This window comes from Falco punctatus, assembly GCF_963210335.1.
Source record: "Falco punctatus genome assembly, chromosome: 19".
Taxonomy (NCBI): Eukaryota; Metazoa; Chordata; class Aves; order Falconiformes; family Falconidae; genus Falco; species Falco punctatus.
The window spans coordinates 1,409,916-1,689,599 of record NC_137599.1 but is presented as its reverse complement, the minus strand read 5'-3'; the positions used below and the strand labels follow the sequence as shown (position 1 = coordinate 1,689,599).

Genomic DNA, 279,684 nt, shown 5'->3' with positions numbered 1-279,684 from the left:
CTGGGGAAAACTCTCCTGGTTTTCGTCATCCCAGGGATGGCTCCACCACTGCTGCCGAAACACGGCTGCCTGTGGGCTGAGCGTGGCCCCATGGCTTGGCCAGGCACCGGGATGGGCACTCTGGGCTGGGGACCCCCGGCCAGGGACCCTGGGATGGGCAGGAGCAGGGCAGGCAGCAGGGCTTGGATGTACGTGGATGGCGGTGAACACACGCTCTGGTGCTCAAGTGCTCTGCAGGGCACTTGCAGGATGTGGGGGGACCCCAGCCCCAGGGTCTTGCCACTGCTCCTCCCCTGTGTCTGCCCACAAGGTGCCGGGGGCCATCCCTGTGGCCACGGGGAAGGGGGATGCTCCTGCTGGGGGACGCCCGAGCGGTGTTTGGGCTGGGATGGTGGCCCTGGGCTCCCCGGCTGCCTCCCAGGCGCCGTATTGCGGCCGCCAGCAGCTCTCCAGGGCAGGGAGCAGTTCGCAGACTTTGCATGGACAGCTTCAGGTACCGGCCAGACTGATCCCCAGCCTGAGCCCAATCCCCATCCCAGCTGTGCTATCACGGGGAGCGGGACACACTGGCCTCCATTTCCCCCAGCCCTGATCTCCCCTTCCACCAGGAAGGATGTGCCTTTCCCAGTGAATCGTGCACATGTGGCACATCCCGTGTCCCTTCGCTCTGGGGTCTCCTCCCAGTTTCCCCAGTGCTTCAGGGACTGGTGGTGCAGGAGGGAGATGGGTCTCTGGCCAGGGGACCCACGTGCTGGCTGCCATGGCTCCTTTCCCACCTGTTCCCAGGGCCCAGCCTGGGGTCATGGAGGGGCTGCAGGGCAGCAGGACACTGTGTGACTCCTCTGGGGACAAGGACGAAGACCTAGGAAAGCCCTGACCCACTCGTGCCACCAGCACCGGGCCGCAAGACCTCCCCTGGGATCCTCCAGATCCATCCCAAAGCACCGCTCCTGGGCTGGGGGGAAGAAGCTGCTGGGACGTGGCCGGGGGCAGCGGGGGGCTGAGAGCCTGCAGCTGGATGGGGCAGTGGCACAGGGCTGGGGGCACCGGGAGGGTCGGGGGGGATCAGGGGTCTAGGGGGGCCGCGAGCTCCTGGAGCCACCTCAAGCGGAGCTGGAGCTCCATCTGGGACCACACATGGGGAGGAATCCCGCTGATACTGGAGGATTCCAGGGGGTGCATCTCCTTGACACGAGCATCTGAAACCCCAAGCTGTGCCTTGAAATTACAGCTAATTACAGAGCCCATTTGCATAAATTACAAGGCAAGAGGCAAATACCTCCGATCCCCCGATCCTTCCCCAGTGCTCAGGCAGCAGGAGCTGCTCCAGCCGCTCAGGGGGGCACAGAGGGGTGGTTGGGGGGTCCTGGGTCCCATGCGGAGGCAGGGTGGGAGCAGGAGGGGTTGGTGCCCCCTGAAACTGCAGCTGGGACCCCGGTGGGCAGGTGTGCAGGAGGCAGCAGCCACCCCTGGTGCCCCCAGCCCCTGCCCCACCGCTGTGGCACAGCCTGGCCCTGCTGGGGGGGGACATGTGGCCCTCTCTGCACCCCGGTGGGTGATGGGGGGAGAGAAGGGCTGGCACGGGGCACGGGCAGCGCGGGGCTGGAGGGCACAGCCCTACAGTGTGTGGGGGTTGGGGGCACCCCTGTCCCCAGGGGGAAATGGGGAGGGGGGAGTGGAGGGATGGATGGACAGAGGGATGGACGGACAGAGGGACAGAGGGGATGGACGGACAGAGGGGATGGATGGACAGAGGGGACGGATGGACAGAGGGACAGAGGGGATGGACAGACAGAGGGGATGGACGGACAGAGGGGATGGACGGACAGAGGGGACGGATGGACAGAGGGACAGAGGGGATGGATGGACAGAGGGACAGAGGGGATGGATGGACAGAGGGGATGGACGGACAGAGGGGACGGACGGACAGAGGGGATGGATGGACAGAGGGACAGAGGGGATGGATGGACAGAGGGGATGGACGGACAGAGGGGACGGACGGACAGAGGGGATGGATGGACAGAGGGACAGAGGGGATGGACGGACAGAGGGGATGGATGGACAGAGGGATAGAGGGGATGGATGGACAGAGGGGATGGACGGACAGAGCGGATGGATGGACAGAGGGACAGAGGGGATGGACAGACAGAGGGACAGAGGGGATGGACAGACAGAGGGGATGGATGGACAAAGGGGTGGAATGACAGATGGACAGAGGAGTAGAGGGATGGATGGACACAGCAGTGGAGGGATGGATGGACAGAGGGGTAGATGGACAGAGAGGTGGATGGACAGAGGGGTGGAAGGACAGATGGACAGAGGGATAGAGCGATGGATGGACAAAGGGATGGAAGAATGGAGGAGAGGTGCCTCCTGGCCCCCCCTAGGAGCAGGGGGATGGAGGGACACAGGAGGGATGTCCCCTGAGGCCCCAGCAGGATGTTGGGGGACAGAGGGACGGCCAAGGTCCCTCCCAGCCCCGGGGCCACACTTCAAAGGCCTCCTGGCTCCGGGGAACGGACGGCAATTTCCTCCGCTGCCATAAAACAAATTGGTGTCTGTGGGGGGAGCGGGGCTGGGAGCGTGTGCATGTGCATGCGTGTGCATGCCCGTGTATGTGTGTGTGCAGGGAGTGTCACATCCACGCGTGTGCCCACGTGTGCGGGGGGGTGTGAGCCCCCAGTGCTGTGCCAGGTCCCTGCGTGTGTGCACGTCCGTGTGCGTGTGCGCCGCTGCCTGCGTGCACACCCCCCCCCCACATGCTCCACGGAGGCTGGGTGCCCAGGAGCGGGGTGCCCGGGGGAGTGCCTGGGGGGGGTCTGCAGCGGGTGCCACGGGGCTGCGCCGTCTGGGTGGCTCCAGCCTGGGGGGAGTCTCAGGAGCGGCCGTGGGGCCTCAGACGGGGAGAGAAGCTCCCCGATCCTCCCCCGAGGCTTCGGGGGTGCTGCCCCCGGCCCCGCACCCAGACAGCCCCCGGGGGGTGACGCTGAGCTGATGCTGAAACCCCTGCGGGGTGCAGCCGGGGGTGCTGGCAGGGACCCCGCGCCTGCTGGGGCTGGCATGGTGGGGACGATGCCAGGTGGGTCAGGGAGCAGGGTGGCCTTGGGTGCTCACAGCCCCACAGGGGGTCACCGTCCCCGTGGGAGCGTCACAGCCCCGTGCGCCCTTGGCTGAGCAAACCTGGAGACCGGCACCCAGTATGGGGTCCCTCAGCCCAGACTTGGACCCAGTGGGACCTCCATCACCCCCAGCACGGGGTCCCAAATCCCCACACCTGGGGGGAACAGCCCCCATCGCTCTCACAGCCCTTCGGCCACTAAAGCAAACAGGGGGGAGATGCTCCCGTCCCCGTCCCCAAGCCGTGCCATCGTAGGAACGAGGGTGCAGCACCCGTGCCAGCCGCCATGCCCCCGGGGATGCAGCGGCATGAGGGCTGGCACGGGGCTGCTTGCCCGGTCCCCGGGGACAGGCTGAAGGCAGGGCACCCGCCTGCCTGGCAGAGATATCTACCGGGATTATCGCGACGGGCTTCCCCTGCCCGCGGTGCGTGCCAGGTCGTGGCGTGCCCCGAGGGAACATTTCTCACCGGGAGCACGAATTACTGTCGGGACTCGACCTCTGCGACTTGGCGATGGAGTTGACGGCTCGGTGTAGTTTTTAAATATGACTTTTAATTAGCCCCGTGTAATCTCCCTGCCTATCTGCGCCCAACCGGCCCGGCTGTCAGTCACCGGGTGGGGAAACCTGCCTGGCACGGTGGTGGGAGCGCCCAGCATCACACGCCGGGGATGGGGCACGTGGGTGCACCGGGGATGGGACATGTGGATACACTGGGGACAGGGACACATGGCTGCAGCAGGGATGGGACACTGGGCTGCAGCTGGAATGGGATACTGGGCTGCACTGGGGACGGGGACACACAGTGGCACCGAGAACAGGGACACACGGCTGCACTGGGGACGGGGACATGCAGTGGCACTGGGAACAGGGACACAGGGCTGCAGCGGGGATGGGGACACACACTGGTACTGGGAACAGGGACACACAGTGGCACCAGGGTTGGGGACACATGGCTACACTGAGGACAGGGCCACGTGGCTGCTATGGGGACAGGACCACACTGCCACACCAAGGACAGGGGCCGCCCACTGGGCCACCGCTGCCTTCCCCTGGCGCAGGGCTGTGCCGGGACCCCCAGTGGGGTCGGGGCTGACAGGGGTGACCTGGCCACCCCCCAGCCTGTGGGGCTCTGCGCCAGCCCGTCCCCATCCCCGGTGCCCCGTGGGCCTTGGGAGCTGGTGTGGGAGCAGCTTTGCTCCCGGCAGGACCAAGGCAGTGGGAGGCAGCGCCCGGCGGACGCCAGGCCCGCAGGCAGCGGTGACAGCATCGTCCCCTCTTGCTCGCTACGCCCCAGGAAGAACCTCCGCAAAACCACTTTCTAATTCTCTGAAGAACCCATTAGGAATGGTTAACGACCTCGGCTGGGCACGGGGACAGGCTGGCGGCTGAGGAGGTGCCGTAATTGCTGTAATTGAGCGTGGGCTTGGGCGCGCTTCCCGTGCCAGGGCGCATCCAGCTGGCACAGGTGATGGGGTGGGTGGCAGGGGACTTGGGGATGGGACCGTGGCGATGGGGACTGCGGGGGATGGCGTGATCTCGCCTTGCGTCTTGCCTCCCGGTCCTCTGGGTCCTCCAGGTCCCCCTGGTGCTGGCTGGCTCTGCAGGGGTCCCTGCCTCAGTGTGTGGACCTGCGTGCCCATGTCCCCGTGTTCCTGTCTCCCTGTGTCCCCATGTCCCCATCTCAGTATTGCTGTGCCAACTTGTGTGTCCCTGTCCCCTGCCTCTCTGTGCAGACCCTTGTCCCTGCATCCCCATGTCCCCATCACAGCCTTGCTGTGTCAGCCTGTGTCCCTGTCCCCTGCCTCACTGCCCAGACCCTTGTCCCTGTGTCCCCATGTCATCGCAGCCTTGCTGTGCCAACCAGTGTGTCCCTGTCCCTTGCCTCTCCGTGCAGACCTGAGCCTCCATCCCAACCTCGCTGCATGCCCTGTGTTCCTTTGTCCCCATGTCCCCATTGCAGCCTTGCTGTGCCAACCTGAGTCCCCATCCCCCGTCACACTGCACAGACCCTTGTCCCTGTGTCCCCATGTCCCTATCCCAGACTTGCTGTGCCAACCAGTGTGTCCCTATCCCCTGTCGCACTGCACAGACCCTTGTCTCCATCCCAGCCTCGCTGCATGGAGGTGGCATGGCCGAGGCCACGGGGGTGGCCCTTTCCCAGGGACGATGACAGCGATCGTGCCCGCACTCGCGTCCGCACCAGGCTCACAGCCGAGAGCCGGCGTCACTGCCCGCCTGGGGAAACTGAGGCAGGGAGCAGCAGGCTGGGACTTGTCCCGGCAGTCGGGGCGGGAGCGCCGGGAGCGGAGCCGGGGCTGCGCAGGCGCCCAGCCAGGCAGTAGCCCTTGGGCACCGCTGCCTCCCGCCAACCTACTGCCCGCGGCCACTCGCCCCGGCATGGCTGGGGGGGACCGTGAGGACCCCTGTACCGCAGTCCCCTCCCCAGAGATTGATGCTGGACAGGGTGTCCCCTGCAGTGCTGGGCTGTGGGGTCCCATCCTGGGGTGCGGGGTCAGGGAAGGGGTATGGGGCAGGCAGCACCACACCATGGCCGCGTCCCGCACGTGTGTGTCCCCGTGCCCCCAGCACGTGGAAGGCGATGCCAGCGCGGCGTCGGAAGCGTCAGCGGCTGCGGTGCCTCCTGCAGCATTTATGAGCTTGGCCAGAGCCGGGTCCCGGGGGTGGCCCCCATGCAGGGGACCCTGCTGGGCACCCAGCCCCAGCCCTCCCCTTCCACCTGCCGCACCAGGGCCGGACCCCCACCCACCTTCACCCCGCAGCGCGATGAGAACCCAAGGGTGCACCCATCCAAGCACAGCACCAGCACCCCAAGCCCTGCCGCCGGGACCCCCACATAAGGCTCGGGTGGCGGGGGGCCGGGCCGGGGGTCGAAGGCGCCGGTGCCAGGCGGTGAGTAAGCAGGAGCATGGGGAGGGGAGGTAATTAAAAGGGAGGCACTCGCCACAGCAAGTTCCCACAAATGGAGGCCCCGGGGCCATAGACAGTGCACAACAAAGCACCGAGCAATTATTTGGCTCCAGTGGGAGGTGCTGGTCCCGTGGGGGCTGGAGCCAGCTGGGCACCCCGGGGCCCTGGCAAGGCCTGGCACCCACCGGCGACCGGGAGCCACTGAGACCCCCACCCCTGCAGCTAGTTATGGGGTGGCTGGTGGCCCCTTGGCTGTGGGGCTCTGGTGGGGTGGGTGGTCCTGGAGCTGGGAGGTGGGGGGTTGGTGTGGGGATGGGTGACAGCTGCTGGGCACCCTGATGCCTGCAAGGGGGCTGGACACCCCAACACTCTCCAAGCACCATGAACCCCCCCTCCCCCCAAGGACCCCAACCCTGTAAGGGGACTGGGATCACCCTGACGACCCCCAGCACACCAACCCCTGTGAGGGGACTGGGGAGCCTCCTGAGCCCCCCAGAGATCCCAACCCCTGTGAGGGGACAGGGGCAGCCCCCTGAGCCCCCCGATCCCTGCAGGCAGATGGGGCACCCCAACCTGTCTGAGCACGCCAGCTCCTGCATGGGGCTGGGGCACCCCAAACCCCTCGGCACCCCCAGTGCGGGGTGGGGGTACAGGGTCCTTCGGCAGCAGCGGGGCTGGGCCCCCTCGCCCCCCACCCAGGCCTCCCCATTGACCCCGGGCCTAGCGGGTGGGGGGCAGCCCTGAGGGACCGGTGGTGGGCGCCAGGCCAGCCGGCGGGCCGGGGAGCGGGCCCCTCCCCTGTGCCTCAGTTTCCCCATCTGTGGCGGGGGGTGAAGCCCGGCCTGGGCTCCACCACGGGGCCACGCAAGGCCCTGGCCCCCCCCGGGACTGGGGGCCGCTGGGGGGGCAGCACCGGCGACACCCCCGGCCCCGCGGGCGCTGCCCCCCCGATACACAGCGAGGAGGGCGAGTTCCATCCCGGAGGGTCCCAGCAGCGGCCGGAGGGGTCTGTGGGGGGAGAGTCCGCGGCCTGCGGGAGGGGCCGAGACCCCCCGGGGATCCCCGGGACTCCCCGCCCCCGCGGGGACCCCGCTGCCGTCACCAGGCTTTAGCGTTTCAGACCCGCCCGCCAGGCGCGCGGCCAATCACAAGCAGAGCTCGGCTGCCTCCCATCTCCCATTGCTTTCTTTGCCTGTCAATCATTATGAGCGCGACCAACCGAGAGACGGATTTTGAGTTACACCCGCCCACGAGGAAGTCTACCTCCCCGCCTCGAAGGCTTGTCAATCAATCAGCGGACCGCGGCAGGATGAGCTTGTTCCCATTAGCTAGCCGAGCTGTCAATCAGAGATCTGCCCTCCCGTTGGGTCTCCGCTTCCGTCCGTCACCTCGGGGGTCCGCGCCCATTGGCGGAGCTGTCACTCCATCATGGGTCCTATTGCTCGGCGGAGCTGCCCGTCAAGGGGCAAGCCGCGGCGGATTGGCTGTCGATAAAGCATCTCGCCGTTTGTTGGCTAGAGCGCCGGAAAATCGAGTAGGGATTGGTCAAGAAGCCGCCGAGGGGCGGGTCACTCAGGGCGGTGCCCGGGCGGCCCCGGGGGAGGAAGATGGCGCCGTGAGGGGGTCGGAGCCGCCGCTGCAGCCGCCGCTCCGGCCGGTCTGTGCGGGCCCGCGGCGGGGGCGGGCGCGATGGAGTGGGGGGCGGCAGCGCCAGCGGGGCCGGGCCCGGAAGGGGCGTGCGGCCTCCCTGGCCCGCCCTCCCCGAGCGCCGGGCGGGCGGGCGGCGCTTCCGGGGCCGAGGCCCGGTCGGGGGCGGGCTCGCTACCTCGGCCCGCCTCCCCGGGGACCGCCGCCGCCGCCGGGAGGGGCCGGGCGGGGCGGCCCCGCGGCCGGGGGGGGGCCGGGCCGTGTGCGGGGGGTGCCCCGGTACGTGGTGGCGGGGAGCCGGGGGGGCCCGGCCGGTGGTAGGGGTCCCCCGAGGCCGCCCGGCGTTCCGGTGGGGGAGCCCGGCTCGGGGGGCGGAGGTGTGTCCTGCCGGGGGGGCCGGGCTGCTGCGGGGGTCCCTGGTGGTGGGGGGGAAGTGGCCGTGCTGGGGTCGCGGGGAGCGGCCGCAGGGGGTGGCCGGGCCTGGGAGCCCCCCCGCGTTGCCCAGGGGCTGGGGGGCTGCGGCTGGGGGCGAAGCTGCCCCGGTGTGTGTGGGGTGCGTGGGGCTGGGGGCAGCGTGCTGGCAGGCGGGGCTGGGGGGTGCTGGTGTGTGTCTGGGGGGCTCTGCGGCCGCATCCTCTTCTGGCGCCTGGGACGTGGAGGGGGGCTCCGGGCCCGTTCCCCTCGGGCATTGGAGGTCCGGGGGGGGGGGCTGCAGGGCAGAGCTGGGGGCAGCTACCCGGGGCTGGGGGTGCAGCAGGGGGTACGGGCTGAGGAAGTGTCTGCGGGCCCTGGCGATGTGCTGTCCAACAGGAGCTGGGCCGCCCCGGGAGCCACAGGTGCTCCTGATGCTTCTGGAAGTTTCCACCGGGGTCTGGCATCACTCTGGGGGAGCTGCCGCTCGAGGGTGCCCTGTGATCCGCTCGCTCCCGAGGCTCGAAACCTCCCGACCTCATATGTGCGGAGTGAGGAGCTGCTCCCTCCTCTCCCAGGCCGGCCCAGCCACGGAGTGCCTGTGCATCCTTGGCAGCACGGCCGGCCTGGCTCGCTTTACTTCAGCTGCTTCTCCTCTTACTCCTCCTTAAACGCAGCCAAAACACCAGGGAATTTCCCCCCAGCATCAGGGAAGGAGAAAACAAACTCAGATGTTGGCAAGTGGCTGTAACGCCTGCGCTGGCAGAGGCGTGTCGGAGTCAGACCAAGAGTTAAAACAGCAACAACAGAAATCCTGGCCAGGTTATTCTAATGCATTGCTTGATTTCCTGCTGTTAATATGTAAATACACAGGTGTCTGAGCTCCTTTACACCCGACTTTGAATACTTGCTTACAGGCCTGACAAACAAATGGGGCTGCTACCACTGGCGTGGTTTTCTCCCCCATGACTGTGCTTAGCTTCATAATCCTGAGTGGTTTTTTGCAGTTGCTGAGGTCGTTCGTGGATTTTAGGGAACTCTGATTCACCTTCATGCTTAAGGTGCTAATTAAAGCCGTGGTAACTCAGATCAGGTGTGTCAATTGGCTTAAACTGAGTGCTGTAAGTTAGGATTGTGTTCACCCTGCTGTACCCCCGAAAAATCCGTCAGGCAGATGGGAAGGGTATTTTGGGGAGCAGGGACTTCCCTGCAACTGGAATACCTGGACTGGTGGTGTGCACTTTGTAAGTTGGTGTGGTATTTCGTCTCTCAGCGGGGCTGTGAGAAGATAACGAGGATATCGCAGTGATAGGGCTTGAAATCATTGTCTAAAATTTACAAAACTTTTCCAGACTCCTCCGAAAGGGAGTTTTGTAGCTGTTCAAAAGTGCTTGCGCTGCTCGAGCTGCAGGATGGGGTGTTGGTTGTGGCTTTGAGGACTGGCAGGTACCTTCTTGTCAGCGTTTTCCTCTGTCCCGGGCTCCTCAGCTGAGCTGGAAGCCGTAGATGTTGCGGAGGACTGCCTGGCAGCTCCCCGAGGAGAAGCGCTTGTCCTGGTTAGGAAGGAAAAAAAAAAAAATCTCTCCCCTTTATGTCTCTTGTAGAATATTGAAGATAATGGCACGGTTTCCAAAATAGATAAATTCTTGTGAGAAGCGAAGGAGCAACCTCTGAGCAAACCTACCAATCGTGCCAGTGTGAGCGGTCCAGCTGGCTGCTAGCAGGCGTTTCCTCCGGCTGGACACAGGGTCTCACGGGCTGGCGCGGTTGGTAAGTTTTCTCTTCCTACGGCTCCATCACTTGAGTCCTGTGGACTTTTTTTTTCCCTGCGCTGTGAACTCACGGCGGACTCGGAGAGCTCCTTGAAGCGCTGTCAGGCAGACCTCGGAGTATCTGGATAGTTGGCTGGGACATGAGGCGCTTGGTCTGTGTGTCCTGGGGCAGGAATGAGTCCTGGTTGTTCTCGTTTGAGGAACATAATAAAAAAAAAAAAAGAGTTCTCCAGCCAGAAATCACTGAGTTTTAGGTTGCTTTGTCCTTTTACGGGGGTGAAGGCAGGCAAGGGGTGAGGAGGTTGTTGTTTCCACTCTGTGGGGAGACAGTTTCCATACAAAAGCTGAGGAAGAGGAGGATGGCCAAGAAAAAAAAACTTAATTTTATGAATCAGTGCTCCTTAATTGCCATAAGGGAGACTCCTCTTCCGCTTGAGGCTTGGCTGGGGGTTTACAGAAGGGCAAACTGGACCTGAACTGCTCAGCACATTCTTCCTGGGGCGGGAATAAGCGTGTAACACAGAGTGGGTGATGATTTCCTGCTGCTCATCTGTGAGAGGGTCCGTATCCCGCAGGGCCTTTCCAGAAACCTTCCCCACAGGCAGTGACAGTCCCACTCTCAGATCTGTCCTGGGCAAACGTGCAGGGAGTGAAGCCCTGTGCTTTGGTACCTGCTGGATTTCACCACGTTGCGAGTAGCTTTATGCCACATTACACCCTCAGGATGTGAAACTGTCACTGCTGGACTCGGACGTAAATTGTACAAGTGAGAAACTCGCGGAGGGATTACACTGCAACTGCAGCGACACAGGGCTTCTCCCCCAGTCATTATCCTTATTTATTTGTTCGGGCTAATGGGATCTCTCCTGGTATGTGTCTCTCTCTCTGGCCAGCTCAGCATTGCTCTTATTTGTAGTCAGGGCTGTTAATCCTCAGCAGTGCCCTAATTCTGCTGAAAGGGAGGGTGCAGCCATTGAACTCGGGCAGCCGTACAAGCTCCCAGCTTTCTGGGAAGAAAGCGTCCTTTTATCGCAGGCCAGCTTGCTGGGTGCGAGCGTCTGATGCTTTCATCTCCGTGAGGTTGCCACAGTGAGCGGCAGCGAGTGGCTTCAAGGGAATGGATGCCCTTCGCTATGGAACGGGGCGAGTCATTTCCATGCGATGCCATCCCAGGCGCCTGGGACTCTGACCTGACTCTTCCTGGGGATTTATGCCCTCGGACACAGCAGGGCTGTGAAAGAGCCTTCGTGGAGCCTGTGCTGGCGAGGGGCGAGCTGCCTGCCTTTGGGAAGCGGGCTCCTTGGTGACTTGGCCCAGGGCCCGATCGCTCGGTTTCTTAGGGGCTTTCTGTTTGGCAAAAGGCTTCGTGTTCCCAGGGAGGGGATGTCTGGCTCGGTTTGTGCCGTGCAGGCCGGCCGAGGGGCACGGGGGGAGCTGAGGGCCCTCACCTCTATAGTTCTAGGCGAACGCTGACGGCATCTCAATTACTTAGAAGACTTTTCTCCCAGCCTTAAGCTGTATTAAGACGTGACGTCCGGCCCTTGTGTTGGGCAGCAACGTGTGCACCTCCTGTGCCGTCCCTGCTAGCCGACAGCCTCAAAATGAAAGAACCTCCTTATTTTCCCACTGTAGACGTGCCTTTTGCCCGGGGCTCCTGCACCCACGTGCTGGCAGCACCTGCTGCTTCGAGCAAGGTCGAGTTTGCCCTTCCTGAGGCTGGGTGCTGGCCATGCCACCTTCAGCCGGCCGGTGCTGGTGCCTCCTGCCCCCACTGCGCGTGTTGCTGCTGAGCTGTGGAGCGTGAAGTTTGCTCCCTTTGAAGCAAACCCCATGCCTACTTTTTTCCACACGTGTAGTCCATCTTCCTACCCTGGATCTCCCGCAGCTCCCCCGGCAGGAGTGCCGGGTTGGCAAATGGTGACTCTGCTTGGGCCTGGAGCCAGAGACCGACACTGCCGCAGTCCCGGGACGTGGTTCTTGCCTGCTCCCTGCAAGCAGCAAAAAGCCACTCGCTGTGCTCACACAACAATTAATTTTTGGCTGGTACGATGTGTTATAAGCCATCCGGGACTTCATATCGTGCTACTTGTCCTCTGCCAGCACTTCCCATCGCTCCTGCCATCCAAGCATGTCTGTAAATACCATGGCGCTGGCTTCCTATCGGCTCTCCCACCCTGGGGCTGTGTTTCAGAGACTCCCTGAGTAAACCTGAAGCATCCCTATTCCTCAGACAGCCGTAATTCCCCACTTGAAGTCAGGACGTTGACAGCAGCAGTAATAGAGAGTGTTTGAGCTCAGACAGGTTTTCCCTGGCACCTTATCTAGGCAAATGTTACCAAGCTAGCGAGCCATACAGCAACTGCTGGATGGGGATGACTGGGGAATTTGCCGAAGGAAATGTCAAGGATGAAATGTCTTTCCAGTCCAGAACAAAAGATTTAGCAAATTGTAAGGATTTAGGAGTCCCTTTCCCTGGTTTTGCTGTCTTAAACCTTCAAAAAGAAACTGCTGTAGCTGCCCCAGTGGCAAGAAAAGCTCCAGCCTCGGTGTTACTGCTTCTGTGGCGATGTGTGTCAGAGATTCCAAACTCCAGAGGAAAGTGTTGAGAGGAAGGCAGCAAAGCCTCAGGGCAGTGAGTGGTCCCCATCCTTGCAGCTGCCCCTCGGGGTAGCCCTGCCCCATCCCACTCTCCCTCCGCACCATCCGAGGAGCCGCGGCCACTTGCCTTGCACCCTCCCTGCCTGCCTGCGTCTGCTGAGGCCCTTGAGCAACTGGCTCCTCCACCGTAACTTTGCCCCTCTCCTCTCCCCGGTGTGCAGACCCCACTGAAGCTGTAGGCTCTGTGGGCACCTCCTCATCTTCGTGTGCTGCCCACTGCTGATCTCTCCTCCCCTCTTGCCGACAGCTTTTCTCGACCTCCCCAGGTCCCGCTGCCAGCCAGCACCAGCAGCTTTATTTTATTCCCTGAAGTGACCCTTTAATTACATAATGACTTACAAACACAGCCCCAACAACATACCAAAAATAATTGAAACAATGTTCTTTCCAGCCTTCAAAAACACGACTCCATACCAAAACTCTGTCCTTTTTAATTCCCAAACTTAAAAAAAACAGGCAGCAGGGAGATGGCATGGGCTGGAAACTGGGAAGCTGTAGGCTCACTGGGCATGTCTGCCTCTGCTTTGAAGTGGGGGCTCCTCAGGGCAGCAGTGGTCTCTGTCAGCCCCAGGGTGGGCGACGACTTCGGGTCACAGCTGTGCTGGGATGCAGCAAATAAGTGAGGGCTGCAGCCGGTTGCTCACCGTAATTGGCATTTCCCTTTGGTGGCAAGCAAAGGTCAAAGGAAAGTGCAGGGAGAAAGTGGAGAGGCGGTGAGATTTCTCTAGCCCCTTTGCAACCCCCCCTGCTGAAGGTGTGTGTGTGAGGTGTGACATTTTGGGCGATGCAGGGAGACACCAGGAGAGTCCCCCCGAGCACTGGGGCCCTGGGCTGGGCGCACCGAGGAGCTGCGGTCTCGGCTCTTGCTGCTGATCTTATTCCTTTTCTCTCTGCTTCCTCCTCGCAGATCAAGAGACAGCATGGCTGCGACTGCTGCCGTCAGCCCCAGTGAATACCTGCAGCCAGCTGCCTCCACTGCCCAGGTGAGTACAGGGGCATCGCCGGGGTGGAGGGACATGTCCCGGGCTGCAGGACAGCAAACGTTGCATCGTTCGGCCCCTCCTGCCTCCGCTGTAGCCAGCGTTGCTGCGTCAGGAGGAGGGCTGGTTGCTGGACAGGCTGGGGAGCTGTGCTCTGGACCTGTTCCCAGCCCCAACGCCAACTCTTCTGGAGTGTTCTTTCTCCTCCCTGCGGTGTGTTTTTCTGAAGGACCTCTTGGATTGCGTTAGCAGCTGACATCACAAGGTGGTCTTGGAATTAAAACTGTGTGTGACACTCCAGGGTGTGTGTAATGGGTGTAAATACCAGCAGACTTACAGGGTATTTGCAGCTTTATAGAGGTTGTAAGAACACAGGCACACAATTAAAAGGCAGTCACCATCCTGATGGCTAAAAGTAGTGTGACGAGGGTTGGCTAAAGGCACACGTGGTGTGGGTAATTAAGCAATTCCTTTAATAAGAGGTGTCTCATTGGCACGGACTGGATTGCCTTTGATAGCATGTGCCCTTTCCTTCACTGACTTGATCTCCAGATGTGTAGCACAAGCCCCTGTCTCTAACGAACCTGTCTTCCTCCTGGCTCCCCAGGACTCCCAGCCGTCTCCTCTAGCCCTCCTTGCAGCAACATGTAGCAAAATCGGTCCCCCTGCAGTGGAAGCCGCCGTGACTCCTCCTGCCCCTCCTCAGCCAACGCCTCGCAAACTCGTCCCCATCAAACCTGCTCCGCTTCCTCTTGGCTCCGGTAAGAACAGCTTTGGGATCCTGTCGTCAAAAGGGAACCTCTTCCAGATCCAGGGCTCTCAGGTCGGCACCTCCTACGCTGGGGGGCAGCTGGTTTTTGCCATTCAGAACCCAACTGTCATCAACAAGGGCACCCGCTCGTCCGCCAACATCCAGTACCAGGCAGTGCCCCAGATCCAGGCCGCGAGGGGACAGACCATCCAGGTCCAGCCCAACCTCACCAACCAGATCCAGATTATTCCAGGCACGAATCAAGCCATCCTCACCCCTTCCTCTTCCTCTCACAAGCCCGTGCCCATCAAACCAGCTCCGGTGCAGAAGGGTGGAGCGTCACCGGTGCAGGGCACAAGCAACGTGGTCAAGTTAGCTGGTGGCGGCAACGTGACTCTTACCCTGCCCGTGAACAACCTGGTGAACGCCGCTGAGCCAGGCACGCAGGCTCAGATCCTTGCAGAGAGCTCCTTGAAGCCCTGCAAAAAGACTCGAAAGAAAGCCATGTCGCCCGCCCAGCCCGCTGCCATGGCTGTGGCCGAGCAGGTGGAGACGGTGTTAATAGAGACCACGGCAGAGAACATCATCCAGGCGGGCAACAATCTGCTCATCGTGCAGAGCCCAGGCTCCAGCCAGCCGGCCGTGGTGCAGCAGGTACAGGTGGTGCAGCCCAAGCAGGAGCCGCAGGTGGTGCAGATCCCGCAGCAGGCCCTGCGCGTGGTCCAGGCTGCCTCCGCCACGCTCCCCACTGTCCCTCAAAAATCCTCCCAGAACTTCCAGATCCAGACGACGGAACCCACTCCTACCCAGGTACCATCTCCTGCGTTCTGCGAGGTCTCTCTGCCCTGTTTCTCCTCTCAGCCCTCACCCAGGCTTTAGAAAGCTTGAAGGGGTTTGTGAGCCGCCAGACATTCCCAACTTGTTCAGCCATCGCTCGTGTGGATTCTCTGATGTCTAAGAAGGGTTGGGAGCACAGCTGTTCCTTCGGTGGGGGTTTATTAAGTCTCCCTTGTTGGCCACCTGCTTTTGTAGGACCTGTGGAAATGCAGTGTCCTCAAAACCTCTGCTGTGCCACCAGCTGGGCGTGGGATGAGCCAGCCTGCTCAGGAGCTCCTGGGGGGTAGAGGGAGGTGGGGGAGTGGGGCTCACAGCCTGGAGGACTGTATCTTTAGTGTTGCCTTTGGAAACCAGGCTGCAAGGCCAGAGCAGCCCTTTGGCCCCGGGGAAGGCCAGGACCTTCCTTCAGGAGGTTGCCAAGAAGATGCTTGGGCAACTTCTCCTGCTCTTTGGCTCATCACAGGCTCAGATTCCTGGGTTGCGTGGGGAGGGTGACCATTGCGCTGGGGAGGGGTCTGCACGGTGGCAGTACCCGGTCTCATTCCTCTTCTCTCCTCCCATCAGGTCTACTTCAAAACGCCATCGGGCGAGCTGCAGACAGTGGTGCTCCAGGAAGCCCCAGCCATGACGGTGGCTCCATCTGGGACCTCTTGCACCTGCCCCGTGTCCCGCAGCTCCGGCACGGGGGGCAGCAGCAGCAAGAAGCCGGCCACGCGCAAGGAACGCACCCTGCCGAAGATCGCTCCCGCCGGAGGCATCATCAGCTTGAACGCGGCTCAGCTGGCGGCCGCGGCGCAGGCCATGCAGACCATCAACATCAACGGCGTGCAGGTCCAGGGCGTGCCTGTCACCATCACCAACACTGGAGGTGGGCTGCGCCCCGCTCTGCCTGGGGCGGGTGGGAGGTGGGCTGCGCCCCGCTCTGCGTCGGGGGAGGAGGGACAGCAAGACACAGGCAGCTGCCTGACCCGGAGGACAGAAAGCCCCCCCCCCCCCCCTTGCTAGCAGCACACTTCGCTTTGCCTGGGGTGTTGCAGCTTTGCAAAGAGATCCCTTGCACCCTGAGGCTGAATGTCGCTGACTGTTCAGCGCCACCCGCTTCTCTGGCTCCTCTTGCTCCAGGAATTGTGTAGAGTTTTGTAGAGTGTCTCTTTGGGGGTTCCCCTGCGTGTTCCTGAGCCCGTCCCGCTCAGCTGTGTCAGGGAGGGTGGTTAGTGGAGGTGGCTGCCTACGGGGGCAGGCTTTGTGGTTGTGCTGAGCTGGAGGATGTGTCTGAGCGCAGGGACTGAGGCCGCCCGAGAGCCCAGAGCAGCTCTGCCATCTCCGCAGCTCTGGGCAGGCAGCAGGCTGAGCTGTGCCCAGGCCCCTGGGGCGAGAGGGGTGTCTTTTTTTTTTCCAGAGAGCTGGGACCCAGGCAGGCGGAGGGACGTGATGCACCGGGGTTTTCCCTCCTGCAGCCCCTACCACAGAGCACACTGCCAGGTCCCAGTCCCAGGGCTGGGACATCTCCTTGCATCTGCTGGGTGCTGTGGGTGCTGGTTTGGGCTTCCAGGAGTCAAACCCCGAGACGTGCCTTCACACACACGCTCGTATGCTCCTCCGAGCTCTGTAGCAAGGGATTACTGTTCCCTCAGAGCGAACTCAGCCCCTCATCTCCCCACTTGTCACATGGGACAAGTGTCTTCCTTAAGCCAAAAATAGCCAGACATGGCCCTGGCTAGTGGCTGGAGCGGTCCGTGAGCCGCAGACAGCCCGGTGCATGCCTGCCCCCGCGCCGCCGGCTCATCTCCCCGCTGCCAGGAGAGACACGTCCTGGCAGCCGCTCTGTCCTCCCGTCCTGCCAGCAAACCTTCCCCAGCCCGGTCCCGGCGGTGTGGGCTGCCACCAGGGAGCCGCGGGGAGGAAGCTGTGTCTGAGGGAAGTTTATCTGCTTTCTGATCCAGAAAGACCTGCTGCCATGCGGTGGTTTCTCTCTCAGCAAGAACCGGCAGGAGTCCAGGCTCAGTTTTGCAGTCAGAAGCTGTTCTTTCTTGCTTGACTAAATGATGTCAGCATAAAACACGGGCCAGCGTGGTTTCGTGCTCCGCAGCAGGCCACTGTCCTCACTGGGGTTGCTTTTAAGGGGGTTTTTAATTGCTGCTTTGCGTGTAAATGTGGAGCCAGCCGCGAGCGAGCGTCAGGGAGATGCCACAGGCAGATGTTGCTGCTGTCTGCGCTGCTGCCCGCGACGTGCCACAAGGCTGGCGGGGGCCCGGTAGGACCTGCTGGCTGCTGCCCCATGAATGAAATGAATTCAGTCGGGTCTCAGCCTGGTTTCAGCTAGGACATGGCCACCTCCCAAGGGCTGCCCCGACCCTGAGCTTCGTGCTTTCCCTCCCAGTGTGTCTGTTGGCACCTTTGCTCTGCCTGCGCCCCCAAACCCATCCTTCCTCTCTTCAGTCACCCCTTCTTTGCTCTGCTGTCAGATCCCACTCCTCCTCCTCCTCCTCCTTCCCTGCTGCCCTGAGAGCAGCCATCCTGCTTGCTGACGCTGACCCCATCTTCTTCTTTCCAGCCCCCGTCACGGCTGCTGGGTGCTGTGCAAGGCCCAGGCTGCCGCCTCCGTGAGCGCCCGAGCGTGGAGCGGCCCTTAGGGTCTGGGGTAAGTCCCATTTTTTTGGTCAATATATTGCACGTTTTTTCAAAGTTTCTTTTTTGTTTCCTCTTTGGTCATTTCCCCACCCCGAAGGGTCAAACCAAAAACTTTGAAAAACCGCACAGTATATTCAGAAAAAAGGGACTTACCGGCCCCGCTTGGGGACCAGCACGTGGCAGGGCAGGGGGGCCGTGGCGGTGCTGCATGCGGGGCTGGGGCCTTCGAGACCCAGGGTGTCCCGTCCCACACGCCGGGGGCGGGGGGTGCAGGGTGCGGCTTTCACTGCCTCTGGAGGGTTCCGGCAGGATCCGCGCGTGGAGCATGGACGGCCACGTTGGGCACCGGTGCGCGGGCGCAGCGCGGCCCCCCGGGAGCGGAGGGGCAGAGCCTGACTCCCCCTTTTCCCCTCCAGGCCAGCAGCAGCTGACTGTGCAGAACGTGTCCGGCAACAACCTGACCATCAGCGGCCTGAGCCCGACCCAGATCCAGCTCCAGATGGAGCAAGCGCTGTCCGGAGAGATTCAGCCGGGGGAGAAGAGGCGGCGGATGGCGTGTACCTGCCCCAACTGCAAGGACGGGGAGAAGAGGTGAGCACGGAGGGGGAGAGGGGCAGCCCCACGGAACCGGCACCCATCTCCAAGGCTAACGGTGGCTTTCCTTGCCAGGCTGGGGGACCCGGGGAAGAAGAAGCACATCTGCCACATCCCTGAGTGCGGGAGGACCTTCCGCAAGACCTCGCTGCTGCGTGCTCACGTGCGCTTGCACACGGGCGAGCGCCCCTTCGTCTGCAACTGGGTCTTCTGCGGGAAGCGCTTCACACGCAGCGACGAGCTGCAGCGGCACGCTCGCACGCACACAGGTCTGCAGCCCCACGGGGCACGGCTGGGCGCCGTGGCGTGGCCCCCTCCCTCCCAGGGCGGCCCCCAAATCATGGCCCAGCCCTTGTGGGGTCCTGAGCCTTGCAAGGGCCGAGGGCATGTGCTGAGCTGAGGACTGGGATGATCTTGGGCCACGGCACGTTGTCCTTGTGATTTGCCTGAGTTAGCGGGAGGGACTGGAGAACCTGGGGCGGGGGTCTCTGCTGCTTTGGGGCTCTCCGGGTGATGGTGGTGACAGAGGGGAAGGGGCTGGTGTGGAGCGGCTGCAAAGGGGACCTGTCATGGGGCTGTCACTGCCACCCCGGGAGGTCCCCGCTGCCCTGACATGGCTGGTTTAGGGGAACACGGGGACAAAAGCAGGTGGGTGACGGTGGTACTGGGGCCGCGGCCCACTGGCTGCCACCCCCTGACTGCCACCTCTCTTCCCCACAGGTGACAAGCGGTTTGAGTGCGCACAGTGCCAGAAACGCTTCATGCGGAGCGACCACCTGACGAAGCACTATAAAACCCACCTGGTCACCAAGAACTTGTAGGGCCAGGAGCTGCCCCACGGCTCCCTGGCTGTGCAGACAGACCCTGCGAGGGCACCAGCCTGCGACGCCGCAGCACTCCAGCATCCGCGGCCGCCTGCGGACGGGAGCCCTCGGGGACATCCTCCTGCCCTTCCTCCTGTGCCGCCTGGGCCCCCACGCAGAAGCCGCCCTTGCCGAAGGGGGCGAGGGGCCGATCCTCCCTGCACACCCCTGGGGCCGCGGGGTGGCCCCGCAGAGGCCCAGAGCCCGGTGAGACGTGTCACGGCCGCGCGGGAGCCGGGCATGGAGGTGACTGTACGCTCCGGTGCGCAAGGGCTGGGAGAGGCTCCACAGCACATTCCTACTTTATATTTAAAGTCTATAAATAGCTATAAATATCTATATAACCCCCTTTGGAAGGTCCCTTTTTTCTATGGAGATCGTTGCCTTATGCTCCTCGCTCCCGATTACGAACACTGTGTATTGTGAGTGCTTTTTTAAATCTTTATTTAATATCTCTCTTAAGATGCTGCCCATCTTCTCGACCCTTTTTTCTCTCCTAACATTTCTTTTCCAATACTGAAGAGATTTTATTTTTTTTTTTCTCCCCCCTTTCTGATGATTTTTCTCTTCCCCCCTTTTCTGTTTCCAAGTGACGTGGCATTTCCTTTTGAATTCTGGGACTGCAGCCCCCTTTCCTGCCCCGTGTGCTGCTCGCCATCCCCACTGTGTATAGTGTACATTGTATCATAGATTATATTGCTTTTGTGTTTACTACATGTTTAAAAAAAAAAAAACACATGGCTTGTTATTTTTGAGCTTTTAAATTAAACAAATCCACTTTATTTTTTAGTTGTAACTGCCCAAGGTTGTTTTCTGGATTACGTGACAGATCTGTTATACTTTAACAACTGTAACTGGCTGGCCGGCCTGGAGTCAGCCGGGAGCTTTCCTTGCTAAATAAATTTAGCTGCCAGAGGCAAATCCAGTGCAGCGTGTGCCGCCGAGGGTCCTTTCTCTCTGGAGCCGGCCCGGTGCGAGCCGTGGTGCTGGGCTGGGCACCGCCACGAAGGGGGCTGTGCCGGCTGCAGCGGGACGTGCAGCAGGAGCCCGGCGGTGAAGAGCTGAAGGCGGAACGCTCGGCGTGGCCGCGGGGAAGGCGAGCTGCCGGCCTTCTCGGGCAGAAAGCAAGCGGGGTTTATTTAGAGGAATCCCAGACATCGCTGGAAACGGACTTATTTACAGGAAAATGGTCCCAAGCCGTGGCTGGATGCGTGGAGCCGCTGCTGTGTGCAGGAGCAGCTCTGCTGCTGGGGGTGGCTGTGGCCGCTGGTTCTGCCCCTGGCGCTGGGGGACACTGGCACCACGATGCCAATGGTGGCACCGGCATGGCACCAGCATCTCCCTGCTCCAAGCGGCCCTTGCCCCTGCCAGCGCCCACTCCCCGCTGCTGGGGGGAGCGGGACACGTGGCTGTGGACCCTCGGGCCGTGGCGCTGAGCCAGCCGGTCTCTGTAGGGCGACTCCAGCTGCAGCCCCTCTGTGAGCACGGGGGCACGATCCCACCACACCGGAGGGCTCAGGGCTTGTCCCCCGGCACGGTCGGTGGGCCATGGCCGTCCCGTGGGGCTCAGCTCACTCCACGACCACCTTCCTGACAGCCCACCAGGACCTGCCGCACTTGCTGTTGATGACGGCGTTGAAGTTGCAGCCGTGGCCACACAGCTTGGTGCTGTGCTCTGCGGGGTGGAGGGGGACCGGACCTCACTCCTGGGTGGCACCGTGGCCTGTCCTCACCTACCGCAGCACCGGCAGGGGACAAGGGACCCTGTCCCACCCCCCTGTCCCCTACCTTTGATGGTGTTGACCATGGCCATGGGCAGGCGGAGGGGACGCTCCATGGTGGCGTTGTGGGCGATGTGCTGCCCCGTGGCTGAGGACCGGGCCAGCATCTCCCACCAGAAGTAATCGAGCAGCTGCCGGGTCATGAGCTTGGGCTTGTCGGTGGAGACCTGCGAGACGTTGTCCAGCTGCAGGTGGGTGACGTAGACCCCCGCGTTGGGGACCAGTTCCAGTTTGGGCCTCCCATTCTCCTGCAGCGAAGGGGAGAGCTCTCTTCTGGCTCCTGGACGGAGCCTGGGGACCCCCTGCCCTGTGCCCAGGCTCCCCCGGGGTACCCTGACACCCTCTGTCCCTTGGAGACCCCTGGGTCACCTCTCCTGTGCCTTGGGGTAACCCTGTTGTCCCCTATGCTCCAAGCACAGCAATGTGCCCAGTGGCACCCCAGGAGCCTTGGTGGGACCCCAGGAGCTCCAGCCAGCCCCACACACCTCGATGGGTGATGCCCAGAGCGGGGTGCCATCAGCGTGTCCCCCCCGCTCTCCTCCCAGAGGCAGGCAGTATCGGTGAGCACAGCGGGGCTGCCAGCCCCCTCCTTGGTGCCCAGGCAGGGGGGGAAGCCACTGGGCAGCCCTGCCCACAGCCTCCAGGCTGGGGGGCTCCGGGGGACATCAGCCAGGGCACAGCCCTGCTCCCCGGGGCTGGGAGCGGAGAAGGGCTGAAGCCCCCCAGCCTGTGGGGACAGAGGGGTGCTGGCTGTACAGGGCTGTCCCGCTCGCCCCAGCGCTGCCGGGGGCCGGGGCAAGGCTGGTCCTCAGCCTCTGTAGGGTGAGGAGCTGTGTGGGTTGGGGACACAGGGGCAGAGCTGTCCCCAGACCCCCATGCTGTGGGGACAGAGACCCACCTGCACAGTGGCATTGCTCTCCAGCAGCCCCACCAGCCCCTTGAGGAACTGGATGTTGCTGTCACTGATGCCTGTGGGGACACCGGGGTGGGGGGTGGGGGGTGGGGGGGTGGTGGATGACACCCATGGGATACACCTTGTCCCTGGGCAGCTCCCCTCCATCCCCCACAGCCCTGCCAGCCTGTCCCTGTCCCCTTCTACCTCTGTCTGTCCCAGTGCCACCCCACAAACCGGGTCCCCTCCCCATCACCCTGTGCGCCCACCGCCCTTACCAATGCAGCCGGTGCCAGAGGCCAGCAGGGTCCCGGTGGTGGTGGCACTGGTAGCCAAGGGTCCCCCGCGGCCACCTCCGGAGGACAGCAGGTCATTCTCCTCCAGGCTGCGGACTTGGCTCCAGAGCTGCCGGTTTTCCAGCTCCAGCTGCCGGATCCAGCGGTCACGGTGCAGGATGACCTCGTCCCAGGCTGCCAGCGCCTGCTGCAGCTCCTGCACCTCCAGCTCCCGCAGCAGCTGGGGGTACAGCCCCGCCACCCTGCCCGCCCGCGGCCCCCAGCCCCCCCGGACCCCCCCGGCTCCCAGGGGCTCTCGGGGTCCCCGGGGCTGGCCTGAGTGCCCAGGCTCAGCCGGGGTCTCTTCGTGGCTGTGATGTCCTCGGCAGCAGGAGGGCTCTGGGGATGGCGAGGGCACGGGGTCAGTGCTGGCCCTCTGGGGGTCACAGCCCCCTTGGCCAGTTTGGGGACACGGGCGTAGCACTGGTGCTGGCACAGGGATGTGTCCCTGCTCCGTACCTGATGTGGCTTGGGCTGGGGGGCAGGGGGGTCCTGCCCCCCCAGGTGCTTGTCCTGGGGCTCGGCCCCGCCATCAGCGCCAGTGTCGGGGTGCAGCAGCCCCCGGGTGCCTCGCCGGGGTGGTGGGACCCCTGTCCTGCTCAGAGGGGACCTGGCAGGGGGACACGGGGTGGCGCCCCAGCACCCCCTGCTCTCTGCCCCACCCCGAGCCCCCTCCCCACGTTCCTGCCGTGTCCCCTTGCTGTCCCCACTGCCCCGCTCCCCAGGGCCCTACATGTCCCCAGTGTCCCCTCCAGGCCCCCGGCAGCTCCCCTGCCCACCGCTCACCTGCCCAGCCCTGTCCCTAAGTCTCTGCCCTACAGGCCCCCCGCCGCCGTGTCCCCCAGACCCATGTCTTGCCCCCCCTTCCCTGTCCCCAGTGTCCCCATATCCCTGTCCTGCCCCGTCTCGCAGCCCTTGTCCTTTGTCACCACCCCCACTGTTTCCCCCAGGCTCAACTACCCCGCCTCCACCCTCTCTGTGACCCCTGTCCCCAGGTCGCTGCCCGCTGCCCCCCGCCCCGACGGACGCTGTGCCTTTAAGGTCCCTCCATGTGGCTGTTTACAGACCTGACCCCACTTCCGGGTCCGCGCGTCCCGCCCCCGCCGCCCCTCCAATTGGCTGGCGTCTCTCCTCTCCCCTCCCCGCGGTGGGCGCGCTTAGCCGCTTCCTATTGGCTGTCTGGTGGGGGCGGGCCCGGCGTGGACCACGCCCCGCGGGGGCGGGGCTGCGCCACGCTGCGCAGTTGGGTCCCGCCGGGTGCCCGTCGGCCGCGGCCGGGATGGACCTGGGCCCGCTGCGGAGCCCCTACCGGGGGGATGCGGAGGTGGGGACGGGGGCGCCGGGGGGGGACCGGCCAGCTGGCTGGCTGGCTGGCTCCTGGGGGCGAGTGGGGGCACGGGGCCCGCGGCCTGGCTGCGTTCTGGGGCACCCGGCTGTCCCAAGGCCCAGGGTGACACCCCGCCCCCCCCCGGGCTGTCCCCAAGGCCCGGCGTGACCCCCCAGACTGTCCCCAAGGCCTGGGGTGACCCCCTAGGCCGTCCCTAAGGCCCAGGGTGACCCTTCCCTCAGGCTGTCCCCAGGGTCCGGGGTGACCCCCCCAGGCTGTCCCCGAGGCCTGAGTGACCCTCCCCACCCCATACTGCTAGTGACCCTGGAACCAGGGTGACCACCCCTCCTGCCAGTCGTGCCTTGGGAATTGGGGTGAGGTCACCCAGGCTGTCCCCAAGGCCTGAGGGATCCCCCCCGCACGCTGCTAGTGACCTGGAACCAAGGTGGCTCCCCTCAAGCTGTCCCCAAGACCTGGGGTGACACCCCCCTCCCCCTTGCATTGCTGCACCCCTGGGGCTGGGGCCACCCCGTCCCCTGCACTGCCTGTGCCCTTGAGCCTGGTGTGACGCCCCCCCAGCCCAGTGCTGGCTGTGTCCCCAAAGGCCAAGTTGCCCCCCGCCCCCATTTCAGTGTCCCCCCCCATGTCCCCAGGCCTTCGAAGAGCAGCACCTGGCCTCCCGCGACCCCATCCAGCAGTTCCAAGCGTGGTTCGAGGAGGCCGTGGGCTGCCCGGCCGTCGGAGAGGCGAACGCCATGTGCTTGGCCACCTGCACCAGGTGAGGCTGGGGGGGGGGGGCACCATGGGAACAGTGGGGGTCCCCTGGCTGCTGCAGGGGGGAACATGTCGTCACCTGCCCTCTCCCCCCCGGCAGGGACGGGAGGCCCTCGGCCCGCATGGTGCTGCTGAAGGGCTTTGGGCAGGATGGCTTCCGCTTCTTCACCAACCACGAGAGCCGTAAGGGGAAGGAGCTGGTGAGGGCTGCGGCCACGCTGGGGCTGGCGGGGGCTCTGGGAGGGCGTCCCCGGCAGGGGGGTGGCTTCCCAGCCCCTTGGCACCAGGGCTGGGGCTTTTGGAGAAGCAAAGCAGCTGGGGTTTGGGTCGAGGCTGTGCCGGGAGCGATGCTGGTCAGCTGACAGCCTCGTCTCTCCCCCCTCTGCATCCCAGGACACCAACCCCTTCGCTGCGCTCGTCTTCTACTGGGAGCCCCTCAACCGGCAGGTGAGTCGTGGTCCCCTGGGGTTGGGGAGGGGGGCTGGGGGGGGGCAGAGATGGCCCCTTGGTACGGTGCCAGGCAGCGGGGGCTCCCCGCTTCAGGGTGCAGTGCTGGGAGTGACATATTTGGCTGGGGGTCACACTCAGATGGGTCCCAGCCCCCCAGGGATGAGGTGTGATGGGGAGTGCCCATATTTTGGGGGGAAACTCAGGGGATGGGGTGGTCACTTGGCTGGGAGCCCACTTGGCCCCTTCAGCACCGGAGCCCAGCTGACAGTGCCTGGCACAGGTACGGATCGAGGGCTTGGTGAAGCGGCTGCCGGAGGAGGAATCCGAGCGGTACTTCCACTCCCGCCCCAAGAGCAGCCAGATCGGGGCTGTGGTCAGCCAGCAGAGCACCGTCATTCCGGACAGGGAGGTGAGCGGCCATCCCCTCCCCAGCAGCAGCACCCAGAGGGGCCGGGAGAGCCGGGGCTGCCCTGGCTGCCCTCGTGTTCACCGCCTTCCCCATCCCCACAGTATTTAAGGAAGAAGAATGCGGAGCTGGAGGAACGGTACAGGGAGATGCTGGTGCCGAAGCCGGCGTACTGGTGAGTCGTGGGGGCTATGGGCAGGGTGCTGCCTGCCAGGGGGCCCCCCTAAAGCCCCCTGTTTCTCTGCCAGGGGGGGCTACATCCTGTATCCAGAGGTCATGGAGTTCTGGCAGGGCCAAACCAACCGCCTGCACGACCGCATCGTCTTCCGACGCCTGCGGGATGGCTCGGCCCCCCTGGGAGACATGACGCACCAGGGAGAGGGCGATTGGGTCTTCGAGCGCTTCTCCCCATGAGGCCACCGGTGCCTCTGGCCGCGTTCAGCCGATCGGGAGCATCACCTGTGCCAAAGCGGCCCGCCTGTCCCCTGCCGTGCCCTGGGGAATGGGGCTGGCCTCACTCTGCCCTACCCCGGGAAGCGTGTGCTGAGCCCTGGGGTGCTGGTGGGGGGCTCCAGTCCAGCCCCGGTGATGCTCGTCTCCTTGTGCCTCTCCCTGGGGTGGGCGAGAGCCGCAGGTGGGTCCCCAGGACCCGCTGCTTCCCCCCCACCAGCCTGCAGGGAGCAACTGCTCCTAGTGCCACTGGTGGTTAATTAATCGTGTTAATGATTGTGGAGGGACCAAGAAAGACCCCGGTGTACCCCCTGCCTGTGTCCTGCCGCTGCCACCGCTCATGCCTCATGTTTTAGCTAGAACCGTGCAGCGTACTCAGCCTCTGCAATAACTTATTTAATTACAGCTCTATTGTCACCAGTGTTCGTGGCCGGCCGCATTGCCACCAGCGCACCCCATCTCCCCAGGACCATGGGACCCCCACCCTCAGCCTGTGTGTTCAGGGGGAGCTGGGCTGGCGCTGCTTCCAGTCCCCCCGCCCCAGCTGCCTGTCTGAGCTTCAAAAAAATAAATCCCGATCGGCACAGAGCCATGCAGTGGGTTTGGGTTAATATTTACCCACGCGGGGCTGGGCCACGCGCTCGCACGGAGCTCGTTGCAGCCGGGGATCCCGGCGCACGGACCGGGGCAGAGGGTGCTGGCAGCCCTCCCTGCCCTGGGCCTCGTCCCAGTGAGACCCCTGGCCATCATAACCTTCACCCCCCAGCTCCGTGTTTGCTCTCCCAGTCGCTGCCTTGCAGGGCGGGATCGTACCCTGGGTCTTTGCTGTGGCTGGGGGTCCCCCGGTGGGCTCCTGACCATGCCATGCTGGTGGGGGACAGTGGGGGAGCCAGATGAGGTGGCTGTGGGGCTGTCACACACCTTGTGTCACTGGCGCAGACTCACTCGGTGGCCTTGGTCCCTCCCAGCTGTCTCATCCCTCAGGGACGGTGCCACGGTGGGGCAGGAGGGGATGGCTGAGGTGGCTTCTAGTGTCACCTCGAGGTGGCAGCTTGATGTCCCAGGGAGGGGCTGGGGGCTTGGCTGAGGCTGGCAGCACAGCCAGGTCTCCCACCACCCATCTCGGTGTGTGGCTGGAGCCCCGGTACCACCGTGACGGGCGTAAATGAGCCGCTTGGCCCCGGCGGCGGCGCGCTCTTGGCTCTCCTCCTGCCGGTGCCCCGCTCCGCTCCCGGGCCGGATCCCGGGACAAAGAGCAGCCTGTGAGCCGGCGGGCGCGGGCAGAGCAAACAGAGGGGGGGGGCGGGGGCCCTGGCGCAGGGGTTGTGCCGGGGGTGGGGGGGTTGGACTCTGGCGCTTGGCACCCTCCGGCCGCTGTGATAGCGGGGAAGCTGCGCGGGGAGGGCACCCGGGCTGGCCCCCACCGTGACGGCCACCCCCTGTGTCCCCCCCCCACCCCGCAGGGTCGGGGATCGCCGGAGCTGGCACGGCTCCCCAGCGCGGTCCCTGTGACTCTGCCGGGCTGGGGCTGGGGGGTCCGCCGAGCTCCCCCTGCCCGCGCCCCTGAGCTGCCTTTGCGTCCAGACCTGGTTTATTAACAACAGTTAATTACCAGCGGTTGCCAGAGCTGGCAGAGGGCTCAGCTTCCAGCCACCCCCACGAACGCCGGGGCTGCCAGCTGGCCCTGGCACCGCGTTCCGTGGCCGGCTCCCACCGTTCCGGGAGCGATTCCTGGATGCGAGTGGGAATACGGCTCCTCCCGGGAAGCCCGGAGGGTTCCACAGCCCCCATGGAGGCAGCTGGGGGGGGGGGGGGGTGTCGTTCCCCTGGAGCAGGGAGGTGTCATGTCCCCTGGTGTGGGGGTGGCTGCTGGCATGGACGTGGTGGTGGTGGCTCTGCCCGCGGCCACGCGGCCCCTTGGGAGACGAGCTGGGGGTCCCCAGGACTTGCCCAGGCAGGAAGGGATGAGGAAGGGGATCAGGATGGGGATCAGGAAGGGGGAAGGGGATCGGGGCTGTCGCGCTTGGGGCAGAGCTGGGTGAATGATTGGCTCTGGTGGTCCACAGCAAGCGACCAAGTGATGAGCATCCTCATCCCAGTATGAACCAGTCAGCCACGGGGGGCCCCCCATGCCCACAGGGGGCTGGGAGGGATGGGCAGTGCCTGGCTGTGCTCCCCAGTTCCCCCAGTTCCCCCCGGGGTGCCGCCAGCACGGGGGCTGCAATTCAGCAGGCTCCTTGCTTCTCCCTTGGAGAAACTCCGGTCCAAGTCCTGTCCCCCTCCAAAGCCCCGCGGTCCGATGTCCCCGGGAGGGACGGAGCCTGGGCAGCCAGGGGTGGCAGCCGGAGGGTGACAAGGTGACAGCCAGACGGGTCATTTCTCCTCCCGCTCTCCAGCAGCACAGAGGTTGGGGTGCTCAGCCAGCGTCGCCCGCACTTTCTTCTTCTCCTTGAAGCGCCCTGAGTTGGAGACCTTGACATGTTTGCCCTTGCTGCTCTTGTCCACGAGCTTCTCCAGGCGGGCGGCGAAGCCAGGGGCCCCCTCCTCAGCCGGCCCTTCCCGTGTCCCACCGGTGGCGGTGGTGGCGGTGGCGGCAGTGTGGCTGTCGGGGCTCTCGTACAGCACCGTGGGCACCGACTGGCGCTTCCGCAGGAAGGTCAGCTTCCACCAGCCGTGGCTGTCGGCCATCGCCACCAGCCCCTGCAAGGGACGTGGGGGTCGTAATCCCCGTGGATTTAGCCCTGCTGTCCTGGGTCTGACGGGGATGGACAAGGGACACGGGCTGCTGCTCTGGCAGCGTTGGCGGGGAGCCCGGTGCCGTGTTTGCCGAAGGCGGCTCTGGCACTCTCCCACCATCTCTGCCGGGATGCTTGTGGTGGGGGGAGGGGGGCCTGTGTGGGGCTGGGGCGGGGGGGCCCAGGGCAGGAGGACCCCCCAGGTAGCAGGAGGGGATGTTGGGGTACCTGGGCACTGCGGAGCCCCGGGGAAGGGCTGCCGGCACCACCGGGAGCTGCTGTATCAGCCATGTGTAGCGGGGCAGGGAGGCAGCCCAGTAAGCAAACAGGAACAGGAACTGGGAGCAGGTGGGAGCTGGGGAGGTGCCGGGGTCCCTGCCGGGGGGTCACCACCTGCTGCACCCCGGTTCTCCTCTCGCCCAGCCCTGCCTGGGGAGGGGGCATTGCTGGGGCCTTGGCCACGCTGGGAAGGCTCCGGCGATCCCGGAGGGCTCCGGTGCGGAGCGTGGCTGCGGGGCAGGACCGGGAAGGCAGCTCCGGAGCGGAGGAGCCAAATGCTTCCCTGGAAGCGGGTGGGTGGGGAGGGGTCCCAGTGCCCTATCCTGGGGGCCAGCGTGGCTCTGAGCCCCCCAGCACTGGGCCATGATGGACCCCTGCCCAGCTGCTCCCGGGTGGTGCCACCGGCATCGCTTCCAGGTGCTGGGGCAGGGGGACAAGGACACCGGGGGGGGTCCCAGCGCCCCATCCCAGGGGCCAGCACAGCTCCGAGCCCCCCCAGCACTGGGCCGTGACGGACCCCTGCCCAGCTGCCCCTGGGTGGTGCCTTCAGCATTGCTTTGAGGGGGACAGGGACACCAAGCCTGGGGCCACCACCCCAGGGACAACGCTGGTGGCCCCCCAGGATGGTTAGCTGTGTCCCCCCACATCACCGTGACCCCCGCCCCCTCCTCAGGCCAGAGCCGGGTGGGACCCATCACCAAATGGGGCTGGCGGGGGGGGGTGTCCGCATCCCACTCCCCACCCTGGGCACCCCGGGTACCTGCACCTCCCACGCCTCCGCTGTGGCCGCCCGGCCCGGGGGTCCCGGGGGTTGGGGTCTGCGGGCAGGTGCCGTTTACCTGCCGCTGCCCCGGTGGCTCCCGGTCAAGGTGAACCCGGCACCGGCCGCCTCCCGCCGGGGGCCGGGCCGGGTCCGTGAATATTCATGACGGGGAACCGGGGCTGAGCCCGGCGGGGCAGCTCGGGACACCGGTGGGCGCTGCCTCTGCCCCGGCCCCGCGGGGGAGGGGGGGGTCCGGGGCTGGGTCCGGGGGGACAGGGGCGGGGGAGGCAGGGTCGCAGCTGCCCCCCCTGCCCATGGGGACCCGCCTGTCCCCGCACTGTCCCCGCTCCCCCCCCCGGCGGTGCCCCCGGGGTCGCAGCCGGGCAGCCGCCCCCTCCCGGCGAGGACACGACTCGGGGGACACGCGGGACACGCGCCCCCCGGTGACGCACTGGGTGGCGCCCAGGGGTGTCCCACCCCCCCCGCCACGATGGCCCCTGGGGTGACGGAACCAGCGGCTCTCCCGCGGCGGGTCCCCGAGGGATCTGGGATCTGCTCTGGGCTCCCCATGGGATCCCCGAGATCCTCTCTGCAGTGGGTGGGGATCCCGGGGGGGGGCCCTGGCTCCGTGCTTGGGCACCCAGCGGCCCCGACAGATCTCGGATCCTCTCTGGGGCAGCTGGGGGTCACAGGGGGATCCTGGTTCTGTGCTGGGGCACCCAACTGTCCCTGAGGGATCTGGGATCTGCTCTGGGGGCAGCTGGGGATCCCTGAAGGAGCCGGGATCCCCTCTGCAGAGGGTGGGGATACCAGGGGGGTCCTGGCTTTGTGCTGGGGTACCCAGCGGTTCCTGAGGGATCTGGGATCTGCTCTGGGGGCAGCTGGGGATCCCTGAGAGATCTGGGATCTGCTTGGGGGCCTCCCAGGGATCCCTGAGGGACATGGGATCCCCCCCCGGGGCGGCTAGGGAGCCCCGTGGGATCCCGGTCCCGTGTTGGTTGGGGCATCCACGATGCCCGTGGACTTGGGACCTGCCCTGGGGCTCCCGAGGGATCCGCCCCGGGGATCCGCTGCCCTGCGCGTGCGTCTCCTGGTCCCGCCCTCGGTCCGTTCCGATTGGCCGGCGGCGTCTCCGCCCCCCGCCTCCTCTCAGCCAACCGGGACGGTGGCACGTGGCGCAGTCGCCCTGCCTCTTCTATCTGATTGGTCGCGGGGGCGGGACCCTTTGGCCTATTCGCGTTTTGATTGGTTAAGATGCGGAGGCCGTGCCCGGGGATTGGCTGGGGCGGGGGCAGCGCGGGCAGAGGCGGGGGAACGCGGAAGCGGCGCCGTGGCGGCGGGCGGCATGCAGGTGGGGGGCCGGGCCGGGGCCACGGCCCAGGCCGCGGGGACAGGCCGGTCCCGAGCGCTGGAGCAGGGGGGGGCCCCGGCTGGGCTCCGCCAGGCCCCGACGCGCCCCGACCCCCCTCGCCCCCGCAGGTCCCTCCCCAGGACTACCAGAACGTGCCCATCGACATCCAGACCGGCAAGCTCCTGGGTACGGCACCCCTGGCCCGGCCCCCCCGTGCCCGAGCTCCCCAGGGGGTTTCGGGGGGACTCTCCGGCGGGCGGGAGCGTGGTGGCACCGGTCACTCGTGTCCTTCCTCCCCGGGAGGGGCTGTCACCCTGCCGCGGGACAGCTGGTGGCCCCAGCGCCCCACCTCCGTGTCCTGTTGGGTTGTCCCAGCCGGGGCAGCAGCAGGGTGACCCCCCCGAACCCCTTTTCCGTCCAGCCCTTCCCACACCTGGGGACGGAGCTGGGACTTTACCCCAGCATTTGGACCCCCTGCTTGGTGGGGAGGGGTCTGCCAGGGCCTCGGCCTCCATCTGGCATCACAGGGCAGCCAGGGGGTGACCCCCTGTTGTGAGCCCCCCAGGCTCCCTCTCCCAGCTGACCCCCTGTCCCCATCTCCCCCACCTGGCAGACTGGCTGGTGGACAGGAGACACTGTAACCTGAAATGGCAGAGCCGGGTGCTGGCCGTCCGCGAGAAGATCAACGCAGCCATGCAGGACATGCCGGAGAACGAGGAGATAAAGCAGCTGCTGGCGGGGGGCTGTGAGTGGAGCTGGGGGTCAGGGTGCCTGGCAGAGCTGGGACACGGGCAGCTGGGGTGGGTGTCCCACCGGGAGCCTCTTCCCGAGGGTTTGCTTACAGCAGCCTCCCCCCAGCCAAGGGGGAGACGGGGGGTCTGTGGTGTGGCCCGCGCTGAGACCTGCGCTCCCTGGGCTGTGCTGGGAGGGGGTGGCACCCGGCAGGCATCCCGGTGACTGCATCCCTCCCTGCAACGCAGCCCTGCACTACTTCCACTGCCTGAGGATCGTGGAGATCCTCAAGGGTACTGAGGCTTCCACCAAGAACCTCTTTGGACGCTACTCATCCCAGCGCATGAAGGTGAGCGTGGGGCTGGGGGTGTGTGGCTGACAGCGGCTGGCGTGTTCGCAGCCCCCCCTCCCCTCAGCTTCCTTCTCCCTAGGACTGGCAGGAGATCGTGTCCCTCTACGAGAAGGAGAACACCTACCTGGGTAAGGCAGCTCTGGCTGTGGGCAGGCTCCGGAGAGCCCCTGGGGGGTGGCAGTGGGTGGCCTTCCATCTCCAAACTTGGATGAGGATGGGGTGAGCTGGGAAAGGGGCAGGACGGGATGGGCTGCCAAGTCCCGCTGGGCTGAGGGCCCTGAGCTGGCTCTGCTGCCCAGCTGGGAAAGCCGCCGAGGTGACGGGGGGGGCACCCTGAGGGCCTCTCAACACCCCTCCTTACCCCCCCTGCAGCCGAGCTCGCCAGCCTCCTGGTGCGCAGCATCAGCTACGAGATCCCCTCGCTGAGGAAGCAGATCAGCCGGTGCCAGCAGGCCCAGCAGGACTTCGCCCGCCGTGAGGAGGAGTGTCAGCTGGGGGCGGCTGAGCTGCGGGAGCGGTTCTTCGCCGCCTGCAAGCAGTACGGTATCACCGTGAGTCCCTGCGGCCGGCCCCGTGGCGGAGGGGGTCCTGCTGTGCCACCTCCCTCCCCAAAGCAGCCTCCAGCCACCAACATCTGGCCTCAGCAGGGCTCAGGTGTGGTCCCAGAGGACGTCCTCGATGTGCCACCTTACCTACGGGACGAGCTCGGGGCTGTAGGGTGACCCCACGGCCTCCCGTCCCCATCCTGCCCACATCTAGCTCTGCAAGCAGAGGGTGAAGCCGCCCGGGGGTGCTTTGGCTGCCTGTCTCCCCTCCCTGACACATCCCTGCTTTGTCCCCAGGGTGACAACGTGCGCCAGGAGCTGCTGGCCTTGGTGAAGGACCTGCCATCGCTGCTGTCCGAGATCGGGGCGGGAGCCAGCACGCTCTCCGAGGCCATCGAGCTGTACCAGGCCTGCGTGGAGTTTGTGTGTGAGAGGTGGGTTTGGGGGCATGGGGACAGACCCTCCCATCTCCTGCCCCCACGTGTGGGGACAGTGGGTTGGTGTGGTGGCTGCGCCCAGGCTGGGCTCTCCCACGGGGACCCTGGTGGGGTTGGGGGTGCTGGGGTGTCCCCATCCTGTCCCTGGCACCGATGTCTCCGTGGTGGCTGCCAGCTCCACAGAGGTGGTGGTGCCCCTGCTGCGGCACGTGGGGAGGAGAGGCAACACGACCGTCTACGAGTGGAGGACGGGGCTCCAGCCCCTGCGGGTGGAGCGGCCGGAGGTGGAAGAGGTGCCGGAGCAGCCAAAGGAGGACACGGTATGTCCGAGGCAGCGGGTGCTGAGCTGTGGTGCTGGGGGTGTCCTTTAGGGCTCGTCTGCTTGCCCCCAGGGATTTCAGGGGGGTCTGTTGTCCTGCTCCTCACAGATCGACTGGGGAGACTTCACGCTGGAGCCCATCAGGGCGGATGAGGGTGCTGCTGCCAATGGGGGAGCCCAGGGTGAAGAGATCGACTGGGGGATCACACTGGAGCCCAGTCCCCAGGTAGGTGACCCCTGGCTGTGCTGTCCTGGCCGGGCTGGGGACCTGGGGGGTTCTCGGGCACCTCTGTCTCACAGGGTGCCCTTTCCCCTGCAGCAGGATGATGGCATTGACTGGGGAGGTGGTGAAAGCCAGGAGGTGCAGATCACGGTGATGGAGGCTGGCACTGAGGGTGAGCGTGGCTGCAGAGGGACATGGGGGTCCCGATGGGTGGCAGGGAGCACCCACCCTGCCTGCAGTGACCCTGGGCACCCTGGCTGTGCACAAAGGGGACAGAGCAGAAGGCAGCGCAGTGCTGGGCAGGCGCCTGTTGGGTGCTGGGTGGGCTGGAGCAGGACCCTTCACCCCACTAAACAGTGCTATGGGGTGATGCTGAGCATCCTGTACGGGACAAATCGGGGTGGGGGGCGTGACCCAAGTGTCTAAGCCATGGAGGTCCCTGCCCCTCTCATCCCCCAGTGCCTGAGGGGGTTGCCTGCGGCTCTGACGCGCTGACACTCCTGGAAAACACCGAGACCCGGAGCCAGTTCATCGATGAGCTGATGGAGGTGGGCACGAGGAGCTGGTGGAGGGGTGGGCACGACGAGCTGGTGTAGGGGGGTACCACACGGCTGGAGCCGGGGCAGGGGCAGCCCCACCGCAGCAGGGCTGGCAGCACCAGCGTGTCCCCTGCCCTGTCCCCGCAGCTGGAGCTGTTCCTGTCCCAGCGCCTGGTGGAGATGGAGGAGGAGGCTGACATCGTCTCCATGAGCCAGTTCCAGCTGGCCCCCGCCGTGCTGCAGGGCCAGAGCAGCGCCCATGTGGGCTCCCTGCTGGCCACCACGCGGGCCCTGCTGGGCCAGCTCTGCACCCGCAGCATGCAGCACCTCTTCATCATCCTCGCCTCCCCCAGGTCCTCAGGGGGGCAGAAAAACCTGGGGGTCAGGGCTGGCGGGGGGGGGGTGTGTGTGAGACCGTGGGGCTCTGCGGGCACGCGGAGCAGGAGGTGGAGGTGTCCTGGGGTGGGGGTGGCAGTGGGGGCGACGGGGGTCCTGGCGCTCCCCGTGCAGGTACGTGGACCGTGTGAGCGAGCTGCTGCGGCGGAGGCTGAGGCAGGCGGAGCTGCTGCTGGCCAAGGCGGCGGCCGTGAGGCAGCAGCAGCGGGAGGCCCTGGCGGAGCAGGGCGCCCTGGAGCCCCAGCTCGACCGTCTGCTGGAGAAGACCAAGGAGCTGCAGAAGCTGGTGAGGGAGGGAGCTGGACCCCACCGGGATGCTGCAGGGCCCCCCCTCCCCCTTCCTCCCCCTTCCTCCCCGCACCCCCCCTGACCCCCCGGGTTCTGTCTTGCAGATCGAAGCAGACATCTCCAAGCGCTACAGCGGGCGGCCGGTGAACCTGATGGGGGTCTCTCTGTGAGCCCCCCCAAGCCCAGCACCCACCAAGAGGGGCAGGGTGGGGTCCTGCTGCCCAGACCCCCCCAGTTCACAGCCCTGAGGTGCTGGTAATGTGGCCGCGGGGTCTCTGTGGGGTGGATGTTGCTGAATAAAGCCAAAACCCTTCTCCCACCCATCAGTCTGGACTTTTTTTTTTTTTGGGGGGGGAGCCCCTAAATCCCCAGCTCGGGGTCGATCCCCACGGTGTGGGCCCTGGGGTGGCCCCAGGGACACGGGAGCACCTTGTCCTTGGGGTGGCCCTTGTGGGGGGCTCTCCCTGCCCCTGGGTAGAGCCGCCCCCCGGGGCTGACAGCCCTTGCTGGGGGTGGGGGGTCGCGGGGGGGTGGGCAATTCGATTTTAATTTCATAGCAGAGCAGTTGATTCATGGCTGGTTGTCGCCGCCGGTGACGCCTGTAATGACTTTCCATCACGATGAAAAGTGGAGTGACACCGCTCATTATTCCTGCCGCTCGTTATCGCCGCGCGGGGGGGCCCCCCGCCCCCGCCGGACAGTGAGCGATGGCCCCCATTAATCACCCCCCGCCCCCAGGCCCCGCCGCCCCCATCCCTTCCCATCAGCCAGCGGCAGGGCAGAGCCATACTGGGCTGTACTGGGATATACTGGGTTGGGCATGATGGGCCTCCCTGCATCTCTTGGGAGGGGCCTGCCACACCCTTTGTACGTCATGCATTGGCCACACCCCCTGTTAAGCCATTGGTCCCTGTGCCTCTTGTCCCACCCCCTGCCACCTTGCAGTTGCTCGTTGGGCTGGCGCTGCTGTGGGTCTGCCCCACCCCCATCCCCCGAGGGCTGGGTGCGCTGCGGGGCAGGAGGGTCCCCCAGTGGGTCCCATTGGGGCTGGGGAGGGGGTTGGGGGCAGCCCTGAGGCTCTGTCCCCAACGGGGGTGGGCGTGCGGCACAGGCATCTAGGCGTGGGGCTGGGGGTGCTCCTGCCCCATTGCGCTGGGGGGATCCCATTCCCCATGGGACCATGAGGGATCCTGGACCAGCCAGCGCCTGAGCGAGGCGTGGGGCTGTGCGGGATCCTGTCCCCATCCCCGTTGTCCCCATCCCCGTTGTCCCCATCCCCGTTGTCCCCATCCCCATCGTCCCCATCCCCGTCCCCCCTGGCCATGGGGCCCGGGGCTGTTGGGGGGCAGACCCCCAAGCTGCGTGGTGGGGATGTCCCAGCCCAGCTCCAGCTCTCGCCCCGCCAGCCCCCTGGCACAGCATGCGGCCACTGCTGTGCCACCACCGTGGTGGTGACGAGGGTGAAGGTCGCTGAGAGCCAGCCTGGCTTCGGGGAGCCCCTCATTACCCCGCTAACAGTGATTAACGGGCAAATTAAACGGTGTCTGTAACTCCTTAATGCCTGGGAACGGAGCCAGCAGCCGTGGATGGGCCCCCCCGAGGCTGGCGGGTGCTGGGGGGGCCAGGGTGGTCCCCATCCTGCTAGGGCAGAGGGAGCTCAGCACCTCTGAGTCTGGGGAGGGGGGGACCAGTGCAGCCGTGGGGTCACCATCGCCATCGTCTCCATAGCGAGCGGTGGCGAAAGCATCTGGCACACGGGGGTCTCGGCCATAAAGCCCCCTTTATCTGCCCGCCCCACTGGAACTAACGCCCCCCCGCCGTGGGTCCCCAGCCCCTGACCCCTCCAGCCCCCTGGCCCTGCGGGTCACGGTGGCCTGGCCGGGGGCACTGCCCCCACCGGGGGTCATGGCTGGCGGGGGGGCAATGGCACCGTGGGGGCTTTAATGAGGAATTAAATGAGTCGGCAGCAGGGGGGAGGCCAGCGGTGCCCCCACCCCCACCCCTCTGCCCGGGTGCACCCACGGCCCCCCGTGTGAGGGGCTTCGTTAGGGCAGCGGTGCAGGGCCTTAATTAATATGGCTGTCTTGGGGCCCTGTCCCCCCCCATCCCATCGTGCATGAAATATTGGCCAGCGCCGCCGATCGCTGTTCCCATTATCCCTGACATTACTGGGAGATAATGACGGAAAGATAAAACACCCCCTCCCAGCTGGCGGGGGGCAGCGCTGGGGCGGGGGGACCAGCAGCAGCAGGCACTCAGGGGGGGTTCCAGCCCCCCCATCCCTGCCTGCATCCCGCTGCCCTCAGGGTCTGCGTGCTGTGGGGATGGGGGGCCTGGGGGACATGCGGATGGCAGGGACCAGGGTAGGAGCCCCCCCAGAATACTGGGGTCCCCTGTGGGTCCCTGCCTGGCACCCCCCCGAAGACCGGGTGACTGTCACCGGCTGGTGGGCTGCAGGAGGGGGGACCCCGGCCGGGGGGGGCGCGGGGCTGGGTGTGCTTCCGCAACCAGCAGACAAAGGGACGAGGCGGGGATGGGGACAGGGACCCCCAGCCCCATGGCTGTGTCACCCCCCTCCTTGGCTCTGGTGGGGACAGGGACCGGCTCTGCCTCCCCCGTGGTGGCTGGGGGGGGCCCGGGCTGCTGCTCCATCTCACCTGCCAGGGAGGAATTTAATTACCAATTAAGGGGCCTTCCATCTGTTTGAGGCCTGCCTGAGCACTCGCGCTCCCCTTTAATTACATCGCTGACAGCCATTTCACTCAATTAGCTGCGAAGCCAGCAGAGAGCTGTGCAGGGGCACCAGCTGGGGGGCCAGCCTGCGCCCCCCTCCCCGGCCCCAGCCATCCCAGTGGCTGTCCCCGTGCCATCCGGACCCCGTGCCCCTGCCTGTCCCGTGCATCCATCCTTCTGGCTCTCCGTCTATCCCTGCATCCTTTCCTGCATCCATCCCTCCATCTCTGCAACCCTCCGTCCCTCCCTGCATCCTTTCCTGCATCCCTCCCTGCATCCCTCTGTCCCTCCATCTATCCTTGCGTGCTTTCATGCATCCCTCCATCCCTGCATCCATCCCTCTGTCCCTCCCTCCACCCCTGCATCCTTTCCTGCATTCCTTTGTGCCTCCATCTCTCCCTGCATCCCTCTCCCCCCACCCCACCCCATGCAGGATGCTCTGCCCCCCCTCCTCACCCCCTCCATCCCCTCCCAGCCAGTTTTTAGGGAGAAGACACCCACCCCAGGGTCTCGGGGTGGGGGAAGGCAGAGGGGCTGAGGCTGGCATCTACCCCCGCCCCCCTCCGAGCCCCCCTGCCTGTGCTCTCCTACAGGCAGACACTGCAGCTGCTTAACGGGCTCTAAATTTCCTCGTTAAAACAATCCCTAACGGGGCGACAGATGCCCCAGCGCAGCGGGGACGGATGGATCACCGGGGGCTGGGGGCGACAGCTTCGTGCGGGGGGGGGGGGGGGAGCGCTGGCCTGTAGCCCACCGGAGCTGCTGGGGGGCTTCTGGGTGTATGGGGGCTCCTCCAGAGCCTTGGCAGGGGCTGGAAATGGAGAGAAGGGAAGAGCTGAGGTGCCGGAGAGGGGAAAATCCTCGTGGTTTCTTTTTGGGAAGCAATCTGGGCTGGGGGGGGGGCGTCCAAGTACAGCCACCCCACTGTCCAGCAGCACCTGCGATGAGCTGGGGGGGCTCAGCCAGGGGGTTTGGGGGATTCATCGTGCAGCCGAGCCCCCCAGCATGGCTTAGGGTGGGGGAGCTGCCCCCCATGCCAGGGTCTGCAGCCCCCGGCCAGTCTCTGGGGGCTGCTTGGGCCCCCCAGCCCCAGAGAAGGGGGGTCCCCAGCCCCGCAGCCCCCTCGGTGAGGATGCTGTGGCGAGGCGGGTGCCCCTGGCCGGGTCATCCATCACCGCGACAGCCGGGGGAAAGGCGAGGAGGGGCCCCCTCCCTCAGCACCCCAACCCCTGCTGCCCCCCCGCCCCGGGGGCTGTTTTCCCTCCTCTTTCCTTTTCTCTTCCCTTCCTCCCCCCCCGGCCGGGAGACAAAACCCGGCTGCCAAGATGGAGGCCAGGCCATCAATCAAGGCGGCCGCTGGAACCACCTCTCCCCCCGTTAATGAATCCCCTTCCCGGCCGCCACCGCCGCAGCACCCCAGCATGGTCACCCCGGCATGGTCACCCCCCCCCCACGGTCACCCTGGCACGGTCACCCCCCACCACGGTCCCCCTGGCATGGTCACTCCCCAGAACGGTCACCCCATCACGGTCACCCCCCATCACGGTCACCCCGGCATGGTCACCCCCCACCACGGTCCCCCTGGCATGGTCACCCCCCGCCATGGTCACCCCAGCACAGCCCCCCCCCCCAGAACGGTCACCCTGGCATGGTCACCCCCCAGCACGGCCACCCCCCCAGCCTCTGCACCCCCAGACATCACCATCATCTCCCCCCATGGACTTGGGGTCCCCACTGGGGCAGGGATGGGACAATGGGGACAGAGTGACCCAAGTACAGGGTGACAGGGGCTGGGGGTGATGAGAGTTTGGGGGTGACAAAGGTTTGGGGGTGATATAGGATTGGGGGTCTCGGTTTAGGGCTGGCAGGGGTTTGGGGTGACAAGGCTTTGGGGGTCCCTGGGTTTGGGGGTTGCTGGGCTGGGGGGGTCACTGATGGTTGGGGGTCCCTGGGTTTGAGAGTTGCTGGGTTGGGGGGTGGCAGGGGTTTTGGGGTCCCTGAGTTTGAGGGTCACTGGGGTGGGGGTGGCAGTGGTTTGGGGGTCCCTGTGTTTGGGGGTCACTGGGTCAGGGGGTGCTGTGGGTCCAGGCTGGCAGGGACTGGGGGTGCAGCGTGGGGCCGGGGGGCTCTCAGCGGGGGTGGGGTGCGCAAGGCACTGTGGGCCAGGCTAGTGGGGTTGCGGGGCCGCAGCCCCCAGCCCCCCCCCGAGAAACCCCCGGTCTGCTCAGCCCCCCGCACGGAGTGGCGGCCGGACCCCCCCGCCCCGCAGCCCCCGGGGGTGCAGCCCCTTTGTCCCCCGGCCTGCGGCCCCACGGCGCCTTTGTCCCCGTGTCACCTGGGGGGCACCAGCTGTCAGGGACCGGGGCTGGGGGCCTTCGCGTCCCCCTCCCCCCCCCCCCTCCCCCCTCCTCCTCCCCCCCTCCCCTTTGTTCTCTGCTCCTGCGCTGGGGGCTGCCGGGACGGGGAGGGAGGTGGCACTGGGGGTCTCCCCCCCTCCAAGGGGCAGCTGGGGGCACACAGCCTCCCATGATGGGCAGCCCCCCATGATGGGGCACCCCCCGCAGCACCCCGCAGGGTGGGCTTCATCCTCCACCCCACAGTCCCTGCCCGGGGTCCCCGGGCTGGGGGTGCCTCTGGTTTTGAGAGGGGGTGTCCCCTGGGGCTGGGGGGTTCCCAGGGTGGGGGAAGCCTCCCCCTGCTCGGCCCCCGTGCTCCCCCGACACCCCCTTCCCCATCAAAGGCAGTTTTTTGGGGAGGGTCCCACTGGCCTTCGCTGCCTATTGTGGGGGGCAGATCTGGGGGTGGGGGCTGAGAGCTCCTTGGGGGGGGGCTTGGGTGTCCCTTGGGGGGGCTTGGGATGTAAGAGGCGCTCGCAGCCCAGGGGAGTGGAGGGGCTTTGGGGACCGGGGGGGGAGTGGCACAGAAAGGTGCTGGGGGGGTCCCAGCTGCGGGGACATCTGTCTGGGCCCCCCCGGGGGTCGCAGGCAGCTCTGCCAGCTGCTCTCCCTGCCCGGCCCTCCGGGGGGGACCATGCCGAGGGGAGCCCATCCATCAACGTCTGCCCGGGGGGGCCGCCCCCCCCCCTCAGCCCCGGGCCTGGGGGAGTCCCTGCAGCTGGGCTGGGTATGGAGGGGTCGTGGGGTAGGGGGGGGTTGTGATGCCACTCGAGTTTTGGGGACACACACACCTTTGGGGTCCACCGGGTTGCAAGGTGTGGAGTAACCTCGGGGTGAGGGGGTCTGGGGCAGGTGGGAGCAGGGTTTTTTTTTGGGGGAGGGGTATCAGCTGAGAGGGGTGTGGGGAAAAGGGTGCACTGGGGGGGCGATCAGGCCAGGTTGGGCTGCCCTGCGGGGGACTCAGGTTTGGGGGAGGAACAACGGGGGTCTGTGTGTGTCACAAGGTTGAGGGGGTGTCGCACCGCAGGGGCGTCCCAGGGATGAGGGTCCCTGGGGCGGGCGCTAGAACTGTGGGGGGTCCCAAAAGAGAAGATCCCCAGGATTTGGGGGACCCAAGGCGGGGGCGCCTATGACGGGGAGTGCCCGGGGGTGCCCGGACTGGGGAGGTCCCGGGGAGGAGGGGGCGTCCGGGGCGGTTCTCAGGGGGGTCTCACACGCTCCCCCCCCCGTGGCCGCCGGCAGGTGGCGCTGCAGGATCGCGAATGCGCAGTCCGGGCGTGGGCGGGGCGCGGGGCGAAGCAAAGGCGACTGGGGGCGGGGATTACGCCATATAAGGGACGCGACCGGTGCGGGGTGGGGCTATGCAAAAGAGGCCGCGGTCTCGCCAGGGAGCGGCGTGCAAGAGCCGCGCTGCGGCCGCGGCGTTAGGGAGCGTCGCGCAAGAGGCGGTGCAAGTCCCACGGTGGGTGGACGGACGGACGGTCCCCTAGGCTGGGTGTCCCAGTATGGGAGGGTCTGTAGGGTGGGAGGTTCCCAGGAAGGGGGCGATCCCAAGGTGGAAGGGTCCCCCAGCTGGCGCAGTGCGACCGTGGCAGAGCAGACCATGCCTACCTGTGGGTGCAAGCACCACAGCTGCCCCACGCATGGGTGGGCTGCGTTTGGGTGCCCAGCTGCACGCGCCCATCTCCCACCCTGGGCATGGCCAGGGAGAGGGTGGGGGGTCCTCTCGTCTCTATGAAGACCCACACTGCAACTGCAGGATGCCACAGCCTCTGCCAGCCCCAGGCCACCCTGTGCCAGACCCTGATCTGCACTGGCTTGAAATTATGAACCCATAGAGACTGGGATTTCACAGAAAAACCCATAAATGTTGTTTTTGCCTCCAAAGGAAATGCACTGAATAGTGAAAGACCCCCTGGGGCCTGGCCTCAATGGGTGACATACCCATGGGGACCCACCACCCAACATGGCTGATAGAAAGAGGACACCCAACCGGGAAGGAAAATTTTATTTGTGGCCGGTTCCAGGTGGGAGTGGGAACCGTGAATCAATTCTCCTTCGTTAGTGCTTAATTTCCCCCTCGATATTATTAATGCCGGGGGCAGGTAGGAGACCTGGCAAGGGGCTTCTGGAGGCAGCCTGGGGATCCTGGGGCTGGAGCAGGGTGATGCCGGGAGGGTCCGTGCGTCCTGCTGCCCGGCATCCCTCGGCACTGGGGTCCTGCCTTTCCAACCAGCCCCTCCAAGGGGAGACCCTGGAGTCATCACGTTGGCAGGGATGGCTTGGTGTGCTCCTCGGTGGGCTGCAGGACCTGGTATGAGACCCCAGGGCTGAGCCTGGGGCCAGCTTGACCTTGGGGTGCCCTTCCCAGCCGGATGCTGGGGTACCCTTTTCTGGAGAGGGGGGGGGCACACCTTGTGCTGAACTATTAGGGGTCTGTGGAAGCCCGTGCTGGGGTGACAACATGAGTGGGACCCAGGGTGTACCCCGTCTTTCTGCTGGGTAAAGCTGGGCAAGCCACCTCCTCGTTAGTGAGGCTAACGAGGGGCTTACTGGGACATGCTCTGCTGGGACGGAGGGCTGCCATCAACCTGGGGGGGCGAAGGGGACCCACTGGGGGCCCCAATGTGGGGAGCATCCTCCTGGCACCCATCCTGCTCAGTGCCCTCACCCACAAGGCTGCTGCCGTTGGGAGCTTTCTGGCAGCGGCTAGACCCCCAACCCCAATTCCTGCCTGGCCCAGGGAAGGGTTTGCATCTTGTCACTGCTGCCTACTGGCAGTGGCCGGTGTCCCCTGCGTCCCTCCGCTCCAAGCTGCCCGCCAGGTAGTCAAAGGCTGCAGGGCCTGGGGGCATGAGAGGGTGAAGAGGGTGGGAGATGCAGAGGAAGGTGGAGGAAGGCCATTGCACGGGATGGCAATGCTCACCTGCAGGCTCAGCCGCTGGATCACTTGCTGAGGGTTGCTCTCCAGGATCACCCCACAGAGCCACGCTGTTATCCCACCAGGATCCCCCTGGCATGGCTCTGTCCCAATCCCAGCTGCGCCCCACTGGGCATCACTGCCCCGTGCCTCAGTTTCCCTCCCTGTGCAGAGCCCTGGGCTGCCCTGATGAAGGATGGGGGTGCCCAGCTCCCCCCGACACCCGGAGACAGGCCCAGCCCCCTCCCAGCCCCCCAGGGGACCAGTGGAGATGGGTGGGGGGTCCAGCAGCGGGTGCAAGCACAGCCCAGGTGCAGGATGTGGCCTCTGCCGGAGGGTCCGTACCCCCTCCATGTGCCATCACAGGTGACCCCAGCCATGGGGTGCAGCCCCCCAGTGCCCCTGCTCCCAGCCCTGACCTCTCCCTGCAGCGTTTGCTGGTGACTCACTGGTTGCACCAAAACCACCCTCGTTTGCTTTAACCTCCTGGGGGGCTGCACCCATGGGGGGGGCCTGGGCCACGGCCTCATAGTGAGGGGCAGCAGGACATGCCATACCCACAGCAACTCCCCACTGTGTCTGGCTGCTGGCCCCAGACTGTCCCTAACTGTCCCCACCGGCCACCAAAGTGGCAATTTCCCTGTGGGAGCCTTGGGGAAGGGGCTCCGTGCCCCCCGCCTCGCCAGCACGAGGCACTGAAAGGCTTTTGCCTGCCCAAGCTGGAGGGCTGGGAGCTGGGCAGGGTGCAGGGACGGGGCCGCCTGCCAACCCTCCAAATAGTCCTTGGAGAGGGGGGGACACACTAAAAATAACCCCAGGAGGGGCAGCCCGGCTCGGGTTGCTGGCGGGAGGCTGACCGCAGCCCTGGGGACAGACGACAGGAGGGTTTCAGGGTGTTCCCCTACACCCGTTTTCCCCATGGGGTGCAGGGGGGGGACAGGGAGACGGTGCCTGACTGAAGCTCACCAGTGGGGCAGCCCTACTGCAAACCCTCGGTGGCCGTTGGGGTGGGCTCCCCCCCCCCCCCCCCCCCCCCCCCGATTTCCCACCTGGTGTGCCACGTGCTGAGCGGTGGCTCATGGTATGGAGGGGGAACCGCTCTGGCAATGGGGCCGTGCCGGTCTGCCCGCCGGGGCTGCTGCCGTTGCCTCAGCAAATTGCCGGTTGTGGCATGATGTGGGCCGGGGCCGCACCCCAGCTTTCGTGGGTGTTTCGTGGCTTGTTTTCCAGGAGGAGATCAGCGAGATAGAGCAGCTGGGGCAGAGCAAGCCCATGACCCAAAACCCCTTGGATCCCGGTGCTTCCAGGCTCTCACCACCTTCCCCTGGCTGCTCCAGTTGCTTTCCCTGCAGTGCCTGTCCCCCTGGGTGCTCCAGGGCATCCCTGCTCGTAGCCTTGGGGCTATACAGGTTTGGGGGGGTGCACAGCGCGTCCCCCATCTCTCAGCCGTTCTGGCAATCTTGGTCTTTGCTGTTAAGAAGGGGTCTCTGCTCGCACCACTGCCCTGGGAAGATACCCCCAGCTGGGAAACCTCACCCCGCTGCAAGGCGTTGGAGCTCACGCTCATTTTCCACGTTTTTTTTGGATGAACTATTGTCTCTGGCATCCTGTTTGTCCCAGTGAGTTTCTGGGGCAGGGAAGAGGGTGTCTGGTTTTGGCAGCTGTGGCTGCTATGGGCAGCTGTAGCGTTGCAGGAATAGCAGGCAGGGGTGGTGCTGCCCGGCTGCCCTTCCCTCCTACCTGCCTGCCTCTGCTGCCAGGTCTGGCAGCAGCTGCCCATTGCTCTGTGGGCACCGGCATTGATTTGGGCAGGAAGCCCGCGCCGATCAATGCGGGAAGGTATAAATAACCTGCGCAGAGCTCACTGGTTTTAACACTGACCCCGCTCTGTGCTTATTTATTTAAGCAGTTTATGGAGTTCCCGTCGGTGATCTGGTGGTTGGTCACCCTGGGGAGGAGAGGACGGGATGGGGGCCTGATGCTGGCCCTGCTCTCGTGGCCATTCACAGCACCTTTCCGCCTCCACTCCTGCAGCTTTGCTGGGAGATCTTGGCACGTTTTGTCAGGTAGCTTCAGAGCCACCAGCTGCATGGCACAGGTCCTCAGGCACTGGTGAGGTGTCTGGGATGAGTTGCAGCCTTTCCATCACCTCTGCTGGGGTAGTTACTGTCTCAAAAGGCATCAGACGTTGAGACCTCTGTTGCTTGGTCAAGCTCAGACTGGCTGGTGGGTACCCCCATGATTAGCTGTGGCGCTTATGGGATGACCCACAAAGAGCGTGGCTGCTTCAGGCTGACAAGCGACAGCCAGCCACAGGGCCTGTCCACAGCACGCCAGCTGCAGGCGACTGCGAGCAGCTCAAGGGTGGCAGCTCTGTATCATGGGGAGCCCCATCCTGCTCTGAGCACCAGCACCCCAGGGGCACGGAGCCCCCGCTCTGGGCTCTCCCCCTCCCCACAGCTCTTGGCCGGCTGAGGTCGGGGGTGGTGGTTACCTCTCTCTGACACAGCCATTTGCACCTCCAGCAGCTCCCACTGCCATGGGCGAGGAGCAGCCGACCAGGAAAGCTTGCTGTTTTCAACCCGAAAACAGACCTGGGCGTAATGAGCAGGGCTATGCCAACTGGGCCGCTGCCAGAGCGTGAAATTAAAGACTTTTAATTAGCGAAGGGCTGGAGCAATGAAGAAAGTAAAGCATGGGGTTAGCAGGCGATGCCCTGGCTGCGCTCCCAGCCCCGCCACTGACTCACTGCAGGGCCTGAGGCGAAGCTCTGGGTTCGGCGTTGACTCGGGCCTGTCTGCAAGGGGCTCTGGCGGCTTCATGGGGCCGGGAGCCTGCGCGGGGCAGGGTCTGGCTCAGCGCGATCATCCCGTGGGCCAGAGGCCACGCAGGGCAGGCCCCGGGCAAGCAGGGCGAGGAGCCATGGCGCCGCTGCAGGCCCTGCTGCGCTGTGGCACCGGGGGGAGGCCCGAGGCCCTCGCTGCCCCTGGGTGGTGACACTCTGGGGACACGCGGGGCAGTGGCGGGGCCTGTGGGGCAATGGAGGCTCTGCCATGGCGGCCCAGGCCTCGCCCTGCGCTGGGGGCCCGGGGCGCCCGCTGCCATGGCAACAGCTGCGGGGCGAAGGGGCAGTACTTCTGCTTGGCGGGGATTGGTGCGCGCCGCTGCCAGTTAAGCGCCCCGGACGGGCGGCTGGTCTCTGCGCGTTGTCTCATTGGTAGCTGCCGCTGTCGCTCGAAAGAGCCTCGGCGTTCCATTGGGTGGGCGCCTTGTCACTCAGTCGCTGAGAGGGGCGGGTTGCGTTCCCCGGCTTCTCCTCTCCCATTGGCGTAGCGCGCGGCCGCTGGGCCAAGCACGGGGGCCAGCCGCGCTGTCTTCGCGCCGATTGGCCGCTCGGCCTGCCTATCCAGACGGCAACATAGGCGGGAGTAACGCCTTGCCACCGCCTTCCATTGGGCCGCAGCTTTATCCCGCCTCCCCTTTCCCGGCGCTGATTGGCGGCGACGCCGCGCGAGGCGGGAGGGGGAGGTGGTTGGCCAGGGCGGGGAGCGGGAGCGGGGCCGGCGGCGGCGGCGGGGCCGGCAGCGAGCGGCGGCGGCCGAGCGGGTAGCGGCGGGCGGGGGGGCCGGGACCGGGACCGCAACCGCGACCGGGGGTCTGGGGGGTGGGCAGGGGCCAGGCGGCGGGGCGGGGGGGGCCGGGCCGAGGGCCGCGGGGCGGGCGGCGCTGAGGGGCCGGCGCTGAGGGGCCGGCGAGGCCGCGCGGGGGGGCGGGTCACGAGGCGCGGGGGGGGTCTTAAAGCGCCCGGGGTGGGGGCGGGAGGGGAGCACATGACTGCGAGGGGACCCCCACGGAGGGGGGCGCGGGCAGCGCCGGGGCCTGGAGGCTCCTCCCGGGAGCCGCCCCGTTGGGCTGGGGCCGGTGCCCCGGGAAGGCCGGGGCGGGGGTGATCCGGGGAGCGCCCGACTGGGGGCTGTTCTGCTGCCGGTGGGGAAGCCCCTGCGGGATTTTGTAGAGCCGCTGGAGCCGGGCTGAGGAGGAGAGGGAGTCGGAGCTGGATTCCTTCAGAGAGAGGGGAAGTTGACGCACCAGCCTAAGAATAGCTCAGGGAGGGGAAGTACGGACAATATTGTCCCCAAAGGTAACCCCCACCGGGGGGGTGCTGTGCCCCCCATGTGTCAGGAACTTTGGAGCGACACCCGCTCGGCTCCCCGCGCCCGGACAAACCGCCGTGTCCCGGGGTAGCAGGTCCCGGGGTACAGGGCCATGTGCAATCCTTAGGGTGGTGCCTCGGCGGCGGCGTGTTATCGCGTTTGCTCTCTTGCTTATATTTCAGCTGCTGATGAAATTAGAGCCAGAAGCGGAGGAGTCTTTGGACCTTCCCATGATTGGGACCTTTGACTCGTAAAAGCCGCCTTCAAGAAGCTTCACAGACCAGGAGAGGGGAAGAAGGAGCAGCCGGCTGTCGGAGGGAGCAGACCCCGTCCCAGAGCGTGGGGAATTGGGGGGGGGGGGCTGCGAGAGGAAGCTGCTGTATGTGGAGTTTGTGGACAGTAAGTCCCATGGATTTTTATGTAGCTGCATGGTCTGTGTTATAAAACTGTTCTGAAGAAAAGGAAAGGGCAGGAGAGGGTGGAGGCTGTCTTCTGGGGAGAGAGTTTGTTGCTTCTCAAGATGTAAATCTTTAGTTACACTCTGCTGGTCGACCACTGAGCTCCAGAATTTTGAAAGGAGAACAAAGTAATCCTGAGGCCTGACTCTTGCAGGTTCTTTAAACTTTCATCCTGCTGTTTGGTGATAACCTGAACGTCGAAGTTGTTGCTTTATTTTGTTTGTTTGAAAGTGGGGCAGAGGAAAGACAAACCCAACCAACCTGTTGTGTGGAGAATTCACCTGACGCTGGTGTGTGGTGGTTTGTGGTTGTGTGTTTTTGTTGTTTTTTTTTTTTTTTTTAAATTCCCAAACCCTCCACCTGTTTTCTTTTCTCCTCTGCCAGAAATGCTTTCTCTGAAGAAATACTTCACCGAAGGCCTCATCCAGTTCACCATTCTGCTCAGCTTGATCGGCGTTCGTGTGGACGTGGACACCTACCTGAACTCGCAGCTCCCCCCTCTCCGGGAGATCATTCTTGGCCAGAGCTCCGCTTACACACAGACCCAGTTTCATAACCTGCGTAACACCTTGGATGGATATGGCATCCACCCAAAAAGTGTAGACCTGGACTATTACTTCACTGCTCGTAGGCTGCTCAACCAGGTGAGGGCCCTGGACAGGTTTCAGGTGCCCACCACCGAAGTCAATGCCTGGTTGGTGCACAGAGACCCTGAAGGCTCCGTGTCCAGTAGCCAGCCCAGCACTGGCATCGCCCTAGAGAATGGCAGCGGTCTGCAGGATGGCAGCAGTCCTGACAATGGGGTGAGAGAGAGCGGAGCTGAGCAGGGTTTTGGGGAAGAACTGGAAGATTTGGGAGCGGTGGCTGCCCCGGTGAATGGAGACCTGACCAAAGAGGTAGGCAGGATTTTTCTTTTGCCTGTGGTGGGGGGGAAAGGGAGCCCTTGGGGAGGCCTCCCGCCCTCTGGTACCCATCCGAGTGAGCGGTACACTGTGTGTTGTGTGTGTTTAGCACTTGGGAAAAGTGGATCCCTACTTGGGAATGGTGTAACATTGAGTTATGGTTCAGTTAGAGGGCTCTGGGGTTATGTGCGGGGTTTTTTTTCCCTTTTTGTTTGTTTTATTCTTGGTCTGAAAGTAATAGCGAAAGGAGGGGGAAAGAGTTGAGGGGCAGCATTTCAACTCGTGCTTACAGCTTTGTGTTGTGAAACCGATAAAACGAGGCTGGGAAATAAACAGGGGCATTGGGTAACAGCCTCATCCCAGGTGTCGAGCGGGTGGTTGGGTTACTTGGCCCTGGAGTCCATCCAGTGGCAATGTTTATTGCTGGGTTTTCATCACAGGCGGGTGGGGAGAGGTGAACTGGAAAGTGGTTTATTTTTTTTCTGTTTGAGCACAACCTTTTGGAGGCTGTGATGCAATGCCAGTCCCCGGGAGCTGCTGCTCTTTTTCCTTTTTGGCACCGCTGTCTTTGTCACGGCACGTTCAGCATCTCCCTGGCCGAGGTGCTGGGGGTTGTTGGTGCTGATTTGTGGTGTCGGGTCCTTCCAGCCTTGTTCTCGTGTCTCGTAAATTGTGTCTCGGGCAAGCTGCTGGGGCGTCTGGGTACGAGGAGAGCTGGGTTCAGCTTCTGACACCCCTGTCCCCTGTGGCGAGGGGTGGGCAGCTTTGCAGGCAGCTGTCGCGGATGCCTGGGGCTTTTGTCATGTGGCTTCGGCGCAGCAGCAGGCAGGGAATCGAGTGAGGAAAGGCGGTTGAGGAAAGGCGGTGTGAATGCGTGCACGCTGGAGAGACAAAGGTGACGATTGTTTTGGGTCTAGTACTGATGGATGAGCAGCAGGATGCTGCCGTAGGAAGCGTGGATGGTGCTGTGGCTGTGCCTGCGGGCAGCTTTTCCCTGTCCGTGGGGATCTCCTGGCTCCAGAGGCATTGGGGCTACGGGACTGAGGGTGAAAACCTTGTTTTGAGTTTGGAGCCGGCGACCTTGGAGGTGTCAACGAGCAGAACACAAGGTGGAATGTTCACACATGTAGTTTCCTCCCTGATAACTGAGAGAGGTAATTCCCCGTCTTGGGAACGGGGAAGAATTTGATGAAATGCCTCGTACAAGGTCACGCGCAGCCCAGGGAAGACTTTGCTGTCCTTCCCCAAGCCTGATGCCCTTGGCTGAGGGTGTTGAGTCTGGGGAGCCTTTGGAGTGCAGTGTGGAGAAAGTGGGATCCCATTTTAGGGAGGAGCGCTGCGGGTTCGGGTGGCAAGAGGCCGGTAACACTGCTGTTACCCGGGGGCCTGTTTTATTTCTGTCTTTAAAATACAGTCCTGCGTTAGATGCCACTGCTGTGAGCCGCCCCTGTGCAGCTGCAAACGCGTCCGGCCGGGATGGATCTCCCGGCCAGCCTGGGCGATGCCGGCTGGGAAGCATGCCGCTCCACGCTGCGGCTTCACTCCGGTCACTCCTTCAGGGAAGGGTGGGGAGATCTGGGTCTGCACCTTCCCTCATCCCGGGCGTTGAGGCATCCATGCTCTTCCTCAGGTCTCCATTTTCCATCTTTATTTTTTTATTTTTTTGGAAGGGAGGGGAGGGTGCCGGTGCACCTGCAAGGTGCACCGCGCTGCCGGGGGCATGGCACCCGGGCACCCAACGCCAGGAAATCCCGTCTGCCTCGCTGCCTCGCACACCCACTTCACGTCACATCACATCGTCACATCACCTCTTCCCCCGGGGCCAGCAGGACTGCGCTTGCTGCTGGCCTGACGCTTCAAAGCACCGAGTTCTGTTTCAAAGCATTACCCCAGTGGGGTGGTTTTTGGTTTTTCTTTTTTTTGTTTTTTTTTTGGGGGGGGGGACACGCGGGTGTTGGTGTCTTTGTCTGGAACCTTGGCTCCCTGGTAAGTGCTGAGCAGCCGCCCAGCCTTCCCAACTGGAATATGGGGTGAGCTCTGCAGCTCCCGGCAGCTGCTACCTCTGGAAGGCACCTGCAGGGCTCCATCCCCACCCCCCTTCCCCTTCATTAGGTGGACGATGATGATATGCAGATGGCTTTTGGGCTGGCGTTTGAAATTTTTCCATGATTTTTTTTTTTTTTTCCCCTGGCACTTAAAATATTGCGACTCCCTGCAGGAGACCTTGTTTGGGCTGTTCATAATAATTGTAGGAGCTGGAGCTTGGGTGCGGCGCGGGGCTCTCGGGCTTTGCAGTGCCGGGGGGAGGCTTGGGGATCAGCCAAAAGGGGAAATTAAATTTTTTTTTTTTTTTTAATTGTCATTATTTTAAAAAATATTTTAGAAAAGATATTTGGGGTTTTTTTTGTATGGTGGGGGTGCCAACTCCTGGTTAGCCTGGAGCCAAAGCGGGTTTAACGTCCCTCTGCAGCATTGGGGGTGGGGAGGGCGGGAGGCACCGCTGCCCTGGGCCGTTTCCACAACAGGGGGATAAAAATACGCGGCCGTGGGACATGTGATGAGCTGCTGGTGCTCAGCGCCGGCCCCGCCTGGCCAAGCCCCCCCGCCCCAGCCCCCCCGCAGCCGGGCGGGGATCTCCTTGCACTTGGCCTCGCCTCTCCAGCGGCCGCCGTTACCGCTGGGCCACGGGGGGGCCGGGCCCCGTTGTGCGGGGGTGAGGAGCTGGGGAGGGGGTCTTTGCCTCCCCGGGTTGAGCCGGGGGGTGGTGGTGGTGTCGCAGCTGCGGGCTGGGGTCTCCCGGGGCAGGGAGCCAAGGTGACCGGGGTGCCGCCGCCCGGTCAGCCCCCCCGCCTCCCCCTCACGGCGCGCGCAGGCGGCCGCCCCCCCGCCCCGGTGCGGACCCCGCGCGGTGCAGGGCGAGGCCGGGCCCGTGGTGGGGGGTGGGGTGGGGTGGGTGGGGAGGTGGCTCCCCTGCGCCAGGGCGGGGGAGCCCCGTGGCCGCTCATTGGTTCAACCCGCGGCCCCCGGTAGCAGCGATTGGTCAGGGCGGCGGCCCCCCAGTGGTGTGGATTGGTGTCGTCCGCCGCGCGGGGGCGGGAGCGAAGCAGCCGATTGGCGGCGGGCGGAGGCGGGCGTGGCCTGGCGGCGCCGCAGCCGGGAGGGGCGGGGCTTGGCGGCCGCCGCAGCCACGGTAACGGCGGGGGAGGGGCGGGCGGGGCGCGCCGCAGCCCGGCCCGGGCAGGGCGGCGGGAGCCGAGCCCAGGCGAGCCCGGCCCAGCCGCCCGGGGGGGGGGAACCGCAGCCGCCGCACGGGGGGGCGGGGGCGGCTCCTGGCCGCCGCAGCGGGGCCGCGGGCACCTGTGGCCGGTGGGGCGGAGCGGAGCGCGGCTCCCCCAGCCGCCCCGGCCGGCGATGCGTGCGCGGCGCCGCGCCCCGGCCAGCCCCCCCCCACGCCGCCACCGCCGCTCCTGCTGCTGCCGCCGCCGCCTCCCCCCCCAGCTGCCCCGGGGACCATGATCGGCGTGCGCCGCGGCCCGGGAGGCAGCTGGGGACATGAGAAAGGTACCGGGGCCGCTCCGGTGGCGGGAACGCTGCGGGCTGAGGGGGTACCGAGGGCGGGGGAGGGCTGCGGGAGCCCGGTAACGGCGGGGCCGGCGGCTCAAGTTGCATCAGGTGGGTGGAAATGCGGGGATTTTCCTGCCGGCGCACCCCACCCCTTATGCAAATGGCCGGGATGGCACCACGGGCTGATGCAAGGCGGCCGCGGCGCAGCCACCGCCGCGACGGGGGCCCGGGCGGCCCCAGCCGCCTCTCCCGGCGGCGGCCGGGCGGCCATGGGCGGCGGGGGGCGCAGGACCGGCCTCGCCCGCCATGCAGAGCCCGCAGGACCGCCGCCGGGGGCCCCGGGGGGCAGGATGGCCCCCGGGGGAGCGGACCGCGCAGAGGGGTGCCCAGCGGGTGGGCTGCGGGGGCCTTGGGGGGGGCCGGTGGGTGGGGACCCAGCCCGGGGCTGAAGGAAATCTGGTCTGTCTTTCAGGACATCGATTTGATTGACATCCTGTGGAGACAGGATATTGATCTCGGCGCTGGGCGAGAGATTTTTGACTACAGCCACCGTCAGAAAGAGAGCGAAGTGGACAAAGAGCTGAGCGATGGGAGGGAGCGCGGGGACAGCTGGAGGAGCGGAGGGAATGAGGTCTTGGATAGAAACCTACTAGTTGATGGAGAGACCGGGGAGAGTTTCCCTGCGCAGGTAACACCCCTGGGCCGACCGGGCTGGGGTCTGTGCCTGCAGTGATGCAGCGTGCCAGGGGGTCTGCGCTCCTGCCCAGGCGGAGGGGAGGCGAGGGGCCCTTGGGCTGGCCCGGTGGGGTGAGCGGCATCACGTGTGACTTTCAGCGGGCATCGGCTGAGCCGCAGGATAAGGCTTTGCCCAGGTGGACGAGAGAATTTGAGGCTGGGAAAAGCGCAGGCTGCCTGCCGGGCCGGGGAGCCGCAGCGAGGCGGGCAGGGTGATGGCCGTGTCACCGTCGGCAGGGCGCTAGGACGAGGGCGGCTGGTTCTTGCTGTGCCTTTAGGTTGTCTGGCAGAGGTGGTGGCGCGGGTAGGCGCAGAGTCCCCTCCAGCCTGTAGCCGAGTCCTTGCGCTGGCAGTAGGTGAGGCTCGCCAGGAGCAGAGGCAGCACGTTTTCTTTCCTCACTGCGCTTGGGGGCCGCTCTGATGCTCTCCGGAGCAGGAGGATGGAGTCTGCGAAGCACTGGGTGGGGCCTCTGGCTCTTTTTGGATGCGCTGTAATGAAGCCCTGCTGTAAGGAGCTTGTTTCTCATCACCACCTCCCTAATCCTGGGGCTACGATTGCTTGTGTTTTACATCAGGTGCCTGGTGCGGAGGATCAGACAGCCCTGTCCCTGGAGGAGTGCCTTAGGCTGCTGGAGGCCACCTTCCCTTTCGGGGAGAATTCGGAGGTGAGCAGAGAGGGCGAAGGTTTCTGCCTCTGGGCGGATCCAGAGGCGGCGGCTCTCCTTAGCTCGCTCGCTGGGGTTTCGGTCCCTCTTGTACCCCTAACCCAGACTGCAGAACCAGCAGTAAATTGGGTTAGCCTGCTTAAGGAGGCTCCAGGCATCGTGCCTGTGAAACTAGGAGGGGGGTGGGGTGGTCACAATTAATTAAAGACTTCTGGCTTTGCTTCTGATTAGTTCATAGTGAACTGTGGAGGAATAACTGCAACCAGTTCGCTTTGAACAAAGGAGAGGCGATTGCCCAGGCGGAGGTGGAAGGGCATTCGGGATTGCTGCCTCCCTGGCCGCGGCTGATCAGCCGGGGACTGACTCTGCCTCACGTGGTTAGTTTCCAGCTGCGGATGTCTCCACCCTGAGCGAAGCCGTGCCCGGTGAGAGCAGGTCTGCGGGCATCCAGACCAGCCTGCTGTCTCCTCTCCTCACCGAGACCGAGTCGCCCTTCGATCTGGAGCAGCAGTGGCAGGACCTCATGTCTATCATGGAAATGCAGGTCAGCTCGAGGGGGGGTTGCGGCAAGGCGTTGGCCCCTCCAGGCGCGCGGTGCCACTCTGTTGAATTGAGGTTCCATGACTGTCCCAGGCACCCAGTTCCTGGGCGACCGTGGGTTGGGGTTGGTGGCAGCTGCTTTGGTTTTGTCCCAGCCTGCGCGGTGGCACCGTGCCGCCTCTGTGGCAGTCGCTGCTGCTGTCTTAACCCTCCCGCAGCCGGCGGGTGATGCCGGGCTGCCAGAGATAGCTTCTTCCGTGGGATCTGGAAGCATTGCTCCGTCTCCTTTTGGCACACACCAGGAGTGAAGGCAAGGGCTCGAGCGCGGCTCGTTTACCGGGCTGTTTCGCGTCTCTTCCAGGCTATGGAAGTGAACAACACAACCGCTGAAACCCTCTATAACGGCACAAGCGGAGACCTGCTGACTTCTAACTACAGCCTCGCTCCGAACACTCCCATCAATCAGAATGTCAGCCTGCATCAGGCCTCTCTGGGTAGCTGCTCACAGGACTTCTCCCTCTTCAGCTCCGAAATCGAAAGCCCCTCCATGGCCGGCAGCTCAGCCCTGCTCCAGCTGGCGCCGGACAACTCCACCGGCCTCAACACCACCTTCGGCTCCACCAACCTGAGCGGCATCTTCTTCCCTCCGCAGCTGAACAGCACCGTCAACGAGACGGCTGGCCCCGAGCTGCCGGACCCGCTGGGAGGTCTGCTGGACGAAGCCATGCTCGATGAGATCAGCCTGATGGACTTGGCGATTGAAGAAGGTTTCAACCCAGTGCAGGCCTCGCAGCTGGAAGAGGAGTTTGATTCAGACTCGGGTCTTTCTCTGGATTCTGGCCACAGTCCGGCTTCTCTGAGCAGCTCAGAAGCCTCGTCCTCCTCCTCCTCCTCTTCTTCCTCCTCGTCGTCCTCCTCCTCCTCGTTTTCTGAGGAAGGAGCTGTTGGCTACAGCTCCGACTCCGAAAACGTGGACTTCGAAGAAGCGGAAGGGGCGGTTGGATACCAGCCAGAGTACAGCAAGTTCTGCCGCATGAGCTACCAGGACCCGTCGCAGCTCCATTACTTGCCTTACCTGGAGCACGTTGGCCACAACCACACCTACAACATGGCACCGGGGGCCCTGGATCCCGAGGAGCCCAAACTGCCCAGCGCGGGGAAGAAGAGCAGCAAGGAGAAGCCTTCCGAGTTCCTGGATAAGCAGATGAGCAGGGACGAGCATCGAGCCAGAGCCATGAAGATCCCCTTCACCAACGACAAGATCATCAACCTGCCTGTGGAGGAGTTCAACGAGCTCCTGTCCAAGTACCAGCTCAGCGAGGCGCAGCTGAGCCTGATCCGCGACATCAGGAGGCGAGGCAAGAACAAGATGGCTGCCCAGAACTGCCGCAAGAGGAAGCTGGACACCATCCTCAACTTGGAACGGGACGTCGAGGACTTGCAACGGGACAAGTCCAAACTGCTCAGGGAGAAGGTGGAATTCCTCAAATCCATCCGCCAGATGAAGCAAAAGGTGCAGAACCTCTACCAGGAAGTGTTCGGCCGCCTGCGGGACGAGAACGGGCAGCCCTACTCCCCCAGCCAGTACGCCCTGCAGTACGCCAGCGACGGCAGCGTCATTTTGATACCTCGCGCCGTGGCTGACCAGCAGGCCCGGCGGCAGGAGCGCAAACAGAAGGACCGGAGGAAGTGACGGGACGGCGACGCGGGAGGAGTGGGACACTCGCTCAAGTGAGAACTGGAGAAGGGCTGAGCCTGGAAGTACTTAGAGGAACTTTCATGCCTTCTTATCCGATATATCTTCTCAAAAAAACGTGACTGCTGCCGGTCAGTGTGCGGGAGAGACTGCAGGACCTGCAGGCTGTGTTGAGGGCTCCCTGCGGGGAGGGACGGACCCGGCACTGGCGAGCCCGGCGCCTTCCACAACCTGGAATCCTTTGAGCGCAGGAAACGAGCTGGCATCACTGGTGGTGAGATTGGCAGAGGTGGAAAAACTACTGTTAGGAACTGGCTTTAAATAAGAAAAGAGATTTAAGCAAACGAACTTAAAACAAGTTATAGGAGAGACATTTTTCTGAACTTCCAAAGTTCTGTGATTTCAGGTAGTTGGTTTTTTTTTCTTTTTTGGTTTTTTTTTTTCTTTTTTTTTTTTTCCCCCCCACATCGGTGTGTGTGATTCAATCTGACTTAATTCCAGATTAACCAACATCCCTTCCTAGATCAGACCAGTGCACACATGGAAACACAAGTGGTGTGACTTCCATTAACCCTTTCCAGTCTGAGGAAGCTCAGAAGGGGCTCATGGGAGAACCGTTACTGTCCGTGTGGAGCTGTGACGCCTCGGTGGAGGGGCACGTGGAGCTTTAGGATTTTGGGGAGGGGGTGGGTGGGTGGAACTGGAGAGGGTTAACAGAACCAGTGCGATACACGGCCCCCGCCACACTCAAGAGCATGTCACTGCCGCCGAGCCAGCGCCGTGCTGGGCCGCTGAGCCGGCACACGCAGCAGCCTGCATGCAAACGCTGTCTTCTCCCACTGACTGGCTGGGGAACTGCTTGGGGGAGGAAGGCGGGGAGGGTCGCTGGGCCCCCCCCCGGTCAGCGCACAGCACAAGGGGAGCAGAGGGTTCCCACCCCAGGCCATGGGCTTGTCACTTATAGAAATTAGACAGCTGTTAGGATTCCTGTTTCTTAACCGCGCTTTGATTTTTAGGGCTTCAGCCCTGTTTTTCCCTATAGGGTCTAGAGTGCTTGTGTTGAGTAAAAGGGAGAAGCCCAAATGTTCAAAGCTGCTAAATGTTCTCTTTGCCATAAAGATTCAGTGTAACCGTGTGATCACATTATAGGATTCTCTTCTGTCCCTAGGTGTTGGTCTGACTTCCTTTGTTTTCAGGAGGGGGGTGGGGGTAGTGCCTTGATCACTGTCGGTCTCCGCCACGGAGACGATCCTAGAAGCTGTATTTACAATATAGCACAGCTGGGAGTGTACTGACTTTACCAGCAACTGAAAAAGCTTAAAAATGGCTTTTCCTAGCCAGTCCTGTGCATGTGATACGGGGTGAGGGTGGTGCGGCGGGAGGGAAGACTCGGGGTGGTAACTCGAGGGAAGGAAACCTGGTGATGCAAGAGGGAGGCCTGGAGCGGCGCTGCCCGGAGGGAAGGTGTTTGGCTGCGGGCGCGTTTTCCAGGTGATGGGGAAAGTGGTTGGATCTTGGAGCATGTGGCGGGGTGTTCGGTGCGTTCGCTGTGGCCCCAGATGGTGTGAGATGGACTCACCGAGACCCTGGCAGGCTCGCCCATCCCGGACTCCTGAGATTCAACGGCTTTACTTACGCATGAGACGAAGCACAAGTGGTGGAGATGTGGGTGTGGGGAGGTTGGAAGGGAGCCCTGCGTGTATGTTTTAAATTATTTTCCTCTTAGAAACTTTATTTTAATGATCTGTGACCTGTCAGGGAAAGAAGAGAGATTGTGTGAGCACAGGACAAAAATAAAACGGCTTATTCACTGTACGAGCGTTTGTTCCATGGATTTTTTTTTTTTATTATTATTTTAATTTTTAAAAGACGAAGCAGGGCGGGGAAATGAAATGGCCTCCTCTTGTGGGTCCTTCTCGCCCACAGTAGCTCCTGGCTTTGTGCTGCAGCGGTGAGCTTGGAGCAGCTCTGGTTTGCCTCCAGCAGTGGTCTGGGGACGGAGTCGCCGTCATCCCAGCTCGCAGGTACCGGCCCTGGAGGGGAGGAAAATGAAAAGGCTCCTCAGTTGTGGGAAACAGGCAGCTCTGGCTCGGCTGCTTTTTTCCTTACTTCACAACAGCATCTTACAAAAAAAAAAAAAAAAAAAAAAAAAAAAGCCGAGGAAAAGTGTGTTTCTGGTTAAATCCGCAGCTGTGTGGAACAAGTCACGGGTCCCTGGGCCAAAGCCACCAAAGCTGCTGCAGTTCAAAGGCCGGGGGCTGGCTGGGCGCAGCATGTGGCTGCCGCTCAGAGCTGCCTTGGCACAGCCCGATCCTGCTCCTGGAGCTGGTGCTGAGTGTCCTGCTTCCCTGTGGGGCGAGCAAACGGCGTCGGCACAGCTCGCACCCTCCCCTCCCTCGCGCAGCTCCAGCCGGCGCCGCTGCCATGACACGCGCCCCACCTTCCCCGCAGGTTTCGGCCGTGGCGCTGGCGACGGAGCCAAAGTTTATTCAATCGCTGTGTATTTATATCAGGCTCTGCAGGCCGGCTCCTGCCCCATCCCCCTCCCTGCGGGACCGGGCCCAGGCGGGAGCGAGGAGACCCAGCCCTTCATCCCTCTGCCGGGATGGATCAGCACTGGGGCACCTCGGGCCTGCGGCAGAGCCACCGCGGGGCACAGCTCGTGCCATGGCCATCCCCACCTCGCCGCCCGCTTCGGTGCCGGTGGGCAGCTCTGGCCGGGAACCGGTGGGCAGCTGCCAGGCTGGTGCTGGTTCCAGCCGCTGCTCTGCAGCCCCGTTCGCCGGGCAGGGCTCGGCTGCATCCAGCTGCGCTCAAGGGCAGGCCCTGACTTTGCTGGGGCTGCGGGGAGGGGGACGCGCTGCTGCCGAGAGCCCCCGCCTCGGGCCGGGCAGGAACACAGGCCGTGCAGAAAACACCACGCGTGGCTGGGATGAACCAGCCAGGGATGGAAAACCGCTCCTGGGAACGGGACGGAACAAGTGACCGGGCTGGTGCTGAATTGCTGCGCTTAAAAGCAGCATTGTGGGTGCCTGCCCCGTGGCTCAGCACCCTACCACCACTGCGCACCTCGCTTACGGACGCCGCTCTCGAAGGCTTTAACACCCCCTGCCCTAGGGCACTGCTGCTGAAGCCGGGCACCTGGGCCACGTGCTTCTCTGGGGCCACCAAAGCCTCGTGTCCACCAGCCCTGGCCACCTCCCTCGGCAAGACGCAAGCAGACGAGCCAGCAGAAAGCGTGCTGGCCCTGCTCCCCTCCCGGGGGTCGGCCACCGAGGTCCCCACAGGCTGAACGTCCTTTTCCTGGGGATGAAACCTCTCCTTACGCGACTGGCAGGGCTCGTCTGCTCCTGCTGCCGGAGCTGAGCCCAGGCCAGCTCCACGCATGGCAACAGCTCAGCCAAGGGGAACGCGAAGCATTAAAATACACACGCTGAGGTGCTTCCCTCGCTCTTCCTGGGCTCCGGGGTATTTATTTCAGATATTCCTTCGGGGGCTGTTTTAGAATCGAATGCTGGCTTGCAAAAAGCACCGCAAGGATTTCCCCTGTCCCGGCGATGCCGGGGGAAGGTTAGAGCCCCCCCGCTGGGGTCACTGCCCCCTCCCTGACTGGAGAAGGGAAGCGGGATGCGGAGCGCGCAGCCATGGGACGGGAGGACACACCGCTCCGCTCGGGCTCCAGTTTCCCTTTGCTGCTTCCCCAGCGCCGCAGAACGGGACCTTTTACTCCGTGTCTCCGCTCCTACGCTCATCCGTGTCCTTGCTCGTGCACAAACCCACCAGCGAAGCCCCATCTCTGCCGGGAGGCTCCAGGTGAGCAAAGCGCAGCCCCCAGCCCCCAGCCCCCAGCCCCGGTCCGTGCCGGTCACAGCCCCGGCGGGCCAGGCAGCAGCTGAGGGGGGCAGGCGGGATGGGAGCTCCTCGCCTCCGCTGCTGTCACTGGCATGTCACGCCGTGCTGTCAGAGGCGCAGGCTGCCTGCCAGCCCATCATCAGGTGAAGTGCAGCCCTTTCATTTTCCGAGGCAGGAAGCACTCGGCCACCAGCGAGGCCTCGCGCCTCTGATCTCGGCCGGAGCCAGGGCTCAGCGGCAATTCCAGCCGGTGTCCAGCTGCCGCCCGAGCCCTCAGCGCAGCCTCCCGCCGCTGTGCTCCCTGCCTGGGACGGTCCCTGGTTTCTGGGGGGACAGAGGAGCTGCCTCTGCCCTTCCCTGCCCCGCTTCCAGCGGTCCAGGTCCAGCCTGGAGCACTCAACCCAGGGAAGCCCCCCACACCGTCGCCCACAGACCTCCGAGCGCATCATGAGGGTTGTGAGACTATTTCCCTGTGCCTCAGTTTCTCCAGGGGACGCATCCTGTGACACAGTGTCGCAGCCGGAGGCTGGTGCCTGCCTGCAGCTCAGCCAGGAGCCCCATGGACCTGGCGCAGCCACAGTCCCACCCCCGGGATGCAGCAACGTGCATCTTCCAGCTCCCTGCTGCGATCGATCGCCCCAGAGCCTCCCCAGGGACCCGCAGCCTTCTTACGTTCAATTAAGTGGACGTTACCCCTTCCATCTCTAGTGATTAATAAAGGTTTAATTGCTGCTTCTGCTGGCTGCTGGGGCAGGGCAGACATTTCCCCGGCCCGCCGGGTACAGGCTGGGCTGTTGTGAATAACCTGCATTTCAACCGGCTGCACAGTTCTTCAGCTCTGAGCGCCAGTGAGGGGCTGGTGGAGCCCCTGCTCAGCCCCGAGCACCACCCAGATCCTCCCCGAGCACCACCCAGATCCTCCCTGCCTCTCCCTGCTCCATCCTGCACCCTCCCAACACCAGAAACCAGAGCCTGGAACCACAAGCCTCCTCCCAGGAACGCTTCAGCCCACTGTGCTGCCTGTACCACTGCGTGGAGCGTCAGCAGGGCTGAGCAGAGGACGAGTCTACTCTTGTCCATGCACAGGAGCTTACGGCCTTCAGCAAGCCCATACTAAGAATAACGGGAGGCCATCTCCATCCTCGGCAGAACCATTGCTGGAGCTCTAGAAACCCATCCACCACCACAAAGTGAAAAAGTCTGCTCGACATTCAGGTGAGAATTGAAGTAAAGGTCACTTACCCCACCGCTGGTGCTCGGTCCTGGCTGGGAACACATGCAGCGCACGCTCCCGGCTCAAGCAGCATCTTGCTACACCCAACGAGGTCCCAAATCACAGCTAGTCCTCTTGTCTCCACGGGCGAGACTCAACTCAGGCCTCTAGACACTAACCTCTATGACACTTCTCTTCTCCAGATGGAAGCCAACATAAATCAGAACCTGCCGTCAGCTGCTCCAAAGCTCCTGCCGCTGTCGACACCCAGAGCGGAGCCACCGGCCAACCTGGGCTGCACCAGAGCTACCCGTGCTCAGAGAGGGCCGCGAGCGCAGGCTAACTTCCCTCCGGGACCTGCTCTACACCTCGTCACTCATCCCATGCACAAAGAGCTGGAGGAAGGAGCAAGGTAGAGAAGAAAAAAATCAGGATTATAAATCTAAAATTTTATTGAGACAAAAAACTGACAGAGCTTGGTATGAAGTTAAAATCCAAACACGTACTTTACATTTAAACAACGTTTTCACAGAAACCTAAACACATGCTTTTAAAAAAAGGTTTGTACAATGCAAGTCTAGATACATACCACCCTACAAGGAGGTGCCAGGAGTCTGGTGGGGCTCATGACTCCAGACATTAAATAGTTCAGTATTTGTAATAAATCTGATTAAAAAAACAACAACCACCAAACAACCAAAACCTCAGAAGATTCAGGGTGACACATCCGGCTCCAGCACCAACGTCTGGGCTCCTACAAATAATCACTTGTTATGGGAGAATCTGGAATTGATTTTATGTTTTCTTGTGCTGCTGTTGATTTCCTCCCCCTCCCACAACTAAAGGGTTCCCAATGCCGCTGGCTGGACAGTCAAATTAAGGTGAGAAAAGGAACGAGTAGTCAGAAGTCTCTCTCCCCCCCTGCCCCCAATTTTGAGAAATAGCACCTTGTAACGGAAAGAAGGGTAGAAAGGCTTTTAAAGGGTTAAAATCCATGCCCGCCCCACACCCCACCCTCCCACATACAATGCATGTGTCAGTAACTGGCAGTTCTGCTTCAGGACAATACGAATCACAAGTTTGCATTTTCACAAGTCTCCCCTCACCCCCCCTTGCCCCCCCCCCCCCCCCCTCCCCCCCGCCCGGTAAAAACTGCTCGCAGGGTTTTGAGGATCTTGGCTCCAGAGATTTGGACATTCACAGTTTCAGTCTCATGTCAGTGTCCCTGTCTCCCTAGTTCTGTCATCAATACTGGGCTCTTTCCCCACCCGCCTTTTTTTTTTTTTTTTCTTCTTCTTCTTATTTTTTTTTTTTTTTTTTTTTTTTTTAAAACTTTTTTTTCCCTTTTCTGAATTCAGGTTCTAAAAAAGATCTGGAAATGATCTGGAACATTGTCACCAGACCTCATCTCCCTCCCTCCCCAATTAAACAAGAGACCAATTTCCCCACATCCCTCCCCCCAGATCCCCAAACCAATACACCAGTAAATAGCAAAAGAAAAAGAAAAAAAAAAAAACCCAACAAAAAAACAACAACAAAAAACCTACACACATGCTACGCCATAAAAATGCAGAGTTAACACTATTGGGAAGAAGGCTGTGGGTTGCTGAGATGGTCTTTGAAGAATAAGCAGTATCCATCTGCACTCCCTTTCCCCAGCCCACCCATCACCAGTGATAGTCCTTCATGGAAGGGGCTTTGCTTCCTCTCCCACAAGCTGCAAAATCGACAGCCTTGAAACAAATATCCCCATTCCCTCCTCCCACCCCTCGCCGGTATCTCCCTGCCCTTCCCTCCACCCCCCCCCCCCACCCCCTCCCCAAACTGAGCCGGGCTGGTTTGAATCTGTACACAGCATGAAGCTGCATAAAGCAGTTGAGCAGCTGCAGGGCACAGAAACCATACTGGTCTCTTCAAAGGGCATCTTCTCCAGCCATCTCTACGCTCCCAACCGAGCAGAGCTGCGTTCTCTCCCTCTTGCTCAAACCCACAGTTCAGATCTTTATACAAAGGCTGGCCCGAGCGGGTGCCAGGGGTTAGTTCTTGTCCTCTTTCTTGTCATCGTCCTCTGAGGGGTAGGAATGCCATGTCAACCTCTCCTCATAGAACGAGATGACCACCTGCGGGCACTTGATGTTGGCTTCCTTGGCGGGGACCAGGTCGGCCTCGTCAGAGTTCTTCCTAGAGGCCAGAGCAGAGGTGCAAGTTAGGGTGCTGCGGAGGGGAGGCAGAAGAAGCGGAGACCGGAGAAAAAAACAAGGTGGCAGGTCAACGGAGTCCCTGAGGCGCTCGGGGGATCCAAGCGACCCCTTCCCGAGTGGCTCTGGAGCAGGGAGAAGCAGCACGGGAGCTCGGGAAGGGTTCGGGCGTGAGTTCAGCTCTGTGTTGTCGGGGACGGGGAGAGAAGCCGAACCACAGCTGCGGCCCTGTCCCCAGCCACTCCGCACTTCTGAGACGGTGCAAAAGCAAGTGGCTCCCACACCTGCGCCTGCCTGGTTTGGCTCCCACCTGTGCCAGCGACAAGCCCTGTGTCACTACAGCCGACGGGGACGCGGTCATCATCACGGCTCTCCTCTGGGCACAGCCTTCCAGAACTGCAGCCCGTGCCATGACACCGTGCCCCTCTCTCTCCCCAAGCTCGCGCCTGCTGTGGGGGGACATCTTAAGAGCCACACAATCCCGAGGGCCCTACCTGCTCGTTTCACATCCACGTTAGCCTCAGCGCAGAGGGTCACCTCAGGCAGCAGCGCCATCGCCACAGATTTCATGCCAGGTAGCAGGGACTCCCCAGGTGCAGGTCCTTCCCTCTCTGGCACAGAATAAGTGAAGAAGTGACAGACACAAAGACACACTCACCACTTCATCAGGAACATGAGCTCCCCGCTGGAATCTGTGGCACCAATGATTCGCTCTGGCTCAAATCCTCGGGCAAAGCCTCGTGGTTTCTCCGACTGAAAAGAGACAAGTTTCCACTTGCAGCATCACCAGGGTAACAGCCACAGCTGTTTCTGGTCACCAGGACACGCTGGTGGCTGTTCAGAAAGGCTCTGCATACCAGATGCTCAGACTATAACAACTGAGGCCAGCGGGGAACTGAGAAGACTACTCAGGTGTGAACCCACCACACAGGTGACCTCCTGCCAGGCCCCGGGCAGCGTGGCCCAGCATGCTGCTGCTGCTGCTGTTGCAAACAGAGGATTTGATTTCCAAGGCCCTGCTGGTCAAACTCTTGTGCCAGCCAAGATTCAGCAGCTCCGGGGATGAAAAGAGCCTGCAGAGGCTTTTACTGTTCCTTTTCCCCAGCAGCTATGCACACCCTGAGCAGGAGGCTCTCTGCTTCACCCTGTTCCCCTCTCCAAGGGGCAACAGGCAGCTCCTGCCACCTGTTTCACCCCTTCTGCGGCTCTTCGGGAGAAGTTTGGGCTCTGCACCCTTCTGGTTCAACAACTGGCCTTTCAGTTTAGTGCTAGGACTGGCTCTGGATTCAGAGGCCCAGCTCAGCCAACAGCTCATGCCTCCTTCCGAAAGCTACGGCTTTCCAAAAGCACTGCAGCTGCGTCTTGTTGAAGTTCAATAGTTTCCCCTCCGTGCAGGAGAACAGTTTGACTGAGGTTTTGCAGCGCAGCTGCTCTAGCTACTCAACACTGTGCCCAACGCAGGGGTAAGGAGGTGAGCACAGAACCCCCACTCTGCCTCACCTCCTCCTTCTTCTTCTTTGGTTTGCTCTCTTCCCCTTTATCCTCCGTGTCAGACTCTGCCTTGCGCTTGCTTCCCTCAGATTTCTCACTCTCATGTGCAGTTTTCTGGGACTGAAGGAACTCTGCAATGAGGTCTGGGCAGTCGAGGTTCTCCTCTGGCTCCCATGTGTTATCTTCACTGCAATCAAAGACAACAGCTTAGTTTTACAACGGGGCAGCTGGCTGCAGCTTTCCCTGCCAAGGAAAGAACTGGACACCAGGTCATGTGGAGATGCTGAGCGAAGCAGCAGCCTGGATGTGGGTGTCCTTGCCCCACAAGGCGGGACCCTGCCCCGATCCGGGCAGGGATGCCAGAGGGCAGGGCAGTTACTTCCTTTCTCAGGGAGAAACACAATTCATTTTATCCAGCTGCCTAGTGGGAAAGATCCCACTAGGTTTAAGGCAGGGAAGCCCCACCAGGGCGCTACACAGCCTGTCCGTGAGACAGAAATGGGACTTTCTCACCCAGGCTGTGCTCTCCTCACCCTGACTACAGCTCAAGGCATTTAGCACTGCTGGTTTTATCATTATGGCTGCCCTTGGCCTGTTGGCTCCGTTTTACAGATAGGAGAGGAGCAGGGAGGCTGAGCCACCTGCCTGGAGGCTTCGGGAGCCAAAGGAAGAAGAGATGCTCGCGCCGGAGCGGCCCAGCACCCACCCTGTAGCAGCAGGCAGGGAGGGAGGCACTTACTCCGAGAAGCCTTTCCACTTCAGCAGGTATTCCACTTTGCCCTTTACCACTCGCCGATCCAGGACCTTCTCCACCACATACTCCTCCTCCTCTTCCTCTAAGACCTCTTCCACTTTCTTCTTGTTCTGTTTTTTTCCCATTGTGCTGGCCAGTTTTTCAGCTTACGGGCGACGCTGCTAAAAGAGGAGCGAGAACCACACGTTTGTGTCAAGGTCAGGTTTGCCTTTGCCAGGAAGCAAACATGCTGGATATACAGAGGCAAAGCAGCGCAGGAATGACGCTTTGGAGAAAACAGGCGCATACGAAGTAGGTAACACCAAAAGATGGGCCAGGATGGTCTTCCCTGCCGAAAAGACAAACAGGAATCTCCAGCAGGAGCTGCTGCATTTACACGATGCCTTTTTGACACACAGCTTTGGCCTTTTTGTTTCCCCAGCACCTTCCTTTACCAATTCCATCAAGACCCTGCCCGATTCCACCCATACTTTGTTCCTGTTTTCAGCACGTCATGTTGTGACCCCGCTGCTCTTCTGTTGTTCACTGGCCTCCAGAAGCGAAGCAGCATCCTCCATCAGCGGCTCCACACCTTCTCCTTCCTCTGCTGAGTCCCATGTGTCCCCCCCGGCCTGTTATCTCCCCTTTCCTCACCTTGCTCACCTGCCCTTCAACTCAGTTCAACCCTGCCCTGAGCTGCAGAAAGCATTCGCAGAGCTGTGCAGCAGCGTGAGGGAGACAGCGCACTGTTGATATTAACTAAAAGTTAATAAATAGTTAATCCAAGTTAAATACAAGTCACAGTCCCTGATACCAAGCTCCCCACGTTCATTTCTCTGCCGGTTCGCGGATGTGCACTCTGGGATATTTACCTAACTGACCAACCCAGACGATGCTTTTTTTTCTCCTTATTTTCCAGAGATGTTTAAAGAGTCAAAAATTCCTACACACATACCCAGTGCTCACTGGGAAGCAGCGCAGAGCTAGGAGAACTCTCTGGCCCGGCACAGCCCAAGGCTACCTGCCACAGATGCCACAGCACTCAGGTAATGCGTGACCGGGTGGCCCTCGGCACAGCTCTGTTTTCCACTCGCATGGAGGTGACTGCAGAGGAGGAGCAGCCCTGCCAACATGCCGGGCGCTTCCCCCAGGCTGAAACGAAACACCTCAGAGAGCCAAAAACCACAGAGAGGCCCCAATTCCCTGCCGAAACCCAGCTCGGACCAGTAAGAGCACCGCAGCTGGGCAGATCCTGGGTCACAGCCTCTCCCTGCTGCTGCCGGCACGGTTGTCCATCTCGCCCCTGCCCTGCGTCTCTGCAGTGGGGCAGGTGGCTCTGCTAAAAACGCCCCCTGTCCTTCCAAATGCCCTCCAGCCACTTCTTGGCTGGTACCAGTTACACCAACAGGTCCCAGCCCCGCAGCCCAGATCCCGAGCCATCACACGGCCCCGCGAGCAGAAGAGCCAAAGCATCTGCTTGTGCAAGAAGGAGGCGCAGGAAGGGTTTTTTCTTCAGGTTCAAGAAAAATACAGAGCCCTCCAGCACCCTGACTTCATCGCCAGCCTCTGCTCCGAAGAAGTCCGTGCAGCCAGCCGAGCATGCCGAACGAGTTGCACTGATTTAGATCAACCGAAGGGTCAGGAGGTTCCGAGTCTCCTCATCCGTTATCTCCGATAAGCAGCTGTGCCGCCACAGAGCGCCATGGCAAAGCTGGCAGGGGGACCCACACCGCCTGACACCAACTCTGCACCTCGGCCTCCCAGCACCCCACCCTGCTGAACCGCTGCCCAGGGAGCTGTCACAGCCTCAGAGCTGAGGAACATGACTTCTTTTTCATTCCAGTAAAAAATACTTTCTTCCCTTTTTTTTTTTTTTTTAAATTCCAGTAAAATACGTATTTTCTGCCAAGCAAAATGATTGGTGAGCAGGTCAAACATCACCTGCTCAGAAACCTTCATTTTGCCACTCAGCTTATCACGAATATTCCAAAACAAATTTCAGCTGGCAAAAATCCATGCAAATCGGGACGGGTTTACATGGCAAACCAAAAATCCTGCTGATTTACGCCGGCTGAAGGAGATGTCAAGAGCTCAGCGACAGCCTCAGTTCTTGGGGTACAGCTGGATGAGCTCCCTTGTGCAGCTGCCGTAAGCATAGCCTTCAAAGGAGAAGGCTTAAAACCAGGTTCTGCAGAGCTCAAAAGGCCACCAGTTCAGACCAGCGGGAGCCACAGCAGAGGACAGGAGGGAGCTGGCATGCTCCAGACCACCCCACCTCTGCTGTTGTCTCAGACAGGACTCGAGGGCAGCCGACGAGCTTGGAAGAGCGCAGAGGGAGAAAGCAGCGCGTCTCGGCTTGGCAGGTGCTGGACCAACGTGTTTATACTTTGGACCCCGCTGCTGCTTTCAGCCTGACCTTGGCGTACAAGCTCTGCCAGCACCCGGGCTCTGGCAACGTGACGCGACCAGCCCCTGGCCACACTTGGGCTGTAGAAACATCTTCCCTTTATCCCCCAAGCCCTGCACGCACCAGCTGCGAGGGGACCACAGCCTCTCCAACCCCCAGCAATGTCAGGGTGGAAGGAGCAGCGAACACCTCACCCCTGCCACGGCACCCAGAGCTGGGGCTGCTCGGAGCCAGGCCGGAGAGGCTGCCAGCACCTCGGGGTGCTCGGTGGTCACGGAGCAAGCTGGGAAGGCCCAGGGCCCCACATCACAAGCACTTTCCTTCTGCTCGTGTTTAGCACTAGATCTCTCCATCTTTCTTTTGACTGGTGGTCTCAGAAGGGAAGTTGGCACCTGAAGAGGCTGCAGAGCAGGCAGGGAGAGGGGAAGAGCTTGTTCTGCTACCGCACGTGCTGCGCTGTGCTTCAGCGTCCACCAAAGGTGCAAACTCAATCCCCTCGAAGCGTCAAATGAAGTGAGAAGTTCCCTGCCCTGTACAGACCAGCAGCTGGGGTGGTGGCAGGGATATTCCACAGACAGGCACTGCTTCCCTCGTCAGCCCTTTATTCAATGCCAGAGGACACCCAGCCCCCCCCGCCCCCCCCCCCCAGGGATAAAGTTTCATTGCCCTGTTCAATGGGGAGGTGGAACCAACCACCTGGAAACAGCCCACTAAAACGGAGCCACGCAAGATGCATCAGAGAGGCTTTTCCCTCCTGAACTCCTGGGCTGAAATACACTGACAGCATCTTTAATCAGCTGCCAGACGGAGGCCAACCCGAAGCAGCAAGGCTCCTGGTCGCCCGCAGGCTCCCGAGGCGGCGGCCAGGCTGCCTGGCACCACCTCAGCTGGTGTGCAACACAACAGTGCGAAGCCTCCGACCCACCGCCAGCATCTAATCCCCGAGCAGGAGCCAGCGCTGCAGCAGGAAGCCCAGAGATCGTGTTTCTTGGAATTCTTCAGACAGTTCCTTCCTCCCCTCCATCCTCCTCCTCTGGCACCATGTGGCTGCTGGAGAAGGGGGCCAGAGCCCGGCGCTGGCAGAGGAGATGCCCAAGAAGGTGCTGTCGCAGCTCTGGCTACTACCAGCAAATAAACCCCGAGACAGCCTGGAGGGGCAAGATCTCGGGCTTCCCCTCTCTCAGCAGGGATTTCTGTTCAGCTGCAGCCAGAAGGACTTCACTCAAAAGCACTGTGGTTATTGCTTGGAGATGGACTTATTTTTAAGGCACCTAAGGATGCTCAGCTGGATCACGCAGCTGCTTGAGCAGCTTCCTAAGGAGGCAATTGGATCAAGAAGTCTAACGGTAAAGTCTGGCCAAGATGAGCTCGGAGAGGAGTTGCTAGAACTAGAGGTGGTGTGTAGGATGGGCAGGTGTGGAAAGGGGAACGGAGAGAGGCAATAGAGCAATGCAACGCTGCAGATCCATGGCTTTATTGTGGTAAGCGCTGGGCCAAGACGACGCAAATCCAAGGCCAGGAGCACTTTGAGAAAAAGCTTGCCAAGGGAAGGATAAATATTATGCCCACTTATTATGCCACTGCAGTGCAAAGGGTTGCAGTGACCGTACCTTAAGCGTACGACAGGCAGTGACCCCTCCAAGGTCCCCAGACACTCGGGGCTTGTTCCTTGCAGCAGATATTTCCCCCTTTCTGCTAGAAGCGTTGACACTGCAGAGTCCCAGTGTCACCCCCTGGCACGGACCGGACCTGCTCTGCCTCCGTGGGTTCGCAAGATGCAGGCGTGGGGCTGGCACCCAGCTGCCTGCTGAGGAGCCGGCCCCTCGGCACCCACCACAGCTGGTTTCGCCTCCAGAGCCTGCATGCCGGGAAGGTGCTCTGGGCAGGTAAGGCCAAGCTGTAGTTCGCAGCATCTGCTGCTCGGCACGGTACAGTTTCTAGCGTTCAAGCCAGCAGCACAGAGACAAGCTGCTGCACAGGCCTCTCGCTGCACTGCAGTCAGAAACGCAGCCGAGTGCGAGAAAGGGACTCCAGCCCCCCCGGGGGTACAAAGTCAGTGCGTGGCTTTATCTGCGGAACATCTGACTGCTCCCCACACCCTCTTCCTTCGCGTCAGGAATGCCTCTGTGCAACAGAGCGCTCAACAAAGATTTCAGCCTTCTGTGACATCCAAACCCTCCAATTTTAGGTATTAAAAACAAACCACAGCCACCCAAAGCACTGGCTGGTTTCTAGTCTCTGGAGGAAAGGGGAGAGGTTGAACCATCCCCCTCTGTTTGGAAAGGCAGCGCAGGGAAGCCTTACCCCGCGCTCTGCTCCCGCAGCCTCCAGAGCTTTCAGATAAACCCATTTCACACACAGAGTTCCTACATGCAGAGGTGCAGAACGAAGCCATTTCATTTTGGGAAGGACAGAACTCCTGTTACATTTACACGAGCAGTCTCATGTCTACCGAATTTAGGGCTAGATGACTCCTGCCTGAGAGAGGTCTAACCAGAAGCATGTTTCCTAAATTTCTGCTTCAATTTTCTGTACTTAATGCATGAAAAAAAGTCGGCATATACCAAAAAACACAATTTCAAGACAAATTCAGGATGGGCCTATGCCCAATCTTTCAATTTTCATTTGCTGCTTCTTACCCAACACTAAAGGCAAAGCTGAAACCCTTTGTGAGGAGGAAAGCAGAACAGAGCAGAACAGCTTCTTGGGTCTGCAGCTAAGAGGAAAGGACCCAGGGCACACCTAAGCCACTAGAAAAAGAATTCAAACTCCGGTAAAAGGCTGTGAAGGAGGAGGCCCAGCACGAAAGGAAAGTGTGTAGGAAAGACTGCGTTACTGGGGCAAGAGGAGCAGGCAGAGGAGCAAGAGCCAGCGCTAGCAGCACATCGTCGCAGCAGATCAGAGCGAAGCACGTGCTGGTATCGAGAGATCTCCTGGAGAACAGCATCCAGGCGGGGAAACCAGAGAAATACCAACAACACCCAGCCCCGCTGGCTGGGACGCTTTCTTTGGAAGATCGTGAAGCTCTACCTCGTACCCTTCCGTGATGCCTGGCGCTAATCTTTCCAGTAGAAAGTTTAACAAAGAAAAGGAAGAAAAACGTGGAGACCCAGAGGTTTAATTTAAGTACAAACTAGTTCCATCAGCTGCATCTTAAAGGATTAACAGTTCAGCTCAGCTTTATTGAGTTTTAAACTTAAAACATTTCCTCCTTCTGCCTTTCTCAAACTTGGCTAGGATCACTCATCTCTTTAAAGACTTATGAGCATGCCAAGTTTATTCCACACGCGCCAGGGAAAGGCAGCAGGCATCTTTCTTTTGAAGTGGGAACAAGCATGTTAAGTCTTCCACTCTCCAGAACCTGAAAACAGCAGAAAACAGTTCTGGAAAGTTTGAGTGAAAGCTCAAGCCTGTGAGCAGGGACCAAACTAAAGAAAAGCCACAACCTTCAAGCTCAGCCACATCATTTCCAGTTAAATTCACAGTCCATGAGAGAATGAATCTCTGGATTTAAGAGACACACACATGCAACAGTAGGAATGTTACCTCCTTGCTGGAAAAAAAAAGAGAACCTGAGGTAAGAAATCCCGTCACGCAGACAGGAATTTCGTTATGTGGCAGCAGACACAACTTCTGAACTCCTCCAGATCAGAAAAACACTGATGGCATTAGAGCAGGGATTTACGTTGTTCTTCTCCTTTTTTGTATAAAGACGATAAAACATCGCCCCAGGTGCTGCAGGGTTCCCAGCTTCCCAGTGCCCCTGCACCACCTCCCTCTCCACACGCAACCCCAGGCCCCTACAGCACCGTCCCCTGCCAGCCCTCATCCCTAGGGACATGGGGACCACCCGTGGGGGCACTTCCCCAGCAGCCCCGTGCCCAGGAGCTGCCTGCCAGCGCTCACAGGCCCTTCACCTGCTTATTTCTGCGTTTCAGTGGCGCTGAGCAGTGGGGATAGAGCAACTACAGCTGTTCTCATCATTTTCACTACTAAGATCACGAGCACCGATAGGAAACCGCGCCTGGGTCACAAACCCAACGGGGGCTGTTGACTACAAACATGCCCATTGCAAACACCTTCTCTCTCAAATGCACGAGGGATTTCTGAGTTTTATTTATATTTTTTTTAAGTTAATCAAATCTTTTACAGATAAAGCCTGTAATTACTCAGCCAGAAAGCCCTTTTATAGTTTGATCTCTGTTTTGTAGGGACAACGTAAATGCTCGCTGCTTCCAAACTGATCAACCCCAAAGCCAAGAGCACTGCCCCATCCCTGGGATCCTCACACTCAGCCCTCCATCCCTGATACTCCCCACTCAAACTCAGGCCACTTTTTGGTCCCTGCCACCTCCTCCATGTCACAAGGGAGCGAGTCAGCTTCACAGCACAGCCCCGAGCCAAACCCCGCTGCCGTCCACTTGCTGCCGTCCACTCGGCAGCCCCGCATCTGCAAAGGTTCACCACCTCCTTGTCCGGAGATACAAACCCCATATTGCCTCCATCGTCTTCCCTTTCCAGAATTCCTACTCTTCCCCCAAATGCTCCTTAATTGCCCTTCCCAGTGTGGCTTGACTCACCCCAACTCTCAAACCTCCTCCGCCGGCAAAGGGGCTGGAGAAAGCCAGTCCTGCCAGGGAGCTGCCCCGACACCCACCCCACGCTGCGGGTGAGCAGGGACTCGACCCAAACCCAGCTCCTGCTGCATCTCCCCCCTCATCTTCCCCAACGCATTCCTGCTTCCAGCCCACCAGCCCCAACCTCCCTTTTGCACCTCCCGCCAGCCCCACGCCGAGGTCCCCACAGGAGAGCTCTCCCCCAGCCCCAAGGCCCCACATCCCCCCCAGCTCGCTCCCCAGCAGCTCTCCTCCCCCTGCTCCCTGCCTGCTCCCTGCCTTCCCGCAGCCTGTTGAGCGCCTTCCCGCTCATTCTCCCCGCCAAAAACTGACACTCGTCCCCTCCCCGCTCTCAGAGTGGCCAGAGCCTGAATCCCCCTTTCCTCAGCCCCTCTTTCCCCCGAATCTCCCCCTCCCCCCGGCAGCATCGCCCTCCCCTTCTCCCCATCCCAGAGGCTTCATCAGTGCTTTTTTAAAGCACCGCATGCGAGTGCCCCTTCCCCCCCCAGAGCAGGGGCTCTGCCCCAGCCTCTCTGCTCCAGCCTCTCCGCTCCCAAAGGGCATTTCCACCCCCCAGGCCAGCCCCCCTCATTCTCCCAGCCCCCTGCAGCAGCCCCTTATTCTCTCCTCATGCCCCAGCCCCCCAACACCCACCTTTCCCCTCTGCCCAAAGGCACCCCCACACCTCTCCCCCCACCCCCAGCTCATCCCCTGCCCCAAGGCCCAGCTTCGCCCCCCGGCCAGCCCCTCCTCACCCGGCTCCCCGCCCCCCGCGGCCCCTGTGAGGCACGGCCCTACCAGCACATCCCCCTCTCCCAGCCCCCCCAACCCACCCCCCAATGCTTCTCCCAGTGCCCCAAACCCCCCCTTTCCACTAATCCCCCAGAAACTCAAACACTCCCTTTCCACTACCCCCCCCGCATCCCCAGCCTCCTCCTTCTCCCAAAACAGCCCTCCCAGCACCCCCACCCCACACTAACGCTTCTCTCAACGCCCCAACCCCTCCTTTCCACTGACCCCCCAGCCCCCCAACCCCCTCCTCATTACCCCTCCCCAGCACCCCAAATACCCTTCCACTAACCGCCCCCCCATGCCCCCCAGCATCTCCCCCCATCCCCGAACGGCCATCTCACCACCCCGAACACCACCTCCCGCAGCACGCACGCCCCCCCACCCCACCCCACCCCGGCCCCCCCCAGTAACGCCCAGTCCCTCCCAGCATCGCCCCCGCCCACGGCCCTCGCTCACCTTGCACAGCCCCGCCAACGGTTGCCGAGGGGAAGGGGCCTGCGGGGGCGGGCGGGCGGGGCGGGTCGGGTGGCGCCGCGGGCCTGGCCGCTCTCCGTCCGCCTCCCTCGAACAAAAGAGCCCGGCCAGCCCCAGTACCCGCCGCCCGCGCCGCGCCTGCGCCGCGACCTGCGCCCGCCGCCCGCCGCGGGGCACGCCGGGAGCCGTAGTGCGCCCCCGCGAGGCACGCCGGGAGCCGTAGTGCGCCGCCGCGGGGCACGCCGGGAGTTGTAGTTCCTCCCCCCCGTGCCGGCTCCGCCGCAGGGCAGCTCCCCGCCCGCCTCGGCGGGGTCTTCCCGGTTAGGCCCAGGACATCCGCCCTGATGGGCGTCGCTCCGCGGCGTGGCGCGGCCGCCGGTGGCTGGAGGGCCCCGGCCTGTCCCTTTGCCTGAGGCGGACTACGACTCCCAGCAGGCACCGCGCCGGAAGAGGAAGCACCGCCCTCGCTATAAGGCCGCCGCGCCGCTGCGCTGCTTAAAGGGGCCTCGGCCTGCGTGAGGAGGTGAGGGGGCCCTGGGGGGGCAGGCAGGCTGGTCAGCTCGGCGCTTCGTGGGGTCCCCTGGGCCCCGCGGCAGGCAGCGGCCAGCCCACCGTGGCGGGGGTCTTGGCCTGGGGCTGGGTGGGGCGGTGGGGCTGGGCCTGGGCCTGGGCCTGGGCCTGGCCCCGGCCCCCTGCTGCGGCCTCTCCTTCCTGAAGCAGCCGCCCGGCAGCGGTGCCAAGCGCCGGGAGCGGGGTGCTGGACGCTGCGGAGCGGCGCGGCTGGGCTGGCCGGGGCGGGTTGGGGTCGGTGTGGCCGGGGGTCCGGCCCTGGTGCTGATGTGCTGTGGCGCTGGGGTGCCTGGGACGTCCCCTCCCGTGGGCAGCGGTGGACCGAGGGGGTCCTAATGCGGGGCGCCTGGCTGCATGGGGGGCCTGCGCCTTCCCGGGTGGGAAATCAGCCCCAGCAGATCCTCCCTGGTATCGGCTGCAGTCAGCTCTGTCCAGGGGTGACAAGCAGAAATAAACGGGACTTGTTCCCTTTTTTCCTGGCGTGGAGCATCTCTGTGAGGCTTTCCTCGAAACTCAGGGGCTCTCGTGTGGCTGGAAGTCACCTGGAGTCAGGCTGTGTCAGCGCTGAGGGACACAAAACCCTGGCCGCCCTGGGGCTGGGTACGGACTGGAGCTGTGGGAGAGAGCCCCGAGCTGGGCTAAACTGCCGCTGGGATGTGCTGGTTAGGAAAGCGTGTTCGGTGTGGGACCTGCTGTTGCAGAGGGGTAGAGACAGCTGCTGAGGGTGTGCCCAAATCAGCAAGGAAGGTAAAAGATAGAAAGTAAGAGATTAAAAACTAACGCTTGCTCTGTCAGTAGTGTGAGTGCTGGGCTGGGAGAGGTCCACCTGGAGCAGGCACTCGTTAAACGCCTGGATTGCCCGATATCCGGCTGGGTGAAGGTCGTGAGGCTCCAGGAGCGTGGATGTGGGGTGTTCCTGTGTGGCTTCTACCTCTTGCGTCCTCCTGGCTAGAAGAGATGGAAAGTGTGAGCCCTTGAAACACTCACATGCAAATTGGAGGAAGATTAAACCAAACCCAAACCGTGTATCCCAGGGCCCCTTAAACTAAGGCGTTAAGCAAAAGCCCTGAAAGAGGATTTGGTGTAACTGTTTAAAGCTAACTCAGAGCAGCCTTCTCCAGTGGGTTTAAGTTGATTTATCAAGTTAAGACCAATTAACTCTAAATAAAGCATAAATGAGATTATGCATTTCTCTGTACAACCCTGGATGGAAGTATAGGTAAAAAGATGTGAGTGCTCGGACTCGCCGGTCCGCCTCCTTGCTGACTGGAGAGCCATCTCCCTGCCCTGGGTCTCTGTTCTTTGCAGCACCCTTTCAGTAGCTGGGAAATTAAAATCCTCTTCCTGGCAGGCCTCTGCTGTTCCATTAGGCAATTTCTGAGTCTCTCTCTTCTCTCTCCTGCATTTTTAATCTAGGCAGGGCTGTTATGCAGAGCAAGTTGCTCTAAAAGCAATGGGATGGCGGCAGCATCCCCTGGGGAGGCTGGGGAACATAATGGTCAAGTTCTGCTGTTGAGCTGGTTCTAGCTGGGAGCCCCCAGCATGGGGGAGGATCAGAGCTTCCCCCATTACCGTGCTGAGAAAAGTGACTCATGTCACATTTGGCTCCTTGGCTCCCTTCCTTCCCCAGTGGAAGAATCATGTGTGCTGGAACATGGGTTTTGTTTTTTTTTTTTGGTAGGTTCCCCTCGCCCTCCCCCTTACAGCTCAAATTGGAGACAGCAGCAGCCTGACCCAACTCCAGCGAGAGTTCAATTACTTGGAGACATCCTGGAGTGAGCCTGGGTCTCTTGCTGTCTATCCCAAAACTCTTCTCTGCTGTTCTTAACACTTTCTGTGCTCTCTGAGTGGAATCGGATGGCTGAAGTCTTGCAGAAGGTACCTGCAAACCGGTGGGGCCAGATTTTTATTTTTTTTTTTTAAAGTGTGGCTTAACCCCTCCCCTTGTCCCAGCTAAAATTAGCTCCGTCCTCAGAAGAGCTTTGTTTCACATCTGAGCATATAAATAAGGGCTGGGTTTCCAGCGCTGCCTGACACTTGGCAGCTCTTGTGGCCTAAAAGGCAAGACTCCAGGAATGGGGAACAGGTGAAGGGCTGCTTCGCCTCTGCGGTCAGGCAGCCATGTCCCTCGGGAGCCTGGGCCGTGACAGGCAAAGTCCTGTGCTGCTGGTTCATCCCAGGGGCTCTTGCAAACAATCCTGCAGAGAAGGTAAAAACCAGGGCATGGGATGTGCTTGGTCTTCCAGCTCCCCCTGATGAGTATTCCTGGTCTGTGTGCACACAGTGATTCTGGGGGGGTGGGTGGGGGTGGGACGGGCTCTGGCTCTGAAGGGGTTTTGCTGGCTGGCCTACGCATTTATTTACTGGGGGGGTGGGGGGGATATCTCACTCCCCTCCCCGCCTTCCTCCAAGCCCTGGCACTGTGTTCGCGGTGGTGTTGCAGAACAGGAATTACTGCAGGATCGCGTAATGGTGGAGCAAATTAGCTGACACGGTCCAGCAGGATCTGGGAGTGCCGGAGGGATGTTGCAGGGGAAGCGGCTGGTGTGATGGGAGCGTGCGAGCAGCTTGCGGCGCAGCTGAGCCGGGAGAGCTGGGCAGCACAGAGGGTACCAGGCACCTCTGCGGCTCCCCAAAAGGCTTCACCAATGCTCGTGGGGGCCCCGGTTCCCGCTGGGGAAAGGGGAAGGGGTTGGGGGGTGGTTAGGGAGGGGTGTGAAGGGGAGCGGGTGCAATGCCTAGCCAGCTGCGGAAATCTGGTACTGACTTTGCTGCTCGTTCAGGTGGCTTGTGAAAGAGGAGGAGGGAAACGGCATCTCTGTGTCTGGTGCTGACGGGAGGCTTGCTGGGGAGGGGAAGGGGGCTGATCCAAGCAGGAGAGAAGCAGGTTTCCTCTGGCGAGGGGAGTGGGGCTCCTGGTGTGGGCTGGCTGCTTCCCCTGCTCACACCGCCCAGCTGAGCTTGTCTTGGGCAGGCAGCGAGGAGGGAACTCTGAAAATCAGGGTTTTCTCCTCCCCAGCCAAACCGGCTCCGCTGGCACTTCAGTGCAAACTTACCCTTGTGGGGAGTGGGCTGGGCTCTTCCACGCTGTCTCCCTCCTGCACTGCCAGTCCTGGCTCTGCAGGAGCGAACTGGGGACCTGGGGTCTTGGTGCAATGAGGGGGCTGTTCCTGGCTAACGGGAGTTCCAGTGGGGGACAAGCTCTCCTGACACTGTGTCTGGCTCTCCCAGAGACCCTGTTATCGGCCCAGGAGCAGGGACATGCTGTAGGAGAGGAGGGCAGGCAGCTCAGGAGGAGCGGACCGCTACCCCATCCCGTTCTTGGGTGGTTACAGCTCATCTGAGCTGGGAGCCCTGCTCGCCTCTCGTTGGTGATCTGGGGATTTTTGAGTGCTGTTCCAAAAGGCTGTGGGATCCCAGTCCCCCTCGGTGGGCAGACCTGAAGATGAGCCGTGGAGGAAAGAGGTGCTGCAGGCTCTGGCTCTGGTCACGGCACACGCTCCAGCACACCCCAGCAGGCCATGTTGCCTCCGGAGCACGTGGGAGATCAGTGCTGGACGCTCTCTCCCTTTGGGCTGCTGGATTTGGATGTGTCTTTATTTTGTGGTGACTAAGGGGAGAGGATCAGGGAGGGCAGCTGAGCGGGGGCTGGAAGGATGCTGGCTGGCTGGGACAGAGGTGTGAGGTGCCTGAGGGGGATGTAGAGTACATGGGAGACCCTCACGTATGGATTTTGTCTTACTAAATCCTTCTTTAATCTGTACAGATGTTTCCCGCTGGGCTCTGGCTCTAGGATGTTGGAGAACCGAGAGGAGGTAAGACCCTGTCTGACGTGGGTTTTGTCTGTTCCTCGCTGGGGTTTGGCAGTGCTGGAGCGGGTGGTCTTGGCTGAGGGGTGAGAGGTGCTAAACGCTGGGCTGGGTCTGTGGGGCAGAGCTGAGGGGCAGCTGGTGACAGGGATGGGGGAAGGCTGTAGGTGTCTGTGCTGCTCTGGAGCAGGATGGCCGGGCAAGCCAGGGTGGTCGTGGGTACCTGGGACCCCCCTGGGGGTGGTGCTGGCACGGGGCGGTGAGCACTGCCTCCCCGTGCTCAGGCAGCATTTGTGCCGTAGGAGCTGACCACGGTGCGCGTTCAGGACCCCCGGGTGCAGAACGAAGGCTCCTGGAACTCCTATGTGGATTATAAAATCTTCCTCCATGTGAGTTGCAGCTGAGGGTTGAGCTGCAAGAGCTCGGTCGTGCCGTACGTGAGGCTCATGAGCAGCTGTCGGGCCATGTGTGGCTGTGCTGAGCAGGGATGGAAGAAGCCACGAAGGGGGAACCCTCAGCAGCCCACCCCTCCTCCTGCGCTGTCTCTGTGGGTCTGAGACCCAGCTTCTCCCCTGGAGCCTGCTTAGGTTTTCTAGGCACTTTCAGCTCCCCCAGTGCTCCCTAAAGCCCAGTGCTTTGAGGGGATCCCTTAGTCACTGAGCTCAGGGGTCTGCGCAGGTGAGATCCTGCCCTCCTCTGCCTCGCTGCCCCTCAATTATGTGGATTATTTCCGTGGTGGTTTTTTTTTTTTTTTCAGACCAACAGCAAGGCCTTTACTGCCAAGACCTCATGCGTGCGGCGCCGGTACCGTGAATTTGTGTGGCTGAGGCGGCAGCTCCAGAAGAATGCTGGCTTGGTGTAAGCATGCCTTGTTCTGCCTCCTTTCCCCCTCCTGTGTTCCCGGTGCTTTGGGAGACCCATGTGAACTCAGAACAGATGTGGACAGAAACCCCAGACCTGAACACGGGATACCTGAGCTCCTGGGATCCAGCCCTGCACAAAGCAGGGTCCTGGCTGCTGCTGCCGTGCTGCCTCTGTTGCTCTGTCTCGTTGCTCTGGCACTGGGGTGATCTGACCCAGCACCACTCTCTCTGCTCTGTGCCTGCAGGCCTGTCCCAGAGCTGCCTGGGAAATCCACCTTCTTCGTGGGCAGCACGGATGAGTTCATCGAGAAGCGGAGACAGGGGCTGCAGCAGTTCCTAGAGAAGTGAGTAGAGCATTTGTGAGGGCTGGAGGGAGGGAGAGGACGTGCTGCTCCTGTCTTGCTTGGAAGATGCTGGCTGTGAGGTGGCAGTAGAGCTGCTGATGGTCACCGTGGTGGTGTGGGGCAGGCCCAGCATGCTCCGTGCTCCTGCCTCGCTCACCCTCCTCTCTCTGTGCCCAGGGTTGTGCAGAACGTGGTCCTCCTCTCCGACAGCCGGCTGCACCTCTTCCTGCAGAGCCAGCTCTCGGTACCCGAGATCGAGGCGTGCGTGCAAGGCCAGGGCGCGCAGACGGTGACAGAAGCCATCCTGCACTATGCCATGTCCAACTGCGGCTGGGTGCAGGAGGAAGAGAGCCGCCCTGCGCTGCTGCCGGGAGGGGACCTGCGGGGCAGGTAACGCGGCAGGGAAGGACCAGCAGGAGGGTGCTGCTGGGGGGGCACCCCCGGCTCCCCTGCTGCGCCTGGAGCTGCTCGGTGGAGCAGGGCTGGTGCTGGCAGCAGCTGCGGGTCTGGCTGCAGCCTGATTTGAAATGGTTGGTGCCTGTGCAAGGGACTTCCACCAGCAGCGAACAGCCTCTGCTGTGAAATAGGAGCTGCTGGGCTTTAGAGAACCCGGAATGTTTTTGAATTTCCCTGTCCTGTCCTTGCTGCTGTCACATGAGGGAATGAAGCTGAGCATGTGTTCCCCAGCCCTGCACCCCGCATGGGTGGGAGGATTCCTGGGAGTCCGGTGATTAAGCTGGGACAGTCTTGGGCTGTCACCAGCAGTCCCTGTACTGCCCTCCAGGGCAGTGACCTGTCTTGGCTGAGGCTTAGCAGAAAAGAGCTTGAATCTCTCAGAAGAACTTAAGCTGAGGTTTACAAAGGTCTTCGTCTGCTTTCCTCCCTTCATCCCTAGGGAGTGAGGAGCCTTTAGAGGCTTTCAAACCTCAGGCTCTGTTTATCTTGCCTTCACCCTCACAGCGTGAGTGGGTTCTCTGCAATTCCTCGTGCCCATCGGAGCTTCAGAGTGCTTGCTGCATGCTGCAGAATTAATCGGGCATCTCCCTGTGGGGTGGCTGCCCCCCCCCCCGCAGCCAGCTGAGGGTTTTCAGCACCTGGGGGGAGCAGCTGAGCTGGTGGGAGAGGAGGGCATCATCAGTCTGCCACTGCTGCAGCTCCCTGCAAAAGCTGAACAAGCACAGATGACACCTCTGTGTGCTTAGGGCCCTGTGGCAGGCGCGGGGTCCCTGGCTGTGCTGGCTGGTGGCCTGGTGTGCCTGGCAGAGCTGCTCTGTGTCCCCTCGCCCCACAGATGAAGGAATTTACCTGCTAAAGCAGGAGGCTGCGTCTGGCCGCCTGCACCACCCAGTGCCCCTGTTTCTTCATCTTGGTTTTCAAATAGCAGGAAGAAAGAGGTGTCTGGACCCCAGCGAGAGACTGTGTTTTAGATAGAGCCCTTCTGGTTTGAGGAGGGGGTTCTGAGTGAGTGCAGCAGCCCAGGCTGATGGGTAGGTAGTGGCCAGTGGTCCCTCCCGACTGCCAGCGCTGGCTGCCTCTGGCCGGTGGGAGTCTCCCCCCTTTGCTGCTCCGAGCTTGTGCGCGTGGGTGAGCGGCTGCCTCCGGCTGAGCTGGCTGGAAGCTGCGGGCTGTGCTGGGGCTCTGTGGGGCGGCAGCAGCCGCTGCTGTGCAGAAGGTTGTGCCGAGGCGGCAGCAGCTGACTTGGGGACAGGCGAGCACCTCAGGCCCCGCACCTTCCCCGGGTCCCTTCTCAGCCCTGACCTGTTCTCTCTTTCCAGCTGCACCGGCCTGGGAAGCCCGCAGGGTCCGAGCTGCCTAGAGACCTGCCCGTACTGGAGCGACTTCGGCATGGATGACACCCACTCGGACAGTCCGGATGAGCCAGCTGAGCCCTTGGGCGACGGCGTGAGATGCAGTAAACGGCTCTAGCGAGCTCGCCTGCCTTCCCTGCGACCTGCAGCCCTCGCAGGAAGAGGGACTGCTGCTGAGCCAGAGCCGTGTCCGGGTTGGCAGGACTGGGGCGTCCTGGGAGCATGGCCTTGTCCCGGGATCTGTGGTGTCCGGGGCTCACGTGCTCTCTTTCTGCTGACTCTCGGCCGTCCTTGACGTCCCAGGCGGTGTGTTCGTATCACTCTCCTCTTTGGAGGAGAGATCTAGTGGTTAGTGAAACCTCTGTGTGTTGTTCCCATGACCCTTGCGCTCGGACTGGAGCGGTAGCAGGGCTCAGTTAGGTGGCAGTGCCAGCGAGGCTCCGTGTTCTTGGCGTGGGGTGTGCTGGCTGACGTGCAGCACGATGGAGGAAGGTTTTCCTCGGTGGAGCCATGGGCTGGGAGCAGGGGCTGGCCACTGCCCAGCGAGTCTCTTCAGTTTAGTCCCCTGTGTTCCCCCTCGGCGCCGGGGGGAGTCTGCGTTTCCCCTGTAATAGCTGCGCTGGGCAGCTCCTGGGGAGGGTGATCTCGGCTGTGCGGGGCTGGAGCCCACACGTGGGGTGCAGATACCGTGGGGTGCAGATACTGTATCCACACCTGCGGCCTCCTGGCGCAGCTCGCCCTGCAGGTTGCCCGCAGCTGGGATGAGCAGAGATGAGCTTCCCTGTGGGAGCGTGGGGCTGGGGAATGCGTGGGTGGAGAGCGAGATAAAGCAGTTTGCCTCCCCAGCCCTCTGGAGGGGATGCTCCTTCCTCACGCGTGGATTGCCACGCACAGCAGGGAACGGGGAGCCTCGCAGCCCGGATCTAGTTTGCTGGAAAGAAGGAGCAGGTAGCTGCCCCAGAGCCGGCATCCGGCAGTGCTTGGGCTCAGGATACTCTTGGTGCCTCTCCCTGTGGTCTCCTGCACCTTTTCCTCCCACCCTCAGCACTGGTGAAGGTGGCACCGACGTGCTGTGACTTGAAATAAAAATGAAGTAGAAGAGACTTGCCGGCAGTACCTGTCCTGGCTGCGTGGGCGGTGGGAGCCCGGGCCCAGCTCACTGCAGATTGGCTTTGGGGAAAAGAGGGGGCTATCGCCCCCCTCCCCACGGGGCTGGAGCTGCTGAGACCCGTGGGGCTGACCCTGCCCTGGGCAGCAGAGAGGTTGCTGAGGCCACCCCAGAGTGGTGGCAGGGCCGAGGGGTCCCACCTTAGCCCCACAGGAAGTTTGGGATGTGCTGGGGTCTCGGCCCCCCACAGGGGCTGGGATGTGCTGGGGAGGAGGAGGAAGGGTGGAAACCCGCCGAGGCACATCTGAAATGTCAGGAGAAGTTCATTGCAAGGCTGGCAGCTGCTGGCGTGCCGGAGTGCTGCTGCCATTGGCTGCCCCCCCTCATGCATATTCATGCGTATTCATGAGTGTGTGGCTCCAAATGGTGCAGCTGTGAGGCCAGCTGTGCCCACAGCCCCGCTCCCTCGCCCACGCGTGGCCTTCGCCTGTGCGCAGCCTCACGCAGGGAACTCTCCCTGGGCTGGGGCCCTATCCTGCCCCTGGCTCCCTCTGGTCCCCAGCGCGGTTTGCTCCGTGAGCTGGGCCTGGCGCTGCTGTGCCCTTCGCTTGACGCCTTCCCGGGAGCCCGCTGGCCCCGGGGCTTCGCTCTGAGGGTGGATTTGGAACGGGCAGCCCATGGGGCTGCTGGAGCAAGGGCCCCCCCAGTGCCCATCCTTCCCCCGCAGGGCTGCAGCCCCGCTGCTGGCTGTGCGTCAGAGCCGGGCAGAAATTATTTTTAGTGGTGTTGATCAGCTTTGCAAAGCTGTTGGCAAAACAGTGACTCAGAGGCAGACCTGGCCGTGGCGGCAGCGGGAAGCAGCCGTGCCCCCGGGAGCCGAGCAGCGGTGCCCTGGGGTGGGGGTCCCACCTGAGTGGCACCAGGCAGGGCTGGTGGGCTGGGGGCAATAGCCCCGGGGACATACACCATCCTCTCTGCCACGCGCGGGGCTGGCTCAGCCCCTCGCTGACCTGATGTCTGCAGGCAGCTGCCTTGGGGGGGTTACGGCAGGCGGTGAGTCAGCTCTGGGCATGGAGCTGCCACCCCGTCACCTGCGTGGGGTCGGGGACATGGTGGGCGCACAGAGCTGCTCAGGGTTACCCGCCCCCCCCTCCCCCGAGCAGGCGAGGGTGGCTTGGCCCCCTCCCCGTGCCCTCGCAGCCTGGCACATCTCCCTCCTCCCTGCCGCCTGCCAGAAAAACAGCCTCGCTGCTTGGAAGCAGGCCAGGCTCTCCAGACAGCACATCCTCCGCACCCCCAGCGAGGCTGTCTCTCAAGTCTGTGCAAACAAACTGTGGGGCTGCCCCCCCCCCCAATGCAGCCCACAGTGCCGAGGGGTCCTGCTGTGACCTGGGGCTGCAGCAGCCTGCGCTGGGTCAGAGCATCCTGCTCCCAGCCCCTCCTCGAGCAGAGCACGAAGGTCTCTGCTCCAGGCTCCTGGGTGAGTCAGTGCACCTGGGGCAGGATCAGGCCTCCTGATGCCTGAGCATGGGGAGCGGGGTGCAAAGGGGCATTTCCTCCACGCCGGGCTGGGGCAGACGCAGCCGGTCAGGCCCAAGCCCTGGTCCTTTTTGCACCAGAGCATCCTGGGCAAGAGCATTGGTTCCTCCATGCCAGGATCCCAAAGGGAATGATGCTGAAGGGATGGATACTGGCCCTGCAGCTGCCCCCCAAAAGGAACTGCTCCTTGCAAGATGCTCATCGACGGGGAAACGGAGACGGGAGCGCTGAGCATCACGCCGAGGGGCAGAGTGGAGGGAGTGTTTCCCCACAGCTCCCCGCTGCTCAGGGTCACCCATGCTGTGGAGATCCAGGGCTGGAAGAGCAGCTCGGCAGCACCGGAGGGATTTGAGCCGAGCTGGCGCCCTGCCAAGCTGAGCTCTGGGCATCCCAAACCCATCCTCCACAACAAAGACAAGCCCAGCAGGGAGGTGCCTTTGCCGGTGCGAGCGAGGCCACGTGTGGAACCCTGGCACCAGGAAGGGTTCGGCCCCTGCAGCCTCCCCCCCCCCCCCCCCCAATACCTCTGGTGTGTCCCCCCCAGTTGTACCTGGCTTCCAAACATCTGCACAGCTGTGCTTCAGAGCGGTCATTCGGCCCGTGCCCAGGCTCACCCCACTGGCGATGCTCCTGCTTCTGCACCGACGTGCTCCAGCTGCTCCTGGCCAAGGGCTGGCAGGTGCCGGGGGGCTGCTCCGGCGCAGCCCAGGGGGTTTGGGCACCCTCCCCGGGAAGGCTGCAGTCAGCAGGTACTTACCACCATCTAGTGGCCCTTCAGCCAAGTGCGGGAGGAAGAAGAGGAGGAGGAGGATGCGCTGGTTAATCCTCAGTTGTGACATAAAATGGGTTTGGACCAGAGGGCTCTGAGGGTGCTCAGAGCTGGGGCTGCAGGTGAGGAGCCACTGCCTGCACCCAGCTCTGGCTCCAGACCCTCGATGAAGTCTGGAGCAGCCAAACACAGACATGAAAGTGGCTTTATTGTGGGCTGCCAGCCCCCCGCGCCCCCCCGGCATCACAGCAGGTACCACAGGGCAGAGCAGGGCTGCAGGGCGCCGTGTGCGGCTGGGTGACGGGACGTGGGTCTCTGTGCAGTGGGTGCCCATCGCAGGGGGAGGCTGGTGGTGGTGACGGGGTCATTGGTATCTCAGTGTGGCCAAGGAGAGAGAGGCACCTGGATTTGGGGAGGGGGAGAGACACGGGTGATGGTGGGGAAGGGGACACCAAGATGCAGGCTGGGACTGATACAGCCTCGTGTGTTGATGGCTCATGGGCACAGAGGGGGATAGCAAGGGTGGGAGATCTCCAGCGGAGTGTGGGGGTCTTGCTGCCCCAGGCAGGTGTCAGGACTCTGCCTCTAGCTCAGCTGCAGACCCCCTCCATTTTCCCAGCCCTGACCCGTGCCTCAGTTTCCCCATCTGCCAAATGCCTCCATAACGGGGTTGGTTTGGGATGAAAACACGGCACATGCAGCGCTGGGTGCCAGCGTTGGCGCTGGGGCCGGTGGCACACAGCTCTCCCTGTCCGATGGAGGTGGCTGCCACGGTTTTACTGTGTTTCTCCCATGGGGCTTGAAGGACTTGAAGTCCAGGGAGGGACAGAGGGCAGGGTGGCATTGTCCCTCAGCTGCAGCTGTAGCTCCTGGTCTCGCCTGCTCCCGTGTAAAACAGAGACCAGGAGATGGAGCTAAAGCCAGTCCTCAAGGCTCAGCACCCTGGAGATGCTGGGGCACCCCAGGAACCGAGCTGTCTCCCCAGCACCCACCTCCACACCCCATCCCCAGCAGCTGCACCCCAGAGTGCCACCTCTCACCTGGGGTGCTGTGTCCTCATCACTCCTCCAGGTCATAGGCAGCCACCAGGTAATCCCTGGGGACGATCCCAACCGCGTCGTTGAGCTCCCCGACCCACCAGCCGTACGTGTTGTACTCCTGGGGGGACACAGCCGGAGGGATGCGGGTTTAGTGCTGGGGCCGGGGACGTGGCTCAGGTCCCTTCCTTTGGCACCTGGATCTACAGAAAGCAGCCCCCAGACCCCCACCAGAAAATACCCCAGCCCCACTCTCCCCAGGGTAAATCCTTCCCACCCTCCATCCTGCTCCGCTCTCCCTCTTCGCCCCGGGTCCTGCGGGCCATGGCTCGGGGCGCGCTTGGAAACGCAGCGTTCAGTTCACACCCTGACATTTTGGGGTGTTCTGTTTTCAGATGTCGGTCCTCAGGATGTCCCAGAGCCCAGCCTGGAGCTCTGTGAAGCCCCTCCAGGTGGATCGTGCCTGGGTAACACGTCCCCTTCCCAGATTTACATGTGATTTTCCTCTGGCAGCAGATACAGGAGGCAAATAATAACCGAGAAAACTTCCCCCCTGGTGTGTGCCAGAGGAGGAGTTAGCACGCACAGGCTTAGGAAGTTTGCCATCAAAAGAGGAGAATATTTTTTTTTTAAAAGGAGGTGTTAAAAGTGATGTGCACAGCAGCACAGCCGTCCCGTGTCCCACGCGAGTTCTGACCCCCCCCCCGCTGACCTGGCTGGGGCGTTTAACAGGTCCCCGAGCTCATCCCTGCTTCCCGACGGGGACAGGGATTTGCTCGGGAGCGGGGCTGAGTCACCAGGGACAGACGCTGCTCCCCACACCTCCAGCTCTGCAGATGGTGCTGCCCTCGCTGGAGCTGGGAGGGGGTCCCAGGAACCCTGACACCCCCCGGGCTGGGATCCTGATGCTCCCCAGGGACCCCAGCAACCAGCGCTGAGTCAAGCCCCTGTGATGCTGCTGGAAAAGGAGCGAAGAGGGATGGGGGCTACGTCCCCCTGCCCCACCGTCCTCATCAGCCAGGGGGGAAAAATCCTGCTGCAAAACCAGAGGGGCCGAGAGGGACCCCAGGCGTGATGGGGAGCCCCCAGCCTCTGCTCGCCCACCCCCAGCTCTGCCATAGCCTGAATGCTATGAGGTATTTTAAAATAATTTCTGCTTTGATGAATTGCTGGGTAGTCCGCAATTGCTCATAATCCAAGGGAGGAAAATGCAAATGAGAGCCAGCCGAGAACTCGCGGCACCGAGCGTTTATTTCACTGCGCAGTGCCAAAAAGAATTAAAACAACATTAAACTCCCAGCAATAATGTTTAAGTCCTCGTTTCCAAGTGCCAAATTGCACCACTCTGGATCATACAGATGTTCGTTAATTATGCTAATTTTTATTAAACTATTAAAACGAGGAGTGCACTGGCACAGCAAGGCAGAGCCCAGTGCAGGGTGAACTCTGCTCTCGTCTGGAGGTGCTAATTTACATCTTGCTAACGTGCTGCTGCCTGGTACCGGGTTTTGGAGGGGGGGTGAGGAGAAGGAGGGAGTCTGAGGATGGTTTTGCAGGAATCTACCTAATTACACACTAATGGGGCCTCTGCGCTTGGTACCTGCCTGGACTGGGTTGGGGGGGGGGGGAAGCAATTTAGCTGAGACTTTACAGAAGGGACTGAAAACCCACTAATCGGGAGGATAATTGCTCCAGCGAGGTTGGTGGGCCCCAGGCGTGCTGGTACAGCGGCATCAGGAGAGGGGAGTGGGATGCTCTGCCCCCTCCGCCTGCTAAACCTCCATCGGGTGCTGTGTGGCAAGGGCTCGGCAGGGTGCTGGAGGCAGCACTCATGGGTGCTGATGCCATGCCAGGAGCCCCTGGGGACCGTAGCGTGCAGCACCAGGCACAAGGCAGGAGGCAGAGCAAAGCCATCACTCTGCTTCAGCGCCAGAAATGCAGCAGGGCCAAGCAAACCAGAAATCCAGTGCCCTTTCCAGGCTGGCATGTAATAAGGAGATGTGTTTGGGGGTCACCCCAACACCCCCGCAGCCATCCTCCCGGCCCAGCCATCCTCTGCACGGCTGCGGTGGCCTTGCTCTGCTCCCAAAATGCAGTGATTTTCTCCCAGAAGGAAGAAACCCCCTCACAGCACTTCTCCACGTTTCATTCCTGAGATCCCTGGTGCCAAGCGAACCCAAAGCAGACGCTCATTCAGATAATCGTCCGCAATCAGGGCTTTTATGGCGGGTTGGTGCACGGGGCCATAAAAAGCTTTATGCTGCTAATCTCTATCGAAAAGGGAGAAGGAAAAGGGGGGAAAAGAAACAACAAGAGGACAACCACAACCTGGTTTCTCTCCCTGCCTTGCACCGTGGCTCCTCCAGCATCACCCAGGAGAGACGATGCTTGTCCAAGGAAAGTGGGAGCCCCTGAATGACCCAGCCACAGATCCCCCCATCAAAGGGGACATCCCACAGCTCAAGCCCACAGTCACAAAGGTGGTGATGGGAATGTGGCCAAAGTGTCCCCTGCACGACCTCAGATGGCTGGTGAGACCCTAAACGCGCAGCTGCACCTCTCCAGCAGTGCTTCCCCTGCTCCACCAAACTCAAATTGTCCCGTCTAACATCCCTCCTGCCCCTCTCCAAGAAGCACAGGCTCCCTTCCTCTGCTGAGGGGATGATATTTACTCCCCGCCGGTGCTCCTGAGCCCTCCTTGCTACCGTGCTTCTTCACCAGCCCTCGTAAACAACCCCGTCGGGCTTGGGGAAGGCCATTAATCAGCCCCCTTCACACAGAAGATCAATGACGCTTTGATGGATGCCAAAGGAAAAGCCAATCAGTCAGGGACTTATCGGTTTATGATTGCTTGGCCCCATTATTAGTGCTTGTGTGTCATACATTATTGTTAGGAAAATGGAGGAATCTAATTCATAGATGAGGTATGGCGGGCGTGCGAGGGGTCGGCTGACACCAGGGAGTTTTATACCAGGTCAGCTATACATCTATTTACCTTGGAACCAGCTTGGAGCTGCAGCAGGCTCTGAAATCCAGGGGCTACCTGTCCTCGGGGGATCTGGAGCCGGCGGCCGCTGAGGGATGCAGCTGGGGATGCCATTTCCCTGGCGCATCACCCAGCCTGGTACACAGAGGAGTTCATTTGGGTGATGCTCACCCTTTGCTTCATATCGTGGCCTGCCATTATGTGCCCCCTCACCACGCTGCTCTTTTGTGGGGTAAATTGCTATAAAAATAAATGATTCCCACTTCCTTCCAACGATTCAATTCCCAGCTGCTGTGAGGAGCTGAGGACACACAGCTGGGGCTTGTCCCACCTGCAGTGCCTGCTCCGGCACTGCCCAGGGTGGCTGCAGCATCCCACCCCACCGGGGTCCGCGTGTCCCACCCACCCAGGTGCTCCACGTCCCAGCCCAGGGGGAAGAAGCTAACAGACAGAAGGGGCTCAGAGCAAGCAGTAGCAGCAGGGACGGAGGGAGAGGAAGGTGATGGTTCCCAGCTGGGGAAGGCCAGGCAGAAATGACCCCCTGGGCAGCTTTGGCAAGCACAACAGCACAGCTCCTCCCTGAGAGGGAGCTTTCTGTGGGGATACCGGCCTGATCGACAGCGATCAGGATTTAGCCCATTAGCCATTTCCCACTAAAAACAAGCAAGCAACCAGCCAGGCGAGCAAGGCAGTGCCACGGACCAAGGTGGCCGAGGACAAACCCACCCTGACTGCGCCACGGCAGCGGCATGACCTGGTTTGGGGATGCCGACGCAACTGGGGCGAGAGGGCTGTGCATCCCTTTGGGCACCCTGGGGCTGCTGGCTCCCCACCAGGGTGCCATAGCCAGGGGGGTGGCACGGGGGGGCACACATGGCCGGGCCCCCGTGCAGCACGGGAGCGGGCAGAAGGTGCAGCTGGAGCCCTGCCAGCCGCCGGGGCCGAGCTGGGAGACAATAGCGGCGGCAGCATCCGATCCGCGGCACTGATGGGATTGGGAGCCCATGTGAAACTGCCGTATTAATATTTATTCCATAAAGCGCGCGGCTCCCAGCTTTGCGCGGCTCTGCCGCGCTCTGACCGCAGCACCAACCCTCAGGCACCGCAAACACAATTTGAAAACAATGTGACGGAAATGTTTAATCTGCTCAGCCCATCTGTGCTGCGTATTTCTCCAGATCTCCCTGAGAGAGGCGCCTTCGAATCTCCACATTGCCTTTAATATTCTCCTAAATCACCTCCCCACTGCACTTCAAGGGCCATTGCTACAATATCACAGGTTCATCGAGAGTGCACGGGAGAAGGGGGGTGCAGGGAGGGGAGGGTGAGGGACGGGGGTGTTGGCTGGGATATTTTTTATTTTAAAATATTTCCCAGGGATGGTGTTCCTGTGCCCCTCGGACAGGCGAGAGAGAGGAGAAAAAAAAAAGGGGGGGTGGGGGTTGGAAATCAGAGTGAAGTTATTGTGCTGTTGCTGGGAGGCGATTAGCGAGGCTGTTTAGAAGCAAACAGGCTGGAATGGAGCAAAAGTCATTTCCAAAGAATCGCTTTTATTAATCTCCTTCCTCGGCTGCTTGCTTTCACGTGTGGCTGCTGCTATTCCTCTCTCTGGAGGGCCCCATCCTGCTCTGAGCTTCAATGCAAAACAGGCGTGGATGCTCGGGTGAGGGGAGGGTGCCCCAAAGCAGTGGCAGCCCAGGGTGGGGGTGGCTGGGCCTGGCACTCCTGGGTTCCCCCACCCCAGCACAGCCGTAACCTAGAGCCAAGATGCTCCAGCTCAGGTGCATCCCTGCTCCCTGCCTCAGTTTCCCCATCACACCAAGGCTGATACCCCCCATGCAGCTTTTTAATACTTAAAGGGAGCTTCACAGAAAGGTGGGGACAGACTTTTTAGTAGGGCCTGTAGCCATAGGACAAGGGGAGATGGTTTTAAACTAGAAGAGGGAAGGTTCAGACTAGGTGTAAGGAAGAAATTCTTTACGCTGAGGGTGGTGAGACCCTGGCACAGTTGCCCGGGGAGGTGGTTGATGCCCCATCCCTGGGCACATTCAAGGTCAGGTTCAACGGTGCTCTGAGCAACCTGGTCTGGCTGGAGATGTCCCTGCTCGTGGCAGGGGGGCTGGACCAGATGGCCCTTAAATGCCTCTTCCCACTCAAACTGTTCTATGATGATACCTCCACTGGGAAGGCCCCTGCTCCCTCCCCAGGGTGCTGAGTGCTGCCATCCCCAGATCACCCCACAGCTGTTTGTGGGGTCCAGTGGATGTGCGGGATGCATGGTGTCCAGGGGGAATGTGCAGGGTTGGGGGGTGCATAGGGTCTGGGATGCTTGTGTGGGGTTCAAGGGGGATGGATGGTGTACAGGGAATGCATAGAATCTGGGGGTGCAGAGGGGATGCACGGGTTCTGGGGGTGTGCAAGGTGCAGGACGGGTGCGTGGGGTGCAGGAGATTCATGGGGTGCACTGGATGCCTAGGGTGCAGGGGGATGCGTGGGATGCTGGGGATGCCCGGGGTGCCAGGGGTGCGCGGGTCCAGGGGTGTGCTGGCCTGGGGGTGCGCAGGGGGGACGCTCGGGGTGCCGGGGGTGCGGAGGAGGGATGCTCGGGGTGCTGGGGGTGCGCAGGGGGGATGCTCGGGGTGCCGGGGGTGCGGAGGAGGGATGCTTGGGGTGCCGGGGGTGCGCAGGGGGGATGCTCGGGGTGCCGGGGGTGCGCGGGCCCAGGGGTGCGCGGTGGCGGCGGGCGGGCCGGTGGAGCATCCCCCGGCGTTGCCATGGCAGCCGCTCCCGGCTTCGCTTCCTGCATCCCCGGGGGCCGGCGCAGCCGGATCCACCTGCTCCTTCCCCGACCCTCCGCGGGGTCATAGTCAGGTCGGCAGAATAAATGAACGTGAGCACTAATGATGTGTTCGCTGGCTGTTTATGCTCTCTGTGTGTCAGGGGCACTCACATTTAGAGAGCTCATTATGGCTGCAATTAGACTGCACCATTGCTAGATATTTAACTCCTTTTTCTTTTAAATTAGCATTTTAATAACGTGCTTTGAGCAGGGGAAACAAAATGACCATTTTTCACGGACAAACTTCCTAGCTGTAGGTGCAACTTTAATGGCAAAGTTGCAAGGGAGGTAAAATAAGATCAGGCCGGTTCCCTTCCCACCTCTCCCTGCCCTCTCCCCCTCCTCCCCGCCACCGGGAAAGGGAGGGGGTGGGGGGAAAAAACCAGGAGAGATTTGTATTTGCTTTATCGCACACTCCATTTCCTAAATTTGTTCTGCAGCCAATTATTTTCGCCTTTAAAGTCCTGAACGCTCACGCCTGATGAAAATTAGCAGCCATCTGAGTTAAACTCTGCCTGTGACCTGTGAAGAGGGCTCGGAATAATTGCGTACATGTGTGTGTGCACGAGCGTGTGCGAGGAGCCATCCATCCCTGCCTCCCCGAGCTGCGAGAGGGGAGTGGGGGGTGCGGGGGGGAGCACCGAGTGCCAATTACGTGATGGGTATTATCAAAATATCTTTATACAGTAACCCCCAGGGCTGCGTCCCTCCAAAGGTCACTGCAATTATTTCCCCTTCATTCATAACTCTTTGGCTGGGCTTATAGGACCGGGGGAGGTGGGGGGGGGGACATGAGGGGGGCAGCTGAGGGGCTGGTGGTGGCCACTGTGCCAGGAGGAGGGATGGGGACCGGTAGAGGGGACACTGGCAAAGCCAATGGCCCTGTGACTTTACTGGGAAGTTGCAATTCTCTGCACCCACTCCCCAAGCACAAAGCCCACCCTCAGCCAGCCCCAAAATCATGGCTTCGCTCCTCCATTAGGATTTATGCTCCTAATTAATTGATGACCCTAACCCACCCATCTTTCCCTCTGGGATTGCTGTGGGGCCACGGGGAGGGGGTGAAGGACCCCAGGGGTGGGTGCACCTTCTGCTGCCGGGCTGGGAGAGGCACCTGTGCCAGGACGGGGGGGTCACTGGGAGCGGTGCCCCCCTCTCCCCGGACACCAGTCCCAGCCCCGGCCGGCTCCAGCCCCTTTCTGTAACGACCAGCAGCCCCCAGACAGCCCAGGTCAGGGCCAGGAGCCAGAGCAGGGACCCCCAGACCCCTCCCTGCAGCCGAAATCGCGCTGAGGGTCCCGAATCGGTGGGGAACCACAGCAGGGAAGGGCGGGAGAGGAGGGAGAGAGACGCAGCCTTCGCGAGAACGATGCTTTAAACATTTCCTCTTTCGCATCCGCTCAGCTGTACCTTAGACGCCGCCGTTTCATAAATACAATCCGGGTAGCGCAGACTATAATTCGGTGATAGCTACCCCAGGACATATCTAGATACACTTCTGTTATTTTAATTAAATACTGCATTATGGTTTGTGACAACTTCATCGCTATAGCGTAAATGAATTTGGAATTAAAGTCTTACTTAGGCATTCCACTACTTCCCCCTCCTTCCCCTCCACCCCTCCGTGTTACAAAGCAAAAGGCTATAAAATCAAGATGTTTGTTCATTTACAGATGGAGCAGCTTGGAAAAGGGGGAAAAAAAAATAAAAGGAGAAAAGGCAAGAGTGCAGAAGCGAGTGCAAAACACCGGTGGCTTGCTAGCATCTTTGGGTGGAGGAGAGCACAAACGGGGATGCTGAGCCTTCATGGTGTGCGTTACCGTTCTCCTCCGAACCCGGCTCCTCTGAGCACCCTTTCCCCTGGCAGAGGGGTTTCTGTGCTGTCCCTGACTGTCATTTTTAACTCTTGATTTGTGACTGCTGCAGAGAGGATGAAGCACTGGAAGTTTTAGACCTTTTGGGATTTGGTCCATGGGAAGGGCACAGCAGCAGCCGGAGAGACTGAGTTATGGCAAAGGGAAACTTTTTATTTTATGCCCAGGCCTGGGAGTTTCAATTCCATCCATCTATTAACTCGTCTCTAATGAAACTAGACCGTACGTGACATTTTGCAATATAACTGCTTTAAATGTTACCACATCAATTGGTTTAAATGTTACCCGCGCCTCATGAACCGGGAGATGGTTTTATAATTATCTCCGTCTCTCTCTAATGAACAAAGATTTCTACTGTCTGCTGGTATTTTACATTAGCAAAGGAAACAAGGATGCCTGCTCGAAGCATGGGTGCTCAACAGGCTCAGACAAATAAACCCCACAGCTCGTGAGGGTGGCGGAGGTGTTGCCTGTCACCTCTTGGTGAATCGGTGCCAGATTTAAACCCTTCCTGACCGGTGTTGCCGACGTGCGCTTGGGGTTTCATCCTCAGGTCTCCTCTCGTTCCCTCTATAGCTGACGAACCACCCCCCCAGTAAAAACAACTCGCATCCATCTACCCGCATGCGCACATATATATATGTATATAATATGTAGATCCATAAAACGACGGCAGCCTGGGAAAGTTATGGCCGGGGAGGGATGGGTTTAACGACGACGCTTCGCTTTAATATTTCCCCTCGTAGCAACCCCAAGTGAAATTTCCACTTCCATTTACGAAATAAGCTGGGAAATCGTCGGGCATTTGTTATGCTGGAAACAAAAACCTTTTTTTTTTTTTTTTTTTTTTTTCCTTTTTTTTTTTTTTTGGCCACCCATTTGAAACAGGGCATTGCAGCAAATGTCACCCCCACCTCCCTGGCATATTAGCGAGGGGCTCGTTACTAAATCTCTGTCTAATAAAGGCAGAGTTGACTCTGGAGGAGATGCTGGTTATAACGCTGGCTTTGGAAAATGGAAGGATTGTCACACTTAAAGACACAAATTTCCTCTGTAATATATTCGAATGGAAACCTCTGAATCCAATACTACATGGGCATATCTAATAAATTCACAATATTTCAGCCTCAACAGCCTACGACGGTTAGTTTTAAAGATTTATGTGGTAAAAAATTACTCGGTGATGAATATAGTTTATTCTGTGCAGTATTGGAGGGTATAAGGAATTAAACTACTGTCTTTAACAGTGAATTTATTATTACCTCTGTCAAAGCCAAAGTCTTTAACAGCATTTATTATAAATTTCAGTGCAAAATAAATGGTCAGAGTACGCCTTAAACCTTAAACCCCCCCAGCAGAACCATGTGCCACCCCAGGAGAGGTTCACGGACCCGGGGATAACAGCTCAGCAGCCCCCCATGACCTCCAGGACTGGCGCTGGGGTACCACGGCTGCAGGGAAGGGGACACCACATGTCCCTGCCACGGCCACCACTGCCCCGTGGGGACCAGGGTCCCCCTGAGGAGGGCAGGCTGGCACGCTTGGAGCTGGCATGGTGGTCGGTGTGGGGTGACAGCAGCGGGGTTGGGGCAAAATTTGGGATGGAGCATTGGGGAGCCCCCACAGATGGGGCAAAATCCGGGATGCGGCTTCGGGGATGCGCAGGCTCTGGGCATCATCAGCGCTGCCTCCCTGGCGCTCGGCCACCCTTTTGTCCTCGTCTGCAATGGGTGTCCCCTCATTTATAAAAATTACCTGGGAGGAATGAGGCTGCCAGGGGCTTGTTCTGGACGATTGGTTCCCGCCGGGGGGGCGAGGGGGCTGGCGGGGGAAGGATGGCCCTCGCTTGAATTTGACCGGTGGGTGACCGTTGCCTTCCAGCTGACCCCGCCGTCCCATCCCCATCCCTCCCAACTCAGGAGCCTCCCAGAGGGGTTGTTAATGGGAACCGAACGCTGCTGAGCCTCGGGGGCCCATCCCTGCAGCCCACCCCACCGGAGGCTGAGCCCACCGCCCCGGGATGCAGCTGCGCTGAGCCCCGACCTGGCTCATCACACGTTGGCTCCATCACCCTGAGGTTCAGCGCATCGTCGGGGGGCCCGTGGCCACCCCCCGGCCTCTGCCCACCAGCGAGATGGTCCCAAACCCAGGCAAAATGCCACTAGATGTCACCACACACCTTTCGCTCGGGGTCCGGGGTATGGGAATATGCCCCCCCCCCCTTCCCCCCCTGCTTTCATTGAAAGCAATTGAGAGAATTAACTTATCCGGTTTTATGGCCTGCTTGTCACATCCAACTAAGCCCACTTAAAATAGGAAGTCTCGCTGCATTCAAATAATTATCATAACATACAAATCACTCAGCCAGGGGACAAGGGACTGGTGCCGGGGAAAGGGACGCGACGCTGGCGTTTTGCTGGGATTGCTGCTCTCCCCTCCCCAAATTCATTCCCACGTGTATTAGCCCAGCTGGGCTGCACTGAGCGGCATGGTAGCGTTTTGGGGTCCCTGTAAAGCAGAGGGATGAGATGAGGTACGGGCTTCGCTGCTTGGCCAGCTCTGGCTGTGACCCACCCTGTCCCCGTTATCGCGGCAGCACTGGGGCCCGACGAAGCACTGGTGGCACTGGGGTGCAACAAGGAGCCTCCTGCCCGGGTCTGCAGGGGTGCTGAGCAAAGCCCTTGACAGTGGCATTCCCTCGACTCCCAGTCAAAGGCTCCCAGTGCTGGCACAGGTGCCCAGGTCGGGGGTCGGGGCCATGGGGACACAGCATTGAAGGGACCGCTCCGAGGAGGGCTGTGGTGGGTGACGATGCTGCAGGCAGGACCGTGCATCCCATCTGCTGCAGCATCCCCCACCCTCCCCGCACTCGCAGCCCTGGGGCTGCCGGCTCCCCCCAGCTACTGATGTCCACTAACCCCCAAATCACTTTTTCCCGCTGTTGATGCTCGAAATGTTTGACAGGACCCAAGCAGCAGCCGGCGTGTGTTTCAAACACACCAGATGGATTTTTATATTAGCTACTATTTCATGTTCAGACAGAGCGACCGCACCGCTAAAACGGCAGCCTCGATGCTGCCGAGTTTGCTTCTGTGAGATTAATTCTGCGAAATTAATTGGGACAAGATTGAAAAGGAAATTAAAATGCAGCTGAGTGAACAGGCTTTTCAAACACCTTTCCCCCCCCTCCTCGCTGCCCCCCTCCTTTCCCCCCCTCCGGCCCCACGCCGCCTCCGTTCTGCGGCGGCCGCGAGCATCCGTTGCACAAAGTAATTTACGGGGGAAAAGCTCTCAGGACCGATCGGTTACGTGTGAGGAAGCCAGCACAAGAGTCACAATCTGGAGCCACTGAAGAGAGCGAAAACCCTGCCGTGACTCCAAGCTGTGTCCCCGAGCTGGCACGGGGGGGGGGGGGGACGACACCTGACCCGCTTGGCCGTCGGTGGGATGGACCAAGGTGCTGACAGTGCACGAGCACCCTGGGCTGCGGGTGTCACCCCCCAGGGACAGCCGTGGGCTGCTCCTCGTGTCACCCCCCTGGATAAATGAGGTGATGAGCCAGCGCTGTGGGTTCAGTGCCCGGAGCACATCAGCACCGTCCCGGGGGAAGCAAGTCACTAAATGCTGCCATAAAGTGCTTTGAGATCCACAGATGGGGAATTCTCAACCTTCCAGAAAGGGGCGGCGAAGCCCAGACTCGAAGCTGCTCTCTGCTGCTGCCAGGGATGCAGCTGCCTCTGCGGGGATGCACAGGAGCTGGCCTCAAAAGCACCAGCTAAAAATGCCCGTGCCACACCAGCTGCTAGCTGGCGGGGAGGTGGGTGGGCAGCCCACGCCGGGCTCCGGGGTGCCCAGTGCCAGCAGCACCTGGCTCCGAGCCTGTGGGAGCGAAGGGCACCCGTGCTGGGGTCCAGCCTCAGGGGCTTGGATGGATGGACAGACCTCCAGGGAGAAGCCTGATGCTGCCGACGTTGCTGTCCTGTCCATCACTGTGGCATCCGATCGCCTGTGTCCACCCTGGGGACATCCTGTGGCTGCCAAATGATCTCTGGACCTTTTTCTCAGCTCTAAATGTGGTTTTAAGAAGCCTGAGACTTGGAGGTGCTCTTCAAAGGATTGTACCTGCCGCAGTTGAGCCATCACTGCACCCACTGCCCTTAACCACTATGGTTGGGCTCGACCTTCCCTGGGTGGGTGCCCACCGAGGGCAAACGCAAAACCAGCAAAAACCAGTGTGCTGGCTATGCCCGGCGGCCTGGGGGATGCTGCTCAGAGCATGGGCAACGCTGTGCCCTGAGATGTGGCTGCTGAACCTCCCCAGAAAGGGGGATTGAGCCAGAGATCTGGTTGTTGGCAGCCAAGGAACTGGCCGTCCCAGCACCTCGGCCAGGAGGATGCTGTGCACAGGGGGGATGGTGCTGTCCCCCCTCCTCACTGCCAGAGCTGCACCGAGCACCAAGTCAGGTTGCATCATACATTGCAAAACACCACTAGCAAAATGCAACCCCCTCCAAGCCACCGTCCCCACACTGTATCAGGGTGCAAAAGCGCGTTGCAGAGCATCGCCCCCACCACGCAACCCCCCCAGGTTCATCGCTGTCTCTTGGGGTACCAAGCACATTGCAAAATGCCACCAGCAACGCGCGGCCCCCCAGGCTCATCGCTGGTCCCCTGCCAGATCAGGGTGCAAAGTGCATCACAAAAAATCACCCATGAAATGCAACCGCCCCAGTTCATTGCTGCCAGTCGAGGTCACCGTGGTCCAGCAGGGACCGGCTGGGAGCCAGGACAGAGCCCTGGGGGGACAGGCAGGGTAGGAGGGGGTCACACTGGTGGCTCTGCTCCTGCCCCTGCAGACCTGCTAAGGCAAACACTTAATTTATTCACCTGCGTGTGCTTGCCGAAGGGAGCCCTGGTCACACCCGGCTGAGCAACTCAATTACCCCTGTAATACCTGAGCAACAGCACGTACAGACTCCATTACCATGAAAAAAAAAAAAATAAAATCTGGCTTTGGGGCATTAGAAATGTCACGTGTGAAGACAGGGGGTACTCACAGGAGTGGCATTGATGGGGCAGTCACGGAGGGGGGAGCGGGATGCCGGGTCCGGTTGCTATTTAACTCTGCTCTGGAACTTGATTTTTAGCAATTTCATCAGCTCTTGACCTTGCAATTGAGCCCCAGCCCCGTGCTGATGAACGTGGGGCTGCCGGCGATGCTCTACCTTGCTTAGGATGTAGATGAGGTCCCCGCGGCGGAAGGAGAGCTCGTCGGGATGCTCGCTGATGCAGTCCCACATGCCTTGGTAGTAATTAGCGTAATCTCGCTGGGGACCTCCTGGGGAAAAGAGAGAGAGGTCAGGGTGACAGGGAATTATATGGGGAAACATTGGGGTGGTGGGGAGTGGGGTTGGGGGGGGAGAGGGGCTGGTATTTGTTGGGGAAAGGAAGGAGATGTTGGTGTTATTAATTTTACGCTTCAATTAACAAGCAGAGGCCGAAGAGGTACTGCAGGAAAAAGAGGCTGGTCAATAAATACACGCAGTATCTATCAGTAAACACACATAAACCTGCTGATAAATGTTTCCATTTTGGAAGACCCTGAATTAACGCTATTTACCACAAACCACAAAGGGACCCGAGGTTGCCTTCCCTCTTTCCCAAGCCCTTCATCTCCTCCTCAGGCTCAAATCAAGCTGTCCCTGGGGTGGTCATCCATAACCTGGTCAAGACGGGACACGTGGCACCAGTGCCAGCTCTGCTGAGCAGTGTCCCCACCACAGTGACAGCCATGCCAGGGGCCATGGAAGAGCACTACGGTTAATTAACATGGGTATTTGCACGGGGCTTCTGGGAGGATGCTGCTGGGGGAAGGTGATAGTCGAGTTTATTTATTAATTAAAGCAGCCAAGCAGGGGATTGCAGGGCCCGCTCAGCAAGCAAACCGCACCGACTGCTTGACTGGGAGCGCCCAGAGCAGGAATGGCGATGGGAGGAGGGCAGGGAGCAACCACCTGCCTTCACCCCCTATTGCCAAGAGGTCAGAGAAGGTCCCAAACCTTCCATGCCACGATACAGCCCGATAGCTCAGATCTCCATCTTCCCACCGAGCTGTGAGTTTGGGAAGGCAGAGCCTCCACTCGATGCCTGTGAGCACGGCCTGCTGCAGAAAGGGGAGAGAACGTCAGCCAGCAGACTCTTTTTTCCCTATTTTTTTGAGAAGCAAATGATCCGTTTGCTGAAAGCCGTGGGTTTGGGCTGATGAGGCTGTTGGCAAGCGGTGCCAAGGCTGGGGACCGCCCTGGGCTAAATGTGTGTGTGGGTTTTCTGGAAAACTTCACAGCAGCGTTTCCAGAATGAAACGTTTCCATCTTTGCCAGCTCAGAACGGCATTTCCCACCCCAAAAACTGGCTTAGAGACCCGAGCCACCATGCAAGGTGGGTCGCTGCCATGGGGGCAGAAAGCATCCCACCCTGTGATGGAACCAGATGAGCCTGATGCCAAGCTCTTGCAGAGCCCCACGACCAAAGGAGATGCTGCTGTGCCCAGTTTGCAGGCTGGGGAAGCGACCTCTCCCAGCACATCCAACAGATCCTTCACAGCATCAAAAAAACACTCCCCGAACCCGCAGAGTCCCAGTTTTCCAGCACACAAGGCAACCATTCAAACATGCTTCTGGACCAAAAACTTCAGGCAGGAGACTGCTCTGATGGCATGGCACCAAAGTGGGGGTGAATCCAGATGTCACGACATGGACATCTCCATGATGTGACCCCCATGGATAATTAAAGCCAGTAAAACCACGTTCTGCAGGGGTGTGGGGACTGAGCACTGGGGCTGTACCAGCGGTCTGTGCTGCTCTGCCATGCGGCTGAGCCAAGCCCAGAAAGCATAAATAGAAAATATTGAGCACATGTTGGAGGAAATGTTTCTAATATGGTATAAGGGACCGAGTGATAAGGGTGCATCTGGAGTGCTGTGCCCAGATTTGATCACCTAAATATGAAAAAGGACATTACAGAGATGGATAATGGCACAGCAGGGAGCAACTGGAATGACTCAGGGACTTGGGGAACTTAAATAGAAAGGCTGGGAAAAAAAAAAAAGTAGGTCTGCATCCTTTGGAAAGTATTAAAGGGGGAGCACACAGTGGTGAGGAGAAGATTGTGGAGGGAATAGCAGGAGTAGGAGCTACTGAGTTATTTAAGCTTGTGCTAAGTGCAGGAACCAGAGGTTATGAACTGGAGGCAGAGGAAATATCAGGGCGTGCGGGCACCGAGCAGGAGGATGAGGCAAGCAGCAGCTTTGGTAGAGGCCAGCAAACAGTGTAATTAACAGAAAAGGTCGTTATGGGAGGAGGGTGTGAGGACAACATCGCAGTGCAGGGAATAACCTGGTACGGGGGGAAGGTGCTTGGCACCAACCTGCTGGTGTGCAAGGGTGGGGAAAGGCTGCACCGGTGGCATAAAAAATACCGGTAATTCTGTGGAGCATCATCATTAACTTGCTGCTAAAGAGATTTAAATGTAGCGATGCCCCGCACCAGCCTCTGCTCCTCTTCAGAGTTCTGCTCCGTGTCACTGAGGTATCGGGAGAGGAAGAGGGTTTGGATTGAAACAGAAAATACATCTCCCTACAAGTCGTTTCCAGAGCCAAAAGCGCCCATTCCTGCCTGGAGCTCCCCCGGGACAGGGAGCCGTGGGGCTGCTCGCCCACACCGAAGATGCTGCCAGGAAGCTGGAGTCAGCCTTGTTCCAGTTGTCCCTCATTTAGCAGGAACACCTGGGAGATGCCTCCCTATCCCACATCTGCACTTTCCTGCTTATCAAAGGAACAAGAAGACCTTAGAGGCATCTTGCCATCGCATCAAAGAGTGGAGAAAGGAGAAGCTGCTGTGAGACAGAGGCTTTGCAGAAGCCCTACGCAGGAGCCTGGACATGATACTCCGCAAACATAAAGGGAGGAATATTTCCAGCCCTCAGGAAGGTTCGTGCTCCCAGAAGTTTGTGTGTTTTCTCCAACTATGTCAGCTGGTCGGATGGAAGGTCTCACCCCTGCCTCCAACCCTGCCTTCAAAAGGTCAGAATTAATTGCATCGGATGAGGAAGATGCCTCACGATGAAAGCGCGGCCGGGCTCTGCGCTTAATCCCCAGCCGCAGCTTCAAAAGCAACGGAGAAGTTTGTGCCAGCTGCTAAGAATATCTTCTGAAAATTAAGACTGTTTGCAGCAAAGGGATCCTGGCTCCCGTTTTAGCACTTCAGGACAAGGCCAGGCGGGGGAGGGTTTCTCTCTGCAGCCTCCACAGGGGACAGTGGGTGTCCACGATCCTCCCAGGCTGGGTGGGACGTGGGTCAGGCCCAGACAACCCATCCCAGGGCTCCTGCACGAATCCCTCTCACTTTTACAGCGAAGAGGTTATGTTTAAATAGCCCCGGTGCCCCGTCTAGACATTTAAATCTGTGTTCAGGCAGAGCCGTGATTTCAGTGTGACTGATTTACACTGATGTAAGTGGGACGAGAGCCTGCTCCCGTGTTTATGGGCCTTGGGGTCATTAAGAAAACCAGCCAAATGTGACAACCGCATCATTTTCTTCTGCAGCCTGAGCAGCCCCCAGAAGAGGCTGTGGGAGAGGCACGAGCCACCCCAGCCCCTTTGCTCCGGGCGTGTTGCTTCACAAGCTTGTTGATGCTGAAACCTAATGACAACCGTCCCCAGCTCAGGGCTTTTCACTGCTGTGCTCACGCTAGGTGAAACCTCCCGCCGCGCTAGGCGTTGGGGACTGCGATGCGAAGCAGGCTGCGAGGCTTTTTTGTTTTCCAAGTAGAGGAATTTTGCTCTGTTTGTATTCGGCTGGTAAGCTCGCACTGCAGCGGCAGCCCCGAAGCTCAGCTGGTGCAGAAGGCAAGGGATTAAGCAGCCTTGAGAGGAGCAAATGGGTGTCTTGGCAGGAGCAGCCTGAAGCTCTCAGCTGGATCTGCTGGGCTGCTCCAGCATCGTGGCATCCTTGTGGTTCTTAGAAATTAGAAACAATAGCATTCCATTAGCCAAATGCTCATCTGGCACTTTGGCCGTGTGACATAATTAAGAAATAGCCCCTTCCCTCCCTCCCTGCAGCCCAGCCCTCTGCTCAAGGGCTCCCATCATCTCTTTCTCACCGTTGGGCCAGTTGGCCAGAAGCACAAATTACCAAGGCAAAAGGCACCAGGGCTGGGGTTCCCGGCGCTGCCATAACCTTTCCCCTTGAAATGCAGCCCAGCTTTTCCGAGGCAAGAGTCTAATATATTATTTAGTGTAAAAACAGACACAGGACTTAAAGCAATCATGACAATGCTAATAACTAAACCAGTTATAACGATTAACAACAATTACAACTGCCAGGCAGATGCTAATGAGTATGAGCAGGGTGTTTAAATGGCTGGCAGGGCTGTGACAGGCGAGTGCCAAAATCCTTGGGGTGGCCTTGGGGTGCAGGTTTGTTACCACCCCCGGCACCAGCCTGCCATGAAGCCGTGCTCTGCTCCCCACTGACCCTCACCCCGAGCTGCAAAACCCACGGGGGAGCTGCTTTCCCAAGCCTGCGCCTTTGGATGTGTAAATGCTGGGGCAGTTGTGAAAGGCAAAGACCAACATGCCTGTGCACACATGTCCCATCACCTTCTGCTTCATACCCCGCGCCGAGGCGTCCCCACGGACAGATGTACAGCCCAGCTTTAGGACCACAGTTATAAAGATCGGGATGTTGTTTTTTCCGAGCTTTGGGTGCTGATACCAGCTGCAGCTGCCACATGCTCCAGTGGCCAAATAAGTCATCGGGGGGGGGGGGGGGGGCTGCTGGGAAACAAGCTCTGCAAAACCACGCGGGGTGGAGAAAGGCTGGCTTGCTCCGGTCTCTGCAAGCAGCGGGGACTTGACCCTGCCTGTGCTACCAAGATTTCAGTAGCAACAGGTCTGAGCACTCTCCTGGGCTGGGGACAACTACCCAAGAAACATCCAAGGGGGTTTGATGTTGGCTGAAGGGAACTGTTGGATCAGGTGTTCCAGAAACACCGGCAATGGAGGCTCCCGGGGTGCTGGGAAGGGTAAACCAGCCGGGCAGTGCCTGGGGTTCTCGCGCGTTCAAGGGAGCACGAGCGTGTGTGAAGCCGGTATAGCCACCCCCCACCCACAGCATCCAACACCGAACCTCCAGCCTCCAGCACCCGGCAAGTGGGATGCCCGCAGTCAGACCGTCCCCTCCAGACTCTGGAGCGGGAGGATGGTGCGGGAAGCTCTCCCGAGCCGGGCTTTGCCAGGAGGATGTGTTTTCCTGTCCGGCGAGGAGCGACAGGGCGGCAGGAAGCCCCCAGCCAGTCCAGCCCCGGCTGCTCGGACACAAGTGCTGCTTTCCTGTGCCGGCACGGAAGCGGCGATGGAAAGTGAAGCAGGTGGGATTGGGGAGGAAACAGATCTTCCGCTCCCATCCCATGGTGTGGGTCCTTAAGGAAAAAGCAGGGGTGGGGGCCCTGGTGACCATGGCAGGCTCTCAGGCTACTGGTTCCTGGGGTGGTGATGCACGTCCTTCCAGCGCCAAGATCCCTCCCTGCGGCAGCTTCCTCTGGACCATGACTCGCTTCCTGCCCTCTCTCCAGGGTCTTTCTGCCTCTCCCCAGCCCTTTGGGATGCAGCGGGAGGGCTGGCTCCCTCTCTGTGGTCCGGGATGGGATAAAGGACAGGGATGGGGGTGCCTCCATGGGAGATCCTTCAGTGCACAGATCTCACCAGGCAGGAGGGGGGATGGATGCTGGGGGTCCTCCATCAAAAGCTCACTAAAGCCACCCCTCATGGACTGTCTGGCCAAAAAGGAGGCGCGTCCCCCATGCCCATAGCATAGAGAAGACTGGTTTAGCCACCCCCCATCCACAGCATCCAACACCGAACCTCCAGCCTCCATCCTCCAATTCCCCAAGCCCAAATTATCTGAACTTCGCCAGCTGCAGAGTCTCCTCTGTCACCCATCAGTCTGCTCTGGGGCCTCCCCGTCCTCCGCACACCCTCCACCATCAGGATGCTTGAAGGTGGCTGGACTTGGACCCCCCAGCCATGACCTGCAGGTCTTGTGGGCTCGCCAGAGCAGCGTGGGCTCTTACCGCTTCTCTGTCTGCTCCTGGCATCCTCACTGTCCTCTGGGAATGGGGGCTCCGGCTCCTCATCTGGGGAGGGAACAGAGCAGAGAAGTCAAGGGAAGGGCTGTGAGCATTACTGCTACACCAAACCCCCAGGCAGGCAGAGGGCTGCGAGAGCATCTGACTGTCAGAATAATAAATTCCCGGCTTAATTGTGAAGAGTGGAAGGGAGGAAGTCACAGATAATATTTTAAAACGTGTCGCAGAAAAATATGAATTGTTGTTAGCACTGGTAAAAACAAATCACTTATTATAGCCTCATAAATTTAGGCAGCACTTTGCTGAGTGCCCTATAGGAAGAGAAGCTTCCCGCGCCGGACTCGCCACGCAGAGAAAATGAGACGCGGAGGAGAAATGCCAGGATGGCAAGCGAGGATGGCTGGGGGCAGGAGAAGGAGTGACGGAGGAGAAAGAGGACCTTGGGCAGCAGAGGAGAGGGCAGGCAGGCTGGCTGCGGAGGGTGGGGAGAGAGGATGCAAGAAAATAATGAGAAATGATACTGTGGAAAAGGTTACGGACAGAGGGGCTGGAAGTCGTGGGGAAGCCCTGCGGGATGGCTGGAGACTGACAGGAGCAAGGATCTACACGTAAATAAGTTTAAATAAGATTGTTTAACACTGGGTGCTGGTGCAAGTCGGGTGCACAGCACCCACGTTGGCTGCCATCACAGCCCAGGCTTCCTTCTGCAACCATAAATACCATAATAAAATAATACTAAAAAAAAGAAAAAAAAAAAGCAAATCTGAAGCCGTTCAGAAAGCCGACACAGGCAGGTGGCTCATCCGCACCTCGCACCGGGCAGCTGGGCAGCGTGGGGCGGGGGATGGCCCTGCTGCATCCCAGGGGATGCGGCTTTGCTGTCACTTTTGGCAGACCCAGCAGAAACCAAGCCTGGGTCTCCTGATCCCACCCGAGCATGAGGCAAGGGGAGCAGCCCCAGCCCCAGCGGCTCTCCCACCCCAGCTGATCGATGCAAACCAGGTCAGACCCCCGCTGCCAATTACAAATTGCATCCCAAGTTGGGGGGTCACAGCAATGGCTCCCCCATTAGATGGGAAGCAGCACCAAAAATCTTTCCTAAATAAATCAGACTTTATTGTAAAACTCTGCCACTGACGAGACAGAATCTCATTAGCATTGATTTTAAAATAAATTATTGAAAGTGGCTTTTGCCTGCTCTTTGCATTTGTAAAAGAGAACGTAAATGTATCTGTAACAGCGCTCAGCCCCCATCATACCCACACACGCTCCAAACCCTCACATCTGGATTCCTTTATACTTTAACCAATGGCACTGACTCCTCCAGCCCCATTTTAGCATGAGATGGAGGAACCAGCTCCTGCGCACCATAAGAACACCAGTGCGGGCCAGTATCATTCCCCTACTGCTGTGGGTGACACCTGCACCCAGGGTCTCCCCAGGCCACCCCCTCCTCCCACCCATGCTGTGCACATCCCTCCGGCTTGCATCTGTGTCTGCATCCTGCAGGCACCGCTTCCATCCCAGAGCCAGGTTGTCCTCAGGAAACCTCTTCCCAGAGCCCTTCTCACTCCCCCCAGCACGCACACGCGCTCCTTGGGAAGCGTCAGCCCATGCTGGTGCAGGAAAACACGTGCCACGGAGGAAATGCTGCCACTGGATTGCCACTGGATGAGCAAAGCTGTGTGAATCCTGCACACGGGGGAAGGGGCTGGCGCTGCCAATGGTGCTGGGCAGCTGTGGGAGCCTCCGTGATCCTGGGGAGATGGATCTGTCCTGCTTCCTCCCCGCTTTCTCGGGACCCTCCCCCCGCCCAGGTTGCAGGGCTGGTCCCCCTTGCTGGCACAGCTAATGGGGAGTCACAATTACAGCCCCTAACGAGCTCAAGCAGCTCTGTGGGTCCCCTCGCCCCACATAGAGCTGCTGCTCCCCCACGTCTCAGGCTCCAGGCAAGGCTGCCAGGCAGGGGCTGGGGAGGCTTCGCAGAGCAGCCCCCTCTCCCTCTCCCACCTTGGGCCATGCTCTAACCAGAAATCAAAGCCAGGGACCTCACCCCTGTTGGTGTCGCCCACCTGAGACATCAGCTGGGCAGCTGACTGCTCCACGGCTTGGACAAGGTGCTCTGCTCTGTTTCGCTCCTCTGTGCCTCAGTTTCCCTTTCTTTTCAAATCCTCTGCCCTGCTGACCGCTCACTCTGGGCCTTTTGCAAAAGGTGCTGGGAGGAAAACCCCGGGCGCTGGCCGGTCCCCACTCTGCCCGGGATGCTCGGCTGGCCACCCCGCGCGAGGTCTGCCAGGGCTGCGAGAGACGGAGCCTTGGCAGAAGGAAGGGAGGAAACTCGCGTGGGATTCTTGTCAGGAAAACGTGGCCAGCTGGCTGGCGTGACTTCCCCTTGGCTGACAGTAGCCAGCTCTGCTCGCCCGCCTGCAGCCCCCCTTCCCTGCAAGGCTGGAGTGGGACCAGCAGCCCGTCCCTGCCTGCAGTGCGGGTGTCCTGGGGTGTCCTGGGGTGTCCTGACGAAGGCACGAACCCTGGGGTGCTGCCGGCCCTGCCTGCACCGTGGCTCGTGCTGCAGCACACTGTCCCCGGGCACAGACACATTGACAAAAATTGTATATTTTGAGCTGTGAAATTAATGAATGCGGCTGTCAGGGATGAGCCAAGCTCCCCGCCACACCACAGACCTGCAGCCTGTTGCAACCAGGTGTTTTTCTGAGTTGCCTGGAAGCGATGCTCCATCTTCCCGGGTGTTTGGTCTCAACCAATATCTGGATTTTATAGTGATGAATCTGAGGGAAATACTGAAAAACTGCATCTCCTGGGGGCTGTGCTGCTTCTCCCTATGCCACCTCCCTGTGCACAGCATCACAACCCCAGCCACACCAGCCTCAGGAAAATGCCTTTACATCCCCGTGGGCAGCTCGGGTACCCACAGCCAGGGTCCAGAGCCCCACAATAGCCCCCAGCTCCAGGCACGCCTGGGGAGCTGGCGGGCCATGCACCCCACCGCTGCGACGGAGCAGCCTGGGCATTGGGCAGATTCTCAGAGGAGCTGTGTTTTAATGTAGCAATTTGATTCAATTTTCCACTCTATAAAATTACCCATCACTGCTCGTTGCTTCCTAACAGACACCTTCACTCTTAATTTAACAATCCTATCGAATTCTGCCAGGGAAATTGGAAAAATTTATCACCTGTGAAATTTTATTTTTCCTTGGTTGTATCTGTTTTTGTAAAACTTCATTAACGACGATGACTTGCTGAGGAAATTATCTCTTCATCTCCCCACCCACCCCTTCTTTTTTTCCCTCTCCCTCTTTCTCTCTATTTTCACTCGGGACACAAGGGAGGCAGCCAGGCCCAGAGGACACCCCAGTTTGGACGGGGACCTTCCCTGTGCTTGCTGGGGGGGGTCACAGGGGTGCAAAGGGACAGGGGGGATGAGCCTGAGCAGAGCAGACCTCTCCTACCTGCCCCTGAGCCCTGCAGCTGGTTTCTCACTGCTTGCACACCCCAATGCTCTGCCGCTACAGCAACGTGCCACCACCAGCTCTTCCAGCTGGCAGGGAACTGGGGTCTGCGGGGGTCGAGGAACTGCCAGACGGGAGAGCTGTGGCTTTGCTCGAGCCTCCCTGCGTGTGGGTGCGATTCCAGCCATGTGGGCAGGACGCTGGCTGGGGGGCAGGGGCGATACCCGCGCCCCAGCTCGGCACAGCCGTGATGCTTGGCTGAACCCCGGGACGGCAGCCCCCGCACGGCAGCAGCCCCCCCCAGGTGCCCGTGCACCGGGACTGAGGGGTACTGCAAACGCACTGCTAGAGCGAGGGGCTTCATCCCTGCTGCTGCGGGGCGTGGGCTGGCGAGCAGCCCGAGACACGACCCTCTGGGCCGCATTAGGAACCCCTCAGCAAGCTTTGAAGAAACTGGGATGGGCAGGACGGGGAGCCCAGTAAAAGTTCCTAATTAAAGGAAGGGTTTGGCTGGGATCTTCCCTCTTCCACCACGATGCTCCACAGCCCCAGCATCAGGGCATCGATCGGTGCATGGGGGCAACATCCGTGAGGACCGAGGGTGAACCAGGCTGGCAGGGTCAGCTCCAGCTCTTTCGAGGCACTCAGCGTGCCGGAGCGGCGGCAGCGGTGGGCTCTGTCCTTAACTCGACACTCTGCCAGCTCCTAGCGGGGTCACCGTGAGCCACGTGTGGAACAAGCCTCACATCTCCTGTCTGCTCTGCAGCCAGTGCTGGCAGCCCCAGGGCAGCGAGCGCTGGGCACAGCTGCCGAAGCAGCCGGGGATGCTGAAACCCTGACAGACCATCAGCACCTCACACCCACCAGCCTGGGCACCACCGCGCCGGGGCTCCTGCTGAGCTCAGGGCTGGCTGTAGGTACGCCTCGAGGAAGAAAAAGCTGCTGCCCAAAGAGCTGAGGATGTAAACAGAGGAAGGGAAGGTCAGGAAGGAAAGATGAGAGATGGAGAGAGGCTGAGGCTTCGCCCCGGGTTGCGCAGGCAGCCCCGCAGCCCCGCTCCGCTCCCGGCAGCTGTCTGGATGCCACTTGCAAACCGCTGAGCAGAGATTTCCTTTGGCAGCAATAACAAGACAAAGATCTCGGGCACCATAAAACTTTCTGGTGCATTTAATTATTATTTTTTCTTTTTTTAATCACTACAAATATAAAGTTCTGAAATAAATAAGAAGAAACAAGGACCTATTTTTCATCTCCGAAGGCAGACACCGAGGAACCCTGCTCTTAGGGATGGGGTGCAGAGAGCTGGGTGATCCCAACCTCAGTGCAGAGGCAGCCCACGGGTTTCAAAAAGGCTCAGGTGACCTGTTCACCAAGCCCTGGGGCATGTCACACCGTGATTTCTGCTGTAATGGTAAGAAACGTTGCAGACTGTGTCACCCTCACAGGCTATTTGGTTCTGTGCCAGGAAGATTGCTCCTGGCTCCTTTCACCGGTAGCCGCTGCCCTCCCACCTCCAGACCTCGTGCACTGTTAGTGAGCAAGCGCTAGTCTTTAATGCAGTTATTTTATCATCTCTTGGAAGGCCAGTAATTGTGTTACGGCCCTGACTGCATGCCCAGAAGGAACATTTTCATCATCTAAATTCTGATTTTCCAGGTAACACAGCCCAGAGATTCCACTCTTACCAAACTTAATATTACTCGAGTTGAATGGAGGACAACTTCTAAAAGCTGCCTCACCTGAATTGACAAACCTCCTGCCTCACCAGAACAGAAAGGGTCTGGTCCTGCAGTCCATCAACCAGTCTGAACAGAGAAATGGGGCCAAGCCTTGGAGTTATGGGTCCACCAAACTCAGAAGAGCCCGAGATTTTCATTCTCATCAACGTGTTTTGTGGCCAAGGTCTCCTCCCACGTTCGCAGTGCTAAGGCTAGGGGATGGCTCATGGTTGCTTACCTGGCAAAACCTCGTAGATGTCATCCTCTTCCATCTCAACATTCGTCTCATCCTGATTCAGGGTAGTATTGTGGGATGCTGTGTTCACAGAGTCAGAACTGTCCACGTCATTGTAGGTCTCCTCTTCATCCTCCTCATCATACGGGATAGTGAGGGAGCTCAGGTCTGGCAGGAGAGAGCAAAACCACGGTCAAAAAGAGCAAATGAAGTACCAGCTGGATGCCGGTACTTTCAGTGAGCTGGAATCCAGTAGCAAAGCCTGTGCCGTGGCACTTTGTGCTCACGATGGACCTTGCAAGGAACGAGCTGTCCCTGTGAGCACCTGGTGCACAGAAAATGGGATGGAAGCTGAGAATAGGCTAAACCAAAGGAAAAGACCAAGAAAGGATGGAAAATGCCAGAGAACAAAGGCAAATTCAACAAGAGACTCAAGGAACTGAGCATGGGCAGCTGCCTATGGTTTTCAGCAGGTTTCCACAGGCAGGGCTGGAGTCTTGTCTCAGTATTTCTGGTCTCAAACTGGAGCAACTCCGGTGGATCCAGACCCCATCCTTCATCATCCAAGGACAGAACCGCTGATCTGCAGCCCCAGCAGTGAGGAGCGATTCCCATCCTCTTCTTGTCCTACTTGATGACACTTGCAGCCTTTGAGAGGACACACAACTCCATCCTCTAAAAGCAGCCAAAAGCTCTCGAGTTGGAAACCAGGTGCCTGGGGGCTCCAACCCACCACCTCTTTCTAACCACCAGCTTGAAAAAGCAAAGCCCCAGAACCTCTCTTTTGCTAAGAGGGGATGCTGGGACCCCAGCAAGGTCCTGGCCACAAGCACAAGCCCACAGGTTGCTGGAGGGAGCATCCCAAGCCAGGTGGGAAGATGCTGTCAGGAGCTGCCCAAGCAAACAGGGCACGCTGGCTCAGGGCAAGCTGCTGAACTCACCCTTCAGGAGGAACTGGATCTGATCCACCCAGTCTTCAGCCTCGGCTGGGCTTGGGGCTGTGAACTGGAGAGAGGTTCACCAGTTATTGGGCTGGTTCTCATACGTAGGAAGAGGGAAAAATTTGCAGCTAGAACAGGATGGAGATCCTGGATCTGCCATTCTCTACCCTGTGACTTCGGGAAAGCCATTTCACTTCTTTATGTCTATTCCAAACAGGGAAACAGAAGCGGAAAAAAGCTAGACTATCCCAGAGGAAGGCTGTCAAGCCTAATTCATTAAAAGAATTCAGATGAAAACCACAATCCCCACCGAATATACCATACCGACTCTGAACCAAGACTCTACATCCAAAGTCCCCCTGAAGCTCAGGAAGACTCTCGTGCACACTTTATGGATCAGGCCAGGTTCTCCATTACAGCAGCTTTTAGGCTCTCCCCTGCGTGCTCAGCAAATCGAAGGTTGAAGTTTAACCTGGCTCTGAATGGCTTATTTGAAAATGGGTTTTCCAAACCCAGTCCTCTGCTGCTTCTGCCCCATGTTCTCACTTAACCCTTGTGCCCCACAAGTGCAAAGAGAGCCCATGGTCACTCGCGTGCCAAGGGAAGGTCTGTGCTGAGGTGACCTGCCAAGAAGGAGAAGCATCAGCACCTTCTGCAGCGCTCCTTGGTTTGTTTTACCAGGGGGTTTGGAGATTCCCAGCCTCCCTGACCCTGCAGCTCCAGCCTGCACCTCTGTCCCCAGAGCTGGGACCTCGTGGCCAGCCAGCACAGAGGGTCCCTTTCTTCCCCCAGTTCTTACCTCGTACACGCGTTTGCCAGGGCAGATTATCTCAAAACAGCATTTTTTTCGAGAGTCTTTGCGGAGATGGGGAGCCAGCTGGGCACTGTAGTGCTCCATGGAGAAGGTGCCTTTAGGTTGCTTGCCTGGAAGAAGAGAAATATGCTCAATCTGGAGTTTGCATCTTTTTATCAAACTCGCAGTGATGCAGGGTGGTGCAGATGTCTTTGCCCACACAGGGAAACCGAGGTACACAGTGCGTTGGTGAGAAATGGCCACACACACCCCGCCCCCCCCCCCCAGTCTGAGCATGTCCATCCCCTGGAAATCCAAAGGGAATATTACAAAATCTTCATAAAGACACAGTAAAGAGGATGCCCTTTTCAGCCTCGAGAGATTACGAACAGCCAGCAAAAGGTTGCCAGGGTCAGAAGGTTGCATGAGATGAGCTGGTTGTAATGAAGCAGAGACAAGGGTGTACTTGGGGAAATACGAGGCCGATGATTATTCTGCTGCTGAGGCATTAAGGGGCTGGCGTAGGGGAAGAAATATTTAGTGGGCCTTTGAGAACTGGCCTGCAGATCGTGCCGATGCACGGGTGAGGCTGGTGTCAGGCAGGGTGGGGAGAGGGAACTTCACTGCAGTCACCTGAGGCATCGTTATTTACCCCGACTCGTTATTCCCTTATGAATGTCCTTGAGGAAATGTGGGAGTATGATTCAGGCAGTGGCTCCAAACCTTTTTTTTTTGTTGTTTGTTTTTGGATATGCACATCACTAAAACAAAAACTTCCAGGGGTGAGGTCAAGCCCAATGTGAGGATTTCAGCCCATTGAGAACAGGTTTGCTTTACTCTGTTGTCTTCTGGAGACCATTTGGGAGATGACAACCGCTTGTCCCCCCCCAGAAACAACCAAATATCAACCCCTCGCGCTTCCCCATCTACCTCTGCTAGCAGCTCCTACCCCTGCACGTGCCCTGCCAGGATGAGAGGAGATGGGAAGCTCATTTGGAAACAAAAACCACTCGAGATTCTCAGGCAAAGGACGTGGCAGAAGGACAAAGACCAGCTTCATCCCCACGACCCACTGGAGTTTAACCCTGTCCTAGCTGCAGCCTGGTCACTGTAAACCAAGGGTGTACGTAGGTGTTCTGTAAGCCATCTTCACGCCGCGTGTCTGGATGGGTAGAACAGAGGAAGGCCGTATATCTAATCATGCCAAACTCTGCTGGAGATATTAGCTGTCTGTTTATATGTACCTGATGGAGCATGACTGCAAAATATTTATATACACTGACACATGAATTATATACAGTCACTTAGGGGGTTGAAGCCCAGCTGATGGCTAATGGAAAACTTGGTACATCATTTTATTTACACCCAGCTCTGTTCCTGTGTCTCTCTTCTCTTGTTCCATACCTATAAAGGTGTTTGGGGGGGGGAAACCCCAACAAGCAAACTGAGATCTACCTTTCAAGAAGCTGCTTGTTAAGGCTTGATGGGGAATTACAGCCTTCCCATGGTATATGCGTTTCTCCTGCCTGTCCTTCAGCAAGGGCTCTCCTCTTCTCTTCTCCAGCCCTGTCTGTGCCCTCAGCCACCACCCACAGTCTGGGGACCGGAGGCAGATATCTCACCACTTACTTTTCTCATTGGCATAGTAGTAAAAGGCTCTTCTGCTGAGGACGCACCACCGCTTCTGCCACTCCGACCCAAAAAAGCTGTGCTCTAGAAAGAAAAGGACAGCAGAAGGTATTGCACTATATGCTTCAGGTGTATATTTAGGGGAAAGAAGATTTTTTTCCAAACAAACCCCTGAAGATTTCTGGCACAAAATTCAGGTAAGCACATTTAGGTACAAAACCTCAACGATGCAAAGGAAAGCCAGCCTGCCCAGCCAGGCTGGAGCCCCTGCAAACCGTCCCCAGCTTCCCAGGCAGGATGGGCTGGGCTGCTGTAACCCTGAGTCCTGCTAACTGGGAGGGAACACAGCTTTGGGTTAAACCTCCCTAATTGAGATTTAAGCAAATGTCTTTTACTCTGTAATTGGAGCAAGCTAAAACATGCACAGGGCCAGTTATACAGCTTAGCTGATGGCCATGAGGAAAAAGGGCTGTTCTTGCCTCATACCACCTGTCATACAGTAAATAAATCAAGATAAAATCTGAGTGATGAGGAAATAATTTGTAGCTTTCACAAGAGTCAGTAAAATCAAGATAAACCCCAGGCTGACTCACAGTCCTTATCTCAACTTGCTAATGTGTGTGATGCTACGAACTACCTTGTCTTCACCGGGATTTTATCCTCATTAGGTATTGCTCATTAGAAGGGCACATCTTGCCTTAGAGGACTGGGCTGCGGCTTAATTCAATTTCTGGGTTTTAATCTTTGTGCAGTTTGATGATCTGCAAAAGAGAACAAATAAAAGCTGTGCCCTCCCTGCATGTAGGATGCCTAAGAAAAGCCTGAAAGATTCTGCAGGCGCCTACAGACAAATCTGCAGAGAAGATGTATTTTCCTGGTTGTTTTTTCAAATGAAAACTTGCATTCTTGGTAGTTCTGAGGTGAGATGCCCAAACCTTATCTTATGATGTACTTGTCAGCCCTTACCTCGGGACCTCTTCTCCAGGTAGCCTTGCTTCAGAATGGTCCCACTATCTTGAACAGGCTTCAGTGTTGTCTCCTCCAGTCCTACAGAGAGCAGAGCAAAGCCAAGCCTTGAGATTCCCTGTTCCCACACAACCCCTCAGCATGTTTTTAGCCCCTTTCCCTGCAGAAGCAGCCTGGGAAGGCAGAGCAGTGACTGGAGGTGAAAATCACTGTCTATCATGATCTCACCAGCTATTCCCAAGCCTGGCTGCAGACTCCCAGAAGTCCTCAAGGAAACCAGGACCATGCTTCACACGGCTACACAGAGCCATCCTCCCTGGGCTGAGGCTGGTGCTGCTCTGGGGGCGGATGCTCAGCCCTTTGCCCCTCAGCCAAGGCTCGCTGGGTCCCTGGGAGCCTTTGGCAGCAGGCAGGATCTGGTCAGGTTTATGGACTTGGAAAACATGATCCCCCTGTCCCATGTCTGGTCTGAGACCACGGCACCTCGCCCCGGGCTGGGGGACGGACACTGGGCCGTGGGGGGACTCTGGCACTTGCTGCATGAGGTGATGGCTACGTCTCATCCCCAAAACCATCAGGGCAAGGATATTCCCAGGGCATGGCTTACTGCTGAGAAGGTCTCCCCCTCCTCTCCTACTCAGCTCCTGTCATCATAACTTGTGCTAAAACACAATAAAAAATGACTAAATGCCACTAATCACCTCCCCAGTGCCCGGCCTTGGCAGCCTTTTCGGTATGAATAACTTCCCAGAATCCCAGGTCCCAAGAGCTTCTCTTGTTTTCTTAGCGTGTCTCACTCACATCCAGCTCTCAGCCCAATCCACCCCCCCGGCACCCCCCTTGTTCACGGGCTATTTTCATCTTTGTGTTTTATAGTTTTCCAGCTCCGGGCTCGCTATCAGTCCTCTGCAAATGGGTCTGGGGGCAAGCGGCAGGCACAGACACACAGAGGTTGGGTGGCTGGGAAGGCTCCCCTACGTCTGTCTCCTCTGTTGGCTGGAAACTGGATCCTTCAAAGACCAGATCCTTGGCTTGCACAAAGCTGTCCGAGGTGATCCAGGGTAGAGGAAGCCCGGGGTGCTGTGGGGTTGCCCCCCTGCAATGCCTGGAGGACATGGCCCCTTCCCACACGGGGAAATCGCGTTTCTCTGCGGTACGAGTCAGGTTGAGCTCGTTTCTGACTCTGCTCCTGAGAAATGCAACAGGGCAGCTCCAGCGGGATGGAAGGGAGCAGGGTTTCACCTTCCCTGTGTGCAACTCAGTGCTCGAGTGGTCGAGGAGCCGAGAGGAAATCGAGACCTTCCTACAAATCGCACTGGATATCAGGGTGATTATCTTTCTTACAATGAAAATAAATGAAGATGCTGAAAAGGACCAGAATTCCCCTTCAGGGCTGAGGCTGACCGGTACCAGGAGATTTTTCCTCATGGGGGAAGGCGCTGAATAATGTCTGGAGGAGCTCCTGCACCCTCCTCAGATGCAGGTGGCCCTGGGCACCCTCAGAGGTGGGACCCTGCGCTGCCACCTCCCAGGGCACCAGCCTGGCATCCCTCCTCTGTGCACAGGTGAAGGCACCTGCCTGGCACAAACGTGCTCAGGCTTTTCTCTACTGACACCGAGCATCTGCTTTGTAAAAAGACACATTGTCTCCTCAAATCCAAGCCCCAACCCCTCTTGCTAATGCAAATCTAAATGTCATTTTATGGGACATTTATAATTATGAAAATGGGACAGTGCTGCCGGATGCACAGAGAGACCCTGCAAGTATGAATATTACATTAATGTGCCCAACACCAGCTCACTGATCCCGCTGGCAGGAGCATAAAAAATGCTTGAGTGAAACTTTTATTTAGACGTTAAGAATCCAGGCCCCAGCGGGGTGACAGAGGCAGCCCCGGCGAGATCCCATCAGCGCGAGCGCTCGAATTGAATTACCCAGGGGGGAAGGCAGGAGCTGCGAGTGCTGCTTCGCTTATTTAATTTCATTTACTTTCAGTACATTATCAGCATGGGGCTTCCCTCTGCCCCTGTTCCCCCAAGAAAACCGGCTGCAGAAATCGCCAGCGTGCAAGATGCTGCTGTCGCTTGAGCCAAGGCAGGGATGTGGTCCAGCCAGCCTGGTCCTCCTTGGGATGTGCTTTCTGCTTGTCCCTCGGTTGTCAGGAGAGATTTAGGGAAGTGCAAGGACCTGTCAGACACTACAAAGAGCAACTGGAGCAGGGAAGCAGGACAGATGCCATGGGAGCCAGCAACAACCTCTTCCAGCCCCACATCTTCTCGCTTCGCCCATCATTTCTCAGCGCTCGCCTGTAAGCAGGCAGGACCCCTGGGACAGCTGCTGCCTTTTCAGTTGTGCTTTGCCCTCTTTGAGATCAATCTTCCACCTAAGTAGAGCCCATGGTTCAGGTTATTTGTGACCCTGAGTCCCAGGACCTGCTGGGCTGGCAGCCTTCTGGGGCTGGGGCACCTCTGCGGCATCACCTCTGAAACACCGTCAGGAGCCCAAATCTCTCCCGCTCTGCAAGAGACACCGTGCCTCAGTTTCCCAGCAGGAAAATCAGAATGAAAGGAGACTCCCTTCTTCTTAAATACTCAGTGACTGCTCAGACAAACTAATGCAATTAAGGAGGGGTTGCAAGGGCTTGATTCGATTGCACGGGGCTCTGGAAATTTTAAGTTTTACAGAATGTGACACGAAGATGACAGCTGTAACCTGCGTGTTGCACACAGCCCCTCTAATGCAGCCCTGCTGGCGCAGAGCTGAGAAGATTAAATCTGTGCAGGTGGGTGAGTGGGGGGGATGCGGCGCTCGGGGCTCTGCCTGCAGATGGGGCTGGGGCTACGTGGGGTGTCCCTGCCCTTCCCCACAACCCAGCCTGCTCCTAACAACAACCCAGATGGCTTTTGCCAGCAGCAAATAGCTAAATCTACCTACAAAGACAGTCCCTGGGTTTTTTTATTTCTTTAAACCATCCTAACGGACAGCCAGAAGACCCAGAGAGGCCAGGTGGGAGCCCAGCCCCAGAAAGCTCCTGGGTTTCCAAGGGCAGAGGGTTTATTTACCCAGGCAGCCTCTGCCAGATGCTTCTGCCCCAGGACCACACAGCTGGCAGGTAAACCACGGCTCACCACATCTTCTAGGACTCCAAGTGATGGAAAAGCCAGCCTGCCGCCTGATTGTCTGTTCCAACACTAACAGCCATTCACCATTTATAAAATAGAGAAAGAAAAAGCCTTAAATTCATCTGAGACACGCACATCTGTGCTCTCCCAGACACATAGTCTCTCTCTGGTCGTTCCTGGCATGGCATGGCAGGGCTGTGGCTGTGTTTGGATGGTCTCAGTGGTCCCCTCCACCCTGGAATCTCTCCCAGCCCACCCTTTGCCCAGCAGGTGGCTGGTACTGGCAACGCTGCCCTGTGCTCTGTGGCTGAGCCTGACGAGCCTCTCACCCTCCCCAGACACCTCCCAGTGCCACCAGCACCTCAAAGCCCTCGTGGCCTCTCCTCCATCCTCTCAAGCCTGGCTCCTGAGGGAGCTGCTCACTCCCAGTTGAATTTCCCAATTCATGATCCACGCCGCTCCATCTGGAGCCTCCCGCAGAAGGGCCGCACGTTGGCGGCACCGGGAATAGCTCCGCGCTGTGATCCTGGAGACCACTTTTCTGCAGGGGATACAAAGCTGCAGCATTTCAGGAGCGGGAGAAAATGAGCCAGAGACCCATACCCAGGGATGCAGGAGCAGGCACCAGCTCTTTCCTTTCCCCTCTTTCTTGCACCCCAACTTTTACTGTGATGTGCATCCCTCAGGTGCTGCCGAAGGATGCTCTCAGCCTCAAAGGCTTCGCTCCTGCGTCAGCCTGAGCCCAGGTGACCATTGGAGCCACTGGTTTTGCTGACCAAAGCACATCCTTTGGGCAAAGACCCTAGGAGTTCGGCTGCCAAGCACCACGACTGTTCCACCCGGTCGCCACCATGTCCTCAAGGGCCTCTGGATTTCAGCTCTCGCCCCTTTGCTTTCTGAGTCATGCACACCAGCTGCACAAAATGTCACAGTATCTGCAGCCAAACATGCCCGGGGGCCGCGTCGGTGCCCACGCTGTCACATCAACCGACTGTTCAAAGGGATGGAGCACGGAGGCACGACGGTTACAGCTAATTCCCCATCCTCCAGCTTATTCACCAAGCTCAAACGTGCCAAGAGCAGATTCTGCTCCCGGGGACTTCACAGGGAACACCCAAATATATTTCAAACCAGAGCACAATGTGATTTCCCAAAGCCCTCCGTGGTGGCTGTGCTCTTTTTCCATTGAAGCTAATGAGGGAAAAAACAATCAGAAAGAGACAAACAACCCCTCCTGCTGCCTTCAAAGCGAGATGGGCTCGGGAAGGCTTTTGGAAATCCCACCCACCACCAAGGGCTGCCGTGGCAAACGGGTCCGGGCCGTGGCTGCTGGGGCTGGTGGCACTAAAGCCGCTGCCGAGCGGCGTTTTTGGGTTTATTCCAACACAAGTTTCATACACGCAGGAACAAGGAGCGGCTTGGGAGCCAGGCTGCTCTCAGGCTCTGATGGGAGGATAACGCTTCCCGTGTTTCAACTGTTACCTTTCTCCAGCATCAAGGGGATCTTGAAAACATCTCTGCTTTCTCACACCGGCCAGATCTACCCCACGGGCCAGTTCCCCGTGGGAGGACAGGAGTGAGCTCAGCCCTTGGCTCCAGGCTCCGGCTGACGGAGGTTGGACACATCGGGCACAGCTGGGCAGGGTCTTTGCGGTGCCATGCAGATGTTGCAGCCCAGCAAAGCAGCCAACAACGGGCATGGTCTGATGTCCTGACCAAATGGAGCAGGAGGAGAAAGGCCATCACGGGAAGCGAGCCACTGTCCCTCAGCGTGGTGCCCCTGGTCTCTGCCTCCTCATTCCCCTGCTCCAGGTCACAGAGCATCTCCTCGGTGGCTCCCAGGCCCTCGGTGCCCCCCGAGCACGCTTGCCTCCATGCCTTGGGAATGTCACTAAACCTTTCAGCGCCCTGGAAATGGCTGGGGATTATTTATAACGACGGGAACAAAATGAGCAACGGTTTCAAAGAAAATGGGGAACTAAACAATTGTCAACATGGATCAGATGAAATACATCTTGTGCCAGACTAATTCCAGTGCATTTTTTGGAGGAGGAAAATAAGAAAGTAGATGAAGAAAAGGCAAGGCACAGCAGAGAAGATTTATTTGGGCTTCAGCTCGACTTTTCAGAAGAGGCTAGTAAGCAAAATTCAGAGTGTAGGCATCCACCCCAGGATCACTACCTAGACTGAAAGCTAGTCAGCAGGCAGGAGGCAGTGAAAAATCAATGGCAACAAATCATGGAGAGGAAATTATCAAGTGAAATATCCGTGTTCAGCTTCGGGATCGGTTGTCCTCAGGCTCAGGAGCACTTGGATGCTACACGGCACCCCGATCCAAAGAGCCCATCCAAAACCTGCAGCTAAACCCAGAGCTTCCCTCGGGACAGACGGGGAACTGCTAAATGCTCCCTTGTAGCAGCCAGTACAGACCAGTGCTGAGAGCGGGAGCCAAGATTAACTGGTCCCAGGCAATGGCGAAGGCTTTGACAAGTGCTGACTTGTCAGGAGTGAACACAAAATCCATGGAAGTCGCTGAAGAAAACCACAATTCTCACCTGGGGTTGAACGGCACCTAATTAACTGTGTTGCCCCTAATGTCCTCGTTGGACTGCAATTAATGACCGAACACAAACAAATAGGGGCTGTACAAATGGACTTTTGTTAGGTGCCGAGTTGGTGCTGGATTCAGAGATGTTTTGTCAGAGGAGCCCATGACTGTGGTTTTGATGATAAGCAAACAAGACAAGAGACAGGTGATGGCATAGAGCTGACTGTAGACTGGGCTTGGATTTAGCCCGAGAGGGTGGAAAAAAGCCTCCAACTTTTATTGCTGTTTTTTTTTTATTTATTCTGTCTGGAAAATTTAACAGCAAGTTTGAAGTTCAACCAACTTTGCCAAAGGAAAAAAAAAGAAAAAGGAAAGAAAACTCAAAGAGGAGGCAGAGCCTTTGGCCCAAAAGTTTCCTTCCAAATCACTAAGTCTATAATTGCAAAATAAAAACCACTAAATCTCAATATCTATTTGCACAGCTCATTAGCCAAGGGTTCACACTCAGCAAAGAGGGAGGGGAAAAAAACCCCTTCATCACCAAGTGGATTTGGGGAGTTGCTATGGAAACGGGCCCCTGGCAGCAGCATCTCGCAAATCCCTGCTCAGATGGGTCTGTCAGTCCATCCGTCCACCCATCCACCCGTTTCCCGAGGATGCAATTTTTTAAAGTCCTTGAAAAAAAAAAAAAAAAAGGCATAACGTATGAAATATATAAATATATAATCTGTGTAACTCATTCCCCTGTTATTTCTCTCCCCCAAACATAACATTATGTCAGACATTCGACCTGCTGTGCTACCGGGACAACATGATTTACAATGTGAAAAGGGAAAACCTAAATCATCACGTAATGAAAACATTAAAGTTAATGCATCACAAGTGAGGAATTTATTACCATTAACTCCAATAAACAGTTATAAACCACCCGTCCTTTCCTGTCCACGCGCAGGGACACAGGCGCGGGGACTTCATTAAGCTCAACTTTCTTTTCTTCTTCACTAGACCGCTCATGTGTGCTCCCACCGGCCACCATTTATTGTTAACTGGACTGGCTCATTTTCCGGGGACTGGCGGAGGTTTGAAGGCCTCATCCATTTCCTTCCACGGGTGGCTCGGCGCAGACAGATGGGACAGGAAAGTTCACGAGACATGCAGCTCGATGAGTTTATTTAAACGCCGCTGAAATATATGCTTTGACAAAAGCCAACCCTCGCCCTGGCCCTGTATGTCGTTACTCAAGGAGGCTGATGGATAAGTAGTAACATATGGGCACGCGGGGTGGTTACACCGGACACTGGCTTACCTCAGGGTGCACTTGGCCAAATATTTGCTTCTCACTGATGTTACACCACCACCTTGGAAACCCAAGCCTGACATGTGAAGCCTTATCGAAATGGCCCCCGGCGCGGGGGAGGGCAGCCAGGCTGGCTGGTTCCTGCATGGGAGCATCTTTCCTCATCCCCCTTCGCCCCATAGCAGGTCTCAGGAGAGGTCTCGGGTGGGCTTGTGGGGCTGGGAGCCGTGGGGATGGGATAACAGGCACCACCATCCAGTTATTAACTACTGCCTCAATCCTGAGATCTTTGCATGAAAATACCACTGGCTCCAGCAGGGGCTGCAGACCTGATCCGTTAATTGCACTGATGGGTTCGTTATTGCAGGGCTGCTGATGAGGACCTTGACAAGAAGGTGCTTTTCCCACAGCACCCAAAGGAGACCCGCTGCCCCGTGCCCCAGTACCTGCACCCAGGGCCAGGAGCCAGGACCCCACCGCATCTGCACGAGCAAAGAGATGGTCCCTATGACCCGTGCCACATGTGTCCCCTCACTGCACCTTCAGGGGGGCTTTAGAGACCCTTCTCCTCTCCTCGGCGGTGAGCTAAAAGCAAAGGGGTGGGAGAGTGGGGATGGGATGTGGCGCTGGGGGGACCCTGGCGGTGGCAGGGGACGCAGCCCTGCTGCTGTGTGCGCAGGCTGGAACCTTCTCCTCCCTGCTGCTCCCCAGGTGAAGGCACCGTGGTTATCGATGCAGGGTGCAGCTGAGCAGCGCTTGCTCCTTCTGCCAGAAGGAAGGTGGCTCAGCCATCCTCCGCCTTCATTACACACTCACTTGTGAAGCTAACAGGACCGAACACCGAGATCCAAGGGATTTGCAACATACATTTCTCCTAATTCCCAGCAGAAGCAAATTTCCTACCAAGGAGTTTCCCTGTAGAAACATTTCACCATCTTGAATTTTCTCGGGAGTTTTGGACCGTTGTCACGCCCACGCTGCACTGTGGTAGGATGTCAGTCCAGACACGAGCACAGCAGTTTGGGTCCGACCTCAGAAATCCCTCTTGGCCTTTCTCCCCAAACAGATACCTGAAAGGGCTCAGCTGCCCTGCAGAGCTGTCACAAAGTTGTGGTGTCCCCAGAAGACACCAAGTACGGCACATCTGGGCCGTCCCACATCCTCCATGACCAGGGTCCTTCCACATCTTTCAGCCACGACCTTCCCTGCTGGGAACAAATGATGAGGACGAAGGGAACACCAGGAACAGCCGGAGATGGGAACCCCAGGCAGAAGGGACCCAAGCAGCAAACACAAACTCTTGGTGCCCACAGCAGCATCTCAGGTTGCTGGGACATCTGCTGGGGCTCCGAGGGGGATGTTGGCTTTGAGGGGCCAAACCGCATCATGTTTCGGCATTCCGCGGTACCTCCCCGCCATGCTCTGCCATCCGGTATTGTGACACCGTGCCCGAAAGCTGCTCGACCCCAGCCCCTCGCCGCAGCCACAAATCAGCGCAGGAAAACTCCCAACGGGCAGATGTGATTTTAATTTACAGGGTCTCGGCGAGGCTGCGAAAAGACCAGGCACCTGTTGGCTAAAGCCCATCTCACGGCTTAGGCCTTTTATTCCTATAAAAATTCTGTACCACATAATCATCAGCCTTGACACAAACGATTCCTATAGATCACCGTGGAAAATCGAGAGGATTTAAAGAGAGAGGAGGGTTAGGAAAAAGTAAAACAAACGATGTGCAATTTTTCAAGTGGAAACAATGGCAATATGAAGATATATAGGTGTCAGCCATTCTGTAGGAGGCAGGAGGCTGTGCTCTTTTACCTCTTACAGTGTCGCTCTCATGACCTCTACCATTTGAAATGCTTTGATTCCACCTTGCCCAAGGGATCTCTGAGCGCCAGGGAAGAGATGAGGAATGCCCGCGCCTGACCTCACCTCCACATTGTCTAACGACTGACTGCATAAATCAGTTTTTCCCCTCCACAGACCCAAGTGTCAAGAACCCATGTGAGAAGGCTGGAAATATTAAATGATTTCCCTGAGGGTTTTCGTTGTTACTTGGTTTCTCTCCTGTAACTGTGGAGCTGTGTTTCACATGAAGAACAACTTTCCCCTGAGACCTCAATTTGTGTATAAAATGAACAGGGCCGACGGGGGTGGGGAGAGGGATGCTGGCAGCCAGCATCCACCTGGGAGGGGAGCAGGAGGGGCACGACGCAATCCACAGCCCAAACGTGCTGTGCTCATCCCTCCTGGTCTCACGCAAACCAAAACCAGTGCGAGTCCAGTACAAAGGTATAGAGAAGGGGTCAGTGAGGCCGCTCGTGCAAGGGGTAAGGCAGACAGAAGCCATCCTGTCGCGGGGGACAGGGCGAGGGAGCAAATCCCAGAGAAAGAATAAAACCAGCCAAGGGGTCTCAGCGTACCTGGGCCTCTTCCCACCCTTGGGAAGGCGCCTGGCTCACGGGATAAAGAGACATCACAGATCTCAGGGCGGGCACTGGAAGCTGCAGCCTCCCCTGTGCTGGGGATGCATCTGCACATGGAGAAGCGCAGCCGACGTGGGTACAGCGAGCGCACAAGCGCGCTGCTTCCCCCTGCGCCATCCCCTACGGGTATTTTTCCATCTCGCTAAGCCTGACAGTAACATGCTGCCACATTCTCCCTAGTCATTGAATACCAGCTCAGGCAGAGCCATTTTGCTGTCTCCTCCTGAATTCACAGTATTCAGTGTTTAATGTGGTCATCCCAAGAAAACCGGCAGGAGCTGTTCCCCAATTACAAACACATTTATTCCTCCTGGATACCATCCCTGTGAGACGCCCCTCCTGTGGCCACTCACTCCATGCCAAGCATGGAAATGGCAGAGAGAGATTTAGAGACCTGGAGTAGGGGCGGTGCACGCAACAGGCTCTGGAGGCAGGAGCAGGCAGCCGGCACCGCCTGGCAGATGGTTGGTGACAAGTTCTGAGTCACAGGTTTGGGTCTGCACACCCAGGCCGGGCAGTGGAACAGCCTAAACCCTGTCCTGAGCCTGCCTGCATGGGCGCTCCTGCCCGATCCTGCCCGGCTGGGAAGGGCTGGGGGCAGCCGGCTGTGCCAGCAAGGGTACCCTGGTGAGCTGAGCCACGTTAGCCAGCTTTAGTCTGGCTTTCCTGTCTGCAGCAAGCTAAGAAGCTAACGAGAAGTCTTGAGGAATAAAATTAGTTTATTTTAGGTATATTTAACCCAAACTCTTGGCAGCATTTCTCTAGAAAGCAGGCAGTCCACCTTTACCTGGCTGCGGATGCCAACGGCATCATTAGCTGCTATTTGCGCAGCGTTCCCAAGCCTGAAACCCCACTGAAGCACTAAGTGGGATCATTATTCCATCATTCAAACCCAGCATCACTCTTTAAAAACGAATTTTGCAGGTAATTAGTCCAAACTGCTATTTACAAATCATCCACTAGTTTGTCTCATCTCAAAAGCAAGTTGAGGCACCACGGCGGGTCCGTTCCTCGGCAAAAGCTGCCCAGCACCGCAGCCCTTGCACCTCCGCGCCACGCTGCTGGGGTGTGCTGGTGACATCCCTCAGTGTCGGGGAGCACCACGGTGACCCCATGGCATGGAGCCCCCTGCAAATGTCTTTTGCTACTGGGTGCGATGGCTGTGGGTTAGGACCGCATCCCATTAAACCAAAGGCAAACCAAATTCCTGAGCTCCTGAGCACGGTTTAAAGGTCCAGGTTTGACGCTGGAAATTGCTGTGATGATGCTGTGCCACTCCTGCAATGATAAGAAAGGTCTTTGCCAGGGCTGGAGGCAGCGAGTGGGAGGAAGCCGCCCTTCCCATACTTATTAAACTCTTACATTTCAAACAAGTAGCCTGGTTCTCCTACTTCCCTTTCATCTAGGCTCAAGCCTATTTTTTCCTTGCTTCCTACTTCTGAGTAATTGTTAGAAAAGTAAAATCAACAGGTCGTAAAATGATAAAAGCATGTTCTTTGGTAAATCCTCCCCTTGGGCTCACTTCTCCTCTCGTTTTACACTGATAAAATGCCCCTGCCTTCCCTGGAGCCCTCTTGATTTACATCACATACCTTGGATTACGAAAGAAACGTTGATTTTCTGATATCAACACAACATGAATCTAGACACACCCAGCTTAGCTCTGCTAGTCAAATAAATCAGGAGCAGAGCCAGGAATAGCTTATATACGAGTAATAGAGCTTCAACTACACCATACTGATACGGTGAGAGCAATCCAACCTCCTTAATGTAGATAGTTATATCCAAATAAAGGTGCTTTATGTCAGTATAAATTATTCTCTTCCCATTTAGGGATGCCTTTCTACAAAATGAATGTGCTAGAGCAACTGCCAATCTGGATACAGATATATTGTTTAGAAAAAAAACAAAACCACCAGCAAAGCCTCATGGAAACACAAGCCGGCATTTGTCGGCTCCTTCTCCCGGACCGACACCTCAGGGTCCCCCCGGCCCCTCGGGACATGGTGCTGTCCCGCTCCAGCTCCCTTCCATGCAGATCCAGTGAGGATCTGCAGAAGGCAGCAGGTTTAGTGTTGTGGTTTTTCCCCCCCTAAACCTGCTGCCTTTTCTAATGCATCACCCCCAGTCTGAGCGGGCCAGGACCCCCCTTGCAAGGAGGTACCGACTGTTTTGCAGGACAGGAGGGCAGCTGTGAGGAGATGGGGACAGGGATGCTCTGGGAGCCACCACCAGACAGGAGAGATGATCTCCAGTGCCGTCAAATGAATTTCAGACTGTGCTCAGCCTCAGGATTCTTTCTGAGCAGACTTGACTCAGCCAAGGCGATGGGTACAGAAGGCTTTGTCCCAGATGCTGTTGCTTGGTCCTAAGTGCCTCACACTGGGTTTTAGTACCTTGTCAGTCCACAGCCACAATTAAACACGTGTATTTGAGGAGATGGACCAGGAAGAGGGGCCTGATGCAGACACAAGATAGGTGGAGCGGGAGCCCAGTACAACCACATTGTCCCCACAGCATCCCAGGACCTAGGGCTGGGACCGCCAGGACTGAGGAACCCTTCCCTGAGAAAGAGCTTTTGACCAGATGCTCTGGGTTTTTGTCTGAGGTTTTGGGTTTTTTGTATATAAGATGCAAACTCTGCAAAATTAAAAAAGCTTGAGAAATTTCTGAGTGCCTCCTCGTCTCAGCCAGAGAGCGGGGCTTTGGGAGCTGGGCTGCTTTCCCACCCCTAAGCCAGCCACCGACGTTAGCAGCCCAGCCTGGCATCCATCTGCAGACCTCGTGGCTAATTCCCTCGGCTCTCTGCTGCAATCGGGGCCAGAAATAGGCACTTTCTCCCCGTGGAGTACAAAGGGTGCCTGGGGTGCGCAGCTGGAGGCAGGTGATGGGGATAATTCTTTCCCCCCAAGTCCCCCTCGCCATTCCCAAGACTTAACTCAACTTCATTGCTCCTGGTTCAACTCCGCGAGGAGACACGGCGAGGGCATGGGGAGCGTCTGGAGCTCATTAGAGGATCCTGCTTTGCGCTGGTCCAGGACAAAGATGTTTCCTTTTAAAGCCTCGGGCTCCCGCGGGCAGGAGCCCAAGTGATGAAAGAAGCTTTCTGGGTGGCGCGGTCCCAGCAGAGATGCAGGAACCAGAGCCCTGGGTGGGTTGATTTAACTCAAAGTGATTTAAATCGTCAATTTTCGTGATGATTTAAATCATCGAGCAAGACATCTTGATTGAAATCATCCATTTTAATGTTGTTTTGCGTTTGTACTTTTTATTCACTTTCTTAAGGAAAGCTGGTAACCATTAAAACATGTTGATAAAGTTCGCTTTTATGGTAAATTTAACATTTCTCTTAGCTAACCAGCAGAGCACACTATTTCTATGCAAAAATATTTCGGTCATTATGTAGCTTAACAAACATTTATTTGGGTACTTAAATTTTGTATTATGTTACAAAATGGTGAAAGATGCAGTTTTAGGAAGTGATTATTAACTTTTATTCACAGCTAATGTTAACACTATATGGCCTGAGACTGAAAATCAAATAAAGATATACAAAAAGAACTTCAAATTTTATTGGTAAAATAAATTTACTTTTAACTTGATGGATATATGAGGGGAAAAAAATCAAATCCTATTAAATTTAAAGCTGATTTATTTAACAAAGGGAGTATTATCAGTAGGGATGGGATGGGGTTTGCGGTTCCCAGTTATCACATCCTTCCAGTTGCCAGATCTCATCCTCCCAAACCTTGTCTCCTCTTCTAAACTTTGAACGAAACCAGCGGTTGCCTTTCTCAGCCTTCCAGATTTTGGCTCTGCGTGAGAATGTGAACTAAGTTGCTGCCATATATCAAATTAAAAAAAGTATTCTCCCTGAGCCTCTGTGTTGTCAAGCCTGGTTTAGGACCTTTCAGAAATCCTGGGACTAATGGGACTCTTCAGTGCCTTGCTTAAAACTTTTGGCAAGCAACAAGTTTCAGGTTGTGTATTTTTTATTTTTGAGTCTTAACAATTCTTTTAAAACTTCATTTTTAAAGGAAATATCTGGACTTTTAAAACACATCCATCTGAATTCCTCAATGGCCTTGTGACAAAGCCTGCAGCATCCGGTGAGGCGTGGGGTGGCTCAGCACCCGGGGCTGGGCAGGGCTGGCTTCCCGGGGGGGAGCATCCTGCATCCATAGCCCCTTGGCACTGCTTGTGCTGGATCCAGCCCCGGCATGGCCACCGGCTGAGCCAGAGACCCCCAAAACCCACGACGGGCTGCACCACCTTCCTGCGCCCTCCCCACGCTGAGGACCAAAGAGACGGGGCTTATTGCAGCAGGCATGACCCGGGATTTCACACCTCATTTTTCCCAACCCAGCGCTGTTATTCCAGCAACTTCCACCTCCCGACCGCTGTGGTTTAACCCCCCCCCTTTGTGTTTCCCACTCCCCAACCCTTTCCGGGGTCTGGCACCCCGAGGCGAGGCTGACACAAGTAAATCTGGTGTCTGTGAGTCCTCCCAGGTTCCCAGCTCCTGCGGTCCCGGCTTGGCTGGGCATGGAGCCATGCAGGAATTGGGAAATGGGGAAGCATCCCCGCGAGCCGGCGGCTTGCTCCGGCGGAGGAAGAGCTGCGCTGCCGTGGGAGGAGGATGCTCGAGGCTCCGGTGTTGGGTGATACGGGGCAATTAGATTAACGTATCTTCCATTAGTGAAGAGTGAGAGTTTGCTAAGTGTGGTATCTGTTAGCCCAGAGTCATAACAAACGCACAGATAAATGAAGTGCCAGTTACCTCCTTCAAAACGAGGGAAAAAAAACAGGGAAAAAAAGGAAGCTGCTTCCTCTTGGAAAGGTTCTGGGCTCTGGAGTCCCCTGCCTAAAATTCCAGTATCAGCATGGTTCATCCCTGTGAACCGATTCTAGAAAGCCAGTGTATTTAATAAAAAATCAAGAATGTGCACTAAAGCAAGACAGCTGGAAGATTACAAAGGTGGGACGCATTTTTAGGAAGCATTGAATTGCGATGGCAATGGATCGCGCACAAGAAGAGCAGGGCTGTTTGCTGCTCCAGGATCTGGGCATCGCCCTGCACAGCCTCCACCCCAGTTCAGACAACTGTGCTGGACACGAGAGGAGTCACTGGGAAGACGTAGCTGTCACATGCAAAGTTCGTCACACCGTGCCGCCTCTCAGCTGCCAACTAAGCTGAGTGAAATTTCCACTTTGCTTGTACTGGTCCAGCTCAGCAACAGTGTGAATCACTTTGCCACTGTGGTGAGCCCCGTCACCCTCCAGCCTGCACTGGTGGCAACCCTAGTCCCGCACTGGTGGCAGTCCCAGTCCCACACTGGTGGCAGCCTCAGTCCTGCACTGGTAGCAGTCCCAGTCCCACACTGGTGGCAGCCCCAGTGCTGCACTGGTAGCAGTCCCAGTCCCACACTGGGGGCAGCTCCAGCCCCAACACAGGGGACAGTCCCAGTCCCACACTGGGGCACCTCTAGTCCCGCACAGGGGACAGTCCCAGTCCCACACTGGGGGCAGCTCCAGCCCCAACACAGGGGGCAGTCCCGATCCCACACTGGGAGCCCCAGTCTCACCATTCCCACACACGCAGGGGACCCGAGGAACTCCCGACACAGCACCTGGGCAGAGGCACGAGGGCTGGGAGCAGTGGGAACGTCAGCGCTTCACAACCTTCCCCTTACAAGATGGTGCCAAGGGCAGGAGCTGGGGCCAGCCTTGGATTTCACGGATTTTCCCATTCTGGGCACTTCCGAAGGCAAAGCTGTCCCCGAGGCCGACCCGCTGTGGGGATGTGGCAAGCGCTGCCTGGCACAGCGAGGTGCCAGCCACGCCGCCAGGTGATGGGGATGCTGGAGGCAACAAAACCCGCAATGGGGCAAAACAGGGAGGGAATTTGGCGGTCCTTGCCCCTTACATCAGTGATGGCGCACGGAGCCGGGGAGCAGAGCGAGGGCCCCGCACCAAGCCGGTTACACGCTCTCCTTAAATTTACTCCATCCACCCCAGCACGGCGGGCAGAGCTGAGCGCGGCCGCATCACCCCGCTGCCCCCAGCATCCGGGCGGGAAGCGGAGATGAAACTTGGCCACTGCTTTTCCTTGTTCCAGATAAGAAAATCATTTGTCACCGTGGGGCGGGGTGGGTGTCGGGGCAGCGGGGGGAGGGGGTGGGGGGCTTTTATCGGGAAACTGTCAGTCTGTCCACACGACCTGGAGAACAAATGTGTGTTTTATCATCCGCCCAACAAAACCCGCCGAACACCTGCAGCAGGCGTGTGCCCCGGCCACTCTCGCCCCGCCGCCACGGAGGGAGAAAGTCACAGTGATGGATTTGCCCATCTTAATTAATGTAAACAAACAAAAGAGGAACATCAAATAATGCCCTTGACAGCCTGAAAACGGAGCCGGGAGAGCAGAGAGCGCTTTATAAAAGAAGGCCTTTTGATGTGCAGGCCACAGGATCAAGGTTTGTAAATAGCAGCAGCTCCGTATCACGGCTTATCCAAATATTTTCATTTCCCATCACAAGCTGAGAGCCAGGGGTTGATGGTTTTGTACTCTTCAACTTTCAGCTTTCACCCTGCAGCCCTGGAGCGAGCAAGCGGAGTAGGGCGGCGGGGGGTCACCCGCTCCCCATCCCTCCTGGCTGCGCTGTGCTCCCTAATCTCCCCATGGAAAAGAGCACCTGGGAGAGCCAGCCCAGAGCCACCGGGGCAGCTCTCCCCTGCACGACCATCTGCCTGGGGGTGCTGAGCCCCGCCGGCAGACCCCGGCTGCCGCCCTCACCGATCCCATCCTCTTCTTCCTCCAGCCACGAGCGGAGGGATGGATCTGAGGGCTGGGGCGGTTCATGAGCTGAACATGAATCAAGGGTGTCACACCGGCAGGATGAAGCATCACCCGGTGATGTATAAACAGGATTAGCATTGCTTGAGACATGTGAAGAAATCCTTCCCCTCCACCCGGCTCTGGGCAGGACCCCGGACTGCGGACCCCAGCGGGGCTCCTCCTGCCTGGCCACCCCTTCTCCTTGTCCCCACTGGGCAGTTCACTGGGGTCTCTGCAGGGAAGGGGACATGTGCCAGCCCCGAGGGCTGTGGCAGGAGTAGGGCAGTCCAGGGCAATACCCCCCATTTTGGGGAGCAGAGAGGGGGGTTATCACAGCGGGTGTCAGGCAGAGGGGGAAGCCCACATTTAATCCTGAGCAGCAACAACACTAAAATTAGGGAGAAAAGGAAGGGAGAAAAAAAAGCCTTACACCATAAATATTCTGTGAATTCCCGTCTTGACATCAGGGTTACATTTCAGGTCTTTAAAAACACATATGACTGAAATCAAGAGCTTCCATCAGCTTCTTTGGCATATTTACGGTCTCCGGGAAGGGCTCCCAGACAGAAATCCCACTTTGACTTATAAAGGACCCAGCAAAGGTCAGCGCGGGGATGGACAGGGGTGAAGCACTTCTCTCCTGTGGCTGCAGGGGCGGGGGGACCCCAACCTGGAGGCAGGGGCTGCAGCCCCCCTCCACCTGGACCTGGTACCCAGGAGATGCTTGAGGCGGGGGGTGTCCCGGGGGCTGGGGCCGCCGTGCCCGGGCAGGGCTGGGGGAGGAGGGGGCTGCGGGCCGGGGGGGGCGGGGAAGGACCGTGTCGTTCCTGGGATTCGCCACAAGGAAGCAGCAGAAGCCCAGGATTGAAGCCGGGAGCCGAGAGCATCGTGGTCCAGCCCCGGCCCTGGGAGAGCAGCAGCAGCAGGGCTGAGCCCCGCTGGGGGCCAGGTGGGACCCCCCGGCCCAGTGTGCCCTCCCCCCTGGGGGGTTATGCTGAATCCACCCACCCCCCGCCCTCCGAGGTCACCCGAGCACCCCCAGGCAGCCCCAGTCCTGGGGGAGCCCCTCGGCTGCGGGCGATGCCCAGGAGCACAAAGCGGGCTGGAAGATGGGGGGGTGGCTACAGCCCCCAGAAAAATAATTTTCAGAGACCTTGTCCTAACCCCGAAGCTTTTAACCCTAAAAAGCCTGGAAAGGAGCGGGTTGGCGAGGAAATACATTTGGGCAAAGTCAAAGAGGCACTAAAACGAGACCTGGAGGTAAAACTGGGCTCTCTCAGCTCCCAGTCTGACGTCCTACAGGTCATACTGGCCGAGTCCACCCTTCCCAGCTCCCCAGTCCCATGTCCCTCAGCCCACCCAACGGCTGGCAGGGGTGGCAGCCTGCTTCCAGCCCCTTCCTGGATGGACTCTGGGGGTCCGGTGACCCCCGGCCGTCGGGGACAGCACACTTTGGCACAGCTTTCGGGGCAGCTGTACCTTCGTGCCCCCAGTTTGGCTCGGGATGGGGATGCTCAGCAGGCGAACAGCCCGGCACGCTCCTGCCCTTCCCCATGCCTGGCTTCATCGCTTTTCTTCTGCAGACTTTTCTAAAAAGTGCTGAACGCGGCACTGCTTCACTGTAATTATTTATCCAAAGGTGGGGGATGAGAGAAACACACTATGATTAAAAAAATTATTGGTAAAAGGAGATAAAATAAAGTATTGATCGTGTTGGCTGTATCCCACCTCTGGAAATACGAGAAAGTGACAGGGCTGTATAAAGAATGCCGGGTCCAAAAAAGAAGCTGCTTCTTATTACATCTCGGATACCCACTAAGTGATAAATCCAGGACGCTATAGATCAGGAGTTTATTATAAAAAGCACCAAATGTGGTTAATCAGATGTGTCCTTGGCCACAAATCCAGGCTAGCTCGGGGGCTCAGGACCCAGGGGTGACATTCAGACCTTAACCCAACCCCCAGCACCCCACTGGGTAAAGGTTCCCGTTAGGGATTTGGCATTAGCCACGTGCAACCTGCTCTACAAAAATGGGGAGAAAAGGGCAACTTTCAGTGCCAGTTCTGCACCCCTTGAATATTAATACTGACAATTCCTGCCTGGCAGAGGGGCAGCTGGGGAATGGCAGGGCTGGGCTCTGCAATCCCAATTCCCGGCACAGAGACAGGGCTGAAATGTTTAGGCAAAGGTGAGAGAGACACTGAGACTCTTGAAACGTCTCTCATCAAATCAAAACACTGAGCTTAATGGCTCTGGCTACCTCAGAGACCAATAAAAGCCCCAAAACCAGTTATGAGCCTGTGATCTGAGGTTAGAGGAAACCTGGCAGAGTGCTGACTGATTGGAGAGCTATTGGAAATAAATAAAAAGGTTGCATTAAACCTAACGGAAGGTCACAGCGCGAGCGTATCTCATGGAAGGTGACTGCCCTCATTACCCATACCGGGGTACCCCCCTGCACCTTGGGGACAGTGCTGGTGGTTTCAAGTCTCTTTGTGGAAAAGAGATTTATATAAAACTGATTATTGTTATTTTTGCAGTGGAGGAACAGCACATTCATCAGGCTGCTCTGCCTTCCTCCACTTTCGGTTACTTCACTTGAGGCACCTGCAAGCCACCCCCTTTTCCAGCCCTGAATTTCTTCAGGGGTTTAAAGTAAAAAAAGGCAAATAACAGCCTTCAAGGAGGGATGTATCGGCGCTGGTCAGTCCCTCTGCACCCAGACCTGCCTCCAGCCACCCCTTACCCTGCCTGACCTGGCTGGGCAGCTTTCCTCCCTCTTCTCTCCATCTCGGGGGCGTGCAGAGTCTTTAGCGCAGGCGTTTCAGCTGACCCTAAAAAGCAAGAGGACTTGGGCTGTATCCTCCTGAAACCTATCTGAGGTAAGATGCAAAGGGTTTGTCTCCACAGGAGATACCTTATCTCTTATGACGTGAGCACTCCCTTTTTTAACCTCCTTTGAAAATCCCGGCTTTCTAAATCAAGGAGGAAACCCAGACAGGGCGGACAATCAAGGCATTAAACAAACTGAACCCTAAAAATATGAGCACGGAGCAAAAAGGGCTCACATAACTTTGTATGCCACCATGTTATTCATGCAACTTCAGATACCAGCACCCTGCATTTCTCCCTCGACACTCCTGTAAATTTTGAGTTTTTCTTTAGACTTTTGCCCAAAAGGTACCAAGTTCTCATAGGAAAAAGATAAAAAAAAAACAAACCTGCCCAGCAGAGTCAAACTGGAAGCTTCTGACAGCTCAACTCCAAACAACCAGGGGCTGCGACAAGTTTGCTAATTTGCCCCAGAATCTATAAATCTGAAAACTACAAAGATATATTAACTCGGTAACCTCAGTCCTTCTAACTCCAAGAGAGCTCTCCCACGGGAATGAAGCATCTTTCCATCTTTACGGCACGTAACTGAGCTGGGATGGGTTCACCGCAAACTTTCTCCTCCAGGAAGGGAGACGGTGTGTGTTCCTCCATCCCTGAGGACCCTCTTGGTGTTGAGGGGAGGGAGAGGAACATCATGAAGAATTTGTAACCGTGCATGTAGAGATGACATTTATAGGGCTCTCAAATTGGAAACTGTACATTTTATTGCACTCTCTGTCAAAAAATGCAGTTCCATCAGAGGCGAGAACGACAAGGGAAACAACCAATCAATATCTGGGCCTCTAATATCTGAACTGGAAAAAATCATTATCCTGTTACTTTTATTATGGCGTTATGCTTGAAATATGATAGTTTAAGGTTGTTTCCATTACCTCGACAATTTTTAAGGGGTGTTTCCCTCCCCTCCGCCTCTGGCTCAGCTCCCTTTGGGCTGAAAATCACAAGTCACTCGAGAGGGGGATACATAGGTCCTGGCTCCCCCCAGCCCTGGGGTGGGAATGTTGGGGACCCCATAGATCTCAACTGCCTCCGGAGACACCGAGAGGGCAGAGGGAGCCCGTGCCCAAGCACACGTGCTCAAGCCAGGTCAGGTAGATTTGGGTGCTGCTGCTGAAACGCCAAACCAAATAATTGGGCACTTGCTTCACCAACACCCCCGTGCGAGCCCGTAGCCCTGCAGCCTGCCCCAGCTGCCAGCCCCGGTGGCTCTCCGCTGGCCCTCAGCAGCGTGCTGTTGCCACCAGCACACCTAAAACTTCAGCAGCAGCCAGGAGCAAGGAAGGGCCATCTCATCCATCACCCCCAGCGCACAGTCCTTGCCCCAAAGAGTTAATTTGCCCATACACATGCAGTGCTGTTAAGGACACAGCTGGGCAAACTCACCCTCCCCAAGTACAACAGCTCACAAGGAGATGCTCTGTCTTGACCTTGCAGGTTTTTCTTTCTTTGGGGGTAGTTTGGGGAGCGCTAGGGTTGTATTTAAGTTCTGGGTTTGCGTTTGGAAGATTATTGATGAAGTTTTGCATTACCCAGGCTAAAAGCCCTGGGCTGCTTCTCTCTTCCAGACTGTCTCGCTTCAGTCCCACAGAGCACTAAGTGGGCCCTTAATGAACAAGAGAAAGGTTATCAGGACCCGCATGGGGCTCAACCGTCTGCTCCAGCGAAAATCCGGAGACGCCACAGATAAGAGTTCAAAGCGATGCAAAGAGACAGGCTGTGCTGGCTGGCGTGCCCAGGGAGACGGTTCCCAGCACCGAGCCAGCACAGCAGGTAAACAGCATCTTCCTTCCGTGCATCCCCATGCTCCGGCACTGTGGAGTGCAGTCCTGGAGAACTGGGTGGGGGAGATGCACTGGTGAGGGGGCTCCCGGACTTTGCTCCACAGTACCTCTGAGCCCCACCGCGCATCCTGCAGGATGCTGGTACCCAGCGCCCCCCAGACAGCCTGCAGCCAAAAGTACTCTCAGCTAAGGAGTGCCACAGCTTATAAAACATGTAAGGTTTGCCACAGGACTGCCACAAGAGCAGGGATGTAGCCCCGGGAGCAACACTGTCTACTGGGGGTCCGGGATGGAGAGACATAGGTTCCACCAGCCTTGATTGCTGGAGGCGGCGTGATGCATTCGAGTACCACCTGCAGCATTTCGGTCAGGTTTTAGCAACTGGGGCAGGGTCAGAGAGCTCGCCAGAGCACTTGCACCAGGGAAAAACTCAGTGAATGAGTAAAGCAGGCATTGGAAGCTGTCTGCTACAGGATGGCCCTGGAGAGCCCAGCTGGAACAAAGCCCATGGATGTATAACAGAGTTCAACAAAAAGCAAGGCCAAAAGCTCGTAGAATGCAGTCAAAAATGCCCATCAGCATCTCTGACTCCTCCAGTACAGGCAGTTCCTCTTTTAGAGGACAGTCCAAAATCCGCTGTGGGACTCATCCATCAGAGACACATTTAAGAGACTCTGCCCAGCTCTATTTACACTGCTGACAGGGTCACAGGGGTAGTGTCTTCGTGACAACACAGCAAACTGCATTAGGCAGCAAATCCTGGCAAGTCCCTGGGAGGGAGGGTTCGCATGCTGCTGGGGGATGCTGGCTGCACAGCTCCTCACCGGGACCTGGACCACAAACCCGTGAGGAGATGTCATGGGGAGATGCAGGACGGTAACCACAGGTGCACCATTGTCAGGCCCACCACTGCAGCATCCTGACATGAACAGATATCTAGCAATTACCGAATGCTGCAAGGGATAATTACTGCAAAGCAGAGGAGGGGAAAGGTTCCCAGAAAGCATTTTATGCTTTAGCCTCCCCGGGCTGCAATGTGCACCAGGGTTAGTTGAGACATGCTCATCTCTTGCCCCTTTCCGAAGCAGTCATGCAACATGGATCACCGAGATGGCAGTGCTGTGACGGAGCTGTCCCCCCTGGTTGTCACCTCTCCCCATGGCCAGCTCAGAGCTACCTGCCCTTCCGTGCCATCCCACCGCAGTCTTTCTCTCCAAGAAACTATATCACCGCGTACAGACTCCTCAGTGCCATGTTTTAGACGCTGGAGTTGTTTAAGTGGGACACCCTGCAAGGTGCTAACCTTTAAAGGATTTGTGGTTGAAGAGCAGAGAGAGTTGGGAGAAACAGGGCAAGGAGTGAACGTGAAGAAAAGACAGATCAATCCCAACGATTCATCATGCCAAGAGCTGTCCAAATAATCAAAGGCATCAGCCAGGTTGATGTATAGCTGATGTCACCGAGAGAGACCCTTAACAAGGCAGCCAGTACAACAGCTGCTGGTCAGGGAGTGTCTCAGCACATGCCGGGCTGGGGCACGGGAACACAGCCCATCCATCACTGACCCACCTTAATGGCCAACCTTATTAGTAAGCATTCGCCGGAGCTGACAGCCCACGGCAGCCACCCTCGCCCTCCCCAAAACGGGCTGTCCCACCTGGCAGGAGAGGGTGCTGGGAATGGGATGCGCAGCAGCCGGGCTCGGTGGGCTCAGCCCCATGCGAGGGTGGGCATCAGTGGGGAACTGCGGGTGGTCACTGGCTATGGGGGCTGGCTCCAGCGTGGCTGAGAGCCCCGGGCACATCCATAAAGCCCCATCAGTGGTGGCAGGACAGTGCTGCTGCAGCTCTGGAGGCAAGGCAAGGGCTGCGGGTCTCCAAGGCACCCCCCATCTCTTTGCACACTGAATATCCACCAGCAATGCAGGGCAGGAGCCAGCCGCTCTCCCAGCCCCGCTCTGCCACCCTGACATTACAGGGCAGGGCACGGGCCCTCAGGGAGCCAGTTTTTAACATTACAGATGATTCTATAGGGCCAAACTGGTGCAGAGGATCCCAGACAATCCTGAAACCAGGGGCTCTCCCTCTGCTTTTGCTTCTGACTCCACCACGTTGTTTACCTGAGCAGGGCTCACATGTCTCAGCTCATTTTTTCACGCTGCAGGTGAGAGCCAACAGCTACAGCCCAGACGCTGCATCAAGAAATGGGATTTCCCCCAGCCTCTGCCCTCCTGCAGGTCCATTCAAGGACCAAGGCCATGCACAAGGCTAAGCAGTGACATTCACCTGCTCAGGCCCCCAAATTCCTGCTACAAACCCTTTGCTGTGCTCCCGGCAGGGCCGTGGAGGTGACCTGAACGTGGGGACCCAACAGTGCCAGGGACTGACAGGCATCGCCCGGCTGGGACATGTTCTCCTCCCTGACAGCCAGCAAGAGTAGAAGGGACGATAAAAGTTTTTGCTCCATTTCTTCCTCTATTTCTATGTTCCTGAGGAGCTTCTGCCCCCTGAGTCCTACCCACAGAGTCAGCAAACCCACCCAAGCTGCAGCCAGGATACTGGGGGGATGCATCAGGGATGGGAGCGGACCCTCACGCCACACACCAGCCCAGAGAAAAACACCAGCTCCACTCACCAGTGGGAAATCCCTGTGTGAAACCACAGTGGATTTCTCAGCAGATGGCATTGTCCCTGCCCACGGCCACCCGTGTGTCCCCCAGCACCGCGGCATGCAGGAAGGGGAAAAGCATCTTCCTGTGCCTCAACCTCCCACCAGAAACAGCCCCCGCCATGTGCGTGCCCACACACATATTTTCACGTGTGTGCATGTAGTGGGATTCTTTGCATGTAAAAAATCATGCCAAAATCCCCTATTTTTCCTCATCTGGGGCAAAGAGATGTGCTAATGCCTGTAATTAATTAATAACATTAATACAGGTGAAATACATGGTTCTACAATGTCTTAAACCCTCCTGCCACCAGGCAGGATGCGGTTCCTGCTCCTATATACGTCGGTGTCTACAGGAAGGCTCAGCACCGCGGCCAAGCAGGCGCAGCTCAGACCAGGCTCAAGCTTTCCTAAAATACCCCCTTTCTGCCAGGCCCCAGGACAGGATCCCATTGGATTAACTGGAGTCCAGTTGATTGCTGCAGTTTCAATAGCTTGTTCAGACATCGATTGCCGTCATGTCACTGGGAGAAAAGGATTAATAATCGGGTGCTCAGGTTGGCTCAATACTGCTGATAGTGCCTGACAAAATACCGTTAGGAGCACTCCCACCGGAACACTATCTATGTAGGAAAGCTGCAAGAAACATCATTCAGGGTTTTGCAGAATAATGATTAACTCCAGATCTTCAGCCTAGAAAATCCAACAAATAGTTTCTATTATTTCCAGATAAATTCTCTCTCTTCTTCAGTTCATTGCTGTTGCACACACAAACCTTTTCACTGAAACCCACCAGGGGAGATGCATCTTCTCCTGTCTCTCCCTCCTCCTTCTCCCTCCCCTCAACTCTTTTATAATCCATCCCAGAGGAAGTACACTTCTTTGTAACCCTCACATTTCTTCTGACCCTCAGCTAAAAAACCTACAACCCCTTGCAAGTCCCCAGTGCCACACGCAACGAGCAGAGTCCCACCAGGTTTTCACGTGGGAAATACCACCGATGTCCTGCCTGGCCTTGGGCATGTCACTCCTGCCTGCCACCACCTCCCTGCCACCACTGGTGCCTGTCTGAGTGGCAAGGGACAGCCTGCACACACAGCTCCTGGGGACCCACGGAGCAGGGGTGCAGGCAAGGAGCTGCCCCCTGACACCCCCCTTCGTTTCCAACCTCACTGTCATTACTGGCAACCAGGACTGAGCGTGCAACAGCAGAGGTGGTTCCTCAGCCCTGGAAGGGCAGGATCCAACCCGCCATCCCATCTTCCAGGCTCCGTGAGCCGGTGCTGGGTGCAGATCCGGTGACCTCCCTCCGAATAAAAGGAGGATGGGATTGGGGCAGTAAATCCCATCCCGGTGCACATCAGCCTGGCAGTAAATCGGAATCCTCTCTGTGCCCTCTTTATTATCACATTCACAGCATGAAGTTATGAGCTTCTTCACAGCTCCTGCTATAAAAATGTGATGGATGGCAGGGGAACCTCAGGGAGTTAATCTATTCTCCCATTAAATTTTACTTTAATTGGTCTTTGAGTCAATCAGAAACTCACTAGACAGTGAATTAAGAAAAGAAAAGGAAAAAAAAAAAAGAATGAAACAGGGTGGGGGGAGTAAAAGGAGGTGCCTGTTTGCTGTTACTATATTATAATACTGGATTAGCCTTCTAGAGAAAGGCAGGAGGCTGACAGGCCATGCAGAGAGGTTTCTGCATGGCTTGAGGTATCACTACGGAGGGGGAGAGAGAGTCAAGTAATGCAGGGGGAAAAAAAATCCTCAGAAAACACAGGGGCATCAATGAAACCCGGTCATCAGCCACAGTAAAGCAGCGGTGAGTCGGCCCCGCACTGGTGACAGGGATGCGCGCGGGAGGATGGAAACGGCATCACTAAATAACCGACATCAATAACATTAACATGGAGGTTGGGGAACGGGGCAGCGTTCCTGATTTCTGGCAACCAGTGGTGTTTTATACGTCGGCAAAGCCCGGCCTGATGGCAGGTGGCACCGGGGCCGCGTCCCGGCATCGTCCCTGGTTTGCACTGCCCCAGCCAGGACAGGGCGTGCGGAGCGGGAAGGCAGATTTGGCAGTTGTGTTGCCTGTGTGGAATTAAAGCCTGTAACGGGCTCCCGATAAAGGTATTCGGGGTCCATTAAACGTCTCCCAGGATCTCCTGCCTTACTAGAAGAATAAGAAGTGTATCAGCCGGCAGATCAAACACCCTCACAAAAATAAGAACTGCAGCGGCAAGAATAAAACCAGAGGAAAATGGAAGACAAAACCAGGCTGCCTGCGCTCAGGAGCAGCGTGCTGGGGCTGACGTCTGAAGTTTATGCCCTGGAATATATGATAATAAGGTTTTATGGGAGTGAGCCCTAGGGACAGGCATTGTCTCTGCAAACAACGGACTTCAGGGAAAAGCTGAGGTTTGAGTAATGTGCTTAACCTTCACTTATGATAATATATATATGCATACATGCATATGCGTATATATATGCGCATACACACTTATGTAAGCACATAGGGCAGCAAGTGCAGGAAATTATCGCCCTGCTCTGCCCGTGGGACCCCTCGCTGCCCGCACCCGGCGAGAGGAAAACAACCGGCAGTGGGAGTGGGAAACACCTTGTCCTGGGCTGGTTTGAGGTACTGAAACCAGTAACTCAGGCAGGGGGGAACCAGTCCCAGACGTGGCCCTGAGCAGGTGGGTCAGGCACCTGGGGGCTCTCTGGGGCAGAGCCGCACCCCCAGAGCCGGTCAGTGTTTGTGCTGGAGTCAAGTGCTTCAGCCTACGTGAGCCCGGTGGACCTGCGAGGGGTGCAGCACCCCCAGACCCCAGCCTCGGAGGGTAAAACCTCTTCCTGGGGGAGGGTCTCACTCTGCAAGCTCCCCACCTGACCAGCCTTGGTGGCAGCCAGCAAGCAGTGGGCTGGAGGGGGACGTCACCGATCCCGCCGCGTGAACGATCGCTTGCCAGTTGTGTGATCTCATCCTGACGACTACAAATGTTTCCTTTAAAGCCCTGTGCTCCTGGAGTCCCGTGAATACATGACGATTCATTTTTCTCGTAGAGGAAAGAAAAGCTTTAAAACTCAAGGCAAAAGACAGAAACTGAAGCCAGACCCCACGTTTCTGACACTGCAGAGCTCAGGACCGTCTCAGCCTGGAGGGCAGCGAGGGGTGTGCTGGTGAGGAGTACCAGGGTGCACATCCCAGACAGCACGTGCTCTGAAAGCCAAAAAGTCATGATTTCTCATTTTGGAGGAGGAAGAGGAGGAAGGGGAATAGTGAGGAAGGCTGGCTTGGGCTTTTGCAGTGCTCAGAGCTCACAGTTTTGTGTTAGGCTCCTGGCACGGGGAAGGAACAGCCCGTCCAGGCTGTATTTGTGCATTCCCATGCCTCCTCCCTCCAAAAGGAGGACTGAGTGATGTCGCTGGCCCTGGCTCCCACAAAACACACCTGCACCAGCCCGAGAGGCCAAAGAGCACCCCAGGCTCCTGCGCAGGATCCGTGCCTGACCCCGGGATGAACTCCGTAGCCTCTCAGCACAGAGGCACCGATGAGTCCCCCAGGACCGTGCCCTTCGGCATGGCTCTCGCATGCGGATGGGTGGCAGCAGAGGGATAGGGATGGAGGGAGGCAGGAGTGGTCCTGGTCTAATTATGAAAATTAGATCTTTTAAGCACCAGATTTTAGGCTCAATTTGGACTGACAGCTCATGAAGAGATCATCTGATGCCCTTAATGGGTGAACACGGGTTCAGCGGCTGCGTGCAATTAAATCATGCATGCTGGTGTTGTGGCTGACGTGGGGAGGGGAGATGAGCCCAGATGTGCTGGAGGGGGTTTTAGGGACCACTGCGCATCCAACCGCTGGCTCTGCTCCACAGGAAAATGGGGTAATGGCATCACACACACTCCTTCCACCGCCTCCTGTCCTCCTCTGCGCCTGCAAGTACTCAGTGCCCAGCTCTCATCTGGCTCAGACTTTGTTTCTCCTGGGGTAAACCCCAGGCTGATGTGCCAGTGGCCATGAGAATTTGGCCCCACACAGGCAATTATTTCTTCTAACAACCCACCACCTATTTATCACCTTCAGTTTGTACTTTATGGAGCTTACAATAAATCAGCAGGCAAAGCCAAGACCAGAACTTGGAAGCGCTTGGGCCCCTGTTCCAGGTTTTCTGGGAAGTCTCAGCAAAGGCACAATTCACCATCAAGACAATTCCTAGTGCAAGAGGTCCATTGCCGGAGACCCGGTAGGAAAAAGACCTGAGGGCCATGGGGATGCGACTCACTCTGGTGGCAGGTTTGGCTGCCCCGCTGCTGCCTGTGACCCTCCATGGCCCGGCAGGGGCATCCCAGGGGACTGCGCTTGTGCCTGGGCCACCCTTACGTGCAGTGAACACCCCTGCCCCACGCTGAGCCTGCCGACACCCCCAAAGCGCTTGTGTACCCCCCGCGCAGAGCTGTGAGGGTTAACACACACAGAGCCCGTCCTGAGTCCTGAGCAAGAGCAGGATCTGCCCTGCCCGGAGCGATCCTCCACTTTCCCCATCTCTTATGGAAGCGAGAGGCTGAGGCGGAGCAGAATAAAACCTCTCCCCTGCCCAGTGCCCACCTTCCCCATCCCCTGCCACCCCCCGGGCTCGGCCGAATGGCTGCAGCGAGGCGATGGGCACCGTCCGCCAGCGCCCGAGCGGGAGCGTTTGGAGGGGTGTAATTCTGCCCGAGGAGAATGGACTTCCCGAGCACATGGACCTAAACTGCAGGGAAACAGAGCCCTAAATCTCTGGCTGCAGATTTACAGCCTCCATTCTCTTTCTTTACTGCAAATACAATCCGGCAGTAATGGTCTAACACAGGAACACCATCACCAACTGGCTGATGGCTCACATAAAAGCAATGTCAACCAAAAACTATGAGTTTATAAAAGGGAACAAACCCTCAACAGTGACAAGAACATGAAACCCATTAACAATTTAAACACTCTCCATTTTTTATTCCCCACCTTGAAGCTATTACGGCTGATAGAAGGCTTCACAGCTGAGTTAACCACTTCAAGGGAAGGCTGCTCACACGCATAAAGAGTTTGCCGAGGCCGCGAGGTGGGAGGTTACGTGGTTTAAAACCAGCCAGGGCTCTGCTCCTGCAAGATGCTCAACCACCCTCCCCTCCGCGGACCTGCTCAGCACCCGGCAGGATTCAGCTGCTTGCAATTTCCAGTGCTTTCACAAGCTGCCTAGTAACCCCAAGATACCAAAAGATTATTGCTATGGTTACTGGAGGAAAAAAAAATTGCAGGTGTGTTATAATTGTTTTTCCCGGAGATTTTCTTGCTGCTCTGGGTCTCTTTTGGCACCTTGTCATATTATGGAGCAAATATTTGTGGAAGCTGTTGTGGAGTCCCAGAGCTGAGCACAGAGCCAGCGCAGAGGAGAGGGGAGAGACCACCTGCTTGGAGAAACTCGTACGACTTCTTCGCGGCAAGCTTTTGCAGAAAATACAGACAAACCCCAAATATTTGGGGTGCCGTTTGAAATCAGAGCCAATTCAGCACCCAAGTGGTAAATGCCCCTTCATGAGAGCTTGGCGCCTGGTGCTGGCTCCCAGCGAAGTGCAGCAAACCTGCTGGGACAGCGCTCCTGGCTCTCCGCTGACCCTCAGAACACCATTTTACCTCTCTAACTATCAATTTCCTCCAGCTGCAAAACAGGGATAACACCAGTTAACCTCTACTGTAAAGTGCTTGATAATCTTCGATGTAAGGTGCTCTGTCCTAACAGGAACATGACCGTAATTTTTCCCTATTATTAGAGAAACTAAGATGGGGCTGATCCTCGTCCAGCCTGATTTAGATTCTCTTGCATGAGCTGCTCCAGGAGCAGGGACAGCTTTGACTCCTCCAGGTCTGAAAAAGCAGCAGCAGCTCCATGCAAGGTGCAATGGTGTTTGCACAGGGGGTGTCAATGATCACTGAGGGTACCATTATCATTGATAAAATCACCAGCTGGGGAAGTGAGAGCAGTGGAGAGGCTCACTGGGCAGGCAGTCATGCCGCTCCCTGGCTCCCACACAAACCACCCAGATCCCACTATTCTGGGCTGGCTCCGTAATCCTGTCCACTGCGCATCATCAACTCAAGGCTGTGGGCGCGACCTGTGCCCATGGACCCCACTGAGCCCCTGTGGCATCGCCATCCCCTTCCTTCCTTCCTTCCTTCCTGCCCCAGCCGCGGGGCAAACAGCGGGGCAAGCAGCAGGGCTGCCGGGAACAGCTTGAAATCAGCTCTTCATCCCCAAATGGAAGGAAGTGGCACTGGAGGCTCCTGCCATAAAGCTGGTCCCATCCTATTGAAACGCCGGCAGATGGGGCCATAAACGTTTCCTCCTCCCCTCGCTAACAACCATCGAGGCTTCAGATTCATCTTTATCTTTATCTTGCTGTCAGGTTGTAAATGCCTCTCGCTCCGTCTCTTGCAGCTGGGACGCACCAGGCCAGTTCCCTTCCTCTTGAGGTTCGTTTTAACCGACAACAGAGGGGAAAGGAGAGGGTAAGGGTGAAAAAAAAAAAAAGGAATCTACAAGCAAAAAGGAAGGAAACCCACACCTGCCTCATACATGGGTTTATGAAGTCCACCATGAGATGTCCATGGGATGGAAGCAGGACCAAGAGGACCTGGCAGCAAGTCTGATGGGGCCAAAATCAAAATGACCCCAAGATCCAGCCCCCCCCCCCCCCCCCCAGTATATCTAAATCCGAGGCGATGCGGCCAGGATTAATGTACCCTCTTGTTTACCTGCACCGATATGGGTTAGATATTTACACAAATAGCACAAACATCTGCAGCTTCATTAGGCAAGATAAAAGTTAAGGACTATAAACCTTTATGCTTCAAGTCGTAAAGCAGTAAGGGTCAGAAGGGAATTTCTAAATATAGGTAAGTTATTCCATCACTGTCCATTATGGGGTTTTCTTGTGACTCTCCAAAGCAGCTGGTAATGGTCACTTCTAGGCATCGGCTACTGGACAAGGTGGGCCACGAGTCCAATGTGAGCTGGCCCATCCACATTTCCATGGTGTTTGTTTTATATTTCATCCCACACTTCTACAGTCTTCGTTTTATACTGCAATGCCACACGAGGACCTCACGTAAGATGTGGGTTTGCTGGTTTATTGGGCACGGAACAGAGCCCAGAGGTCTGAAGACCTGCTACTCCTCAGCTTTATACTGGAAAAGCCACACTGAGGCTCCGTAATTGATGTTCTCTTGAGCAGAATGGGGAAAACTGTCACCTTTTCAATTTTCTACTTGTTTGAGGATTTGGGCCGGCAACTTGTATTGCACCAGGTACTTTCTGGCTCGCAATGTTCAACTCCGGACCCGAAGACACACGGGCATTCCTGCAGAAGGAGCAGCTTACCCAGAAACCGCGGATGCTCTCCATCCTGGGCTCACAAGCAGTTGTCCCTGGGGCTGATGCTTTCCCACTCTTAGTAAAGGCTTGGGCCACAAAACCTTGAGTCTGAATTCCACAGTCTAATTCCCTACTTTTTAAATCACAAGCATTAATTTTCCATCCTAACCTGCTGTCATATCCATCTTCTTAGGACAGACATGCCATAAACCCAAAAAACCCATATGGCCATCCCTCCGCGGGCTTGTGGAGCAACCAGGACGAGACTCCTCCAGGGTGGTACATCAAACTGCAGTGAGTCAGGATGGGGGGCCAGCGGCCCCTGCCCCAGACTCTGCATTTCCACAGCCAGCAACAAACTAAACAGCAAAGGAAGCCTGAGCAGCATACAGATACGTTCAGCCTCCACCACCCCACGAGCAGAAGTCTGACAAGACGACGGCACTTTTGACCCCTGCAATATGCGTAGCGAGGAGGCGAAAGCTGCAATCAGGTGGGAGATGCCGTACTTCAAAGAACAAATTCTGGGTGAAGCAGTTAAAACCCCCTAACTAATAATAATAGTGACAGGCTGACATTAATTAGAACAAGCGGACTTTTGTTGAGCCAGTTTACTAAACTAAGCTTGTTGCTTTGTCCTGCCCAGGGAATGGATGCTGTGAACTGTTCTATTACACTGGACCTCGACCTTTGGTTTTATGAACAATGTATTTTGGAGGTATCCTGGCTAAAAGGGTGAAAGTTTTGTAGGAGGACACCAGCTGGACACACTCCTGCGCTGAAGCCCTGATGCAGGACGCTGCAGCTCAGCCCAGCACCTCGGCTCCTGCCCGGGTGCCTGCACTGCCACAGCGAAGCCAAAGCTCCGCGAGCCCTGGTGGGAGCAAAGCTGCCACCTCAGGCACATCAGCCACCGTTGCAAGGGTAAAATGAGTTTTAAGGACCTAAGGACTGGCTGCGGCTCCCAAGAGGACACAAGCATTTTAAGGTCCCTTACACCTGGCATCCGATGTGCCTCAGCCCCCCTTGGGCTCGGGGAGCTGCTGGAGCTGCTCCAGGATCTCCTGCCAGGCAGCCCACAACATCTCCTCGGTCCATCGATGCATCAAGGGGTTTTATGCTGAAGTTTCCCATACTGACTCCCTTTCACATCAGGTATGCCTCAAAAATGACAGATTTTTTTTACATCCAGCCATTTCCCCCTATTATTTTACACTAAATAGTAAAGCCTGGGTACACTTCTGCCACAGGGGTGCCTGGACCCATCACGTGTGGGGTCAGCCTGCACCAGACCAGCTCAGACGAGACGGGGGTCACTAAATAAATACCTTTTTCAGAGGACTGAGAAGCTCTGACCAGTTTTTCCTACCACAAGCTGGAAACACGACAAACACAAAACTCTCTTTGCCTCGGAAGGTTTGAGGACCTGTCCGCTTGAATGTTTAATAAAGATGTTTTTTAAAGAAAAAGTGTAAACATGGAGGAATTTATTTTTATCATTTTAATTGTGTGAGCCTGCTCTATGCTGGTGTTTTCCAGGTTTAACAGCCAGAGCTGGAGCTCTCCATTTTCTAAGTCTTCTAATTCTACTAAACATCCGCTACCCTGAAAGGACTCCACAGAATCCCATAAAACATTATTTATCTGTGTGCGTTAGCTGCACGATACTGTAATTTCCAGAATAAATGCTGGGTGTAAATTGTTGTTTATGTTGGAGTCTGACTGTCTTTACGAGAAACAAAGTGAAAACTGAATCTTCACAGCTTTATTTCTTCCGCTGAAACCTCTTCTGCAGAAGGAGAAATGCCTGGTGGAGCGCCTTAATGGATGGCTGTAAAGATTGTTGGGTTAAAACAAAGTACAGGGAATCACCTTCATCCCCCCCTTTTACTGCCAAATCCTCAGCTGGTGTAAATTGGTGTAGCTCCAGTGACTCTGGTTCATCTGGCCCACGAGTGTCATTTAAATCAAGCTAAATTAAAGTGAAAGCAGTGCCATTCACATGGTTCTAATTAAAGGCCCATCAATGTTTCCATCACAAACCCTGGCTGGTTAAAACCATTTATTTCCACACCAGTGTCCAGCTGCAAGCCTCAGGCAGGGCTACCCGAGCATCTCCTCCCGGGTATCTGCACTCCATCCTTGCCTGGGCTGTGAGGATGCTCTGGGGTATCTCACTCCTAATTGGGTACCACCACCGATTCCCTTTGCCAATAAGCATCTTTGGAAGAGTATGATCAGACTCCGGGAAGGACTTTGGTGCAGGACCTGCCCTCGCTGCTCATCACGCAGCTGCTGCGGAGGGCCAGTCCTGTGTGCTGTCTAAAGTCTGGGCCTGTCTCATTTAACTTTTGAAATCCACAGGAGATGTCTCTGCGAGTAAAAAAACCGCCTCCTCCCCTTGCCAGATGCAATCCTCTCCCTGGAGGTGCCTTGCTCTGCCCCAGGGTCTCAGGGTCTCTGCCCAGGCTCCTGTCTGACACGCCAAAGGGAGGGGGGATGAACCTGAGCCATCGATCAACTACAGGAGCGGAGAAGCTTGAGCTTCATCTTGACTTTCCTCTCTGGTTGATGCTTTATTTCAGCCCCACCTGGTGAAAAGCGCTTGCCAGATACAATGGTGCAAACTCCGGGAGGACCCAGGTTGGGACGGGAGCCTGGGAGACCTGGCTTTGTGCGTGTCACACAATTGATGGTGGCACTGCGGGGACTCCACCGCTCTCTCCCACCTTCACTTGCCTTGTGTGCCCAGACTGGGAGCGTTTCTGGGCCAGGTCTGCCTTGAACTTGCTGTGGCAAAGGGGATGCGCCACCAGCCGCGCTCCCCTGGGCAGGGCAAACCACCTCCCACCACACAAACACCAAGCGGCGCAGAGCTTGTCCTGCTCCAAGCTCCCAAAAACTCTGTCCTTCAGGGTCGTCAAGGAAAAGTGGCTGTTAATGATGTGCAGGGATGGGAGAAAGGGACAGAGGCGCTGCCCTGAGCTCCTCGCACCATCCTTGGGCTGGGTGACCCCTAGAGCTCCTGGGCTGCCCCTCAGGAGAAGGTAAAGCCCAACATCTTCCACCCCACAGGACTAACCTGGACCCTGGTAGGTCCCTTCCATGAGGACATCAGTCCTCTGTTCATCCCTTCTCTCCTTTTGGAAGGGGCCCCAAGAGGGACGCGAGCCCCCCACCATCCTGGTCCCCAGGGTGCTGCCGAAACAGCTGCCACCGCTCCGCCGCACGTGGCAGGAGATCAAAGTTCAGGGAAACTTTTGATGAAGTGCTCTGGCAGGCCCATCATCGCGAAGCGGGAAAGGTCAGAGAGTGGAAAAAATAATAAGAAAATATAACTGCTTTCTTATGAGGAAAATATTATGAGTTCTTCCCCTTTTTCAGCTTTTATGGAAGGAGATTCTGCCAGTTCCCTCAGAAAAAAAGAAGAAAAAGTAGTTTTAAAATGAGATTATGCACCTTCAGGGTGCCATTAGGAAGTTTTACTGTACTGAGATGACATGAAAGCTCTGGAATTAATATCCCTGAGATGCTTCAAACCTGCAATAGCAATTATTGTACTACGTGTCCCTGGATAAATAATAGGGCCATTCAGCTAATTAGCTTCAATGATTTCAGCTCCCTGTAAATTCTCTCTCACTCGACTATAAAAATAACACTAGGCAAACTTTTGGTAACAGAAACTTCTTTCAGGGAAAAAAAAAATAAGGGGGTTCCCCCAGCTCCTAATTCATAACTGCTGTCGTGGTAGTGGTGCGATTGCAAGGACTGGAAATATTAATAGGCTATAATAGAAAATATAAAAGGAGAACCATTATTAATTGCCATTTACTGGTAATAAACCTATCGCACCAATTTCTGCCCGCGCACATGTGCAACCCCATTAATTTCAATGGGGCTGCACGTGTTAATTGAGAGCAGAATTTAGTCCACTGGTTGTAATTAATTAATCAAGTTTTCAGTATGGTTTGCATACTTTAAATCTTTTTTTTTTTTTTTTTTTTTTTAATTATTTTATGTCTTCACATTTCTCTAGGTTTGACTTATGCAACAGGGGCTCCGTTCTCCACCACATCGTGATTTACTCTGGGAAAGAGCAGGGATTTATCCTGCCATCGCTCATTTTGCATGGAGTATATTCCCCGCCGTGGATCAGACCAGACCATCACACGTACACCTGCCCCAAATGCTCCTCTGAATTCTCTGGGCCATGTTCTGATCTACACCAGCACTCCTTGGTCCTGAGCCCCCGCTAGCCCCCGGCTCCCCACCGCACCAGCACCCACCAGTTTCTGGGGGTTTGGGGGGGTTGGGGCAGTACGGTAACGCTTCGTACAAGAGGCAGCACTGCCTGCACCTACTTTCAAGCCCTGCTGCACCGAGAAATTTAAAGTACTGACAAATTCCCATCTAATTTCATGCACAGAGTTAGATACGTAATTATTTCCTTTAGAGCCCAAACGGTTCTGCCTGTAAAAAGGAATGCCATGGTAGTGATGTGGTTTGGGGGGGTTTAAGGCTGAAATACGAAACAAGCTTTAAAGGCCAAGTCTTAATCTGGATTATCGGGCCCCCCTGCCCAGTCACAGGGGTCCCCGTGGGGACGTGGCCATTGCCTTTTTCCAAAGACCTCGATATCTACAATAGGATGAAAATATTTGTGTTGCTGGTTTAAAGTAAACCTGATTTCCAACACGGCGACTAACTAAGCAAAACAAAGCAGAGTCACAGAGAATTCTAGGGAGTCAGGAAAAAACAAAGAAAATAAGAAAATAAGAAAGCATCCCAACCAGCTTCCCAGACCAGATTTTTTGTCTGTGTGATTCAAAACACCCAATGCCCAATATTTTTTTTTTCAAATGAGCACATGCTCAAACCCCTCATAATGGGACCCTCTAAAAGTCCTGACTACTGACGGAGCTGAGTGCTTCCCTGGATTAGAAAAGACCCAGGACAGCCAGGTGCTGGGCATTCCCAGCAGGACACAGCCCGCAACGCTTGGCTGCCCCGTGCCGGAGCCGCGAAAGCCCCAAAGGCTCCTGCAAAAGCCCAGGGGAGGGCAAGAAGCCCCGAAGCTGGTGGCTGCATGTTGGGGCAGCTCCTGGGGCAGCAGAAGCCCCCATGTCCCCTCATCCCGGGGCAGCACCAGCCACTCGTGCCCTGCACACAGACCTGGGCTGAGAGAAGGATATAAACCCAAAGCGATTCCTCTAAATGGAAATTTATCTCAGGCATCCCCCTGCGTCAGCGCGGCGGCACTTTCCATCTCAGCACTCGACATTATGGCCCTTGGTGGTAATATTAATAATCATGCTATGATCAGACACCACACGATCCTTAAAGAACTGACCCAATGTTATTTTAACGCTCTCAAATCCCTTTCTCCTTGCTCCCCGTTAGCCGCGTGGCTGCTGCGCTGCCTGCAAATACATTTCACTTTCGGCAGGATCTACACGCTCAGCTGATGAGAAATCCAGGCACCTCGCTCGCCAAGGATGGAAAGTCATAACATTTGTTTTGGAAATTTATTTTAGCCAATATTTCTCAATAAAATAAATTGTATAAATGAAATCAGACTGACATAGCAATATTTCCTAACTAGCTGGCGTCTCCCTGCAGCACTCAGGGACTGTCAGAAATTTTTCCCTGAGGTTTTCCCCGTTTATTTTATTTATTTTTGTAAAGCAGGGGAACGTGTGAAGGTTTTGGCATGGTATATTTTTCATATCATTGCAAACCTCATTACATAATAAGCAGGTTTTGCATGTTTCACTGTGACACATGCCTCCTATTTGAGGCATGATTGCTATATATTCTGATACCATTTCAACTAATATGACAGGTTAAAAAAATTAAAAGCCAATCCTGAAAATAATTAATTTGTTGCCCTCAACACCTTTAGAAGTCTGTGGAATTTGAAATTCCCTTGTAAGATTCAAGCCCAGGTTTGGACGGGTAAAATTGCCTTTTATTTTTAACCCTGATATTGAGTTCTGGTCACTGCAATGAAAACCAGGCAAGATTTTTACATGGGTGACACTCTTTGCTACATCCATTGCAAAAAATCAGCTTAAGAAAGAAAGAAAACTGAGCGTGGTGAAGACGAATATAAAAATCTGCACGATCAACATCAGCAACAGGGATTTAAACCAGCCAAACCCTGGGACCAGACACCAGCAGAGTGCTTGAGTTGGAGATCCACTAAACCCCAGATTTAATCAATCACGGCAGGAACAGAGACCTTGGTTCAGCACATGTTCATCAGCACATTGAGGTCAAGAAGACTTCAATGTATTTTTGCTCAGGTGAGACCCACCTGCAGCCCAGGGCTGCTACAGGAACAAGCTGTTGGGTAAAGCATGAGACAGAAGGAGGGATGCATGATCTTTGCTCTGTGGAGAAGCCAACAAAAGCCCAGCGAGGCTGAGGTTAGGGACACCAGGTCTACACCGAGCTTTGGTGGCACAAGACCGCTCGGTGTCCTCAGGGGAGAAGGTCTGGGTGGCAGGGCAGCGCAGCTGATCCGCTTTCCTCCACACCTAGTGAGCATCCAGAAAAGGGAACATCCAGACGGCATTATCGCTCGCTATGAGGTCTCTCCTCCTCACTTGAGGACCGGCCCATGCCCACCATCCCTGTGACTCCAGCCACAGCCACGTGAGCTCAAGGCATAAACCTGGAGGAAAACCTGGAGGAAAACTGCAGCGCGGCAGCTGTGTACCCGGAGCAGGCGGAGCGCTCGGCAGTGTGAGAAATGAGCAGGCTGGGCATTGAAAAGCAAGCGCTGGAAAAACGTGACAAATTTAGCCCTAATTCCTCAAGGGTTTAAATTTGTCACTATTGGGGTTAAATTGCTTTCAAGGGGTTGCATTATGTGGATACAGCTTTTAAAAAGCAGGACAGGCTGAAATGCCTCATGTTGACCCATTCATGTACCCATGGCCTTAATCTAAACTTTCCTGGATCTCATTCTATGAATAATTATACACACAGGAGGGCAGCTCATCAGCTGGCGTAAACTGGCTTAACTCCACCGAAGTAATTGGAGAACAGGCCAGGATACCGTTTCCAGACATGGTACGATGCCACTGGGGTTGCGCAGGCAGCGCATGAGGGCTGCAGGCAGGAGCCCGGGGTTTTATCACCACTTTGGGATCAGCTCTGGTCCAACGGATTACGAGCCAGGATGCCTGCATGCTTTGCCAGCTCCGTGTGTGTCTTTTGAGCTTGCTTAATTCAGTTCGCTTTAACTTTACCCTCCTTTTTTTTTTTTTTTTTTTTTTTAGTACAAAATAATAGCACTGTCATCTTGAAAAAGCAGACGGAACTGTGTGGATTAAAAAAAAAAAAAAAAAAAAAAGCCCAACTCTCCGAGCATCGCTGCATACACTGTTTATTCCTTATTTTAAGACATCGCTGTGTGGCCAGTTCTGCTCGCAGGCACCCCCCCTTTCGCCTCCCCCAATCCACTTTCAGCCTCAGTTTCTCAGTTTCTTGCACACACGCTCACACTGTCCCAACCCACCAGACCCAGGGGCACACACCAAATAACCCCGCTCCCAACTCCAGGTCCCAAACAGCATCTCCCCAGGACCCAGAACAAGTTCCTGGTGCACTTTGCAAGAGCTTCACCCGTGTGAAACCTTGGTGTAGGTCCTGCACGGGGCAGCTGGCACATGTCATATGGACGTGAGCGGTGTATACATGTGTGTTGGGGATGCTTGCGGGGGGCCGGGGTTGGGCTGTGTCTCCATCCCTCCTCTGCTCTACCTGGATGGAGAGATTTAGTCCCACAGCCAGAATCGGAGAGTATCGCAGACTGCTCATCTCACCAATCAATTTTTACGGCTGGAGAGGATAATAATGGTAATATCGGTATAAAAAAAACCCCGCAATGACCCATAACAGTAACATATTACAGCTCCTTTTAAATAACTGTGCTAGCTGCAGTTTCTTTGTTTCTCTGGCAGCAGACAAGCCGAGGATCTGGGACTGTCTCTGCATCTCTGGGATGTGCAAGCGTTTCCAAACCGGGGAGGACGCATCGGGACGGGGATGGATGCGCGGGGCTGAGTGACCCAGCGGCCGTGGGAGACGGGCTGGGAGGGGAGGGAGCACCCACACACACACCTCCCCAAGGCAACACCATCTCAACCTGGCAAAATTTAGGCTGAGATTTAATCCTGTCCCTGCTCCCATGGCCCAGCAGAGCCATTCCCTGCGGCGGGTCCTTTTGGTACCGCAGGCACAGCATGCCCAGCCACAGCTGTAAACCAACCGAGCAGAATGCGCCGATTAATTTCCGACACCCCCCAACCATATGCTGTATCAGGAAAACCTGAAGATAGAGCATTTTACTGAAACACTGGGCACCAAAAGCGAGCGCGTTCCCCAGGGTTAACAGAATTTACGGTGGTTTATTGGTACTGTAGGAAGCAAAGTTCTCACTTGCCATATGCAAGACAAAAAGTTAAAACACAAAACTGCCCCCCCACCTCCGCTCCTGGAGGCCCATGGGGGAGGACAGGGCTTATTTTACGGTGGGATGTTACATACCCCACTGAAGGGAGCAACGAGGAAAGACTGAGCTGTTTTTCATTTCAGACATTTGACGACAGGAGGAAGAGCTACAGAGGATTTAGGTTCATTATGATGGGGGGGGGGGGGGGAGAAAATTAAAGCCACTGCTACTTTCTTTACATGACTTTTCTTCGTAGTAATTAGCTTAGCTGTTCAGATCTCCACAAAAAGCTCCTTAAAACAGTGGACTTGATTTCCAAGTACAATAAAATACCTTTATGCTTTCATGTAAAAGGACCTTATGGCTGCCCTCAATCTTAAGCACGTCATTAGCCCCAGAGTACCTGGTACCTAATGCTCTGTATCTCCCGTGCAGCATCATAGCCCTGTCCAAAGGGCTGTTTTCTTCCAGTCACTATTTCACACAAATACAAAAAAAAATTTTAAAAAAATTATTTTTTTTTGTTTAGAGGGTTGAAGCCCTTCTTTTGTGTTTTGGGGTTTTTTTATCGTTTAAAAACAGGACCAGATCCAGACTACTGCTATTTACTTCACCGGCATTGCTTCAGATTTAGGCTTGTGTAACAACAACAGCAGAGCTGAGTCCAAACTGTGCAAAAAAGATTTAAAAACAAACCGGTAAGATGAGAATGTGGCAAGACACACACAAACACACAGAAAACCACACACACACACAAACACAACGTGCCCGGAGCTGCTGCGCTCCCTGGTCCTAGCTCCAAACTCTCACTTGTCCTCATGAACCCTCCTAATACACTAATTTATCATGGATATTATTTTAAATGATGCTTCTAAGTGACCCTCAAATCTGCACACACAATAAAACCTAATCTGCATCTGCAGACTGTGAAATGGTGTGGGGATGCCAGGGCGTTTGCTTCATACAATCCTCTGTACATATGCACACCGTTTTTAGAGAGCAAACCTGGAGCCCGTTTTAGACAGATAATACCCGTCCCCTTCTTCCCACAAGCATCCCGAAACCCAGAGGCCAAACCAGGCTGAGAGAGCTGCTCCGACGGTGGCAATAAGGCTGAACAGGAGAGAAGAAAATGTAGGGGAAGGGATCTTAAAACAACCCTAAAGTGTGCTGCTTTAGATGGACTCCTCTTCTGCAAGTGCTATTTTGAATCCTGCACCTCATTCCTGTGTTTTCTATACACCAGCCCCTAGATTGCTAACTCTCTCTCTCATAATATTTGCTTAATTTCAGAATATTTCCCCAGCCTAGTTCTGGCAGAGTACAGCTCCCACATAATCACAAAGAAATGCTGCAAACAGGGGACGTAGACTTCTGTCAAATTCCCCTACGCATCCCCAGCCCCAAGCCGGAGCTGTTCCCAGCCTGGTCTCGGGATCCGACCCCCTTTTGCCATGCCAGGGTCACCCCTCCATCCATCGGGACAAGGAAACGGGGTACAGACCCCTGGGCTCCCCTTGCTCCAGGTGGATTCCTGGTATTGTTTTTAGTACCTAATTCCTAACAAATAACGAAGCCGGAGCAGGAGGATTTTGTTAGCGGGGAGGAGTGGGTGCCGCTTCGTTTTGTCACCTCCACCGAGTTCACCGATTCCCCATAAAACAGTAAATGCTGCTGGGGACACATTACGCAGACATTTAAATGAAAAAATAAACGGGGTGCCTTTGCCGCAAAGGCAGGTATTAAATACATAAGCAGACGCTTTAAACCCATCTACCACTGCTACCTGCGAGTACACCGAGAAGCTGAAGCACAGGTACCTTCCAGCTTCGTGAAAAACACCTCTGATTTGCACAGGAAGATGTTACTCAAAAATTCCCTTATGCAAAGATTTTGAAGTAGGAAGAAAGTTCCTTTTATGTATTTATTCTCAAACGAGCGTATGTGTGAGAGAGAGGGAAAAAAGTGTTTATTTTAATCAAACCCAGAATATTTAAGCAGCCAAAATGGGTTTATATTTCATGTTAAAAAGGACATTTTGAAAACACTCCGTGAAACAAAAAAAAATCAACCCAAAATGCCTTGATCACAAAATAAATTATTTAGCTCTTATATAAACCCCGGCATGAAACGACAAACATTTTTGTCACTTTTGCACAGCCCTGATTACCGTGCATTATGCTTTCTAACAGCTTTTCCTAGCATCATCACTAATGGATTTTATAACATGCTTTATAACAGGTTATTAAGGAATATGGCTATAGCTGGTAATCGCTGTATAATATGAATAAAGCATTTAAGAAACGGCCCCTTCATTTAAACTGTTAACTGGGAAAACTGTCGCATTATAAATAACAGAAGTGAGAGGCATTTCTGGGGAGGGCTTCCATCTCCAGCCCTGCAAAAATGTGCATTTGCACATTCCTTCCTTTCTGTCTTTTTTTTTTTTTTTAAGAGTAAAACCCGTGCATTCATCATTATTCTTAAAACCTACTATTGCTGCGATGCCCACAAGAAGCGAATCCCTTGAGACTATTTTCTTTTATATGATGAGTCATTTATTTCATACAATGGTGTCATAAATTTTAAAAAAGTTCAAGCGCGCTGTGCATGGGCCATTGCCAAGTAACCGTGTCATCTCACGGCTGTGTTTACGGTCTCTCCTTCCCCACACCTCACTGTTTTGTCATCCCATCACTGAATCATTTCGGGCTTGATCCTGCTCCCATTTAAGTCAATGGCAAAATTCCCATTGACGTCAATACGAGCAAGAAACGAGCTATCTGGGAGCGAGATGATATACGAATGTGGATGTATATATCAAACCACGGCCCGATGTTGAGTATCCAACTAATAATAAAAAATTACAGTCTGCTGTGATAGTAGGGGAATAGTAGGTGGGCTTGGGGAAGCGAGGAATAAAATTAACATTATAATTGGGCAGGTATTTATAAATCTGCATCCTGGAGGAGTTTTTAAATGTCCGTTAAACATAAAAAATATCGACTTCCCCCAGCTAAGAGACAGGCTGTGGGTTTCTGTGGAGCACCCGCCTCGGCCCCGCAGGTGCTCCAGCATCCTGCATCCCACGCCGCATCCCACCCCCCGCATCCTGCATCGCACCCCGCACAGCCCCGGTGGGTGCATGTCAGTCCCGGCTCCGCAAGCAGGTGGCAGTGGCGACATTTCCCGACGAGGCTTCTCAGCTGGAAATGTCCAAAGCAAGGAGAGGAGGGGGGAGAATAACCCTCACCCAGGAACAAACACACAAAAATAAATAACATCTCGAAACGTTAACTTCTTTCCCTCTATCAGATCATTGTTAACAGCTAATAAAATATCAGTCTGCAGGGACACGAGATATAACCAATACCCTAATAAAGAGAGTCAAAGAAAGGAAATTAGATCTGCTGGGTTTTTATACCATTCGAATAAAGTGATGGATCTGAAGATTTGGACAATCGTTGCCTAAAAAATTAAACGTGAAGCCTGCGCGTGCCGGCAGGTTGCCGAGGCATGGAAAGCCGGGATGTGGCTCTGCCGCAGATCAGATTTCCTCCTGTTATAACTATTGGTTAATGTTTTTAAAAAGGGGCCATTAGCAAATGCCACATGTAAAATGATTCATTGGTGGAAACCCATATGAAAAAGTATTACAGTCTCTGCTCCTATATTGCAATGTAATTAATATCAATTGAATTAATCATAGTGAGTTAAGTGAAATGTTATTAAACAATGCACACGCGCAAACATCATGGCATCCCCCTTCAGACAAAATGTAACGTTTTCAATATTTGCCTGCAGCTGACAACAATAAATCCTCTTAAATTTGCCTTCCAAGGTCAGCGAGTGCGGGAGATGCATGTATATGATTTTCTAGTTTACCTGCTAAGGAGAGAGAGGGGTCAGTAAATTATACTCCCAATCCAGCCTAATTGAATAGACTAGTGGACGTCAGACTCGAAACTGGAGGGAGCATGAGGACATCCTTGACAACACATATCTGTCACCGACGACAAGAAGAGACAGGTAAATGGACTGACAGAGGGGAAAGATATACCACACGTATAATAACCACCATGTGATGAGAAGAACAAGTGTTAAAGGAAGAATAACAGAGCCACCTCCACTATCTGCAAAGCAACTCCGCTCATTTTTTTAATTAGTGGAACCTGCGGCTGACAAGGGAGGGCAAGATTGAAGAGTCACTGGAAGCTCATTACATATTCTCATCCCGAAATGGGTGGCAAGAGGCAATGTTTTTAAGCAAACCCAGTTGTGTTTCTCTGGAGCAGGACAACTTCCAGGATTTGCCAAATGGGCAAAGAATGACAGGTTGATGTTTTCGAGAAAAATGGATTCCCACTGCAAATCTGTTAGAGCAGCCAAAGCAGCAACCCAGGGATTACACAGTGTTTGCTCTTGTATGGGGCTTTTATGCATAGGTTTCGAGGTTCTTTATATGAGAAGGCTTAATGGCATTAATCCCGTTTCACAGATAGAGAAAGCGAAGCAAAGTCATTTGCTCAAAATTACTCAGTTGAGACCAAGAACCAATTGCTCTGACGACTGCTCCCGAGCCTGAACCGAAGGGATGAGCAGAGAAGAGCAGCAAGCAGGCGAAGTACAGCGAGACGCAGACTGACACGCGAGGAGGGGAGAGGAGGTATCCATGGGAGAACCCTGCGTTAGGTCTTCTTCATAAGTCTGACCCAACAATATCAAACCCGTTGTGCTAGACCTTGGAAAAGTAATAGGACAGCAGCGGTGCAGGGACTGAGGAGAAGGAGGAAAACCAGGAACCGCAGAACTAAATATCCCATCGTATCAACGCAGCAGTGCAGAAATATAACAAATATGCTTCTCCTTTTAGAAGAGAGGCCAGGAAAAGTTGGGTTAGTCTTCAGAGACAAGCTGGTTTTCCACAGCAGAGGCTCTTTAGTCAGGAATTTTTCCTTCCATTTAGCAGCTCCTGACAGAGCACATCAAAACACAGCAGAAATGTTAACAAGTTACTCCTGGGAAAAGGGAGGGTAGGAAGAGGAACGTTGAATGTTGTCATCCAATTTAATCAATGAGCAAACCAAGGCAAAACATGTTCCACTCTTGTCTCAAACTCACCAGCAGAGTTCAAACAGAAACCAGCAATCTTAACTATTAATCTCGTTTTAAGCCACAAGAAACTGTATCTGCTTGCAGTACTACACAGCTTGCTGTGATGGAGCCCGTAAGCTTCTTATCTTTCACTGTGTCGTTCATGGTAGGGTCTAAATGAGTGTTTTTAACAATGTTTTGATGACCAGCTGATTAAGCATCTTCTTAGTTGCCTGACATTCCTATGCCCTTCCCAAAATAGCATGGTCCCAATAAAATGCTGGAGACTCTTGAAGACAAAGCGTGACCTGAACGGGCAGCAATGGTTACCTTGGACAGTCAACATGACTTTAAATATCAAGCCTAGAAGATCAGAAAACTGGTGATGGGGTAACAGGACATTCTGGTACTTGCAGGTGACAGGGATGGCAGAATGCAGTCTGAAATCAAGCTGCAAAGTATTCTTAAATCCAAATACCACAGGAAAGGTCTCCCTGGCTAGCTATGCATCAAGTTAAAACGGTGGCTCCCCATCATCCTGCCACCTGCTTTGGTCACTCTTTGTGACGAAAATGCTGCGCTGTTGAAGAAAGCTCCATCTCAACCTCTGGTGCTGGTGAAGAGTCTTGTCCACAAAACATGGCAATTCTTCCACCTGGCTGAGAGCAAGATCTGGGACTGGCCTGTTCCTCCCGACCTGCACAACAGGGACAGCGTCAGAGGAGCTGTTCGGATCGGTGTCTCACACCTTTCCCGAGAGGTTCCCCAGGCACCTGGAGATGATGAGCAGCATCAGCAGCTCAGCACATCTGGCTCTTGCTACCTTCAGAGTCCCAGCTCCCAAAGTTATAAGACTGCCTGAGGATCTTGGGCATCATTTAAGCAAAGGTCTGGCAGCGAGGACTGAAAAAGAGAATTGGGAACCAACACTTCTCAGCTCCACAAAAGCCTGAGTATTAGGACGGCCTGGCCTTTTTAGTCCACTTTCACTGCCTGTCTTGTGGCACCATGAGATGAGAAAGGACTGATAGGAAAAATGCAAGGGGAGGCACAACCATTGCAGCTCACTTACAATGTGGAGTAGGAAGCAGGGAATGTCTTATGGTTAAAATTTCCCAACTAGGACAAGGGCAGGCGACCGTGGCCACCCCGGTGGATGTGAGTCTGATGCTCAAGCTCTTCATAACCCTGAGCAGATCCGGGACCTCCTTCTGGCTTTGGACTCTGCACGTGACATAGAAAATGGGGACACAGGAATTACCAAATTCACAGAATTTTATGGACAATTTCTATTTAGTGCTTTGGAAGGACATTTTGGAGTCCATAAGGTACCACGGGAATACACAGAAGGCACTAGAGGAGACCAAGCATTACTAGTACCACTCTGGGACTTTCGTCTGTGTAATTCCAGTGTAGTCAGTCATTCAATTTTAATCATAACTAATGCAATGCCTTTTACAAGAAGAGGTTGTGCTATATTCTAATCCATTTTGTAATTAAGCATAAATTTTAAAGAATCAATTGAACATAGCAATGAACTCAGTTTACCCAATGCTTCTGCTGCCAAAGGGTGTCCCTGTGCAATTAGGAGACTTAAAAAGACCTGGCTAAAGGATGCAAAATTCTCCCAACCTCTGGCACGCAGTCTTATCTGGGAAGCAATGTAAGGAATAAAGCAACAATGCCATAAAGATAAGGTGGAGAGGCAGGAGGGTTTTTTAAGGAAATATTTAAGAGCAGAGAAAAAGAACGATCTGATTCAAGAATCTGAGCACGAAGGGGAGGTTGTGACCCCTAAGAGGAAAATCTTGAGAGGTGCCAGGAAGAGACATGTTCAGAACTTGAGCATTATCTCTGGCTTTCATACTGGGCATCTTCCAGTTCCTCCAGTTAACACCATTTTCACTGGCCAGAGTTCAGATGGACCCGATCCTGCACATACTGGTGGGAATGGTCCTTTCCATCATCCAGTTTAAAGTACTGGGACTGTCCAGGCAGAGCCATGGTGGGAGGTATCGGCAGGGTCTGGGCAGCCATGTGCTTCCTCTGATTTTGATGAAGTAGCGAAAGAAGCATAATGAGCCCCTCAGGTCCGACTCTCTTCCCTGTCCAGGGGAAAATAATTTAGCCTGAGAACTTGAAATTGAAGTCAGGAGAAGATGAGATGTCTCTCTCTGCAGTTTTGTTAATTTAAACTGGACTTTATTAGGGATAATTTAAAAATATAAACATTTTTAACCAGAGCCAGGATTTTAAATGTACTAAACAGCCTGGCTGCAGGAGTTTGGACTGCTGCAGAAAATGCTGCCATTTGCAAAATCTGGATGCAGACACCGGGCTGATTCCAAGCCTCTCCATCCCCCAGGATGAGCCCTGCATCCCGGCTGCAGACCGGCTCCAGCTCCACCACCTGCATCCATGGCGGCCCCTCCGCCACTGTCGGCAGAGGGCAATGAAGCCCACGCAGAAGCCCCCACGCCAGCACCACCCAGAAGACAGAAAGCAGAATTTTTTCCATCCCAACTACAAGGCGAGCAGCCCCCAAATCCATCTCCTTTCCCAAATCCAGGATCACATTTCTTCCCCATCTGACAACAGAGCGTTTTCGCTCGTGTTTACACAGGGCAGAGCAGAGCAGCCTCTCTTCCCACACAAACACTTCCCTTGCACAAACGCTCCCTCCGCGCACACAAGTGCGACCCTTCCCAAACTCCCCCTGCGTTTGTGCTGGCCCCGAGGTCAGAATCCATCCCGCTGCCTATTCATCAGCGCGGAGTCCGGGGAGATTTAGTTTTCTTTCTTTCTTTCTAAAGCAAAGATGAACACTGCGTGTGCTTCAAGACCCTTGCAGCCTCAACGGCAAGACTCTATGCAAATACAGTTGCTAAGGAGAAAACATCGCTCTCCCCACGTCCTCCTAAAAATACTAATTAAAACCAACCCCTCTCGCTCTCGCAGGGTACCAAAGCGATGCGAGGCAGTGAACTCCATGCGGCCAGCCGTCAGCATCGGGAACAGGCTGGAATGATTTGGTTTTGACCGCCAGATGACCTCGAGGGCTGCCTGGCCTGATGGACAGTTGGACCATTAGTCCTTTTAACACACATTCTTTTCCCAAAACGCAGACATCACTCCGCTGGTTCGCAGAGAGAGAGCGAGCACCATCTAAACCAGCCATGACCCTGCCCGCTGGGTTATGGGCCCTAAGGCGAGGGGGAATTCATTCGGGGAAGGAAGGCGACAGCTCGCCTTTCACAAAGAGCCCCGAAACCCCAAGCATTCTCCCCCAAGCCTGAGAAAACCATGACACGCCATGGCAGCCCCGGGAAAGGAGGGTACGGAGCTCTGCATTCCCATCCCCGCGCCCCGCAACAAAAGGGAAAAGGCAAATCTCTCATCTCTTTGTGTTTCCCAGTGCTGGGTTGTTGTGTTGGTTTTTTTATGGTTTTTTTTTTCTTTTTTTTTTTTCTCTAACTCAAATAAACGCTAAACATCCCTCACAGTACCATTTGGGAGCAGCCGTGCTGCTCCGTGCTCTTTTATCAGAGGACGTGAAATCCCGGCTCCTTTTATTTGCCCCCCTCTCGTCTGCCGAGGCATAATTTTTTGGTCTTATTATTCCAAGCAAAATGAGGCAAGAGCGAGCAAGCCCTGCTGCTAATAGACCAGAACAACCTATTAATCCAGAGCAAAATTAAGCAGCACAAAGGTTAGGGAAATGAGAGTCTTGCTGTTTTTTAACCTCATAACTGAGGCCTGAGCCTAAAGCCTACAGATGATGAGATTTTTTTCTGCCGACTTTAATGAGATTTGGGCCAGGAGGTTTAGGTGCAATCAAGGGTCTGTGGATACCCAAAGGCGTTTTGCCTCAACAGAGCCAGAATTTCAGCAATATCTTCATTTTTTTGTCACCTTGCTGCAAGACTGAGAACAAGCTGCTAGTGCCCACAGCTGCCTCAGTTTCCCCAACTGAAAAAGATGGATAATAATTAATCCTCCTCCATCAGGCTTATCACAAAGAACATCTATTAAGTGCTCCAAGACTACCAGATGGAAGAGAATAAATACCACAAACTGCTACAAATACACTGTTGTTATACACATTGACTCTGCCTGAACCAGTAGCTAAAAAAAACACTGAATTCTGCTGGCAAAATTAATACAAAACAACAAAACAAAGTATGCTTTGAGGTGGAAGGGGCAGTGTGGAGAGGGAGAGGGATTTTCTGCCCCCTGCCCCAAAGAGATGATTAATACCATCTAAAAATAAAATGAGTAAATAAATACAGATGCCAAGCCCACAACACGGGGGCAAAAAAAAAAAAAAAAAAAAAAAAAAAAAAGGCAAAAAGAAAAGCTTTTCATCTCCCTTTTCAGTGGCTGCAGCAGACAGAGCCTTGCCTGTCCCCGGCCCATTTTAATTTCCCTCTTGGGATGACGGACAAGCTTTGCTGAGCTAAATGAGGAAACATCTGTTTGACTTTCTGCGAGCTGGCACTGGGTGCCGGAGCCTGGGTCCTGAATGCCACTTTCACAAAATGCAGCCTCTCGTGCTGGGAACCGGCCAGCTGGGGCAGGGGCAGCAACGCCGGGGTCGAAGCCTCCAGACTTGCTCGTTCCTCAAGATCTAAGCCCAGAAAGGAGGCTGCACCTTGAAACGTCAGCGCTCAGCCTGCTTTCCCCGTGCTAGGAGAGAAACCGAATCGCAAAGGCAAGCTGAGCCCCCTTCCCCATCTAACTTTCCCACCTAACTTTCCCCACTGCAGCTTGTTTCGTGACGACCAAGAACACAGGGAGCGTTATAATTCCGCTTAACAGGAGGCAGAGAGAAACTTCGGGTCTCTCCAGCCTGCTCTATGTCCAGGAAAACCTTACAGGGGCCTTTAATTATTTTTTTTAAGTTGCTTCCCACAGTCCCTGACATTTTGCAGGCTGCTGGCTGTTTGTTTTCCCTAGCACGGTGGCTGTACAGTAGAGTGTGCCTGACCCCTGCACTCTGGCGAGAAGTGTGTCTAATGCTCCTACAAGGTAACCTTTTCACTGGAGTTTTCTTGGGTGACCCCAGAGTCCCATCTGTCCAAAGACTAACTCCTACGGCATGTGGAAAATGCAGCTGGCCTGGCTCCAGAATGCCTCCTGCAAGACCGACCCATCTGCATCTTTTCTGCTTTATCCAAGTTTGCAGTATGGCATATTTCCCCCTTCTCCCTCTGTACAAGCTCAAAAATTAACTCCTTCTGCCCAGGCAGAGGATTTTGTTTAAGCAAAATGAACCAGGCATTAGAAGCAAGTTTAGACTGACTTGAACCCGCCTGAATCCATAGTGAATTTACCTAAATTATACTCTGAATTTAGTTTGCAGTGGTTAAGAAAATAATCGAGCCCTTTATTCCCTCCCTTCCCCCAGAAGGGATTATCTGTCTCATCTTGTCCCCAGTCCCTGTTCGGCAGTTTGCAGAGCCGGCGCTGCTATGGGGACGATAAGATGCTGCTGGTATTGCTTAAGGGAGAAGCTAAGAACAGAGAGTCACCCGATTGCAGCGATTACTGGTAAACTAGAGCCGTGAGGGATTTTAGGCAAATGATCAGCTGGGTGGGGGCTGTACTGTGGAAGAGTGCATTTCCACTTCAATGAAAACAACAGCATGCCTTGATTCTTTGGGGAATCTTCTTAATCGTGAATTAGTGGCTGAAGATCTCCAGAGCACGACCAGAGGGATGCTCAAGCCCAGGAGCGTGCAGATTTTCAGCATCAGCCTCTGTTTGGGTTTATACATGTTCTAGAAAATAGCCAAATATTTGCGGTGGCACTAAACTGCAGACACATCCTCCAGCTCAAGTTGCGAGTTGATGGGCACAAAACTGTGGCATTCAACCACGGCCTGGCATTTAAAACTGGCTTAAAATAAAAGAGAAAAAAGGCAAAATGAAGCCGCGTTTGCTTCAACAGTCCTTTGCCACCCCATCCTGCAGTTTGGGCATCGCCCTCTCGCCTCCTCAGGAAACAGCCTGGATAGCCCAAGGAACAAGGATTGACATTCAGATATGTTTGGCCACACTCATGAAATTCCTGGGTTTCTGCTTCATTTAGATGAGTAGCATTTCAAAACAAACGCCGGCACCAATTGCCAGCACCCACAAAGCTGTCCTTGCACTGCGGGAGGCGGGGGGGCAGGGGGGCGTTTGCTCCTCTGCAGGCTGAGCACACCTGAGAGGGTCAGAAAACCTCCCCTTTATTTATTTTAACGTCGTAGAGTTGCACTTTACGACGAAGGTGCAGAATCCAACTCCAAATTACCTGAGAGTGAGGATCCGACACCCACAGGCACCTCAGAGAAATCCCAACTTTCATTAACAAATTACAACTGAGCTTTGGTTCCCGCAGGCTAAAACACATAATAACCCGAGAATTAACTTCAGTGTATTCACAGCGTTAACGTTGTACCAAGGGCTGATAATTAAAAGAATCCTGATAAAGACTCTGCCAAAAAATTAATTAATAAAAAGAGAAATAACATTGCAACGTTAGATCTGTGGCTTTGATACTCCAGCTCACACAGTTAAACAAATCCCTTCCGCCCGCTGAAAACCTGGCACTGAAGTGATGTAGAAACTTCAGGCAGGGCAGTCGGCGCGGCTGAGTCCCGAAAGCCGAACTTTTCTATCCCGATCAGGCTCTGACACTTGAAATCCAGGGCAGCTGCTCCGCTGAGCTCGACCTCGCTCCTTCTCCGCTTTCCCAACAGCCCATCGCTCCCTCCCCTTTCCTTATTTTTAAACTTCAAGTTTTTGCAATCAGGGGGGAGAAAAATGGCAGCCATTAGAAACACTAGTTAGGGGCTTAGTCTAAAATCAATTTTAATTAAAACCACACCGCTTTAATGTTGAACATGGTCATTTTTAGCATCGCTGTTGGCTAGATGATCTGTGCAGTCTGGCCACCACCGATAGGCGAGGAAGGACTTTCCACCAGCAACAACCCTTGTTATTAAGGGGGGGGGGGGGGCTGGCTGGAAAGCCCTGGGGGTCAGGGGAACCCTCTAATGGCTATCAGCCCTCTCCGAACAACGTCAGGGTCACAGCACCAAACGACCGGGTGTATTTCATTTTGGGAGGGGGGATACGTGGGTGAGAAGAGGCCGGCAAGGCGGGTGTGGGGGTAAATAAACTGTAAAGAGCAGCGCCGTGGTTTTATGAGAGCTGCTGTGACCCAGAGTCAGTTGGTCACATGCAGCCGGTGCCCATTACCAAATCAATAAGCATTAAATCAACCTCATTTTCTACTATTTAAATTAACTATAACTGTTTTAATTGCAGATTCATAGCCTGCAAACTGCTTATTACGCTTTACATTATAGCTGAGATTTGCTTGCACGTTACAGACCATTGAGAGCACTCTGCAAACCCAGCCCTGCTGAAACCTTCCCCCCCACCCCCAGCCTTCAGCATACAGGAGGAGACCCATTAAAACCAGGGGAAGCAGGGAAGGGGAAGGGGAAGGGGAGGGAGGGCTGGGAATGCACAGCGTGGGAGCTCGGCACAGGGTAATGGTCACCGCAGACTGTAGCAGGAGGCGAGAAATTAAGGGCTTGTTCTTTTCTTGCTCCCACAGAAGATGCTTCTGTGCCTGGGCAGCGACTGGGATCCCAGTCTGGGGGAGCTGCAGGTGGAGGGGGGCTGTTATGGGGGAGCCCTGTGGTGTGGGGTGCACCTCCAGGGGCTGGAAAGCGGGGTCCCCTAGCACTGGGATGTGGTTAGGGGGTTATAAATCCTAAAGAAGAGCCTGCACGCAAAACGGCAGCGACCTTCAGCAGCGCTGGGCAGGGTGGAGAGAGGGGATGAGACATCCCAAAGGGCAAAATTAGGCCAAGGACGTGGGCGAGCCTGGGCTGTCCTCAAGGTGGGGCTTCCCACTAAGGCTAAACTCTCGCAGGTAGGAACCAAGTCCCAGGGAAAGCAGCATCAGGGCCAGATCCTGCAAACGGCTGCATGGCACCCGGCAGGATGGAGCCCACCTGCCTGCGCAGACAGCAGCGCCACCAGGTCTGGGGCTCCACCGCACCAAGGTGCCCTTGCTCCCGTCTTCATTTCATTGCTCCCTGATTTCCAGGGCACTCTCCAGCAATGCACAGACATGTCTGATTTAAAATCAAATAGGATAAAAATCCTATCCCATCAGTAAGGCAGAGGTGCTCTAAACAACCTTTGACCGTTTTCATCTTTCCTGGGGAGTGCACACCCTGGTGTTGGCCCTGGACATCATTCTGGCATTTTGCCCCTGTTGGTCTCGTCTTCTTCCCATCCTGCCTCTGAGACAAGGAACAGTCTGTAGGTAAACGGGAGTTTGTTCATTTTTTATGGATGTCAGTCTCTTGACATTAGTGCTAGATAGACTAGTCCTTGGGTCAGTGGCAATGACCCCAGCAGCACTAAAACATGCACAGAGTAAACACTCAGGGGTGGGCAGCGAGGGGGTTATTCTACGGCGGGTTTGCTCGCTGCCGGCTGCAGCCCTCCCCTCGCTCAGCAAGGGTCTGGGGGCGCACGGGGCAGCCCTGCTCCCCGGTCAGCCCCTCTGGCATGCCACTGCAGCCACGGTCAGCTTTTTGGAGACCCCGAGTAATTTTTTGCAGTTTTAAGAGCCACGAGCTCTACTTGACAGGCTTGTCATGGCTGACAAGAAGCCACCTCCCCAGCAGCAGAGGTTTACACGTGCCTTTCTTCCCCAGCTCTCCAAGGGACAATTTTGTCCCCATAATTTCTCACCTGCTTGTTTTTACGTCTCAGCCATGCACCAAGGCAAAGGGACCATACATTTCAAGCTAAGAGCGATCTCTGCTCAAGCCCCTGGTTCCTGTACGATCAGCCAGTGACACCAGTGACAAAGCTGCGGTCAAGACCAGACATAAGGAAGGAATTCTTTACTGTGAGGGTGGTCGGACACCAGCACAGGCTGCCCAGGGAGGTGGGAGATGCCCCGTCCCTGGAAACATTCAAGATCACGTTCGAGGGGCTCTGAGAAACCTGATGTAGTTGGAGGTGTCTCTGTCCCCAAGGGGTGTTGGACTAGATGGCCTTTAAAGGTCCCTTCCAACCCAAAATATTCTATGATTCTATAAACACTTCCACCTAATGTCATGGGTAATCTTGAATCAAGCAGCCTCAAGTATTTCCACAAGCATCATCCAACCTCCCACCGTCAAAGGAAGAGCTATCGCGTTAGGGCATGGGCAGCACAAGACAAAACGCATCTGTCGATGCTGTGGAGAGAGGAGATCAAGGAGCAGAGGGCACTTCTCCCCTCCCACAACGGCCAGGGCTGGGTGCATGTAGGAGCCCACAGGGCTCCAGGATCTTCAGTTCACCACCTCCTGACGCGCCTTCTCTACCCTCCTGCTCCTTGCAGCAGCAGAGTCGCAGACCATGAAACTCCTGGCTCAGCAACCGGACTGAACCCCCAGCTCTCTAACAAGGTTTTCTCAGCATCACCAGATCTGTTTTCTGGGGTTTTTTGCCAGGCCAGAGCACCCAGGGAAAGATCAAACGCTTAATACTGGCATGCAGGCTGCCCTTCATGGAGAAGGCTGTTTACAGGATCTTGCTCCAATCTCTTGGGTCTGAACAAGAAATTTAATTCTGGGCTCCCAGATTTTCTATCTGCACAGCTGGCTCCGTAACAGGAATTCTGCATGCATGCTGGGTATAAGCCGGGACTACTTTAACATCTAATTTCAGCACAGCAAGAATTAGCTCATCCATAAATGACAGCAGGCCTGCAGCTCCTCTGTCCTCTCAAATGCCCAAAGCACAGATTAGCGATAAAAATATCTGATTTTCTAGATGCTATACTTGATAATAAGCTAGTGAATTCCCCTGGATGGATTTCTTAAACAGTTCCTTTTACTCAACAACCTGCCCTCCCCGAGAACTGTAGTTTCCAAGGCTACGCTAGTGGACAGCCCCCCCATCTGTCCCCCCTAGACCCCAAGGTACGGCTCCACTGGGACAGTTAATAGCCAGGATTAGTGAGCTAACCAATATCATGACTCTCTCCCGTGTGTTTCCCTGGTCTCCATTACTGCCCAGAGCACTGCCGGAGCCGGCTGAGCACTTTGCAGCCATTAGCGTCCCCCAGAGCGCCAGGGGCTGTTATCCCCATCCCACACGCAGCCGTGCTGTGACTCAGTTTCCCCAGAATCCATGAAGAATATTCAAGGGAGAGACCTGCCTGCGGGGCAGGGCAGCCCATCACCCTTGGACTCCCTCCCCAGCCTCCTCTTCCTCAGGAGTGGGAGAAAAGAAGATGTTAAAAGGAACGTGCAAATAAGTAAATAATTATAACCACATTTGGAAGCCAAGGGGACACCAAAATGTGCCAATATTGTTCCACAGAACAGGTTCCTATTCCATCCCACGGGCTCTCAAGGTGAAGAGCACGGAGAAGACTCTGTAAGCAGCCACCTACAAAAATCCCTCTTCTCCTACCACCCAACTTTGCTCGAACCCCGTCCCCAGGGTCGGGTCCGAGAGGAAGGCATCCAGCACGCTGGGCTGCATCCCAGGCTCAGGGGGAAACCTGCTTCCAGAAGGGGCCGTGCAGCCCGGTCAGGCAAGCGGGGAGCCCAGCTCCTGGGCAGGCAGGTAAATGCTCGACTCGTCGCGCTCCCAGCCTGAGCAATGGTGAATAACGCACAGGACCCCGGAGCAAGCAGAGAAAAATGAGGGGATGCCCAGGGCTCTAATAGGGAGGCAAAGGTCCCCGCCCAGGTAGGAGAAAATGTGCAATAAAATTGGCCGATTTGGCTTAACAGGTAATTACAGAGTTAATAAAACCAGGCTCCTTGACACGATAGGTCCTAACGATACAGCCTGTGTCATGGGCACTAAGTGACTTTTTACTTTGCTGATCATTGATCCAGCAGACAGTAACAGCTCCGAATTGGATCGATGCAGCTGTCGCAGGCTGGCAGCGAGGCCGCGCGCCGCAGACCGCAGGACACCTCACATGAAGAAGTTTACTGCTCTTGCACTGTGACCTGTTTGGAAATGAAACATCTGGCCATTTACCTCTCCTGCTTTTAATACAAAGATTAATCCATGCTAGGAACTATTTGCCAGAAAGATCCATTTTCTTTTTTTAAAAAAGTAGCAGCGAGTTTTATTGCAAAGGGAAGTGGCAGCTTTTCATGTTTGTAAAGTTTTATTTTAATTTAAAAGTTCTGGAGTTTAAAAAAAACTACACCAATGCTCATACAACAAGCAAGCCTGGGTCAAGGACTACAATCTGAGGTAATCTCCGTCTTGCCAATTCCCCAATCAAAATGACTTTGTTTTCCATTTGAAAACAAAACCTGATTTTTTTTGCTAGAGGGGCTATTTCTGTGGCGAAAGGTGTTTACTGCAGAGACCTCCCCAGCACCTCGAGCACACACGACACACAAGCCCCGAGTGCTTGAAAGCAGGTTGGCTGAGCAGCCCTGGGTGGAGGGATGTCCACATGGGGACCACAGCCCAGAGCTGTCCCCAGGGTGGGGGCACGCGGGGTCTGGATGTCCCGGGGTCCTGCAAGACCCAAGCCTGATGGCCACGGGCCCTTGTGGCAAGTCAAGACATTTACTCATTGCCTCCTCTCTGTCAGACACAGCATTTCAATAGAAATCATAAAGAGATGAAATCCTTTAAAATTTCTTCTGTTCAGTTTGGCTGAAACAGGCCAACAGGTTGAAAAAGTAAGAGCGACAGCGGTGGCACCCAGGCAGGTGGGGTGGGCGACTGACTTCACCCCCCTCAGGAAACCCAGATAAAAACTAAAATTAAAGCAGCAAGTTTCCGGCAGGAAGCAAAAGGTGCAGTAAACATTTCTCCTGGCTTGGTCTCCCCAGGTATAAATACCTGCAGGGCAACGAGCACAAGGAAAACTGGGATGGGGGGTGGTGCAGGCCCCCCTGACACGGCCGCGGTGTCACCACAGCTCAGCGCCCCATTTGTCACCTGCCTCCGCGCAGCACACCTGTGGCTCGCAGCCCTCGCAGTTGGTATCAACTGCCGAAACAAAGAAATACAGCTGGATTAATATTTAACAGTGCCACCTGGGCATCTTTAAACATTACACAAAATATATTTACAGCTTGCTTTAGAGTTGCTCCAGCTCTAGAAAGTTTCCACAAAACCAGTCACCCGTGCTCTGCCTAAGTGTGGGGTTTGTGTTGCTGGGATGAAAGCGATTCATCAGCAGCTGGAATTCAGCGTGGCCTCGCATGAGCAGCTCAAACCTGGTGGATAGGAAGCACGGTCTGCTGGGGCCAGCACCAGACTGGAACTGGGGTGACTGGGCTCACACATCTGTTCTGCCACCGAGTCGTCCCCAGCAGCCCTGGGCACATTGCTGAGCCTCCAGCGTGCCTCTGCTCCCCGGCTGTCACGCAGGGCATGGCTAGCGTGAAAAGAAAGATATTAAAATAAAAAGAGAGGGGCTCGTAAGGTCCTCGTAACCACGTAGTTCATTGGGGAAAAGAGTGGGGGGACAGCCACCCCGGCCGTTGCAGGGTGGGTGGATGGGAAAGAGGTCTCCATCTCTGGCTGACTCATCTATCACTCCGATCACCTATCAGTCACACCCCTTTAATTGTGCCAAGCTGGCGCAGTCTCACAAAACATCTTTGGTGAAAAAACAGGCTCCAGTTTAAGGAAAGAGCTGCCCTTGCTCTTAACAGGGCGCCTGTACCAGCCCTTGTGCAAGGCGAAGTCCCATCACCCCGTCACTACTGCAGCTTTTAAGACATCCAGGCACACGTTTCCTCTGCTGGGGTTGCACTGGCTTGGGGAACCGGGATTTTATTTTTTTATTTTGCAAATTTAGGTCTCCCAAGCATATCGTAGTAGCCATCCTGAAAGATGGGACCAGCACCAAGTTATCTTTGGGGACCCAGAACCAGCAGTGTTGCACCGAGGCCAAAACACAAAATACTTCAGTGCAAAGCTGCAGTCTGTAACTTATTTCTAAGTGGAAGAGAGGAAAAAAGCAAAGTATTTCAGCATCCTTTGCAGAATAAGCACATGAAGCTAAACATATGCTCGATAAACACATCTCCCTGGACCAGACACATCTGTCTGGCTCCTGAATTAACAATTTCTGAGCCTGGTTGGGATAGGTGACTGACTCTTAGCCATTACATCAACTCTTTCCCTACCAGAAGACAAGCTTGTCAAATTTTTACAGCCTCATATGTACAGAACAGACCCACGCACACACACAGCGGGACAAGAGAAACGAAAAACATCCAGTTGCTTCTTTACAAGCATTCCCTCTTTAACTAAATATTTGCAATATGTTTATACAGACCGAGCTGCATGACCTTTTATAGAGCGAGCTGAACGAGCATTAGCTCCGCAGCCCTCGATATAAGACAGTCACCTACCGAGCCCTAGAAACCATGTCAAAAAGGCGGTAATCATTCTCCCCCCACCCTCATTTTATCGACGAAGGAAAGGCAATGGCTGCTCCTTCAAAAACAGTGCTGAAGATTCATCGAAGTTGTGACTTTTTTTCCTAACAGATTTCTGAGAGGCGCAATAAAGTGCCATGCAAATGCCAAAAAGCTTTCAAATACAAATTATTAACCATGAGCATTACACAGGGCACCAGAGACCCCAGCCAGGCACAGGCACGATATCAGATGCAGTTAACTGGGACAGGGAACCTCACGTGGAAACCGCGATCTGATACCAAACTGGTTTAAAACCAACCAAGTGTGTCTCATCCCCTCCCCGTAGTTTTGGCTTTTGGGTACAACAGCACCCAGCCAAGTCAGTGTTTCGTCCTGATTTAAGAGCACCCCCAACGGGGACTGCAACCGCTGAGATGAAGGCCCTTCGAAATTGGATTCAGACACTGGCTCTGTGGCTGGGTGCTCGCTTAATTAGCAAGTGCTAGTTTGGGGGATCAGTTGTGCGACGCGGCCTTTTGCTTGCACCCTCTTGGTTAAAATTGTCTTGGAGAATTTATTCCGTTTCCCCTGCAGGGCTGTCCCTTTTGGAGCCAAGGAGCAGCCCTGGAAGGTTTGCCTCGCTGCTGACATGGCCCTTGCTTGCTGAGAACTAAGGGACTGTCAACGTGCCGCATGACAGAAAACGCAATATCGGGTATCGCACAAAAGGATGGTTAATCTCTAGAGTCCTTCAAATGTCTTATAAAAACTCCCATATATAAATAATATCAGTATGGAAGTAGAGGTCCCTGCAGAGATCAGGGCCCTATCATGCAGGGTGTTTTATGTACACGTTGGGAAAGGCTGTCTATATTCAGAGGAGATTATATTTTAAACAGAAGATAATGAACCTCATTTTGCAGGTGGGGACAGAGACATAAAGATAATTTGCACACGCAGAATCCGTTGCTAAGCCAGACGCTGCGCTCAGATCCTCTTATAGGTCCTGTCCACTGCCACAGCCACCAAAGCATCCTTTTCCCCCCTCGCTCAATACTGCCGTGTAACATTGCCAAGTTTCTCCGGAAAATAACCCATGCTGTTACGTAGCTAAACTGCTATTCGGGGGCAAATTCTCTGCTCGGTGGTACTGGTGCAACCCTGCTCACTTTAGTCTGGCTGCAGTGCAAAGCTGGGCTAAATTTGGCCCTTGGGCACCTGCAAAAATAATTGGAGGTGAGAAAAACACAATAGCAACACAGAGCTTTTAAAAGTATACATAAAATATTATAAAAAAATAGATAAATTATATATGTGTATACAATGCCCAGAGATGCCTCGATTTATACGATACGGTTTCCTGAGAGCAGTACAGCTCCAGGCAACAGAAATGAGAAGTCAAGCTGAACAGCAATGCTGTATCCCAGAGATTGTGACATCTTATAACAGGGAACAGAGGTGCCCCTGGGGCACCCCGTAAAAATTATTACTGAGCAGCAAAACAACAATGTAAGTTAATTTCATTGAAATTAACAGTAGTTTCCTCCCTTTGAGCACACGGAGAGGTACAATCAGGGTGAAAAGGGGGGAGGCATGTGTAAAGAGTCAAGCAGTTTGGAGCGGCTGCGTCGCACAAATGCTTTGGAGAGACTTAAAACCAAACAAAACTATTTCAGGATTTTGGACCAATGGTTTAAAAAAAAAAAAAAAAAAAAAAAGGCCGTTTAAATGATTGCTCTATCTCGCCTTTGGAAGCTTTAAAAAAGAAAGCCACCTTCTTCTTTAACTACATTTTCCTCCGTCAAGCCCCAATGTGACAGTAGGGCTGCTTGCTGCTGATGGAGCAGCTTGGTTTTCCTTTCAGTAAGGAGATAGCAGCGTCTTTGCAGTATTTCTAACAGACACAGGATTTCACACGCATCTCATCTATCAGTGAACCCTGTCCCGGAAAAAACTGTGGTCCAGAAATGGATTTTTGCGCGCTGTAACCCCTGCTGTGATTTATTTGAAAGGGATTACAATAATTATATTAGTACATACTTCTGAAGTGAGTATAGTTAGACCAGAACGGATCTGGTTTATGTTGGTACAACTTGTTTACTTCCTCGGGAAGTATTCTGGTACCAGCGCCTCCACGTGAACGGGTCGTATGTCTTAACGCATCGTTAAAACAGTCCGGGAGCATGCAGACGTGCCTTTAATAGATGGAGGCTCTGACTCTTTAAAAAGACAATCCCCATTCAAAAAGTACTTACACACATGGTTAAGCCCCGCTGACTTAATTTGTTAAGCAAAGGCTGTTGTAAGCATATGCTTAAATATTTTGCTGCAATTGAGGCCACAGAACTTGGAGTTGCTGTGCCGAGGAGGACCAGCCGTGTTGCAAGGACTGCGCGTAGACGAGCTGCATGAGCTGGGCTCTGTGCTAGAGGAGCAATGGCTTATTAACCACTTGGAGCATGCAATTAAAAAAACCAACCCAGACAATCCTTTTAAGAAGGGGAAAGTTACTGAGGAGGTAATACTACAACTTTTAGAGCAAGTAAATCAGGGAACAGTTTGCTTTGGCTCTACATCCTTGGCCTGGCTGGGGGCTGGCTGCTCCGTGCCTCAGTTTCCTCCCACTTCAAGGCGGTGGGAATGACAACCCCATTGTCTTCCTCTAACTGTCATCCTAAAAATCACTTTACTACAAACTCCTCTCCTTTTAAACACAAGGATAAGAGACAAAACGTCCTCTAGTGATCATGGAACAAAAGGGAAAACACTTGGAAATTCAAAATGAAGACCGAAAGCCTTTCGTCATGTCCTCCTGCTGAAGTTCAGTAATATATGAGGCAAATAGGGTAACATATCACAGGCATCCAGGACATTTGTAATGCCAGGGTCAAAGTGCCATGCACAGAATTGTGCCTTTTCCCTCCAGGCAAAACTCTCCCAGGCAGATTTTCAGCTGGTGTAAATTGCCCGAACCCCGTAATGAAGTTACGACAATTTACAACAGCTGAGGATCTGTTCATCTAATGAAGAGAAATACTGGGAGGAGGGATTGAATTAGTTTTAAGCAAAAGCTCGTTGCAGAGCACACATGACCATCTTTAAGAGATCCCTAAGAATCATTCCCATATCTAAAGGAAGGAGAAAGAACAACAACGTTCCTTCGCGAGCAAAGGGATTTTTCTTCTCCCCTTCAGCTGAAGGATGGGATTCAATAAAAGCTTCTCAGACATGCAGGGAAAAGATGATCTACAAGTAAGCAAAAGATGTAAATAGTATTAAAAAAGGGGCTTCACTTTTCTTCTGGGCTGTGGGTTGTTTTTTTTCCTGTTTCCCTCAAACAGGAAAGCCAGCCACGCTGCCCATATTTCATTCCTGACAGTCCCTTCCATCACTGGAACAATAGCCCTGCGCGGCTGACCAGGGTCACAACCACGCCGGCGCTTTCCCAACGCCGCCGTATCGACAGAAAACATCAGTCTCTATCTCCGATTCCCTTCCTGTGATTCTCTCCACAGAGCCCTCTCTCCAAGCCCTGCTTATTTCATGGAATATCTACAAAATCCAGGCAAAAAGGGATCTGAACAAAGAGCGCAGATGTAAACCCTTTCATCCGGAGACGGTCTGGGCAGCACAAGTTTGCTGCGTTACAGTCGAGATCCTATATTGATCTATAGATAAAACTATCAGGGGAAGTGGCTCCTTCCTTACAACCCACCCCTCCATAAAACTAAAATACACCAGCTCCGTGTATGGAGCACATATGTCCTTTCCACATGGGAGACCCCATTCCCTGCCACAGGTGTCCCAAGGACAGTTGCAATAAATGCAAGTATTTCAGCTGCAGAAGGAACAGCAGAGAGCTGCAGAAGAACTCAGCAACTTAATTTAAATTAATTATGCCTGTAGTAGACTATGCGCAAGTATGAAATACTTGGGCAGCAATGGACGAGCAATATTTCAGCCACCCAAGATGGGAAAGAGCAGATCTGAGCCGGTGTTTCCAGACACCAGAACAAAATCTTTTGGGGCACAGAAAAAAAGCCAGAATAAGGGCAAGTAGGAGGCAGAGGATAAAGAGAAATAACTCCTTCACGATCCCTGTCTGTAAAGCACAGCATGTTTTAAAAGCCCAGAAGAAAAAAAGCAATGTTAAAATATATTAAAATAAAAGCCATGTGATGCAAAATCTGACCTGGCTAGTTTAAATTCAGTGTTACTGAATTAACTGACAATTTCATGTCTTGATTTCTTACCGTTCAACTTTTTCAAGCAATCTAACTTTTTGAACATTCATTTCTTGTATTTTTGTAAAGGAAGAGAGGAAAGAAAAAAGTCCAAAGCTCTTCAGCTGAAAGGACTTTTAAAACATGTCATCATAAATGTGTAAAACAAATCCAGGCAGCAGTGAATTCTCAGTCTTTATTCACCGTGCTACCTGGCAGAGGCAAAATTCATGCTCTGCAAGTTTTTCTAGGAAGCATTTGTAGCGGAGATTTTTTTTTTAATTAAAAAAATTGTTTCAATTAAAACAAACAAAAAAAAAAAAAGAGGGAGAGGGACTAAGCTAAAGATAAGTCTGAAAAAATGTGTCTACTTAGCAGACTTCAAGCATTTTTTCCAACAGAAATGCAGATTGTGGTGATGAGATGAGTGAAGGGGATGCAGAGAACACCTGAAAGATCCACTGACAGCACTTGTGTCGGAGGTGCTCGATGGCTGTTTACACCAAGTGCCATCTGGCTGTATAGATATAATAACAATTATTCCATTGAGGTATGCAGCTCTCTAAATCATATTAATATACAATGATTCCACTAGTCTTATAGTACTTGCTGTTTCTGTGTGCTCCCATTTAACCTGGGTAATGCGCTAAAACAAGCCTGCCTCATCATTAAGAATTGATTTTTTATTTATGTGAGTGTCGCTTGCAATCCCATGATATCCCTTTGTAATTCAGGAGAACGGGGGCTGCATCCCTGTGTTAATCTCATTTTATGGCATATCTTTAAAAATTTGCAGCATCTTGCTGCATTTGGATATTTATGTTGAGATTTGTGTCCTCACACAAGGCTGCTGTTTTGCTTCAGAGATCTATTTCACATGGCACTGGCGCAAAGTATCTAGTATACTTCATTAGCTATATTACATCAGATAAGGGTTTTATTTCTTTAAATTATTTAACCTTGGTAGAGCCCACTGGGACCACATAAATTACAGCCCCACTAATGAAAATCATTAGTTAGGCTATTCAAAAAGACAACATGAAAAGAATTAAATATATTTTAAAATCAACTCTTTTTTGTATTTGAAATCCAAGATATCTGATAATTCAGCACAATCATCTGTTTTCCCACGTCGTGCTGATTAGAGCTTGATACCAAAACATCTGAGACAGCTATATAACATTTTTGCGGAGTATACTTTTTTTTTTCCCCTTCCGATTTCTGGAATATTTTGAAAAGCTCCTCTGCTGCCTTCCGAAGGAGAGCAGACTATTAAAGGCCTTTTTATCATCATCAGTAGAGGCAGAATTTAGTTCCTAATTACAGAAATAAATGCCAAACACTTTGTGTGTCTTTCCTTAAAGCTGGAACACGTGATCCAGCCACGGCAATCTGAGCTGGTGGAGCTCAGCCCCCAAGGCTGGACCTTACCTGCTCCTCCTGGAGAAGACCCCTGTGCTGGAAACCCAACCACGGTCTGCTCAGGGCAGAGAAAAAAGAGGGGGAGGAAGCAAAATTAAGTATGCTTGCTTCAAGTTGTTATCTGAGCATTAAGTAATAAAACGAGCACATTTAATTTAGACTCTCCCCCACTAAGTATCTCATGGGGGACATCTTTAATAACACCTTCCACCATCCATATCACTATTATGGTAAATGTTGCCGCATTAATTCAAGTTATTCATTTTTCGTCTGTCTTTTGTAAAGCAGGGTTGTGCAACTCGCTGTTTGGGGTGGCAGGTTTGGTTAAGCTTCACACACGCTGAGCATCACGATGTTTTGGGAGGATATGAGGCAAGACAACAGGATTTTGGATGGAGTCTCTAAAATAAAGGCCACAGGAGCATCACCTCCCCTCTTTTTGTCTTTCTTTTTTCAAAGCAGTTGAGAAGAGTCAAACAAACACCACAGCTCCCCAGGCAGACCCTGATGGGCGCTCTGGAGCACAAAGACTTGGGCACAGAGGTCCTGAGTTATACAGTGGTACCTCCAAGGGCTCTCATGCACATCTAGCCCCATCCTTAGAAGAAACCAGCAGAGAAAAGAGAACAGGAACCACAGCCATCCTCCTTCTCACTCCCAGCAATCAAACCAGCTTCAGAAAGCCACAACAAGAACAATAAGAATTAAGAGGGATGATCTGGAGGTGAAAAATATCCTGTGCTTCCAGTGCCCTGGAAGTGGAACCACCTCCCCAAGGGCTAAGCTGGATTTATGAAGCTACAGAAGTTTCTTATAATCTACAGGGCAGAGCAGCTCTGTAAGACCACACAGCCCTTGGTCCTCTCGGGCCACTGGTGACCACTTCCAGCCCTCGTCGGCACCAGACTGGGCATCCCTGACGCAACCCAAGAACTCCCCAGCTTTTCAAAAGCATCAGCAGTCAGATAAATAAATATATTTTAGAAGCGTTAAGGGTTTGGTGTGCTCTCCTGGGCTTTGCTCAAATCCAGGGCAGCTTCACAGGAATAAAGCCAGAGGCAAAGGAAGACTTTGCCCATCAGCTCAGGGATGAAATCAGAGGCAGCTGGACCCTCATCTCTAACCAGGCTTGGGATCACAGTCACACTGTATGTCAGATCATGCACCACTGTGACCCCTATAAAACCCCAGGTTTAAAATGGTGATTTAAGAATGGCAGTTCAATTTCCCAGCTCTTACAAATTTAAACCTAGAACCTAGTAGAAGCCAAATGTATTTTCCCCGCTTTAATTACTGCACCTTAGTTTGTTTCAGAGGGCTTTCATTTTTTTTTTTTTTTTTTTAACCTGTAAAATACGCCTGGCGTGGAGTTAATTTTAACGTTCAGCTGATAAACCATGAAAAACATGGGGTTTGCAATGAAAGTGCTGACAGCAACAGTAAAGACAGAGCACTGCCATTGGGTGTTGCTGCAATTTGCCTTGCAGGGCTGTCTTTGAAACAAAAAAGCTCCACATGCAGCATGCAAAGAAGTTACAAGTGTGTTGGGGGCTTGGGGAGGGGGGAAAGCACATGTAAGACGAGAAAGGCGGGTGGCGATGGGAGTGGGGGAAACTGCAGATCAATCATTTATAATTAACAAAAATCCGATTGGTGCTTTAAATAGAGATCAATGTATTGCAGGCTGAGTGGATTGCGAGGATGTATTCACCTTCTCGTAACTCTCCTCGCAAGCTGTCACACCTACAGAATCCCCATTTGTTTTGTTAACAAAGCTTCAGGGGGCGCCAGGCTCTCATTGAAATTTCATTAATCTAATGGAGTAAAGTCCTATAGAAAAAAATCAAATTCTCGTTGGGCGAGATGGTACCTGGGAAAGATAACCTCTGGTTGAACTCCCCGACTCTGATCGCTCTGCTATTAGTCTGAGGAAATAGACAGCAACTAGGATGATTACAGCCACCGGCCTCAACATTTTTTTCCCCCCTCCTTCTCCCACCACCCCCTTTCCTCGCCAGCCATCGCTAGCACCACGGGCTTGGCAGCGGAGAGAGGGTGGTCCCCACAAGCCGGAGTGGGAAGGGGGGGGGGAAGAAAGGGGGGGGGGCAGGGGGCTCTGGCTGCATCCCTCCCAGGTGCACGGGACAGCAGCCGTGGCACGGGGATGTCTTGGAGGAAGATCTTTGCGGGGGAGCAGCGGAGCGGGCGTGTGGCTGGCGGTGCTGCGTCGGGTCCTGGGTGTATTCTGGAGGTGCACCGGGTGTCCTCGTGGCTGGTGCCCGCCATATTCAAGCCGTGTAGTGTCACCATTCCTACCTCTAATTGAACAAAAAAACCCCAAACTTACTTCTCTTCCCCATGCCAGCCCGCTCCTCAACTTCTCATTCTTCAGATCCTTAAAGATTTCGCTAGAGGTTTCCAAGGGAAAACCACCACATCCCTTCCGCTGCTGGATGCGTGACCTTTACAAGACAGGATGAGCAGCTCTTGCTAATTTTTTTGAATATATTTGGAATATTCCAAGAATCCCAACAACTGGAGTAATACAATCGCAGGAGAATCTCAACTTTCAGTTCACACTCCTCCCAAATTCCTTGTCCCCTTGTTTGTGGGAAAGAGCAGGAAACTTGAATCCAAGGGAGGAAAGACCATTAAAAAAAAAATAAAAATCTCACGGTTTTCTGAATGCTTGGGATTGCAGTCCGTGCATGATTTTCAGAGGAACTCAGCACCAGTTTCAATGGGATTTCAAGTGAACAGTTATAAAGATGCTACTGAGCACAGACATATGTAGAGCTAAATTCTGCTACCCAGGTGGCAATTACTTTACAAATTCTTTTAAATTTATTGGAAAAATGAAATAGCCTGTTCCTCCACTCTCAAATCACTGATCCAGGTGGCTTATAAAACCCAGCTGCAATTTTTATTTTGGAGGACTTGTATAATCCAAGACAACACTATACTTGCCATCTGTGGTGTGTGGTTCCAAGTCCTTGGCCAACTGTCAGCGTGAAAATAACAAACCAAAAATCATGCCATTATTTCAGATTAAAGGACCCCCACAATAGATAGAACTTTAAACAGATCAGATGTGGAAATCAAAACCTGAAAAATCTCATCTGACTGAGCGTGAATTTAACTGCATCGGGTAAAGCATTTGTGCCACTTCACCCACATCACTGGGTATAGCTATTAAAAAAAAAAAAAAAAAGTGTATTTGCTTTCTGTTTACAATCTAAGTATGTGGTGCACTTTCTAGTGCCTTCATCCGACAGGTCTTTACGGTAAGCTGATCAAGCCTCACTCTTCTGGGAAGGGCACGCAGTCCCTTGCAGATGGAGGAGGTGAGGCGCCCTGGCCGTGCTGGGAGGTCCACGACTGATCTCCTCTGGGGAGCCGAAGGGTGCATGCACGGGGCTCTGACAGAGACGGGCAATGGGTCCCACCTCGCCCCTCCACCACGACCCAGAGATGCTGAGGGCCTGGTTCCCCCTTCTGACACCAGCTGTTGACCCCCTGTGTAATCTTTTGGCTTTTTCCCTCCCAGCCTTCACGGTCTCCAAGGTCTTTGCAGCAATAACCTCCCTCAGAGCTGAGCTCACCTCCCCGGCTCTACCTGCCTCGGGGCTGGTAACTAACCCAGCTCTGCGTGCGGTCAGTGGAGAGGGACAGGTACTCCTTGTCCTGAGAAAAAGGGGATTGATCGGTGGTACCACAGGAGTACCCACCTCCTACCACCAGCTGCCCAGAGCCCACCCCACGGGCATTTGGGTGGCTGCATCTCACCGGGGGACTTTATGCTTCATCTTAAGCAGCCCAACGCCTGCTCTTCGCAAGTAAGACCAAGTTTCTCAGCTGGCGACACTACATCGCTGCAAGGGGAGAAGACGAAAAAGCCAGAGGGGAAAAAATGTCAAACCGAGGTAGGGAGAAGTGAGAGGGCAGCAGGTCTGGCCAGCACAGGGTGACCTTGCAGAACGGTGGCTGCTGGAGGGACGCAGCCAGCCCAGGAGGGGACAGCAAGGTGAGCTGAGCCAGCAGAACCCCAGCCTACACGGAGACCGTGGTGTGCCAGGGCTGAAAGCTGAACAGAAGGAGCCTGATGGAGACAGGAAGGCAGGCAGGGATTCAAGGAGAGGGCAACATTGAAAGGAGACAAGAGGGGATTATGGTTTTGGCAACACACACGTTGTTCTCCTCTCTGTCCTTACCTGGCACAGCTCTACTCACTGACGGATATTTTCCCCATGCATGCCTTGCACACCCAAACCCCTCTCCTTTCAGTGGGCCTTGTTTGTTTGCTTCTTGTTCTCGCGCACGCACAGGCGCTTCCTACCGTGGACCCACCTGTGGAATCAGCTTCCCGTCCTCCGTCCCTTACCCCTGTTTATTCACTTACGCTGGTTTAAGCTATGTGCTGGAAGCGTCTTTACCTTCCTGAGCCAAAAGGGATAAAGGACAAGCAGGGGTGGGAGGAAGGGCGCTACCAAGTTAGGATTCTTCCAGGGGAAAAAAAAAAAAAAAAGTAACCTTTGTTTAAAGTACAGCACCTTTCTGGGCATCTGTCTCTTAGCAGAGAGCGAGCAAGTCTGGGAGTGAGAGATGTGCGCACACACACCCAATTGCAAACACACACACACAGATGAGCCTTCAGGGAATTGTATGAACTTTTGAACCAGAGATGCAGAGACAGAGCCTAGCCTGTTCCCACTTTAATAAACAATTTTTTTTTCTTCAATTAATTAAGGTTTGGAAAGAAAAAAATTGCAGAAGAGAAGTAATTTAGCATGCAGTGCGTACTTTACAGATGGATCCTACCTTTGGATGCTTATTAAATCTATGCATGATTGCGCTAGAGAAAATTAATCGCATTGTTTTTCACTATTCAGAGGGGTTTGCAAACAGCACAGAAAATGATGCAGAGCTCCGATTCCCTACCCCCACCCAGCTCCCCCCATTCCCACACTAACAATAAGGACAGAAACCTAATTCACATCCTACCCACACCCGCACTGTGCCAGAAAGAGCGTGTTTTGACCGAGACCCACCACACAACCCACTGCAGATATTTATTTTCAAGACTCAGAAAGCCCCACTACCCAAATTTCTCACTCTGTGGCCTTGGCACTATCCAGTTAAAGACACGTGAGGGTGTTTACTCAGAGACTGTGGGAAGAAAGAGCTGACCGACTGTTGGGGGTGTGCTCTGGAGTGAAGCTGCTGTATTTCAGCTTGCTGAGCAAACCCCAAACCTCCAGTCCTTTGGCAGTGGAGTATCTGGCTGAAAATAGGCAAGGGACTGCAAGAAATGCCCAAGGAGCCATGCGAGCTCTGCAAACCATCAGCCTTAATAAAAGACTGTTGTGCTCTAGAGATGGAGCCCACCTCCAGCATCCTTCTCCCACTGCAACCTCACCCAGGCTGCCCCAAAATGAGCCCACAAGGACCACGCTCTTCTAAAGCAGCTGAGAAGAATCACTGGGTTTTCCTCAAACCACCTTGAGGTTCCTTCTAAACCAGACCCTCCCAACACAGCCCCGCTTGGCTGGGTTTTTGACAGGAATTGCTCCCCATCAGAGGCGACACCACCACATTTGATTGAAAACCCCAGGATATGTTTGAACCTAGATCTCCATAGGTCAAAAAGATCATAGCCCCTTCCTTCTCTCCTCGTTTCTTGCTTCCTTCTTACCCCCCATCCCAGCTAAGAATATACAAGAGTCCATATCTTTGAATCCCATGGGTTGGGAATTGGCAAGTTTTATAAACAACTCAGAGTTTTAATGGCATCTGAAAGGAAAGGGGAAGAGGAAGGGGTTGGCCCAAAGAGAAGCAGTAATGTCAGGAATGTGATAGAGGAAACGATGCTGAGGTGGGTGTTCTGAGCAAATACTCTTCCTTCCTAGAGATAAGTCCTATGAGGTAGCAGGACCTTGGAGGATGCCCACAAAACCCACTTAGCTGCATGTTGGTACTAATGTGCAAAAACTTACAGATGTTCTGCTAAATGCCAGCTAAAGAAGAGAGGCTTGTATCAGCATTTCATCTGAGCTACAACTGAGGAAAATTCTGGAAACTAATTAGGTCAGGTCAAAATTTGACGTTAGGAGCAACCATAAAAGAAGGGCTCCTTAACCAATGCAGCAAAGGAGCACATTGAAATAACAGCACGGGGCGAGACTTCTCTCTCACCTGAATTTTGACGTACCTATTGACCATCCACAATTTCATGCTCCATTTACAAAAAAAGAAACCACTAGCCATGAGCTACTCGCATTTCACTTGTTCAAATGGCCACTACAGAGCAAAGGGATAGAAGCAAAGATTCACAGCACAACAGCACATTTTCAGCAAATGCTGAAAGATAAATGTCAGAAAATCTAGTATGCAGGAAATTATGCACAGGACTGGGCTCTAATTAGGTCTAACTGGTACGTGCAGGAAAAATGCACACACAAAATCAAGGGCAGGTGAGATAGCTCACTGGCCTTGGTCCACAACATGTTAGGGACTACAAGGTGTTTAAGGATTTAATATAACAACAACTTAAATTTCTCTGATTCAGTTCCTAGTCCCCCATCTCCACACACACTGCCGAATGGAGATAACTCCTACCCAACCCACCAGCAACACCACGACAGTGAAGGCAGCAATGTTTGGCACACTTAGCATTGGCTCCTGCATGTCCATAGCCAAAAAAAACCATCCATCTCGGGCACGGATGGCAGAATACCAACAACCAGTGTACGTGAGCAAAAATGTGCAATTCCCCACTTGCACCAGCCATCCAGTGAAGAGGTCAGCGACGTGAAAGCCAGCCTGGCTCACGAAGCGATGCTTGCTCTGTGTGGGTACAGAGCCTCGTTACATCGCCATAAACCTCGACACAAGTCAGAAAGTCAGAGATTTTGTGCCACGTGTTTGCCTACATCTGGAGCAGCTTCAGAAAAGCCTCATGCTCCAGCATTGCTCAAACAATTAACCCTCCCACTCAAACTAAGGTTATGATGTAGAAAAACAGCCACTGCGGAAGAAAAAGACGACCAAAAGGATGGAAAAATCACATCAGGTTTTCATAGGGCTTTAATAAAATGAGTGATAGCTGGGGAATGAAGGCAACTACAGAGAATGAACTCCAGGAGCCAGACAGAGAGATGGAGTCCTGACTCCAGGTGTTCCTCTAAATTTTGCTGTTAAATCTCTTTCATCTTAGGCAACTTATTTTCCCCTCTCAGCTTCTTGTTTAATAAACGAGTGGCAGTGGTATTACGCTTCTGCACAGGAGAAAGAGTATAAAGTGGTCTGATACCTGTCAGAAGAGCATCACGTAAGATCTTGCCCATCCCCAGCAGCTCCCCCCATTGCTAAGAGCACATTTCAGACATGGGTCCAGTGGAGATGAAAGCAGAAACAGCTTTTCTTGGTATGAAGTATCTACAAAAGGAGTTTTCACAAAACGGTGCTGGCACTTTACAATCCACATCCCAGTCTGCTTTACAATGGCTTCCTGGCATAGTTATGTCCTTATTATGACATTTCAGTGCATTAAAAATATATTGGGCAAAGCAAATAACTTTAAAAACCAAATTTTATCAATGTGGAGCTATAACATTAATTGCTGAGCTGGTTATATGTCTGCTGCTTTCCTCTCAGCTACTGCTGGGGCATCTCCAGCCGTAAAGGTAGAGGGCAAAACAAATATCCAGGGGTTCTGGCTTCCCTCCTGGTGACAAGCTCACGCAGCTGAAAGCACCACACACAGAAAATGATGCTACCAGTTTTCTTGCCTCCCGCTTTTCCTACAAAAACCTTCAAGTCCTTCGAATACAAACAGACTGCCTCACGAGCGCGTTTGTGGTTTGCATGCCAATGGGAAAGATTTTTGTTTATAACGGAGACAAGAGGAAAGAATATTGCAGAGTTGTTAGGGTTCATTTTATTCAAAGTTTCTTATATATTCTACTTCTGCAGAGATCCAAGCACCAACTCCACCAGCCCCATGCAGCGCCAGACATCGGCAAAGGACCCGCAGTCCTTTGTGCTTCTGTGTTCCTTGCATAAAAAAGGTCTCAGTCACGCAGATTGCAGTTGATTTGCAAAAGTTGTTTTACATTATGGTTACAGCCTTATATCTATTAACTTATAATAATAGGGTTATAACAACAATTTTTAAAAATAAGACAATGAAGTCATACTGATAAAATAGGCCATAAACAGGGATCTATAGCCTGCTTATTGCTTTGTAATGATGAAATACGACTTACTCTCAGTTAGCTGGAAGAAGGAATATTTTTTTTTAATACCACATCTATTAAATAAATTATCTGTAAGTTCTGTTGTCTGGAAGACACCACACATCACTGGAACTTCACAATAAGGCCCAGGTGGGGAGCCCTGCACCACTATGGCACTTTCCACCCAAGGTTCCCAGAGTGATTCTGACACTGGAGCTTTAAAACTTTGCGGCACAGATGGACAAATGGGACACAGAGGGAAGGCGCAAACTGGTCCTCTTTCAGGTCAAGCACAATAGCGTCAAAGGTAAAAATAGACACTCTCATCCTTAGTTCCTAGTTTGGTCCCTGCAGAACCTCTCGGTCTTGTTTCCTTTACCCCAAGAGATGTGCAGGGATACAGGTCCCATTCCCCAGGACCTCCCTGGGGTTGCAGCAGGGTGGAGGACTAATCCGTGTCCTCAAAGGCACCACCGCAACCACAAAAGTGCAGCTCTCATGAGCCCAGTTCTCCCGAGGCAACTGCTCTGCTGGGATGAGGATCACACCACCCCCAAGGCATTTGGAGAGTAGGTAATGGCAGTAGTATTTGTATTTGCATTGTTCAGAGCAAGTGAGTATTTTCACAGCTGTTCCGAGGTCTTTGGAAGTTGCAGTCAGGCCCTTTAGACACCTAAACTCAGGAAAGCAATTAAGCATATGCTTACGTGTGATACTGATGACAAATCATTTTCTCTTCTGGAGCTTAGAGAGGGAGAGGCTGCATAATTATTTTCAAAATAACTTCAACAGCAAATGCTGGCTTTTCCCAAGTTCAGCTAAGCTGGGTCAAGACCTCTTCTGGGACACACAGAGACTGGGAGTTCACCAGAAAGGTAAAGGGAAACACTTGAACGTGGACAGACTCTCCTTCCAGATAACATTCATTTTGTCAGCAACACAAAACCAGCATTATTCCTTGGACTCCCATACCAAAACCAGTAGCAGCTCCAGCTGAGAGGCAGTTATGGAGCAGGGATGACAGAAAGCCCATTCCTGCTGCCTGACTCCAGTGAACTGACCTCCCCAAACCACCCCCACCTGCACGAGACCTCTTTACAGTTTGGAGAACTACTGGTACTACTGAGGCAGATGTTATTCACCCAGATTTGGCCTCGTAGTGCTGGGCATCACTCAGAATTACAGAAAGTTTTCTCCTTTCTTATGAAGGGCACAGAAAAGATCAAGCACAGAAGTGAATTGTCCTAACGGTCATCCAAAGAGGATGAGCCACAAAAGAAAACAGCGACCATTTAATGCATATGTAATGCAATAAATACATCTAAATAACAAACCGCATAGGGTGCAAGTGCACAACTCCAGCCTGAGTATATAATTGGTGTGGAAATTGCTTGTGCATGCACACCACATGTGCACGCACACAAATACTCCACCGAGCGGTTGCATGAGCTGCTGCCATTGCCCCTTTCGAAGGGACTTTGTGCTTGTGCTCTGCTGGGCTGGAGGCAGAAGCAGCCACCATCAGGACTGGCAAACACTAACCGCCTTCCCCAAAGCAGCCTGGTGCTGTGTCAGCTTTTAGCGCAAAAGCTCAGGAAGGGAAATGCATCCCTTCTGCAGCCCAAAAACCTGCAGCTGGATGCTGGTCTCCAAAATCCACCATGATCCTGAGCTACCAGCCAACAAACCTGCCACGTTCCAGCCCCTCAGCCCCTCCAGTGGCAGCAGCCAGGGTCAGCCCAGAGCCAAGAAATCAGGTCTCAGCTGCATCCCCATCAAACTTTTAAGGAATCTGTACTTTCATGTGGGCCAGGGGCAGCAGCAATAACGACCAACACTTTATATGCAGATGCATAACAAATAAGTACCTAATGTTCATCACCTGGGAAGCTCAAAGCTTTGAAAAAATAATAAAAATGCCCCAAAATATTATTGCAATGAGACTCATGGGGAAACTGAGGCATGATGGGGAGGAGGGAAGTGACTCTGCAGCAGTGCCCACTGAAGCCAGCAGCAGAGACAAGACCAGGGACCGATACTGCCCACCTGCACCACGGTACCCAGCACCCATCCCCTTTCTTGTGGTCCTCACACAAGCCGCTGATGCAGAAAAGCTTTTCGGCAGCGGGCTGCGAGGAGGGGGAACAAAACCAACTTTTTGCATCTTTGTGCAAAGGTGCAGAGATGAACTGCCCAAGATATAACCAATTTGTTGGGGGGGGTTAAGGGCTGGGGGAAGGGGAGGATGGAGGAGGTTTGGACTCTCTGTGGGGGTTGCCATGGCTGCAAGGTCATCCTTCCAGACTGGGCTCTACCAGCAAGAGTTCAGACGGGTCAGCGTGTGACCGGCTCAGACCCTGAGGTTAAAAGTTCAAGCAGCGAAGGAAAAACCAATATGTCCACGCAGAGTATGCTGTACAATTTATTTCAATTTACATCAAGCCATGCATATAAAATTTAGATAAATTCTATTCAGATCTGATGTTGCCTGACACACAATGTATGCAAACAGATGTCTTTGGGGCTTTCACTCAGCTTTGGGGAGGAGACAGGGTGCTAAGTTAATATATATTAATAATATATATAAATGGGGTAGGGGGTGGGGGGGTGTCCTTTTATTGTTTTACAGAAAAGCAGGATGGAGATTTTAGGTTTAAAAATGCTGGATTCCCTTCTGCCGGGTTTAATTTTTTTCCCCTCTTTGTAATTTCCCGAGCTCTCCCAATCCACACGCTGTCATATTAAGAAAGATAATGAGTATTTACAACTGCAGCCCTGCTTGTCACTGCAGTTATAGCCTCTATTTATATCCTGTGCCACTTTCGCTGGATTCCCAGTGACTGATGGGTTTGATTTATATTTGCACGCGGTTCCCCCCTTTCTCGCCCTCCTTGAGGTCCCACCTTCCGAGGGAAGCGGGGTGGCTGCGGCTCGGTGCCATGGCCACGAGATGGCTCCTGGACCCCTTCTCCGGCCACCGCCAGGGTCTGCACAGGGTCCAGAAATGCGCCAGGACCCCAAAGGCCAGTGGGACAGCACCGGGCAGGGTCAGCCCTGACTTCGTCTGAGCACAGGTGCTACCGAAATCTACGCACAAAACTGCCCTGTGACTGCTTTTTACTGCTTTTATGAAATAGAAGAAAAAAGATGTAATGCTATTTAAAATTTTTAAAAAAGCAGGGGCACCCAAAATGCCGGAGGAAAAAGGTTTCCCACGGCTGCGTGGCAGAAAACAGTCAGATCATTTGATTTTATTGCATTAGCTCACCTGGTAGGGTTTGGAGCGGGAGGAGGCTGGCAGGAAAGAAAAAGGGTAGATACATGGGGGGGGAAGTGGGGGAGAGCTAGAGGATGCCAGCGGGTGCCCCTTTTCCCAGGGGGGCTGGATCAGACCTCCCCAGATGGGCAGATACTGAAAGGTGGTGCCACCAAGCCCCTCCAGCGAGGTGCTGGAGCTTCACCCGAGCCAGGACCGACAGGATGAGGCTGAAATAATAAAATCTGAGCGTTCTAGAAACACGCTGCAGCCTTTTAGGGAAAATTAGCCAGATTGTTTCTATAACTCGTTTAATGAGAAACAGTCACACTTTAAGGGGCGCTGGAGTCGTCGGCAGTAATGAGAAGCTGCTGCACTTTGGACGAACACCACAGTTATTTTCCAAAGGGCACTCATCTGTAATAAGTACATATGCACTCCTGCATCTAGCAGCATCTTCCACCTTCTCAAGATTTTATATTTTTTAAAATAGAATCACCTCACTTATAAAAAGCTCCTTTAGCCTAGCAAATAACCAGCAAGCTGTTAAATGCATTTTTGTAAGGCAGCAATTAATAAAATCAACTTGCTTGAAATAAAGTTGGATTTTTTCTTTTTTTTTTTTTTTTTTCTTTTAAACCAGTATCTTTTAATCAGCTTTCAGTTGTAAAAATTATGCTTTCAGGTGACCAATAATTTTCTAATAGTCACCCTTGGCTTTTCTTCCTCCAGAAAATAATGAAAAAAATCATTTACAAATTCTTTAGTTAGTCCCATAAATTTGAACAAACCTACAGTCAGTTTTCTGTTGAAGTAAGGCGACCAGAATTTCATACATCAGAATATAAATCCAATTCTCTTTACCTGCCAGAATTTCCTCGGAGAGCAATTTCAAGGTCACAAAGAACGGGCCAAATCCTGAAGTCTTTACTCAGTTTTATTTAGTAATTATTCTGACTTGGCTGAGAGTTTTGCCTGTGACTCACAGTCCATACAAGTAATGCCTAAGTAATGGTTTAATAAAGACCTTGGCGTGTTAAGGTAAGAATATTAGGTCAAATGGCAATCACCCGTCCGAGAGCACGAGTGTATGTTTGTGTTACAAATGTACGTACGAAGCCTTCCACATGTTCAAAGCAGTTCCTTATTCTAGGACAGGAAATTAATGATCTACCCACTTTTCAATGACTAAAAACGAGGGAATAAAACCATTTCAGAAGCCCTCAATTTCTCGATATGTACAAAGTGCCTTATTTTCATCATCCCTGTCAGTTATGACAAGTGCCGACTGGACAAATACCAGCTTGAATTCTGGCCATTCATTTCTATTCATGATGATTTGAGCAGAGGCTCAACTGCCTAAAAATATATATGAGTTCCGGTTTTGGTTTTTGGTTGGTTTTTGCTTTGGGTTTTTTTTTTTTTTTCCTACGGAAGGAACAATAAAGTATAAAAACAAGACAGGAAGATTTCAAGACGCTTTGCAATGGTTACAGCTACTGCATTTCAGGCTCTGGTTCTGCAAAATGGACTTTACCACCATTAAATAAAAAAATTAAAAAAATAAAAAACATTTGCCCTCTCAGCCCCCTCCTCGTCTCCCAAGACGAGCCGGTCACTTGCTGGAAGCCAAGTTGCAAGAAATAAGATTTACTGCAGCAAGAAGCTTTTACTATATTTGTAGTGAGGGTTTCTTTTATATCAGTTCCAGACTCCAGCTCACAGCATCCCTTGAAGAACAGATGTCCTGGGGATGTGTAACCATTCATCCTAACCACAGTTTGGGGGGTCAGTCCCGTAGGAGCCAACAGCCAAGAGGGCTCTACAATTGGCATGAGAAATCTACTTTTCTGATGAGCCGGAGAATAATATAGAAACGGAGCATTGCTGTGAGCAAAAGACGCTAATTTTCTACACTACTGGATGTGGCTGGGGAGAGGCGGCGGGGGGGAGAGGCGGGGGGGGGGGGGGGAAGAGAGGCTGGGTGGAATAAAATTCCACCCAGTTACAGAATCACTGCTCAAACCTGCTCCCAGTTCTTCATCAGCATGAAAAATTACAACTGTAACGAGATTTTTCTCTGTCACCAGCGTAAATGTGCGATTACAGCTGTTCATATTTTCACTCTAATGAAGGGTTGCACATTTAAATGGTAAGATTTATTATATATTGTATACCGCCTATGTACATGCAAAACTGTTAACCAACGCCTAAAATGCTGCTTGTTTATTCTGGCATCAATTATCATTTTTCTCAATTTTTAAATAATAAAAAAGCCCATTTCGGCACAGACGGGTTTCTGTTTCTTCTGAAGAAATAAACAGAATGTCAAAATACAAAGCGGAGGGAAGGAAAATGTAACGAGACAGACCGCGGGATCAAATAAAAGAGAAAGAAACCCCAGCAGAGAGCAGGACCCCTCCTCATCCCGGCAGAAACCAGGAGCCGATCGCCCGCGCTCGTTGGCTTTTTTGCAGAAAAACCGGTACGAGGTTGGGTTCATAAACAGGTGAAATGATGGAGTTTATTGCAACCAACATCAACACTGAAACTAAATAACTGTGTTGCCATCTCGGTCCCGCTGAAAGACGGATGGTAAACTTGACCTGCCGCTGGTACTATCCGAGTGCCATTTTTTATCGCCCTTGGCCGCCCCCTCGGCTGAGCGCGCCGGGTAAATGCCTGTGCGTGGTCAGGTCAGGCGCGGGCACGGGTGAAACTCCGTTCACATTTGCATACAGGCGGGCTTTCACAATGAAGACCCATCTGTTCCCGTCACCGAGTACAAATCGAGTGTCACCCAACTCGCTGCAAACGACAGCCGCACGGCCATTAGATGGAGGAACACTTAGCTCAGGTTACGGATATGGAACTGCTGATTTGGGTTTAAATACCTGATAACTGAAGACTTTTTATTACATACAAACAAAGAGTGAACCTTGAACTGATCACAAGAGCACCCTGCTCCCCCATGGACCCTCCACCCCGACAGCCACCCTTCACCCTCTATTATCTACACAAAACCACTGTATATTTTTCCCAGAGGAAAAAAAAAAAAAAAACAAACCAAAAAACAACCAACCCAAAACCTAACAAACTAAACCAGATTGAAATGTCACAAAACAGATCTTAACAGCAAGCAATGACACCAAATTTATACGGAAGATAGGACGGGTGCAATAGGAAAAGGGAGAAATGGATCAGGGGTGTAAACAGAAGGCGAACTCTGAACTTTGCATGCCCTTTGAGGTCATTAATATTGTTGCAATGTTGTTCCTTGAACTTCTGCTAAATTTTGCCAGGATGGAAATATTTGCAGCTCGGGTTCAGCAGAGGTGAGGCTCTGCCCTCCTGGCCCCTCCAGCCACCCTTCCCCAACCCCGGCTGTGGTCACCAGCCCACGGTGCTGCTCATGCTGAGCAGGGGTGGGTCAGGACCCATGTCACCATGTCCTCCTCTGTGGTGTGTCCCCCCAGCCAGGCACCAGCGCTGCGTGAACACCAAGGCCAGCAGGATCGCTGACCAAGTCCACAGCAAGCTTTACTGACCACGCCGAGATGTTTGGGGGCTTCCTCTTGTCTCTATCCAGTTTAGAGGGTTCCTGGGGAGCTGCTTTGGTACTTCTCCCCTTCAAGCGAGGGAGGCATTAAACTTCCATGGTTTGCTTTCAAGATGGTCAAACAACTTATTTTGTGCTCAGAAGGAGCCTCCTGTCCCAGGATTAAACCATGAGGAGAAAAAGCAGTCAGGCTTTACACCCACACGAGAAAAACAGCACAGTCACCACCATGGTGAACCCCTCCTTGCTTCCACAGAGAAAACAGGACAACGAACACAGCCAAATCCGCCCACAGAGCCACCTCCAGCAGAGCCACCTCCAGCAGAGCCACCTCCCACACCCACCACAGGCTCTTTGAGCCCAAACGTCGGCGCTGCACGTTCACAGCCCGGCACAGGCAGGGCAAGCAGAGGGGCTCCAGCCACCCAGAACCGATGCCCTGATGCTTTACAAGTCACTTTTGGTGCCTCGGTCAAAACTGTTCCCAAGATCCCATAATGACGTTGAGAGGAAAAAGCCAGAGATCCTGACTTGTAACTATTATCCCACCTTTCTACACCTACACACGCGATTAAAACCCAACGATTTGCAAAGGCAGCCGTGACTACTTTTTCTTATGCCCTTTTCTCCCCGGCCCAAGAGCACTGGAGTGCTGCCCAGCTGGGCTACAGGGAAATCCACTCCTGCCCTCCATCCACCCAGAACACCCACTAGCATCGATTGAAGCCGCATATTTAACAGGAGAAAAACAGACCATTTCAGAAGCCTGAATAGGAACGCATTTTTGTCCCACCAAAAACATTTATGGGAAGTTGAAATGCTATTAAATCCCCCAAGATGGGCAGTTTTCCCCACCGTTCATGGCCCAGCTGCCTTCCCCTCTCTTCAAAAGTTCCTGTAAACAAAGTGGGCATTTGCATATCACAGGCAAGGCCCTTCTCAGGATGTCACCGATTTGCATGCAAGGTGGCTGCATGTGACAAGCGCGCTCCGAAGGGAAGAATAAACCAACTAGGAAAAAAACCCATTACACAAGGTTTACCCTTCTGTTGGCTCCTAGAGAAAGAAAGCCCCATTAAAGAGCTGTCACTGTTTTAATTCCAGTTTTCCTACAGGGATATGATCCCATTCCCTTCCCCAAAAGATAAAGCAACTCGTCTGATAGAAATATTGGCTGCTCGGCGTGCGTGGGTGTTGTTGTGTGGTGGGTTTTTTTCCTTAGGAGTGAACAGAAACTGAACCTTGAACTTCATTTACCCTTTGAACTCGTTACCTTTAAACAAAATTCCCCATGCTTTCCCTCTTCAAACAAATTTCATCACAATTACAGTCCCTTCCACTTCGCTTTAAGATATATAATCATTGACTTGACCTAATTACCTGGCGCAGGCCTTTCTCTACAAGGTGAAAGCCATATTGGTGTGAACAGAAGCTGACCCCTGTATTCTTGATACCCCAATTTTATTCTAATTATTGTATAGGAGGTTTTCCATCTTCCTCTGTCCTCCTATTCCCTCCCCCCAGTTGCTATTTGGTTGCTGGCGCGTTCGGTGATGCCCTTTGGGTTGCTAGCTGCCTGGAGACAAGCTGCAGAATGGATCTCGTGTTGAAAAGCACAGGGTTGTGGGGTTTTTTTTTCAAGCTCCCCCATTCAATAGGAACCAGGAGATTCAGCTCTGCAAAAGGCTGCCAAGAACTGTCTCCCGTGGACACAGACACGCAGCGTGCACCCGTCACCTACCGCGAGCACATGGGTTCGGGGAGCAGCATCGGACCCCACACAGAGACAACCCCCCATCGCAGCCCCCCTCCAGAGAAGCCTGGGCTGTTTGCTTCTGTGGATTAAAAGCTTTATGCTACCAGGGAACGGGAATTCTGATAGGGAGACTGAAGCCAATGTTTCCTCTAACTCCAGAGCAAGGTGATGGCATTGAGAATTTAAGCACAAAGAATTGGGGTCTGGATGACCCCGCAGTCCCCTCTGCCTCCAAATCCAAGCAAAGAGCATCTCACCTGCAAGCTGAGGTCACCCAGCTGCCAAGAATCAACGTTTCCAGCTAAATGACATTTTCAGCCTCAATAGAGCCAGTATGGCGAACCCAGGACTCACGTGCACATCACACTGCCGATTCCTCATCCCCTAATTCACCCTCCCAAGCTATAAGGGAAAGTTTGAGGGTGCTGGGTTGATCCTAGTCAGACACTACCTCTAGCAGCCGGGGTGTTGGAGTCAAATCACTTAACCCTCCTCTAACATCACCCCCCTTGTCATCCTTCACCTTGTCTGTTTGCCTGTTCAAACTGCAGGCTCTGCAGAACTGTAACTTGGTGCAAAATGGGTTTGGTACTGGGGTAGCACCACAAAATATCTGTAATCAGAGTAAAAGTATCTTCCAGAAGACTAGGACAAGACTGTCGTACCGCCTTGTATAAGACCGAGGTTTGCTGTGGATCCCCACCTTACTGAAGGACGGTTTCCCCCTTAAAAATAAAATTAAATTCCAACAAGAGGATGGAACTCCCCACCAATGTCATTAGCTTGCTAATTTCTGATGGCATTCAGAGACAGAGAAAGGCGTAAATTACCTCCACAATTCAAGATACAGCCCTCTTATTCCTTAAAACCAACAAGAAAAAAATTAACAAAACCAGCTCCAACATTAATAAAGAGTCCCAGGGATTGACAGGCAGGGTCACTGAGAAATGGCACCTCCCTAACCTCCTCATTTGTCTTGGGCAATTGAAAAATAATTAGCAATTGCGAAAGGGTTCAATACCTATGAGTAAACAAAGGGAAAAGGATCACTCTGAGTCACGGTCCCATGGCCTGGGGCAGAGCCTTTTCTCATCCGCAAGGTGAGCATCTCCCCCCCCGTGAAAAATGAGCCGAGGACCGGCCACGAAGCGAAGGGAGGGCAGGTGTGGACGGTGAACGGAGCCGCTCTTGGCATTCAGATCCTTCCTCTTAGTTTTCTAAGCCCCGCAACAAAAGAAGAAGCAGAGACAGAAAGAGCCAGCACCGCACGGCGCAGATAGGTGGTGCGCAAAGCCCGGTCTGTGTCAGAGGTGGGGCAGCCATTTGTTATGGTCTCTGGGCGAGAAAGGCCATGCTCAGATGCCCTGGAGCTCCACTGTAATAAATAGACACTGAAGATTAAAGGAGCAAATCCTACCACCTGCCCCAAGCCTGAACCCACAGACTTAGCATACTGGGGTACCCAAGAGGGATGGGGGCTTTGTAGACAGCAGAGCTATAGCCATTTTATGGCAATTTCTGCAACCTCAGGGCTTGTGCCTGTGCCCCTGCTCAGACAGCTCAGCTCCCCTGCTGATCCGTGAATTCAGGGGTTGAACGGGAAGACCAAGGGGGAGGGGAGGAAAGTGGCGCTTGTCCCCGTCACCAAGCCTACCCCAGCCATCATGGGATCAAGCTCAGGAACCAAAACCCAAAGTCACCATGATCCGCACTATTGTCCTCCTCCTCCCAGAGTTCTTTGATCAGCAGCAAGTTTGCATACCAAAGAAAAGAAGGAAAAGAGAATATTCAAATACCGATATTGTCTGGCCTTATTTTCTGTTGGTAGGGCTGCTTAGTTTTCCATCGTAAAAGTTTGTGTGTTTTTCAGTCATCTTGCTTTGCTTTTCTGTCGGCTGGGGCTTTTTTCTTAAGCAAATTAAGAGTGGCTTTGCAAGACCTTAAATCTAAAATTGAAGCATTTCTGATCAACTTATTCCAGTTCCCTTTGAAAAGAAAAAGTTACGTTTGGGTGTTTTTCCAACTAGGTTTCTCCGAGACTGGGATGGGGGGAAATACAATCTTTTTCCTTGGTTCAAACTAAGATACATTTTTTTCCCCAACAAAATAATGGAAGCTGATGGATCTGGTCCAGCAGAACTAGCAGATCCAGGAGATACTCAAAGCAGACATGGAATTTCCACTTACAGATGAAAATAAAGCAACTTTAAATTAACCTTGGCAGAAAGCAAACTGGAAACCCATCTTAAGAGCAGTGTCACCACCCTGACGGACATTAGATGACAAACATAGCTAGAAGTTGGCAGTGAAGATTTCTCACCTACTTGGGAGATGCCATTACAACTCAAGGGAGCCGAAGTCATGTTCTGCTCCATGATGGCTATAGAGATTACTCAGTTAGCCATGGATTTCCTAGACTAGAGCTATGACAGAGGTGTGACCGTGGAAAGGGGTAGAAAAATGTACCCACTTATTGTTCTGTGCCTCTAAGGTTGTGCTTTCCTTCCCAGCAATCTCCATTTGCATAAAGTCTTACAAGAATTACAGTAACAAAGTTCCCAACCTTACCAAACCACTGGCTTTTCCTTCTAATCATAGCAGAGAACTAAGAAATATGGAGTGGGCAATAATCAAAGGTAGCACCAAAGTTTAAAAATACAATACCAAGGTCAAGCTGAAAAATGCTCTGGCAAATCTAATGTCACACTCATAAAATAACGGAACAGATTTAAAAAAAAAAAAAAAAAAAAAAAAAAGGACTAAATTACTTTATGAGCACCTAGGCAATAATTGCCTTCTTAGCAACAAGCAACCTTTGGGTTTGTAAAGAGCAAATGACCTTAGGCACATACGGTCAGCCTTTCTGATCAAGCTACAAAATTAGCAGACGAAGGGTAATGTGGAAGATGCAATATATCTAGAGACTTTACTAAGCGTTTGATGTGGTGCCACAGCAAATCTCACTGAAAAAATTAATTTACCTCAGCTTGGATAGAAGCAATCGTCACAGACTGAAAATTGGCCCAAGGGCCACAGACAAAAGCTGGTGATAAATGGCTCTCTGTCACGTGGAGGAGAAGCGTCTGTGTTGGGGTATTGCAGGGTATTAGTCCCCGTTTTATCTAAAGCAAGTAAACAGTCCATTAATTCAATGAGCAGGAAGATACTAAATTAGGTGGTAATGCAAATATCAAGTGAAAGCAGAGGAAATAATAGTAGGGGACACAGAGAGGTTAAGAACATGGATAGAATAATAAAATGAGATTCATCCTACTAAAGAATAAACCAGGGTAACAAAAAAAAAGCGATCTACAGCACATCCAGCACCAGGGAATCTTATCGAGTAAAAGGGGAGAAAATAAGAATTTGCAAGGTAACTGAGGATCTCAAAACCAAACTGGTTGCACAGTGCACAGGGGTGAGGGACCCCTGTGCTGGGAGGGGGGTCAGGGTAACAGCAGGCGTCTTCCTGCAGTGATGCAACATCAACACAGCCTGATCCCAACACTGCAGCTGGCCTGAAATGTTGGCAGCTCACACCTAATACACCAACCACGTGACGGGTGTGCACAGGAACAGGATGGAAACCATTTCCCTCCAAGGTCAGAGGCAGGGGATCTCTGAACTCCTCCCGCAGTCAGCAGCTCCCTGGAATAATCAGGTCTGCTTCGAAGCAGAAGGATATGAATGAAGTTTAAGGAAGCAGAAATCAGGGCAGACTTGAAAGCTCCACTGAGCCTAAGACGTCTCCTGGAGATACCTATGGCCTTTGGGGGACAGCAGAGTTCTGTCTTTCTAGGTAACTACAAGTGGGTAAAGCAAAGATGCAAGTTATGGGGGGTGGAGAGTGCCACCCTTATACGTATTTTCAAAGACTGACACCAACCACCTGCCTGCTCCAAATCTGCAAGGGAAGTTCATCCCTATCATGCATGTCCTCTCCACACACCTCATGCATCAGGTGTTTATCAGGGAAGGCAGAGTGTTTCCAGGATTTGGAAGGAGTTCAGAGAGTGCAGGGAGCTTCACCCCACTAAATTTTGTCCTCCCTTGGGTTCTGTGACTTCTTCGTCCACCGCTAGCACAGCCCCTCCTAGGCATCTCTTTTTGGCAGGCTCTCATTGCCCTCAACATAAGACTGTCTCAGCACTGAGTGCCTTTGCCCCAGGTACCATTAGTTTAAAGCTAAAATAAACTTCCGATTTCTTCCCCCAAATTCCACCATTTTTGTTAATGCTTTGATCCTTTTGTTAATGCCAGACCATTTTCATTTACCGCAGATGGCCAAGGCTCATCACTAAACGCAAAATAGTTCTTTGGCCAGAGAACCTGAGCAAGGTGTTTGGGGTCCACGGCTTTACGATGCCATTGCCAGCTACACCATGGGCTCCTCATGGGACCTGGGTCAAGCTGCTTGCGCTCCACATCGGCCCCAGCTTGACAAGAATTATTTCCTCCACTCCAACGGATGAATCTTACTGTAAAACTAGACTAATGCCGTCTCCAAGCTACTCTCTTTAATTTGCCTAGTAAGCTCATTGGGATTGTCCAGGCAAGGCTTCCTTCTCCAAAAGCTACCCAAGTGCCAGCAGCATCTTTGCACTGCTCCGCTGCTGGGAAGGTGCCACTGCAAGGGCAACTTGGTTTAAAACGGCAGCTGCAGAGACACAGCCCTGGGTGACGGGATGTTTCAAGGAATTGATCTATCTGCCAGAGCGTTTGCTCAAGCATGGGGTGAGGGTGGATAGAGGAACAGCAGCAATTCACCAGTTTCAAACAGCAGCTCCCACTTTAACCTATGAGTGCAGGAAAAAAAATAGGAGTGAAGCTTTGTAACCAAATAAAGAGAGCTGTGAGCTCAATAACAGGCATTATCCTATGGCAAAGATTTTGTTATTGTTGAGTACTGATTCCTTTATCTCTCGGAGACAATCAACCTTCAGCCAGAGGAGTCTAACCTTAAAACCCCATAACTCAATTTTACATAGTGTTAAAGTTTGGGGGGATATTTGTCAGTGCTGGAGCTGATACAATCAGTCTGGAGGACCCTAGAACAAAGAGCAGTGGGTGAAGAGCGTGTCACCTCCGCACACATTCGTTTCCTTGATGAACAAGGAGCTATTAGTTGGCGAGAAAGCATTATCAGGGTGAAGGATGATGCCGATTGTTTTCGGCTGCTCTTCCCATGACACTGGATTAGAAGAAGCCCCGGTGCCTGCTTAATGCCCCACAGCTCTGCCCCTCTGCACGCAGGTACGCAGCGCACGCTCCCGGCCACCCTTCAATGCAGACCAAAAATCAATCTGGACACCCAATCTTTTTCAACTGCCACATCTCTCCGAGGGTTGAACAATAAAAGTTTAACTTGTTTTAAGAAGTAGTTCATCACCGTAAGCCTTAAACAAAGCTACTCTTTAAAATACACATGTGCACAGACACAAAATGCCTTCGTGCAAAATGACAATTACGGAACATCCAACACAGCCGCTTTGCTTGAGTAAATCCCTAGCAAATACAACAGCTCTAGGGAGACGCTTGCCGAATAAAGTTATTCTTCACTCCTTACATTAAAAGGAGAAATGAAAGAAGTGATAAAAAGTGGGGAAAAAAAAAAAAAAAAAAGAGGAGACTGTTCTTCCCTCTAAAGTTGTCCTCCAACACATTTCATTTTAGTATTTATTATAACCAGACATGAAATTAATTCTTCAGGACAGTGGCTTTATTTTTGCACATAGTGATTTTCACAATTACATAACCTGAGTAATAATTTAATATATTCCCTGTGGCTCATACTTAATCACACTTTTTTTAAGCACATGCTTAAGTCAGAACAAAGTCAGTAGTAGTTCAGCATGTGTTAACATATGCGTGTATATATATATATATATATGTATGTCAGGGACTTTTATTGCTGTCCAGACCATTTCTCTCAGCTGGGAATTTTGTGTTTCAGGACTTGTTAGTGTTTTGAGATTGATCCTGCAAGACAGGGGTACAGTCATTGTTATTCCCACAAGCAGTTCCACCCAGGTGAGCAGACACACTCCGAACGCATCCGTGGGATGAGGCTCTCTGGAACGTTCTTGCTTCTCCCCCAAAGGGAAGGGCCCCAAGGCTCTGTGCACTCACTACCAGGAACTCGGGGAAAGCACATATTTTGTTTGCCTTTTTGTCCTTTAGTTGTCCTACAAACATGTCCCACAGAGGAATGAAAAGAAGTTTGCCCTGGTTGCAGACAACTTGAATGAAGCAGAGGAAGCACCTCCTCCACCTCCTCTGCCAGTGACCTCGGTATGCTCAGAATTCTAATATGAAAAAACCCAACAAGCCAGATCTTTGCTATAACCCCAAAATATTTCAAGTGCATAACCTAGAGCACCTCTTACTCTGGTTCCCATTGAAGTAACCACACAGAATCCACCACACATCTTACTATTGGTGTATTTGGTGAAAGAATGTCAATCCCAGAGCTGCTGTACCAGTAACCCCACCACTACCGGTGCCAAGCACGCTCAACCCCTGGCACTTCTGCAAGGGTGAAACCCCATTTCCCAAGTCCACGTGAGGTCCTTGGTGCCAGCCAGGGGCTCTGGGCATCCCAAGGCTGCTTCTGCAGGGCCACAGGGTCACAGATAAGCTGGTCTGAAACTGGCATCACCTCTGCCATGCTGCCCAGCTGCTGCATCCCAGCATCCTGCCCTCCGAGCATCCCTCCTACGGAGGAAACCTGTGCAGGTCAGTAACGGGAGGCTCCAGAGCCTGTTGGTTTAGGACACTGCAAGCACTTCCTTTTGAAAAAGGGCAGAAAAGAAGCCGTAATGAAGTTCCACCCCAACACTTTGTTAACTTACATTTCCTGCATATTGATCCCTCTGCTGGGGAGAATATAGAGACACAAAGCATTTATGCCTTGGATTTACATACTCATGAATAGAAAGGCCTTTAGGAGGCGGGTGTGTAAGTTTTCCCAGCCCCCCACAAAACAGTAACTTGTGCATTGATAATTCACACGTGTTTGACATGGGGAACATGCAATTCACCATGAGAGGAAGCTCCATCCCGGCTCCTGACAGCAGCCACAGCACCCGGGACCACACACCTGATAGTGTCGGCTCAAAGACGTCCGTGCTCTGAGCCCCCCGAGCCCGCTGAAATAATCTACGTGCTGAGGGCATCCTCCACTGCAGTTAATTTTAAGCTGCAACCATAAGCCAACACTCCCTGTTTTCACGCAAGCTCGCTGTTGTTAACCCGCTTAGTAAAAAATCCAAATAACACCTTGTCGTTAAAGACTGTCCTCTAGGTATGGAAAATAAATCTATTCATCTGATCTCGCACTTACAAAGCAATACAAAGAAACTTTAATTATGCTTTTTCCCTGTCGGCAAACAGCAAAAGCGGCAGGATTTTTGCTTTAGAAAAGCTGCATTAATAAGTTATCGGCATTTCACTGACTTCTAAGTGATTTCAATTATAACTCCTGTCTGAGGCCCCACAGACCCACCAAACTGCTGAGATTTTACACCACATGTTTCATAACATTTCTGTTTTTCTTAAGAGCTCTTGCGATCAAGGAATTACTTGAGAATCTCAGCTTAAAAACCAAACAAATATCCCAGTGGTTGAGCAGAAACCCCTTTCCAAACCACAAACCGAGGTATGCGACACCCAAAGACCAAATCACAAACACTGTATTTGTGTGAAAGCAACTCATGCTATTAAAGCGAGCGCCTGATTCCTGAGGTTGCCTGTCCTCAGTGTCAAATAACCACCATGAAATCACATCCCATTTAGATGTGTGAGCTTAAGGCATGGGCTGGACCAACACATTCTGGGGCCCGAGCTGATTTGTGCCAGGATTACGTTCCCAAAAAGCTCTAAGGAATTACGAGACAGGATGCTCCTAAGAGATCCAGGCTGCCAGCTCCACACAGGGCTGAGCATCAGCAGGGACTCGCCCTCCGGTCCTCCCGTCAGTCTGTGCCGACGTGTTACGTTTCAACACTTTATAAAGAAGAACTGCTTTTACAGGGTGCAGGGGAAGATAAAGGGTGAGATTGGACAAGTCAAAAGGCACTTGCAATCACCCGCTCTTTCACAGACACCCTTGGCACAAAAGCAGCCTCTCAGACCAACTTCCAAACGTCTCCAGCTTGAGGAAAAACGACTTTGAGCTCAGAATAGGCACCCACAAAACTGCGGGCTCAGGGGGCTGCCCTCAGGACCAGCATCCACAGCTCGACATGCCCAGCTGATGGGAGCTGTGTCCACAAGTCAGACAGGATTTCTGCAGCAGTTACTGGCGCTACAATTTGCTGCAGCTGTAAAATCCCAAATGAGGACGTGAAGCCACTTTGGGTTGTGGGGTTTTTTGGTTTTGCTTGGTTTAAATGATAGCTGAAAATCTTGGTAGCAATACTCTTGCTGCTGCTTGTTCTCTACAAAGGTCTGAGCTCTCCTATATAATTTATGCATCTATTTCTGGCAGCCTGCAAGCAACCCACCCTCCTTGCCACCCCGAACAAATAATCCTTAATATACAGGTGAACCAAGTTGCTTTGTATAAAATACAGCCAAACCTTTCGACCAGCCAGAGCACCATTCCAGGAACTTATTTGCACAGTGCCGGAGACATTATCACATTGGGCTTGAAAGTGCTAATGTTACGGTGCATTTCCATTCAGAAAATGATACATCAAAGAACGTTGGCTCTGTGGCTTTAAGGGAGTCTGATATCATTCCAAAATGTCACACAGTAAAGTAGATATTTTTTAGAAAACATGTTGTTTCCTTATACAGTGGATTCATGCCTGTTCTCCTCCCCTTGGCAAAACTCAGGTTGAACTGGTCAAACCTGCTGGAAGCCCTGGTGAGGAATTGGGAGAAATAACTGCTCCCTGGTTTAACCTCTCCCTCCCTGGGCTCATCGGATGATGTCTGCGATCAGGCCGGGAAAAACATGCAACGGCAATTGCACTTGTCACAAACCCCTTCCCCAAATGTTTCCTACTCTGTTTCCTACGGCTTAAAAGTACATCAACAGCAAGTTTATAATAACCCAGTCAAAAGCAACAGAAGATGTTTCTGGACATCAGGGAGGCAGAGATAATTGCTTCTAATGGTATTTGAAAAGAAAAATGTAAAGCTTTCAACTCCAGCATAAGAGGCATTTCCACTCATCTGTGGGCATTCAAGGTTTGATCTATACAGCCTATCGGACTTGCAGATGCTCAGCATTTCTGAAACAGGTTCTTAGTCTGCATTTTATTCCACACACTTTGATATTACACCAGAAATTCAGCAGCATTTGGGCACGTGGCTCCTCTGAACCATCGCATGTGCTCAGAGCCCCAGGCCACACTACCCTCCCCTGCAGCGGTCACCCAGTGCCGCACCACCGCTGCACACCCTACTGCAGCGGGCAGCAGCCCGTCATTGGGGAAGAAAACCACAATTTTTGGTTTGGAAAAGCAGAACTCTGCTGTTTGTGTGCTCCACCCACACAAGGGCTTAATTCAAGCCCACACCGAGCTGTCAAAGCGGTGGGAAGAAGGAAATCACAGAAATGCCTGTTTGGGAGGTTGGGGTTTGTCCTTTTGGCTTTTTATTGGTTTTCTTGGGGGGGCGGGGGAGTTGCTCGTTGGTTCTGTTTTTTAAACAAAAGTGACCAGGAAGCCGAAGGCGCCCACACGGTTTTCCAGCCGCGCAGCCCGCGGGAGCGGCGCCGCTCTGCGCCACACGGGGGCGCTGCAGAACTCCGCTGCCGCGCTGCGCTGCGCGTGCCCACCGGCACCCCCCGGCACCCCCCCCACCGGCGCCCCCCAGAACCCTCCCCCCCCCGGCACCCCCCGCACCCCTCGGACCCCCCCCAGCACCCACCCACCGGCACCCCCCGCACCCCCCAGAACCGCCACCGGCACCCCCGCACACCCCCCCCGGCACCCCCCGCACCCCTCGGCAACCCCCAGAACCCCTCCACCGGCACCCCCCGCACCCCCCAGAACCCCCACCGGCACCCCCCGCACCCCTCAGCACTCCCCCACCGGCACCCCCCGCCCACCAGCACCCCCCCAGAATCCCCCCACCGGCACCCCCCTCTTGGCCCCCCCTAGCAGCCATCCACTGGCACCCTCCCACCAGCACTCCGGCACCCACCTACTGGCACCCCTGCACCTACCTGCATTCCTAGCACTCCCCAGCACCCACTGGCACTCTCAGCACTCACCCACTAGCACCCACCCATGACACCACAGCACCCACTGGCATCTCCCAGCACCCACCCACCGGCCCCCCCCCAGCACAGCGCTGGCACATCCAGAGTGCACCCCACACACACATCATACAGGCTGGCCACCCACCCTGTGCGCCCACCTGCACAGCACAGCGAGCACCCTGCCTGCCCACTCACACCCACACCATGCAGCACACCTACCCACACACTTGATGCACACCCACCCACACATCCAAAACATTCCTGCAGGCTGGGTTTTTAAAGCAATTAATTCCATATTTCAGAAATGATTCATCAGATTTTAGAAGCGTGTAAGAAGTACAGGGCAAACCAAAGCGGCAGCTGTAGTTGTAGACACAAGGGCTACCTAAAAGCAGGTGAGCACACGTCGTTCAGCACACCACACACTTCAGGGAGAAAGGGTTTGGTTCTCCAGACCACCACCGAGAGAGAGCACAATACTCCTTGAAAGAGAGGAACGCGTTCAGTCTCATGCTGAGGTGGGCTGGAGGCTGCCATGGACCAGGCAAGAAACTCCCAGAAGTTTACAGGCTTCTCCCCAGATCTGCCAGGGCGCTCACCAGCATCTTGTTTCTGCAGAGTTACCTACAAAACTCACTTTGCTATTTTCCCTACCCATTTCTATATACTAGAAGGCCAAACGAGCAAAATGGGGCCTTCTCCGGGACATAAATGGGTTCAAGAAGCACCTGGAGATGGATTACAAACGAGCCACCTTGTTACAGTTTCTAATTCCCCCCAAAAACGTTCTAATATCGTGTTGCATTTGTATCTGCCCCCTCCCATCCCCAAGCCACTGGGGCTGAGTGAAACACCTGCTCATCTACCACCCTCCACACCTTTTACGATATAAACCATTTTTAGCACATTTGTATAAAGCAAAGGGAATTTTTGCTAAATGATTTTATTTTAACTGAATGAGCTGTAAGTACGTTTGGCCAAAGTCCTCTGCTGACATGATGGAAAAACCTTAGAAGTCAGAGGCAAGGTTTCTTACCCCAGTGCCTAACAGAACCTGTAAAGTACATTCCTGTCACTCTGAGTTATGCGTCTTTCCACGTGCTAGGGGATACCTGCGTAACATAAAAGAAAATATCTTGTCACTTCTGTTGTCATGCCACGGCAGCACAGCTGAGAGCCAGGTGCAGGGGCAGATGCCACAGTGGCCCTCACCCCCTCCGCTCCGCGTGATCTTGCCATGACATCGAGTGAATCATTTGGATCCCGGCTCAGCATTCCTCCAGCAAGGGATCCAGAAGTGCCACTTTGGGGAAACCCAAACTGATAAAGCAACATCTAGAAGTTCTAAATATGAAGATGCACAGCTCCTACCCTCAGGACGCTGTCGTATCTACCTTATGCTTCAGGAAAACTAAATGAACAAACACTGGCAAATTAAATGATCTATCAGTTTAAGACAAAACATTTTTGAAAAGTCTCCAAGTGGTCTGAGCAGAGCACATTACATGGGAAGTGTCTCCTAAGAAATACTTATCATTATCACAGTACTTAGTACTTCCACAGTGCTTCCCAGCCTCCCAGCACTGTACAAACATTAGCTTCTTAATCACTCATTAGGGATGATCCTATAGAGCTGGGCCATGCCTCATTGAGTAAAGTCATCCCCAACTCGCTCAGTCCCTCTTGCTCCCTCCAGAGACAACTTTGAAGGTTCTCTGATTCCCACGAGAAGTTCAGAGCAAGCAAGGAAAAGTCTGCTCAGAGTGAGCAGTGGTGGCATCCCCTGCTTCAAACCCCGCTGTTTTTTGTAGCAAGGAGGGGCAGAAGTGAGCATCATCCCAGTCAGAGACCTGCTTCCATTAAAACCTTGAATTAATAAAGTTGGGAAATTCAGGAAACAGCAGCCTTTAACAGAGCTGTGGGCTTGCACCTCAGGACGTAACCTCTTGTTGTTGCAAAACAGGGCTAAGAAGCAATGGAAAAAAGCCACAGGAATGAGAAGCATGTTCCTACAGCCGGCCAATTTATTCTCCTGGCCATAGTGAGACGGATTATCCCCATGCGTCAGCCACCTGTGCTGCCTGAAAGGAGCAGTTCTCGGTCACTTATCCATGTGACAGCAGCACCCCGAGGGTCCATCGCGGCCCCAGCTCTGTATGAGCACACAGGAGCCGGGTCCCTGCGCCAGGTAAGTGGAGAAGTGAGTGCTGCAGCAAAAAGGGCACAGTCAAAGCGAAGGTTTGCACATGCAGAGAAGCCAAGGTAAACTTTGATCATGATGAAAATCAGCTCACGCAATCTTAAAACTTTCTACTTTTCCCATAAGCATGATCTAATTCAGAAATCAAGACTGTCTGACACACACTTTAGCTTAATCGCTTTTCTGAAGTAAGGATTTAAACTCTCAGGTGAGCGACTTCATATTAATAAAAAAAGAAATCATTATGCCTTCACTTTCTATAATGAAAAAAAGTAAGCAAAGAAAACAATCAAGCAAAACAAAAATCCCCCAAGTAAACAAAAACATCTGATAGTAAGTCACCACAGAAATTCAAAAACCCAGAGGAAATCACAACCCGATCCATATCCTTCCCGCTGGCAGACATCTAGAAAAATTCATTCTGACGATGCCCCTACAAACCATGGCAGGGCAAAGAAAAGGTTCCCAAATCATGTGTTCAGCCTATTTTCCCTTTCATATCACTCTTTCAGATACCAACAGCCTGCATCCAGCCCCCCCAAACTGCTCTGCTTCCTCCAGAACGAACACACACACAGTCAAGCCCGTGATTTGCTGTTACTCAGCACTCGAACCAGTTTCCAAGCACTAACACCTCATTTTAATGTAACTGATCTCGATGCCAGCTTTCTTCCCTCCTTTTTGTAGTATGTCATTTTTTTTATGTTATCAATCTCCTCGCCATTCACCCATTTGGGCACCCTTCCCTCGAGCCTGGCATTTCATCTGTGTCTGAAAACTTCCCGTGGTGCCAAGTGTTTGCATACCTTGCAAGTGTTATGTCAAACTCTGCCCCTTAGGGCTGCCAAAAACCACCACTCAAAGTTAGCAAAGCAAATACCTCCTTAGACAAGCTTAATAAACACGCCAGGAGAAATCCTAGACTTCATAAAGGCATCACTCGCCCGACGAGGCCAAGCTCGAGGTCTTCAGCACCCTTTCATGTCCCATTTAGGCCAACATCCATTATCCTTGTCACACGTTCTCCATGCGTTAAGTGCATCATATCTGAGCACACAGGTTATTTAAAAGAACCAGTCCCACACTCCACACCTCTCTCCACGCTGCAATTACTAGCTGACTATCAGGCCAACCTTGCCTCTAATCAGTCTAAACAAAGATGTTTATTTTATGGCATAAATCAACACACACAGCAGATATGCCTGGTCGTTTGCACTGTGCGAAGAAGCTAACTTTGGTGCCCATCAGCTCTTACGACCTCATCCCAAATAAATCCTCATTTCTTGACTGATGATTACTGATTCCTAACAGGAGTGGGAGTAGACATGAAAAAGTGTGTTGAGCACAGAGAAGGGGAGAAGAGGAGGGACAGAAGCACAGAAAATGGAAGAGGAAGGACAAGGCAGGGAGGTAAGAAAGCATGGGGGGGAAGTGCAAGGGAAGTGAAAGAGGGGGAGGAAACAAGATCTGTGGGAAGTAAGAGACTGAGAATCTGAGACCAAAGCAATCAAGTCTTCACTAGAGCCCAAAAGATAACCCCTGAGAAGATCAGAACAATCTCAGCTCTGTAGACTTCATTTTCAATAGCACAGTGCAAATCCATCTCTCCTCAGCCGCCACTCCCAAGCAGACGGGACCATCCCAGTAACTTTGCCCAGAAAACCCCCGTCTGCCATTTAGTGCTTTGGAAGGTGCCCTGGAGCTCAGACGCCAGCTCCCATCCACCACTTTGCTATGAGCACTTCTACGCTCACAGGAAAAAGAAGCCCCACGTTCCCAGGCACTAGAAGGTCCCAAAAAAGTCTCTCCAAAGCAAACCACCTTAAAGAGGTCTAATTTTCAAAGGGTGGGGGGAGGCAAGGTTTGGGAAGACATAGCTCCTTCAAAGTGCGAGGCAGAGCACCCAAGAAGAAATACACTTGAGTGTGGCATATTAATTTTGGGAAACGCTAGCTACCAGGTCAAATTCTGCTCTTTTTTGTCACTGTTGTCAATCCAAACCAGCACTACCAACTCCAGCTTGCACCAAGATGATCAAGAAATACATTTAACTCCGGCAGCAGTAAATTAAATTCAGGATGGCCATAACATTTTATGGTCATTGACAAAACAGGTACCAGTCAACAAAAAAAACCAAAAAACACCTCCTGTGTTATGAGATGGATATAAGACAACAAGGAAGTCATACTAGATTACACTTGCATTTCTACCTTCTTCACTTAAGGACTTCAAAAAGCATCAGTGACTTACCGTCATCCTGGAAGTCTGACAGAAGCGAAGCATCAGATGTCATGGAAGGGGCCAAACCCCAGCTCTGATTTTCATCGGAACTGTCCTGTCCAAAACAAGCATCGTGATGATCCTCTCCTAGAAAGAGAAGAGCAGTCTGATTTTATTGAAAAGGACACATTTCTAAACCCAGATCTTACTGCCTGCACCCTGAGACATGTTTCCTCCTGTTTCCCACCTCCCACTGAAGTTCTCTACAAAACTCAGAACCACTTTCGTGTGGGTTTAAGACCAGATTCATCGTTCAGGGCCAAGGTGGCATATTGCTGCTGCGAGAACGCTCCTGCTGGGTATGTACAGACTTCACACCTGGAGGGCATACAAGGAGGAGGCTGGAAACACCAGTCTTGGGACCAAACTACCAGAGCTATGTCCAGTTTTTTGTTCTTGCCCCCAGTACATGACCTCTGCATAAATCACCCATCTGTAAAATGGAGGACTAGGCTACCTGCTTCACCAGAATGAAGAACCTTCCTATTTTGTAGGGAAAAGCTTTGAGATCCTCAACTGAATAGCGGTAGGAGGAAAAAAGATTGACTCCCTGTGACAGGCAGTCACATATAAATTAACAAAACAATGTGCCTGTGTGTGGAGACAGGAGCTATTACCTCCCCATACTTGATGTTGCATTGAATTTTTGCTAGGGAATTTGCTACTGATATTGGATTTTATGCAGAAGGCACTTAGATACTACAGTGACAGATGTTAATATCAAATTTTAATATAAATGGAGTGCAGCTAGCCTACCTGTAGAAGAAAACACTACTCACCCTAAACAAAGCGAAAAAGTGGCCTTTCAAGCTTTTACCTTACATTTCCTGAATACACACAACCCAGACTGCTGATAACAGAGGTAAAGACAGCTGCTTACTCATTCAACACACAACAAACAGCAAGAAAGGTGAGTTTTCAGCTGATGTTAATTGTATTCAAACACTAAAAACAAGTTTTATCTCAGCAAACAGAGGAACTGTGCTCCACAGTTTAAATCAAGCGCTGATGAAAGGGTACCAGGGCCTGGAATGGAGGGTTACAAAGCTCTTCCTCCCACCAAGAAACACAGTGGAGATGCCATTAAGTCTCCAGCTGCAGAAAGACATGACACAATATTTTGGATGTGGTATATTTTCAGCATCCCAGGTTGCAACCTTCCCTTGTCTACTCTGAGTGTGAAGTTCCCACAGACCCCAGGCTCCCGCATTCAAGGGCATGTTTTCAAGAAAATATCTTTCTAGTTTCCACCAGAAGGAATAATCTGGCTGTGAAGAACATAGGGCACATGAGATAATCCTCCCACAGATCAGTTCCTTAAAAAACAAATCACAGTGAGTGCCAGGCATCATCATAGCCTTGCTGATAGTACAGGCTCAAAGGTCTTGAAAAACTGATTGAAGATTTGACTTTCGAGATTTACCAAAGGCGTACAGGGGTCAATGACTGAACAGAAGGGTCCCTGGCAGCCCACCTTTTAAGCCACTAAAATTCTAATAGGGGAAGAGCCCAAGAAGTAATGAAATCTTTTTCCAGCTCTGTGCTCGCTTGCTTCCAGCAGCCATCCCAGCACGCAGTGCGGAACATCAGATTCTGGAGAAAAAGGAAATTCAGAACATAACTTTTCTCCTTTTGGGAGGTGCATCGTTCAGCATCTGCACTACTAATCTCCCATGCCAAGAAGAAAGCTGCAGGTCCCTGGCCCAAAAGGGCAGGCTTTGATCTCTCCTGCAGGATCAGAGATCAGCAGAGGTGGTACTGCAGTAGTCTCCCACCCACGGGCTGCTTCTCAGTCATGAAGAGTAAGCAAAGCACGTTCTATGCTACAACAAACTGAAATTCATGCATGCACCTCCATGAGCGGAAAAAAAAAAAACCACAAAAAAACAACAAAAAAAAAAAACGATTAGGGGTTAAAAAGCAGAGAGTGAAATCCCCCGCTCCACTGGCCAGACTCGGGAAGCAGAGCACATCCATGAGCGCACCACTGCCCGCCTGACCTTGGAGAAGTCATTTCAGCCTTTGCTCAGTTGTGTGTGACAAGGGTATGTTTCTTCCCTGTTTTACTGTAGCACTTGGAGATCCTCAAATAAAAAGGCTTTAAAAAGCCTATATGAAAAGCTGCTACCAAACGGCAACTCGGTGCCGTAGGAAAACACAACGTTCATTCTAATGAGGAGCCTTCCCCCACGCCGTGCTGCAGCGTTGCGGGCTCGACTATCTGCAGCGATGTGAAGATGCCAGCATTATAAGACAGTTTCCATAAGCCCCTTAAAAAGAACATTTTCTTTCAACCAGGCTGCACTGTATCAAACCAAGCTTTTCAAACACACACCGAGGTAACAGGTGGTCCCCTATAACGAGATACAGGTGCAGGATTATTGCGATAACGAGCAAACTGCTCCTGGTTTCCGACTAGCAGGAGGCAGCGTGGCGCGGTGCAGCCGCCACGCTGGGGAGGCACGGCTCACGCACCGGCGCGTGGCTGCACTGAACCATTTGGAACAAGAACAAGGGCCCGATCGCCAAAGTGACTTGCAAGAATAAGTCACTGGCTTTAACAACAGGAGAAGCTGTTACAGGCATAAGCCACAGGGAAGAATCAAGCCACAAGTCTCTGTTTTGGCAGAATAATCGCTGGTCAGGAAAAATCATGGGGGGGGAGGGGGCTGTCCCCACACAGGAGTGGGAACTGAGATGTCATGTCTTCAGGCAAGCTACCGTAACGCGCTCCAACAGACCAGGCTGCAGCTTGTACATACGTGTATCATGCCAAGCACAGTGGGACTCTGAATTGCGTCAGCTGCCGCAACACAAATCGATACAAACAAAGGCATTTCGTTTGGTTTAGCATTAGGAGTATTTTCAAACACCACCTATAGCCTCAGTAACAAAACCAAAGTGAACAAAACCACTGCAGAAATAGCTACTTAAAACAAATCCTGTTGCCTTTCCATTTAGATTTGCATTATGAGAACTTCTTGTGCTTTAATCCACTTCTCCATAAAGTTTATGGAGCAGCAACAGCTAGTTGAGTCCAAGCAGAAAAAATAACCAACAACTTGTCAGGGGCCAAGCTATTGTTCTGAATGAAGAAAAAACTCATTAGCTTTTAATGAAAACACAGGGAATAAAAACCAAATAGCACAGAACCCCAGCAAATAATTACTCTGCACCTGACGCAAAGCTGCTCTATCTTCCTACTCAAATCCTCAGCAAAATTCCCTAACTCATCGCTCTTTGAAGCACGAACAAAAGCAAGATTGACTCTAAGGGAAAGAGCAAGAGGTTTCTTGAGCTTGCACCTCATCCAGGGGCTCCCCTGACACTTTTTGGCTACCCCCAAGTGTGCTAAATTCCCAGCTTTTGTGCTTTGTGATAGTTGTGGCACAGGAGAAAAAAAAAAAGAAATTATGCCATCTTTTAGTCATCTGACATTTTCTGCAGAAACAGTTTCTCGTACAGCAGCAGAAAGAGGGGCTTGAGGCATTCTGTGTAATTAACACAGATATCGTGCTTTATATGTATCAACTCTCAGCAAACTGCAGAGGGGACAGATTGTGTCTCTGGTGATGGGGGTGTCCCCAGCAGAAGAGGGGGTGGCAATTTAGAGTCCAGTGGCTTTGGACAGCAGCATCAGGCAGGTCACATCAGTCACACCAGGTCCATGCAGGACTCACGGACATCACACAGACCTGGCATCAGGCAGAGACGCAGCCTCTGGCAGACCCCCTGTATCAGAGGAGGGGAAAAAAATACCAAGAGGAGAATGAAAAGAACTTAATTAAGCATTAACAGGGCTCCAAGTAAGCAGCACAAGCAGGACCTACAGGAGAAAGAGTCACCACGACCAGGGAACACACTGTTGCTTCCTTCTCCACAGCTTCAAGAGCACAAACACTCTCTGCAAGGAAGGGAATAACTTGAACGTAACTTTCCCTCATTGCTTTGGGGCTTGCGATGCTGGACAGTAAAAATAAAAGACATGCCTCTGCTCTGGCATAGTTCCAGAGACAGGTCTTAGGACAAAAGCTAGAAAAACCTTGGTTCAGATTCTGGTTTTGCTACAAGTCTGTTGTGCAGTGTCAGAACATGCCTCCGTGCCCGTCCCCCCTTCTGCAGAAGTGCGAGAGGGACAGTTACTCTCTTTTAAGACTAAAACTTCTATTGAGATCTCAAAAACCAACCTCTCCAAGGCCGAAAGTTTTTCTACACACAAACTGGCAAGTAAGTTTTCTTTTCTTTAAGCTGCAGTTTGCCTCTTGGGGGGTGGGTGGGGTGGGAGAAAAAGAAACAAAAAGCTGAATTAATGCATCCTGGCACACACAGGAAGAGAAACAATCTAAATAGGTGAAAGGGCTTTGTAGTAGAAAAAAAATTCATCTCCAGTAGCTTGTTAAGGGAACTGCAATTAAGCTTACTTTGCATTCAGTGAAGGTCTTTATCTAGGTACCTAGAGTTTCATTAAGCATCTTTTTAGAGCATAAGAAAAATCAATACCAAGCGAGTTCCATTTACGCTTTTATGATAAGCTTGTTCATGCCAAAGCGGAAGTAAAATCCCCAACTCGAGTTAATATTCAAGGAAACGAAGTTCCTGCTTTAAAGTAATGACTCCTTAGTATCATACTACAAATAAAGGTCTCTGATCCAAATCCCATCTGCCTTCATGCTCGACAGTGTTAATATCTCTAGATTTTCAGGGACTAATTTAGCAGTAATGCATTTCCCAAAGCAGAGCTGTAAAAGTATTATCAATACTATGGTTTAATATCCCTCACTACAATCACTTGCTGAAATTATGGAGAATCACATGGAAACACATCAACAGAGACGCACCCACACAGTAAGTACTGCTCACATGTAAATACATTATAGTTTAGCTTTTGTAACGTAGTTAAAGCTCTGTCAACATTGCTATTATAAATTATATACCTTTTTAAACACATTTATGTGCTAGAGAATGTATGATGTTTCTTTTTTGAATGCCTTAAAGGCTTCATCAGCTCCTAAGCACCCATTTGGATCTGTGTGGTTAGCCCCTGTGATTAATATGTGAATAGCTGAGGTCTGGGTGGATGCAGACTTTCTGCACCTTCTTCACACAGACTATTGGCTTCCCGATGGTGCCAGTGCCCAGGTCATGTTACATTTGCCTGAAAATCCCAGGTTTTCTGTTGCACATCACCGTGATTCGCGTACGTGTCCATCCTCCCCTCCCTGGGCTCTACCACCAACAGTGGTATTATTAACAAACCACAAGAGAAATTCCTTTATCTACAGATCTCAAAGCATTTACCCTGCTTAATAAACATTTTCTTGGATGTGGAGATCACACACAGAAGAAAAATAACTTTGTCCCTGGCTCACGAGGCAAACAAGGCCACGGCGAGAGCAGGGTCCGTCTCTGCTTACGCTGTGTTTTATCAGCAGGACAGGTCTACCTCATGGCAGTAGGGTCAAACGCAAAGTGAGGGACCTCCTCGCACACAGGAGGAGCCGATTTATCATTGTTTTAGAAACGTCGACCCAAACAGGTCTTGGCTGGCTGACAAGTGAATCCAGTCCAAGCCTAATTTTGTTCACTCAGTACCCAGTTTTTTTGCTAATTACATGTAGTAAAGCAAATTAATGGTCCACTAAAAATGCCACTTATGTTAAAAACCAGCTAGAAAGTGGAAAGCTCTTTTGCAGAAGGCTGGTTTGCTGCAGTGATGCCGTGTGCCCAGCAGGTCGGGCTGCAGCGCGCAGCATCAGCCGGGGATGCAGCCACCTCCGGACAGGCAGGACCCCAGCACCGCTGCCAGCCTCAGCCCACCGATGGGCAGGGCAAGGCAAGGCACAAACTTCCTGGGATTAATGAAATCCAGCAGGCAGGAGCCGGGCAAGGCAACAGCAGACTCCCTAAAGCATGGTGAGAAAAAAAAAAAAAAAGAAAAAAAAAAAGGCAGCTTTCTGGGGTGCAAAACCCACTCCTGTTGTTGGGGGTGGAGGTGGGAAGAAAAGAAAAAAAAAAGCCCTAAGCCCTACAGTGGGTCCAAGTATTTTATTACACAAAAGGAATTCAAGTTTGCAACTCTCAGCTTCAAGAGAATAAATCCAATGGAGGCCAAGAAGCTCTGAGCAGGTTGGGGTTAAATTATTTTCTCTCCCTGTCACATGGAATACAAACTTCATGATTACACAAAACAGTAAATAACCTGGAAATTATACATTTGTAGACCTTTAATCCAATATACAGATATCCAAACCAAAGTCTTCCCACAACTGATTATGGGTTTACCTCTGAAAAGCAAAAAGCAAGCAACAGCAATAGAAAACCCAAGTCCTACTCACACACCAAAAAGGCCACCCCACAAATGACATTCAAGAAGTTTGTGACTTGCAGGCCTTGGCTGAAAGAAGCCTTTGGCAGGGCTGCTCTGACAGAAAAGCTCATTCTCATGAATCCAAGTAGCTGATGAGGCTGGGGGCCTAGATATCCCCCCAAACCCATGAAGACAAGAAGAAGCTGCTGAGCTCATGCTGCATCTACTCCCGTTGCTCCATATTTTCTAATCCCCTGCGAGGCCCTTGTGTCATTCCCCAGCTGAGCTCTCCTCTCCAGTTTTCTCTTCCTCTCCTCACTGTGTCTTTGCTCTCTCCCTCCCCTCCCCTCTAACTTCCTCCCTCCAGCTCCTCACTTGCAATCCCTGGCACCCTTTCAGCAAAGGCACTGCACATTCTGCCTCTCAAGTGGGCAGCAGCTACACAAAACAGCTGCCTGACAGGGGAAGCACAGCACATTTCAGTCTTGCTAGGAACAAGCCTGAAACCCAGCGCAGCAGAAGATTCCCACGGGATGTAAACAAGTAAACAAGATTTATTCTTTCTTTTATGGCCCAGTAACACATCAGTGAAATACAAAGCCCATCCAATGAAAGCAAAACCAGCCTAAAGCTACCAACACTTTTTATATCTGTCTGCTAATAAATTATTCCTTGTGAGCCTCTTTGAAGAGAAGTCTTCATTTAAAGGAGGGGGATACTGAGGCAGAGGAACGTCACAAATCTGCACTTTGGTTCATCTTCTGAGGTACCAGCCCTGCTCGGAACACAGCAAAGCAGTGTCTGTGAAGCCAGACTCCACGCTTGTGCAGTGCAGTAATTAACAAGCAGTTCTGCAAATATGGTCTGGGAATCTAAAAAAACCCCAAAAATTGTCAACATCATCAGTACCAAAGAGGAGGCTACGGGCCAAATAGCTTTGAGTAATGTCCATTGCAGCGTCAGTCGGTTCAATGTATTTTCTTAGCTGAAACCCTTCCAAGTGAACAAGGAATAAACAGAACTAAGCCACGAGGGAGCTGGAGTTTAGCGAGCATATTCCAATGACAAGACACAAGGAGGCTGTCTTGCCCGTATCTACAGCAATTTTCACTGTTAAGAAAAAATAAGCACAGACAGTGAATGCAGAGACAGGAGCATATAGCAGAGCAATAGGCACTCTGGGGACCGGAGGAGATGCCCATTAGGCATTTATGATAATGCAAAGGATGACTTTACAGTTGTGTTTTAAGATGGAGGCTGACTAAAGGGCAGAATTACTACTATGTAGATTATTTGGATGGGGTTACTGCTCTACAAACCAAAGCAATGCAGGAGTCGTCGTGGGGAGAGACACCCAAAACTCCAGATCTGAACCAGCCAAAGGTTTGGAAGACCCAGGAGTTGGGACCCAGAGTCGCGCTCCCAGCCCCGCTCCTGCCGAGCCAGGGCTGTGGGTGCCAAAGGCACCGATTCCCCCGCTCCCCAGTGAGGCTCAAAGGTAGCAAGTGGGCATTCCCATCTTTAAGGTCTCCAAAAAATCTTAATGGCCAAACCAGAGGATTTAATCCTTTTCCCCATTTTTGTGGAGCAGGAGGGTCTATTGCCTGCTGTGAGAAAGCTCAGGGGATGGGATATGCGAACGCCCCACTCTGTCCCCAGTGGGGCGATTTCGTGATCGTTGTTCTGTTCTGTGTGAACGCAGAGCAACGCTGGGGCTGCACGTTCATCTCAACACATTACAATAACCCCCGAGATTTCTTTATAAAAAGAAAGCTGCAGCACATTCCTATTACACAAACAAGTTCAGAAAGCACTAAGGGTTCATTTGAGAAGGTTCTCTATCTCCAAAGCTGCACATCAGGCAATTTAGACAATCTAATAATTAGAGTATTTTATTAACTGACCAAAGTGAGAGCAATAGAACTTGTTAATATTTAACTTACTGGGGCTCCCCAAACTGCTGTATATTTAGCATCTTTACTGATGGTTTTATACCTCCTTCTTTATGATGCATTGCTTTATTCTTAAGATTCTGGCATGCTCCGAACTTCCCTGGGGAGGGAAGCATGGGACACTGCTAGATGTGACCAGAGAGGGCAAGCTCTGCCCCAAGGTGTTACAATTCGGATGGGTTTCAAAGGACTATGGGTGACTCAGTAACTTGAACACTTTGATTAATGAAGTAGAGATCTCCAAGAAGCACCTAGTAATCCAAACCAGGAAACTTTCCTCAAGTTTGTAAGAAGTTTTAAATCAATGGGCTGGTTTAAAAAGAGTTCAAAAAGCCCTCCTCATTAACCTAATTCTTCGCAGTAAAGGTCATAAAAGTTTTGACATTAACTGCAGAATAACCTTGCCGAGCTGCTAGTTCCTGTTACCTGGTCTTTCAATCCTATTATAAATTCTGCAAGTTCTTCATTTGCTGGCTCCAAGCAAAGATTGATAACAGCAAAGCTGGTTTGGTTTTTTGGGTTTTTTTTAATCAAACGACATGTTTATTCTTGGAGGCTTTTCTCCCTTCTCTTCTTGTTTCATGCAATGGGAACACACACGCACACATTTTCAAGAAATACAGAAAAAGTCTTTTGTATTCCCTTGCGCTACAGCAATACTAATTTTAATCAAGGGTAAACAACTCCCCCTTAATTGTGTGCTCACAACCAGCGAAACCTATTTCTGACCACTACAGAACTGCATTCAAGGGCACTCATTGGAGTGGTCTGGGTTGAGTGACTTGGTCCCAGCCCCAGCTGGGGACAAGGCAGGGTGTGGGTGCACTCATGCTCCCCCAGGTTTTCTTGTCTCCGGCTGACGGGTGCTGCATGGTCCGTTGCAGCCCTTGGCCTGGACCCTAGGTTTGTAAAAGATTTCAAAGCTTCTTGATAAGGAGGGGGCTCGACTCCTGGTTCGAATGCTTGAAATGCAATATCAACAGTTTCAAAGTTACACCTACCTCTTGATTTTTTTATGGATATATGCAAATAAAAATGCAAATACACCTCCATACAGCCCTTCCCAGAGCACAGACGCTTGCCTCCTACCTATGACATTTTTCCAAGCGAAGCATTCTGTTTTCTCCTATAATCGTTACTTGCCTCCAAAATTTGTGCACAATACCTTAGGTAGCGGAATAATTTATAAGCCCATGTAAAAGCAAAGCTGTGCAGCTGCTCAGAGTTTGCAAAACTATGAAACGGGAGGGATTTCAATGCAAAAAAATACTGTCTCTACACAGATTAGTTTGCCGAGAATATAATACATACACAGAGGCAAAGAACTGCATGCCCAGAGCTGCAGGAAGCAAAGCTTCAGTCCTGATAAAGGGAGCTGTCAAAAGTGTTGATACTAAAGCTTTTCTTTTTTAAGTTAAAGAACATACGCCTCTGTGTATATTTTATTTTTCATTAATTAACTCTGTTCCACACACCACCCAAACACATCTTGGACTTTAGAAAGCGTTCTAACAAAAGTTTTTTTGTTTTCTTTTTGTCTCTGCATGTTATGACATTTCAAGGGTTGTAGCTGGCACTCATGTTTATAAAGCTGGGGAATTCCACGCATGGCGATAGAATAGATATTTTAACAATACGTTACAAATATTGTCAATTTGATATTTTTTCCCTTGCGTTTTCAAACACATCATAAATCTAGACCAGGTTTCTGTGTATGAACCCTGCTTACCACTGAGCTGGAGACTCTTGGCATGAACGCAAAGAGGGTTTTTTATAAATAAAACTTAGTAAAATCACTATGCACTCCATTAATTCAGGAACACTCTGCCCCAGCTTCAAAGGGGATCTTTACAGTAAAGATGGTGTTTTTGCTGCTTTAATGATTTGCTACTTGTACTTGTCATAACTACATGAACCAAATATGCAATACCAGGGAGCAGCGGTTTAGGGAAATGCACAGTTCCGTCTCCCATCCAGCTCCGCTTCAGTTCAATTCAATAGATTTGAGGCTTTACATAGAAAAGCTACCTCATAAATCTAACACTTGAGGCCTTTGTCTAATGCCAGCTAATGAAAGAAAACTACACGCATGCCTCGGGTATACGCATACCTCATGCACTGCTACGAAGTCCAACCCCAAGAATAACCGGCGACCCATGAAGCACTCGGCATCTGAGCCAGAGCAGGGCCAGCAGAGGTAAAATGATACGCACTTCATCTAAATAGTATATACTACGAGATAAGTGGCCTACTAAGACTTTCCACACTGTTACTTAAGCCTTTAACAGAACACGAAGGCTCCCAATTTTTAAACCGTGTTTTATCCTGGCTTGTCCCTTACCCCACCTCCCAGCACACGTTTATATTTGTTGCTGCCAACTTCAGGAAAGCAACATTTTTGGGGATTAAGGCACAGAGCTGGGAGAAGCAGCAGATCTGGACCCAATTCCTGGACACACCTGCAGATGCTCTGGTACCTTAAGCACATTTCTTGAGCCTCAGTTTTCCTAAATTTCATAAATGGGAACAACCATGCCCACTCTCCCGCATGTTTGACTACTTATGAATATTTGAAGGAGCACTACTATCCAGCAAATATGCAGCACTTCAGAGAAAACCATTTGGGATGAATTTTTGATGGAAAAACATAAGTGTTATCACAAGCTCAATGAAAATAAATTTGGCTTTATTCATCTATTTGGGGTTGTTTCCTTCAAAATAAAGTAAAAATTAACTGCCTACGACTGCATCCACTGTATGGTGGGGTTTTTTTAGCATGAACGAGCAGATGGAAGTTACGAGTTGTCTGTGTGACACCGTGCTAAGGGGACACCCCCCCGGCAGGAAGGCCCAGGTACCCCACAGGAGGATTTGGAGGGACAAGTCTTTGCCATCCCCAGGCTGGAGCCCTCGGCTAGGAGGGCAGAGCCACCTTCTCTCCATCTCTGAAGGTCTGTGTCTTCAAGCAGAGTGTTACAGAGCTACTTGTGCTTCTGAGTATCTCAAAATATTGGATAGACATCAATGATCTAATCTAGCTCACTTCCACCAGTGGCCACATTAGTTTTTTTACACTAGCTCAGCTTTTGCATGTTTTGGGGGCTTGGGAATGGAGAAGCTGAAATGCACCAGTGACTATAATTCAGTGTAAAGTCCCATTCCAGCAAAGCCAAACTTACAGCCCTGACCCACAGCTCTTACTTAGCTACACAGGTACCTTTTTCTTCTTTAATCCTTCCTTTTGCATTGCTCCCTGTCCCACCATTCTCTTCCCAACTGCTCAACTCTCCCCTCCAGTTTCCCTCTCCTGTTCAGTGCTGGATTCCCTTGCAGTACCCCAGAACCGCCTGCCGACGCTCCCTCAGACCACGCGTTTCTTCTAAATCAAAGCTGTTGCAGAACATTTCCTCTGCACTGAATTGTGAGAAGAGATGGAAACGGCAGCAAGAAGCTTGGGGGAGGGCTACAACTGACCCAGGTCCTGTCCAGATTTTCTTTGCCAACTTTCCTTAGCTCTCTTTCCACAGAGGGGAGGTTGCTGCAAGACAGCAAGGGTATGCATGCATGAAATATATTAAGTGTATAAAATGCTTCACATAGGCAGTCAGCTCTCTTCCAAAAGGAAATATGAGTCACCCTGGGGCTCTGTTCAAAAAGCACCTAAGGAACAAGGGGAAAATAATTTGCAGCTACACACTACAGTCAATAGCATCGCTTGGTACATATGAATTGGGAACAGCAACTCATCCTGCAGCCTTACGCTCTGTTCAATTATGTCTTTCTGAAACCGCACTCGTCTGCTCAACTCACCCTCAAGACCTGTACTCCTGTTTCATATAAATATCTGCTTGCTGGGAGATATCAAGATGGATTCTATTAATTTCAGTCAATACTAGAAACCAACAGGTTGGGATAGCTGGAATCACTGAGGTTTTGGTCTTCAGAGGGATTTCAGCATGTCTCCAAGTTCAAGGAGCTCAACTGCCTTTACCAGATGTGGTCGCAAGTTGTGCTTATCCCCTTTAGAACAGCTGTTCATTAGCTATTACAAAGAAAATCCTTCTTAGAAGAAGCCTTTTCCTTTGCCACATCAGCCTGTTATTTAAATGCACTGGCAGTGCAGCTGGGCAGCTAATTTACACCTGGTTGTTGCCATCCTCTTATCAAGATGTCCAGGTACATGAGATTATTTTTTTTTCTTCAAAACCAAGCCCCACATAGTAGTTCTCTGTCTCTTTTCCATTCAGCATGCACCAAGTTCTCATTACCACCTCTCCTTCTCCCAGCAAGGTATCATAAACTGGAGGTGAGGCTTTCAAGGTGATATCCAAGCCCATGCCTTCCCTCTCAGGTTACCCTGTTTCCTTAGTACATTATTTTCCAAATAGCATCAGTTCCCAAGATGACATAGGGACACACTTAGAGAAACCTACATATCTGAAGACCCAAACACTTACACAGTCATTCCTAGCAGGCATTTAAGTGAACCAGGCACTTCATTTACAAATCTATATGCAGTTCTACAAACCAATCTTCCTAATATTACTTAGGCTTCCAACCCTATAAAAGAATAACAACTATTTCAAAAGAACAAAAGCATCCCTCCTCCACCCTTTAAATTGTATGAACTTTCAAAATTTAGAAGAAAAAAAAATCTAATTTTGAGCCCTTTTATGTGTTCTAATCCTCTCTTTTTTTTTTTTTTTAATTTTGAACACAGCTGTCTGTTGTACTTTCTCAAATGATGCCAGATGCTGGGTTCATCAACCAAACGCATGAAAACAATGGTTTGAAAGCAATTAGAAGCACCGAGGCTGCACTGAGGCTCATATTAAAATGTGATAACACTGTTCTAGTGGGAATTGCAACGCTGCTGCATTTCTGACATTTCTGTGCTGCCAGACAGACAGGATGTGCTGGAAGTGGGCCCTGATCGAGGAGGTAACATTCTGGAATTTATTCCTGGAGTAAATGAAGGATTAGCTGAGTTGGAACACTCACAAGGATTTTTATTACAGCCCCAGCTCCCATCTTGTTTGAACACTGGCAAATCATCCTGTCTGTGCTCACGTATGACAACCGTCATCGAAGGAAAAAGGATGAAGCCACAGAACTGTGTGCCTTGGCTGCAGCTTGGTTGTACCCAATACTCCAGATCAGGAGTCAGAGCTGAGCTCCACCGATCCAATACAGAGTCAGAGGAGCTCCAGGTCAGCTCTGAGCAAATACATATCCATCAATTGCCCTGAATATGCAGTACCACCACTGACACGACTTGTGACCTGCAGGCACCCTGGGAAGTTTAAGTCATCACCCCCATTATGGCAGAAATGAAGATCAAAGTCACAATCAGAATCTCCCAGCTTGTTAACAGACATAACAAGAGATGGTCACGGTACTGAAAAATGTACAGCCTGACCATTTATCTACACCTGGAGGTTGATTCAGTTTCAAGTTCGGGGTAACACGAAGCAACGAGACTGGAGGAAACTTGCTGAAGGTTACCCCACAGGCTTTACCCAAGCTGATGGCCCACGGGAATACACTGACCTTTCTGAACTTTGGGACTTTTCTGGAGACAGAAGTTTTGCAACAAAATTTCCTGAGCTTGTCCAGGACAACATGTTTATGTCAGCATCACACAGTTTTGTATTATTTGCTCTCAAGCGCAAGGAGAAATGGACTTCTGCTGCTCAGGACGAATGCTAACCCCGGCTCCTGCTATAGCCCTTACACAGCTTTGCCCCTTTCCACCCCTACAAACTGCCACACACAGCTATAAATTCAATTTAAACTCTTCCTCTTGCTGACTTTCCTAGAAAACACCACACATGCCCAGCCCTTCCCTACTCCCCAAGCTCATAACCGCGAGAACTCACCAACCTTCCCTTGGCTTGTACTGACCTTGGGGCGGAAATTCCAAGTGGTACCTAAAAGACAAAAAAAAAAAGACAGACATCAGCATACATTATTTTTTTACTATTATTTTTTAATTATTTATTCCAGCCTGATGAGTAAGTGACAGATGGGAGAATTATGCTGCCAGGACCTCAGCAAGTGGTCAACGCATATTTTGTGGAAGAAGCTTCAAGAGGAATTGCAAGGCCTGCAGATGCTAGCTGGCCCCTGGAGCAGCCTCTGCCACCCAAGGTAACTCCTTTACATCTCTTCCTCTTCAAAAGCTCCCAACTTCCTTCCATTAGCACAGGTATCTCTCCAAACAGAAGAGCTTACAAAACCTTCTGCGTTGCAGCCTTAATTAAAGGCCTTTAAAGATCCCTTCAATCCAACCCAAACTATTCTATGATTCTATTCTATGACTTTTCTTAACCCCATCTCACGCCTTCCCTTGAAGCAGCAGCATCGCAGACAGCAGTATGCACGCTGCCCACTTCAGGCCATGCCAAAAAAAATCCTCCACAATTTCTTCATCTCTCACACTTTAAGCACATCTTGGGTTGACATCTGAGTCATTTTAATATGGGAACAGCACTGGCGAGTTTTGGAAACAGATCAAGGATTGGGGATAAACCACAAAGTGACACCATTCAGGCAAGATGTGTAACAAAGGGTTGGTCTATAGGCATTAGTGGCAAGAATCCAGTACGTAAAAATCCAATCAATTTGTTTCCTCATTAAAAGCTTTCATGAAGAAAATGATTTAACACAAACATTCAAGCTACTGACACAGATTAATTAGAAAACAACAACAGAATTCTGATTAAGGGCATAATATTTGACTTGTTTGCTTTGGACAAAAAAAAAAAAACAATAAAAATGCACACAGACAGAAGAAACTTTCCTGGGAGAATGGGCTCAGTGATAAATAACAGCTGTATCACACTGGAAAGAGCCATACCGCTGTGCTTTGTCGCAATAAAAGGCTGCAAATTTCTCTGGACCTTTGGATGCTCCTGGCAGTGGTTCCCCGCCCCCCCCCCCCCCTTTTTTTTTTACGAGCTCTTTCCTATCCATCCTATGGCAGCTACATCTTATCTCCCAAGCCCAGGGAAGTGTCACCACCTGCCCAAGGTCAGGGGAACCGTAACAGCAGCTCCATCCTTTTGTTTCCAATCAGTGTTAACTGTTACTCAGTGTTTGCTTTGATAATTCAAACATTGATAATTGAACATTTGATTTGAGAAAGCTCCCCTCCATGGGCTCAGCTTCTGCTCAGTGAGAGGTACTGCACTCCCCAGACGCCACCCCATGTCCAGCATCCCTGAGAGTTGAAATACTTTTGTCTCCTGAGCAGACAATGACTGCGAGACAAGGACAGCAAAATCACCTCTTGTTTTGTGAACTTTTGTCTCTTGTGCTTGAGAGACTGTCCTAATCTCCCCTGAACATGTTTTAGTGATAACATTTACTGCACTAGGACCAAAATGATTTTCTGTCACTTGTAATTCCAGTTCAATAAAAGTATAAGAGCTTTGTTTCTAACCTCTGTCATTTTTAATACAGTAAAATGGTTTAAAAAAATGTAAAATTGAGTTCCATTTCCTACTGGACCAGCAAGCCCATGTTAGCTTCACTCTGATCAAATTTAAGGCGGGGGGGCAGGGGGGGAAATACCAAAAAGATGTTTTGCGCTTTTTTCTTTTTTAGCATAAGGAAACAGTCAAAAATTCTAATCTCATCAGATCAGGATGTGTCTTTAATCTCATGCTTTGATCATTTTCACTCTGGAAAGGCTTAAGCAGAGAATGAAAGTTAGTTTAAAATTTAATCGGGAGCAGGGGAAAGATGGTCTTGTTCTTATGGACGATGGAAGAGTAATGATCTAATTCCTTCATCTGCCACCGGCTGCACGAAAATCTTGAATAAATTACTTATCTTGAGAGCTTAAAAGGCACCCACATACGATGCCACAGCATTGTCAGTATGTTCACTTACAGGATTTCTTTCTTTCCCCCAATGCTTTGTATGTGTCTAAGAGAGGGCAGGGGGAAGGATGACATTCAGCATCTGTGTTTCCCCCACCCCTTCCTGCAGAGAACTTCAGCCTTAGTTAATCAGCGAGTGATATTTTCATAGTTTTCAGAAGTGGCCAGAATATTCTTTATTTTGTTCCCACATTACCCAAGAAATACAATTATTTGGGCAAAATGCCCATTTTTGCTGCAACAACCTAGGTAGCAAAGAGGGCTAGTTCAAATATATCTACAGCTCCAAGTCGTGTGCATGCTTATAGATTCAGAATAAAGCCTGTTCCTGCACAGCAGAGGAGGAGAAACTCAGCTAGCAGAAGGTTAGTCATCTTGGGCTGTTCTCCAAAGTACAGCTCGAGGTCAATTCTGATTTTTGTTCCCAATTAAGATAGTACAACTGGCACACATGTTACACCTTTAACAAGCCTGATCCGTGGGTAACAGTTACACAACATTTTGTTCTTTACCTTTACAGGAGGTTTATCCTGAAAGTTATAGCCCAATAATTTCTTACAGCAAATAATTTTTAAAAAATTGTAATTGCTCCATACACATCCCCCCCTTGAGCCAGCCAGTATAAGTTAGAAACCAGAGGCCTAATCTTTAGCCAACTGCATCTTGATTTTGAAAGTTATTCACCTTGGAATCAGTTTGACATTTTCATCCTTAATAAACAATTTTTAGATCTCACAAACACCAAGAGTAAAAGCTTTTCATTCATTTTTCTTAACCAGAAAGTTTGGGAGCAGGCAATATATCTGGTCATGTCTTAAGTGGTCCTTGATTAAAACACTTGGTTAAAAAAGTCCTATCCACCAGCTGTGGGTGGAATCCCCCAGAAAAGAACCAGTTAAGGCAAAGCATAGCAAGGGGTTTTCAGCCAGATAGGAAGGTCCACTTTCCATCAGACCTTAAGAAAGTGGAGGGAGATGGGAAAAACTCTTCTCAAATGATTAACTAGCTTCAGCAAAATGAGCTGACAAAGGAATCTACTGAGATTTTTGATGCAATATGTAAACTGAGGAACTAACCCCAGAATATCTGATTTCCATTACAAAGCTAAAGAAAAAGCACCGCACTGCCAATACTGCAACAAAAGACATCCTATAAGTATTTCCCCTGCAACGAACCACCCACCTCTCTCACCTCATCGGCGCATATTTGGGGCCAGACAGGAAGAAGCCACAGACTTGTTCTGTTCAAAACACAAATTGTTTCTCATGATCGTATAGTCTTTGAGGTTACACACTCAACAATCCAATATCAGAGGGGCTCGCTTTTCTGGGACTGTTTAGGTTCTTTGCTCCTGAAAGACGTACAGATCCCAGTTCTGATTTGTCAGCCTCCTAATAGCAGCGTCTCCAGACTGACCCAATCAAAATTGCAACTCAACTGTGTAAGCAGACCTCAAAGGCTGGGTTACCATGAGAAAGAACAGAAGAAAATGCTGTTGTCACATTGGAAAGGGAAATGGAGTTGCAGAGCAGGCAGGTTTGCCAGAAAACCTTGTTCCCAACAGAAACCCACTGTCCTTCGAGTCTTGAGCCAGAACTCATGTTGGTCTGTAAGGACCAGAGCCTTCTGCTGCTTCCCACAGAACCAGGAATTGGTCCTCAGAAGTGAAAGATGCTTCCAGGACCTGCATCCCAGATCTTACCCTTGCATTGGTTTTACAACCGAATCAAGATTGGAAACAACCCCAAAAGCACCAGTTGTACACTTGTGAGGTTTGAAAACAAGCTCCCCAAATCCTACCCTTCCTAGCTGTATCGTATCATGATTCACTTCAGGAGAGTAGAGTTTGCTTTTCACAGCTGCTACTCAAAAGCAGTTACCTGAAGACAGCGATGCTTCCAGGTCTGACCAAGCAGGACTACCAGCAAAGAAGTTACTTCAACACTCCTATCTCCTCAACAGCAGTGTTTAAACCAGGGAAACCCAGAAATATCCCTTCTTGTTCCAAAATGAAGGGCAGATTAAGCCCTGGAATATGCAAGAATGAAATTCCCCCCTAAGACAACATTATTCTGCCCACACTAGGTCTAGATCTGCCCTTCGGCATGAGTGCAGGACTCGCGTATTTTCGGAGCATCAAGGTAATTCGATTTTATTCCTGTATTTCCAACCTTCACACAAAACTCAAGCAGCAGATTTACCCCAGGCCTCTAGTCCTCTGTTACATGAGGGGCGGGCGTGTGTGTCACAAATCCCATCAATGTCCAGAAATCCAGTAAAAACCATGATTAACACACACACACCCCTCCTCCGACCCACAACTTGAGCCTGCTGCCCAGCATCCCCTGCTTGCAGCGAACCCCAGAGCCAAAGGAGACAAACCAGACCCATTTGGGGCTAGAAGCAAAAATTACTGTCTGAGATCTTACGGTCTGTATTACGCAGGGGGTCAAACTTGATGGTTATAATGGCCTCTCTGCAGCTCTAAAGTCTATAAAAGTCTAAACCCCACTTTCCTCTCAGACTCAATTTCAGCAGGAACCATAAAATAAAGTCAGGTTTCAATCAAATTTCCTGTATTTTCCTGTCCAATTAAGAACACTAATATCACCACAGATGTTATTAAATTAGATATTTCAAGACAGTCTAATTTGTTTGGTGCACAGTATTCTTTGGTTTTTAATGTTTGCAAAAAAAAATTTTAAAAATCAATGCTGTACAAGATTTCAAGTAGAAAAAAAGAAGATTAAAATGGGATTGGGGAGCTCACCATTAGCAAAGTCTGTTACAAACCACTTCAAATGCATTTCTCGGTTAAATGTTACAGAAGCAGCACCAGCAGCTATGCAAAGACTCTGGTTACACAGTTTCAATCATTTACAGTCCTCAGGTTTCAGATTAACCATGCATTCACAAGGAAATGGATGGGGAAACGGGTAATTTTATCAGCTGGAATGGAAAATGATGCAAATTACTGAAAGGAGCCTAACCCAGAAGGCACCAAACTGCATTACTGGCAGAGTGAATGGCCACATTCACCCCAGGTATAAAAGCAGGTAGAATATGAAAACAGCTGAATTGAATTTGTGCCCCTGCCAGGCCATATATTAACAGAGGAGAATTCCTTCCTCAGCACTCCCCAAAAGGAGGTATGGGGGGTGTAAAAAAAAAAAATCCCCTACCAAGATTACAGAATAAATTAGGAACATCCTAACAGAAACTTTACCAGACTTTAAAAAGAAATAATCACCACTGTCAGTATTAAACTTGACTGTTGAAAACTAAAGGAATGCCTGTGCTCACACACACCCAGGCACAGATGTACTGGTGCAGGGTGGTGAGAGGCTTTAGATCTCCATTAACACCAGCTGGTGCAGTGCACGCTTACGCATCCCCAAGCCAGTGCTGAGCAGGGACAGGTCTCCCCCGCACAAAGGAGAAGAAAAAAAAAAAAAAAAACCACACAACTAGAGGAGCTTATTTTTAGGATAGAAAAATGCAAATTCCAAACCTGCTAGGTACTTTTGAAGTGACAGGGATTTCCTTTATTTTTTTGCAGAACAAATCTGTATTTAATGGCCAAAGTAAGTGTGAATGAAATCATGCTCAGCAAGATCATTTCCTTGCTGAGCAAATAAATTTCAGCTCTCTGAAGAACATGAAGGAGGAGAACAGCACTTTGCCTAATTAAGGACAATGTGGTGGGGCTATAGTCCAGCCCTGGCGTTAATGTGCTGAGCTCAATTATCTGCCCATCAGGTCACATTCTTAAATTCCTTTTTATCTTGGTATCACACATTATTCAGCATAATGAGTTTAATATTGGTAGGAATTACAGGCAGTGCATTTAGACTAATGAAGCAAAATTACCCTGAAATTGCATTTTCTTTAATTTCAATCTTAAAACTTTAAAATAAGGTTGAAAATTGAAGTAATAAATGTAGTTAATATGGTTAGAAATTTATTAAAACAGGCAAAACACTGCTTTAGACAAAATTTTGGATCTATTTCCGTTAGTGAATCTTTACAATCCTACTGTAATACCTTGCCACAGGAAGGATCAAGTTCAACCCCAGATAATTAAGCAAAGTTCCCCTGGTGTTGGAGTGTCTACAGTTCAGCTACACCTGTAAACCAATAAAACCAGTAGCTTATTGGTTTGTGACAGCATGCATGAACCACAGGCTACAAGAGAATTGTACACAACCCCGAGGATGCCCAAACCAGAGGCAGTCATGCGGTGTTGACTTTACCCCTGCACTTCCATTTGGAGTAAAACCACCCTGTTTCAGCCCCAGCAGCAAGCGCAGGATTTCTTTTGACAGTTACACTGTCGGGGCCAGATGTGGCCAACCACCCAGCAGGAGCTAGGTGATGGTATTACCGAAGCTTGCTCCTCAAAACCAAGTGTTTGTGCAGCTCAGACTGAAACAGAGTATAGGAACATGTACCCCAGCACCAGGAGCATCTCAGCTCCCCTCTGTACTCTGCATCTCTGTGCCAAGGGTGAGCAATTTCTAAGCTCGGAGGCTGTATTTATTTTTCTGAACCTCAGTGTTAGGAACAAGGCTCACGGCAGCACAGCCTCTGGTTGAAGGTGCAGGACAGCGATGTCGTTTCACTATGCAATTAGACATTTAAACCTCATCCCAGACTTAATATTAGGAACCTAAATCACTCGACTAGGCAAGGAGCACACATTTGCTGACCAGGCTGGGAATCCAAACAAGCTGCCAGCCACAGCACTCTTGCCTTTGTGACACGGCACACAGATACCAGTGTGGCAGTACAGCAATGGTGGAGGTCCGGGAAAGACCTGCAGGCTCTCCTTCGCAGGCCAGGGCATCATCACCTGGACACGTCTGGTACACGAGAAGTTTCACTGCAGAGTTAAAAGACCAAGGGCAGACTTTTCCTCGCTGATAGCACAGTATTAGCATTGGGAATATTGCCACAAACTTTAAGGAGGGATTGACAATGAGGCAGTAAAACAAAGTTTGAAGCTTGTTATCCAGAGGTGAATAACCTGGTCTACACTGGAACGCCTGCTGCTGGTAGGAATGTCAGGAAACGGTCCTGTGTATTAGTTATGAGTAGCAGGATTGGACCTCAGGTTCATGCTATTGTTTTCATCACAACAGAGTACATTAAAGGTAGAGTTCCAGTGTCTATTTTGGATGTCCTAGTGGGTGTATGCAAGAAACCCAACATTAATTAAACCCCTTTCTCTTCATTGCTGCTTTGATATACAACAGGTCTGCCTTGCTCTCCTTTTAGCACTATTACATTTCACCTCAGGGGAAAAAAAAAAAAAACCCTAAGAATTTGTTTCCATCAATGCACCCTTGCTTTCCAACAGGGAGTTTAAATGAGTAGCTGACTCCAAGGAGATGGAGGAACTATTTATCTCCATATTTTTTTAAATAAATCCCATTCTCCCCATCTCACCCCCTGCCATTGTAACTGCACTAGAAATGTCGAAATGCTGAGGTGAGGTCATTTAACAGCAAGAAGACTTTTTTTTTTGTTACTGCTCTTGCCAAAGGACAAGAATGGGCTTGTGTTCCTGAGTGGAGTCATGTATCTGATGCATCCCAGGTGTCGGACATCTGCTGCTAGCTCTGCAGTCAGCTTTGTTAGGACACAAGAAGCAGCAGCGATGTTCCCAAGGAACAACTTGAAACAAACCCTCAGCACCAGAAGCAACTGACAACTTTTGGAGTTTCTGGGAAACAAGCAAAAACTCTGCTCCAGCACCGCATCCTCCTGCTACCCCCTCCCAAACCAAAGGTGCTTTTTAAGCAAGTTTTATTCATTACAAAGACTTTGTTTTTCTGATCAGGACTAGAGCAGGGTCTTTGGACTAAGGTCAGGACACAGGTGACTACTGTAGGTGCTACTGTGCTGCAAGAGCCTCATCCCTCCCACAGGTAACTCCTGTGGACCAAGCCTCCTGTCGTGTTCTGTGGCTTGTTTTCCTGGATGGCAGGGAAAGCAATTAAAAGAGATTGTCAATGAAACCAGAGATATGATTAGGAAAAAAATTGCCAGGCCAGGATTTAGATGTAAGATATTAGAAAGTGGAATAGGATCTGAGTCAGTAGGGAGGAGAAAAAAAAAAAAAGAAAGAACACAGAACTGTTTCAACACAACAGTGCACTTTAAATAACCAAATGTATTCTGAAAGTAAAACAGTATGAGGAGGCATAACTCAGCCATACAGTGACAGCCTCCCCACAGCCACCGCCTGCAACACCTCCGACACGGCTCCTCAAACAAAAATAACCCAGCCTGCCTCGGAAAAAATGATAACCTGCAAACACAATCCACTCCCTACCTACCACACTTCTTGCAGTGAGATGGAAACAATATATCCTCACAGGTAGCACGAGGAGCCATAAACCCCAACCACTTGTACACTTTATAGTCATCAGTGAACCTCCCGGTGGGGGAACATTACGAGGCCATGGGGAGAGCAGTGATACAAAGACCTGACGGCCAACTTACAGGAACAGTTATTGTGACTGGCTCAGGAGAATCATACTAGATGAAGCTCGTCCTTCCCAGAGACGCATGCGTCTCTCCCCAGTAGCTGAGCAGTTTACTTATGTCCATTATGAACCCAAATAATGAAACCCTACACACTGTGTTGTGTTTCACCCTGCAGAGGGGAAACACAGAGAGCAGGGCTGCTGGGGGGAGGCAGGCGCTTCCTGAAGATGGTGGCTGATGATTTCCTGAACACCCGCCACAAAAGCCACAGGAAGCTCCCCAAAGAGACAAACCTACGCCTCATCCCCAAGAGCAAGACCTGCTTAGATCCTTTCAAATAAAAAGGATACAGTCATCATTACAGTAATCTCCCACCACAAATCATTGTATTAATGGCTCAGGTCAGAACAAGGACATTTGTATACTCTGTTCTTCTCACCCTTTCCAAATGCCACTGAGCAATAAAACATAAGCAGGAAATCAGCAGCGCCCTGTAGTCTTTGCTCAAGGGTCTTGCTTTCCGCTCCAGAAGTACCTGCAATTTATTTCAATAAGCAACAGGATTGAGGCCCACATCTTAACCTGAGCATCCAGGAAGAACCTGCATATCACCTCTCCTCCTGATGCAAAGGCTGCTTCACACTAAATCTGGGGTTTCTTGAGATTATTTTGTTCTAGAAGCTTTATCACAAATTGTATTCTTAGGCTGAGAGCAAAGGTCGAGTTCTGCATCACAGCATCAGTGTTTGTCCCAGGACCCTAAAAGGCTGCTCCTTCTTGAGCAAGTCACCAAAACCACACATAACCTCTGGGAAGGCAGAGGTCTATGGCATGAAGGCCAGAGCAGCATCTTTCCCCACCGCTCAAGCACCATTCACAGCTAACAGCTCATGAAGACAGACCACCCACTTTGGGAAGCAAGAACAATCCAGTATTTCCAAGCATGCCAACTGCCTCACACATTTATCAAGTTCCAAGCTGTTAATATAGTCTATTAAAAACAGGCCTAGAGTGGCACTACATGAAGATAAAAAATTGTCACTTTTAAAGTTGCATGATCTCAGGACGTTTGGGGGGGAGTGTGTGTGTAGAAAAAAAAAAAAAAAAGCTTGATTTGACATCTGAATACTTCAGGTTCAGAATTCTCCTTACTTAATTCTTTCTATCCAAAATCAATACTTGCCAATGAGTGGGAATTTTTCAGAGAAATCACATAAACATGCAATCAAGCCCTTTCTTCTGCGATCTTACAGGATACTGCGACACACACACACACACCATTCTTCCACTAGATATGCTACGGCCCCATTTTCCAAAGGCTTCCATCTTCTGCATTCAGCTTGTTTCAATTATTCAGGGCAACCCAGGCTGATAATTACACAGTCCCGAGTTGCTGAGTAAAACTGATGCTTAATTAGCCAGCAGGAAAGATCGATTAAGATACAGCAGGGCATCTTGCAAAGTTCTTCAGTGGGACTGCAGGGAATAGAGTCTGGCTGTGCCCTTCCGAAGGATAAAATTCTCCGCTTCTCAGGGACTCGACAGCAGTTTTATTTAAACTGGATGCTTACATCAGTCAGCCACCCTGAGTTTTATTGTCAGGCCTTAACGTCAAGTGACACAACTCACATCTTATAACTAGAGCATTAACAGCAAGCTCTGGATCACATTTCTAGCCGAAAATACAATGCAGCTGATGCTGGAAGTTTTATTTAAGCCTTCAGCATCCTGTTCTCTGTTTATGTTCCTCGATTTTCCCCTAGCACAATAGAACAAGCTTTGTTTGCTTCACTCGCTTATCCAAATGAGGCAGTTCACGTTCTCATGCAGGGCTTGAGCAGTCCTGAGGACATGAGATTTTGGAACCCAGGTCAGACCCCAGTTTTAATTCAAGAAGTTCTTTTCATTCCTTTTTACCATATCAAAGTCCAGGCAATACATATTTGAATTCAGGAGCCACTTGTGAAATAGATACTTTCAGCAGGAAGCCCGCAACAGAAGTCTTTACTTAATGTATTGATTTACCCACAAGCCTGAGTGATGGATTCTTTTTTTCCACAAAATCCTCTCTAGCACAAGGGAGAAGGAAGAACAGGACAGGATCAGACCGCCATATGCAAAGAGCTGGGCAGACACAGCCCAAGGCATAATTTTTTACTTTGAAACACAAGAATTCCAAACAAATGAAACAAATTTGTAGACAACCATAAAACTGGTTAAGTAGGAGAGTTTACAAACTAGTGTGCAGTGCACTTTCACATTATACCAAGCCCTGAATGTCCATTACCTTTCAAATCATGGGCTAATTGTCCAGCTAGTTAAATACAGCATGGGGTACCCCAAGGCAGGACACTGTTCTGAAGCACTTTCATTAGAATGCAATGCAGACAATACAAACCTAGCTTTGACTTGCTGGAAGCCAAAGAGAATTGCATCCCTCTGCTCCCTTGCTTTAGCACTCAAGTTTTCATTCTGCAGTGCATCTGCCAGGTAGCCTTCAACATCTGGAAAAGAGAATTACAGGTTAAAACGCACATACCTGGTCTTGGCTAAGAAACCTGGACCTGGCTGCACCCCAGGAAGCCCTTGAGGCACCGTACTGAGCAGTTTGATCCAGAAACACAAGTCAGTCTGAAGACTTCACTTGGAGAAGACATTGCAGTGACTGTAGATAGAAGAGGATCTAAATATTGCATGTGATTACAGAGCTTCTCTGTAGCAGTAAGGTAAATAAGCAAAGAAACCACCAAGCAGAAGAAAGGAAGAAGGTGAAGTGAAACATGGATAAGCCTATCGGACCAAGTGCAATTCCACCTGCTTCTTTTCTGCCCCAAACCCTACAAATCTGCTGCTGTGAAAGGCTTTTGGCATTAAATATGGACATAGCAGGAGTGGTTATCCCATCCAGAGGAGGATCCAAAGCATTTTCTAAAACGCCAGAGCAAGAAATCCACTGACACTTCAAGGAAACCCTAACCTGTGGTTTTCACAAGGATGATCTTCATGAAGGACAAGCACTGAAAGACAGGTTGGGTGTGCACTAGCCCACATGCAGTTGTATCACAACATGGGTTCTGCAAGGTTGCCGCTGAAATACTACACCCTGTGCTTGCTCAACAGAGACAGCCAGACAAAAGTAAATATGGTATTCTCTCACCTGGAAACTACATCTGTATGCAGAAATTTAAACTGAACTAGAAGATAAAAGGTTTGAGTGTCTTCTATTTGCATAAATATTTATGCTCTTTACAGAAAACAGGGGAAAAAATCTCATAGAAAACAAACCAGTTCCAATCACACCTGCTCTGTATAGAAGAATATCATCATTGTACTTCAGCAGCATTACTGCTAGTTTCCCCTAGCAGAGAAAAGATTGGTTTCAAAGCTATGGTGTTGTACATCCACGGGCCTCTCCAGCCTTTAACTCACACCCCATACTGTGACACTAATGTCAGTTTAATATCCTGCTTGCAGGACTTTCAGCTCCTTATGCTTCAGCTGCCAGTACAACAGCCAACACTGTTTAGCACACCCCAGGAATCTGCACAGCTCCTTAAAAACAGCTCCTCTACCTGCAAGCACATCTCAAGATCAAAATGCCACAAGAGAAATTAATAATTTTTTTCTGCTAAAATCGTGAGCTCTCATTTCTTTTTGTTGCCTGCTCATGACACACTCAAAGGCTTAGAGTTAGGGAGGGGGGAGCACAAAAAAAGGGAATTCTAAAGCTAAGGTCATAAGGAAGAACATGGAGGGAAACAAGGCTGATGTTTGGGCATCTCTCAGGAGCAAAGCCCTCTTCCCACCGCCTCTGAAGAGTGGGAGACGAGCAGGACCAGGGAGACTCAGCTCTCCCCTCAGCAGCCTGGGAAGGGGAAGCAAATCCAAATAATAACACTGTCTCCATAACAGTCCAGTTCTCCTTTCTGGATTTATTTAGCTAAAAGCACCAGTTTCCATGGGAGTGCTCGCTAACAAGCATACTTCAGCCAAACATAAACTCCTCCAGGTCCTCACTACTTTCTCTGTCTCCCTGCCTTCCCTCCTACTAGGAGGGCTCCTGACCCACTGGAACCAGGTCTGAGCCTGCTGTGTCCCGTTACCTGCAGTCACCGCTTTGCCTGAAGCCTGGATACAGCACTGAGATTGTGAAACATCTTAGCACAACGCCCCTGACGTGGGGATGCACAGTTGCCACATCTCAGCAGATGGGCAGTAATGCTAATTCACAGTATTGCTCTCAAACCCGCACCTATATCCAGCAGCGGTTTTGGGAGCCCCAGGAGCACAGAGGTGTCAGGCCAAAATGCCTGTTAATATCAAGTTCACTACTGGTAATTTAGCCCTAGGTGGCCCGCCTGGGATAAGACAAAGGCTTTGCCAGAGAGCTGAGTGAAGCTGTTTAAATCCCAGGCCAATGTGTAATCCTTAGGCTAAGTTTCATTTTCAGTACATCTCTACGCAGTTTTAATTGTATATCCAAGATACAGTACCAGCTTATGACAGGCCTAACGATGCTGAGGCTTACATCGCTTACAAATTACATAGAAAGCACCCAAGTACATATATCTAAGCACAAAGGATGTATCTTGCTCCAAGGAGCTTACTGCTTAAGAACAGATGAGGCTATAGGGACAATTTATTATATACAAACCAGCATAAAAACAGCACAGTAGAAATGGGTCAGCAAGAGAAACTACATGAAGGCTGCATTTCCACAGTGAAAGAACAAGCAAGAAAAACAAGCTCTCCCGGAATTTGTGCAAATACCAGTTGCATCCCTCTGTCACTTTTAAGCACAGATTAGCTCCACGAGTACGCAATTAGCTCTAATATGGTATTTACTTACTGGGATGTCAGCACAGATCAGCTGCTGGATAAGTTATAGTAGAACTAGGGTCACTTCTGCAAACCAGGCAAAGCCCCTTTCAGAGCCAGCCACTATGTTTATAGCACCAGGAAATGAAAAAGAAAGCCCAACCATAAACTCTCAAAGTGGATCAGGAAGAGCAATATGTAAGCAGCTCTAGAGTAAATCACCCTAATGTTAGTTTTACTGCTTGTCGGTAACATTATATTCCTGATGTTTATAGATTGCTCTCTGCGATCCACTCTGAAAGTTTACAGGACTCTCCTTTTCATTTCCTGCAGCTAAAAAGGTAAGAGGAGAAAAAAAAAAAAAAGTTGAAATTTCATCAAGTGTTTCAGGGGAGTTTCTAGAGGCAATTGCAGTTATCCACTTTAATCCTGCAGGAGATGCACAGCATCATAAGAATTATGTCACAACCACTGAAGTCCAGGTAGTAAATAACCTTTTAATGGCAGCACTAAATTCTAGGAGTTAATCAGCACTCAATAACAGAGCTGAAAGGTATTAAGATGCCATGTGTATTCTCTCCACGCACGTACACACATTCACTATTTTTTGCTCTTTCTACTCTGCCATCAGAAAACTGCTAACAGAAATCCTACACTCCCTCTGCAGAGGGACTAGTCCCACAGAATCACAATGGTTTTGCTGTGCAAGGTAACGCTGAGCCAACCAGTCTGCTCCAACACTTATATGATGCTTCACACAATCCCTCCTGCAGTTTATCACCCCAGCTGGCTAGAAAAAAAAATCAATTTAAAAAAGTTTAGGACACCTATCAACACAGAGAGTACAGATACCTTGAGATTCCCTGAGACTGCATTAATATTTCCAGGATGTGTCCCAAGGCGGTTTGGGATTTAGAAGGCTAGTTGTATCACCCCATCCCACTTGTCAAAATAAATAAAAGCCATGAACCATTGCACAGTGTTTCTTGACTTTTCTGTAAGCTCAAGAAAGGATGGTTTCATGGTGAAACAACATCTTTCAGATGAGCCATCCTGCTTTTGTGGGGCTGAGTCAGAGAAAACCTTGAGAACTGAAGCAACCTTCATCCATCCTCCTGCAATGAGCTGAATGGGACATTCTCTCCTATGCAACAGACAATGGGGGAACTGAGAACCGTTTCCAAATCTCAACCCCAGACTCCCTGATATTTAAATTCCAGAGCTACTCATGATGCTATCTGACTGCAGCTTATTAGCCCACACAAACAGAGCATTTGTTTATTTTTAAAACAGCAATGAGGCTGCTCGCCTTACAATTAGCAGCTACCAGCTTTGTTAGGCTGTGCAGGTGCAGTCACAGCCTCCCAGTGCAGCACCTGCTCTGTCCTTCCTGGTGCCCAAACCCCAGCAAGAAAATGGCTTTCCAGCCCTACCATCTGAAATGAAGAGGATCAAGCAAGGCAGGCAAAGGGAAGATGATCAGACTGCCAGCCTGGCTTTGCTTCTACAGACAAAAAAAGCAGCCCTGGGTTTATCAGAGATATATCACATTTTTTAGAACCACTGTTCCAGCCTTTAGAAGAAATTTGTACTAAACAAGTATGAAATAACCTTAAACAAAAGTAGTTTTAAAAGGGACTCAACTGACCCAGAAGTGAAACTGTAATGAACTGACTTGTTTGCAGTTGGTGCAACCACACCTACGTATAAACAGAAAAGAACAAGCGTTCTTAAGTGTTGCAGGATCGCAGTGGAGGGACAATAGCCATATTGTGTTGGCGTTCAACCACTGCAACCTCAGAGATATCTTGCGTGATAATAACACAACTGCTGCTAGCACACCATTGACTACCTGCTTCTGCACATCATGCGAGCAGCCCTGCACCACTGACCAAACTTTAACATAAGGAATCAGAAACTTTAGCATAAGGCTGCAAATGTTATTACCTGTATATCGGTATGTTTCCTCCTTTATTTGTGATTTTTATTTTAAATACAAGAATTCTCATGGTAACGCAGTTTGCAAACAATGTCATAGCTCAAGCTCCTTCATTTCCAGCCTGCATAGCTAGAAACTGCCTCAGCCACTGGAAGGCCTCAACACCGTATAGATTGTTAAGACACAGCAAGTTTGATACAGAGGTATGTGACATGCAATTAATCTCCATTCATAGCCTGCTATACCTGTCAGCAAACAAAGGCTGTGCTTTAGAAGGAGATCTGAAGCCTTCAATTAAAAACAGTCAGCTAACAAGAAAATAATCTAAGTTAAAGGAAGGTGGCAGGTGCAGAAATGAGTTGTTTACAAAAGTGTCAGCACTGAACAATAAAGTGCTGCACATCAGAAATGTGAAAGGGTGAACTTCACTGAAGCCCCCATGATTAAAAAACAGAGGAGAGAATTTACACCTACATCTGGGGGAAGACACAAAGCATTTGGAAGGCAGCTTTGACGGGCTTGGAGGCTGCACACTCTCTCTCAGACTGACAGATCCCAGGACTGGAAGTTCTCCCGCTCTCGGAGGGGAAGGGGCAAGTGCTCCGTGCTGCCGGCAGCCATCGTGACAGGAAACAAAAGGTCACAAAGCCTTGCAGCAGCCGGGCCAGCCCCGAACACAACTGTTCCCAGCAGCAAGATGCTAACGACTCCTTCCCCACCGCCCACCCACACCTGCGGCAGCGGGATGTGCCAGTAACGTGCACCTGTGTGTTTGGCAAGGGCTAACCACTGCGCCTGCAAAGTGCTGCTGAAGCTCCGTTCAGGGACAGGCTATAACATTGTCACCTCTGCACGGCACCTCTGCCACCCAGCCTTCGCTTACTGCACCATGGGGTCAGCAATAGCTGGAGAAGTCCGTACAGAACTTGTTTATGTTTGTGAAGCACATTTTAAGAGAAGCATTTTGCATGGTTTCTGCCTGGCTGGCCCACCAATTCAATGAGTGGAGGTGTTGCAGGTCAAGTTGATGAAGAAATCCATGAAAAACAACTTCAGAAGCCTCACACCCACCATCTTACACACAGAAGTAAATGCTGTCGGCTCTCAGCACAGCTCATTTGCTCAGATGATGAGACCTCAGGAGGCAGCATTCAAATTATCAAGTAGAAGTGGGGCCCTCTCAGCTGTACCCCCATTTTCAATAGGGTTGAAGCTTTCCTGAGGATGCACCCCCAGCAAGCGAGCTTGCTCACTGCATCTCCAGCGCAACACGCAACACTTGCACAATATCTAAAGCCCAGAGACTCAGCTATCACATCTACAACAAAAGCCTGCTGAGAGGGCTCACTGCAGCACACAATCTTTTTTTACCCTTTGTACCCACCCCTTTGTCTCACCTCACACTGCTCACCAGCACAGCCTCAATACCTTCACAGAAAACACCCAGCGGGGGCACCTTTTGACCGTGCCAGGAGAAACCCCCCAATCTTGCATACACCCCCTTCACCTTAGGACCACCAGAGAGCTTCTTCACCCCTAACGCAGGCATGGAGGCACCTACCAACTTCTGAGCTACAGGAGGACAGCCCCAAGATCACCAGAACAGGCAGCCGCATCCCCCACACTCTCAACTGCAGTTAGAAACAGGTCAGGCATACATAACCCAAGGACCCCAAAACCATCAGCCTTAGAGAAGGAGTAGCTTCTACAGTCCCTCCACATCGCTCTCTGGCTCAGCACAGCGAGGTATAAAGAGCTTTTCAGCTTCTCCCCCTGCAACCACAGCAGATTTCCCCCATTAAGCAGAAAGGGAGCAAGGAGGAATTCATGGTTACCTTCCAGAAGTCTCTGAATCTCCTCTGGGATCATGGTACCTTGCCACCTTCCTTTCTACAGGAGTCAAACCTGTTGCTACAGCTCCCTGAAGGGCAAGGACAGAGCAAAAGGAAGCAGGGAGGGCGGGGACACCCAAAATAAGGTAAAGAAACCACCACACTCTGCTCAGATACCACTACCTCCTCCTCCTCCTCGAGCCCCAGCCAGCTCAACCCACCTCCTCACAGGCCAGGTGCCCAGACACTGAACACCCCTGAGAGCCAAAGCTCTGGCCAATGAGCCACAAAAGTGCCCGACCCCAGCAACAGCACAGCTGAACCTGCACTCCTCAATTAGCTCAATGAGCATCAGGTGCATCTCCTTCATTATCACAATTCAGTGTAGCTGCTGGCACAGCAGACGCAGCTCTGTGAGGCTGTGCGGCCATCGATTTAACCTCCTGTGCGGGTTGCTTGCACAAAAGGAGTTGGGGATTGGATTTATTCCAGGCAAAGGCAGGCTCTCTCCTCTAATGCGTGCGGGAAGAGAATGGTGCTTGGCTGCTCTGCAATAAAGCTTCCCCTCTTCCTGTATCCTGCATAGGAAGGGGGCTGGATTGTAATAGCTGTTCATATTTCTAAGTCTTGCCCAGAGAAATAACAGGGTTGTGCACCTTAACTTGCTTTATGACAGGCAATAAATGCAAACTGTGCTCTACAAAACAAAAATGGCATTGCATTAGATTAACCCACAGCCCTGCATCTGCCTCTCTCCTGTATAAATGAATTAGCACAAGCTGACTATGGGGATACAACTATTATTTTTCTTTCTTGCATTCCAAATTTTAGGCTCATTATTGACAAATCTAAAGGCTGTCATCTTTATCTGAAGCTCATCAATGATTCCAAAGACCAGTTTAAGATTTTCCATCAGTTAGGTGTAGGGGGTCCAGTCCTTACTCTGCCGTATCCTGGTATCAAACAAGTATTTATTGTTACAGCACATAGAAAAGGTTACACTGAACAGGCTTGCCAATTTCATTTTTCTGGTGTTTTATGCCTGGGTATGTAATCTTTACTTATATTTTTCCAACATAGCAAATGTTGGAAATAGCAAAAAAGGATGCAGTCCGGCTCTGTTGGCCACAAAACAGAACCATATAGCTTCACATGCTTGCTGCTTTCAGTAGGGGCATAACAGCTCCAGAGAGCAAAGAGCCAGGGCTGTGTACTAAGGTGTATCAGGCCACTCTGAACTCTGTAAGGAGCCCCCCTAAAACTGCTTCTCTAGCTGCTTTGCTCTCATCCTGCTCTGGGCAAGCCAGCCTGCCACAGAATTGTCGAAAGCTGGCAAAACAAAATCTGTAGGGGAAAAGAAAACAAGAAAGAAAAAAAAGCACACAGGGCTCCCAGCCTGCGGAGGCTGAGATACAAACACTTCAGTACAGTCCCACTGGCTTCAGTGGGACAAAGCCATGCTGTGAGGCTGAGCATGTTCCCATATAATTGCAGAATCAGATTCTTACAGTTCTCAGGATGCATCACCTGGATGGAATAAAGGTTTAGGTGTTGGATATCAGGCCTAGGATAAAGGAAACTTGGAGCAGATTCCAGATTTGCCCCGAGCTTCTCGCTTGGTTCAATCAAGGCAATCTCTGTGTCTCACGTGATATAAGAGCTATACTGGCAAAAGCTCAGACATGGAAGAGGCAGAAATATATGAGAGATGTTCCTTCACATGCTATCAGCTGCTAACGCTTTGTGACCTACTTTCTGAGGCAAGTGAGTGAAACAAGGGAACAGACTCTGTTATGCTTTTAGTTACTGGTACAAATCAGATAAAGAACACACAGAAGATAAAGCAGAGTGCTTTGGGTTTGTTTGTTTTGGGTGTGTGCCTGCAATTCTAGTACATTGACTCCACTGTAGGCAGTGAAGTGAAAGGGAAAACCCCCAAAGCAGCAGCAAAGTTCTTTTGGGACTTACTGGTTAAAGGTGCACTTTTATGCATGGGGACAACACTTCAATAACTCACATATAAATAACACTTGTCAAGAAGGGATGGCTTTAAAGAAGTGAAGATACTGTGACCATGAACATGTTTAGTGCATGCAACTGATTTGCCAGGAAAGTAATGTCACACTGTTCTCTGTGTATTGAGTCTCTGCATGGTAATGCTGAAGTGGCAGCTGCCGTTTGGGGTTTAGTCTCAAAGAAGAGAAGACAGTGTGTTTGCTCTCCTGCTTTGGAAGGCTCAATTGCTTTCCGAATCTGAGAAAAGAAACACACCACCACTTCTTATTTGTCACTTGGCTGTGCTCTGCACGCACATGTAATTTCAGAACAATCTGAAGACAGACTTCACATCTGACATTACCAATCCAGACCTTACAGGTTTCCTACTGTGAGTAAGTTCACTCAGTTTCTATCCTTCCCCTTTTACCTTGTGCTCTGCCGTGTGGGCTCACCCGCATGGACAACACCGCTGCAGCATATTCTGATTTTAGAACAGGTACAAGAAATTGCTTTTCAGCAGATGCAGAGGTCTTAAAACACAGAAAATGTCACTGCAGTTCAGAGGGCCTCACATGGGAGATTGCCTTGCTAGAAAGCATATACATTGCAGTAGTCTTGCCCATTACATCTCCTAGTCAGCTAGGGTTTCATGAGTCAGGATTTAGAAAATTGAGAATTTCCTGTGGGAGCATAATGTGAATCTCTGTAAGCTGCCTGAGGCTCCCGACACATTTGAGTGGCTGTGACTGTATGCCAGAAATGGTAGTGCGTGTAGGTGGATGTGTACAGTAGATGGATCTGTATACATGTTCTCTCCTAGAGGTGTTTAAGGATAAATATTTAAACACATCTGTGTAGAAATCCTATTCCGTTTATTACAGACTACAAATAAAAGTAGTTGCTTGCTGAGAGTGACTAACTTTAAAAATGAGTTTATAAAGGAATGAACTAGGTCCCTTAGACAGAAGAAACTGCCTTCAGATATGCCAGAAAGATCAATAAAACCTGATCAATGCAGATCTCGGAGGAAGAAATGTTCATGCAACTGCAAAGAAAAGGGTCATCTCACATGTTGTCTGCATTTCTATAGCTCACACAATAATCTGAAAGTATAGTATTGTTAAGAGTGAACTAGAAGATACTTGGTCAGTGAGTCTTGCCCAAGTTAAACTGAATTATGATATTTAGGGTCTGGAAGAAATTTTTCCTCATGTCAAGCTGGCAGGTGGCAGGCAAGTTTCACAGGTGGTGTGTGAGGGTTTGCCTTCCTTCCCTGCTTTGGGTGTCATCAGTGCTTGAGAGTGTCATCAGTGCTTGAGAGTATATGGGGATTTCACCCAACAAATTTCCTGCTGTTGCAGTCTTTACGGCATCAGTAAAGCTCTAGATCTTTTCGGCTCAACTTCTGAGATGTATTGCAGTTGTGATTTTTGGTCTTTTGCTACAGATCTTAAGATTATCCCAAAGCATTGAAAATAGCATTGTGTGTGGAAGCTGGCACTGTTGCACCCCAGATGCTCCTGAACCACACATCCATCCCATGGTCCTGGCAGCCGGAGACAGGGCCCAGCACTCAGAATGTTCCTCTCAGGCCCTACAGGAAGATTTTGTTAAGACCAGGTTGACTGTGTGGCAGCTGTTGTTATTAAATCCGTTTTACTGAGGAATACTGCGGACAGAGCCTCAGCTGACATGCAGACATAGGTGTTATCACCTGAAGCCTCAGCACCAAGCCAAGCCTTACGCAGCTGCAGATAGAGCCAGGCAGACTGATTCCCAGGTGAATTGCCTTTTTTTTTTTTCCCTCTTTCCTTTTTTCTTGCTAGTTTCATTTCTGAATGTGTGAATAGTTTACAAATTTACTTCTGTGGTCAGCTGGGAAAGGGATGGGGGAGTCTAGCACTGACTGGCAACTTCCACAGCATCATTGTGGTGTAGCATCGAGCTTTATGGGCTCTAGATGTAAAGCTGCCTCCCTACATGATAAAAGCCCCACCTTAATCATTTTAGGTCCCAAGTTCAGCAGACAGGCTCTCTCCTAATGATATTCTGTTAAATGGACAAATTCCTTTGAAGGCTTGTCTTGCTTTGAAATCCAATTTCACAGGAAGCCAGATGCGATTGGGTGTAGCTATGGAAACAAAGCAGGGCAGCCTTAGAGGAGCTGAGCGATGCAAGGTAAAATGTGAGAGTCACAGTCCTTTACTGCGCTGTCGGAAATATCAAAGGATCTGGAGAGGTTGGCAGGAGATGTGTCCCTGTTATGGGCTGTTCTGTGTGGCTGGGTACCAGTGCCTGTCAGTGGAGGTAAGCAGCCAGCTGTCCTGTCATGCAGCCTGAAGTGGAGCTGAATGCACAAATCCGGGGGGGTGCAGAGTCGCCAGTCCCCATCTGCACCCTCCCTGCTCCTCCTGCACATCAGGATCTCAGCCTTCCTCTCACTGCCATTCAGAAAGGTTAACAACAAAGGGGTAACAAGGTTAAACCACAAAGCCCTGGCTGATAACAGCCCTTTCAAGCAGCTGCACTAAAATTAATCTGAAACTTCTAGTAATTAGATAAGATAAGGATGTGTGCATGCTCGTGCAGGCACACGCTGACCCTGGGACGCCCATTCCACAAAGGAGGTGGAAGATCACAGGCTTCATTAAAGTGGATCAGGTTATTTGTTCACCTAGTCTGGTGCTGCAGCACTGAAAGTACATTTCCAGTCCCTTTATTCATCTTGCTCGATATCCCTGGATAGTGCACTGACTTGCCCTTTTGTCCTCTCTTCCTGGTACTGTAGCTCCTGCCAATTCAGAGCAGACTCTAATTCTTGCTTTTTCAGAGCAGATGCTAGCCCATCCATTTCTGTATCACAGCTCCTGCCATTCCAGGGCAAATTGTTGGGCCACTGGGTGTCATTTGCTGCCTCTGACAGTGACCAACAACTCAGAAAAAAGGCAACTTTCCAATCTGGTAATGCACCTGACTGCTTGAATAATGTCTCCTGGTTTACTAATCAGCTATGCCATGCTAATGCTCTGCTGTAATCCCAGAGTTTACATGCTTATGTCATTTTCATTGTCCAACAGCTCGTGTATCTTTTTGTGTGACTAAATCATTCGCTTAAAGGTTGGTTAAAATCCTCATAAAGCCTCTTTCATTTTTTAAAGCTAAGTGGTCTTTGGTTGTCTTCATAATTCGATTCTGCACCTCTGCTTCGCGAGGGCTTGCAGGTTACTGTTCATCAGTTTCTGAGGCCAAAGAGAAACAAAAATATGTCAGCTGCTCTGAGTTATGGTAAACAGATCTGGTCCCAAAGCAAAACTAAATGACTGGACCTTGCTCCTGGCTTAGACTGCCAGACTCTGGGTTCATTTACCTTCCAGACATCTCTGCTGTGAAAGTTTCTCGGAAGCAAGCAGGTGTGTTGAGATGTATTTATTAGAGGGTCTGTGAACATACAGTAACTGGTTTTCATCACACCAACATATTAGTTACAGTAGGACCCCACTGAAATATTCCACTAGCACACATCAACCCCTGAAAGAGTTTATAGTCTGACTGGACAAGGTGATGGATAGAAGAGAAGCACATCTCAAGAGAAGACCCTGGGAAAATTAGCAAGAGTGTTGGTGCCTGGGCTGGTATTCAGGTTATCCATGCCCACATTGCCATTATCAAAAGCAGTGCTTTGTGCTCAGCACCCCAGAAATGGAAAGGCAGCGTGATTCCCCTGCTTCACTCTTCCTGCAACATTTGGCTGTATGTCAAGCTCAAGTTCAAGTCCAGGCCTCAGTCTGGAGTTCAGATTCATCTGTGCTCACCACATGGCCCCTCACTGTAACCCTATGGACATGAGCCAGGGGACACTGGGCACACATTTCTTTTTCATATGGCACAAACTTCCTCTCACCTTCAGGGTGAATGGACTCCACTGGTCCATCCACTCCTACGTCTCCCTTGTGGAGGTGGCATCTGGCAGGGAGGTCTGTCTTTGGGAATACCTGTGATCAGCGGGGTGGAGGTGGTCTGTGAGGTGACAACATGGAGGAGGCATCTCCCAACAGCATGTTCTCAGAAAATGTGAGATCTGGAAGCTAGATGTGGGGAATGAATAACACCACTGGAATCCTAAGCAGGACACGGCTCTGAGACAGCATTTCTACAGCCTCTGGCAAAAGCTGGCCAACATCAAGAAAGGAAGGACATTGTAAAGAGAAGGATTAGAAAGATAGGAAGCCAGAAATGAGCAGTGAGATGAGCTCCTGTGGAGGCTGCTGTTCCTCAGGCTGACGGATGGGCTTCAGTTTAATGCAAAGGTGATATTGATCCCTTGCTGTTCTGTTACAATGTGTGATGGAGCTGCCCTCTGCCCTGTAGATGTGTTGTAGCACCTCTTCCCTTTCTCCCAATCCTCATCAAACTACTTTAATGACTCTTTTATTGACAACACTGAGTCTTAATGAGGAGGACTGCCACACACTTCATTAAGGCTGCAGAGGGGACACTTCCTATAAACAGCTAGGACCAAGGGCTGCCATCAAGGCTGAGGGAGAAGGATGGAGCTGAGGGAGGATCCATAGTTCTCTAGAGAAGGGAGAGCTCTGTGTCTGCTCCTGAGAGAGAACAAAGGTTTAGGAAAAAAGTCCAAATGATCTAAGAAGTAGTGGATTGAGGAAGGAGAGATCAGTCCTGGAGAAGAGTGCTGGTGGACACAAAGGATGTTACATAAGAGTTCTTCGAATATTTCAGTTTGGGATGAAGATGAGAGACAAAGAAATGTGGGGTGGCTAATGGCTAAAATTAACCTTGATTTTATTATTCAGTATAATAATAACACAGTATGTCTACACTGCTGCGGAAGGTGGTGATGGCAGTATGTGTCAGACACCTGTGAACAGGAACACAGACAGAAATGTGGCGCCAGCTTCGGTACAGTCTGCCAAACAAGTGTTACATGGTTGGCTCACCTGTACTGAGATCCAGGCTGCCACAGCTCAGTGTAAAGCCATTTCAGAGACATCTGTGTAAAAACCATCATTACACTCGATGGTCCTGAGATCTCATGGACAGTTCAGTGACATTTCAGATTAAAACTGGACCAAGTACTCTGTGAGGGGTTTTCCATTCTGGAAAAGAATCTCCTACCTAAAACCAGCACAACAGACAGATTTGGGCTCGAGGGTCTGGATTCAGAAAAGACTCAGTTATGATGTTCTAATGTAGCCCTGCTTCTGCATTAACATCCATAAATCTCCATCCATCACACAGTTCTATTTCAATTATTGAGCCAATTTCCAGACACTTTTATGATGTATTGTTTGATTTTATTAACTGGAGTGAAGGTTTAAACTCACTGAATTCCCATAGTAATCTTGCCCTGTAACCCTACCCACCTTATCAAATCTTGCTTAATGAAATACAGGCATCTGTCTTAATGGCTTTCAAACTATGCTATGTAGACTGACCCAGATGTTAGTTCATAAATAGGAATATTTGGAGGTGTTAAACAGGGTGGCTGGAGACAGAAGTAGGTCCCTGAAGTGATCTTTTCTCTTATGAAGAAATCAGTGATATGGGAGAAATTACTATAAATCTTCATGAAGAAAAATGAGAGCCAGAGGCCGGGGGAATGGAAGCTCAGCACTGCAAGCAGCACAGCAGTAGATCTGGTCAAAAATAATATCCTGAAGAAACTGATTATTTTGGTCAAAATGTAAAATCAAACAAGTTTGACTTAAGACCAAAATACTCATCTGATGAATTCTGCCTGGGGATTATGGTTGTTCTGCTGCACGGAGGTAGGAATTTGGGTGTTTCAGACTGTATGAACAGGATCCTCAGTCAGGCTGCCTTCCCTGTGGTGCTCAACCTGTCTTGGCAAAGAGACTATGTCCTCAGGGCCCACGACACATCCTGGAGAAACAGCCCAGGGGTGGAAAGGGGAGTGCGAGGCCCATGTAAATGATTACACAGAGTACTGGAATTATGTCCAATATAATGTGCTATGTAATAATATTTGCAAGTTGAAACACAGTCCATTCTAGGTAATTGGGGGTATTTCGTTGTTGAAAAAACGAATCTTTAGAAAGCAAATATTTTTGTTGGAAAAAGACCCACTTCATTCTTTTTTGCATTTAAAAAACAGCAAAAAGAAATCCAGACAGTCTTGGAAGCAGCCCTGCAATGTGATGGACACAACACCAGGGGCTGGCTGCAAGTGTTTACTGCCTCACTGTTCCTTCAAAGCTGTGATGGTGAATAAGCCATGATTTTCGTCCCTCAAGGGTTTTTTACTGCCACACTGCATCATCTCAGCTCTTCAGCTTCTCCTTCCCCACAGCTGCTCTTGTTTCATACTCATGAGAAAGAAAGAACGAAAAACTGACAAGGCTGCATGACAATCTGGTATTTAGTGTGACAGTTAAACTTAATGATATGGAGGCGTGTTATGCTGTATTACAAGCCCATTATCTGCGAGCTTGGATACTGGATACATTACATTATTAATTAAACACAAAAATGACTACCGTTAGTTGGCGATCTTATCTGCTAAAGGAACTGGAAGGCAGAAGTATTCCCTAAATTCAAGAGCTTATTGTTTCATTCCTGTCATTTTGTAAAACAGTTACCCTTCCGTTTCATGCTTGTCGAGCAATCAATGAATGTTTGTAAATGGCTTTGAGATCTTGCAATGAATGATGCTACAGTTATAAATGCAAAGTGTTACTAAAGTTCATTCATTATGAAATTAAAGGATAAAACTTGCAGATGCAAAAGAATTCAGCTTGAAAAATACCCCAAACATTTGTGCACAGCTGTTATTATGTTGCCCCCTTCTGCCAGATGCTTTAAACACTGCCATGTAAGGGACGAATTCAAACATCTCAGAGCTGCTCTCAAGGTGAAACCCTGGAGACATGTTTGAACTAACGGCACTAGGGCCTGGCTTTTACACTCTTCACACACAGATTTCAGAACGTTTCTAGTGCAAAAATGCAATCTCCATTTCAGGAAAACGGAAACCAAGGCTGAAGAAAAGGAAGTGTCTTGCCTAAACAACACCTCAAGGCAGTGAAAGAGCAAGGAGCAGGGCCCACCGTCCTCTTGAGTTTCAACCTAGTGCCCTTCCCACTAGCTCAATTTGTTTGAAGTTTAAAACTGGAGTCCTCTTCCAGCAACTCCTACTGCGATGAGTATCCTCCAAGGGTGCAATTCTACAAAGTACTGGGCACTCTGGCCTTCTTCCAGTGAAGCACTTAAGTATGTGATTAACTCCAAGCTTATGAATTGTCTAACTGAAAACAGCGGAAATGGTACTTTAGAAAGAAAATAGCAGTTTCCCTAATTAGTGCTTCCCACCTCAGGAAAAGGCAGACAACAAAAGCATATGTGCTAGAAGCCATGTCACACTGGGCTCTGTCCCTTGGCAGTGGGGAAACAGAGGGTGACACTTCCATAGCCTCACTCCACCCATAATCTGAACTATCCTCCAGAGCTGCTCAGTTCTTCCACTGGCTGTAGAGGCCGTCCATGCTTGACTGAGTATGGAAAGAGCAAGCACAGCCTCCCTGGATGGTGTGCAGGCAATGCACAAGCGCTTTTGGGGTAAGTATTGGACTGGGCTTCTCAGTCAATGGCCCAGATCTAGAACTGGATCACCAGCAAACTGTGCTCAGAGCTTGCTGCTGTCTCACATGTGGATGATCTCTTGTGTTGCTAGATAAGGAGCACATTTCTGGCATTCTTACCCACAGTTTTTTCCATTCCCTGCTTGGATAAACACCCATGCTGAGCTATGGTTCCAGCCATGAAGAAGCACCTGGAAGTCCTGCAGATCTGACCTGCTTCCTGCTGAATGTTTGTGGGTGAAATTACACAGCAGATCTCAGTAAAGTTAACCGAGTTCCCCAAAGCAGAGTATAGTACCCAAACCAGAGAAGCATCAGCTTCCACTGCAGTAGGACAACCTAGATAAACTTTACAACTCATTGTCTGGATCCAGCCTACTCCAGCGATTTGGTCAAAGTCTGTAGAACAGCTTGCAATCAAACTTGGGTCTCCTAAATACAGCTTCAGTGCATCACTCCTACAGCAGGACTTCCACTTTTTCATTCCCTTAGCACTTCCAAACAGATCCAGGCAGGCAGTAACAGTGCCTCTCTGCTGCCTCTGGTTCAGTTTACAAAGGGGTGGTGGTAATGTGTGAAAAGTTTGGCCTTTCTTTTGGAGTGGTTATTCATGCTACAGATCTTTAGCCGACTAAGTGTCCTACTATGCAACTAAGTCTGAAAATCTTTTTTCTTTCTCTACTTTTTTCTCCTTTGATGTAATTATCTGCTACTTTGTATCACACTTCTCTAAACTTCTGCAATCCCCTACTTCTAACCTCCACTCTTTCTCTGTTTCTGCCCCAGAGCAAATGGAGATTATTCAAGGTGAAAGAGAGGGCAATGGAGAGGTACCCTTCATCGGTAAGGATGTCTGTGGTGCCGCTGTTGCCCCATTCTCTCTCACTCTGCATTTGCATGGCTTTGAGGGATGCACATATTAAAGGCTATGGAGCTGTAATCCACCAGGATTACAAGGGTTTACACTTTCAAATCAAAGCATTACAAAGGTCAGATATCCAACCCAGAGCAAGCTGATCTGGGAGTCCAGCTGATGCCTTTTCTTTCTCACCTCCTCCTGAACCAACTGATCTCTTAGTCATGGCTCTGCATCCTCTGTCTACAGCACCCAGTAATCACTCTTGTGGTGCCTAAACAATGGATCTCTTACACTGAGCTGGGCTCCAGGGGCTCCTGAGCTGGTATGCAAACTCTTATTCTTTGTTGAATCCTTTCATGGTGCAGTTTTCTGCTGGGATAGGCAAGCGAGGCTAAGAGATGCCCCAGAGGGCTTACAGTCGATGCATAAGGCAGGAGACAAGAGAGGGAAACAAAGACATAGGACCTTAAGAGGTGCAGGAATGAGAGTCTCATGGAAAATTCAGCTAGATGCACTGGTCCCCAGCCTGTCCAGCTCCCCACAAGCATCCCTGACTCCTCACACCACAAACATAACTCCCTTTCTTGCTGCTAGCTCCTGAGTCGTTCCCTTGTTTCAACTCTCTTCGCCACAATCTGCATTTCGCCACATGCTTCTGGCTAGATAAATCTGTGACACTCCCTCGTGATGGTTCTTTTCTTTGTACCATACCAGTTACAACGTGTATTTCCAGTTCTCGCTCCCTGCTGTCTGTGGAGGGAGCCTGGATAACTATATGCAATCTGAACTTACAGAAACTAACATTCAGGAAGAGAAAGCTCACTTTAACTGATGCACCTGAGATCACACAGGGAATCATGGAAGAATCTGGAACAGAACCAAGCTTATCTCAGTTCCCAACAAATGCTTTAGCTACAAACTTCGCATTCTGTGGGGCACTGCTCTGGTTCCCAGCCAGCTGCCCTTATCATCACAAGTGCCTTTCTCCTGCAGTTTATCTCCTTTCATCCTGCCTCCACCAGCTAGTCCCCAGCTCCCAGCTCTCCTCTGTCTTCCACCAAACGATCAGAGAATCACATCTGCGAGAAGAGCAGAGAGGGAGCAGTGCCTGGGTCCTGTGTCAGTTTTATTTACCTTCATTGCACTGCCTTCCATTGCTTAACAGAATAGTTTTATACCAGAGAAAATTGGAAGCTAAGTAGTTGCCTGTCAGGTAGTGTCTGTCGCCTGCGTGAGAAGCTGACATCGTAGTCAGCTACACTGTCAGCCATCTCCATGCTGAGCATCAGTCCTGGCTCCAGAGCCCTCCTGCTCGCACTGTTTCACTATGCTGGTGTCTGTAACAGTGCCACTTGTACAGCAGCATGCTGCAGTTTCCACTGACACCCATGTGCACTGCGCACACGGGAAGTTAGCTGACAAGATGAAACTGCTGAGATACAAAGCCCAGTGCTAGAGGAAGTCTATAGTTTCTCAAACAGCCAGGGACTAATGATCCCACGTATCTCCAGAGCAATATTTTTGATTTCAGGCAATATCACAGGATTATACCAAGGGCACATTCAGTTCCAAATACATAAAAGAGATGCAGAAGAAAATTAAAACATCATTTCACATCAAGGCAGACTACAACTATTTTTGGCACGGGAGAGGCATGGATTGGATGCAAAGCCTGTTTTGGAAGTGGGGAGTGGAAGGCGAAGGCTATTTTGGTTGATCAGTAAAATTGCTGTGTTTCGTAATGAGTTTAATACACAAATTCCCTTCCCTATCCAGGAGAATTGCTTGATAAAGATGAGTGAATTGTCTTTCTTCCCCCCTCTTTCCCCTTCTTTGTTTCTTCTACTTTTCTCCTCTTCTTTCTCTACCACCTGCTGAGCATCTCCTGGAATTACCAGTTGAGATTACAAGGTGTCACAGGGAGTGAAATGAATTTTGCCACTCGGCTGCTCGTAAAGTTGGTGCCCTGGCTTTCAATATTACAGTGCCATAGCCTCTACCTTTAAATATCAGCCACCCACAGAAACAACCTGACTGTACATCGGCAGCAGGAGAGGTTTCCATGGTGACAGGATGCAGGTCACAACCTCTGTAAATGTAATCAGAGCACTGGGACTGGTGTGTGGAGACAGGTTTAATTTCTCCGTTAGTGGGAGCTCTGTGGTCCAACATGTACATAAGCTCCTCAGAATGACAGACAACCTGTTATCTTCAGGATGGCATTGCCTTTTGCCAGTTCTCTCGCGCACCTGCCATCTCACCTTAATTTTTAAGCACCAATGGAGCAATTCCACCTGGGATCCAGCATCACCCAAATTTCACTGCTCGGGGCTTTGCAAAAGCCTGTTCATATCATTCCAGCTGCCCATCGCCTTTTCTTGTTTCTGTTCCTTATCCCACACTGGCTGCCTGTGCAGGTGGAAGGTTGGAGGCATAGCTTAGTCCACTCCACATCTATCAGGTCTCTCATTCCTTCTCCGTCTGGATACACAGGTATTGCATTGTAATGTGCCTGTCTCCACAATGCCTACACGCCAAGTGCAATACAGCAGAACAGTGTACCTCGCTGCTGTCTGAGTCAGACAACTCTTCAGTAGGGCAGGAGCATTTCTTATGAAACGTGTTGCAGAGGAGCTTTGTGGGAATGTACCCAGGGCTTTAAACTGAGTATATGGAGATTTACAAGAAGGGCATGTGCTGAGTTTTTATAGGGTGAGATTATACTCTATGAAACACAAAATTTCTGGCTATTTATGACATATGCAGAAGCTGGATATCTACTGACTATGTCATATGTTGAGTATTTCCAATAGGTCTCAGCTTTATGCTTTTCCTCATCATTTTTTTTTTTTTCTGGCTATATATCTGTCCTGCATTGCAAGCCTCAGTTTGCCTGCTTCTAAGACACATAAGAACTGAATAGTTCTCATCTTCAAAGGTAAAAGCAGCTGCATGTGCCAAACTGTTTTAGTGCTTCACAGTGTTTAATAAGCTTTAATTACTGGCTTCTCCTCTTTTATTAAGTTAAACCAAGAATATTTTAAGCCCAGCTTGTAATAGTACTGGAAAGCTCCATTTTCTGAGTCAACAGTTTGCATAGATGACTTTGGAAGTCAAATAGCAATTACTGCTTTCTCTCTTGTGTATTTGTGCATTTGCAGAGAAGAGAAGTTAAAAGCTTCTCTCTAGTAGGAGCCACATGCATTCAGGGTCGCTCCCTGAATGCCATCAGATCAACAGCAGCACAACAGCAGCAAGTATGATAGATACTGCAAAAGAAGAGTTAAAGGACTTGTTCATTCAGACTTCATCCAAAATTGCCGTTCCACTGTAGCTTTACAGCCTTTAATTTCAGATTAACTTTCACATGTAGTCAAACCAGTATTTGACTGGGCAGCTAATGTGGCATGCATAGATTCATTGAAACCATACCTTTGAATCTTTGGCTGAGAGAATGCTTTGAAAGCTCTCAAGATTTTTTCAGCATGTGAGCAAGTGTCCTAACCACCAGTTCATGCTTGCCTTACACTGGCAGCAGTACCGGCCAATATGTCAGTCCTTTACTCTCACTATGCCGTGCCATGCCAGTCTTTCCCAAGTGCCATCACCGTGCTCAGGAGGGAATTTGCTGAGTACATACATGCAAGTGCTCTTTGAGAGGAACTAATTGATTGCTGAAGACAAAGCTCAGGAGCTGAAAGAAATCTCTCTGCCTGTCATCTCTATTACCTTTTTTGCTTCGTCTGCCTCCACACTGTGCATGGACAGAGAATGGAAACTCTGCCAGGATCCTGTGCATCTCAGAGAACCGTCACCTGGAATATTATCCTGTCTAGCTGTGCGCAGCATATTTAGCATTTCAGAGCAGCGGGCCCGAGTTGCCGGTCTGTCATGTGGATTGCACTGTGCACACTTAGGTGTTGATGGTAAGAGGCATACATGCTTGGGACAAATAATCCAAAAAAGTGAGGTGAAACCAATGAGAGGAATAGAGCTTTCCTGGGCTATTGATATCTGGCTTGCAAAAGCCTTTGAAAGTAAGGAGGGAGAAATAGAAGTGGATAGGGCTGGGCTAGGGGAGGTTTTTTCCACCTTTGATCCTCGGATTGTCCTGTTCAGCTGAGTGGAATACAAAGCAAGGGTGTCTCAGAGCTCACACTTCACCTCAGCAGTGCAATCGACGGGAGAAGCAGTGAGCGAGACCGACAGACTGTCACTGGCAAAATGAACTGTCACCTCCCATTTTTCAGAGGCACGGTGGGATGAATTGCGGCTTTGAACCATGTGGCCCGTTGCTGATTGAGTTCCGCTGTCTTAGAACCCCACTGAACAAGGCAAGTTCATTTCAGGCTGACGTACCACTGCTTATCAATTTTGGAGCCAGTAAAATTAACCGCTTCAGAGCTGATTTCCCCTTTTCGTCCCCTCCTGCTGCCACCTTCCTGGTTTTGTACCTGGAAGGGTCAGTGAATAAATCTCACAAAGCATCAATGTGGCCTAGAGAGCACTTAGCAGAGGTCCTGTTCTTAAACAGTGCTGGCTCTGAAAGACAGCTATTCTGGTCCCCAGTCTCTAGCAGACATCTTTCAACATCATAAAAAACAAAGCAGAACTTGCCACACAGTTCAGCACAATTCAGCGTGCTTGGCAGCCTCCAAGGAGTCAGGGGCAACCCAAGTCCTGCAATGACAGCTGTGTTGGAAATCAGGGTTGAGATGAATTGGAATAGCTGTGGGAGAAGGCTGGTAATGGAAAGGCAGCGACATTCAGGGTCAGAAACAGATCCCTTGCAGAGCTGTGTGAGACCAACAGTACTGAAATACCAAAGCTACTGCAAGCCAAGACTGGAGCTATGCAGAGGAAGGAGGGGGTGTGCCACCTGTTTGATCCAAACAGTATTCTCAGCATCTTGCCAGCCTGTGATGTGCATTCCAGCCCTGTCGATACCAGTTAGCTGTCTCTGACATTGCCTTTTCTGTCTCTTCATTCCCTCAAGAATCAGCCATAGGTGCTTGGCCTTTCTTCTCACCCAGAATTTACATAAACCTGCCCTTCCTTTGCTTTCGCAACATCCTTATTTTCTGATATCACTTCTCTCCTTTCAGACCTTTCTCCCTCTATAAATACAGATCTGCTTCCAAGCCAACACTTTTGCCCTACAGAGCCAACATTACCCGTGTTCAGCCTCCCTCTTGAAGTCTGTTTTCCCTGTTTCCTTAAAAGCTGGGCCTCATCAACTGTTTGTCTATGTATTTTTGCTGCTATCCAGTTATCTCACATCTTATAGTAACTCAGGGCAAAGTTGTCAGGTCTGTAATTGTTTGTATACAGCTGAAACTTGGTTTAGGATGAATGAACCCCTGAGGAATCAGCTCTTTCAGGGCAAGATTTTGGAGGACAATAATTACTCGCCGCCTTTGTGTTTTCAGGAAAGGTGGACACACATAGCATTCGATAGTGTAGGTCTTTTGCTCATGTAAATCAGGATCACTCCACACTAAGCAAGCCAGCTGATGGCCAGATACAATACATTTTGAATAAATTAACGTCTGCTGCAATTCTTTTGGTATCTGTAAAAAAATCTGTTTTGTCAAGCATCATCCACTACCATCTTCCTACCTGCACAAACAACTCTAACACAACATTTCATCAGAGACTTCCTAAGCTGCTCTCAGCCTGATATTAGCCCTAGAAACACTATTTTTCCTCTGAATACTTTGTATTCTGTGTCCCAGACGTTTTGGTAAGTGTGCAGAGCTGCAATGAGAGATGGATGGGCCACTGACAAAAGGGGCAGGAGAATTAGTTCCAATGGAAATAATTTAAGAAAAGCTTTATTCAAGATGTCCACGAGTAGGAAGCTCTGGGCCTGTGTCTCACCTTCCTACATACTGAACAATCAGATGAAATATTAGCACTTTCCACATGTTAACACTACAGGATATCATCCATCTTCCTCACCGGTGGGAAGTGTTAGCTAGCACGGGCCTTTATGAAGCTGATTTCTATATTCCCATATGCCAATTACAGCTTAGAAACTCTGAGTTTGCACTTTAGGAAAAGGGACTGTGAATCTGGGGAGGCAGCCCTCAGGCTAATGGCTACCTCCCAGGCTCTTTTTAAAACACACAGCTGTGCAACCCAACTAGCTTGAGAAATAGCAGCACAATATTCCCTCAATCTTCAGTGAACGAGCCGCAGTAGCAGAGCGGCTGAGAAAACTTGCTGTGGTGAGTCTGCGCTTTGCAGGAGACTTAAAGCTAAGGCAGCTGAGCACATGTAGCATATCATTTGGGCTGGGGAGTTGAAGTTTGCTGATTAGGAAGGTAGTCATCATGCTCCCTCGGGGGAATGTTGGCTGCAGAAGCTGGTCCACTTCAGTCTGTGTGAGTAGGCTTGGAGAGAAGTGATGATGGTGACCACTTGACAGTGATATCTAGTCATGCAAGTCTTGTGTTATTAGAAGGGGAAAACTTCTGTCAGAAATCTTGCCTTCCAACAGGAGTCAGAGATTTGTTTATACCAGCAGAGAGAGAGAATCTTTCCACCAGCACTCAGAATTTGAGACTTGGTAAAAACCTATTACACAGCACTCTGACTTCAGCAAAAGGTTTTTCCATGTTGCAGGATCTGACAATACATGTAAACCTGTCCATTATACAGGGCTAAGGTGGAAGGGCTGATATAAAAGATGTTCCAGCACTCACTGGAAACCAGGCAACCCAGCAGTGTCAGCCTTAACAGCTTCCTATGCACTGTGGGAACGTTACCCAGCAATTCCTGGGTCACACTGCAAGGCATCTTACTCAGGAGCAACACTTAAAAGTGCTGAAAAGCTGTGTGTAGCTTTAGAGCTACAGAGTGGCCATCCTTGCCCTCATGCAACTTTTGCTGGAGAAAAGAGCTTGCTCCTCTGGTTTTTCAGTACCTTTTCTGATTTCTGCAGTGAAAGCACACACACAGAGCAAGATCTAACTGATAGTTTCAGAAGGGCAGAAGCATATGGGGGCCCTCCATTCGGAGGAATAGCCACATCCCTCTTTCTTGTATTGCAGCAGTAACAGAACTGCAGTCAGTAAACTGAGTCAGAACACAAACTAGCCACCTGAGCACCAGCTCTACCACATTGTAGCTGGCTGGCCATTTAAAATATGCAGACTCCTTCCATTCATCTTTCCTCAAGTACAGGTCCGCAGGTTTCTGCTGAAGCTGTCTGCTCATGAGGGACAGTTTGACTAATACAGCAATGGATAAAAGGTTTTTCCATGGTTTAAGTATTTATCCCTAATGCTACCAGAAAGTGCTTTTTTAAAGGCCAGCCCTGGGAGGCAAGATGTTTTAATATGAATCTTCTCTCCTCTATCCAAGAAGAGCCTGCAGGATCAATGCTTGTAACACTCCTTCACAGAAATTAATGCCACTGTGTTAAGGGCTTGTCTACACATGAGTTATCCCAGTGAGGCATTCTGCTTTAAATTTGCACCTTACTTTATTGCAGAATAAGTTTCAGATATAGAAGAAAGAGTCATCATGTCATTAGGAGACCAATTACCTAAACTTTAAAAGCTCTCGGGTATTTTCTGACCATGTTCCACTGTGCACAGCAGTCTACAGAAGGAGTACGCTGACTTTAATGGTCGTTGGTCCAAGCTGTAAGAAAGTAAAACTGATAAGCAAGGACAGAATAAAGCAGAAAAGTAATTTCTCATATTAAAATTAGAGCTCAATCCATGTTGTGAACTTTAGGCTGTAAATAGTACCAGGTCTAAATGTTCCCACAGGCAGCAGTATGTGTGTGTGTGTGTGTGTGTGTGCATGTGTGTAATGCAGCAATGGAGAGCTGAACAGAGGGTAAACCAAGGCATTTTTGGCATTTCAGCTTCCTGAGAATTTACCATTTCAGTAGAACAGATAAACATGCAGCAAAGAGAACAGAAAGACTGTCATCCTTCACTGAAGCGTGAAGAAAATCTATGTCTGAGGCTTCCTCAAAGCTTAGTGTGTAACAGAATGAACTTGACTGTTGTTTTAATTAAGCTCACATCAAGGCCTGATCCATATAGAGATTACAGAACATGTGACTAAGAAGACTGCCATTTCACCGATGGAAATTACCCTGAAACAATGATCAGTGTGAAGGCAGTAGTGAAATAAAATCCTAACCTGGCTATGAACTTCCCCAAAATGCAGGTGTTAGTTCATTTATAATTTAGTAAATAAAATGGCCCAAATTCAGTATCGGAGTTTGGGAGGAATATTATTGAACCCTGAATCAGGTCAAATTTAGGCATGTGAGCTGTGGCAACAGTCACAAGGTGTGCAGTGGGTGTGATGTCATCAATCTGTGTGGCAGATGTCACAGGCAGGCGCATCATTAGTCTCTGCAGGGCTGGGTGATGCATGGTGACACCATGGCTGAGAGGGGCGTGATTGATACTTGGTGCATGGAGCCATATGAAGAATCTAGTGTGCAAATAACAGTTTTATAAATGCCTTTCTCATTCTATATGCAGACAGGCCCCTAGAAGGAATCTAGGAGATTGAATTAAGCTTTTAACCCTCTAGGCTCTCCTGTCGTTTATTGTTAGGGAATTAATAGGAACGCAGGAATGCAGATGGCCTGCCTGTCAATTCCAAGAGGTGATTTTTCTGATCTTCACGGACGTTTCCAGCATCTTTCATTAAACACTCATGTACCAATTTGTCATTTTAACTGGGCAGGAAAGAAACTCCCGTTGAACTCCTTAGCTCAGGTGCTGTAAGTTAAATTCAGAAGCAGAAAGCCTTGCTCTGTTACATCTGCCAGACAAGCTTAGGGCTGATGAACAGCCTTCAATGTCTGTTTAGGTGGGTAGAGGGATTTGTGTAGTATGCTCTAGACCTATTCTTTCTGCAATCAGAATAAAAGCAGATTATTCAACAGAAATGAGAGAAGCCTTATACAGATCCATTGAGATCCCAGAGCAAGTGACAACTTACAAACTGTTTTCAAAGGGAGACAGAGGAAAACATAAGGAGACGTGGTCTAATTCAGACCTTACTACTTTAGTATTCCTGTAAGTGGAGATTTTCAGTGGGTGTTCATCATTAAATGAGTAGAATTGGGACTCTGTCTTTCCCGAGGCAGAACTAGTCTTTGGAAATGGGCCTTTAATAAACCAAATCCAGAGTTTTGTAGAATGGATTTGCAAATACCTACAGCATCCAGGTGCACAGCAGTGGGACCAAAGAGCAGAGCAATGTGCCTTGTGGGTTTGTGAGCTTAGGTTAGTTTGAAGGTACCTTGGTATCTCAGCCCCGCTATAGAGGTATCAAGAGACACCTAAAATGGTCACCTCAAGTCCTCACCACTGCAGAGGGCCCTAAGCTGGAAAGCAGCACTTTCTGAGAGCACAGAAACAGTCAGATTTGGACAGATATCTGTTCTGCCTGTCGTTACTGTCAGAAGAAGCTGTAGGAGCAAAGCCTGGCAGCAGGACCCCCACAAAACAGGCAGGTACTTAGAACAGCAGTAAACTGGCCTGTAAAGGATGCCCATGCCCTTGCCAGCTGCTTTGCCTATGAGGGAGAAGACAAGTCCTTGTCTGCCTGTGCTACAAGAATAGGGGATCTCCCTGCTTGTTGCTTACCAAGTTACAACCACTTCTGCTGTTGTGGCTGCTGAGGGTCTTGAGGGCAGAAGCTATTGCAGACTGAGTCTGCCAGCAGCTTTTACCACTCCTGCCATCAGGGCAGCAGCAAAAGACAAAAATCATCTTCCCAGGACTCTCATCCAGAGGGAGTTATTTCTTTTCATTTTCAAGTTTCTTTTAATTTTACTTAATAAAAGGGTAAAAATTATCTACACCGAAATAAAGTCTGAAGTTGCAGTTTGAACTGTATGTAGTGGGTTGTTTGTGCTTGGAGCAAATAATTTGACAACTTCTCAATCTGCCAAGGCATTTTTAAAGAGTTTTAAGCCCAACCAGAACAGATTTAGTGCCCACTATTTTAATCCTAAACCACCAAGTTCAGGGTGAACTTTTCCACTGACTCCAACAGGCATAGATCAGGCTGTCTGAGCAGGTGATGTGTTGAACAAATGGGATCAAATTCAAACTCCAAGCAAAACCTGGGTGAACACTTCCCAAAAGAAGAAGAGTGAAGGCTCCTGGCCTGGTGGTGCCACCAAGCTTTCCTGAGCCTCCCAGCAGCAGCGAGGCCATGGTGCTGCGGGACAGACCTTCCCCCAAGGCCTCTCGGGTCCCAAATGGAGGCCACTGGAGGAGAGCAAGTTATTCCTACACCTGAAAATGCCATCACTGTGCGGAGGCTGTGAGTCTGTTTCCAAGTGTATTTACTAGGCAAAAAGCAAGCTGTCATGTCCCTGGTGCTGTGGTGCTTGGGTCTGCCATCAGAGGTGGGGCTGCCATGGCGCAGGGCACGAGGCATAGAGCTGAGGGGAAGCTGGAAGATGCAGTCTGGGAGGTGACAAGGTTGCGAGGTGACACAGGCTGTTAGATGACAGGCGCTGAGGTAACCTGGGCTGTGAGGTGACTCAGGCTGTGAGGTGACTCAGGCTGTGAGGCAGCCTGGGCTCCAAGACAACTTGGGCTGTCAGGCGATTCAGGCTGTGAGGTGACAGGTGCTGAGGTAACCTGGGCTGTGAGGTGACTCAGGCTGTGAGGTGACAGGCGCTGAGGTAACCTGGGCTGTGAGGTGACTCAGGCTGTGAGGTGACAGGTGCTGAGGTAACCTGGGCTGTGAGGCAAGCCAGGCTGTGAGGTGATGCAGGCTGTGAGGCAACTTGAGCTCTGAGGTGATGAAAGTTCCAAGGTGATGCCAGCAGTGAGGTGACACCAGCTGTGAGGCAATGCCAGCAGTGTGGTGACGCAGACTGTGAGGCAGCTCCAGCGGCCTGTCTGTGAGGTGACTCAGACTGAGGCACAACGCTGTGTCTGGAGAGCAAGTCCTAGGCCACCATCTTGTGGCACCTGCCCTGGCCAGGCCTCAGGCTCTGCAAGGCTCCCCGCAGTGCAGGCTGCAGCCTGAGGGGAGAAGAGACATGGCCAGCTCGCCTGGAAACCTTCCCATGCTGATTTCGCTCTGAGTGCATGCCTGGAGGAGACTATGAGGGACTTTGCAGTTCAGACAGCACAAGATGCAGCAACAGGGAGCAGTGCTGCTTGGTAAGTGCTATCACCAGCTCGGCCTGCACTTTCTGGGGTGTTTCATTAGCCCAAAGGTAATGCGTGTGGCTACACCATGGTTCCACTTCTTATGAGACTGATTCGAAAGCAGTAAAAGTCATCCTGATGGTTTACATGGGCCTGGGAGACTGCCTGTGGAAAAGTGTGAGAGCCTTGTGTTCCCAAGATTCCCGTTTATGGCTTTTTGCCCCCATCAACTCATCCACAGCCTGACATGCTCCTGGCACCAAGAGCTGGTAAAGCAAAGAGAAGTCTGCCCAGTGGAAATGATCAGCAGAGCTGAAAAAAATGAAGCAGGTTGACTTCATTATGTGCTCATTAAGAAATCTGTAGCTGTAGTTTGTTCCTGTGTGTGTGAGCTCTGGCTGTCATAAACCCTGACAGATGGACAGACAGACTGAATTATAGTCATAGAGTATAGACTGGGCAGGATCCCCCATTAACGCTTATTGGAAATTGTCATCACTTCAAGCTGAATGGGCTCCAGATGTTGAAACCCTTGTAGGGAAATCTTGAAGGTGAAGGTTAGAAGCTTGTGATTTTGCCTGTGTTGTATGAGCTGCAGCCGTTCCCTTTGATTTATTATTGTTTAAGTCAACAAGATTTGGTAGTAGGGGAAAAACTGAAGAGAGCAACACATGGATGAGAGTGCCTGATTCTGAGCTGCTGAAGGAATTGCTCTGCTTTTATTACCTGGGTGTGAGAGAAACATTAAGCAAATGACTGTTGAAAGCTTCACTGGAAAATTCAGTGCCTCGATATTGTCTGCTTTTACAACAGGTAGAGTTTATGTTTCTTTGTTTGTACTTACGTGCATTTTCATTTATGTATTTCAAGGGCACTTGGAAACCACAATTGTAGAAACACAGTAGATAGAGCTGTATCAGCCAATCTCTCCTTCAAAAGTGGGAACAGTTACTTCAGTCAAGTATTTAACTTTTCTTATATTTAAAAATCTCTGATGATGGGGGTCCCACAGCCCCTCGGGTAGTACATGCTGGTGCTGCACCGTCCTCACTGTCAGAAAGTTTTCCCTAATGTCCAATCTAAACCTCCCCTGGCGCAGTTTAAACTCATTACCCCTTGTCAAATACTCAGTGAACATAGAGCAATGGTTTATTACCCTCCTTTTTGTGGCAGCTTTTAACATGCTTGAAGGTTGATAAATCTCCCCTCAGTCTTCTCCCTGCACTCACTGCTTTTGGTCTCTTCATGTAGGTCATGTTTTCTAGATCTGAAATTCTGTTATTTTCCCTCTAGGCTCTTCTCTTGTGGTATCCAAAGCTAGGCCAGCTGAGGCCCTTGTTAGGACTGAGGAGAGTGAGGATGTTTCTTTGTGTATCTTAAATCTGGCACCCTTTTTATGTAGGCCAGCATAATTCTGTTCATGCCTCTTCAGTTTTGGTTCAATGATTGTCCCAGATCTTTTCCTGAAAAACTTTTTTCTTGGCACCTGTTTCCTAGCTCACATTTGTGTAGCTGATTATTCCTTCACAAGTTTGGAATTTAGCATTCATCTTTATTATCTTACTGCTTTCTGAATTCAAGCCCTACTCTCAGAAGGGCTTGCAGCTCTGTCCCTCTTCCCCATCTTGAAATCATCTGCACAGATGCTCTGTTCCATTGACTGAGTTATTAATAAAAATATTGAATAGTGTTGAATTCAGGAGCAGGTTCAGACAAAAACTGAGGACTAGTAGCACTTCGCAGGACAAAACCTTCTGTTTTGATCACATAAGTATTCACAGATACTAGAACTTTGCATCACTGAACATGTACTTTGCTCTTGAAGGTCATGTCTCAGGCTTGTTGCGCATGATGCACATTTGCCTTCCTCCAGTAAAGCCCCTGGGAATGGCTTCTGCCTGCATGCCTGCACCACAACCAGGCTTTGCACTTTTTTTTTTTTTTTTCAGCTTATCAGAGTTCGTGAACTGTTCCCTGGGCTGGACCCACAATGCGGCCTTAGCCAGAGGAAGGGGCTGGAGCAGAGACCTTAAGAATGGCCCTTACTCATCCATAACTGCTCCCTGACAGGGCTAAAGGATACACAAAGTGGCTTGTCTGTTGTGCTGTCACTCCAGTGGGGGAACAATCCACAGCGGGGCCCTTGCTCACTGGATTTTGCTGTGCAAAGCACCACAGAAATTTTTTATTGCCTTTTGAAGGTTTAAACTCCTATATTTCTCAGGGGTTGTGTCTTTGGGGAGCAGGGCATTGCTAGTCACCTTTTGGATTTTATGAGGGTTTTATCACTGGACCATGAGGGCATTGGCAGGCTCAGTTATGCTGTGGCCTCAAAGCAGGTACAGCCTTCAGATAAAGGACTGAAGCTCTGTTTAAGTCAGTGAAGCAATGCTGATTTACACCAGCTGATGAGCTGGCCACCAGAGATTCTGACCACCAGTTTTATTCAGAGCTCTGCAGGATGGGTAGATGGGAGATGGCAAATTCCCTCCTGCAGTTCACATCCAAACATGCCCTTTCTTCTTTTAAGCAATTCTTTTTTCCTCGCTGACTTCATGTGGTATAAATGAGGGGTAATTTGACTGAAAACTCTGTAGTGAAGTAAGAGTTGGGGGAGAGAGGGATAGACACATGATTTTCTTCTTTATTGTGGAGTTTTTAAATTGTTATTGAAAAAGTCAGTTAACCTGGGAAACATCATAAGCTTCAATGTCCAATTCAATACAATGACTGGGACAGAAGGAAGCTTCGGCGTCTGGTCTGTGGGAGAGTTTACTTGGCAGTAACTTCAAAGCTATGCTTCGATGAGGTTGTTACTGTTTCTAAATCCCAGATCTTCTATAACTTCAAAAACGAAATCAAAACTAACTCAAGTAAGATCAGGATAAAGGTGAGAAAACCAGGTCTGATTCCTGAAAAGTAAGATTTATATTATTCTGTATGAATGTACACAGAGTTAAATCTTAAAATTCGAATTCAGATCTTACTCCAGGCAAAACTTCAAGTCAATCAATAGTGTATCCTGTAGTCAGCCAACAGTGTGCCTGATACCCTAAGGTTTGATTCTCTTATTTTACTAATGTAGTTCTATAGACTGTAAAGAGTTGTTCAATATTTCCCCAAGCATGAGAGGAATCAGGCTATAATGTTTACAGGCTGTTTTTCTTCAAGTGCACGTGTATGTGTTAAAAGAAAAAAGAAGCTTAGCCATTGGAACGTATCACAGTAGTACCTAAGAACTCCCATTAGAAAGTGGTGTCTCTTACAACAGGCATTGGGAAATAAGCCATCTTCATCCATGGAGTGTACAGTGTGGACAGATTCTGTCCTTGTTAAATTAAAAGCCTTTTGCCACAGACTACAAGAAGAGCAGGTTCAGCCTTAAGAAACTTTAATAAATGGAGGGAAATAATCAATTAAAAAATGGGAACTGATATCTGTATTTATATGACATTAAATCATGCAAAAAAATGTTGTCTCAAATATCACACTGGCAGGGCATGGATTTTTTATCCTGAGCTTTGCTAATTTCCATTGATTTATTTTTCCTTGGAAGCATTTATTTTCTGCAGCAAGGACGACTGCTTCAGCTAAGGATTAGATGTTTATTCTTTGGTGTGGGCAGGGAGCCTAAGTGGACGGGAGAGATTTTGCAGCTGAAAAGGATATTCTGCTTTTTTAGTGTTTCCTGTGTTTCAGGAATATGTAATTCCAAGAGAAAAGTGGAGAACAAGCAAGCAAGCTCCAAAGGGAGCACAATCCTCTAAATCTGAAGACTTCTTCATTTTAAAAGTGAAGAGTTTTCAGTATTTCTCTTCATAGACTTGCTCATAACATTTTGTGGGTAGGTGAAATAATTGCTAAGACTGTATTCCTCTCTCAAACTCTTCTCCAAGGCAGACAGAGGATGACAAAATCCCTTTGGTGGTTCATCCCTTGGGGCTGGATCTCTGGAGTCTGTAGTCTGTTGGTGAGCACAGGGAGTGGCTTTCAGAGCCTGTAAGTCATGTCTACTGGGGCCTTATTCCTCTGCCATAATGACACATGGGCAAGGTCTTTGTCTGCCAGGATTAATACAGAGAGGTTAAAGGTCCTCGGAACCAGTAGTGTTTAAAACCTGTCTGTAAAATAGACTTCCTTTCTTGGGTGTTTCTTACCAGTAAAGGCTTGTGCTGTTTCTATGGAAGGATTTTTTTTTATTATTTTCTTTTTTAATATATCCTATGAAACAGTAAGTGCAGTTTGATGTGGGGCTTAAGACAAGCAGTGTTTTGGAACAGGAATCAAGCCAACCTGTGTCTTCTCAAAGGGAAGGATCCAGAGAAGCTGTGTTTCTTGTAACCCCTTCACCTCTGAATTATTTCCTGACACATGGACACCACATCGTGTCTGTAATTCCTAAGGGCTGAGGGGTTAAGTATCTTGTCACTCCAGTATAGACACCTCACTTGCAAATCCCAGACTTTTTACGAACCTTCCTCAGCAGGAGTGGGGGATCCCTGCTGTCAAGCCAGAGTGAAAGGTGAGGGCTCTCCCAGCACCCCAGAATAGTCTCTGAATGCCAGGCAGTGTAGTCTAAGGGGAAAGGGGGGTGGGAGAGCACTGAGCAGGGGGTCCAAAGAGTCAGGCTCTACTATAGCTTCTGTCTCTGACCTACTGGATGATAGTGGGCAAATCAGTCACTTCCTTTCCCTATGCCTCTGTTTCTCCATTTGTTAAAAGAATGGGAGTGATGCTGACCTCCTTTATGAAGCATTTTATGGCCAGTGATCAAAAGCAGTCTGTAAGAGCTTGGCATTGCAGTATTTATTTCAGCAAAATGGGTAGAAAAGCTGCAGATTTAAGATTCTGTTGCAACTTTCCCTCCACAGAGCTGTTCCTCCCGCCCCGTGTTCAGTTGCCCTGACCATGCATGCATGCTGCACACACACCTAGAAGTGACAGGTAACAGCTAAGTTGCAAAGCTGTGTGATAAATTGTTTGCCTTGTGCACTTTTGACCATCTCACCTGTGCATTCTGCATGCTCATTTGCCAAAGTCTAGGCAACAAGTGCATGGACACTGTGGCCTTACCCTGCTGACCAACACTGTCTCATCATTTTCTTAGGTTCTCCCATCCATCTGTATCCACCTGCTTTCTTATTGTTTGATTGTAAGCGCTTTGGGGTAGGGACTCTCTGTGTGCTTGTAATCGTGAATGAGTATGAGCATTAGCAACTCATAATGAACTACAGGCTGGGTTTGAAATACATCAACAGTGAAAATAATGGCACATGATTCATGGAACATTGATTGCCCTAAACTTTTGAGTACTTTCAAGCTGACCACATGACATGTACCAAAAACATATTCCTTCAGTGAGGAGCCTTACTCCTAGAAACTGAAAAATTGCAGGTGGTTTGTAGAAAGACTTGGATAAGCAGCCATGAGGGTGGCTTGGAGCTCTTCTAGTTCAACTTTGCCTCACAGCCACCACTGACATCAGGATGTCAGTGCTGGGAACACCCTTCCCATTCTTTTCTGCACTTTGTCACCTCCAGGACATGCAATCTGGACTGAACCTTTGACCCACTCAAATCAGTGGTAGATTTGCTGAGTCGAATGCAAGCAGAGTTCAGACCTCTCATCTTCTGTTCCTTCATCTCTGCTTTCTCATAGCCAGCAGCTTGCTTTTTATTATCTTCACCCAAGACTACCTGCAATCATGCTTATTATCAATCTAAACCAAATTGCACCAAAATCAATGGGAAGATGCTCATTAGCACTGATGGGTTTGGATCAGCCCCTAAAATAAAGGCTTTCTATTGCCCTCATGCTGTGCTAACGTTAACTGCTTCATTTCCACAAAGCTTGCAGGCAGATGAGCTGAAAGGCAGGGGAGACCCTCAGCCCTTGCCCAGGAGAATGTGGTGATGAAGAGAAGGGGAGCTTGTTTTCAGATCCATCATTCCTTCCTTCATCCCCTTTTCCCCCTGCCCCAGACACAGCCTTGGCTGCTTTGCAGTTGTTCATAAACACCATCTACATCTGTCCTGAGCCGTGAGATGTATTAATCAATTTGATGAGGATGTTAAAGCTTTCTCTTTGCACCTAATTATGGGCTGATTTATAGTACTGGCCTTGTGTTTGATGGAGCTCTCCCCTTGGCAGTGATTTACATGGCATTGGCACCAACCTCTCCATCTCTTCAATACTCTGTCATTCTCTCTGCCCCTCTTTCTTTCTCTCTCCCCTCGCCATATCCCCCCTCCTCCCCACACCCCTCTGCTCTATGTTCCCTCATGAGAACCTAATGACATGTTGACAGACTAGTGAAACATTGCTCCCTCTTCACTGCATCTGTCTCTGGCTCGGTGGCTCCCCAGTGCTCTCTGACACATCCAGATGGAAGGCCTGGCAGGCAAGGCAGAGGCTCTGGCCACTGCTCCAGTGCAAGCCCTGCAGCTTCACAGATTTCCTTCTGGAAGTAGTTGATGCAGAGCTCGAGATTCCCTAGGGGACCTTTCCAAGCTGGCAGGGATATGGGAACCCCCATCCTGGTTCTCTGGACTCCACTGAAATTCTCTAGTGAATTAATTAAATAGCAGTGATTCAGACTTCCACAGTGTGACTCATCTGAGGATCTCCAGAATTTTGGGGGCATGGGACAAGTTTTGTTTCCTTTTAGTACCAGAGAGGAAACTGAATTACAAAGGCATTAGGGGGTTGCATTTCTGAAAGATGCAACTGATAAAGTCATCCCACTCTAGTTATTACCAAGAGGTTCCTCTCTTGAAGCTAATAGTGGAAGTGGGAGGAGAATGAGGCAATTAGACCAGTTTCACTCATCCCTGTGAGATTAACTGCCCCAGAGCAGAACCTGTTTCATATGTTTGTCTTACCCTTCTTTTTTTCTTTTTTGTTTTCTTTTTCTGGTTTTCCTTTTCTCTTTCTTTTTTTTTTCTTTTTCTTTTTTAAATCAAATCAAAGAAGTCTCAGGGTATTTGGAGACATACCAAAAGAAAGATAGTTTTCACATAGGTCATATATTATACCGGATCAACCATTCAAAGCTACCAGTACTAATGCAACTCCAACCTCATCCCTCACCTTCTTTTGTGTCTGGAAAGAGCAAAATTCACTCTTCTAGGAGAAATACTGTTACCTTCCCTGTGTGAGCACAGATAACAGGCTGAGGGTGAAGGGCATTCAGGAAAGTTTTTTTGTTTGCTAACTCTGAATTTCCTGACTTTGGCTGCTTTCAATTAGGATTAGTCTAAGGTGTGGGGAAATGACAACAGAGATGTGTGCCTGAGCTAAGGAGATGTGCTTAACATCTCCAGAAAATGGTGTGATATTAGATGGCACATACTGACCCTGAATCCATCCTCTGGTTTACATGTGCACTCGCTCCTCTTTGAGTTGTACATCCCCATTCCCTATGTGCAGCTGCCGCTTTGCACAGCAGGTGTTTGGTTCTCCAGCTGCCAGATGTGCCCATGAGACCAGATGTTTTGTGTGTTCAAAATCAGCTGCATATCCACAATATATAGATTAATTCAGTGGTGTGTGCTGAAATGAGCACAACAGTATAGGAGGTGACATCTTCTATCATTGCATTACTAATACTCTAATGATAATAGAACTTCTAGTCTGTCTCTTCTTGCGAGAAAAGTTTCTGCCAGGAAATTATAGGTAAAACACTTTTTACTTCTCCATGACAAAACTGAAGCCTGTTTCCACTTTCTGGGGTTGAGCCATCAAAATTCGACTCACAACCAGACTAATGACTTTAAAAATCTAAACTTTGGAACAACACCAAAGATAAATTTGGCCAGTTGTACAAATACCAGAAAAAGTCAAGAGTCTGAATATGGATATTATGATATATTCATATGTATACCATATTCATGTGTCACTGTGGTTCATGAATCCATGTCCATCTTGTGACAAGCAAGATCTTGGCTTGACAAGATGACCTTTGCATGCAGGTGTGCATATGTGCAAAACTATGTGGACTTTTTAGCCTGCAGATTGCACATGTGTTCCATTGCACTCCATAAAATGCATATTAATGGTGCTGAAGCTGGAGTCCTGTCCAGAGAAGCAGATGCTCGTCAATGGTGAAGCTGGCTGCGCTGAACAGATGAAAAGACATCTCTGCTGCTGAGTGAATTCCATCAGACCAGGAGCAGCTGCTCTAAAGCTTCTGAAAGCAAAAATCCTCATGAATAAATATTAGGAGGGAAAAAATGAGGCTTCTAGAGAACAAAAGGAAGCAGAGGAAGTTACTGAGAGATGCTGAGACCTTTCATCTCAGTAAAATATGCAATTAACACAACACACACATCTCCCCCAGAAAGGCCTTGCATTTGTTCAGGGTGACTATAGGATCAGAGATAAGGTTTCTTTTGGTGAACAAGGAAGACCATAAACTGCTATTCCTCTGCCTGTCAACACAGGAGAGCTTGGCATTAGCGATTTCACAAAGTTACTGAGTCAGCCTCCTGGAAATGCTCAGCAATCATTTGATCTAAAGGGAAGCTGCTGCGGTTTCAGGTTCAGAAATGCTTGGTATTCCCTTGAAAAAAAAAGCATCCATTTTCAAGGATGGCCGTACCTTGGTGCAGTGTTGCAATCCTTTATGTATCATTGCTTCCAGGTACCAAAGCAAAGCTGTAGGACCTGATTTCTAGTAGCCCAGTTTACACCTGCAGGATGCAGATGTAAAGTGCTGTCAGATCAGCGTGCTCTACAAAGAATTGTGGCAATGTGAGGTGTAATGCACCTCACATTTGTGCATTACAAGGAGTACTTTGTACAAGGAGTACTTGCAGCCTCAGCATTCTCCATCTTTACAAGGTATCTGGTGATAAGGTGAGACAGAAGTGGCTTCATCTCTTCTGGGAAATGAAGGATGAGCTTGAGAGCAGATGTGACTCACATGCTTTCTGTCCACATGGCCATCTGTTAGGCCAGCTTTCACTCAGACTCAGAGATCTGCAGTGTACTTAGAAAGAGCTGACTTTAGACTATCTGCTGGTGGACTGGACCCTGGGACAGTTGGCTTCATCTGAAGTATCTGATTCTTTTGCACTGTGTGAAAGAACCTGGTTGCATGCTAAGCTGGGGCTTTCCCTTTCCCACAAGCTTTAGAGCTCAGGTTCAGGCAGCCTTACAGCATGACCTTGAGGACTTACACTACAGCTAGCAGGCATGGCCAGCCTTGAGAAATGCTCAGAGCTGTGCTGGACTGCCAGTACAACAGGCCTAGTGGAACATGAAATCTACCCTGTAGCTAAAAGCTGATGTATCATTTTGCCCAATTACTTTCAAATCCATTGCTTGGTTATTAATTCTTATGTTCACACTGGTGCAAATTCTTTGTTTCCACTAGCTCTGCTTGTTAGTGGCAACAGCCAAGAGACAGGCCACCAGGGCTGCATGAGAACACTGGCAGACCTAGGTGACTAGGCTGAATTTGATCCCATTTGTTTCAGAAGCCAAAAGCAGATGCCTAGAGGAGTATGTAAAACCTTCCAGTAGGCAAGCATTTCTCCTACACCCTCGTCTTCACACCCTGCATGTACACACATTCACTGGAATCTGTTGGCTCCAGACTTGCAGAAACTGCTTTCAAATGTATTTCTTTTCCTGTCCCCATCCCCATAGCTCATATTGCTACCAGGAGATGACATGTCACTGCCTCGTTGCCATATGACTTGTTACAATGGCTGAGAGGAGTAGCCAGCTTCCTCCTTTCTCATTTGATCCATTTGAACCACTTCTTGATGGCAACCTGGAAATCTGTTTCTCTGCCTTGCAGTGTGCTCACCCCTTGGAGCTATCAATTTATTACAGATTAAAAAAAAATAGGGATAACTGCAGATGGCTCACAGCTGGAGGAAAAAACAGACACAAATTTCTGCTGGCTGCAGTTTCAATTGAGCCCAGGATAATTCCCTCCTTCTGTTTCTTCTGGGTGAAGTGATGCAGTTCTTTCTCTTCCTGTAAACAGTGATAGGTAGGGTGAATTGGGGCAAAAACAGTTACAGGCTGGAGTAATCAAAAAAGTCCAGAGCAACCGTGCAGAATAGAATAACTCTTTTGCCTTCCTTTTAGTCTTCTCTTTCTTTTTCTTATCCCACTCCTTTCCTTTCCTTTCCTTTTTTTCCCTTTTCCTTTCCCCCTTTCCTTTCCTTTCCTTTCTGTCTTTCTTTCATATTTTTGTGCCCACAACGAGCAGGTGCAATTCAGTACTTACAGAACTCCACATATCCTGAAGCAAGTTGTGCAATAAATCCCCCTTCAGAAGAGTGACAACTTCAATTTATCCTGTCTCCATGAAATACCTCCCATTCCTCATTCTCATGTCTGTCTCTCTTCTCCCCTTTATTTTTCCATCAGATATGCAGTTGTGGCTTCTGGTCGACAATAATCTGATCGAGGATGCTGTGTTTAAAAAACAACAATTAACAAGTCCCAAAACACTGGTATCTTCCACTAGACAAGGATCCAGATTTCATGCATGTGTAATGCCTAACGTTATCTCCCATGCTTCCTTGGTGAGTCTGGTGCATCTGGACTCACTCACTTATCTGTTAGATATAAGGAATTATCTGATTTACAAATTCTGGAGAAGGTACAAAGAGCTATAAATTGATCAAAGGTATGGAAAGTCTTAGCAATACTGATAGACCAAAGTGTTTAATCTCATGCAATTTCGAGAAACTGAGATTACAAAGTGGGATGTTGGGTGTAGAGAAAGGTATGGGGGAGAAAAGACTGCTTCTACTCTCCTGAGAGATGTGGATAAGAATGTGTTCAAACCGAGCAGGAACAGAGAAATATACAGCTGCCGTAAGAGCTTAAAGTGATGCTGTCAAGTATTTTTGCTCAGAATGTAGGCTTGCTAATGCATTGTTTTCTGCCCTTGAGGAAGATGGAAGGTAACGCTAATTATCCAGTGTGTCAGAGGGAATCCCAGGTCTGTTTGTATTGTACAGACAGTAGTAGGTACTATAAGCATTACAGTCTAGTGATTTTGGATTCTTTATCGCTCACCCAATGCTATGAAAGTGGTACTGCAGCTGATCCCTTCCACCAGTAAGAACGATCTTTCAGCCTTAAAAAAACATCTAATTTAATAGTGCATTTAGTTCTCCTGGAGGAAGATCTGATTGTCTACACTCCCTCCTGGTAGTGCCAGAAGAACTACTGGTTGACAGTGACCCTAATACAAGAGGAAACGTCTCTTCCAGCACTTGTTCCTAGGAGTTGGATCTCTCTCTGAGCATCCTTGTGGTTGTGTCTAAGTGCCTGAAACTGTTTGTCCTTATCCAGGAAGAAAATAGAATAACTATGACCCCTTCTATTCTTGGCCTCTCTGCTGTGAATAGCTCCAATGTTGGCTTCTACCAGCATACTTAGGGGACTGTTCCTGACAAGGGACGAGTGGGAATATTGGCACAGAGGTGATTCAGACAGTTGGGAATTAGAACCAGCCTGCCATTAATTTGAATTAGACTGTTCTTGATGAGAAGAGTTTCTGAACAGCTTCATATGCCTCTTCATTATTGCTCTTCTGGGCAGTTGTTCTGATGATGCAAAATTCTTCTAATCACCCCTAATTTCTGGCCTTATTCCTTTCATGCTAATTCTCTAAGCGCAGTCAGCTGCATTCAACTGGTGTTCAAGTTTTCTGTTACCTTAGTTATCCAAATTGAAAGGGTTTGCCCAAGCTGTTCAGGGAGAGGTGGTTTCTTACAAAAATGATCTATTTTTTTATTTTCAAGTGGTTTTAATATTTGTTATATTAATACTTCAGCAGGAAATTTGTGTTGACAGTGCAGCCTAGTGGACAGAGCACTGGGCTGGGGCTCAGAGGATCTGAATTTTCTTCCCAGGTCACCTTGCTGGATGGTTATGAGCAACTCAATTTGCCTGGCCCTACATTCCCAATTATAAAATCATGAAAATGCTGATATCATTTCTGAAATCTGCCATAGAAAACCAGGACTAGTCTTTAGCTTATCTTCTAATAACGCTTTATCTTTGTATTATGTGGTATTTGCTGATTAAGGCAGTTAAGTAAAATTATGTATGACCAGTGTCATGTAAGAAAGTTAGTGGTGTGGCAGGGATTATAAGCAAAATTACAGTAGAGAAGGTAGAGGGATAAAGAGCATGGACACAGTAGAGGGTTTTTATCACACTATTTTTACAATGGTATATTTCTGTCTTGGCACGTCTTTGGCTGGTACAGCTAGGGCAATTTTGTTTCCTTCAGTGGAATTCTAATTATTTGCAATAGCCAAGAAGAGAATCCAGTTCCTGCAGTGAACTCTTGCTACTACAACAAGAGCAAGAAGAAAGCCAGGTCCCGAAAGGAATTCCGAGTGGTTTCTGCTCTATGCATCTCCGTAGATTGATGCTGAGGCCCATACAGCTGGAGTTTTTCTGCCACTGAGTCATCAGCTGCCATGGTGCTTCCATATCCTATTTATTCTTAGACAGTAGGTAGAGCTCCTTCTAGTGTGGATTTTCACTCCATCTATGTAGACTTCAGTGCAACATAAACTAAAAACCCAAACCCAATAAGACAACCAGCAATTACAGAAAAGTTATTATCCTTTCTTAGCTTAAACAGGAGGATAAGATCCCTTAGGCTGGTGAATGCAGCAAAACACAGGAAAAATGTAGCATCAGTCAACATTAAAAACAAAGTCATGGGGAGCACTTTTGCTGTTTTGAGTGGGATCTAATGTTAGTGATGGAGCAAGTTTTCTTTGCCAGCATGCTGTGGATCTGCAATTCCTCAGCAGGACTGAGATGGCTCTGTTGCTTTTGATTTGGTTTCCCTGTTGCTTTTGATCTGATTTCCCTTTCAGAAGGTGAGGGAGAGAAGGGCCAGGTTCTCTGGACCCAGGAAGGGCTGGAAGCGTTGATCCACTAGAGTGCATCTGTGGGCTGGATGTCTGAAGGGTGCTGTTTTCAGATGCCAGCTATTAGGCTTTGGAGTTGTTTCTACTGTAACTATAATTAGGAAGGGGGGCTCTTTGTTTATTTAGGCTGAGAGCTTTAAGATAAATGACAGCTCCGAAGATGCTTTTCAGCACTTCATAAATCAACTGCCAGCTGGCCAGTTTCACCTCTGAAATGTCTCCTGGTTTTTTTCTTTGCTTTTTTTTTTTTTTTTTCCCCTCCAAACTTTGGAAAGATGATATATCCAAAAGGAAAAAATCTTCCAGAGAAATAACTGTGATGAGGCATATGTGTATGTGGGGAGAGGGGAGGGGAAATTATTTCATCCTTGAAAGACTTAAGGTGTTCAAAATCCTAGCCCATTGCCTCATTGCAATTTCTGAATTTAAAGCCATTAGAAGGCATCTTTGCTGAGATTTTGCAAAGGGCAGAGACACCCATCAGACTGACTGACACATCCTCAGCTGCCATGACAGACATTTTTCTGATTTCATGTAATACCTCTTTTTGCTCTCTCACTCAACACTTCCAGAGATTTACCGGTGTTCTTTTTCATTAACTGAGTTCCTTTGATTCCTGCACAGCTCGTGGGATTGTTTGTGCCAAGGACCCAGCATCCCCTTTCTCCAGAGTGAGGCAAGATTCCTGCCAAGGGGTTGTTGACAGCCATGCAGTTTCTGTGGGCAGAAAGGAATAGCATTTGAACTCAAACACCATGCACACTTAGAAAGGCTCTGGACTGTTCTCCCACCTCTTGCCAAGCCTGGAATAATATTTTGTCTGTGTGCAAGGGTTGGGTATGGTGTAAGACGTGACTGAGGCCTTTGGATTGTCAGAACAGTACTGACAAAATCTGCAGTGGTGGAATTTTAGGATCCCAGATTACAGGTCTCTGCAATCTGAAGAGACAGAGTTGTTCTTTCATTTTCAAACTGAATTACTGACTGAATACTATTTTTACAGCAAAGGAAAGCAATGCTGTCAGTCTAATCCTGCTTTACATAAGCATCTGAGGACAATTAACTGAAACATGAATTCTGCCCCAGCGGGTGATACAGATACCCAGACAATCCGAGGGACACAACAGAAGGGGCACTTGCCTTGGCTATTGGAACAGGGAAGACGACAATTTTGCCCACAATGGTCACTAAAACCCAGCCTGAATGTAATCCTGCCTTAGATACCTCCTTCCAAGACTCCCTTCCCATTGTCACCGTGGTTTCACACAGTGGGATGGCACATGGGCAGGTGTAAGTAAATATCAAAAATAATACAGCAGTCAAGATTTGCCAGCTCTCCAGTTAAACCAGGGTCTCCAGATTGGCCTGGGGAGTTGGGGTAGGAGAGCATATATGGATATATGCTATGTGATCAAGGAATGGCATTCTCTTGGAAGCAGCATTACCAGTATAAGCCTGCCCTCCAATCTCAAAACACTTGCTGGGGCAGAATGGCAAAGAACTGTGGATAGGGGCCTAGATTAGTCTAACAAGCATTTGGATGGAGGCAAGAAAAGGGAATAAGCAATCTGCCTGTGAAAGATCCTGCTAAAATAGGCCCTAGATTTCTTTCTAGATGGGTGGTAAACCTACTATGGCTGTGGGGCATGTTCTTCCTCTTTCAAGTGTGTTTTTCTGGGCATCTAAACTTAGCCATGAATGGAGCAGCCAGGAGCTCTGGCTGCAGACCAACATAAATGCAACAGAGACAAAAGGAAGAAACAGAATGAGTAGGAAATCATGTAAAGAGGAGACAAAGGACTAACAAAGGTACATATAGCTTTCAGACAGACCTTCAGAGGCTATAAAACTGCGTGAAGCTCAGGTGCATGTCACAACATTGCTGAGAAAACTGCACTTAAATTAACTAGATTCTGAACTTGTGTGAATTGGCCCAGCTCCACCAACCTCTTGTAAACCACAGAGAATAATGGGGAAAAGTTTCTTTTCAAGTAAGAAAGGGGAAGACTGAGATGTTTAACAAAGGGGCCTAGAAAGGCTCCAAGCACTGGACAGTCTCCACCTGGTTGCATTAAACCAGTCTTTACATTTTTCAAAATCCATCCGTGCTTTAATCTCTGCTCCATTTCACATTTCCTTGTGATGTTGTCCAAAGAAACGCACTCATTGGCAATAAGCTTAACAGTCACCACAAAGCTTAACAGGACCTTGATGTGGCTTTTAAAAAACCCCAGACCCTTAACTGCTGAGGCTCACGAATATTTTCTCCTCAGCAGATGTTATAGGAGGACTGAAGCTTGGCAAACATTTGCAGACATGGATAATGTTCATACTGATGGCCTGATTCTCATTTACATGAAACTGCCTTTACAATCCTCTGCCTTGCAAAAAAGTGCCTCTAAAATATGTGTGAAAACAACTCATGTAAAGGGACCTTAGCAGGAATGAAAATCAGGCTGCCAGTCTCCCCAGGCAGATGAGGATTATGAATATAGTTAGTTTTCTTGATTGTAGTCCAAAACCCCTGATATTAATTTATCTGTATCAGGCTATTATAAATGTCCTTTCACCAATAGCCCTTGTGACAGCCACAGACTCTGTCTCCAGATTCCTGATTGTCCTGACAGCTAATGTGTGCTGTGATAGCATCTACAAGCCATTTTCCTGAGTCAGGACCTTATGTTCAAGTGCAGAAGAGCAAGGAGATGTTTAATCCAGAATGTTTCCTGGTTTGCAGGGCAGTACAACATTGTCACCCAAAGACCATATTGAGATTTTCTTCTTCCCCTTTCATCTATGGAAACCAGCAGCTGTGACAGTAGCAGCTTCATGCTCCAAGACTTATGAAGCAGAAGGCAGTGTAGAACGCATGATGTTTTCAACCCCATCTTATCTTTTCTTGTGTGGAGGCAGTGATTCAAGTACATTTTTACATATACTGCTTTAAAGCTTCTGTGGGTTGATTTGAAAATGTTCAACTCACTTGAGGCATAACAGTTCTCTTTGTAGATGCTTATGATAGTAAATTTCCAACATAACACCCTTGTGCATACAGTCTGGTGTCCAGGAGCCCCACAGAGTAGTAAACCATGAACTGTAAACCTCTTGGTTGATCTTAGAGCCAACCTACATTTCCAGAAACTGGAATAATTTAGAACCTTGTGCATCTTAATCATACATGGGTAGATTAGGTGGAAGCAACCTCATCTCTACTTTGTTCAAAAAACATCATAGAGAATTACTTCCATGGTGTCTTAACTTTGGGAGAAGAGAGTAAAAGGAGCATGTGTTTTTACAAGCTTTGAGGCATTTCCTCCCCTGGTGATACTGAAGCTGGGCACGACGTAAGTGGTGACAGTTTATCTGGAGATGCTGCTGTGTTCATTAAGAGGAGCTGTTGCTGTTTATCTGTGTCTTGTCTGCAAAATCAGGTGTTCAGAAAACAAATTCTCAATGTTGTCAGCATGCTGTGGTGTTAGTGTGGATAGGGGCAGATTTTCAGAGGCGCTCACCCAGGGTCTGAAGCTGGCCATTTCTGGGAGATGCTGATCCTCCTTACAAAAGCTTTGGTGGTGTAAGGGAAACCATCCCAAGTTGAAAAGAAAATCTACCTTTTCAACCCAAAACTCCATCCAGGAAACATCAGAAAATACTTAAAGCCTTATAACAACTTTTAAAATGTTGCTTCAGGCGGACTGGTACATCCATACAGGGAGCGATATGAATAGTATTACACATGAGTCATCATGGATGTGGTAGATGTCTGCCTCTGAGCTGGTGGTTTATGCTTTCTTTATAATAACTCAAGGGAAACAGGCACTTTTAAGGTGCGGCTCATCTCCTCCCGAGCCAGAGACTAACTGAACTGTGCAGGCAAAGTGCCAGTTGCTCTCCACCAGCTATAAAAGGAGTCTGGATGGCTGGATTGGATAAAAACATACACATTGTAAGCATCTAAAGTTTGCAGAGATGAGTCCCTCTGGTGAAATCTGCTGGTCAATTTGCTGTTGCTGCTTGTTCTTATGTAAAAGACATTCAGCTATTACTATGATAGGCAGCAATTTAAAATCTTAAACCAATACGTGATTGCCCTGTTGCTTTTCCCTCTTTACGTATGCCACAGAAGAAATAAGCAGACACTAAAGACAGAGTAGCAGGTGGACCAAAGAGCCCCATGGCTAATTGATGGTTTTTTAATCTCTTAAATTATGTTTTTGACTTGGAGAAATGAGCTTACACTAAAAATAGGAATGAGAGGATTTAAGTTCCACAAAACTCCACCTCTAGCTGTCAGAACACTTGGTCCTTTGCCTGTAGCCCTGTAAGAACACTGTGCAGCCCTTTAGTTGTGACTGCTGCTCCGATGGCTCTCAGGTTTTCTCTGCAGTTGCCAGGGTGGCTGCAGCTGAACCTGCAGCAATCCCAGCCACTCCAGTGGTCTCATAACCCCAGATCTAACAATGGCAATGACCTTTTTCTGCACAACTCTGCTTTCCCCACCTGTGTCTACAGCCAAGTCTACCAGCTACCAGCAGTCCTTCCTCACACCAGTAACTCTTCTCTGATCCAGCTCTTCTTTCCAGCTCTCTTAACCCAAGTAAATCCTGCTCTGCCCCTTCACACAACTGAAGCCCAACTTTTTAGTACTTTGTGAAGTGACCCAACAGCCCAACAGCTGGTCAAAACAATAACATTCATATTTGTGAACAAGATGAGCTTGCATTTTTGGGATAGAAAGATGACCATGTTTGTCACCCTACTGACACAACCTCTTTTTTTTCAATCTAAACGGAGTCTGAGCTTTTTTTCCTGATTTGCCATTTTTCTCTCTATGGAATGCTGCAAACTGACACAATATATTAGTTAGTCAGAGATTTCAAAGCCTCAGCCAGCTTCTCAGCAGCCAAGAACACTCATTGAGAAAAGGGAAATCAATATGATGAGAGAAGCAGGCATGTGTGATTTAAAATAGACCATTTTAAAGCCATTGAGCCCAGTTCTTTGTTGCCTTGTCCTTTCCCTGTGACCTGCATATTCTATGATTTCACAATGGTGAATGAGAGTTGCACAGGTGAAAATGCTGCCAGAGAGGAAAAGACAGCAGAGGGCTGAGTCCTAAGGTGTATGTGAGTGGGTTTTATTGCTAAAAAGATGTGATCACACCCTTTCCACCCCATTCCAA

The 279,684-nt window shown here is 52.5% G+C and overlaps 8 protein-coding genes and 1 long non-coding RNA gene across 28 annotated transcripts; 5 read left to right on the top strand and 4 right to left on the bottom strand.

Moving 5' to 3' along the window:
• Window positions 1-7,615: 7,615 nt before the first annotated feature.
• SP2 (Sp2 transcription factor) lies at window positions 7,616-19,974 on the top strand. 10 transcript variants are annotated; one of them, XM_080369727.1, is made up of 7 exons: window positions 7,616-7,705; window positions 13,444-13,519; window positions 14,124-15,077; window positions 15,669-15,972; window positions 18,152-18,326; window positions 18,405-18,598; window positions 19,050-19,974. In XM_080369727.1, exons 2-7 carry the CDS (start codon window positions 13,457-13,459, stop codon window positions 19,148-19,150), a joined length of 1,791 nt encoding a protein of 596 aa, XP_080225853.1. In that variant the 5' UTR covers window positions 7,616-7,705; window positions 13,444-13,456; the 3' UTR covers window positions 19,151-19,974. The 10 variants fall into 10 exon arrangements, with proteins under 10 accessions (XP_080225853.1, XP_080225852.1, XP_080225848.1 ...); XM_080369726.1 differs by having other exon boundaries at window positions 7,625-7,705; window positions 9,711-13,519; XM_080369722.1 differs by having other exon boundaries at window positions 7,634-7,705; window positions 8,506-13,519.
• Window positions 19,975-23,300: 3,326 nt separating this feature from the next.
• PNPO (pyridoxamine 5'-phosphate oxidase) lies at window positions 23,301-26,199 on the top strand. The gene is made up of 7 exons (XM_080369741.1): window positions 23,301-23,524; window positions 24,181-24,305; window positions 24,402-24,501; window positions 24,695-24,748; window positions 25,032-25,160; window positions 25,262-25,332; window positions 25,406-26,199. The coding sequence occupies exons 1-7, from the start codon at window positions 23,480-23,482 to the stop codon at window positions 25,569-25,571; spliced, it is 690 nt and encodes a 229-aa protein (XP_080225867.1). The 5' UTR covers window positions 23,301-23,479; the 3' UTR covers window positions 25,572-26,199.
• Window positions 26,200-27,044: 845 nt separating this feature from the next.
• PRR15L (proline rich 15 like) lies at window positions 27,045-29,905 on the bottom strand. The gene is made up of 2 exons (XM_080369740.1): window positions 29,382-29,905; window positions 27,045-28,307 (listed from the first exon to the last, which is right to left on the bottom strand). Exon 2 carries the CDS (start codon window positions 28,293-28,295, stop codon window positions 27,981-27,983), a length of 315 nt encoding a protein of 104 aa, XP_080225866.1. The 5' UTR covers window positions 28,296-28,307; window positions 29,382-29,905; the 3' UTR covers window positions 27,045-27,980.
• A 470-nt stretch (window positions 29,906-30,375) lies between these two features.
• CDK5RAP3 (CDK5 regulatory subunit associated protein 3) lies at window positions 30,376-34,885 on the top strand. Its single transcript, XM_080369721.1, has 14 exons — window positions 30,376-30,735; window positions 30,864-30,921; window positions 31,349-31,480; window positions 31,716-31,816; window positions 31,899-31,947; window positions 32,192-32,370; window positions 32,662-32,798; window positions 32,977-33,121; window positions 33,230-33,346; window positions 33,440-33,515; window positions 33,803-33,891; window positions 34,030-34,235; window positions 34,393-34,564; window positions 34,671-34,885. The coding sequence occupies exons 1-14, from the start codon at window positions 30,397-30,399 to the stop codon at window positions 34,734-34,736; spliced, it is 1,866 nt and encodes a 621-aa protein (XP_080225847.1). The 5' UTR covers window positions 30,376-30,396; the 3' UTR covers window positions 34,737-34,885.
• An 11,240-nt stretch (window positions 34,886-46,125) lies between these two features.
• Window positions 46,126-57,144, top strand: NFE2L1 (NFE2 like bZIP transcription factor 1). 7 transcript variants are annotated; one of them, XM_080369522.1, is made up of 7 exons: window positions 46,126-46,221; window positions 46,952-47,168; window positions 47,612-48,123; window positions 52,166-52,381; window positions 53,004-53,093; window positions 53,476-53,637; window positions 53,995-57,144. In XM_080369522.1, exons 3-7 carry the CDS (start codon window positions 47,614-47,616, stop codon window positions 55,324-55,326), a joined length of 2,310 nt encoding a protein of 769 aa, XP_080225648.1. In that variant the 5' UTR covers window positions 46,126-46,221; window positions 46,952-47,168; window positions 47,612-47,613; the 3' UTR covers window positions 55,327-57,144. The 7 variants fall into 7 exon arrangements, with proteins under 7 accessions (XP_080225648.1, XP_080225652.1, XP_080225651.1 ...); XM_080369525.1 differs by lacking the exon at window positions 46,126-46,221 and adding an exon at window positions 46,445-46,756; XM_080369523.1 differs by lacking the exon at window positions 46,126-46,221 and adding an exon at window positions 47,382-47,517 and having other exon boundaries at window positions 46,445-47,168.
• Window positions 57,145-60,822: 3,678 nt separating this feature from the next.
• CBX1 (chromobox 1) lies at window positions 60,823-73,235 on the bottom strand. 2 transcript variants are annotated; one of them, XM_080369531.1, is made up of 5 exons: window positions 73,088-73,235; window positions 64,823-64,998; window positions 64,093-64,270; window positions 63,251-63,345; window positions 60,823-62,575 (listed from the first exon to the last, which is right to left on the bottom strand). In XM_080369531.1, exons 2-5 carry the CDS (start codon window positions 64,960-64,962, stop codon window positions 62,431-62,433), a joined length of 558 nt encoding a protein of 185 aa, XP_080225657.1. In that variant the 5' UTR covers window positions 64,963-64,998; window positions 73,088-73,235; the 3' UTR covers window positions 60,823-62,430. The 2 variants fall into 2 exon arrangements, with proteins under 2 accessions (XP_080225657.1, XP_080225658.1); XM_080369532.1 differs by having other exon boundaries at window positions 64,823-64,995; window positions 73,088-73,227.
• Window positions 73,236-73,413: 178 nt separating this feature from the next.
• SNX11 (sorting nexin 11) lies at window positions 73,414-81,602 on the top strand. Its single transcript, XM_080369530.1, is given in 8 exon segments — window positions 73,414-73,628; window positions 77,442-77,490; window positions 77,787-77,873; window positions 78,242-78,342; window positions 78,593-78,691; window positions 78,869-79,081; window positions 80,467-80,579; window positions 80,582-81,602. Coding segments are annotated over 7 exon segments (660 nt in total). The 5' UTR covers window positions 73,414-73,628; window positions 77,442-77,469; the 3' UTR covers window positions 80,608-81,602.
• On the bottom strand, window positions 75,561-77,832 carry LOC308055515. Of its 3 annotated transcripts, none has more exons than XR_013924544.1 (3): window positions 77,708-77,832; window positions 76,443-77,114; window positions 75,561-75,873 (listed from the first exon to the last, which is right to left on the bottom strand). It is a non-coding gene; the product is annotated as an uncharacterized lncRNA (long non-coding RNA). The 3 variants fall into 3 exon arrangements; XR_013924545.1 differs by lacking the exon at window positions 75,561-75,873 and adding an exon at window positions 75,891-76,348; XR_013924546.1 differs by lacking the exon at window positions 75,561-75,873 and having other exon boundaries at window positions 76,355-77,114.
• Window positions 81,603-84,106: 2,504 nt separating the features above from the next.
• SKAP1 (src kinase associated phosphoprotein 1) lies at window positions 84,107-240,097 on the bottom strand. 2 transcript variants are annotated; one of them, XM_080369528.1, is made up of 13 exons: window positions 239,951-240,097; window positions 233,757-233,862; window positions 222,885-222,910; window positions 208,692-208,808; window positions 113,549-113,629; window positions 112,583-112,666; window positions 110,960-111,084; window positions 110,161-110,224; window positions 109,223-109,387; window positions 103,761-103,844; window positions 97,877-97,989; window positions 84,956-85,073; window positions 84,107-84,317 (listed from the first exon to the last, which is right to left on the bottom strand). In XM_080369528.1, the coding sequence occupies exons 1-12, from the start codon at window positions 239,982-239,984 to the stop codon at window positions 84,975-84,977; spliced, it is 1,098 nt and encodes a 365-aa protein (XP_080225654.1). In that variant the 5' UTR covers window positions 239,985-240,097; the 3' UTR covers window positions 84,107-84,317; window positions 84,956-84,974. The 2 variants fall into 2 exon arrangements, with proteins under 2 accessions (XP_080225654.1, XP_080225655.1); XM_080369529.1 differs by having other exon boundaries at window positions 103,782-103,844.
• Between the last annotated feature and the right edge of the window lie 39,587 nt (window positions 240,098-279,684).

What these genes read in the sequence shown, in the direction of transcription:
- SP2 (XM_080369727.1), top strand. Translation starts at nt 13,457, where the DNA reads ATGGCTGCGACTGCTGCCGTCAGCCCCAGTGAATACCTGCAGCCAGCT. An exon ending in CAGCTGCCTCCACTGCCCAG is followed by an intron (nt 13,520 to 14,123) that starts GTGAGTACAGGG and finishes CTGGCTCCCCAG; the next exon opens with GACTCCCAGCCGTCTCCTCT. An exon ending in GCACGCTCGCACGCACACAG is followed by an intron (nt 18,599 to 19,049) that starts GTCTGCAGCCCC and finishes TCTTCCCCACAG; the next exon opens with GTGACAAGCGGTTTGAGTGC.
- PNPO (XM_080369741.1), top strand. Translation starts at nt 23,480, where the DNA reads ATGGACCTGGGCCCGCTGCGGAGCCCCTACCGGGGGGATGCGGAG. An exon ending in CCGTCATTCCGGACAGGGAG is followed by an intron (nt 25,161 to 25,261) that starts GTGAGCGGCCAT and finishes CCATCCCCACAG; the next exon opens with TATTTAAGGAAGAAGAATGC. An exon ending in GTGCCGAAGCCGGCGTACTG is followed by an intron (nt 25,333 to 25,405) that starts GTGAGTCGTGGG and finishes TTTCTCTGCCAG; the next exon opens with GGGGGGCTACATCCTGTATC.
- PRR15L (XM_080369740.1), bottom strand. Translation starts at nt 28,295, where the DNA reads ATGGCCGACAGCCACGGCTGGTGGAAGCTGACCTTCCTGCGGAAGCGC.
- CDK5RAP3 (XM_080369721.1), top strand. Translation starts at nt 30,397, where the DNA reads ATGCCCGTGGACTTGGGACCTGCCCTGGGGCTCCCGAGGGATCCGCCC. An exon ending in TGGCGGCGGGCGGCATGCAG is followed by an intron (nt 30,736 to 30,863) that starts GTGGGGGGCCGG and finishes TCGCCCCCGCAG; the next exon opens with GTCCCTCCCCAGGACTACCA. An exon ending in CACTGGAGCCCAGTCCCCAG is followed by an intron (nt 33,347 to 33,439) that starts GTAGGTGACCCC and finishes TTTCCCCTGCAG; the next exon opens with CAGGATGATGGCATTGACTG.
- NFE2L1 (XM_080369522.1), top strand. Translation starts at nt 47,614, where the DNA reads ATGCTTTCTCTGAAGAAATACTTCACCGAAGGCCTCATCCAGTTCACC. An exon ending in ATGGAGACCTGACCAAAGAG is followed by an intron (nt 48,124 to 52,165) that starts GTAGGCAGGATT and finishes TCTGTCTTTCAG; the next exon opens with GACATCGATTTGATTGACAT. An exon ending in TGTCTATCATGGAAATGCAG is followed by an intron (nt 53,638 to 53,994) that starts GTCAGCTCGAGG and finishes CGTCTCTTCCAG; the next exon opens with GCTATGGAAGTGAACAACAC.
- CBX1 (XM_080369531.1), bottom strand. Translation starts at nt 64,962, where the DNA reads ATGGGAAAAAAACAGAACAAGAAGAAAGTGGAAGAGGTCTTAGAGGAA. An exon ending in AAGTGGAAAGGCTTCTCGGA is followed by an intron (nt 64,271 to 64,822) that starts GTAAGTGCCTCC and finishes CTTTGATTGCAG; the next exon opens with TGAAGATAACACATGGGAGC. An exon ending in CAAAGAAGAAGAAGGAGGAG is followed by an intron (nt 63,346 to 64,092) that starts GTGAGGCAGAGT and finishes GTCTCTTTTCAG; the next exon opens with TCGGAGAAACCACGAGGCTT.
- SKAP1 (XM_080369528.1), bottom strand. Translation starts at nt 239,984, where the DNA reads ATGATCCCAGAGGAGATTCAGAGACTTCTGGAAG. An exon ending in GATTCAGAGACTTCTGGAAG is followed by an intron (nt 233,863 to 239,950) that starts GTAACCATGAAT and finishes TCTCTTTTCCAG; the next exon opens with ATGTTGAAGGCTACCTGGCA. An exon ending in GATCCAGTTCCTCCTGAAGG is followed by an intron (nt 109,388 to 110,160) that starts GTGAGTTCAGCA and finishes CTCTCCTGCCAG; the next exon opens with ACCTGAGCTCCCTCACTATC.